Source organism: Prunus mume, linkage group LG8 (assembly GCF_029339155.1).
Source record: "Prunus mume cultivar Tortuosa linkage group LG8, ASM2933915v1, whole genome shotgun sequence".
In the NCBI taxonomy this organism is placed as follows: domain Eukaryota; kingdom Viridiplantae; phylum Streptophyta; class Magnoliopsida; order Rosales; family Rosaceae; genus Prunus; species Prunus mume.
This window is the reverse complement of record NC_142705.1, coordinates 13863083-14151440: the sequence shown is the minus strand read 5'-3', so window position 1 is coordinate 14151440 and position 288358 is coordinate 13863083. Positions and strand designations below refer to the sequence as shown.

The window sequence follows — 288358 nt, the reverse complement described above, 5'->3', positions numbered from 1 at the left end:
TTGGCTACATAAAAGAAAAAGAAAATTTCATAAATAACTACTATAATAGTGAGTTGAAAAGCTATATAAAAAAAAGTAATAATTGTTGCTTACAAGTAATTCTAGTTGCTCGCTAGGTACGTTAGAAACATTGCTAACTCCACAGGCACTTGGAAAGCAGGGAAAAGGAGTTGATCGTTTGGATAAACTGAGTAACATCATCTCTATTACTTAAACAATTCCAAAAAAGTTGCACGGTTGTTTACAATATATATATATATATATATATATTTAATATAATAGTTATTTAAATATTTAAGTATGACATCGCTAAGTTTGTACCGGAGAAACAATCCAACCGGGGAATTGTTTGACTAGTCCGCATGAAAGAATCCTCAATTGACCATGTGGCTAAGGAACGAGCCGTCCAACTAGGACTAAGCTCACCAACACGTACAACAGAAACCTTAATACTCGTACGTTTGTGACAAGTCCTGCGTGCGCAGACTACCCTACTAAGGGTCTACAAAACACCCCATCAATGTGCCAGTTCCAACATAACCAAGTATCTCAAATTCCAAAGATCCGGGGAGGTACATATGATAGTGCGCATAGCACTTTAAACGAACATATTACAATCTCATTTCTTTCCAAAATCTCACATCAACACCCCACGTACCCTACACATACCCAAACATAGATAGCAATTCTCGAAAATATTATATATCAACTCAAGATACTTGCAATATGCCGAAACCCAAATACATTTAAAAAATATATAGAAATATCAAGTCCAACGATTAATAAAATAATAAACTCATTAAATCATCATGCATAGTCTTCCATCATAAAATCAATGCTTATTATTTGAAAACAACATCAACTCACAAGTAGTTTCACGCTGCTTGACCTTGATAGTGTCCCGCCTGCTGCGTCACGAGTGATCAGAGTACCTATTTCAAAATTCGAGTACGAGATCAATACAAAACGCTTCGAACGGAAACTTTAAACTAAAATCCTAGTTTCCTGGGTTTCAAGTAAGTGCATGAGGAACGAGACATTCCTAAAGTCCAACTACGTGTTTCGGATGATGGGATAGCCTCGGAAGACACTCGGTCAACCGAGGGTCAAATTTTCCAAATTGGATCGACTGGGCCCACGACCTCCAATTTCCAATCTAGAAGTTCTTAAGGGTTCCACAAGGTTTAGAATACACATCCTGAAAGTTTGGTCTGGATTGAACGGTCGGATTGCTCGTGATCGTACGATCGGATGGTTATCATTTAACGCAAACTTTAAGCTATTGAATCGGCACATCCAGGGCTCCAATTCACGATCCGCAAAATCCTACACGATCCTAGGGATGCCTAGATCAATATATATTAAATTGGAGTTGATCCAACAGTCCGAACATGTAGAACCCGGATAACGCCTAATATGCTATATCTGATCGACGGTCAAACGATAATCAAATTCAAATATGAGCATATTGTCGTCCTCGAGACGACATGAGGGTTATTTTAGGACCAAGAAGGACATTAAAACAACGCCCATGTGCAGTGATGGATCCAGGAATTTTTCAGGGGAGGTGCAAGATTTAAAAGACTAAAAATCGCAAAGGACTCGAGCAAGGTCCAAGGTTCAAGTCTAATATCCATGTAGTGTGTTAAAAAAAAAAAGGCTAAAAATTCAAAAATTAATTTAGACAACCAAATGCCCTTAAAATTTTAACAATACTAATGTTATTCGTAATTAAAACAAATAAGAATTTTACGTGTATTACTAATTGATTACAGTCTGTATGGAATATCAATTAATATGAACAAAATTCATGTCAGTGACACAATTAGTTTACCAAAATTCATATCAAATATGAACAAAATCCATGTCAATTACTTAATTAATCTAACAAAAGTCAATACCAATTAATCTAACCAAAAGCACATGTGATTTGGAGGTCAGAGATAAAAGTACACGTGATTAAAAGTTTTGGGTAATTTTTTGTGAATTTTTTGGCACACATATGAGTTTTTAATGAATTTTTTAAGTTAAGCCAATTAGAAATGGACATGTGTCAGCTTGCTATTGGACCATTTAAAAAAAAAATCAAAAGTGAGAAGCAGAGTCTTTCTTCTTCCTCGAAGCGCCTCTGCAACTCTAACTTTAATTCTAGAAAACTTCGAAAATTCATAACTTTGGTTGTGGAGCTCCGATTGATGAACCGTTTTCTCCTACATGCTCGTGAGATCGAGCCCAACAATCTAAGGTAAATATTTAGAGTCTCACACAGCAGCAAACAAAACAACGTCTTTGAGGCATTTAGTCGAACAATTGGTGGGCAATAGCGAAGGGGCAAATTCGACATCCCCAGGAAGTTTCCGGCGAGGAGAGGTGCAGCTGCACCTCTTTGCTCCTCTATGGATCCGCCAGTGCCCATGTGTCGCTACACACGACATCAACGTGTGGGTGTCCAAAGCAATTCAGGCGATCGGAAAATCTCCAAACCGCCATTGAAGACCTATACCTATATGATCTCGACGTTGAGTGGAGCAAATTTTGTTCTTGGACCAACCCCAAAAGTGATCGGAAGTGGCCAAAATCTAGGGCCAAAATCGACCAAAACTTTAATCACTTAAATCCATTTCAAAACGCAGAAATTAATCCTAAAAAACACAATTGGTAGCTAAAACACATCGAGAGGATGAGAAAACATACCAAGTTCAATGAATTTGGATGCTGGAAACGTCCGAATGAACTCTGTGAAGTTTTAAGTAAAAACGGTTGGTTTTTCGCTTTTTCCTGTGACCATAGGCAGCGGTTTCAGCGGTTAAGGGGTGAGGTAGGAAGAGGAAAGTGAGCTTGACGTTTTGGTATCAATCCCGCCAAAAATGGCGGCCGGATGTGGTGGTAGTGGGATGAAACCGATGGTGGCTGTTTGGGGGGAAAGAGAGGGGATGTTTCGCACAATAGGGAGGGAGAGAGAGAGATCGTGAGGGTGAGAGAGAAATGAGAGAAAAAAAGATCTGATTTTTAATAAACCCAACTTTAAAATATTTACCGTTATGCCACTAGGCTTCTGTAGCTCGTAACTTCTTCATTACAAATCCGATTTGAGCACACTACATGTCTACGTCGCAGTACCATTCATTTCCCCAAAATCCTTCCGAGTAAAAAGTGACAAAATTACCCCTACCCCTGAGAGCAAAATTGAAATATCATAATTAATTAAATTAATTAATTTAAATGGATAATTAAATTAAGGTCGGGGTGTTACAACCTTCCCCTTTATAAAAATTTCATCCTCGAAATTTACGTACCTGTTAATGGAAGAGATAAGGGTACTTGGCCCGCATCTGTGCCTCGGGCTCCCAAGTAGCTTCTTCAACAGTTTGACTCCTCCATAACAACTTCACTACTAGGATGGATCTAGAGCACAACACTTGTTCCTTCCTATCCAGAATTTTCACTGGTTGCTTCTCATATGACAAATCTTCTCTCAACTCCACGGGTTGATATTCCAGGATATGAGAAGGATCAAGCATGTACTTCCGTAACATGGGCATATGAAACACATCAACGAGTCCAATGCATTATATGATCTCATAAGGTCTGATATAACGAGGGCTTAACTTTCCACAATTCCCGAATCTCATCACACATTTCCAAGGAGATAGCTTTAAGAACACCCAATCCCCAACTGCAAACTCGAGATCTTTGGACTTGTTGTTTACATAACTTTTCTATCGGTCTTGAGCGGTTTTTAGCTTCTCTCGAATCATCTTTAATTTCTTGGTTGTTGCTTAGATACATTTTACATTTTCTACGTTCCTGTCACTCACCTCATTCCAACAAATAGGAGTTCTACACTGCCTTCCATACAAAACATCATACAGAGCCATCTTAATGTTCGAATGATAACTGTTGTTATACGCAAACTCCACCAAGGCAAGATGAATATCCCAACCATCCTTAAGCTGCAACACATAAGATCTCAACATATCTTCCAAGGTCTAAATCGTCCTTTATGACTGTCCATCAGTTTTTGGATCAAAAGCCGTACTAAACCGTAACCTAGTACCCATAGCCTCATGTAAACACTTCCAAAAGCGAAATGTAAATCTAGCATCCCTATTCGACACAATGGACACAGACGCTCCATGCAATCTCACTATCTCATCCACAAAGAGCTTAGCCAGTTTCATCAAGGAATAGGTTTCTTTAATAGGTAGGAAGTAGGCAGAATTGGTGAGTTAGTCAACTATCACCCAAATTCCGTCATGGCTTCTTGAACCTTTTGAAGTACGTGGAAGTTTGAAAACGAAGTTCTTCTTGATGTGTTCCCACTTCCATTCAGGAATCGGAAGTGGTTGCATAAGTCAAGATGGTTTCTGTCACTCTACTTTCACTTGTTGACAAATCAAATATTTGCTCACATACCTAGCAATATCACCATTCATATGCGGCCACGAGTAGTACTCACGTAGAGTCCGATACATCTTAGTACTACCCGAGTGCATAGAATAAGATGAACAGTGAGCTTCTTCCTTGATCTCTCTCTTCAAGTCGCCGTTCTTAGGTACACAGTGGTGAGTTCCTGTCACCAAGGCTCCATCCTCTCTTATTGCATAATCCATCAGTGTACCATTCTCTACTTCCAATCTTATCATATAAAGAGTAGGATCCTCCAATTGGGCTGCAATCACCCGTCTCAACCAGAATAGGCCTCACATTTAAATTGGTGAGTATTCCACCCTATTGACTCATTCTCAATTCTACACCATCCTTCGGCAGTTCCACCAATAACAACGGAAGATAGGCCATTCTGAGATGAGCTAAGCTTCCACTAGTCTTCTCTTCCTACTCAAAGCATTTGCTACCACATTAGCTCGGTCGGGATGATACTCAATAGTGTAATCATAGTCTTTAATCAATTCCAGTGATCGCCTTTGTCTCATATTCAACTTCTTATGAGTGAAAAAGTACTTAAGGCTCTTGTGATCAATGAAGATCTGACACGTCTCACCGTACAAGTAGTGTCGCCAAATTTTGAGAACAAACACAATTGCAGCAAGTTCTAAGTCATGGGTAGGATAATTATGCTTGTGCTTCTTGAGTTGCCTCGAGGCATAAGCAATCACTCGATCATGTTGCATCAAAACACATCCCAAACCTTGTAATGATGCATCACTGTAGATCACAAAACATCATTAAGACGGATTGCACTAGCATGGTAGTAGACGAGGCACAAACCTAGATGACCCCAATATGGGCGTTCCTCACCAATGGTGCACTCCCCCAAGACAAGATCCAAGCTCGACAAATCCAGGCAAAGGCCACACGTTACACTATTATAGGCCAAACATTGTACATGCGAGGCCACTCCTTGCCCCTATTGTTGTGTGATACCGCAGAGAAAGGATTGGAGGCCATACAGGAAATCCATGAAGGAATATATGGTTATCATGTCGCGGCCTAGTCAATGGCGAACAAGGTAGTGCGACGAGGATACTTTCGGCCAACCATGAATACCGATGCCAAGCGCCTAGCCACGTCTTGCTGCCCTTGCCAGCTCTTTGTGAACATACCCTACCAGCCACCCGAGCAGCTCACCAACAAGACCAACCCTTGGCTATTCGCATAGTAGGGGTTGGATTTGATTGGGCTTATATCCAAAGGAAAAAAAAAGACCAATTATGAGGTCATCGTCGTGGACTATTTCACCAAATGGGCAAAAACATAACCTCTATCAACCATCACAACAGCAAAGGTACAGAATTTCGTTTGGAAAAATGTTGTTTGTCGATTCAGCATCCCACACATCATCATCATAGACAATGGAAAGCAGTTTAACTGCAAAAAATTTCGAGTCTTATGTTCTAACCTGCAAATCAACCTCCAATTTTCTTCCCTAACCCACCCACAAGCAAATGGCCAAGTAGAGGCCGTTAACAAACTCCTAAGAAAAAGTTGAGAGCCAAGAAAGGGGCCTGGTCGGAACTTCTACCAAAGTCTTATGGGCCTACCGCCGCATCGAGTGCAATTCAACTAGAGAAACCTCATATTCGCTTGCATTCAGAGCCAAAGCGGTCATTCTTGTTGAGGTCGGCATCCCCACACAGAGAGTCGACCACTACACATCTGAGCAGATTCTGAGCAACTCACTCTCGGCATGGATTTGTTGGAGGAGAACCGACTCCGCTATGCCCTTCATCTCGCCACATATCAACAGCGAGCTCGATACTCGACCATCATGTTTGTGGCGTAACTTCCGACCCGGCGACTTGGTCCTACGAAAAATACTACTTGGAACCGAGGGACAAGGACGGCTAGTATCCTAGGGGCTAACTGGGAGGGACCCTACCAAGTCTTTAAGATTGCCTGATCAGGAACGTATCAGCTCACCCAAATTAATGGCTAGATATTGCCACATTCATGGACTGCCAAGCACCTAAGGAAATACTATCCTCAGGTAGTAGGATGTGACCTCACATAGGCACATCACTAGTTTTGTCTTTTGCTTATCGCCTACTATGTTTTCCCTCTAAGCACGCACACACAACATCGAACTACCCGACCCAGTGCTGTGCTCGGCATGAAATCATTGTACTCTACTTTTGTACTTAATGAAATTACGGGTTACTTTTTTCTTTTATTTCAGCTTGGGTGATCTTGTCTAAGTTATTTTTAGTTTTAAAGCCTCTGGCCGGCTCTGCTTACACAAAAACGCACATGCATGTATTCCAAAAGTAACTTAAAACAATATAGTTAACGAAATCTCTAAAAACAAAGTGCCTAATAAAATATTTAAAAATTTAAACCAATGTAGCGAGCACGTTTACACAAACTACACCGAGCCAACTAAAGGCCAGCACATTGTTCAAAAATATTTTTTTTACAGGAGCTACACAGTTAAAGTGTAAATTCAAACATCTTGGTCGTCGAGGATGGTAACCACTACTTCACCACTCAGATCTCCACCAGCTGTCGGGCCTTCAATGTGCAGGGTCAGGTCTCCACCTTGAGTCATGGGATCGCCACCTTAACCACCGGCTCAAAGTCTTGAGCAACTGGTTTGGTACTATGGGCAACTGAGTCCCCCTCAGTGCCTCCTCCCCCATTCTACTCTGCTGGGATCTCCTTGGCTTCATCGTCCAGAAAACTCCAATCCAAAGAGGGATACTTCTCTCATACCTTTTCAATTAGGTCAAAGTATTCCTCGACCCTCTGAGCAGCGAGCCTCTCCTAGTACTCAGCTGACTTGATGAAGTCCTTGCGACATCATCATAGCACGCGCAGCTCGGAAGAAAAGCGTCAATCTTCGCATCGCCCCATCTAACTCCTTTTGCCACTTCAACAAATTTACGCTTAAGCCGTGCTTCTCCTCAGTCAGCTTGTTCATCGACGACAACAGCTCGACATTCTTCTTCATCTCTGCCTCCAGTCGTCCTAGCACGAGATCTAGCTCTTCCTCAACCTTCGCCTTCTCGCCGATGGTCCTGCTCAGCTAGGCAACGGTCATTGCCTGCTCATCCCTCTTGCCTCGATCAAACTCACGATGAGTAGCCACGTTCTGAGTTGCAATAAACAGCTTCAAAGTGGCTTGCATTGAAAAACCAATGAGGAGCAAACATAACAAAATTGAAAGGATGAAAGACAGAGAGGGGGGGGTCAGGATACAATACTTTCATTTGGTCCTCCAAAGCAGATAGGGCCATGCCACTATACCCCATCTCCTCGGTGAACATCCCCTCAATGACCTCCACCTTCGGACTCCGCTTAATTGCCTCATGGTACGAGCTGAGCACTAATTCCTCATCTACCCATGGCTCTGGTGGACCACTAACATGGTCCACACTTGTCCTTTTAACCCTCTCTAGAGCGGAAGAGCCTACCTGCCTCTTCCTGCTATCCCTCATCAGCTATTCTTCAACTCTCCTCTTCCCGGTATCTCATGGTAACTACTCGTCATTTCGGCTCTTGAGCCCCTAAGCGAGTTGCAGCCACGTTAATCGCTGGTGCGAGCCATCGACATGTGCAGAGAGACCCCCACCCAAGCTGGTTGTAAGCCCCCAGTCGATCCACCAAACTAGCTATTCTTAGTCATCTTCACTAGTCGAGCTTGCATATTGGGATCATTTTTACTCGACCTCATCGCTTTGCAAACATGAAACAGTTATAAACATTAAGTTGCTCATGCTCATGTTGATCACATTCATTACAAAAATGTGATAGCTTGCCTGCTGAGCTAATTACACCTTTGCTCGCAAGAAGTATATCTGCAGCTCTTTCGGTACTAAGCAAGGCAAGCACTTGGTCAACCTGCTTCTGCTAGACTACGAACAGATCGACTAGCTCCAATTCAACTACAATGGTCATCAAATGTGTCAAGATTATCTCCCAATATGTCAACAAGACACCACATTACTCTATGCAAAAAAAAAAAAAATAATACCAAACAAACAAATTTAAAAAAAGGAAAAAAAGGGAGAAAAGCTTAAGGAATCGTGCACGTCAACCCGACCTAGCATTCTAAATCGCCTCTGTATTCGAGGTAGCCTCGGCTCCGCCCCTTCAGGAAATTCCCACTCACCCAACGCACTCTAAAGGTAGCGAAGCCGACCTGTACAGAATCTTCTTCAACGGGAAATAGTGCAACATTTGGTTTATGGTCGGCTCTGCATTGTGCACCTGCCGCTATAATGCCTGGACACTTACCATGGTCCTGTACACGTTTGGGTTCATTTGATGTGAGGCTACATTGAGCCGACTCATCCATTCCAGGAGAAAGGGAGATAGCGTCAATCGAACCTCTTGCTTAAGCATATCTGCACACAAGGTCACCCACCCTAGAAGGGGCATGCTCAGCTTCTCGTCCCTGATAAGCCTTCTAAGCCTCATGCTGCTCGGTATAACATACTCTTCCCTTAACTGATCCAGTTTCTGCTGTGTCATCGTGCTCGGATGCTCATCAATCGACCACCCTACCCATGCCAGCTAAGGCCACTATGACTACTTCCCTATCTTCAGCCCCACCACTTCCTTCACCCGGGTTGACACCCCCCACTTCCTGATCTCCTACCCCACCTCCAACCTCTTGGTACTCAAAGTTCCCACCGAGACCAATGCATCATACATTTGGTCCACTACATCCACATCATCCTTATCATCCCTAAAGGTCGACCCGCTACTCGTCGTATCTTGCGAATCAGACATATCTGATCAGCTCGACATATTTTTCACTACTCACAATACTTCAAACACAACCAAAGGGGAATGGGACGGAGTCTAAGGATCAAAACATACCAAAACAAGAAAAACAACGAACAACACATGCCAAACCAGAAAATGCGAGGTAATTAAAAAAAACCTAGAGTTATGATTATGGGAAAACAGAAGGAAATGAAAGAAAAGAACTTACCCGAAACAAACTCGGAACTGGACTAGGGCCGCTTGCTCCACTCTACAACAGTGGCACATCGAGAGAAATGCTCGGAAATCTGCTCAAAATTTCTCAAACAGGATTAATGGAGAAAATTTTAACTGCAGGCTGCTCCAAGCTTTTTATACAACGGCGACCATGAAATCTTCACCGTTCGGCGTCTGCTAGACTTGCTAAGATAGCTACACGTGGCTGCACCCGACGACCATCGGATGAAAACAGCGAGCACGCATCGATCGACACTCGAAAGGTCCGATGTTATAAGCCATATAATGCATCCTGCGCAGCCAATCAACCACGGCCACGTCACCCCTACTAGAGTACCCTAAATTCAAAACCTCGGGTGTCGATAATATGCCTCCCAAGGGAAACCAAACAAGACAAAATGTGAAACAGTGCTCGGGCATTCAAACATCGACCTGACCACTGTGGTGTTGTGTATGACCAGAGGCGCATTGATGATATACAAGCATGATTAGACCCCTGTCAAGTCAGTCACTCCATTCGTCTGATCGACAAGCTGGTGATGGAAAAAGATCAGTTAATGTACTTCCCATCTAAAGATAGGTGTTGCATCACCCTTAGATCCCCAAATAGCACCCTAGTGATGGAGATGGATCATTTAATGTGCCTCTCATCCAAAGCCACGTGTCACTTTGCCGTATGATCCCCTGTCAGATAGCATAGTGATCAGAACAGGTCAATTAATGTAATCCAGTCCCACCATGGAGAATGGAGAGAAATATCTTCTCCTTAAATCTCTCCCTCTCCCCCTTATAAATACCTGTCACCTACATCATGACAGAGTTAATACATATTTGGGTAAACTACCGAAATGCTCCCTAAACTTGTACTCAATTATCAATTTACCCCCTGACCTTTTTTTTAGCGAATTAAAGATTTGAATTAAATTTTATTGCCAATTCTCCCCCTACTGTCTAAATCAACATGTCATCCAATAATTCGTCAAATCATTAAAAAAAATGAAAAAATTAAAGGAAAAAATAAAAATGAAAAAAATAAATCCTATGGACTCCACCCCGTCCCCCCAATTAACTAAGGTGAATTATTTCTGGAGAAATACCTAGAAATTGAACTAGAATGAATAGTTTGTTGGGAAGAAGCGTAAAATATAGCTCCAAATGTATTTGCAACTTTCCACACACAAACAAGTTAGCCACATAGCATACATAATAAAACAAAATTTGCAATTTACAAGCCCACCAACACAATCAAACACTCACTCTTTCTCGCGGTCTTCTTCTCCACCCCATTCCCCCATGACCACAAACTCTTCACTCTAGACCAATCACCCCACCCTTACTTCAGTTTTTTTTACCCCCGGACCATTCATCCCTTCTCATCCTAATCCAATTTTATGACTACCACCCCTCAACAAACCTAGAAACCCACCCCCCCATGAACCCATAAGCCCCGCAACCACCCGTTTTCTTCTCCCTCATTCCCCCATGACCACCACCTCAAGCCACCCTTTCTTGCATCCCTAGTCTCTATAGAAATCAATATCCTCCCTTTTCTCCATCTCTTCCTCTCTCTCCCTTTCTCATTCGAGCTCTTTTCTTTCCCTTTGTAATCGATACCTTTAATTACAACAAAAAGGAAAAAGATGAAGTGGGTGGGCCCCTCTATTTATTAAAATTATTATATATATATATTATTTCAACATTTAAAATGACCAATTTTCCCTCATATTTAACGGCAAATTGGAGGAAATGTTGAGATTTAGACAGTAGGGGGAATTGATAATAAAATTTAATGCGAGCCTTTAATTCGCTAAAAAAAAAGGTCAGAGGGTAAATTGATAATTAGGTACAAGTTCAGGAGGCATTTCAGCAGTTTCCCTAAATATTCTTACCTTGCAAACCTTACATTCATGTTTCTCCACTTATTGACCGCTTCTGACTTAACTATCGGAGGGAGTTCAACTGGGACAAACTCCAGTTTACTCTTATTCTGACAGCTGTTTGAACTGTGAAGATCTCCTCCATGAAGCATATCAACCTGGAGATCAAGCATATAGGCCCCAACCTTAATCCAAATTTAGGCTATACATTATACAAGAAGAATACACGGTTTACACAAGAAGTGAGAGAGAATGAGCAATAATAAATAAAGAATTCAACACTAATTTTATATTGAACCTGTAGGGGCCTTTTTCTTCTGGCCTACAAATGGGTTGGGCTGCCGTAAAGAGCAAACTGAAGAAATTGTCCCCCTATGTCTGAGTTCAAAGATCAGACCCTAAAATGTTTCGACAAGATAGTAAAGCCTTAGCAAACACCTTGGTTACCTTCACTAACAAAAATAATGGCTGCTTACAGATAGGTTCTTAGTGCTTACAGATGAATTCTTAGCTTAGCATGAGGAGATCGTGGCATGGAAGCAAAATTGACATGAGTTTAGCATTGAAGGGAAAATTAGGTGTTCTTGGAAGGAAGGAAGGGTATCAAGGTAAGAAAGGAAAGGTTTGCAAGAAGATTTGGCTGAGAAAAGAGGGAGAGAAAGGGATGGGTGGCTTAAGCGTTTCTTCAGGTAGCTTGACAAAAACTCTGTCAAGTGTTAGAACAATCTACCATAAGAGGGAAAATGGGGAAGAATGGTGAATAGTGCACAAAATTGCTGGGTTTTGCAGGTAAGAGAAAAAGCTTACCCTCTGGATGTGGTTGATTTTTGTTGGGTAGAAGAGACTCTATTTATAGCCGCTGGAAGCCATCTTTTTCCAAGAAACCCTAATGGCTTCTATCCCATTTTGCCAAGTCTTTCCCTTCCTTTCTCCCCTCATCCCTTCAATCATCCTATTTTGGTGAAATCTACTCTGCTTTTTTGCACAAAATCAGGGATTTTGGGAGCTCAAGGTCCCTTTCCCGCAGTTGCCCTAGTGATGAATTCCTATTTTCAGATATCTCCTTCTCTCCCTTTCTTTTCCTCCTTCATGGTCAGATCTGATGAAGGAAAGAAATTGGTATACATGCTAGTTCGAAGGGTGGCTCCTTGCGCTCCAATATCTTTTGGTTCCTTTGATGTTTTGCTTGAAAACTTGTTTCTTCCCTCCCAGCAACCCACGTGGTCTTCCAAGCTCCTCCCGTGGCTTTGTCTTTTAGCCAAAAGATGGAGCCTTTGCTGCTTCTTACTTCTAATTGTATGGGTCTCCTAAGATAGTAAGTCAACCTACCAAACAAGTGGGCTAATCTTATCAAGTATTTGGGTTGATTTTAGTGGACCATTTTGATTGGGCTTTTTGGTTGGGATATTTTGGTTGGGTTATTTTGGTTGAGATATTTTCCCTTTTGTGCTCACCCATATGTTTGGGCCTAAGAAATGGGCTTGGGTTCCGAGGCTCCCAAGTAACCCAGAACCTCCATTTCTAGGCCCATCAATAGGCCTCATGACAACTTATTACCATCCGTGCCACAACCCACTCAAGCAAGCTCCATGCATTCGAGTGGCTTGGACCCACTTAGGCTTGTAGCGTGGTTGGGTGTGTAATAATGATTTCCTGCTTGGCATGACATGTCGCTTGGCATGGCATATCGCTTGGCATGCTTTTAATTATTATGCTTGATGGGATAATTAGCATGAATTTGCAGAGCTAATGCATTTTATAATCTTAATCTTGATTCCTAGAATGACGGATTATTTATTTGGCATGGCACGTGGAGTGTGACTTGTGTATGGCGGACTTTTGTGTGCTCCAAGTCAGGTTTTTTCTCAATAAGGTATTGCTCTGGGTTGAAAATTCATTTGGGCCAAGCCGTGGATTTTTTGGGCCTCAACAAAACCTATGAATCTTGGACAATGACTTTGGTGTCTATAAATGAATGAACCTTGATACAATCTGTAAAAAAATAAATAAATAAATAAAAGATTCTTTTTGAGCTATAAGTTTACTATCTAGGTGCCATAGTTGTGCTAACTTCAGCTTGTATTGACACTATAAAACATTTTCAGAATATGAAAATTTGTCAGAAACAATTGTAATTTGTAATATTGTTTTTTTCATAAATTATAAATGATAAAAAAAAAAAAAATAAGAGTCAACATCAGGAAGGAAAATTCATGGATCTGCCTAACACTTTTTGTAACAACCCGGTCCTTAATTAATATTTAATTATTAATTTATTCCAATAAAAGACCACTATACCTTTAGAATATTTTATTAGTTTAAAAGTTGACTTTTTGACCGGGAAGGAATTTTGGGATTTCAGTTACACCGTTGCTTAGAGCGCGCACGGAGATGAGTCCGTAGACACGTAGTGGACTCAAATCAGAGTTGTAACGAAGGAGTTACGATTAAAAGAAGTTCAGTGGTATAACCGTAAATATTTCAAACTTCAATTTTTAAAATCCAGAAAAACCCAGATTTTTCCTCTCTCTGGATTTCAAGCAGCCGACTTTAGGAGAGGATTTCTCTCAGCTCCGACCACCAAATTGAGGAATACCAGTGCCAAACGAACCACCTCACTCCTCTCTTTCAGTCTCAACTCATCCCGGTAGCCGTGATCCGCCGATGTGGTCGTTGGAATCACCACGAAAGCAGCGGTGGTGATTTTTAGTAAACTTTGGGAGCTCGTTTGGAAGCCTCCGGCCACCAAATCGAAAGAGGGAGGTATGATTTTCTAGCTATTTTTCATACTCTAGCTGCTGGTTAGGTAGGATTTCAGAGATTTCAAGTGTAGATCATTCAATTGTTTAAGTTAGGTTTCAGCAGATTTTTGGGTCACTGTTTGGCCACTTAGGCCAGTTTTTGGGGTATGTCCAAAAACAAAACTTATTCCAAATGGGGTATTTTACCTAAGTTCGGAGTTTGGGCCAGTGGTTTGGAGTTTTTCAGACCGCCAAGAATTGATCAAGCCACCCACGCCTGCTGGCGCTTGTGGCGGCGTGTAAGCGATTGGTAGAGACCACTTTCGCTTTAGAATGATCCTTGGGTTCGTCACGAGCGCGTAGGAATTCGCTGATCTCGATTTGGTTAACATTTGAATCCCAAACGGATCTCTCATATTGTGTGATTTTCGGGTTCAATAGTTCGAATCGTTGGATTGTAACCATTTTCGGATATGTTGACCTAGGTAATTTCATGATCGTATAGCATTTGACGGATCATAAAACGGAGTCTCGGATACTCCAGAAATGTCAGCCTTAGAGTGAGGTTTACTGAGTAAAACAAACTAGTTATAAGTCGGAGCAGAGGAAAGAACTACGTGTGGCTTGATCCTCGAAAGGGTACGAGGTAGCCTCTGATTATCAGTGCAGCCACGAGTTAGGGGCTTAGGGTTTATATTCTTGTTTTGGGCATTTTGGTCATTTACGACCCACGGTTACAGTGTCGCTTTAAAGTTTCGACCCGGATTCCAAAGTAGAAATTGGGTCAGGTCGTTTCACTTTTGGCATTCATTACTTGTGAGTGAAACTTTTGGCATTGATGGGGAAAAAGAAAGCAAGGTTTTGGAAATTACACTAATAAGCTCATTGTTTTTTAAGAAAATATAATAAGCTCATTAACATCACTTTTGTACTACTTACCTTCCAGTTACATTTACTATTTTCTATTTTCTACATTGCTACCTATGTGGCCAAAGCCGACGTTCAAATGGCATAGATGTAGCCAAAGGCAAAACTTTGTTAAAAAAAATTATTAGGTTTCCTACGATTTTTTTTCCAATTATCCAAACTATCTATTTTTTTAAGTCTGGATTCATAGATCATCCTTGCAAAAAATTAGACAAATAAAAAATCGTTTAAACATCCAATTGTGTCATACAAAATCAATGAATACAGTGTTTTAAGAAAGTACTAAAATTTCAATAATTCAATTGAGTGGTCAAATGATATTGGATTCAAGGGATTTTTTTTGTAGAGATGATATTTGATTGAATACACACACACACACACACACAAAGACGGTTTGAATTAGTATAATACAATACGATACGATCTAGTACATAAATAGGTTTATTTTAGGGGTTCTTAGATATATGTCCATTTTCATTAAGATACAATATATGGACATCAATTTTAGCTCCTCAATAGCAGTCCACCTAACAATCCAATGGACACGTAAGCAATGCCTTTTGTCCATTCTTTTTAAGATATTTACTTCTAGTGCCATTAAATAGAAAAGGCAAATAAAACCGACCCCTCCCAAAGATTTGCTTGTCTCTTATAATCATGGTCATTCCATCCCAATCTCTACTGATTTATTACTTCCTTAATGAAGATTTTTACAATTTCCAAATCAGGATTGAATTACTTGTATTACATTTTTTTTTTCTTGTTAGGTTTGCTACGAAGTATTCAACTTATCTATTTTTTTTTTTTTTTTGTTAGGTTCATGCGTCTATAGACTATAATGGAGGTAGTTTAAGTGTTGAATCTAGGGTGGAAAATGGTTGACTTGGCACATACCTACAGTGAAGGTTTGTACGGAAAAGTTTATTTTTCATGTTTGTTGTTTGTAGGTAAAATTTGATTGTGTTTTTTTCTTCCCGTTTATTAGTATTGGTTGTGTTTTTTTTCAAGATTACTTGCTGTTGTAGTGAAAAAGATTCTGAACCAAACTAAGTCTATAGGACAGGTAGAATATCCAACAATACCTATACAACAGGTTTGTATCACAAACATTACATGTAGAACAAGTATACATGCCAGACGTTTATGTGTTTGTAGTAAATTTATTTGTCCAGTAATGGTTTATGTAATATATTTGTTAGCAATTACATTTGCATTTAAATTTGACAGGTTCTTTTCCACTTGCTTTTGGCATCCTTGATTCTGAAAATGGAGCTAATTAGACATGGTTTCTGCAAACTCTTTCCCGGCCATGAAGATCCTTCAAACAACATAGTTTCACAGAAACATTGCTCGTAGAAGTAAAATGGCGACTACCTTCACCACATGTATCCTTCCCCCACACCTTACCTATATATCAGGTATACATCGCACCTTGTACAATAACAGAAACCAATAGACAATAACAACCGTAAATCCAAACAATAAAAATATCTGGAAGACAGGTTTTGCAACTGGTGTTAAATTGTGAAATTCTTCCGCAAGATTTAGGACTTATGACCATCGAACTATCATAATATCTGTAATATTTAACTCTAATACAATTCTGCATTGAAGAAGTAAATAATCTACAGAGAATGGGTTCAAGGAAGAATGACTGTTTGTAACAACGTGATTTTTGGGATATGTTTGCGATATTTTCCTTTTCTATTCATTGACAACCGTGTTAAATGGCTTTAGATTATCACGTAAATTATGATTACCCAAGACAAGGCATAAGGGGTAACATTGGAACAAAAAATGATTTTTTTTTTTTTAAGATTACATCAGAAAATATTTAAAAATGAATGTAATCCTATGTGGCACAAAAGTCAAAGGACTTGTATCAAAGTCACCAAATCCGAGGATTAAACCCAACTTCTCAATGAAAATTTGGATCTATATCAACTTTTCTATTTATTTTAACAAATGATTATTGAGATTCACGAAATTATCACATTTGATTCTTTATATATTTTTTGTGAGATAGTGGGTTCTTAAGATTTCTCTCGATTCATTAAATTAGTTCTTAATATAAAATTCTGATACTAATTATGTTAAATTGTTGACATGGCACGTCACGTAATATATATATATATATATATAAATGTTTTAGAGTTTCAAAATTATTAAAAACTGAAAAATCATTAGAAAACAAAAAATAAAAATAAAAAAAAACAAATCTGATAATGCAAAGCACATGGCAGAGTAAGATGCTCTAATATTTTTTATATATTCAATTTATGATCACTTTGTAATAATGAGGATAGAGAAGTACAAGTACACCTTTTGACCCCAGAGTAAAGTGAAGTGGCAACTTTTGACCCTAGGACAAAAGGAAAATGCGTGCATGCTTTATTGTCATTTTAATTATTTTTAAAAAAATTTTGTATCATTGTTGCTCACAAACTCACAAGGCAAGGCAATAGGAAAAGAAGATGAACAAAAAGAATACTTTGGGTTCAAATCCTAGCGCTCGCAAACGCTCTTATCTCATTTTCTTAAGACTCATATTCCGATGGAAAAAAAGAAAGGTGTATAAGACTCGCACAATCTATCTTAAAGAAAGTTTAAGACCGCCTGTGACTCAAAACATACTGAAAAAAGAAAAGAAAAAGAGCTTTTAATCAATGACTAGAGACTGGAAGAACGATGACATTATCCAAGACTGGTCCACACATATGACCAAAGTCATGAAGCTTTGTATGATAGTAGGCACTGTAAAATGTTATTCTTGTTCTTGGTGAAGTTGCTTGGAACTTGAAGCTTGCAGTTTTGAACCCACCTTTGCCTTGAGACGTATAAGGAACTTTTAGGGTTTCCTTACCGGCAAAGGCTTCCACCATCATCGATCCGTGGCAAGCGTTCTTGGCGTCTCCGATGGTGAAGGTAAGGTTGTAGAATTTGTTTGGAATGGTTCTAATAATTTGGGCAATTGCGCTTTCTCTCCCTGCAACCAGTTCAATTGCTGCAAGTCCCCCAGGAACTGAGAAGTGCTTCTTGTCAATGTATTTCACAGGCTTCAGGGATTCAATGATCCATCCAGGCAATGGTGAGATTTGGTCCTTTGCCTTGGGAGGGAGGAGGATTCCAGTTGAGAAGTTTTTGAACACATGAGGACCACTTTCAAACCCACCATTTTTCACTAGAGTGCCTGCATATTAGAGAGATTGATAGCATTAGAGGAACGATATTTTTTGATCAAGTACTGCTACATGTACTAAAATATGTTGGAATCCCACATCGGTGGAGTGAAAGAAAACAAATGGGTTTAAATAGAATTACCACACTCTAACTAATACCAAGGTCTTTTGTGATAAAAACCTCACACCTGACGGATTGGCCGGGTGGTAAAGTGAGAACAATATCGGTGTTGTTAGAATGGGACCCAACGGGCAGATCCAAATTTTCAACAAAATAGATCTCCAACTCATGTGAGTTCTTAGTAACTAGTGATAAACTATTATGTCACATGCCAATTTGGGTGCTGGCTTAAATTTGAGAACCCCTTTTAATTTCTTAACTGGATTGAAAATGTGGGGTATCTTTAATAGTTTTCTTTTGAGTTTTTTTTATTCCCAACACAACTGTTCATCATATTTATACCCATTGAAATGCAGACTAACAAGAGAAAAAAAAAATCACAAACCACCCAAATTAAGCAACATAAACTAAGAGCACCAGAGGTCATCATAAAGAAAAAAATCATACCTCTTATGTACTTGAGAGGAAATATCTCCTTGATTGCAATAGCATCCAATAGGGGCCCACAGGTGGGGTCCTCCTGAACCCCTAGGTTGTGGAATGTCACCTTAACAACCTTGGAAGTAGCCCTAAAAGCCCAAGCATAAGTATCTCCCCCATCACTGCTATACAGGGTTTGAAGGGAGAGGTCAGCAGACTGGCCGGGTATTGAAATCCTAAGCACCTCATCTTGGGAACAAGTCCTTGTAGCACCAAAGGTTAGTGAGTAGACTGAACCTTGGGTAACAGCCACATCCTGAGAAATGGAGGCCTCATTGCCAAGCCTCACTGCATGGACCCCACGTGGCACAGGGAAGAAGAAGCCACCTGGCTGGGGCCCACCTTTGATGTACTCCACCAAGCCGCTGATCTCCCATTTTGGGAGTGAGTACTTCCCAATGATCACTGTTTTCTTCAAGTTTGAAGGCTTGGGTGCTTCTTCAAAGTGCCCATTTGGGAGTTCCCCTGAAAACAGAGATGAAATTTATGAGATTTGAACGCACGACCTCCTCCAATAAAACGGAGACCGAAAACCATTAGACCAAGGACTAGTTGGTAAACAGAAATCAGTTTAGAATCTGAAAACATTTTGCCAAGGCAACATTTTGCTTAGCATTGGAAATTTGAAACCCACAAAATGTTAAATGGTAAGAACGCTTCCTATATTTAAAGACTGTAAAATAAAAAGACATAGGAAATGTGTACTAAAATAAGCAAAAAGAAACAAATGTTTACCATCAAGAGGTGCAGCAGCAGCCGCGGCAGCAGAAGCATAACCAGCGCAGAGGGAGAAAAAGGTGAGGAAGCAAAGCAAGAGAGAAAAAGGCGCCATATTGTTTTGCATTGGAAGGAGGACCTAGAAAGACCCTTATATATAAGAACAAAGTGAACAGCCCCAAGTGGGAAATTAAAAATGCAAGTCCCTGTGTAACTACACATATTATTTAATTTCGAGCCTTATTTAATTATGATTTAATTTAAAGTTGGAAAACATATAGAAAATAAGATAAGCAAACAGCCTATCCCATGTTAACATGGGCACCAAATTAGCCGCGAGATGCGTCTTTTTGTCTGTGCTTTTTTCAGTCTTACTTTGACACATCTAATTAGTCTTTTGGTATTTGTTTTTATTCGATTGAAAAAGTTCGACTCACATGAATTACGAAGTCGATATATATTTGTAACGAGTTTGATACTTAATTAGTTGTAATAATCGGTATAAGTGTGTATTAGTTGGTTCTAGAAAGTCCTGTAAAAAAATCTTATTTTTCCACAGGGTTCTTAATGTGCATAGGTCTTTCTCTTTCCCTATTGGAGGAGCCCACATGATATTTTATTGGTTGCCGTGATTTGCTCCTTTTGGAAAATGGAAAAATGAGTCAATTGGACCGTTTGGCAATTCCAAGATATTATTGTTTATGCAAAGAGCCGGATGATATGCCACATGTTGCTGTGACTGAAAAGGAAGTATTGCTTTAGATTTGCATTTAGATTTGATGAAGTTTAAGTCTTGTGCACGGAAGATGTACATGTTTTGTACTGAATTTGACTTTGATCTCAAGGCCATGTGCTAAGTTTTGCTGTCCCCCTTAAACTTGAAGAAATTGGGATCGGATCAAATTGAAAGAGTAAAAGGCAAAGGATAAAAATAAAGTGGGGACTGAAGATCCATATTTTTCATCAAAGTAAAGTTAAAAAGGAATTGTCTTGTTACTTCTCACTTCCTTTTGGTTGGAATCAAGATTATTCCTTTTGGACCAATTTGTGGACTACTCAGTACACCCTAATCGTGGTTGTTGAGTTTTTAGATGAAATAGGGCATGTTTGTTTACCAAGGGGGAGTAGTCATGAATTGGGGCTATCCAGGAAAAGCTGTGAAAATTTTGCCTCTTGTGATTGACGGTGGATCCCTCGCCAGGCCAATGGGGCTGTTGGCGCCATTGCGGCTATTGCTAGAAGTGTGACAAGGTCTGGCTTAACAGACCCCCTTCTTCCCTCGTGTTTGTTCTACAATATGATGGTCTACCTTGCGCTCCATGCTAGTTGCTCTTTATGGTTGGAGGCAAACATGTAAAGCATAGATATGTTTTGACTCATTAAGTGTGGTCTTATGATCTTACTAAGGTTCTAGAGTTTGACATTGATCAAGAGTTTATAATCAATCTAATATGCTACTCTGATGAAGATAAGTGTTTTAAAGTAAATCACTAGAGTTAAAAGATACATAAATGGCCAACTTTTGTCCCTTATTGCATAGCTCTTGGTATATGCTAGTAAAGGAATGCATGCTTGAACAATTGAGTGGAAACATACATCGTCTATACCACACTTGAAATGGATTGGTGACATTACAATGTTCGAAATCTTCCTTGCTAACTTTAGCCAAGTTAGTTATTCCTTCTTTATTGTGGAAATCTACAGAGAAAACAATCATCATAAAGATGAATTAATTACTAAAACCTAAGTGGGATTTTGAATGGTACAAACTGTGAATATGTAAAATACGCTTCAAATGGTGGTGGTGGGGTTCATCAATTTCAGGGTTCATGTTATGTTGGGTTTGTGGTATCTGTTCTAGACTTAGGGCTCGTTTGGGAGTGCTTCTGAAATAGTTAAAAGCGCTTCCTGACAATCAATGACAACCACTATTCATATGAGATATAAGGAAAGGAATTTGTATAGAGTTTTGATGTAGGAAGTAAAGAATATGACTAAGTATTTATTAAAAAAAATTATAAAAAAATTAGTGTTTTTTTTAGTTTTTATTCATTGTTGACGTCATTGTTGATGTCAGCAAACCCATGCAACAACCTAGGCTATTCTTGCATTTGGACTAGCCCGGTTTGTTGGGACCCATGCGCTGCCCAGACTGTAGAAGCCCGCTGGAACATCAAATTGAGGCTTGAACCCCCTATCACCCGGGCTGGGGGCACCGCTTGAAGTGCTCTTAGAGCTAGAGAAGTTCACCTAGAATATCCGAAACAAAAAATGTATGTTGTGAAGCCCAACGAGAACAAATATCCCAAGAAAAGAAAGTGTCTGGAGGTACATTCCAATCGAACTCACCTCCTTCTGCATGTACCGTAGCTTCTAGTATAGGCAACAACATTACCACTAGTATAACAAGTATCGCCACTTTCCATTGTTTTTAGCTATTTTCTGCTGAAAATTTTGGTTTTTTTTAAATTTTTTGGGCCAATAGTTAGGGGAGGGGAGGGGCTGGGCTGCAAACTCACACACACTTTACAATGTCAGCCCTCAAACTTAGGACCAGCTGGATGGAGACAAAACTCCTTACTACTACACTAAAATTCTGGTAATTAGGTGAGGTTTCCTGACGTGCTTGTAGAATACCACTTCAACAATTTAGTGGATGCATGCACTTCCATTTCACTTAGATTAGTATATACTGTATATTTCATGCAATTTTGGCTTTTAGGATGATTCAAGATAATATTACTTTTGTTGTCCCTCGCCCCACCGAAAAGGATTCAATTTTACTTCATGGAAATTGTAAATGGCATAGGGTTTTATAATAGTTTACTGGTCAATAGCCCAAGTTGCAATGTAATGTTTAGAAAAGCCCAACATTCAAGAGTGATCAAGCCCATGTTTGGAACGGCCCAATAACCAATAACTTTTGTCTTTAAAATTGTTTTTAATATAACTACCATTGAGGGAGAAGGGAATCAAAACTAAGATCCGAAATATAGGGGTAAATGCTTTTTTTTTTTTAGGACCTTTTTTTATTGAGAGGGATGATAATATACTCAACTCAAGCATACTACACGGATGTTAGGACTCGAAACCAGGACCTTACATAGGGGAGCAAGCAAATTCCATCCATAAAGACCTCAATGTCAGGTAATAAACGAGGCAACTGCGTGTATCGCTCCATTTACATGATCCTAGAGGCTAGAGTCTAGACATACAGTTAAAATATCTATAATTTTACATAGGAGGCATCAATGATATATAACAAATTTAAGCCCGGCGAAGAATTAGATTTTTTTTTTCTTTCTTTCTTTTACTAATCCAAGTTGTCACAGTCAAACTTATCCAGTTACTATCAGCATGCATGCCTAGCTGTATATGGTCTTGTATATCAAATAATTTGTTATTTTTTTCTTTCAATAAAACAATAATTTCTGCACATCATGCAAAAACCCGCAAATCCTGGGGTTTTTTTATCTTCAAATTTATCTATGTCCCAAAAAAAAAAAAATTATGAAATCCAAATCCTTGTCCAAAAGGAGATGCTAGCTAGTATGGGTTAGGGTTTCCAAGAAACTCTCGCTTGATCAAAAGGAGATTATGAAGTAGCTAGCTGTCATATATATCCGATAGACATTACAAAGTTAAACACATGCAAACTTAAATTAATTTCACAAATTAAACAGTGTTCAACAAGAAGAAGGACTATGAAATCAGATTTTAATTACACAAATAATTTCCTAGACCGGAGGAGATTAGGAGTTGTCTCTTCTCCAATAGTACTATATATGTAGAGAGGAATCATAAGCAACAAACTTGAAAGCGACTTTATATGAGCCTGAGATATGGCTAGTACTAGCGACCCTGCTGCTAACAAGGGCAAGGCTCCAGCCTTGTATGGTGATGATGATGATGATCGTCATCGTGATATGGTGACGAAGATGATGATGATGAGGGAAGAGCGTGTTTCCATGGGGATTCCACCGGGGTGGAGGTTTTGTCCTACTGATGAAGAGTTGATTGTGTTTTACTTGAGAAACAGAACCTGGAATAACGGTAGAATCATTCATCTTGATATCTATGACTTCACGCCAATGCAGCTTGCAGGTTTATTTCTCTCTCCCTCTCTCTCACTCATCATTTTCTTTAATTAGTTGTTAATTTTTCCACAATTTTTTTTTTTAGTAGTGTCGAAACTCCGAAAAGTATTTAACGTATTTCCAATTTTTCATAATCTTATTTTTATAGTATATAGCTGTACTGATTTACGCATGCACTTGTTTTTTTGTTGTTGACATGCAGAATATTTTGAAATACCAGAAGACCCTGTGATGTTCTTCTACACCACAAGGAAACGGAAGTACAAAAATGGCAAACGTCCAAGCCGTACAGCTAATATTGGATATTGGAAAGCAACTGGTAAGGATACACGGATCACTGAAATTGATGGCTCAGTTGGGGTTAAGAAATCATTGGTCTTTTATCTAGGACAACAAAAAGAAGGAAAAAAGACCGATTGGATTATGCACGAATACACACTTCAAAAGGAAGAGGTATGTACAATAATTTATTTTCTTCTTATATATTCCTTTAATTATGTTCGTCAACTAGGTCTTCTTTACACTTATGCGTGTGAGATTAACAAGGAATTTTGCCCTTTTCCTTTGTGCAGTTTGAGGCTTGCGTTCTATGCAAGGTATATGAAACCTCGAGGGGCAGGAACAGCAGGCAAAATACAAGAAATGAAGCGAACACAGTTTCTAATAATGATGATGGAGAACAGGGGACAAATCCATCAACCACGAGATCACAAGCTGAAGAAGATCAAGCCCTCCGATTTCTTCCTCTACCGCCGCCACCTCGGAATATTTACTGTGGCAGCTCTTCTTCTTCTTCTTCTTCCAACCTTGCTGGACAATACGACGTTCACATGACTAATCACAGTGATCAAGCATTAAACAATGTATCGTTCCCACAATGTACTTGGGCTAGCAATGGTTTGGGAGCTCATCCAGAGGTGACAACCCTAGCTCCAATGGCGCATGCACAACTAGAAAATTCAATTCCATTGCTTCACAGCATGAATATTTATGATCAAGATGGTTATCTACTCAATGAAAATATAGAATATTATCAGTCCACTGCTCCATATGGTTTTGGAGCTCAATCTCTTCCAATCTACAACAATGTGTCACAACCTAACAGCAGTGGCTATGGCATGGCTCCAACGGACACAACGGAGGAGGAAGAGGAACTGTACTTGCTTCACGAGTCTCTACCAGACTTCAGTTTCCAGATCGATGACAATGCTGAATGTGTTCCTTTCGGCATGCCAGTTGAATCTGCAAAGCCACTCAACTCTGTGACTCCCACTGACCCCGTAACGCAGAGCACAAACCCTGGCGGGAATAGTACCACTACTCCAATGGATGGTCATTAGATTGCTTAACATTTATTTTTTCTTCTCTAATTAGTTTTTGTTGGTTTTGGAGACATCCTTTTCAATTTGCGTCAAATATCTGATACGCTAAGCTGTATATCTGAATTCACATTCCAATACGCTACATAGTCAACAATTTTCTACAATTAATATGCTCATTCGGTCACGCCAATTGACGTTTAACAATCAGAGACTACCAACCACATCGATCAAAGCGTGCTTATAATATTTTAGAGACGGTATGGATAAAATAATTTAGAGAAAGAAAAAAAAAGTTTATTCATTCCCATTGTGCACATAGCTTTGATTTTACCATCTTTTTTAATTTTTTTGACAAAGCGAGTATCTAATGTATCGGAGGAGATCGAACTCGAGCGAAAGGGGCACACAATGTCTTGGCCAGTTAGTCTACAGTATCCGGTTTTACCTTTTAATTATACGTATGAAATGGGTGTTTGTTTCGTTTTTTTTAATCAATGTGTTTTCGGTGCAATGTGGCTTGTGATTGATATATTAATTCATCCTTTAATCCACCTCTAATTGATTTTGATCACAAAGTAATAAATAAATTAATTAAGGGGACCGTTGTTACTTTTGGTGTTGTTGTTGATAGGCTTGATTGAATGGTGGTCAAATTTATGGAGAGCTAGTGCTGCAGCGTTATGTAAGCCCCTCCTTGAAAACTTAAATCCCTCCTTATTCTACGGAGGCCTCGCTCGCTCCCTCGCTCTCTTCGCCTTCCCACGCAAACCAACCAACCAACCAACCAACCAACCAACGTGCTCTCCTCTCTCGGATCCCCTTTGCAGTTTAGACTCTTTCTCTTCTCTCTCTGGTCCCTCCTCTCTCTCTCTCTCTCTCTCTCTCAACTCTATGATCTAATGAGTTTCCTACGTTTTTCATGGTGATATACTAAATATTGTTGTTCTGTCTGGCGTTGGTTTTGATCTACGCTGCTTCGATTCTGATTGATTAAGTATGGACGAGAGAACCGAAGACGATGACCGGGACGCATTGGCAGGGCTAAGCTCTGCCCCTCCGCCCCGAAAATCCCACTCATTGAGCCAGCAGCTGCGTGCATCCTCCGCGCAAAAGCGCCACCACCAAATGCGCAAGCACAGCCTCGACGACGTCCACGTTGTCCCCAAGAACATCCATAACAACAATGCAGACTACTACGACTCTTCCGACGACGATTTCTTCCCCTACTCGACCTCCTCCACTAATACCACCACGAGTATGAACATGAACGTTGGTGTTGGCCCTGATCAAGAGTTGTACGCCGGGGGCTCTCACTCGCAGAGACTTGACCAAAGCCTCTGCATGGAGGGTGAGGGTGGCCATGGTGATTTAGATCATCATGACGGCAGCAGGGAAAGCCAGCCGCTGCCAGAATTCATCGGCAGTGGAGGCGGCGCTGGAATCTTCAAGGTTCCAACGCGCGCCTCAGTGCATCCTGGCCGTCCGCCCTGCTTGGAGCTGAGACCGCACCCTTTGAGGGAGACTCAGGTGGGGAGGTTCCTCAGGACCATTGCCTGCACGGACACCCAGCTGTGGGCCGGGCAGGAGGGTGGGGTGAGGGTGTGGAATTTGAAGGACGTGTTTGAACCGGGGTGCGGCCTTGGCGGCAGAGTGTTGAGGGGTGATGAGGACGCAGCCCCTTACTATGAATCGACCAACTCCTCTCCTACCTTCTGCCTCATGGTTGATTCCGGGACTCGGTTGATTTGGACTGGCCATAAGGATGGCAAGATCAGGTCATGGAAGATGGATCAGCCTTTGGATTCTTCTACTCCTTTTAAGGAAGGTCTTTCATGGCAGGCCCACCGCGCTCCGGTTCTTGCCATGGTTTTCACTTCTTACGGTCAGTCAGCCACTCATTGCTTACTCACTCTAGTACTGGTACTGTGCTTGTATGTTGTTTGGTGTCTTACTTTTTAATTAATAGGTTAAATATGAAAATTACTAATAGGGATTTTATCACAAAACGTTCCTGAGTTTAACGAACTAGTTTCTTCAAGATAGAGAAGAATTCTTTCTTTGTGTAATAATACTACTTCTCACTCTTTCCAATGTGATAGTTAATTAACCTCTGACATCATGTATGTTTCTTTGATGCAGGTGATATGTGGTCAGGTTCTGAGGGTGGTGTTATTAAGATCTGGCCATGGGAATCCATTGAAAAATCTCTCTCTCTTAAACCTGAGGAAAGACATATGGCAGCTTTACTGGTGGAGAGGTCATGCATTGACCTCAGGAGCCAAGTTACTGTCAATGGTGTTTGTAGTATATCTTCTCAAGATGTTAAGTGTTTGGTATCGGATAATTTTAGAGCTAAAGTTTGGTGTGCTGGATCTATGTCCTTCTCTTTGTGGTTAGTTTTCAATTCAAGACCTTGTCTTGGTAAAATATTTCTCTAAGTATAATTTGCATTTGAATTTTATTCTAAACGATGTTTGATTTGTCAGGGATGCTCGTACAAGAGAGCTTGTGAAAGTCTTTAATATAGATGGTCAGACTGAGAATCGAGTTGATATGTCATCAGTGCAGCAAGATCAAGCAGTAGAAGATGAGATGAAGGTAAAATTTGTTTCCACATCAAAAAAGGAGAAATCCGGGGGCTTTTTGCAACGGTCGCGTAATGCTATAATGGGAGCTGCAGATGCTGTTCGTCGAGTTGCAACCAGAGGGGCAGGGGCATTTGTAGAAGATACCAAGAAGACAGAGGCACTCGTGCTAACTGCCGATGGCATGATATGGAGTGGATGCACAAATGGTTTACTGGTGCAGTGGGATGGAAATGGAAACCGTGTGCAAGATTTTAATCACCATCCTTGTAGTGTCCAATGCTTTTGCACTTTGGGGACACGAATATATGTAGGCTATGTGAGTGGCATGATGCAGGTATTGGATCTTGAGGGAAGTCTAATTGCAGGATGGATTGCACACAGCAGCCCTGTGATCAAATTAGCAGCTGGAACTGGTTCTGTTTTTAGCTTGGCCACTCATGGTGGCATACGTGGATGGAACATCAAATCTCCAGGACCTGCGGACAACTTGGTACGTTCAGAATTAGCTGCGAAAGAACATGTATATACCAGAACAGACAATGTTAGAATTTTAATGGGCACATGGAATGTTGGTCAAGGAAGAGCATCTCAAGATTCTTTAAAGTCATGGTTGGGTTCTGTTGTGCCAGATGTTGGCATTGTAGTTGTTGGGCTGCAAGAAGTAGAAATGGGTGCAGGCTTTCTTGCAATGTCTGCAGCAAAAGAAACTGTAAGATCATATGACTTCCTTTATTGATGATGCTGTGTACTGCTTGATTATGGGAGCTCTGTTGATGGTGTGGATTTATTTATTTATTGATCACTTTTTTTCCCTTTGTAGGTAGGGCTTGAAGGGAGCTCTGTTGGGCACTGGTGGCTTGATAATATAGGAAAGGCCTTAGAAGAAGGAAGAACTTTTGAACGTATGGGTTCTAGGCAGTTGGCAGGCTTGCTCATATCTCTTTGGTAAGCGGTTATGATCAAAATACATTTTAGGAACAAGCCCGCAATTCATATTTCTTTCCCTTTATCAGTGAGACATCTTAATTCTTTTTATTTTTGGCCTTATGAGCTGAGCTGATAATTCCGATTTAGGGTAAGAAAGAATCTCAGAACACATGTTGGAGATATTGATGCTGGAGCAGTTCCATGCGGCTTTGGTCGTGCGATTGGGAATAAGGTTTGTATTTCTCCATTCAAAGTTTTATGTTACAGAATAGAATGAAAATGCAGTCAGTTTGATGATTGTCTCTGCTCAATTTCTTAGTAGTACGGCAGGCTTCTTATTCTTTTAAAAAATGGTTCTGGTGTCTTATGCAGGGAGGTGTTGGTTTGAGAATCAGAGTGTATGATCGTATAATGTGCTTTGTGAACTGTCACTTGGCTGCACATTTAGAAGCTGTGAATCGCCGTAATGCTGATTTCGATCACATTTATCGAAATATGGTCTTCAACCGGTCATCTTTAATTAACAATGCAGCTGGTATGCTACCATACCTGTTTTTGTCTTGCTCTCTTGCCTTGTCTACCTATTTATTTTGGCTGCTTTATTCTTCTGGCTTGCCATGGGTCCTCTCTCTTGCAGCTGGTGTCGCAACTTCTGTTAACATGACTCGGCCAACAAATGTATGTACTACTTGTTCTATTTCGACCCTTTACATAACATTAATTTAATTTCATCTTTGTTAGCTGAGACTAAGAGCTAAAACAAAACGTTGGTGATTTATTTAGGCTTCAGGCAGCAGCGGCGGCGGCGGCAGCAGCAGCAGCAGCAGCTCTGAGGAAGCAGCAAGGCCTGAATTAGCTGAAGCAGATATGGTTGTTTTTCTGGGTGATTTCAACTATCGACTTTTTGGTATCTCTTATGATGAAGCAAGGGACTTTGTTTCGCAAAGATGCTTTGATTGGCTCAGAGAAAAAGATCAGCTTAGAGCAGAGATGAAAGCTGGGAAAGTTTTCCAAGGGATGCGTGAGGCACTCATTCGATTCCCACCAACATACAAGTTTGAAAGGCACCAAGCAGGTTTAGCAGGTATTTATTTCATAAAACACACTTAATTTCTGCATTAACATATCAGTTCTTGGCTTCTCTTATCTTACACGAGTAAATAAATAAATATATCCTTGTCCCCAGGATATGATTCTGGTGAGAAGAAACGAATTCCTGCCTGGTGTGATCGAATAATATACCGCGACAATCGATCATCTCCAGTTTCAGATTGTGGTTTAGAGTGCCCTATAGTCTCATCAATTTTACAGTATGTCTTCGTCTTCTCCAGGGATTGTATTTGTATTTTCTTTGTTTCAATTGTACTTAAGTTTGGTCCAAATCTTAAATAGGTATGATGCATGCATGGATGTGACTGACAGTGATCACAAACCTGTCCGGTGTAAATTGTCTTTACAAATTGCCCATGTTGATAGATCAGTAAGGAGAAAAGAGTTTGGGGAAGTCATAAAATCCAATGAGAAAATCAGGTCTATGCTTGGAGAATTAAACTATGTTCCAGAAACTACTGTCAACACCAACACCATAATTCTTCAAAATCAGGACACGTCCATTTTGCGTATCACCAATAAATGTGTGAACGACATGGCCGTGTTTAGAATAATTTGTGAAGGGCAGTCCACCGTGAAGGAGGACGGCGATGAGCCTGACTATCGCGCAAGAGGAGCCAACGGGCTTCCCCGATGGCTTGAGGTAGGTATCAAACAATTTCTGCCTAATTATTTGATTTTTTTTTTTTTCCTTCTTATTGCTTCTTGTTGTTGATGTTGTTTTGAAAACATAAAAACAAAAAATAGGTGACACCAGCAGCTGGGATGATAAAACCTGAACAGAGTGTGGAGGTGTCAGTTCATCACGAAGAGTTTCATACCTTAGAAGAATTCGTTGATGGCATCCCTCAAAACTGGTGGTGTGAAGACACCCGAGACAAGGAAGTGATTTTAATAGTGAATGTGACTGGGAGTTGCTCAGCCCAAACATTTAGTCATCGAGTCAGAGTGAGGCATTGCTTCTCCTCGGCCAAGACAATCCGCATTGTCTCAAAGTCCAACAGCTCAAGAAAAGGGCAAGCAAGTCCAGTTCACAGGCAATCTAACAATTCGAGCAGCGAAGCGAAACAAACTTGAAAAATCCTTGAAACGAACTAGTATCAGTTACTGATAGTAAGTATGAGGCAGGCAGTTATAGCCGCGTGATCGGCTGGTAGAAGGAGTGCAGAGGGATTTAGGAACAGGTTTTATATATTAAGCATCAGAAGCAGCAGCATCATGTTCATGTCCTCTCTCTCTTATAAGGTTAAGTTTTACATCAAAGCTTGCTTTCTAGTCAAACAAGTAGTTTCTGGGTGGGTAAAGGTAAGCTATGCTTGTTTGTTGGAGGTGACAGAGAATCTCTCGTGTTGTCTCTTTTTATTTCTGATTAGCAGGTCATAAACTAGTAATGACTGAGTATATTGTATTAGATTAATCAGTACCCTATCCTCACTGTATAGAAAATAAGTCTAAATGTCTCTCTCTCTCTCTCTCTCTCTCTCTCTCTCTCTCTCTCTCTGAACTACGTTCCAACCTCAAATCCAACAAAATGTCATGCAAGCAGAACAAAAGAGAGGAACAAAACCATGTGAAAAAGAGCAGTAGATTTCATTCGTTAATACTTGTACATAAACACATTAAACATCATCTATATCGTAATCAAATACTTGAATAATAACTATTCAAAATGCAGAATTGCTAGAATTATGTCAACACTCGCAAACAACTAGTCAAAATGTCCATTTTACTGAGTTTAAGATTTTAAAAAAGGGTCAGTCTTATGAACTTTGAAGCATTCACTTTCTTGAATTGAGTCCTGAAACTTAATAATAGGTTTCAAAGTTGAATACTGAAAAATCAATCTGAAAATACCCAATGAATTTTAGTAATGAAGTATACTTTGTTAAGCAATAGATACTAGAGCAGGTAATCCTCGAGAGCCGCAGAGGGGAAAACCTGGTGTGCACACCAGGTGCTCGACAGAATGCCCTAACCAATCTGCAACCTTTTAAAAAAAAAAAAAAAAAAACTTTTCTTCAGCCTTTTTTCCCAAGCCCAGCCCGACTTCCCTTCCCTCTAAAAAAACCCCAAAATTTCTAATTCTCACCCCGAATTCCTCCTTAAACCCTAATCGCAACCACCACCTGCTGCTGCGTGATCTGTCCAACGAATTGCTCTCAGCCTCGCTAGACTCACACAACGTCGACTGCTGGCTGCCAGTGACGATGTACTAGTCTTTTTTATCTCTCAAATTCTTTCTGTAAATTATAGTTATTTGAATCTGGGTAGTAAGCTAGAGGCCTCCTGCTAATTAAAACACCAAAACGCAAAGAAAACCAAGAAAAAAGAATCACGAAGTCATACACAAAATCATGAAACCATTGATTACGGAACCAACTAAGGCATACAAAATATACCGAGTTTTTGTACTGTGTTGAACAACCATAGAACACCACAGGAAAAAAAACCAAAAACCAAAAACCAAAAACAATAAAAGAAGAGAGCAAAGTGGTAGTGTGATGAACTCTGTTGCACCGATACGCCATAATTTTGGAGTATGCACGTATCCGATACGGCCCCAATACGATACGGAATCAATACGTATCCGATATGCCACATAACGTATCGTAGACTTTTTTGGCATGTTTACTTTATGATACGACTTTGACACTCCATCGATACGGTCCCTATACGTCAAGGGGTAATTTGGGGGTGATTTTGAAAGTTATTGAATATTTGGGGTTAAATGTAAACTTAAAACTTAGAATTTTAAAGAGAGGCTAGGTCTTGATGGACAATCTTGTAGGGCCCATTTCACAATATATTTTACTAATCCAAACCATATATTTTGTAGATATTCATTCAAAGATCATCTCTACAAAAAATAACTTGAATCCGATATCATTTAACTACTCAATTAAATTATTGAAAATTTAGTACTTTCTTGCAGCACCATATTCATTGATTTTGTATGACACAATTAGATGTCTAAACAGTTTTCGATTTGTCTAATTTTTTGCAATGAAGACCTAAAAATTAGCTGGTTTGGATCGTTGAAAGAAAATTCATAGAATACCTTAAATGGCGTCCCTCAATTAAAATTATTTAAAGAATCCTTCAATAGAATGAGACTAATAAAATATATATGAACTATATGCATTACTCGTTATCTTTCAACATGATAATGAAACAAGTCATGTAATATATATATATATATATGTATTTAAATTTAGATACATACTTGAATTTGAATTGAGATTTCAATTTAAATATTTGATTTTGAGTGGCCTTTATCAATTTATGAATTAGGGTTTTTGATTTTTGGTTTTGAGATCTTTGAAATTGAAAAAAAAAAGTCAATTGTTTGATGCATAAGACATAAAAGTGTGTAACATATAGCTTTACCATGCTTTACCTTAGGATTTTTGGTTTTTGGTTTTGAGATCTTTGAAATTGGAAAAAAAAAAAAAAAAGTCAATTGGACACAAAGTGTGTAACATGAGTAATGCTATTTAGACACATAAAATTGATCACATTAGCTAGTCATCTTATGTGGCAGTTGATGTGGTCATGGCATGTCAATTAATGAATATTGCCATGTGGATTCTACTTTTATTTTCTTGTTTTTTTAATAATCCTTAAAAACAACAAAATTAAATTAATTATAATTAACCCTAGAATCTGTACATTGTAGCATGATGCACATTCGTTCCCTACCCAACACTCCCTTCCTCCATAAAATCCAGCAACACTGGCACACTGCTTGCCGCATCTCCAAGCACCACCAAGCCGCACGAGAAATCTGACAAATCACATCAATCCAACTTGGAAGAACATTCATTTTTAAAATAAAAATAGTTCATATTTTGGGAATTGTTCGGCTTCGATCCTTCACCAGACTGCCCATTTGATTGAAAAGCTAATACAACATATCTTTTGGAACCTACATGCAATTACCCATAATAATGCATAACTTTTGCAATTTGCAAATATTGATTCACGAAGTCACTTCAACAAAACAAGTTTAATGAAAACATCATACTTATATTGCAAAATTTTAAAATAATAGTTGTACCAACAATAATATTATTAGCTTAAAGTTATATATATATATATATATATATATGTTGACGTGTCTTTGGGCCACAAGTTGAAATAATTAAGAAAAATGTATGGAGAATGAGAGACTTTGCGTGCATGGTGTGTAGGTGGGTGAAATGATATTTTTTTGGTCATTAGTTAGGAAGAGGATGGGGGAGTAATATATTGTATTGCTTCAAAATTGCCTCCTACGATACGTGAATCGAACTCGGTGCCCTTGGGAAGTGAAAGGATTTTCACCTTATTGTTAGATGCAGAACACTTAAATGGGTGCAACAATGTTGCAAATACACTTCAAAGAAAAGTAAAGCATTTAAATAATAAATAGAAAATAGGAAGAGTCAAAGAGAGAAATTAGTAGGAATTCATTGAATGATAGAAAATCATAAGAGCAAATATTGTCAATTGTAGTTTCACAAAGTAAAAACTTTTCCACTCTTATATTATGGGGTTTTTTCTTATTTAGTCGAAATTTTTTATGATAAATTGTTGAGGCATTTTTGAGGACAAATGAGTCATTTCCTATCAAATTATTTAAAACTAATAATTTTTTAAAAAAAATATAGGCAAAACACGCACACTAATACTCTACCATCAACCCCAACCTACCCCAGAAGAAAGGGATATATTAAAATTTGTTGAGGCTTCAAGAATCAAAGGGAACTCCATTTTTGATTGATTTCTGCTTATGTTCTCTCTAGTTTGCTTTTGCTTTCATATTGAAGGACGTCCTGATTTAAATAGTAAGGAAAGTATTAGACAACGTAAGCATGTTGGGATCTCATCCTTTATTCCCAAAACCATGTTTTCTGGCTTTCACCTCAAGCTACACACCTATGTTTTAGGGCTTTTCACATCGACTCACTTAATTATAAAAAAGAAAGAAAAAAAAAGAAAAAAAAAAAGAAAGAAAAAAGAAAAGAAAATAACAATATCAATTAAAAAAAAAGGGAATAATTAAGGGTTTTGGATGGGGTTTGTCTGCTAAGTCGGGTAGAAGAAGGGGAGAAGGGAATTGGGTTTAATTTTTTGTAAATCAAATATGGACAAAATCCATGTCAATTACACAATTAATCTAACCAAAAATACATGTGATTTGAAGGTCTTGAGATAAAAGTATATGTGATTATAAGTTTGGGGTAATTTTCGTTGAATTTTTCAAAGCACATATGACTTTTTAATGAACTTATGAAATTAGTCCAATTTAAAAACATGTGGCGCCGTGTTAATGGATCATTTCAAAAAGGCATAAAAATGAGAAGCGCTGGATTACAACCCCAAACACGCTGAGTCTTTCTTCTTTGTCGAAGCTCTGCAACTTCAATTCTAATAGTTCTTAAAAACTTCTAAAATTCATAACTTTGGTTGTGAGGCTTTGATTGACGAACCGTTTTCTCCTACATGATCTTGAGATCGAGCCCAACAATCTAAGGTAATATTCAGGTCTCACACAGCAGAAAAAAAAAACAACCTCTGTGGCCTTTCGTCGAGCACGTTGCGTGCATCTCTTGGGGTCGTCGTTCTGCTCGCCATGGTGTATGCTCAGACTTCAACAGGCTGTCCATAGCCTTTTTTCCGTCCAGTTCGTGGGGTCAAGCGACCCTTCTTGTCCCTTAATCCGTCCGCCCCTGTTCCTAAGGAAGAGAAGCCATGGTTTTTGGTGTGGGTTTTTGGGACTGAGCTTGCAATATCCCACATTCATCTTTTCCCATCTCTGTAGATTTGCCATCTCCAGGTTGAAGAGGAAAGCTCATCTCTGTACGCAAGCTTTGACGCGTGGGAGGCAAAGAAACCCACTACAGCAGGTTATCCAGTTTTTTTAGGTGATTTTAGTGATTTTTCTTCAGAAATTATTTTGAGCCATTACATCAAGACTTTTAAATCCAAAGGTTGAAAGCTTTGACGTATTGATACTCTAGAGCATATCAGAATTTTCGTTGTTTCCATTGTATGTTATTTCAGCGAGTTAAACTCTACTACATTGGCTTGGTTTTCAACTACAATAGCAATACTATCATTTGCAATGGGAGTCGTAAAAGATGGCAGCACCACCACCGGGTTTCTCCCTAGCAGTGAAGTTTTTGCCATCCACTATCCTGGTTATCCTTCATCCATGTCCCGTGCCATTGAGACACTTGGTGGGACCCAAGGAATTCATAAGGTGTGTCAAGTTGCTATCTTATAAATATCAATTGTGTCTAGTTTCTCAATGTTGAATTGAATTAATGATATTGTAGCATTAATGGATTTTTCACTTTAAATAATATTACAATGGAATTTCAAGGAACCTCACAAGCCTGATTAAGATAAGCCTGATTTAGATTGACTCTTATATGTTTAATCAAATCTCATTCTCACCATATTGAAGAGAGACGTTCAATCAATGTTTTGCTCAGTCGTGGCTTGGTACTATCATTTGCAGGCACATAAGTCACAGTCAAACAGGCTGGAGCTTCATTTCCGGCACCAAGAACCATATTCACATCCTGCCTTTGGAGACCTTCGTCCTTGCAACAACTTGTTGCTTAAAATATCCAAAACCAAGTCTAATGCTGGACAAACTCAACCCCAAAGTGAATTACTTGCCAGCAAACAAGATGAAGTGCAGATACTTAAAAATGATCAAGTACATTTTGATATTGTTGCTCGTGTCCCAGAGGCTTATCACTTTGATGGTTAGAGTGGCCCTGCTTGCACTGACACCTGTTTCTTCTCATGAATTTTCCTTACAATTTCAAAACTGATCTTCACCTGGTTTTTCTGTTCCTCTTTTGACATTTTAAAGGAATGGTTGACTACCAGCATGTTGTTCCTGTTCATGCTGATGTTGCACGGAATAAAAAGAGAAATTGGATCGAAATTAAGGATCCACACTCTGGTAAAGTAACTATGTTTCACTGTCTGTGTTTTTATAGCTTCGATATATTCATAACTTTTTTTTTTCTTTACTTTACCAAATTAGATGATTTATTTTATATTATTTATCTATCTATTTGTAGATAAGGGTGGTCTTATGGATATTGATCAGGAGGATGCGATGATTCTGCTACCCCAACTCTTTGCACCTAAGGATGTGCCCGATAATTTAGTGTAAGACACTCTAGCGGCTTTTATATTGTTATACTGGATCTAATTACTTTCCTGTTACTGGATCTGAGGATGTGCCTGATAATTTATGTAAGGTGCTCTAGCGGCTTTCATTACTACTCGAAGTTATATATATTTGGGCATATTTGTCTAAACATATCTGGTAATATTCCCTTTAGTGGATTTCATCTTGATTGGATGGGAGCTATGTGTTGATTGTGTGTTGTTAAGCCTTGTAGGCCTTGATTAGAAGGGGTTCAGCCCATCTTCTTTGTATTCCACTTCCTTGTATAAAAAAAAAAACCTTTGTTTTCTATTAAAAGAGTTATTGGATGGTTTCAGGTGAATTATCCATTTTTTGTTTCTTGTGCTAATATTAATCAGTATTATAATCTGTTAGGTTGAAACCATCAGTGACATTCAGTGCAAAAAAGAATCAAGAAGAACCTGTGCAACACCAATGGGAGGTGAATCTTATTATTGATTAAATTACGTTGTAATTTTTCTGACGCAAGTAACTATATGTTGTTTTTAAATATGCATGCTAAAGCTATGATATTTGTACTTATCTGGCTTTTATTGATAGAAGATGTGTATTACAAAGTTGTAGAACCAATGGAAGCTGAAGGTCATGAAAACAACCACATTGATATGTTAGCCTCAAAAGTTTGATAGGGAGATAGGTGTTATAGATATTTTATTTTTGAGATGTCATTTTTGACTTTAGGGTTTTAACTATGGCATCAAAAGTGAAAGGTTCCCCTTATACTTATTGATTTTCATTTTTTGTGTCTTAGTTTTCAGTGTTACTTTTATCAGTTCCTTCATTTTGATGATCGTTTCTTATTTGTGAAATGTATATCAATGCTTCAATAGATTTAAATTTGAATTGAGAACTTAGTGTTCTCTTGGATAAGTACCTTTTATCATGTTTCAATTTATTCTTTGAGATGTTAACTAGGTGCATGGTGTTCAAACTGACATTTGATATTTTTATTTGTCTAGATGGATATGGAGCCAGTTCTTGCAATTGACTTTGGAATCAGTGATATCCTTTGTTTATTTTAGTAATCTAGTTCTTACCCATTGCTGAGGGTTTTTCTAAGTTTTCCATGTTATCTTTTCTTCATATTTATTTCATTTAAAAATTGTGGGGGGTGGTTTTTTTGCTTTTTGGGGGTGTGTGTGTGTGTTTGAAATCTAGGGAGAATAAAGATTCAGTGCAGCTCCATTGTGATTATTCTAGCACTAATCTAGCATAGCATAAAAATAAGTATGTACATTAATTGAGTCTTTGGAACTCACTGCCTCGTGTTAGCTTTGTCATATTCTTTTTAGACCTAATTATGGTTTAATTTAAGATTTGATTGTTTTACTTATGATAGGAAATAAGTGGGAATGAGACTAAATAAGGTCCCTAAAGTGAGTACTTAGATCAGAATCCAACAATCAAATTAATGAATATTATAAAGACTCGAATCTTAACAAAGTTTTTGCTAAGTTTTGTATCTGTAGTTCTTAACATTCTTACAGATTCCTAAGAGAACGAATTGGGAGGAATATATACCCCAAGGCTCAGATCAGTGGGAGTCACAGATGGCTGTATCTCAGCTGTTTGATGAGCGGCCTGTATGGCCAAAGGATTCGCTAACTGAACGCTTGGTTGATAAGGGCTTCAACTTTTCAGATCATCTACTCAGAAGGTTGTCTCCTTATAAGCCTTTACATTCTATTCTCAGTCTTTGTTCTGTTGGTTGAAGTCAATCTGTTCTTGCAGGCTTCTTTCTAGAGTCGCATACTACTTTTCACGTGGACCATTTCTCAGGTTCTGGATAAAAAAAGGATATGATCCTCGCAAGGATCCTGATTCTCGAATGTGAGTATTTTAGAACAAGGTCTTGCACATATATGGTATTTAGTATCTGTCCATTTTTGTTTCTCTTTTGCATATAATTTTCTGTTTTCTGTGTGCATAAAACTATTCTAAAAATTTCCATTTTGTCACGGGAAATAATTTCTTGCCTTTCATTTCATGTCTTTTAACGACGATGTGTTAGTTTATATGTGCAAGCTCACACACTCACTATCAAGTGCACATTTTAAACTAACTATGTTTATGGATGTTATATCTTCATTTTGGCTTACATTAATGTCTGCATTAGCAGATTTCAGAAAATTGATTTTCGAGTCAGACCACCACTACAGAGTTACTGTGATGCTAATTCAGCCAATCAGTAAGTTTCTCTTCAAAGTCTTCCTTTTGGTTTTTTTTTAATTTTTGCTTCAGATTTGCAATCTACTGTAACAATTAATAGAAAGAGAGAATAATCAACATACTGACACCCTGCAGGATGTAGTCAAATTTATTGGCCTTTTTCTTGCTCTTTTAGTTCATTAAGGACCTTCAATACTTTCCATTGAATTCAGCTCATTAAGAAAGCAATGCCTAGTTCTGACAGAGTTGTCCAGAAACTGGTTGTTGGGAAAAATCAATCATCTTAGCTCTGTACCGTTCATAGTTTTTAGTTGGGAATAAAATTTTGGAAATGTCACCTGACTTATACACAATTTTCAATTGGTCACTAAATAAGATTTCAGAAAAAAAGCAAAAAAAGAAAAAAAAAGAAGAGAGCCGACCACCAATCCACCCCCACGATGAGATTTTTTTGCTGGAGTTAACGTCAGGTAACAGATTAAGGATTTTGGAAGATTAGGATGACATCTTCCGTAAAAAATTTCCAAGATTTGACATCTGGTGTTTAAGTTCATGTCACACTTCTAAAATTTTCCTTTTTTAGTTTTGGGTATATATATTCAAACTTATGTATTTGATTTTCAAGCATTATTTGGAGGATACTTATCATGGACTGTGCAATTGGATTTTATTTTTCCTTTAATTATCGATCCTTATTCTAGCTTTGACCATCAAAACTTCCTAATTTCCAATTGTCAATGCAAATAATATTTTTTTTCTGTAGAAATAATTGGTTTTTGTCCGTTTTCTTTTGGGGTGTCTTGCAGACTAAAGCATAGGTGGGAGGATATTTGTGCATTTCGAGTGTTTCCTTACAAGTGCCATACAACATTGCAACTATTTGAACTCGGTGATGATTACATTCAAGAACAGATAAGAAAACCTCCAGCCCAGACAACTTGCTCTGTGAGTTTCTTGAAATAAGCGGTGTTTACAATCTGTTTGCGTATTCCATTACATCTACTGGAAGCTAAAAACAAAGATCTGTATGATAACTTAGCGTTCCTTTTTTTTTTTTTTTTTTCCTTTTGGCATCAAATTCCATATTTCAAAGATGGCATGTATGAATTTCTTATTACTGAATTGAGGAAGTTGAGTAAGAACAGTTGGATAGAAGAGTTAAGTATGTACTACATGCTTGAGTGTCTTAAATAGTGAAATGAGGATGTAGAGAATGATAGCTTGCAAGAGTACAATTTAATAGGAATATGTATGTTAATGAAGTTAGTAGTAGACTGTACTTTTAGCGGTACTAATCTTTGACAATTTCTATTTGTTTCAGTTTTTGCTAGCGTTGGTTTTGGTTGGTGACATTTAGCTTATATGTTTGCAGTCTGAGACAGGATGGTTTTCATATAACATGCTTGAAAACTTGAAAGATTGTGTTAAAGTGAGGTTCCTATCTGTATTCCCAGAACCTGGTGCAGAGCCCTTGCTAAAAGCTGCTACTGAAAGCTTCAAAAAATCCAAGAAGATGAGTAGTAATGACAAACTAATGCGTGATGAAGTGGTACACCCACAGGCCAAAGCAGGTATAAAAATAAAACCACATTTGTCGACTCTCCAGTTCTTTTAATAGTTTTTTTTCTCTTAATATATAATTAAAAGTGTGTTTTTTAGCTTTGTTTTCTAGTTTTGTTTCACATCATTCGACTCTAAGGAGTCTGATTTTTTCTGTCTGTATTTCGTAAGGAGGATTGCTTATCCTTCTTTTTATCAATACAATGTTTCTAATTAAAAAAAAAGAAAAAGTGTTTCTTATGAACTTTCAAAGCACTTATCCACTGCAAATAAGACACTTATAGGGTGTTTCTTTTCTAGCGAGGTTGAGCTACAATGACTTCTCCTAAAATACCCCTAAATGCATGGTATTGTACTTAACAGAAAGCCACCCTCAAATCTGTTCATCCATGCTTCTTTTCTAGCATCTTGCTTGTTCAAAAGACTTGTTCTCTGATCTGTTTTTTGATTTTTCGTGGTATGTTCCAAAAATGATTTTAATGGTCTGAAGTAGGATTTGATTACTTATTTGTGTACTCAAATTTCATTGCTTTGATTGGCATGGCTATTTGCAACACTTATTTATTTATTTTTTCACTGGAAACACTTAACATCTTTTTGCGATAATACAAACAGGACTTGCTTTTTTTTTTCCTGATTATTGGAAACGAACTTGGAGGTATTTATTAACTACGTTTATCTACAACTTATAGGATATGAAGATGTTGAGGAACCCAACAATGTTGAGGAAGAGGAGAAAGATGAAATTGGGGTTAATAATGGTGAAGAGGCATTAGATACAGATGATGGACTTGATGTGGTACTTAATTAATTTCTCTTCAACCGGTTATCTATTGGATCACTGTTTTTCTCTATTTTTGGTTTCATGACATCTACTTTTACAGTAAATTATGAGGCCTGCCAACTTTTGTTGACTTATATCATGTTTACTTGTTCGTAGGCTGAGGATGGTGAAATTTCTCTGCAGTCACATTCATGTATCCTTATACCATAACAATCCAGTGTATATTTTTTCTTTGTGCCTGATTTGAATCAAAAAGTGAATTTTTTTTGCGACTTCTTTACCCATCCTTTGCTGCAATGCATTGAATCAGCAATGGCTGTTAGTTGATTGTAGAATAATTAAGCAATCATGTGATTTTCTGTTTTTGTTTTTGGCAACGGTATTCCCTTATTTTACTAAAAGTAAAGCAAAATAAACTTAGTCTTGTGAAGAGAGAATTTTGTGACCATTTAATGCTTTCAATTGACGGATTGTTCTAAGCTCTGCAAATTCTTGTAAATTTCCTATATGTTTCTTAGATCTTAACATGGAGAATATCTCAAGAACCCATTTACAGGAGCTTTTTGGTAGTTTTCCATCTCCTGAAGCAGGGGGTGATAGAATACAAGCTGCATATACGAGTGATGAAGAATACCAAATTTATGAGCAAGATAGTGATGACAACTTCTCTGATGAAAATGATTGCTAACATGACATTGACATCTCTAAGGTTCGTTCTCTCCTTTTCTCGTTATGAGTTTTCACGCATTCTATAATTTTTTGGTTAATAAATCCAGAATTTGAAATCTAATTCAAACCGAACGGATTTTACGTCTTCCATCTTGAAACTGCTGGTTGTGCAATAAGAATATCATTTCACATGTACAACAAGTTTTATGCTTTGCGTTTCATGACAGTAAGTTGCTCATGCAAACTTGTCAAGAGGCCTTGCCTGCTATAACATGAAAGCTACACGAACTACCAATTATTGCTGTTTGACCATCAATATAAAGCACAGCTTCAGATTCATTTTCTAGCCTGGACAAGATGATAAGTCGAACTGATTCGTGCATCTTCAAATGTGGTCCTCGACTCAATATGGTTTTGGATCTCAATATCTGCCAATGTACAACAATGATAATGGAGAATCTGTACTTGCTTGATGAGCTTCTGCCCGTCTTCGATTTCTTGTTCGATGATATCGGTGAAGGTGTTTCTTTTGGCATGGCAGTTGGATATGCAAAACCACTCAACTCTGTGCCTCCCATTGACCATTTAACGCAGAGCTGAAACCCTGGCGGGAAAAGCACTACTACTGCAACTGTTGGTCATTAGGTTGTTTAAGATTTTCTTTTTATACGCTTAAGATCATGTGGTAATAATCGCTTATGCTTAGATTTGCTGGGACAAATTTATCTGCAATACTGTTTTTCTGGTAAGTTAATTGTGTTTATTCTCGTTTTATACTTTGAAGTTTCTTTAACATTTCCACTATTTCTCGAGTACGGAAAGTAAATTAGATGCCAATGGGTTCCCACCAGAGTGGTGGTGGATTCCCCCTTCCCCCTATGGCACCCAGGTTCGAAATGGTTTCTTTCCTCTAATGTAACCAAAAAAAGAAAAGAAAAATAAAAAGGTAAATTTAGAAAACTGTTTCTCATTCTTTTAAAACAGAAAACATGTTTGGTAACAAATTTTATTTTTTTAAAAAAATTTGGAAATGTTTTCAATTTTCGTTTTCATATTTTTTTCCCTTCTTTATCATTCACCAATTTACATCACACACTTCAGGTATCAAAACTCGATATTTGGGACTCTGGACTTAAATTCTACTCGACTTGGACCCACACATTTGTACATGACAAATTTTTTTTAGAAGGAAGAAAGATAACGTGGAAACAAGAGAAACTGAATGGGTACCAAACAACGCCTACAGTACACGAAAAATAAAAACAGACAAACCAAGTCGTCTTCATCGTTCAACTTTGATGAATGAGGCTGTGTATGAAGTTACTCCTCAGCTTGTCTTTTATAATAATTGGGATAATTGTACCCACCACTCTCAGCTTGTCTTTTATAATAATTGTACCAGTATCGACCCAATTATTATAAAAGCACCAGTCATTGAAAAGCTCTTGTATCTCTTCTCCACAAAAGAAAATGTCACAAGAAGAAAGATTTTCCCAGAGAAGGGTGTGTGACTTTTCTGGCCTTTCCATGTACGCTTTAGCCTTTGCATCATATCACATGTTTTTTTATAAGATCATACAATATGTTAGTTCAGCCTAGTCCTATACAGACATGATATGTCCCTTCTTGTCTGTCTTGGAGAGATGCCACGCCCTTGACCCGTTCTTGTCTATTCATGTTGGCCCCTCCTTTGTTTTTGTTCATGGAGGAGGTTTGAATTTGGACAGGAGGAGGTTTGAATTTGATGGCCAGGAGGCTGAAAAAGTTTACAAATTCAATAATTTGCAGTGTTTCAAATTCCAGAGCTGCAAAAAGTGACGCTACAGATATATTATTAGGTTTGCTAATTTTGAAAGCATTCTTAATCATTTAACCTACAAACTTCTTGCATAATTATTACGCGTTAGTACACGATTGAGAGCATTAGAACCCTTACGAGAGGGAGGAAAATATGTATTAGGCGGGAGATTACCATATTTAGTTAGAAAGTGTGTGTAAGATTTAGAGCACCAACTGCAGCAAGCTGCAAGACCTAGGAGAATCTGCCACTGTGCCACTTTGTTTGTAGCCCTTACATGTACACGTTGTCTCATCTTCTTTTGGACAGCTTTGTCACATTCCCATAAATAAAAAACCATCTGATTTCCCTCCCACTCCTCTCTCCCAACAAGTGCTTATTGCCTAGTTCCATATGGTAAGGGTATTCTAATTACTTAGATATATTGGATATGTATACAAAAATCCAAAGTTGTTGAGAATGAAACAAGTTTAAGATACAATTATGTTATCAGATTCTCAATTTGATATATTTATTAAATTATGTAAGAATGTATCAAGAGATGTTATCCACGTTTTAAGCAAAATGATCACCACACGTGCTCCTACGTTATCGAAGTAATATTTGGTATAGGTGTTTCACTTGGTGACGCTACACATGAGAGGACATATCAAGAATATCCAAAAATGAAAGTCTTGCATTATTAATTTTTACTCATTATCAACTGGCTTTGAATTGAATGCTGACATATATACTATAATCCTCCTATTATGTCCATTAGGACCATTTTATCAGTGTAGCGTCCCCTTGAATATCCCATGATTTCTGCTTGTTTAGATAATCTTGCAGGTTTCTAGAGACAACTAAACTACATGAAAAAATTGAGTACTGACTACTGGTACTGTCAAAAATTCCCATAACACTGAAAATGTCCATGTTAGGCTGTGCGCACATCATGTGAAATATGCATAACCCACATAGAAGGAATCCTTGTGGCTTATGCTTGCACCTATTTTTATCTTCAAATCAATAAGATATTTGGAGTGGTTGGTTGCTGTCTGCTCTTAGTTTCTATTTTATTTTCACGTTTTTTATAAAAAAATAGTTTATGTTTTTCTATAAAATAAAATAAACTTCATTTTCCATATGCTTTTCAAATGATAGAAACAATACATAAATGAACATATGAAATATAAATAAAAATATGAAAAAACTAAAAATATAAAAATATTGTTCTCAATATAAAAGTATAAAATATGAACTACAAAATAAGCTCAAAAAATTATTTGAAAGACATCTCTCACTTTTGTACTTTCGGTCTTCAACTCTCATATGAATATTGCTTTTCTTTCTCTTCCTTTCACATTGCTTTTCGTACTGTATCAAGAAAATAATGAAGGTGCTTGGAAGCTGTAGGATTTCATATGAAGACATATTTTTGTTTTAGTTCATTCAAATTCATGTTGGAAGTTTGAATTAAATTCAAGAACCTTTGTCCCACATTGATAGAAAGTAGAAAGAGTGAGGTCCTTATAAGTGTGGAAGTGCCACACTTAGTAAATGGAAGTAAGTGGAAGCAATTTGGGCTTAAAATCGATTTGGGCTTTGAATATTATATAAAAATATATAATATTTAATAGTAAAAAAGATGGGCCTTGGGCCTTGGGGTACTTTCAGATTTAAAATTATTTTTTGGTTTCGAATTAATAATTTTTTATTAATTCGGATTAGTTTTATTAACTGTTTTCTAACAGTTGTGACTCTTCTGATAAGGTTTCAGAAGTTTATTTAAATCAAATAAGGCCTCATACGTTCAAATACAGAAAAAGCATTCTACAAGCATTTCATATTGTCTGAGAGGAAAACAAACAACGTTCGCCAGATTCTAAGTCCGAGTGCTAGGGCTTAGAATACAGATAGTTGAATCCTGGGAGGCAGTCACCTGTAGAACTTCAAGCACCGAGAAGGGGTGAAATTACTGTCTTTAGGACATTGCATCAAATCTGCAAGCCTCTATCTCAAATTCAAGTCAGTTTTATTTATTGTTCATATACTGTATTATATGTTACAGATTGTTATAAATTATGTTTATATAATTGTTTTATTCAGTCATTGATAATTGTTTTTTCTAACAATCTAAAGACAGTAAGATGAATTCACAATCATCAGTGACTGTGAACGGGGTGACTAAGAATCCTCATGACGAGAAGCCTGAGAAGTTCAAGGGAATTGACTTCAAGAGATGGCAACAGAAGATGCTGTTTTATCTCACAACCATGAATCTGGCACATGTTGTCAGAGAGGAGGCTCCCAAATCAGGAGAAAATCCAATGTCTAAGGAAACAATGATGACCATTGAGGCTTGGAAACAATCTGATTTCCTGTGCAGAAACTACATCCTTAACAGGCTTGATGATACTCTGTATGACATTTATTCGTCATACAATTCTGCAAAGGAAGTTTGGGAATTACTTGAGAAAAAATACAAAACAGAAGATGCTGGTGCCAAAAAGTTCGTGATTGGCAAATTTCTCAAGTATGTCATGGTTGATTCGAAGACTGTTATTAAACAGGTTGAAGAACTTCAAATTCTGATCCATGATTTGCTTGCAGAGGGGTGCTCTATTAATGAACACTTCCAGGTTGGAGCAATCATAGAGAAACTGCCTCCATCATGGAAAGACTTCAAAATTTATTTGAAGCACAAGCGCAGAGAGATGTCTATAGAGGATCTGATTTTGAGGCTTCGAGTTGAGGAGGATCACAGGAAAGGTGACAAGGGTGAAGTGCCTGTCATGGAAGCCAAAGCCAATGTCGTTGAGACATCAAAGCCAAAATTCCAGAATAACAAGGGCAAGAAAGTTGCAAAGAACTATGGCAAAACTCATGCACCAAAAGGCAAGGATTTCAAGAAAATCAAAGGTGCTTGCTGGGTATGTGGAAAACCAGGGCATAAAGCACAAGATTGCCGCCACCGAAGAGACCAAAATCCAACCAATCCTTAAGCCAATGTGACTGAAGTCAATGAACATTTTGTGGTGTAGTGTCGAAACCAATCTGGTTTCGACACTAAGGACTGTGGGTTGATACTGAGTGCTACTAGGCACATTTGTGGTGACAGAAATCTGTTCACTAATTACGAACAGAATTCAGTGGTGAGAAATGACATGGGAAATGCCTCTGCATCTGCGATTGAAGGCAAAGCGGTGTCTTCTGAAGTTCACTACAGGAAGGTTTTAACCCTTTTGGATGTGCTGCATGTTCCTGAAATTAGGAAGAACTTAGTGTCTGGGCCTATTCTTAGTAAGAAGGGTTTCAAACTTGTATTTGAATCTGACAAGTTCATCCTAACCAAAGGAGGGCTGTTTGTAGGAAAGGGTTACCTTGCTGATGGTTTGTTCAAACTCAATGTAACTGGCAATGATGCTTTTAATAATAATATAAATAAGGTTTCCGTTTACTTTGCTGAGTCTTCTAATATTTGGCATGCTAGATTAGGTCATGTAAATTATCGATCTATGCATAGAATGATGCATCTAGGTTTATTGCCTAAAATTGATATTGACTTTGATAATAAGTGTGAAACTTGTACAGAATCCAAGTTTTCTAGGCAAATCTTTAAATCTGTTCAAGGAAGATCAAATGAATTACTTGGATTAATTCATAGTGACCTTTGTGACTTTAAATCTACACCAACTCGTGGTGGGAAAAATTATTATATAACATTTATAGATGATTGCAGTAAGTATTGTTATGTATACTTAATACATAGCAAGGATGAAGCCTTACAGATGTTTAAGACATACAAGGCAGAAGTTGAGAATCAACTTGATAGGAAAGTGAAAGTACTTAGATCAGATAGAGGTGGAGAATATGAGTCCACTGCATTTTCTGATTTTTGTGCAACTCATGGAATTATACATCAAACCACTGCACCATATACACCGCAACAAAACGGTGTAGCAGAAAGGAAAAATAGAACTTTCAAGGATATGATAAATTCCATGTTGAATAGTTCTGGGCTTCCACACAATCTGTGGGGTGAAGCCTTACTTACTGCAAATCACATCTTGAACAGAATTCCACATAAGAAGAGTAAACAATCTCCTTATGAAATGTGGAAAGAACGGATTCCTACATACAAGACACTGAAAGTGTGGGGTTGCCTAGCTAAAGTACAAGTACCCTTACCAAAAAGGGTAAAACTTGGACCTAAAACTATTGATTGTGTTTTCATAGGTTTTGCTAACACAAGTGCTGCATATAGATTTTTAGTTATTAAATCTGATATTTCTGATATACATGTTAACACAATTATAGAATCTGTTGATGCTGATTTCTTTGAGGAAATTTTTCCTTACAAAGAAAAGAGGTCCGGTTCAAACAAAAGGAAAGTACATGATGGAAATCCTGATGAACCATCCTCTTCAGGTGTCCAAGAAAAGGAAGTGGAACCTAGAAGAGGAAAGAGGACTAAAACACCAAAAAGTTTTGGACCAGATTTTGTAAGTTTCCTGATTGAAGAAGAACCACAAACTTATAAGGAAGCTATGGCTTCACCTGAGGCTCCTCTATGGAAGGAAGCTGTTAATAGCGAAGTAGAATCCATTATGCAGAACCATACGTGGGAATTGGTTGATTTGCCACCTGGTAACAAACCAATTGGATATAAATGGATTTTTAAAAGAAAACTAAAAGCCGATGGTACTATTGATAAATACAAGGCACGTTTAGTTGCTAAAGGGTATCGGCAAAAGGAAGGGTTGGATTATTTCGACACTTATTCTCCAGTATCAAGAATTACATCTATAAGGATGTTAATTGCTATAGCTGCAATACACAATATGGACATACATCAAATGGATGTAAAAACAGCTTTCTTGAATGAGGAATTAAATGAAGAAATATACATGGAACAACCAGAAGGTTTTGTGGTAAAAGGTCAAGAAACTAAAGTCTGTAAACTTGTTAAGTCTTTATATGGACTTAAACAAGCACCAAAACAATGGCATCAAAAGTTTGATCATACAATGATGTCACACAGATTTAAGATCAATGAATGTGACAAGTGTGATTACATAAAAAACAATAAGAATTCTTGTGTTCTTGTATGTTTATATGTTGATGACATGCTCATAATGGGAACAAGTAAGGATGCGATAAATTCTACAAAGAAGATGTTGAATTCAAGTTTTGACATGAAAGACTTAGGTCAAGCTGATGTCATATTGGGAATTCAAATCAAAAGAAATAATGATGGGTATATTCTTACTCAATCCCATTATGCAGAAATTTTTTTAAGAAAGTTTGGTCAATTTGACTGCAAACCTGCTGTGACTCCTTTTGATGTAAACTGCAAGTTAAAAAAGAATAGTGGAGATGCAATTTCCCAATTGGAGTATTCCCAAGTAATTGGGAGCCTAATGTATTTAATGAATTCTACTAGGCCAGACTTAGCTTATTCAGTAAGCAGGCTTAGTAGATACACAAGCAATCCTGGACATGATCATTGGGAGGCACTAATCAAGGTGCTAAGATATTTGAAATACACCCAAGACTATGGATTGCACTACACTAGATATCCACCAGTTCTAGAAGGCTATAGTGATGCAAATTGGATTTCTGACAGTACAGAAACCAAATCAACTAGTGGATATGTATTTACATTAGGTGGAGCTGCAGTATCTTGGAAATCCTCTAAACAGACGTGTATAGCACGCTCTACAATGGAATCAGAGTTTGTAGCCTTAGATAAAGCTGCTGAAGAAGCAGAATGGCTGAGAAACTTCCTAGAGGACATTCCAATGTGGCCTAAGCCTGTGACAACGATTTGTATACATTGTGATAGTATGGCAGCACAAGCAAGAGCCAAGAGTGGTGTATACAATGGAAAGTCAAGACATATCAGGCGTAGGCATAATACAATTAGACAATTGCTCTCAAATGGAATTATATCCATTGACTATGTGAAGTCAAAGGAAAATATTGCAGATCCTTTGACAAAAGGCCTACCAAGAGAGCAAATCAAATTTACATCGAGGGGAATGGGATTGAAGCCAATCCAATGAATCAAACCTGACGGAAACCTAACATAGTTGATTGGAGATCCCATGGTCTAGGTTCAATAGGCAAACTGGTTGGGTAAGATTCAAAAGTTGAACACACAATTTAACTCATTCCTATGATGATTAGTGTGTTGTCTGTTGATGTGAAGGTTATGCTTTGCATTTAATGACACTAATATCTTATTAAGAGGAGTTTAGGCAGAAAACTCTTAATTGGTGTCACCTATATGGGAGTAAATGTGGGGTCGCATTTATGAGAACGGAAAATTAAAAGGCTAAGTTCTCTAAAGCTCTCATGAAACCTGGGATATGTTCAGGACCAAAATGAACAAAAACGTATGAACTAACGTTTGTTAAGATGTTATATGTGTGAGACATATTGTCTAGGATTACTATAACGGTGAACAGTTCAAGATCAACTATATCCACTGCGTCATCAAGTAAATCCGATATGTTTTCACTAGGGTAAGTTCAAGTCCAAAAGACACTTTTCCTGATGTATATAACATCTGTTTCCTCTCAAATGCATTACATACATTTAGCAGTAAAAGTATCACATTTCAAATGTGGGGTCTAGAATTTCGATTCAAATGTGGGGTATTGTTGGAAGTTTGAATTAAATTCAAGAACCTTTGTCCCACATTGATAGAAAGTAGAAAGAGTGAGGTCCTTATAAGTGTGGAAGTGCCACACTTAGTAAATGGAAGTAGGCCAAGTGGAAGCAATTTGGGCTTCAAAATCGATTTGGGCTTTGAATATTATATAAAAATATATAATATTTAATAGTAAAAAGATGGGCCTTGGGCCTTGGGGCACTTTCAGATTTAAAATTATTTTTTGGTTTCGAATTAATAATTTTTTATTAATTCGGATTAGTTTTATTAACTGTTTTCTAACAGTTGTGACTCTTCTGATAAGGTTTCAGAAGTTTATTTAAATCAAATAAGGCCTCATACGTTCAAATACAGAAAAAGCATTCTACAAGCATTTCATATTGTCTGAGAGGAAAACAAACAACGTTCGCCAGATTCTAAGTCCGAGTGCTAGGGCTTAGAATACAGATAGTTGAATCCTGGGAGGCAGTCACCTGTAGAACTTCAAGCACCGAGAAGGGGTGAAATTACTGTCTTTAGGACATTGCATCAAATCTGCAAGCCTCTATCTCAAATTCAAGTCAGTTTTATTTATTGTTCATATACTGTATTATATGTTACAGATTGTTATAAATTCTGTTTATATAATTGTTTTATTCAGTCATTGATAATTGTTTTTTCTAACAATTCATAGCTTCGGAGATCAGCAGAATCAACATCTATTCTCGTATTTCACTTGTACTGTATACACCCTCTCAACAGAACTATGGCTGATCTTGCCTTTCCTTTGGCAACCAAACTCATTGAAAAGCTCGGGTCCATTGCTTCTGAGTAGATCTGCTTGGCATGGGGCGTTAAAGTCGATCTGAAAAAGCTCCAGCGCACGATGTCCATCATCAAAGATGTTCTCTTGGATGCCGAACAAAAGCAAGAACATAACCAGCAGATACGCAGTTGGGTAAGACAGCTTAAAGATGTATTTCTCGATGCTGAGGACTTGTTGGATAAGTTTGAGTGTGAAGCTTTGCGGAGGGAAGTGGTGGAAACATTTCATGGCACAACTGGAAAGGTACGCCGTTTCTTCTCTCGTTCTAATCCAATCGCATTCCATTTCAGAGTAGGCAATGAAATCAAGGAGATTAGAGAGAGATTAGATGAGCTCAAGTCCAATAAGGCTATATTTGATTCTCTCACCAGTATTGATCATCATGGAGATGGAGGTGATCATCATGAAAGACCCTTCGTTCCAGCTTCAAAGGTTATTGGTAGAGAGTCTGAGAAGGAAGAAATTGTAAATCTGTTGATGCAACAAGGTGATGATGATCAAAGTGGGAATTCTAATAATAAAGTCTCTGTCATTCCGATAGTGGGGATTGGAGGTTTAGGGAAGACCACACTTGCCAAGTGGGTGTACGATGATAAAAGGGTCGTTGGGCATTTCGAATTGAGGATGTGGGCATCTGTTCCGGTGGACTTTGAACTTACTAGATGCACAAGACTGATTCTTGGTTCTGCATTAGATACAGCGATGAGCTATAAGTTGACTCTGGATCAGTTGTAAGAAAGGCTACGTGAAGCTTTAAAGGATAAGAAATTTTTGCTTGTCTTGGATGATGTTTGGAAAGATGATGCTTTGAAGTGGAGTCAGTTGAGAGATCTCGTGATAGAGGGAGCCAAGTCAGGAAGTAAGATTTTAGTGACGACAAGAAATACTGCAGTTGCTTCAATCATGGGTACCATTCCAACAAACATAAATTTAGAATTTCTTTCTTTTGAGGAGTGCTTGTCGTTGTTTGTAAAATGTGCTTTTAAAGAGGGACATGATAAACAATATCCAAACCTCTTTGAAATGGGAAAAGATATTGTCAGAAAGTGCGGAGGGGTTCCATTGGCAGTGAAAACTTTAGGGAGTCAACTATACTCAAAGACTGATGAACGGGACTGGAAATTGGTGAGAGATTCCGAGATATGGGAATTGAAACAAGAAGATAATAGTCACATTTTACCTGCTTTGAGATTGAGTTATACCAGATTGCCTCCTCATTTGAGACAATGTCTTGCTTACTGTTGCCATCTTCGAAAGGATATGATTAAATTTAGTAGTTTAAATTTGATCAAACATTGGATGGCACATGGAATCCTTGATCAGTCTCGTGTTCATGGGAATATGGAGTTGGAAGACATCGGAGAGCTGTATTTTAAAGATTTATGGGCGAGATCCTTTTTTCAAAACGTTATTGATTATGGTACGCACTACGTATTTGATATGCATGATCTTATCCATGATCTTGTACAATCAGTTGCACAAGGTGAGTGTTTTACAGTGAAGTATAGAAACACCAAAGACATATCTGAAAATGTTAGACATTTGGCATTTTTGGAAGCGGGCCAAAATGTTTCAACAACCTTGCAAAAGTTGAACAAAGTGCGGACTGTAGCAGCAAACAAAATAGACATTGATGAATCCTTCCTTCACACTAGCTTTTCAAGATTCAAGTATTTGCGAGTGGTTGAGTTACGTAGATGTTCATTACAAGTATTGCCAATTTCCTTTGGTTCTCTGAAACATTTGAGATTACTGGACTTGAGTTATAATAAAGCAATAACGAAAATCCCCATTGTAATTTGCAGATTGCAGAGCTTGCAAACTCTCAATTTTTTTGGATGTGAGAATCTTGAAGAGTTACCGAGCGATATAAGCAAATTGTTCAGCCTCACATCACTTTTTTTAACAGCACAAACAAGTTTTACAGAGAATGGGGTGGGATGCTTAAAATCACTTCGACTTCTTGGTATTTCCATATGTAGTAATTTAACCTCTTTGCCGCGTGAAACGGGGTATCTTGCTACATTACGAACTCTGTTCATAGGAGGTTGCAAACAACTGGATTTGGGGAACGTAAACTATCATGGAACTCCACTAAGGCTCCAAAAATTGCATATTAAAGATTTACCATGGATGGTGGCATTGCCTGAATGGTTTCAAGGGGCAGCTAACACCCTTCAAATCCTGATTATTGAGAGCTGTGAGAATTTGGAGGCATTACCTGGGTGGTTGGCAAGTTTCACATCACTCACAAAATTGTTTCTTTATTCATGTTCGAGATTGTCGTCTTTGCCAGAGGGGATGCGTTCTCTTACCTCCTTAAGAGAACTTAGGATTATAAATTGTCCTAAATTGGAGAGAAGATGCCAGCGCAACATCGGAGAAGATTGGCCCGAGATTTCTCATGTGCCACATGTTTTCTTTCACTTTGTCAATTGATTTCTCCATATATAATAGATGCGAACAAGATGGGTCCTGATCTCGTATGTTTGTTCTATACTAATATAATTCCAGATAGTATTTCTTTCTTTCCTATTGTTTGTTTGTTTTCAAGTGTTTGGGTTGTGTTTTATTTAGGTTGGATTGTGTCATGCTTGATCAATTTGATTTTATTTAAGTTGAGGATTGTATATAATAGTCGTTCACATGAGGGGTGTGGTTTGCACAACGACTTTGTTTACTTCCTAAACCCTAAACCCTAAATTCATTTTTTCTTTTTTCTTTTTTCTTTTTTCTTTTGATGAATTGAATCCATTTTTTCATTATAACCAAGTTCTCGGTTAAATTTTACTCTCATCGTTAATTTAAGGAAAACTTATTTCAATGAATTCTTAAAAATAAAAAATAAAAACTTGTTAATTTCAAATAACAAAGTCTGCAAACTTCTTAGTTCCTTACAACCAGCACCTACTAGCATAACTTCAATCCATGGATTGTGGAAGGCAACATGTCAAGATGTAAGAATCTTGAAATCACTTTATATCTTGTTTGGAGATCTTACCTCTTTGCTGCGTGATGTGAAATGAGTTATAAAAGGCCATTCTCCTTTTTGGTTGGAGAGTTGCCATTAAACTCACCCCCCCCAAAAAAAAAAACAATGCAAGAAAAAAGTACATCTATCCTCACTCATCATTGATAAGTAATATGTGTGTCCTGTTTCTCAACATAATTACGGGATTACTTGTTAGAGGGCGCAAAAAACCTTTCCTCCAACCATCTTTCAACTATAATTTTTTTAAATTTTTTTATCCAACATCAGACATATCTATTGGGGATTGAAGTTAGGTTGTTTTACTCATGTGACGGGCTAGTTGATCACTTCAATTGAAGAAAGTCCGTCGCCTGCCGACCCGATAAGGCAGTCTATGTAAGTTCAATGATCTTATCGTCCATACAATATGCCAAATAGGGGTGAGTACGATTCGGTTTGGACCGGTTTTTGTATCAAATTAGAATCGATCTTGTACTATTCATCCGGTTTGATTCGGTTTGGTTTTAATTTAAAAAAATTCAAAGACTTCCTGGTTCGAGGTTGAACCGATTTTGGTCTGGTTCGGTTTTGAACCAGATTATTAAAATTATTATTATTTAATTTTTTTTAAAACTGAATTTATTTTTTTTGACATGAAAATTAATAAATTATTCAATTTCACATAAAAATAAATATTAAAGCTAGAAGAGAGAAATGTTTTGAAATTGAACTTGAATAAATATTAGTTATGAGATTAAAAATATAGCATTAAATATAAATAAATATTGAAATTATATATATTTTAATTTGACAGGTTTGGTTCGGCCTGGTCCGATTTCTGAAGACAGAGGAACCAAAATCGGTCCAAACAGTCCGGTTCAATTTTTGACAGGTTGTTGACTTTTTGGTCAACTCGATTTTTTTCAATGTGGTTTGGCTCGGCTTTCCGATTTGCCGGTTTGAATGCCCACCCCTAATGCCAAAGCCCCCTCCCTACCGTGGTTTTACCCGAGAAAAATGCATTGATGATTCAACCACAAAGAAGAGAGGACGATAAATTATAAATAAAAATAAAAATAGACAAAACAATTCATCTTCTGACAGGACCCGAACCAAATTCTACTTTGGAATCTGAGTCGAACCCTATGCATGTCCAACACCTGCCTAATGCTGGGCACAAAAGACTAAATTGCCCTTTTAACCGAAATCAAAAGAAATTTAAGTGTGACTTCTACCAAAAATTCGACAAAATCTCTCATGTAAACTGAACATTTCCCAAAATTTCCACCTGTCATCAAACATTTATATAACTCAATCGTTCAGCATGCATTCAATAAATCAAATAAATCAATATGCAAATAAAATTCATCTCAACTTTCAGAACAACAATAATGCATTGGTAATCTCAAACATTCTAACTCGTAGCTGCACCTTGTAACTATAGGCTGCCTACGTACCCTTACTGAGGGATCAAGCCACACATAGTTCTTTCTTTGCAAAACCACCTTAGTTCTCATTTTCTGTTCCAAGCTTTTTGGCATTACTCACATGGCAATGTATAATTAACTGAATAAATAAAAACATTTATATCAGGTAATCATGCTTGGAAAGTCATAACCATTAATTCCTCGCGACACCAATGGTGACACGTCCTGATCTGCAATCTTGGCTAGACTCAGGAGATATCTGATCAACCTGGTCCGCAATCCTCACTCCCACAGTCCGGATATCTCTAAGACTCGTGGGGCAAAATATGCTAGAAAACTTAAGCTATTTAGTACTGTATAAAATAATGCAAAATAAAGATAAATAAACATAATAAAATAAAATAAGTTAAAGATTTATAAGCTTTGAACACCCTAGTATCAAACTCAGGTAAAGTTCATAAATAAATAACTATATTTATATATATATATAAATAACTTGATTAGAATCTATATGTATTTCCATCTATCGCTTGTAAAACAATTGTGACACTTAAGAAAATAATGGCAACTGTATAGAATCCTCAGTGTAATTTAAAAGCATTTTATAACTTAAATTCTCTCCACCTAGGAGTACCCCCATTTTGATCCGTCAATTCCTTTAATACAGTCAATTCCATATATCCGTCAATTCCTGATATTCGTCAATTCCCCTGGCATGTCTCGGTGACACAAGGTCAATCCGAGCCGCAAACTGGCAGGATTCAGGGGATCGTAGTCAACTTGATCCGCAATCCTGGCAGGTCTCGGAGACACCAAGTCCATTCGAGCCGCAATCCTGGCAAGTCTCGGAGACACCAAGTCCATCCAAGCCGCAATCTTGGCACCACACAGTTCAGACGTCCCTGAAACTCGTGGAGCAATATCATAAAAAAATAACATTAGATACATATGATGGGCTTGATGTGGTACTTCATTAATTTCTTTCCAACCGGTTATCTATTGGATCACTTTTTTTCTCTATTTTTGGTTTCATGACATTTACTTTTTACAGTAAATTATGAGGCCTGCCTCCTTTTGTTGACTTATATCATGTTTACTTATTCGTAGGCTGAGGATGGTGAAATTTCTCTGCAGTCACATTCGTGTATCCTCATTGTAGAAACTGATTTTCCCTTATTCATTCATATGATCATTATACAATATATATATATATATATTATATATAACAATATACAGTTACAACAAGCCATTATTATAAATATAAATATGTAGTTATGGCCTAATAATAATGTAACTGACAACTAACCATTTCCTATCATTAGTAGGATAAACTATTGTAATTGAAATACTATTGTAACTCCCTAATACTCCCCCGCAAATCAAGCGCGCACAGCATAGCAAGATTTGAAATGAAGAAACCACATGGTTATGGAGATGGCAGTAGCAATGGTCTGTAGTAGTCTAGTAAGGGCAACAAAAAAGAAAAACTCCATAGGTGCAACAACGGCTTGAGAGAAACGAAGTAACATAAAAATAAAAATAACACCTATTGAAAGGCAGCAAGTGAAGCAGCGCATGGGCTCATGGAAGGAAGGGATAAAATGGCAGGCTGACATACAAGTCAAATGTACCTAGGAAACAACTCTAGGCACCTGAAAACATACCTCTACCAAGGAATCACCTCTAGGTAGGATAAAGAGCATGCGATAAGTGGGAAAATAAAGGGATGGGGAAGTGAAACTCATCATCAAGTGGGAAAGGCCAGAAAGTCGTGCACAAAGAGAGAGAAACACAATTTTAAAAGTAAAGGGATGGGGAAGGAAAAAAAAAAATTGAAGAAGAAACACTTGGCATTGGACATAGATAAAAAGGAGGGGGAAAAACCATGTGAGAGTCTTACGGTGAGATTGAAAAATTAAAAGTAGCATGAGAAAGACAGGCTCTTGAGACAAGTACATAAATAAATTACGTTTTTTAAAATAAAATAAATATAAGAAAAGGAGAGAAAAACCCAGCACGTGGAAAGCATAGAAATATAGAGCTTAAGAGAGAGAGCTAAGCACAGGGATATCGGTTGTGTGCAGAGAAGATTACAAAGATAAAAGTGAAAAAGGTTGAAGAGGGAAGAGAGAGAGAGAAAAGAGAACTCCTTGACAGGGAGGGAAAGAGTCTCTTAGATAAACATAGGAAGATGGCTCAAAACAAAGAAAGTGGACAAAGATTTCAAGAGAAAGAGAGAAACCAACAATAGGGAGGTGTGGTCTCCGAGGGAAAACAGAGATATGGCCATCATGCTAAGAGACGGACATGGATAAGGAGTGGGAGTAGGTATCTAAGGAGTGGAAGAGGCACTAGGCTGTGGAGGAGACGGGAAAAAAACATATTCATCTTTGAGAAGAGGAGAGGAAGTTATACAGAAACAAGTGCCAACTAGAATCGCATTGTTGGCAGTTGGAGAATCGCTAATAAACCAATTGGCAATGAGGGTAGTAGCCCAACTCCTTATAAACCTAGGCTTGGTCCCTTAACTTTTCAATGTGGGACAAACACGCTCAACACGCCCCTGCATGTGTGACGAACTTTTAAGCCTAACATGTGGACAACACATATTGGGTGACGTGAGAGCACGTGTGGCCGTTGAGCCCAACACGTGAAGCCTTGCTCTGATACCATGAAGGAAGTTGAGGTTCCACCTCAAAACCAATTGGCAATGGGTGGAGTAGCCCAACTCCTTATAAACCTAGACTTGGTCCCTTAACTTTTCAATGTGAGACAAACACTCTCAATAGAATACTTATACCATAACAATCCAGTATATATTTTTTCTTTGTGCGTGATTTGAATCAAAAAGTGAATTTTTTTGGGGACTTCTTTACCCATCCTTTGCGGCAATGCAGTGAATCAGCAATGGCTGTTAGTTGAATGTAGAATAATTAAGCATTCATGTGATTTTTTGGTTTTTGTTTTTAGCAATGATATTCCCTTATTTCACTAAAAGTAAAGCAAAATAAACTTAGTCTTGTGAAGAGAGAATTTTGTGACCAATTAATGCTTTCTATTGAAGAATTGTTCTAAGCTCTACGAATTCTTGTGGATTTCCTATATGTTTCTTAGTTCTTAACATGGAGAATATCTCAAGAACCCATTTACAGGAGCTTTTTGGCAGTTTTCCATCTCCTGAAGCAGGGGGTGATAGAATACAAGATGCAGATACGAGTGATGAAAGAATATATACCAGATTTATGAGCAAGATAGTGATGAAAAATTCTCTGGTGAAAATGATTGCTAACATCTCTATGGTTCGTTCTAACTTCTGTCTCTCTCTCTCTCTCTCTCTCTCTCTCTTCCATGTTGAAACTGCAGGTTGTGCAATATGGACATCATTTCACATGTACAAACAAGTTTTATGCTTTACTTTTCATGGCAGTAAAGTGCTCATGGAAACTTGTCAAGAGGCCTTGCCTGCTATAACATGAAAGCTACACTAATTACATAATGGGAGTTTGACCATCAATATAGGCCACAGCTTTAGGAGGTTCATCTTCTAGCCGGGACATTGTACACCAATGAGTTACAACTTGACAACAATGACTATGGCATGGTTCCAATAGATACAACGAAAGGTGAATATGTACTTGCTTGATGAGCCTACGCCAGACTTCAGTTTCTTGTTCGACGATATCGGCGAAGGTGTTCCTTTTGAATATGCAAAACCACTCAACTCTGTGCCTCCCGTTGAACCTGTAACTCAGAGCACAAAAACAGGGGGGAAAAGCACTACTACTCCAACTGGTTATCATTAGATTTGTGTTCTTAAGATAATGATTGCTTTTTGCTTAGATTTGCTGGGACAAATTTTTCTCTGATACTTTTTTTCCGGCATGTTAATTATTATTATTTTATTTTTGATACTTTCAAGTTTCTTTAAAATTTGTCTTTTAATTTTCTTTATGGGCGGAGAGTACTGTACAAAAATATAGAAGTTATATGTTAGCCAATTTCACTATTTTGGAATAAAAGTTTTGTAAAGTGGGTATATGTTATTATGGGTTTTTTCTTCAGTACATAATTCATTCTACTGAAGTTTAGACGAATATCACCTGAACTAATAGGATTGTTTGCATTTCTCACTAAAAAAGAAAATGACATTATCACTCATATACTTCATTTTTCCTGCTAATCTACCATCTTCATCCAGCCCCATCCCAATTTCTATTAACTAAAGACACCCAAAAAGAAACTTCCCTTTGTACTTTTTTTTTTAATGAAATGTACAAAGATGAAAAATGTTGAGGATGTTGAGGAAGATGAGAAAGATGAAATTGGGGTTGATAAAAACGGTAGTAAAGCCTTTAAATCCTAAAATATAGTGAAACGACAAAAATTAAGGGTGATGATTTTCCCACTTTACTTTTAACAAGAGTAAGCGGTCAAAATCAGAGTCAAAACAAAAACCTCAAAGCCAATTATTTAATTTTAAACTCCACACAGCCTGTCTTGTTTGATGGATTTTTCCACTTGCGTTAAAGTTGGCTTTGTCTAAGCATGGAAAGGAGGAACACGTGCTTACCCCATTACCCAAGGGATTAAAATAATTTCATGGACAAAAATAATGTCGAAATCTGTGTTTGCTTTTTCTTTTTAAATACAAAGTAAAATATAAAAAAGCTCATTTAGTTGAATTTTCAATATAAATTGGTAAAGCCAATGTGACTCGTGAGGCAGGAGTCATGTGACTCATGTGACTCATGTGAGGCTAACGGATAACACTGGCAAAAACCTAGGATACTGCTGCCTTTCTTTGAGCGAAAATTCTGATATACGGCAAGTATCGATACATCAACTTGTCTTTATGTTGTCTCTGCGAGCTGTCTTTATAATATTCGTACCTACTGAACGTGGGACAGTGCATTCTTAAAAAGACAAAATATCGGAGACTCAAACTTGGGACAGTGCATTCATCTTCATCCTCCGAATTCTCTTGTATTGTAATTTGTATACACCCTCTCAACAAAACCATGGCTGAAGTTGCATTTCCTTTGGCAACCAAACTCATTGAAAAGCTCGGGTCCATTGCTTCTGAGCAGATCTCCTTGGCATGGGGCGTTAAAGCTGATCTGAAAAAGCTTCAGCGCACAATGTCCACCATCAAAAATGTCCTCTTGGATGCCGAACAGAAGCAAGCTCATAACCAGCAGATCCGCGGTTGGCTACGACAGCTTAAAGATGTATTTCTTGATGCCGAGGACTTTTTGGATGAGTTCGAGTGCGAAGCTTTGCGGAGGGAAGTGGTGGAAACATTTCATGGCACAATTGGAAAGGTACGCCGTTTCTTCTCTCGTTCTAATCCAATCGCATTCCGTTTCAGAGTAGGCAATGAAATCAAGGAGATTAGAGAAAGATTAGATGAGCTCAAGTCCAATAAGGCTATATTTGATTCTCTCACCATTCTTCCTCATGGAGATGGAGGTGATCATCATGAAAGACCCTTCGTTCCTGCTTCAAAGGTTATTGGTAGAGAGTCTGAGAAGGAAGAAATTGTAAATCTGTTGATGCAACAAGGTGATGATGATCAAAGTGTGAATTCTAATAATAAAGTCTCTGTCATTCCGATAGTGGGGATTGGAGGTTTAGGGAAGACCACACTTGCCAAGTGGGTGTACGACGATAAAAGGGTCGTTGGGCATTTCGAATTGAGGATGTGGGCATCTGTTCCGGTGGACTTTGAACTTACTAGATTGACAAGACTGATTCTTGCCTCTGCATTAGATACAGAGATCAGTGATAAATTGACTCTGGATCAGTTGCAAGGAAGGCTATGTGAAGCTTTGAAGGATAAGAAATTTCTGCTTGTCTTGGATGATGTTTGGAAAGATGATGCTTTGAAGTGGAGTCAGTTGAGAGATCTATTGACAGAGGGAGCCAAGTCAGGAAGTCAGATTTTAGTGACGACAAGAAGTACCGCAGTTGCTGAGATCATGGGTACCATTCCAGCAAACATTAATTTAGAATTTCTTTCTTTCAAGGATTGTTTGTCTTTGTTTGTAGAATGTGCTTTTAAAGAGGGATGTGATAAAGACTATCCTAAGCTCTTTGAAATGGGAAAGGATATTGTCAGAAAGTGCAGAGGGGTTCCACTGGCAGTGAAAACTTTAGGGAGTCAACTATACGCAAAAACTGATGAGCGCGAATGGAAATTAGTGAGTGATTCTGAGATATGGGAATTAGAACAAGAAGATGCTGGTCACATTTTACCTGCTTTGAGATTGAGTTATACCCGATTGCCTCCTCATTTGCAACAATGTCTTGCTTACTGTTCCCATCTTCAAAAGGATAGGATTGAATGTAGTAGTTATGCATTGATCAGATATTGGATGGCACATGGAATCCTTGATCAGTCCCGTGTTCATGGGAATATGGAGTTGGAAGACATCGGAGAGCTGTATTTTAAAGATTTATCGGCGAGATCCTTCTTTCAAAACGTTACTGATCATGGAATGTACTACGAGATATGCATGATCTTATCCATGATCTTTTACAATCAGTTGTACAAGGTGAGTGTTTTATAGTGAAGTCTGCAAACACCAAAGACATATCTGAAAATGTTAGACATTTGACATTTTTGGAAGCTGGCCAAAATGTTTCAACAACTTTGCAAAAGTTGAACAAAGTGCGGACTGTAGTAGCAGAGGAAATAGAGATTGATGAATCCTTCATGTGCACTTGCTTTTCAAGATTCAAGTATTTGCGAGTGCTTCAGTTACCTACACGTTCATTACAAGTGTTGCCAAAATCCATTGGTTCCTTGAAACATTTGAGATTTCTGAACTTAAATTTTAATGAAGCAATAACGAAACTCCCCAATGCAATTTGCAGACTGCAGAGCTTGCAAACTCTATATTTTGGTGGGTGTGAGAATCTTGAAGAGTTGCCCAAAGATATAAGCAAATTGATCAGCCTCACATCACTTGGTTTTACGACGAAACAAACAAGTTTTACAGAGAATGGGGTGGGATGCTTGAAATCACTTCAATTTCTTACTATTATCAAGTGTAGTAATTTAACCTCTTTGCCACGTGAAACGAGCTATCTTGCTTCCTTACGAACTCTAGTGCTAGGTGAATGTGAACAACTGGATTTGGGGAACGTAAACTATCAAGGAACTCCACTGAGGCTTCAAAAATTGTGGATTACACAAGTACCACGGATGGTGGCATTGCCTGAATGGTTTCAAGGAGCTGCTAACACCCTTCAATTCTTGCTTATTGGCATGTGTGAGAATTTGGAGGCATTACCTGAGTGGTTGGCAAGTTTCACATCACTCACAAAGTTGATCATTCGTAAATGTCCGAAATTGTCATCTCTACCAGAGGGGATGCGTTCTCTTACCTCCTTAAGAGAACTTGTGATTGATGATTGTCCTGAATTAGAGAGGAGATGTCAGCGCAACATTGGAGAAGATTGGCCCAAGATTTCTCATGTGCCACATGTTTCCTTTCACGTCCTCAATTGATTTCTCCATATATAATAGATGCGAACAAGGTGGGTCTTCTCGTGTGTTTGTTCTATACTAATATTGTTCCTAGTTTCTTCAGCTGTCTCAGTATTTCTTTCTTTCCCTTTGTTTGTTTGTTTTCTTGTGTCTAGGTACTTACTGGATTGTATTTTATTTAGTTTGGATTGTTTCTTGCTTAGATCAATTTGATTTTATTTTATTCAAGTTCTGGAGTGGACGACCAAAAATAAAAGAATCGTCTTTGTAAATAATAGTTGTGGACATGCGTGGTGTGGTGTGCACAAGGACTTTGTTTACTTTCTTTGTATCGCTTGCTAATTCCAGTATTGTATATATGCAATGTGATGATTTCATTCATCCATAACATCTTAATATTATGATAATCTTTATTTATTTATTTATTTATTATTATGATGTGTCTCCTCAGCTACATCAAAAGTTTTGGTGGCATTATGGCTTTACATGCGAAAACAGGAATACAATCAGTGGCACTAAATCCATTTCTTCTTAATAACCAACTTCTCCTTTAAATTTTACACTTTTGTTTGGTTTGGATTGTATCATTGGTGATCAATTTGTTCTTATTTAACCTTTAGACCACCAAAATTAAAACAATCTTCTTTTTTTTTTTCTTTTTTTTTTTAAAAGGGGGGCTGATGGCAAGCCACGGCCATCCACCCATTCCGGGACCCGGAAAAGCTATAGGGAATTTCACCCCGTCCCCTAATCTTCTTTGATAGTATTTCGTTGTGCCTCCCATTCACCCTGTAACGCAGACCACACCAACTTAATAGTATTCCTGAAAAAAAAAAAAAAAAAACCTTTAAATTTAATTTAAAAAGTGTTGGCTTAATTATGTTTCCGCTGGCACAACAATTTTTGTGATTCTACACTGTAAAGCAATATAAACTGCGTCACAGCCAAAATGAAATATAAGGGTCACTTATCAGGAATTAATTCAGAGCATGTGTTCACTTATCATAAATGAGTATTGAAATAATCACAGTTCTTATAAATTATCAAGATAAAGGATATGCTTCACCATGGTTTTCTTAGGTCATCCCTAATGGTTGGGGCTCTAAAAAGAGTTTATAGAGCCCCATTTAGAGCTCCGATGGAATCTTTGGGGCTCTAAAGGAATCTCTCCCACAATGGGAGGCTTTATATTCATGGCGGGCTCTATATTTTTTTATGATGTAATTTGATTTACGCGGTTTTTTTTTTTTAGTTAACTATTTTACTTTAATGTTTGTTCATGTTATGTTAGTTTTTTTTTTTTTTTGCTGAACATTTCAACAACAAAAAAATCAAAATTTGGACAAGATTTGGAAATTAACATTTTATTTCATAGTTAAGGCAGGTGAACAACCAAATCTGACAGATGTGGGCCAACATGCAAACATGCAAATGAAACAAGGGAAATAAGCTGGTGTAATCACAATTCAGAAATAGTGTGCTGAAATAATCAGGCTACAAATTGTATTCTAATATAATCACTTGGAGACGTGAAATGACCAAAGTGCCCTCCATATAAAAACATATCTATTGGGGAGTTATTGGCCATGGATTGGCGACCTAACACTTGTGGCTTCTCTGTCTTTCTCAGCTCTCTGTGACGGTCGTCTCTTCCTCTGTCGGCGCTTTCTCTCTCCAGCGGCCACCACCACTCTATGTCTCCCTCTGTCCCCAAAACCTAAGCAACACTCTCTCATTCTCTCTTTGCAGTCAATGTTAGGGTTTGGTGAGGCGGTTCTTGACGGTGAAAGAGAGGGTTTCTTCGTTAAATGTTCTCTCCCTTAAACGATTTCTTAGTTCCCTCTCTTTTCATGTCTTGAATCAACGTCTTTCTCTTCTCCTCTGCTCCTTCAGAGCCTCAAAAAACCCTAAATCTTGGTTTCGATTCAGACTTTGTTCACATACTTCCTCCTCCTGCTTAATCCTGTCAGAGACAAAAATCGCGATTTTCTGTAGGTGTTGCTGGGATTTCCAATTCGGTTCTGTGCACAAAACAAGTGATTCTAAGGTTGGTTTTGTATTTGTTATTGACTAGTTTGTGCATTTGTATGGTTTTCATTTGAGAAGGATAATTTCAGTAACCTGTGACTGATGTTGTGAAGTTTAGTAATTACAGAGATTGCAATAATAATGTATTTTAACTGTGAATTATTTCATGCTTGGATGAAACTTGTATTGGTGTATTGATTTTGCTCTGTGGACGATGAAGTGCCTCAAGTTGGTATTTGTCATCTGGGATTGGTTCGTTTGTGATGCGTGTTTTCAGTTCCATTTGATGATGCATATTTAGTGTGGGAATTTATTCTGGTTGGCAATGGCTATTCCATTATAACACAGGTTTACCTCACTAGGCCCTAAATTAGCTGTTGAGTAATAATGCATAAGTAAATTTGTTGGTATCATTGCTGTTTCAGCACCTAGTAGCATAGTTTGCACCCTTCCAGTCTTAATGGTTAATTATGTGAATTTGAAATACTAATGTAAGTTGGCGTGGGATGTTTCTTTTCCCTGTGCTATAAAACCTACTAAATTTTGTTGTTATTCCTTGCTTGCAGCTTTTCATATATGTCTGAAAATGATATTTTCTTGGGCTTTAGTATTTGTTTAGAAATTTCATGTTCATTCAGCTAGGTTTAGCAGTTGCAGTGGCAGTAACATTTTGACGTGTCTAGTTTGTACACAGAGTCCATAACTGTCAATACTGATGTTCCATGTGTGCTACTATATTGCATATGAGTAGACATGTATATGACTATGGTAATGAGTAGATTTTAGTACGCATTGATGCATTTGGAGTAATTGTTGTAGCCATTTCGCCAAAACCCTGTATAAAGTGGATCCGTGGTTCATGAAATTGTTTTCACACTTGGGTGGTATTTGGTTTTTGGATGGAATCGAATATAGATTTTGTAGAAGGGAATGTAGATAATAGCAGAGTGTGGAGAGTGTTGGAGAGTAGAAAAGAGGCTTAAAAACATTTCTGGTTTTGTCATACGTATATACATATATTAAATGGCTTGAAAGTATTAGTTTGAGTAATGTACGTATGAAAAATGGGTAACCAATGATCCATATGTATGATGTTGTTGTGCAAGGAACTCTAGAATGCCTTGTAAAGCAAGCTTATGATTCCTGAGGATGAGAAGTACGAAGGAAAGCCATTTGCCCTTTCACACGCAAGGACCGCCATTACAACAATAAAGGCGAAGTTCAATACGTAGCAGTTACAGAGGTTCGAGGGGAGTTGTTTTGGTCATTTATTACTGATAGAGGACCTGAAGTGGAATTCACAAGTTGTCCACGGGCTGTTGATGAGGAAGGCTGATCCTAAGACAGTTACACAGGTGAACGGGATAAAATTCATTGTGGGTAACAAGTTGATACAATTCACAGCCCAACACTTTTGCCTCATCACGGGCCTAAGGTTCGGAAAGCTCCCTTTCATTTCAAGGCGACAAGTGAAAACTGCTCCTTGAAGCGAAAATACTTCAGTAGCAATAAACCTCCCACCCTTTTGGACCTACACACTGCCTTCATCGAGTGCACAGATGATGACGATGCGTTAAAGCTTGGAATGGTTTATTTTGCCATTTTTGTGCCATTGGGTACTGAAAAGCATGTGCTCATTGACATGCGCTATTTGAAGTTGGCCGAAGACTTAGAAGAGTTTGACAAGTATCCATGAGGTGCCGTGTCATATGCGATGACAAATGCTTCACTTTTGAGGGCAGTTTCTCCTGATTACCAACGAGTAAAGGTGCCCCAAAATAAAAAAAAAAGCCCAACAAATGTGGGAAGAAGAGAGCGCAGACAAGAATGGAATGCAGTAGAGCTAGAGAGTACATCATAAGGGGGTTTGGCTTCGCTCTTCAGGTGAACACATATCCAACAATGTTTTAGTTCATTTAAATACATGTACAGATTTTGATGTTTGATTGTTGTCAACATATTTGGGCTTTTAAAGTCTTCCCAGCATTGGAAGCATTGCATTTCATGGTCCATGAAGATAATAGGCACATCCCTCGAATATTACATTGGAGGAGCAACACGGTGGCCCGTTTTCATGAGGTTATGAGTCAGGTTTATGAAAACTTTGAGGTTAGTTCAGTTTGTATTACTCATGTTATGATTGGGAACAAGTAAAAAGTTCACTGATTTATTAGATGTGTTTCAAATGGAGGTTGATGTGCAACTTCTCCGGCCGACTGATATTGAGAAGCAACAACCTTACTGGAGTTGGGGTGATGATGAGAACAATGAAGAAATTGTTCAATTGTTTGGGGATGAGGGCGAAGACAAAACCAGCACTTCTAGTGAAGAAAAAGAGGCGGATATTGAGGAAACGACTACCCTTCCCTCATCTTCTAAGGTGAACATGACCTTTTTCCAATGTTGTGAAAATGTAGACAATACGATACGAAAGAAGTGGAAATAGTTTTCTTATTTTTTGTAAGCTTTCTAACTGTTGCATTATAACTTTATGCAGGGCAAAGGGTCTTTTAATGACTTTGGCAGGTTGAAGCATCAATTAGAAAGCACTAAGGATGAGTTGGCAAAGCTACGTAGTTCAAATCGGGGCCTTAGGGACAGAGTTCGTGACTTGGAAGCTATTGTAGACAAGAACTGTTTGAAGCATGAGAAGGAGTGTGACAGAAATAAAAAGGCTATTCGGGATTTGACCCTAACAATTGCTTCAGTGGAACATTATTTTAAATTGGAGATGGAAGAGTTAAAAAAATTATATGGTGGAGAAGGGCATGAGGAAGTGTGTACTGCTCAGATGAATGAAGGATGGCAGAATGAAATGTCACCCTTGAATGAACTTACTACTCCGACTTCAACAGGGCCTAAAATGGATGCACAAGTTGCAGGTGATGGAGTGGAAGCCTTCCCAGGCATGCATACAGAACGGGCTGAAATGGAAGCAACAGTCTATGGTGGAGTGGAAGGGGCTGAAAGGGAAGAGGAAGTCCCTACTGTTGGAGTGGAAGCTTTTCCACCATGCATATACAAGGGGTGAAAGGGAAGCGGAAGTCCTGCTGATATTGTGGAAGGCTTCCCACCATGGAAGTCGGCTGCTGAAATTGACACTTCAGTTGGTGACAAACAAGTGCACCAACAACCTCACAAGGTTCCTACTTCTGAAGATGTGAATGTTCCTAGTCTTGAAGATCCCCTCCATCCTAGTCCTGAAGATAGGGAAAGGTACAGAGTTATTTGTAAAACAATGTTAAATTTGTTAGAGGATTGGAATAAGAAAGAAATTCAGGGGGTGGGAGGCAAGGTGAGGCCTCCCATGGAAACTAGTATAAATTTGGTTGGTGATGAAGGGGACAAGGAGGCTAATGCCACGGTTCAGCAACCAGATGCGGAAGGCAAAGGATGCAGACTGAAGCGGCCCGCGAAAACATTGTTGAGTCCATTCACTGATCCCTCCAGGAAAAAGAGGCCGACTACTGGTTTTCATGCACAGACACCTGAGGCCCGTTTTGATCCAACACAACCCTTGGCCATGGACGATGTGAAGGCTATGATACAAGTTTGCAAGGCTTGGAAAAGTGACATCAGGTTCGGATTTGTAACTTAGCACAACCAATATACATGTTTTTTGATGTATGCAGTCATGTACAATAACAATATCTACGTAGCTAATTGTTCGTGTGTGTGTCATTGTCATATTATGCAAGGTGTCCATTAGTTTTTTTGGTTGAATTTACCTTTGCAAGTTTATTTTTTTGTAGTGCGGAGCTGGAGCTCAAACCATTTGTAGTTGGGGCAGATTTTTTTTACAAACTTGTAGATGAAACTGCATGGATGAGCTCGAGGGTAATAATTTTGAACTGTGCTTTATTTCGATAAATTTCTTAATTGATCACTTTGAGTATGTGTCCATTTTTTTAATATTGAGGTCGTTGTTGTGTTGTGAAATGTCAGCACCTTGACATGACCATGTTTCTAATACGCAAAAGACAACTCTCTCATCCTCAAGTATTTGGAACGGAGTGGACAACTGCCGAGTTTTGTCTGCAGGTATTATTGTATTCATATTATGTGTCATTGAATTTGTTGCATTGGTAAGAGTAATGTTGTTGGCTGTGTTTGGTGCATTGGATCCTGTTCATGTAACGTGTCTTTCACAATTGTTTGCAGCAATTTTTACAGCCATTTACACTTCCAATTGCGAAACGAGTTACGAGGAAACAACTTGCTTCAACGATTGTTGACCTTCCCCCTAACTACCTCAGAAATATACACCACTTTGTCTACGGTTCATGGCAACATGGTTATGCGCAAGCATGGACGAAAGTGCGCAAGGTCTATCTCCCGTATAATGTTCGACAGTCCCATTAGGTAGCTGTAGAAATTGACTTTGTCAGACATACTGCCACTGTCTATGACTCGTATACTGTTTTTACCTCCAACACAATGCTTGTCCGACATATGGAGCCTATTACTCAGATGCTTGCAAAGGTGTTGTATGACATGAGGTTTTATGAGAAATCGGAGGTTGAAGCGGTGAAGAGAAAGGGGATTGACATGTCAATGTTTAACCCATTCACACTTTGCAGAATTTCCGATGTTCCTCAGCAAAGTGATGGGTAAGCTGTGTTCATTTAAAGCACTTTGTGCATGTTGTCAGTATGTGCACTTCTAACTTCTGTACTTCTCGGTTGGACAGTACCTCATGTGGCATTATAACCGTCAAATTTATTGAGTATCTCAGTGCTGGCATTCCTTTTAATACCATTGACCCAGCCAAGTTTGGCTACTACCGATTGAAGCTTGCAATCGAGGCTCTCAGGGGAGAGGCCTATGTATAAGGTAAGAGGTAATATCAATTCACTGTTAAGGACTGCCTTCAGAATTGCCTAGTTCTTTACCTACTTTGAATTATGTCGTACGTACAGAGTTGTGCTTTCAGTCTTCATTTCAGACAACTTACAGTATGTTGGCAACTTTTCCAAGTTTTATGAATACGAATGCCTACTGTTGTTAATCAAAGTTTAGGGTATTGGGGATTTCAACACCGTAGATGGTAATGTACATGTTTTGCAACTGGCATCTGATTTAAGTATGGCATATGTTCTGAACTCCGACTGTGTATCATCCAAAACTTGTATCATGTTGTTTATGAAAGGTTAAAAGAATTACTTATTAAAATTGCTCCAATTATTAAGACATTCAAGTTTCCCTTTCTATGAATGCTAACTCTCGGCACATTTGGCCTTCTTATGCAGGTGGTCCTTCCAGGTTCATACCCATATTGACATCACAGATTCTGTACATGTATGTCACAGAAGTTGCAGGCTGTTTGGTCGTTTTGTCAATCCTGAAAATGAATGTGATGTTTTGCCTTACATGACACCATTTTTGACTTTGTGTATAGATGGCGATAAAGGGTGGTGATTTTGTAGTATGTTGCAGGGTGTTCATTTCTGTAACGTAATTTGCCAGTACTTGTATTCCATAATAGAAGGGCTGTACTCACGTTTCCTTTCTGACAATGCGGTTATTGACCTTCTGTACTTGACATGTTTTGTACATGCATATAACAAAATATCCTTCATTTGGCCAAAGTTGCAGCCATATCAATTTTTTGTGGGGCACCTACATTGTAGCCGTTTTGTTTTGTGTGGTTCAGTGTAATACTTACTTTCGTATATTAATTATTTTCATCCGATCTGGACGGAAATGTTTGGGTTCGTTAGCCGAAACAATATCCCTAACCCTCGGCTGGGGCAATTACAAAGTATTATAAGATTTGATCAAGACATTTGATCAATGATTTGATCAGGGAATTTGTCAGCAAATTGGATGACTCTGTCAATTTGATGAATTTGGGAGTGGCTTATGTTAAAACCAAGAAATCTAACATTGGTTTCAAACAACTTCATTTTCTTAGCAGAGACAACTACACCATTTTGGCTAACTATCTGAAGCAACTTATGCAAATGTTTCCAGTGATGTTCTATGGACTCAGAGAAGATAACAACAGCATCAATGTAGACTATAGAGAAATGACTATGCCAAAAAGCATTAGGAAGATCACAACAAATATCAGACTTCATTTGTTCTTCAAATGTTCGAATGTATATTATTTTAAACTTAACTTCTTCTTGAAGAGATTTCAACTATCGATCTTTGTTTTGAATTATACTAACTGTTTTTGCAACTATATTTTTTCCAAGGATTCTGAAGTTAGGTAACTCAAGCTTAGTTCAAAAAATCAAATTTGAGTCTTTCTCCTACATAAATAGAACTAACACCATCATGTTCAACCTAGAGCGGATATACTAAACCTATAAAGGGTAATCATAATATTACTTCATCGGTGATGTTTTTTACTAAAACAAAGGCAGTTTTAAAACAGATGTATTTCCCATTTTATTTTAAATTTTAGCTTTTGGAATCTCATAATTCAACTATAAGGCTTTTCCCAACGCAGTACTTAAAGACTCTGTGGATTTCTTATAATACTTTGTCGGGAAAAGGCCTTCTTCAATACATATAAGGTCGGCTCCTGAATCACAAAGTGCGACTGTGTGAAACTTATAAATTTTGACAACTATCTTCACTGTAGAATACCACTTTCTAAAATTCACTTGTTTTACTAATTTGAAGGGCTTGATCTTTATTAGATGGCTCATCTTCAAAATTGGTTGGATTTTCAGACTGACTATTAGACGCAGAATCATCCTTTTCTAGACGAGTAATTAAATTCTGTTTGATTTCATATTTCTCAGTTTCAACTTTATGACTCATTTTCTTTAACTCAATGATTTCCTTGTTGACTAATTTTATCTCAGATTGTAGGTGTTGAAGGGTGACTTCTTTTCTCTTGCTAAACTTTTCTACTGTTGTATTTAGACTTGTTTAATTATGGATAGTTGACGGACTAGGACTTTCTTGGCTAATAAGTTTTCTTGGTTTCTTGAGGTACTCCGATTTGAGCTTAGGATTTGATACTTTACTTATTAATTCTATGAATAACTCTTCTTGCTCTTCTTGCTTAGTAAGGACTCTAAGTGATTTTGAATTACAACAGTTATCTTGGCAACAAAATTGGACTCCAGCTGAACTAGACTGGGAATCAGAGGATTGGTAGGGTTCTGACTTAGAATTGTTGACTAGTGTTTCTATCTCACTTGTTTCAGAGTCTCACATCTCTAAACATATAATTAAATTGTCTTTTTCCTCATCCGTGATTTTCAACTGTTTCATGGTATCTTTGGCTTATGCACTCAGAGCCATAATGTCCGAACTTTTGACATTTTTAACATTTAACTTTGCTATTGTCTTCACTTGTCATAAAGCGACTATGTTTCGGTGCTTTGGACCTATTTTTCTTAGGGTCAACTTTCTTTTTCCTATAGAACTCATGATTATCTTTATTCCGTTCAAAGGCTTGTTTTCTTCGTGAGTAATGACGACTTTTCCTAATGTGATTCGGGTAAGTGGACTTATTTTTCCTAGACGGAGGTACTCACGTAAGACCATATTGTTGACAGAAGTTTCCTAACTCATATTTAGCAGATTTGTGCTCAGATTGTATTTGTCGACCAATTTTCATAGGTACCCACATTTTCATACCAACTTGGTTAATTGTACTAATTATATTTCCATAGGTTAAATTATTCCAATCAATTTCACCTTGCTCATTGCTGAACTCAGTTATTCTTTTATGGCCGAATAAGTTTGGAAGCGCGGTAATGAATTTTTGTTTCCAAAACGGTTGATTACTATCTTCACGAATCATGACTCTACAAATTAAAATATCTGTATACCATCTAAAATCAGACAGCTTAGAACATCTCAGATTACTCAGTTGATCATGTATTCTAGCATTAGTATGAGTATGGGTTCCAATAAAATGCTGAATTATAGTATAGAACAAATTATTAACACCATATTCATCAAACCTCTTCCATTACATCCATAACCTAACCAGCTTTAACCTGCCAACTGTAGATGAACAAACCTCCTATTACATTTGGAACACAACAAATAAATGATCATTCCAAACATGAAAACAGAGACCCAAAACCATGGGTTTTTCGCGTTTCTTTCTTCTTCCAAGCGGTTTATTTTCCTAGGCAAGCCTGGAATTATGTGCTTCGATCTGTCACACATCTCTGGGTCAGCCCATTCCCAAAATGTACATCCATTCCTCTGCATAAATGGAAACAATATTTCCATTACAAAGAGGCGCATCATCACAATTGGAATCCAGGAAAATGCCAAATTTTAGGTCAAACTTACAGAGAAATAAACTTACCCTTGCACATACTTGAAACCTCCTTCCAGGATGAGAAACCGTCCAGGATGTATGCGTTTTGACAACGTTCCCACAGTAGCACAGCCGTGAACATATCTGAACTCGCGTCTTCCATTTCCCACCGAGACCTTGAAGGCGACTGTTGAGAGTGGCATGGAGACCTCACTGACTCAGCCGCACCGCTACGGAGGCTCCTTTTACTCATCTCCTTGTTTTCTCTGTATGAATTTTTGTTCAACTTGTGCGCTATTTGGAGAGGTCAAGAGGCTCATCTTGTAGTCAATGGGTTTCACTTGCATGTGCGAAATTTGGATAATAAAACCGTGTGAGCGCACCAACATGAAACTTGGAGTTTATGGGGTGGTTTTTATACAACATATCAAACTTTACCATAGGCAACACTGAGGGCCTAATCCAATTGGAATGTTATTCGTACCCTTATTTTGGAATCCACATACGGCATAGTATACACTTGGAAATACAGTACATGTTAATTCTTCGTTGCGTGTATATTGGTTTATTACTGACGTATTGGTGTTATAGTGCAACTATATTGGTTTGCTATTGCCTCTCTATTGGGTTTGTAATGCTCTTTATTGGTTTTCTGATGCATGATATTGCACGTATATTGGCATTGCAATGTAACCTGTGCATTATTTTCGGTTGGTACTGCTATTCTAAATTGTTTGTTTTATACTGTCTTCCGTATTGGTTTTGCAATGTCATTTGACAAGTGTACAAAGTTGAACTATGTGGAAGGTAATTATGTTATAATTCGGATATGAAATGAATGCATCCAAATTACATCAACTGCTGTTTTAAAACTTCCAGCATACTTGATACAAAGAAGGCAACAGGAATAATCAGAATACAAAGGCCTCCTCAAACAGGCAGAATACAAAATAAAATAACATCCCAGCGTGAACTTACATAAAACAAAATATTAGAAAAACAAAACAACACAAAAGGTGACCACAAACTTACTTAATACAATGTTAACAAAGATGGCACCTGAAGATTACATTATACATATCAAAACAAGAGGCCCCCTCAAACTTACCTAATACAAAATAAATACATAAACATGATTTTCATCCGCACATAATACAAAAAGAGGCCAAGTCATACTTCCATTCCACTGTACAAAGTTTGTCCTAAACCGTTGACATGGTCATATTACAAGTCATGCATTCTGTCTGTGGACACATTTCGAGTTGCATACCCTTCAAATGCGGCGACCGCGACCCATTAAATTCATGACCCCTCCCACAATGATGTCCCACTTTCCTTCTGCATCCACAATTTTTGCAAACTTCCTAAATAGTTCGAAACCAGTTGCAGTTGTTTTTGCTTCAGTGAGCCATTTCATCGATTCCTTGAATACAAGAACTGTAGTGGCGGGGTATTTTCAATTTTAGCTCTGACAGCCTTTATATGTAGGAGATGCATCCGGGCTTCATAACGTGCCCGAATTGTGCGGTTTTTTATGATAACCCACCTAACTTGGCCCTCTTTAATTTTTAACACTATGTTTGCATAGAGATTTTTCCAGAACATGGTATTGGCTCGACATTGCTGCAGTCTATGGACCCAGTCTTCTGTCTTCTGTTGCTGATTTGGCAGGTGTGTCATTGTCCCCTCCTTCAGTAATGGCAAGGGTTGGGTTTGGTGTGGGGTTTCGGTCCATGGGTGTTGGGTATTTACTGCGGGTTGGTGTGGGCATTAGCTTGCCCAAACTGGAAGTAATTGTGATGTGGGTGAAATTGTTGCGCTAGCAGGGGGTTTGACAGAGTAAATGTGATGGAAATGTTGGGTGGATGCAGCTGGGTTACAATTAAATGGTGGGAGGTAATAATGAGTAGGAGTAAATAACAGTCAGCAACTAGCGGGAGTTATTGGCGGGAGTTGTTGGCTCCAATTTTTGGCGGAATGGTTGGCTCCAATTGTTGGCCAACACGTTACACTTGGGGTTTGTGTAATTAGGTTATTGGTTGGTGTTTGTTGTATGGGACCTTTGTTGTATTTGCAAATTATTCCTTTTGTCCTCTTTGACCAATTGCCCTCGTGTACCAAAAGTACAAATGTCCCAAAAGTACAAAATGTCCCAAATTTATGAGTACGGTCATTTGACAAAGTACAAATGCAGAGGTTTACAAAAAAGGACCATGAAAGTATATGTGTTTCAAATTTCTTTGTTGCTGTCTTCCAAATAACTGATGCAGATGAGTTCCATTTTTTAATATATCGGTAAAATCCGAATTGTGAATTTTGATATTTGCAAATAAGTTCATGTGTATTCCGCCCACTTGACGTTAACTTCCCCTTGAAATGTGGGTCGGGACTGTATATGACTGTTTTCGTGTAATTTAATTTTCTCATATAGACAAAATATAGTCTCGTCATTTGTAGGGAATACTGAATAATTTATAAACATTTGTGTATATTTCGTAAATTGATAATTAGGGAACTTGGTCGTCATTTGTAGTATTACTACGTCAGGACCTTGAATAGTAAGATAGTATACAGTTTTTTAGTAAGGTTGTGTTTATTGTGTATTCACAGTTGTTTAGGTGTGTATATTTGTACGGCCAATTATTCCACCGTTGACATACCTTTATTCGTATTTGGTAAGGCTGTAATGGGCATCTTACAATGCTCTCATTAATTACAAAGAGGACAGGGTGCAGACTGACCCGTAATGACCAATTTGAAATAAATATAAAACGCACAACTTCCTCTATATAAGAGGGTTTAACGTACTCATTGAATTCCATATCAAACATAGTTCTCCATATATAGCAGAGAGCAAAGCTATACTAAAGCTCACCCTATTGTTGGTTATGAAGAAAAAAAACTGTAGACTGAACCTAATGTTAAGTGTTTTGCACGGTGCATGTGTGCAATTTCGCCATCCATAGTTGAAGATGTCAGACGTAATCCCTCCAAACGACCATGGCAGTTACCCGGGAGACCAGCCATGGCATGTCCCTTTCCCATCTCCACCTGGGACTCCAAATAACGATCCCACGTCATCTGGAAGTGAGGCTGACAACAATGATCCACTAGACAAAATTGCTGAAGTGAAGCAGGACCTCCAATATTTGTGTGCGGCTACGGATTGGTGGGAAACGAAATGTGATATTCATGGCCAGGTGATGGGAAACTTGACGAACAAGCTGAACAAAGCATATGCTAGAGAAGTGAAGCAAACAATGAAAGCCAAAAGTCGGAGGGCAAAGTTAGAGTGGTTGAAGGTCAAATTGGAAGAAACAAAGAAAGATGCTGTGCAAAAATTCACTGAATCTGAAGAATTTAACCATGAAATGGTTGAATCTTTTAACAATGGGTTCGAGATGTTCCGAGATGATGCTTCCGTCATCTCACCAGACTATAATTGGAGCCAAATAGATGTTGCTGGTGTCTGGCAGGTGCTGAATAGTTGTGGCCAAGGAATGGCTGATCATAGCCTTGTGCATGCAACGAGGAAGAAGAACAAGGACATGGATCCAATGATGGACCTGTAACCACTTGGATTTTGGTAGGGTCTGTGTAGCTGGGTCAGGGTAAGTACGGGTTCAAAGCATTTTGTGGACACGAAATGAATTTTGTATGAATGTGGTGCCTTGTTTTCGCCGTCCTCTTATTCTCACGGTTGAGTGGCAAATTACTAAGTTTGTATAACTGTAAAGTGTTGTGTACTGTATGTGTGCTTATTGTATGTTTATTGCCCTCATATTGGAAGCATAAAGTACTTATATTGTTCGTGTATTGGTATATTATCGTCTCATATTGGAATCGTAGAGTACTTATATTGTTGTTTTATTGCTTTTATATTGCTATTGTATTGTCTGATATTGTGATCGTAGGGTAGGTATATTGTGCTTTTATTGATGCTTTATTGATTGGCACCATAAAATATAGCTTCTCTATTTGAGTAATGGTAAAGAGGTACTGTAGCAAAGGTCGTAACGATGGCGGGTTTAGGAAAGTTTGGTGGTTCTGAAGCACGGAAATATCCATGGAAAGATCGGAAAGATATCGATGCCATACAAACCACGGACAGTATACATACATGCAAATTTTTACGTGGAACAAAAATACAGTTATGAAAGGAAGAATTAAATACGAAATAAAAAAAAGGAGGGTGTTCATTTAAGTAAACAAGCAACAATTTGAAGGGATAGTAATTTCAGTACTTATAATGAACCTTCGAATTAAAGATGCAATAACATGAAATGGATTAAGTAGGACAGAAATGAATGACATCAAGTAATGAAATATTTGAGCAACAATATAGAACACTAAGTAAATAATTCTATTTTGCAAAACAGGTTCGAACACTTATAAATACCAGAGTCCATAGTCAGTAATCAAAAAGCGATGACTGCCGTTGTGGTTAAGTAGCTCAGAACCTAGAAGGGGGGAAGGGTTTCATCCTCTGTGTGTGTGACTTCAAGTTAATAATGCTTTTTATTTAAAGTTCACATCAGAATAGATCGCGATATTATAAATAATATCGCGATCTGTTGACCATGTGTAGCTGCATGTATACTTTCCCAAAAATTCTCTATATATTTTGTTCTATGGCGATGAGAACAATGAGCAATCATGAAGTACTACCAGTATCACAGTAATTGCGCAAGCTTTGCATTTGAAGGAGTTTTATGTACGAGATGCAATTGTAGTTAGCCTTCTAGGCCATTTCATTTTGGACGCAACAAAAGGACAGCAGCATGACGCTCGTGTGAATATACAGACAGGAATACATGACGTTGTCTAGGAAAGGAAAGCAATTTATGCGAATTTGACTACGATCACAATAGAGAACACCAAATCAAATTCAATTCAATTTTCAAATCAAAGGTACATAACAAACGAACATAAATGCTAATTTGAAACACACATTGGCCAGTGGAACATTGTTAATTTACAGCTGGTTTCATTGTGGTGATGGCACTGTATGTTCACCAATTTCTACTAATAATAGGCTCTCATTGCAAAGGACTTGTTACCTTGTTCCATATGCTTCACATGACCGTTGAGTGGACCGACTTCCATCCCTACAGCATCACCGAAGCTATTCATCAACTTCGCAGTTGACCAAAACATAGGTAGAAACTAAACAAGTGTAACATCTACGCAACGTGCTGCTTGTTGGTGAGAGGGACAGATTGTTTGCATGTACTTCGGTAGTGGCCCTTCACACCACACCTTGAGCATTTTTTTTGACGGGACTCCTCTCCTTTAGAAGCTATTCTTTGTGTTTTGCGACGGCTAGGCATAACCTTACAAAGAGGAGGAAGGATTTTGACCTTCTTCAAATTTTCGGGAATAACCCATGTGCCTTCAGGTGGTACATGATAAATAGATTCAGCATACGCAACTTCCCATGTAGCACGTGTATAATAAGAAGAGGCAAAGGAGTAGGGGTTCAATTTCAAGTGCCGACATACAGCAATAGCGTGCTTGCACGGGAGTTGCTCCAAGTCAAACTTCCTGCATGTACAACTACGGTTTTGCAAGTGCACCAGACCGTTCAAATCACCATCCAGAACATTAAACTCGACATCATTGATTTTGACCACATTCATCCTTGACGCAGCGTCTAACCTCTTCCTTAACTTTTTTTCCCCTAAATCAGGGCACAACGTAGAATGAGATTTCATTGCTAACTCTCGACGTTGCCTAAACCAACAGAGAAGTAGATTTGTAATTTCGTCAATCAAGTGTAGCACCGGAAGCATCCTTGCAAACCGAAGAACTGAATTAATGGACTCCACAATATTCGTTGTCATCACATTATATCGTCGTCCATCACAATGGGCCCGAGACCACTTCTGGACGCCTGCACGTAGTAAATAAGTTCGCACTCGGTCATTGTTTATCCTGGAAAAGTGACGATTGAACTCCGCTAGACGATAAGACTTAGCTGCCCTTACAAAATACCCCAATATCGGATCCCACTGCTTCAACTTAAATGAGGCTTTGATATTGCCTTTCAAGTGATAAAAGCAAATACCATGGCTCGCCCCAGGAAAAACTCTACGCAACCCATTTTGTATGCTAACCTTGCAATCTGATATGACAACGAGATTCGAGCAATCACCAATTGCACAATGTAGTTTTCTCAAAAACCACTCCCAAGCTGCATCCGTCTCCAAATCTCCAATCCCAAATGCAACAGGATATATGTTCCGATTTCCATCAAATGCGGTCGCAACAAACAAAACACTTTTATACTTGCACTTCAAATGGGTAGCATCAACAGCAATCACGGGCCGCATTGACGACTTAAATCCTCGTATGCATGCACCAATTGCCATAAAAAAGTATAAGAAGTGATCAGCTGCATCAGTCTCAATGTATGTCAAAGTTCCGGATTTGACGCTCCAATTCATAACAATAGGAAGGGAGAAGGGAATACGACTCTTCTGCAGACCCTCTAATTCTTTTGAAAGCTAACTCTCGGCTTCTCCACGCTGTAGAGTAACTTATGCTCACACCGAAATTTTGTTTCACATCTTTCTTGATATCACTGTATAAATGCTGCGCGAATCCTGAAATCTCCACTTAACACAGTCAGACAGCAATTCAGTCGTAGCTTGAGGATGATGACCACTGACATACCTTAGATCACATTCATGAAGTGGATCGTATTTAACAACCTTAAACTCATGTAATCCAACTTTATATGCCCGAACTTTCCAAGGGCAAGGAAGTTGCCAACAGCGAACACACAACCGATGCTTCCCAGATTGGACAGTTCTCAATCGAAAGTGGCCTATAATTGCTGCTAAACTGATGATTTTTAAAAGGGCAATCTTATTTGGATAAACTCGGCCAACCTTCAAATTTGCTTCCCAATTTATGCACGAAACGCCTCCACCATACTGAATATATTCCAAACTCTGACCATGCTTCAAATCAGCCCGACTTGTATGCATTTCAGTCGAACTTGATTGTCGGGAAGGTTCGGATTGCACCTGTCTACACTGCACAGTGGACGGTTCGACATTGTTGTCCTCATGAGGATGCAGAATCGGAGCAGATTGCGGTTCCTCTTCGTTGCTAGGTTCATTGAAATCAGCAACTATGTTTTCACCACTTTCAAAATTCACTTCTTCAACCCAATCACTCCAATTAAAATCATTCCCACCATTTTCAGTTTCATTGTCCCGAATTACCACATTTCTTTGTTCCACAACAAAGTCAGCAGGAGCATTGCTACTCTCAACGCTTACAATGCCATTGCACCCTTCAATACCATGACCTTCAATATTTTTCAAGCTTGCTACTAAAGGGGTTACTTTAGAGGCCATAACATCTGTGTTGTACTTTACAAAATATTTAACATCATCATTGTCTTCAACCCTTATGTGCTTATAGACAGATGAGGATACAGGAACTGAATACTTCAGTGTGACAATATATTTTGTGGGATCTGCATCCATGATCTTATAAATGCGCTGAACAAGGTCGGAAAACGTTACGTTCCGTGACACTATTATGCCTTTAGCCTCCCCACCTTCGTAACTCTCAATGTTATCCTTCTTAACCCAACTTCCATTGTAGCATACCAATATTCCAACAGTATCCATTTCTGCAAATAACATAGATAATTACTACATCAATGAATAAAACTAAAAAAGATACATTCAAACAAATAAAAACATACACAACAATAATTCCACTACACGTATCATTTTATAAATCCTCAAATCTTCAAAACTCAAATTGTAGCTGCTTCAACAAGGAACTTTTATTCATTTCTGTCTTTTCTCTGATTTTGTACATAGCTGTGGGTTCCAAGTTATTAACAAACTCACATAAACATACCATGGCAGCAATATGAACCCTCTAACCTCTAACAAATGTAAACAACTTCAACAAAAGGCTCAGGTTGTGATACAAAACATATTATGTGGTATAAGCTCAATTACCAAATTGGAAACCAAAACACACAAACTTTACTTCTTACCAAAACAAACCCAGAATGCCAATAAATTCCCCACATTAGCATCTATATTCAGCCTAAAACTACCCTAACAAACCTACTTTTAGGCCAGACACAGTTAACATATGATTTTTCTGTGTGCTGTTATTTTGCCCATTATCAAACACATTGCACTACATTATACAAGCATTCGGTCAATTTTAACCAAAATTCAAGTTTACCACATACATCCCACTGCAGATAACAACACAAACTATGAATTTCAACATATCATAACGCCTTCAAACTGAAAATTGAAGCTTTTCTGCCCTTCTGTGGTGAAAAGGGGTTGCCCGATTTTATAATACACATACACTTCCAAACCAATATATGAACTCACCTCCGTTCACGACGACGCCGGAAGGCGCCACTTTCGCTTCTCGTGGAGTCGCAATCACTTCGATCTGGAGGTCAACAATGGAGGCGGTGCGTTCCGCCGGCTCCGCTACGGTCAAACTAGGGTTTGAAAGTTTAGGACATATGGGTTGTGACTATGGATGGCTTGCGAACTGGATTGCTTAGTGCCAAAATGTCTCGCAACCTAGAGTTCCCCATTTTTGGCAAACTGCGAAAACAGAGAAGAAAGAGGCGCTAAAGGGTTGATACATCTGCTTTTATATGGAGGGCACTTTGGTCATTTCACGTCTTCAAGTGATTATATTAGAATACAATTTGTAGCCTGATTATTTCAGCACACTATTTCTGAATTGTGATTACACCAGCTTATTTCCCATGAAACAACCAAATCTGACGGATGTGGGCCAACATGCAAATGAACAACCAAAGTTAAGGCAAGTATGCCTTGTATAGTCAATAGCACAAAAGTGGGCTGCAGCTTTTTCAATTGGTGGGTCCCACTCGGTTTCAAGGGCTTCAACCAAGCTCATACATTTAGCTACTACTCCGGTTGGGCTTTAAGTTTTAGAGCCCCAAATTTGCACATTTAGAGATGCCTTTTTAAAGAGAGTTTGTATATATTGGAGCCTTGTGGTCGTTGAGCCCCAAATAGAGTCCTCATTGAGGATGGCCTTAGAAACCGATATATATGCCTCAAAGAAAGGCATTGCTTAATGTTTTTTTTTTTTTTTGGGGAAAGAACAAAGAAGGGCATTGCTTAGGTTACACTTTGACAAATAGATGCTGCATGCGTCGTTTTTCTTTCCCTATTTTTTCTTTAGAGATCATTGATCAAGCAAAGAACAAGAATATTTACTTGAATTCACCAATACTTTACACTAGAAAAGACCCAAGAAAAAAAACAAACATTTTTATTCTCTTAATGTAATTGCCCCAACAATCAGTTAAGTAGTGTCGGGAGTATTCGCAATTTGATTTTTTTTTTTTTGGTTGATTTTTCTTACGTTAGTTAATCATTCTGATTGTAATTTTACTATATTTTGAGATGATGAGAAAAAGTAGTTTTCTAGCTCTTTTGCATGCACGTCCGTTAATAATAGTCGTCCTCCACAGCACATTACACATGTGTGGTGATGGTGTGGTGTGATCTTCTGTTGAACAGGCAACAAAGACGGGGCCCAAAAGTTTTGGGGGCACAAAAAAAATTATAATCCTCCATATATATATATATATATATGTATTGTATATGCCAAAACGATATATATATATATAAAGTAAAAGGTAGAGAATGGTGAAACATTCAAAATATCATAAAATACTATTGGTTAATGCAATACATTAAGAATTGAAATTATTAATTAAATGAGGATAATATGATAAATTCACATTTTTTCATATTAACAAAAAATCAAATAATGGATTCTATTTTTATGAAACACAATTACTCATCATTTTTTTAATTCTAAAATAATTTTTTTTATTTTTTATTTTAAAAGCCTCTCGCAAGCGTGTGCGGAGAGGCTAGTATATATTATGTATTTTAAAGCCTATATATAGGGGGCGGATTTGTGGTACTATATTTTTGACACAAATTTTCAACCATTAGATTAGAATGGATTGAATGGCTGAGATTATGTTTCATTAATTACTTAAATTAAATTAAATCTCTAATGCCAAGTAAATTTCATTTTTATTTATTAATTATGATAATCCCGAAAATCACTCAATTATCTTTCCTCCTTTTGTTTTCTTATCATGATCTTCTCAATTAATAACCTGTGAAACCTCACCATTACCTTCCCCTTTCCATTATCATCTACACCAACCGAGCATTCTTCCACGACGTAGAAAATCTGTCTCAAGCTACCAATATTGAAGAGAAAATAAGATATTAGTATTTAACCAAAAAAGAAAAAGCCCAGATTTGTTGCAATATTTCTTCTCTACTGTTTGGTTGATCTAACTCTCTCTCTCTCTCTCTCTCTCTCTCTTCTAACATCTTAATGGCTTACAAACTTTTATTTATTATGATTAATAATAACATTAAAAAATATATGGCAAAAGACAGTTTGATGTGCAGTTCATTGTGTGTGTGTGGATGGGGTGTTATCCCCAAGCCTTTACTTCGAGAATCATAATCTATGTATAACTTTAACAACCCAAAAACTAAGCAGTAAAAAAAAGCAAAAAACAAAGTTAGGGATAGAGAAGAAAAAGAATCAGAAACCTGTAAAGCTTTTAGAAGAAAGAGGAGGAGGATGGGAAAGTCATTAACTGAAGAATTCTAGAGGATACGAAATAGGAAGATTTTATAAAACATTGATTGAAAATAGAAAAATAAGAAAGAGAAAAGTCAATTAATAATTATTTTTAATATATATTTTTCTTAAAAATATATAATTAGTTTAGTTAATCTTAGCCATTCAATCCATTTCAATCTAATGGTTGAAAACTTGTGTCAAAACTTGTGTCAAAAATATAGTGCCATGGATCCACTCCCATATATATATATATATACAGGGAGCTTCCATTGAGGGATCCCTCAAATAAGCTTATTTGAGGGACACTCCTTGTAGGCCCCACTCCGGATTGTATTTCACTAATCCAAACCGTCTATTTTGTAGATACTCATTCAAAGATCATCTCTACAAAAAATCACTTGAATCCGATATCATTTGACCACTAAATTGAGTTATTGAAATTTTAGTACTTTATTGAAGCACCATGTTCATTGATTTTGTAAAACACAATTGGATGTCGAAACGGTTTCAGATTTGTCTAATTTTTTGTAAGAATGATCTATGAATGAAGACCTAAAAAATAGATGGTTTGGATCATTGAGAAAAAAATTGTAGGGTACCCTAAAGGGCGTCCCTCAAATAAAATTATTTGAGGATCCTCAATAGAAGGGGACTGTATATATATATATATATATTACATCCGATCTCCGTTTGATGTAAATTCAACGGTTCACTCACTCTTGCATTCCTTTTAAAAACTTTTTTGAACCATTGGATTAATATCCAACGGTTACAATCTCTTGGACTCCGTGGTCCAAGAGATCGGGACTAATATATATTATATTATAAAAGGAAAAGCATGCGCATCCGATTTTGTCTTTTAAATTTTTTTTTCTTCTTGTCTGCTAGTCCAACCAAAAGCTTTGCTTCTTTTTTATTCCTTTAGCTAAAAAAGGGCTTCAAGTTGAAGAAAAAATGCTCAAAATTCAGGTTTTATTGTTCTTTGTTTTTTCTTAAATTATTAATTTTATATGTAGTTGCATTATTGTTATTGTTTTGGTCTTAGGTGTTGATTGTTGAGATTTTTTTTTGAAGAACAAATTGCTGAAAATCTAAGAGGATTTTTGCATAAATATATATATATATTTAAAGTGTTTCATTGGAAAATGTAGTTGAAGATTTACCAAATAAATATGAACAAAGAATTCATTTTGAACAAAATGAAAATGACAAAAGTGTACATGAATGAAAACGAAAATAAAAGTGACCAAAGTGCAGGACATGATATTGAATTGAAGATACAGTTAATGAAATTGAATGTTCAATTTCGCGGAAGAAATGAAGGAGAAAATAAGGAAAACTGAACTTGTACCTAGGCAGTGAACATTATCAAAAATATTATAATTTATAATATTTGTATCCACACATGCCATCCTCAACTTGTCTTTATAATATTTGTACTCACCCACCCTCAATTATCCGTAGGAGATGTCTTTATAAAAGATACCTGTAACCTTCAATAGTCTTTCTAATACCCTTGAGTAGTTTTCCCCAAGTTGTCCTTAATTATAATATTTATACTCAACCACCCACCCTCGAGTTGTCTTTAGGAGCTGTCTTTGTCTTTAGGAGCTGTCTTTAGGAGCTGTCTTCAGTCGTCTTTCTAAATACTCATCCTTGAGTAGTTTTCCTCAAGTTATCTTTATAAATTAGGAGATTCATTATTATACTCAATATCAGAGTCCAAATTATATATAAAAAAAGCATATATGAAATGGACTTTAGAAACACACCCAAAGCCCATTTACATAACAAAAAGACTTTTAACTTCTTTTAAATTACAAAACTGCCATTGATTTCTTAAAACAAACTCAACCCCAAAAACCTCATAAAAAACCCCAAAACACTCAACAAGGTATCAAAGTAATTTAATAAACAAAATTAAATTCAATATGGCCAGCTTTTATTTTTTGTTTTTTTTATAGAAATTAACTGGTGTAGAGTTTATTTATAGTTTTAATGCTAAGAATTGGTATATGACTAAATATCTCTTATAAAATTTGTATCAACCAGTGCGCGACAAGAGAGTGCCACTACTAACAACATAAAACCGTAACTCGAAGAAAGAGAACACCCAACTTTAGATGATGAGGTTCTATCTCTTAATATTTGAATCAAATTAATCAATTTGTTTCTACGGTTAATTAATTTGATCAAACCATTAAGAAATAGACCCTCATTTAAGAGCCTTAGATATAAGACCTTCATTATAGAATTCTTGTGCAAAGATGGTGGGAGGCAGCAAAATTCTATAGTAAGGGTGCCATATATGCACTCATGTGAACCTTAATATTAGTCACATGATTATTTCATTAAACTTAAGTGAAGTTACTATTCAAATGATATCATCACTATAAAACGACCCGTGAGAGGCAATAAGTAAGGAGAATTTTACATCTACAACTAGCATTAATGAAATTTTTTAAAACAAAAAAAAAATTAAAGAATAAACGGATTGTAGAGACACAGACCTTGGAATTCCCATTACATTGACCTTAATTTATTACCAAAACCAATTGAGAAAGAAAAAGAAAATATCAAACCGACATAATTTTCCATTAGATTGATCCTTACCATTCACTAATATGTCACTTAACACATCTCTTTATCCTGTAGTACAATTTGTTTAAGTTGTGGTTGCAATCCCACATCGACTGCGAATAGAAATCTCAACTGCTTTCTCCCTTATAGAACTGTTTATCTGAATAGAAAAAATTATTAAAAATGCATCGATAATTAGCCGCAAAAGGACAATGAAGAAGAGATGTTGTAATAAGAATAGAGAAATCATTGCGCCCTTACGTGGAATGCTTTGTCTTTGGCGCACCCACCCACAACTTGTCTTTATGATATTTGTGTTCACCCACTACCCTCAGGTTGTCTTTACGAGCCGTCTTTATAATATTCATACCTACTGAACGTGGGACAGTGCATTCATAAAAAGACAAAATATCGGAGACACAAACTTGGGACAGTGCATTCATACCTTGGGAAACCACAACAGTCATCTTCATCCTCCGAATTCTCTTGTATTGTTATTTGTATGAACCCTGTCACCAAAACCATGACTGAAGTTGCATTTCCTTTGGCAACCAAACTCATTGAAAAGCTCGGGTCCATTGCTTCTGAGCAGATCTGCTTGGCATGGGGCGTTAAAGCTGATCTGAAAAAGCTTCAGCGCACAATGTCCACCATCAAAGATGTTCTCTTGGATGCCGAACAGAAGCAAGCTCATAACCAGCAGATACGCAGTTGGCTAAGACAGCTTAAAGATGTATTTCTTGATGCTGAGGACTTGTTGGATGAGTTTGAGTGCGACACTTTGCGGAGGGAAGTGGTGGAAACATTTCATGGCACAACAGGAAAGGTACGCCGTTTCTTCTCTCATTCTAATCCAATCGCATTCCGTTTCAGAGTAGGCAATGAAATCAAGGGGATTAGAGAGAGGTTAGATGGACTCAAGTCCGATAAGGCTATATTTGATTCTCTCACTAGTATTGATCATCATGGAGGTGGTGGTGATCATCATGAAAGACCCTTCGTTCCTGCTTCAAAGGTTATTGGTAGAGAGTCTGAGAAGGAAGAAACTATAAATCTGTTGATGCAACGAGGTGATGATGATCAAAGTGGGAATTCTAATAACAAAGTCTGTGTCATTCCAATAGTGGGGATTGGAGGTTTAGGGAAGACCACACATGCCAAGTGGGTGTACGATGATAAAAGGGTCGTTGGGCATTTCGAATTGAGGATGTGGGCATCTGTTCCGGTGGACTTTGAACTTACTAGATTGACAAGACTGATTCTTGGTTCTGCATTAGATACAGAGATTAGTGATAAATTGACTCCTGGATCAGTTGCAAGGAAGGCTACGTGAAGCTTTAAAGGATAAGAAATTTCTGCTTGTCTTGGATGATGTTTGGAATGATGATGCTTTGATGTGGAGTCAGTTGAGAGATCTAGTGACAGAGGGAGCCAAGTCAGGAAGTAAGATTTTAGTGACCACAAGAAATGCCGCAGTTGCTTCGATCATGGGTACCATTCCAACAAACATTAATTTAGAATTTCTTTCTTTCGAGGATTCCTTGTCATTATTTGTTGAATGTGCTTTTAAAGAGGGACATGATAAACAATATCCAAACCTCTTTGAAATGGGAAAAGATATTGTAAGAAAGTGCGGAGGGGTTCCATTGGCAGTGAAAACTTTAGGGAGTCAACTATACTCAAAGACGGATGAACGAGAGTGGAAATTGGTGAGAGATTCTGAGATATGGAAATTAGAACGGGATGGTGGTGGTCACATTTTACCTGCTTTGAAATTGAGTTATACCCGATTGCCTCCTCATTTGAGACAATGTCTTGCTTATTGTTCCCATCTAGGAAAGGATAGCAAAGAATTTAATAGTTTTAAATTGATCAGATATTGGATGGCACATGGAATCCTTGATCAATCTCGTGATCATGTGAATATGGAGTTGGAAGACATCGGAGAGCTATATTTTAAGGATTTATGTGCAAGATCCTTTTTTCAAAACGTTATTGATTATCATGTGTCGTACAAATTTGATATGCATGATCTTATCCATGATCTTGTACAATCAGTTGCACAAGGTGAGTGTTTTACAGTGGAGTCTGTAAACACCAAAGACATATCTGAAAATGTTAGACATTTGACATTTTTGGAAGCTGGCCAAAATATTTCAACAACCTTGCAAAAGTTGAACAAAGTGCGGACTGTAGCAGTACAGGAAACAGAGATTGATGAATCCTTCCTATGCACTTGCCTTTCAAGATTCAAATATTTGCGAGTGCTTGTGGTACCTAAAGTATCACTAAAAGTGTTGCCAAGTTCCATTGGTGCCCTAAAACATTTGAGATATCTGGACTTGAGTTGTAATGAAGTAATAACGAAACTCCCCAATGTAATTTGCAGACTGCAGAGCTTGCAAACTCTATTTCTTTGTGAATGTGAGAATCTTGAAGAGTTGCCCAGAGATATTAGCAAATTGATCAGCCTCACATCACTTTTCTTAACGACAAAGCAAACAAGTTTTACAGAGAATGGGGTGGGATGCTTGAAATCACTTCGATTTCTTGTTATTTTCATGTGTAGTAATTTGACCTCTTTGCCGTGTGAAACGAACTATCTTGCTTCCTTAAGGACTCTAGTGCTAAACAATTGTGAACAACTGGATTTGGGGAATGTAAACTACCAAGGAACTCCACTGAGGCTCCAAATCTTGCATATTATATATTTACCACGGATGGTGGCATTGCCTGATTGGTTTCAAGGAGCGGCTAAAACCCTTCAACACTTACTTATTCGCGGCTGTGAGAATTTGGAGGCATTACCTGAATGGTTGGCAAATTTCACAACACTCAGAAAGTTGATCCTTTCTTCATGTCCGAAATTGTCATCTCTGCCAGAAGGGATGCGTTCTCTTACCTCCTTAAGAGAACTTGTGATTGATGATTGTCCTGAATTGGCGAGGAGATGCCAGCGCGACATTGGAGAAGATTGGCCCAAGATTTCTCATGTGCCACATGTTTCCTTTGACTTGTTCGATTCATTTCTCAATATGTAATATATGCGAACAAGGTGGGTCCTCTCGTGTGTTTATTCTATACTAATTCCTAGTTTCTTTCTTCAACTGTCTCAGTATTTTTTTTTTTCCCATTGTTTCTTTGTTTTCTTGTGTCTAGTACCGGGTTGTGTATTATTTAGTTTGGATTGTGTCATGCTTGATCAATTTGATTTTATTTAAGTCAAGGATTGTAAATATCATTATGGTGTGCACAACGACTTTGTTTACTTCGTTTGTATCTCTTGCTAATTTCACTATTAATTGTATATGCAATTAATGTGATGATTTCATCCGTAATATAATCTCAGACTACCTTATGATAATAGTATTTTTTTATATATTTTTTATTTTAGTATCAGGTGGCATTATTATGGCTTTATATTCGCACATATAACTCTTGTCATCAAGCTGCGAAAGCGGAAATTAATTAAATTACAAATTATAATCAGGTTGGAACTCATTATTAAATCCTTTTTTTTTTCTCATCATTAAGGAATCCTTATTTCACTGAATTCTTTATTAAAAAAAACTTGTTAATTTTAAATAACAAAGTCTGCAAACTTCTTACTTTCTTACAACCAGCACCTACGTACTAGCATAACTTCAAGCCATGGATATTGGAAGGCAACATGTCAAGATGTAAGAATCTTTAAATCACTTTATATCTTCTTGTGGAGATCTTAGCTCTTTGCTGCGTGATGTGAAAAAGGCCATTCTCTTTTTTGGTTGGAGAGTTGCCATTAAACTCACACAAAAAATGCAAGAAAAAAGTACCTGTCCTCACTCATCATTCACAAGTAATATGTATGTCCTGTTTCTCAACATAATTACGGGATTACTTGTTAGAGGGCGCAAAAAAACCTTCCCTCCAACCATCGTTAAATTATATATATATATATATATATATATATATTAAATTTTATCAAACATCATATTGTGGTTAGGTTGTTTTACTCATGTGACGAGTTAGTTGATCACTTCAATTCAATAGAGTCCCTTGCCTGCCGATCCGATAAGGCGGTCTATCGTGGCGGAGGTAGAGTCAGTGGCGAAGCCAGAATTTTATGTGTATGGGGGCCTCTTACAAATTATAAAGAATAAAAAAATTGAACTCACAATACATACAAAAAAATAGTGTATATATATATATATATCACATATGTCAAGAATTATATTGCTTATTGGTTGCAATCACAATTGTTCTCGACAAAGGGATAGACAAATACATTCTAAGCAAGAAAAATTGCAGGAGATAGACGAAGAGTAGCGATTTAGCAAATATCTTTAAAGCTTTTTCCCCCATTAAACCCAATAGAAAAAAGAAAAAAATTTCAAAATTTCCCAAATTAAAAACAACCTTAGGCCCCTTCATGCATTCATATCATACATGAAAAAATATTGACTAAGTATGAAAAATGGTTTTTCAGAATAATCATTTTCTCAAGATAATTTTTGGCAGCTTTTATTCCTTACACATCAAATAAGAAAACTTAATTTTATGGGATTTTAATATGAAGTATATATTGACTTAATGAGCCATCATTTTTAGCCTAAATCGTATTTTACACTAAAACCGATTTTTCATATTTTGATTTGGTGGGAATTTGATTTTCTAGTATTTTTATTTGAATCCAAATGGGGGGTACTTCCTTATTTACATTGTAAACTTAAGTAAATGGAGTAATATAAGAATAAATTAAAGTCAAAGGATAAAGACATTTACTTAAATGTTGAAAATGAAAATAAGGTAATCTTTTCACCTGTAGTGCACCACCACCAGCTGAGCAAGAGCGCAATTTAAACTACCTCCTTGTGCCTTAATAAGTCTGCCATAACACATGTGGGTACATATCAAAACGTAAAGTATTTGAAATAATATACATATACAAATACATAACAGTATATTATTTAAAAATATTAAAAAACTTGAGTGGGGCCGGGACCACACTGGTCCCATGGCTCCAGGTAGAGTTTCATATTTGGAGGGGCCACAAGCTTAAAACTATGAGATTTTTTTGTGCAATCTATACTACACTCTTTATACAGTCAAAAAGGTGAGAAGATGTTGGGGGGGCCCAGGCCATCTCAGGCCTATGAATAGCTCCGCCCCTGCGGTCTATGTAAGTTCAATGATCTTATCATGCATACACTATGCCAAAGCCCCCTCCCTACAGTGTTATTACTCAAGAGAAAAATGCATTGATGATTCAGCCACAAAGTACAGGGAACAAGAGAAATTATAAAGAAAAATAAAAATAGACAAAACAGTTCGTCTTCACCGTTGAACTTTGGGGATAAGTTATAATATTTGTACTCACGCACGCCATCCTCAAGTTGTTTTATAATATTTGTACTCAACCACCCTCAGGCCATCTCCAGTTATAGGGCTAAATGTAGTCCATGGCTAAAAATTTAGTCCCCCAAAATATTAATTTTTTAAAGAATAGTGTATAGCTAAATATTTCAATCTCCAGCCATGCAAGGCTATATTTTAGGGTCCTTCATATTTTATTATTTTGAGAATGCTTTAAATAAGGCAAGTGGGGGAGTGCTTTAATATTTGGTGATTAAAAAGCACATGGTGAGGTCCACTATGAATTTGACCTAGGCCAAAGCTACATTTGGAGTTGGAGGCTAAAGGCCAAATGTGGCCTCCAAATTGGCTAAAATTTTATTTAGCCCATGGCTGGAGATGGGTTTTGCATTAATTTAGGGCTATATTTGGGATATAGCCCATGACTGGAGATGGCCTCAATTATCTGTAGGAGATGTCTTTATAACAATACCTATAATCTTCAATAGTCTTTCTAGTACCCTTCAGTCGCTTTCCCCAAGTTGTCTTTAATTATAATATTTGTACTCAACCAACCACCCTCGAGTTGTCTTTTAGGAGCTGTCTTTGTAATATTTGTAGACTGCACCCTTCAGTCGTCTTTCTAAATACCCATCCTTGAGTAGTTTTCCTCAGGTTATCTTTATAAAATTTGTATCAATCAATAAGCAACAAGAGTGTGTCAGTGTTGACAATGTAAGATTGTGACTCAAAGAAAGGGCACACCCAACTTTAATTGTCAAATTCGAACCAACCCCTGGATGCCGAAGGCGTCCTTGGAGTGATCTCGCAATTTCTACTATAGGCGCTTCCCTCTAGGCAACATGCTCCCTTACCGATGCATTTTTACATCCCACAGCTTCAGCATATTGCTTGTTACAGATGTGTGGTGTCAAGTAATTTCTTGGTCCTCAATCGGGGCTTGTGGATTTAAGGGTATAACTAACCAAGCAATTGTGCATTAAATGAAAAACTGGTTCAATATGAGTTCTTTTCTATGTGCCAAGACAAATGAGGACTTTATTATTTCTCTAATACAAGGCTAAGGAAATAAATGGACATAAAGAAACCAAACTGTTTGGGCCTAAATTCTGCATGCCCAGCCCAACACTATTGACCCACAATAACAGAGCAATCTCGGTTTCTAAACAGTTTGGGCTTGTTGTTTGATCAAAATTGAAGAGCAGCCCAAACTCGAGAAAGCCCAATTTCTTAAAATTCTGCGAGCCCAGCCCAGAATATGTCTGCCCGTGAGAATGAACACTTTCAGGTTTTTGAAATTAAAGAAAGGAATCAGCCCAAAACAGGAGCCCAAGTCAAAAGGACTGCCAGGCAAGCCCGTGAGTTGAAGAAGTCAAGAATTCAAGCCCAAGGCTGCCAAGGAAAACCCAGGCCATGTACTTTGTTAATTGGAGAAGCTCGGGTCAATTTTGGCAATCACATGGAAAAATTTTAATTACTATTTCTAGTAATTGAAATTAGACAGATACCCAGCCTCCAATTCGATCAGCACCGTTGGATTCTTGACCAGCAGACAGAGAATCCCACTACCTCCAAAACCCACGTGAAGAAAGCTGAAAAGAGGAGAGAGTCCAGGAAACCAGCAAAGATGGGCAGAAAGCAGAGACGAAAAGAATTGTAATCACGGCAATTCAAATTGACAAGCAGCGATACCACGACTCCCACAAGAACGAATGGGATTGCAATAGTTAAAGAACAGCTCCTCAATGAACGGTTCACGGGAATCAAGGGCAGCACTCTGAATTTTGCCTATAAATATTGAGAGAGACGACATTTAGAGCACTTTTACTCACAAGCTAAGTTTCAAAGAATTAAGTAAACGCCACTATTCACGTAAATAGTGTCAGTCTTTGCTGTGGTTCCACTAATGAGGGCAAAGTCTAGGGCAATTACTATTCATTGTACTTTATTTTCTATTTTTTTTTTTTTACTTTAAACCATTAATTTTGATAATCTTTTGTAATTAAATTTTCAGATAAACAATATTGGATGTAAAAGAATTGTATGAAGATTTGGTGTAGAAAGTGAATAATGTAAGTGGAGAGTAAAAAATATTGGATGGAGAAGAGTTGTATGAAGATTTGGTGTGGAAAGTAAATAAAATGGTTAGGTATTTTATAGGGAAAAAATACAGAATTTTTTGGTATTTAAAAAAAAAATTCAGAATTTTTTCAAATTTTTTGCAATTTTAAGCCAAAAACGAGAACCGCTTGATTTGGAAAAAGATCGGAGTGTCCCTATCGTGACACGTGGCACAACAAAAAATAATTGAATTTCCGTATACGACGCGATGACATCGCGATGACGTCACAAAACTCGGTGAAGCCCAGTGAACTTGCCCTTGGGCTGCCCGGCTAGTGGGACCCAGCGATTGCCCAGATTGGATGTCTCGCTACCTGGAGGTGGTTTGGGCCAAGTCAAGGGCCTTTTGCCCGGTTCTTTGGCTGCGGTGGAGTTGCTCTTACAAGGACACACAACTCAACATATCAATCAAACAACCAAGCAACAACAACTCAATCTCTCTCAGTTGAAACTGACAGAACCAAAGATCATTCGATCTCTCCAATTTCAGCGAAACCAAGCTATTTAGCTTGTAAAATCATTCACTCACAGCAAAGCAGGTGAAACCCAGTGTTTCAAACTTTCACAGGAAAATAGCTCGTTAGCTAAAGAAAAGACCACTCTTGTTGCAAGTCCGGTTCAATTCGGAAATCAAGCATAATTCACTTTCGTTACAGATTCGGTTTAGCTCGAGTTGATCCAAGCGGCGATTAGGTTTTTCTCAACAAATTTCGAGGACATTCCAGCGCCATAATCACAAAATAGCTTATCATTTTGACTCACAATCAAACAAAACAGTTCCCTCGCGGCCAGAACAGATTGAAGCTTTGCCAATTTCTACATTGGCATCGATTTCTAGATGATCCAAAATAGTTTTAGATACTGACGTGCAATTCCAGTATATGTCTTTTCAATCTAGTCCAACCTTTTCCGCAGAATAGGCAGAAGTAAAAGTTAATGTCCTGTCTCTTTAGACTTGGCATCTTTTATTTCTTTTCAAATGTCTAGTCAACTTGTACTTCTAAACACTTTCAATGCATTTCTAATTCTCTTTTGGGGAATGCTAGCAACCTTCTCTCTAATCTTCTCCTTTGGACCTTCTCCTTTCTTTGCTTAACATGTGTCATTCTCCTTACACTTAAAACAATGTCATTAATATATTATTCAAGTTAACTTTTGTGTTCCAAGTTTACCCTTATTAAATGTATTCAATTTATCCAAAAACATTTCACAACTTTCTTACCATCTTATTATTTATTTTTTAAAGAACATATTTGTTTTTAAGAGGAAATGTCCTTTTTTAAAAAATAAATTTAAAAAAAACAAAGGGTTTAGATAGAAAAAAAAAAAAAGTCCTTTGTGTTTTAAAAAAAACGGACATTTCCTCTTTTTTGAAAAAAAAAGCATATATGTTCTTTAAAAAAAATAATTGATGTTAGAAAAAAATTAATAAGATGGTAAGAAAGTTGTGAAATGTTTTTGGATAAATTGAATACATTTAATAAGGGTAAACTTGGAAAGCAAAAGTTAGCTTGAATAATATATTAATGACATTGTTTTAAGTGTAAGGAGAATGACACATGTCAAGCAAAGAAAGGAGAAGGTCCAAAAGAGAAGGTTAGAGAGAAGGTTGCTAGCATTTCTCTTCTCTTTTTGGTTAAAATCAATTGTTTACTGAGATAAATTGTGAAGTCCTTACCAGTCTGAGGCAACAAAAGAACTTATCTTGGAAAGACATTTCTCACCCAACTATACAATCATTTGATTAAAGTCAGTAACTTGGGGCGCAAGTTATCTACATTTTTACAAGTCTTTTAGAGTCTTAATTGCTAACAACGCTCGCGCAAAAGAAAGTTTACCTGTTGACTACAAATAGTTTTCAGGGCCAATGGGGATTTTTACCTATCCATCACAAGAACCAAAAATAAACAGGTGAAACACAGACAATGCGTCAGATATGAGGTCTAGTTAGAACTAAGACTACTACCACCTTCAGTTGCTTTTGAACATTGAAATAGCCTTTTGGGGTCTACGAGATCTGGTAGCAGTTAAATAGAGGATCAAAACCTTTACTATAGACATGAACAACACCATTGAGATGTTTCAATCAAACCTCATTTGTGTATGAGAAACCTCATTCCCTTGTATTTAAAAAAAACAAAAAATAAAACAAAACAAAACATTTCCTACAAATGGAAGCTAACATCCCCTTCTTCTTTCCCCATAAAATTTAAACATAAACTTCGAAACTCAAAAATCCATTTTATTGTCTCGTTTCATGCCATACTGAATTTGAATCCCTTTTCTTTTAAATTCCCTCCCGAATAGAATTTATCATCTTTAGGGTTTTTTTTCTCCTAGGCTTTAATTGTTTTTAGATCAGGTCAAATATCTAGATGAACGCTTAAATTTTGGGACTCTAAATAGAACCATTCATCTATACAAAAAGGTTAAACATTTTTTTTAACCCTGCAATCTTAGAATTTGTTTCTTGGGACCCTAAATAGAACAGTTTTTTCCTTAACTCTACAATCTTATAAACAGCTTTATTAATTGTTTAAATTTTTTTGAACTTTAATTTTTAAATTTAATTTTTTAAATAGACACGATGGTTAAACTTACAGGTAGTGAGATTTGAAATTGAGAGTGCAAAGAGTGTTAGCTCACTGTTTTTGTCAACTAGCCTAATTCACACCTCCAATAATATTAATTTTAATAAAAGTATACTCATTTTACTTTGAATCAAGAGATTTTATGGTTTTTTAGAACTACACAAATTTCATTGCGCATTATGAATAGACCAAAACTAAATAACAAATCACATAGGGTTTAGGAATAAATGGATCGTAGAGACACAGACATCCGTTGGAATTGAAGTACCAAAACCAATTGAGACACAGACATTCCTTAGAAAGAAAAAGAAAATATCAAACCGATTACTTAATTTTCCTTACCATTCACTAATATGTCACTCATTAACACATCTCTTTGTCAGTGGCGGAGGCACTTGGGGACCAGTGCAGTCACTGGCCCCACTGAAATTTTATTGGAAAAAAGAAAAAGTAGTAGTATTAGAAGTCTGAAGCCATATGGACATGGGCCAAAGAAGATTTCAGCCAAATAAGTTGTCATAGTGGCGTTTAAGTCAGTGGCGTGGTCTAGTAGATTTCAACGTGGGCCAACTAAATATCCTAAAATTATACACTACTCATTTCTAAAAAGATTAGAATTATTATTATTATTATATATTGTCTTCTAGTATAAATCAATAAACTTAAGCCTTTTTCTCTTTTCTTATGTCAGAAAAATGATGAGACCAGCCAGTTGCTTGTGAGTTTTTTTTTTCTTCTCAAATTTTAATATATTATCAAGTTTTTTTTTATTTTTATTTCTATTGATTTTAATGGGTCTTTCAATTTATGTGTAGATTACCAAAGAGAAAAGGCTTTGGAGATATTTAGTAAATTGCTATTCAACTCCAAGTATGTATTTGTCTATCCCTTGTAATTTTTCTTGCATTGTATGTAATTGTTTATCTCTTTAATGTAATTGTGAACTTGTGTTGGTGAAATTTTAATTTTAATTTTATAAATTTCTATATATATATATGATTCTCTATTGGTTTGATTAATGATTGCTTGGTTGCATATATTGAGAAAGACATTTTTAAAAGTATAGATGATGAGGTTGTTATGCAACGATTTCAAAATATAAAAGCTCATCAATGACAATTATGATTGTAATGAATGGACAATAGACAATATGATTTTTGATGTTTTGATGTCTTATAGGCCCCCAGACATATGAAATCTTGGCTTCGCCACTGCTCTTTGTCCTGTAGTACAATTTGTTTAAGTTGTGGTTGCAATCCCACATCGACTGCGAATAGGAACCTCAACTGCTTTTTCCTTTATAAAATTGTTTATCTCAATAGAAAAAAATTTATTGCAGACTTAAAGAACGTGAAAATAAGTTTTTTCTTTTATTTTCTTTTAAAATTGTTAAAAATGCATTGATAAATAGCCGCAAAAGGACAATGAAGAAGAGAATTGTAATAAGAATAGAGAAATCATTGTGCCCTTACGTGGAATAATTTGTCTTTGGCGCACCCGCCCTCAAGTTGTCTTTATGATATTTGTGTTCGCCCACTACCCAGGTTGTCTTTACAAGGTCTCTTTATAATATTCGTACCTACTGAACGGGGGACAGTGCATTCAAAAAAGATGTCGGAGGTCTTTAAAGCATTTTCAAGGGAGATGTCAAATACCAAATATTAAATTTAAATTTGATGGCTGATGTGGCAATTTGACATTTACACAGTTTTTTACTCCACCTGATATATCAAATAAATAATTATTGTAACAGTCTAATCATTTAAGATAAAGAAGAAAATAAAAAAATAATAATAAATGAAAGTTACAACCAGTTGTCTTAAAAAATAATAAAATATTCATTTGACATCTTGCTCTTGGGATGCCAAAAATAACAGCTGAACCTCTAGCCTTCATTCCACATCAGCTTTGACAATTCGGTTGGAGTGATGTGAGATGTTATTTCTAACCGTTAAATATCAATATAGCACTTTTGACATATCAGTTGGAGATGCTCTTACGTAGTCTCTTTATAATTTTCGTACCTACTGTCTTGTTTTTCTAAAGACAATTAAACTACATAGAAGAAAATAAAACAAAATTTGACGAAAGGAATAATGATACAACACGACGCCTAATTGGATGACTTTTGTAACAATTTTTGGAGTTGAGTGACCAAAATACAACTCCGAGTATAATTAAGGGATCATTGCTACAATTAAGCCTAAATTAAAATATGAAAACACAGACAAATTGCTCAACCACACAATGACATGTGACTCTTTCTTTGTAACAAAAACCAAAAAGCAAAAGGTCATTGGAAATTTTTACTTAGGAAGGAAATTATTTGAAAAAAAAACGATTGAGAAAAACACATGTCACTCATAGTTGAGCCACAATAAAAGAGAAGAAAGAGTTCCTTCTTATTGGTAAGGAAGGAAGCAGTGTCCATATACTGTTCTCAATACTTGGCAAAGTTTGTGAAGTACAAAATAAGCTCAAAAAATTATTTGAAAGACAACTGTAAACAAAAAGGGCACTATTGTCAATAAACTGCAACCAAATGCTAAACAGACAAGAAGAAAGAGGATATGTGGAAAGGAGTTTGGGCAAAATGAATGGGTAAGAAATTTTTTTACATTGGGTCATTATTATGCTTAGTTTTTTTTTTTTTTTTTTTTTTGGTGAAACTGTAATAGTTCATTTGATAAAACAAGGCACAAACTCATAATACAACAAGAAGAACACAGCCCTGGAAGGAGGTTCTTGTAATACAGATTGTAACAACAACAACTAAACTCAAGTATTACAAGATAGTTAGAGAACAAAAATACAACTTGAAAGCCATCTAACAAGGAGTTACTGATGATGAGGATCCTGGTCCTGTAGCAGCCAGTGCTTGACAGAGATCAAGACAGAGTGCAAACTCTCGATCTTCATAGGACTGGAAACACCCCAAGAGTGAAGGGCATTACCGCTCAACTTCCACTAGGATATTCCAAAGAATATCACAGCATCTCCAAATCCCTCTTGATCCCCAAGCACAAGAGAAGGAGATCCACCAAATCAGCAGCCCCACCTCCAAATCAGAAAGATCTACAAAGATCTGCCACACAAATAACTGATCCAACAAGATCAGCAAGAAAAACCAGCCAGAAAGACGGGAAACAACCCTCAAGCAAAGAGGGAAGAAACCAAAACCTTGCAACAACAAGGAGCAAAAAACAAAACCCAACAAAAGTTGGGAGGAAAAGCTCCACAACATCACTGGGTGGGAGGGGAGAGAGGCCCGGTTTATTTACAAAATGGGTGGTTCCAGGGGAAGGCCCCTGGAACCAACGAGAGATTCCGATCTGTGGTGGTTTTGGGTTGAGAGGAGAAGAAAAGTCGAGGCTCTGGTTTTTCGAGAGAGTTATTATTATGCTTAGTTTATGAGTGACATGTCGTACTTTTATTAAAAGCTTTGGCATATCTCACGTTTGTACTTTCGGTCTTCCACTCTCATATGAATATTGCTTTTCTTTCTCTTCCTTATATTTTTGTTTTAGTTCATTCAAATTCATAGCTTCGGAGATCAGCAGAATCAACATCTATTCTCGTATTTCACTTGTACTGTATACACCCTCTCAACAGAACCATGGCTGATCTTGCCTTTCCTTTGGCAACCAAACTCATTGAAAAGCTCGGCTCCATTACTTCTGAGCAGATCCGCTTGGCATGGGGCGTTAAAGCTGATCCAAAAGCTTCAAGACGATGTCCATCATCAAAGATGTTCTCTTGGATGCCGAACAAAAGCAAGAACATAACCAGTAGATACGCAGTTGGCTAAGACAGCGTAAGGTTGTATTCCTCGATGCCGAGGACTTGGTGGACGAGTTTGAGTACGAAGCTTTGCGGAGGGAAGTGGTGGAAACATTTCATGGCACAACTGGAAAGGTATGCCGTTTCTTCTCTCGTTCTAATCCAATTGCATTCCGTTTGAGAGTAGGTCATAAAATCAAGGAGATTAGAGAGAGGTCAGATGTGCTCAACTCTAACAGGGCCATAATTCATTCTTTCACAATTGTTCGTCATGGAGATGGAGGTGATCATCATGATAGGCCCTTCGTTCCTGATTTAAAGGTTATTGGTAGAGAGTCTGAGAAGGGAGAAATTGTAAATCTGTTGATGCAACAAGATGATGATGATCAAAGTGAGAATTCCAATAATAAAGTCTCTGTCATTCCGATAGTGGGGATTGGAGGTTTAGGGAAGTCCACACTTGCCAAATGGGTGTACGATGATAAAAAGGTCGTTGAGCAGTTCAAATTGAGGATATGGGCATCTGTTCCGGTGGACTTTGAACTTACTAGATTGACAAGACTGATTCTTGGTTCTGCATTAGATACAGAGATCAGTGATAAATTGACTCTGGATCAGTTGCAAGGAAGGCTACGTGAAGCTTTAAAGGATAAGAAATTTCTGCTTGTCTTGGATGATGTTTGGAATGATGATGCTTTGAAGTGGAGTCAGTTGAGAGATCTATTGACAGAGGGAGCCAAGTCATGAAGTAAGATTTTAGTGACCACAAGAAGTACCGCAGTTGCTGAGATCATGGGTACCATTCCAGCAAATATTAACTTAGAATTTCTTTCTTTCGAGGATTGTTTGTCTTTATTTGTAGAATGTGCTTTTAAAGAGGGAAGTGATAAAGACTATCTTAACCTCTTTGAAATGGGAGAAGATATTGTCAAAAAGTGTGGAGGGGTTTGGCAGTGAAAACTTTAGGAAGTCAACTATACTCAAAGACTGATGAACGGGAGTGGAAATTAGTGAGAGATTCTGAGATATGGGAATTGAAACAAGAAGATGCTAGTCACATTTTACCTGCTTTGAGATTGAGTTATACCCGATTGCCTCCTCATTTGAGACAATGTCTTGCTTACTATTCCCATCTTCAAAAGGATATGATTAGATTTAGTAGTATAAATTTGATCAGATATTGGATTGCACATGGAATCCTTGATCAGCATCGTGTTCATGGGAATATGGAGTTGGAAGACATCAGGGAGCTATATTTTAAAGATTTATGGGCGAGATCCTTCTTTCAAAACGTTATTGATTATCATATGTACTACAAAAAGGGGAGGAATAATTCCCTTCCATCTACGAAATTATTCCTCTGAAACCCTAGCCTCCGAGACTATTATAAAAGCATAGCCACACAGAAGGGTTGAGGTACGTCTGAAATCTCTACTAAAACTATGCAGAAAATTCCTCTCAAACCTTAGCCACCTCCTATCTCTCTCTCTTTTACATAAGACTCCGGCCGCCTGATTTACACCCTAAACACATCTCCGTACCCTAGTTAGCTATTGTTGTCTATACGATTCAATTGAACTAATTTAGGTATCGAAGGGCCTTTGGCCAACACCCCTTGGGTGTGGCCCTATCATTTGTTCCATTTTGCGGGGAGAAAGACGAGGCGGAGAAGGAAGAGTAATCTTTGCAACAGAATATTCTCGTGAGGAAATTTGCTCACACAGTGATGATGATCAAAGTGGGAATTCTTATAATAAAGTCTCTGTCATTCTGATAGTGGGGATTGGAGGTTTAGGGAAGACCACAATTGCCAAGTGGGTGTACGATGATAAAAGGGTCGTTGGGCATTTCGAATTGAAGATGTGGGCATCTGTTCCGGTGGACTTTGAACTTACTATATACACAAGACTGATTCTTGGTTCTGCATTAGATACAGAGATCAGTGATAAATTGACTCTGTATCAGTTGCAAGGAAGGCTACGTGAAGCTTTGAAGGATAAGACATTTCTGCTTGTCTTGGATGATGTTTGGAAAGATGATGCTTTGAAGTAGAGTCAGTTGAGAGATCTATTGACAGAGGGAGCCAAGTCAGGAAGTAAGATTTTAGTGACGACAAGAAGTACCGCAGTTGCTGAGATTATGGGTACCATTCTAGCAAACGTTAATTTAGAATTTCTTTCTTTTAAGGAGTGCTTTTCATTGTTTGTAGAATGTGCTTTTAAAGAGGGACATGAGAAAGAATATCCTAACCTCTTTAAAATGGGAGAAGCTATTGTCAGAAAGTGCGGAGGGGTTCCGTTGGCAGTGAAAACTTTAGGGAGTCAACTATACTCAAAGACTGATGAACGAGAATGGAAATTGGTGAGAGATTCTGAGATATGGGAATTGAAACAAGAAGATGATGGTCACATTTTACCTGCTTTGAGATTGAGTTATACCCGATTGCCTCCTCATTTGAGACAATTTCTTACTTACTGTTCTCATCTTCGAAAGGATATGATTCATTTTAGTAGTTTGGAATTGATTAAATATTGGATGGCACATGCACATGGAATCCTTGATCAATCTCGTGTTCATGGGAATATGGAGTTGGAAGATATCGGAGAGCTATATTTTAAAGATTTATGGGCTAGATCCTTCTTTCAAAACGTTATGGATTTTCATATTTCGTACAAATTTGAAATGCATGATCTTATCCATGATCTTGTACAATCAGTTGCACAAGGTCAGTGTTTTATAGTGAAGTCTGCAAACACCAAAGACATATTTGGAAATGTTAGACATCTGACATTTTTGGAAGCTAGCCAAAATGTTTCAACAACCTTGCAAAAGTTGAACAAAGTGCGAGCTGTAGCAACATACAAAATAGACATTGATGAATCCTTCCTGTGCACTTGCCTTTCAAGATTCAAATATTTGTGACTGCTTGAGGTACATGAAGTATCTCTAAAAGTGTTGCCAAGTTCCATTGGTTCCCTGAAACATTTGAGATGTCTGGGCTTTAGTTTTAATAAAGCAATAACGAAACTCCCCAATGCAATTTGCAGGTTGCAGAGCTTGCAAACTCTACGAGTTTTGGGATGTGAGAATCTTGAAGAGTTACCCAAAGATATAAGAAAATTAATTAGCCTCACATCACTTAAATTAACCACAAAACAAACAAGTTTTCCAAAGAATGGGGTGGGATGCTTGAAATCACTTCGATTTCTTGGTATTGTCAAGTGCAGTTATTTAACCTCTTTGCCATGTGAAACGAGCTATCTTGCTTCCTTACAGACTCTGTGGCTAGTAGAATGCAAACAACTAGATTTGGGGAACGTAAATTACCAAGGAACTCCAATGAGGCTCCAAAAATTATTTATTCACGATGTACCGCGGATGGTGGCATTGCCTGAATGGTTTCAAGAAGCGGCTAACACCCTTCAAGTCCTGGTTATTAGCATGTGTAAGAATTTGGAGGCATTACCTGAGTGGTTGGCAAGTTTCACATCACTCACAAAGTTGGTCATTAGTTCATGTTAGAAAGTGTCGTCTCTGGCAGAGGGGATGCGTTCTCTTACCTCTTTAAGAGAACTTGTGATTAATAATTGTCCTGAATTGGAGAAGAGATGCCAGTGCGACATTGGAGAAGATTGGCCCAAGATTTCTCATGTGCCACATGTTTCCTTTCACATCCTTTATTGATTTCTCGATATATAATATATGCGAACAAGGTGAATCCTCTCGTTTGTTTGTTCTGTACTAATTTCTAGTTGCTTGCTTCAGTTGTCTCAGTATTTCTTTCTTTCTCCTTGTTCGTTTGTTGTGTTGTGTTTTATTGAGTTTGGATTGTGTCATGCTTAGATCAATTTGATTTGATTTTATTCAAGTTGTGGGGTGGACAACCAAAAATAAAAGTTGTGGACATGTGTGGTGTGTTGTCTTGTGGCGCATGTTAATTCCAGTATTGTATATATGCAATGTGAGGAATGATTTCATCCATAACATCTTCTCAAACTACCTTAATATTATGATAATCTTCATTTATTTATTTATTTATTATTATGAGGTGTCTCCTCAGCTACATCAAAAGTTTTGGTGGCTTTACATTCGAATATATAACTCTTATCATCAGGCTGCAAAAACAGGAATACAATCAGGTTGGCACTGATTATTAAATCCTATTAGGGAGTTACAATAGTATTTCGGTTACAATAGTTAATCCTACTAATGATAGGAAATGGTCAGTTGTCAGTTACGTTGTTATTAGGTCATAACTCCATATTTATGTTTATGATAATGGTTTATTGTAACTGTAGATTATTCTCTACAGCCTTTATATATATATTGTATAATGATCATAAGAATAATATAAGGGAAAATAAGTTTCTACATGGTATCAAAGCTAATGGCTAACGCCGATTAGCGATCCTCCAATTGCCAACATTGAGAGTCGTTGGCGCTCCTCATTCCTCACCCTTAAGGGTGTTTGTTTATGTATAGTGCTTTTTCATCTCCTCTTCTCAAAGATGAATATGTTTTTCCTTTCCACCTTAGTTGTAGTCGCACCTTTCTTTTACCACTGCAACCTTTTCTTTTGTTAGCCCATTATTTTTTGTGTCTCCATCGCACCGTCTTCATTGCGGATTGTCTTCTCACTAGCCTTTATCTCTCTCATGTTGTGCTATCCTGCCATTGTTGTTCTCTTGCACAGCCGCTGCCTATCCTTCTTGAGCTTTTTGTTCTCATAAGCTCCCTTTTTTGTCCACTTCTTTGTCTCCCTCGTGCCGTCTCTCTCGCCGAGCTGTCTCTCTTCCCTCTGCAAGCCTTGTCAATGATCGCCGAGCCTTATCCTAGTATGCAATCGTGGTTTCTCTCTCTCTCTCTCTCTCTCTCTCTCTCTCTCTCTCTCTCATGTATTTCTGATGGTTTCCATATTTTCCCCTTGTTTGTTGATGCTGCCTGTCATCGCTCACCGAGCCGCCTCTCTTTCCTCCGTGAGCCTCGCCAACGCCACTGAGCCTTCTATCGTGCTACCCCGCCAGTGTTCCTTTGCACAGCCCCTGTTTCTTCCTCTGTGTTGCCGACTTGGTATCGGCCACTCAAGCCCTATCATTATGTTGCTGCCTTGGCATCGGCCTCTCACGCTCTATCTATGGTCAACCTGTGTTCTCCTCCCCTCTTAAGCCCAATCTCTTTCTTTGATTTTACTGTTAGTCTCTGTCTTCTTCAATGCTCTCTTGCGCTACATTTCTTCTTCTCTGTTACTCGGGTATTGTCTTCTTTTCTTTATAATTATTTTATGTTACTGGGGTATTCTCTTCTCTTCTTTTCAATTGTGTTTTCTCTCTCCCTGTCATGGGTTGTCTCTGGAATCTTGAGTTTCCTTTCCTTTTCATGGATTGTCTCTTGCATCTTGTTCTCTCTCCCTCTCTTGACTACTTTCTCTGTCTCACTTGGTTTCCTCCTTTATTTCTTATCATTGTTTTTTGGGTCAATCATCCCTCTATATTTTAATCTATATGGGCCTCTATCCTCTTGTGATAATATTTTCTATATTACTTCTATGTTCCCCCGTGGTTTTCTTCCCCATACCTTCTTGTTTCTATGGTGCTTTGAAATTCAAACTTGCCCATGCTCTCGTTTTCTTTTCTCTGTGTCCCAAGTTGGTTTCACCTCTTATCCTCTACTGTTGTGCTGCATCCTCTACTGTGTTGCTCACCATATGATACATTTTCTTTTCTTTCCACTTCCTCTCTTCCTATGGGTGTAACTTTTAAATTTTACGCAAGCCACGGACGTTGAGAGCCAGATCCTCATACTAAAATTTTCATTTTTCATTTTTTCTTACCATTCTTTCTCATTCAGTTATAACGCTTACTTTACTTCTTCGCTGACTACTTCTTTGTTGGGATGTGCCAGGAAAGATTCGCCACACACTTTTTTTTTCTGATGAGAACACAAGCAGTTGTTGTATCCAGTAATCTTGGGGTGCCTATTAATTCCTGCAAGTGACGGATGATCGTCAGTGCTATGCAACTGCTATTCTACATCATCCGTCTGCAAGTTTCTTCTACAATCATAGTATTTATTTCCTTGTATTGCTTCCTGTTTTCTTTCTTGTTTCTGGGTTGTGTTTTGTTTGGTTTGGATTGTATCATTGGTGATCAATTTGTTCGTATTTAAAACAATCTTCTTCTTTGATAATATCTGTGCGCCTCCCATTCACCCTATAACGCAGAGCACAACAACTTAATGGTATTCCTGTATTTAAAAGTAAAATAAATCTTATCAAAAGATTTCATTGCTGCAGCCCTACAATCAACATTTCAAAATTTGGCATACTTGATGAGAAGGCCCTGACTTGGAATTGATTGAAGGTAGATAAATAATAACTTTGTATAAAATTATAATGTTATTTATTCTCCCATTTCTCCAAGAACATAATATAATTATTTTTTTTGCATTATCTTAGATCTTGGCCATGTCGACTCTACATCTTAAACTAGTATAAACTCTCTCTTTCTCAAGAAAGTAATATAAAATTTTGTAATGGCCAAACTTAAAAAAAGAAAAAAAATTAATTAATGAACCTTTTTTTTTTTTTGGGTCCTGTGCCTGTGCTGAACAAAATTGAAGTGAAATGTATATGTTCCTCACACCAACATTGTGTTTATAGCATTTATATGTTCCAAGTTAGTAAACATGCGCCTAAACAGTGAAACAATTGAAATTAATTCATAGCATATGCGTTCACTTATCAGGAATGAGTATTGAAATAATTTCAGTTTTTAGAAATTATCGAGATAAGGGACATGTTTCACCATGGTTTTCTTAGAAACCGATGTATATGCCTCAAACAATTGAAATTTTTATCTCATGTTTGTTTTCACTTGGTTCTAGTTTTAAGTGGGACTCTTAATACTGGCCCCAACAAAAACACCTCCTTAGGTGTTCTTAGTGAAACCCCCTTGGAAAGGGAGGACTAAACAGTCCCGACCCAAGCGCTAGCCAACCAAGCGCCATCCACAACCACTGATCACCCAAGCACCTGCAACGGATCCAAAACCCCCATCGTCACAACAATACGCAGCAGCCCCAATCCACCATCGCAGCCACACGGTTCTAGTCAGTTGTTGGGTTTATTTTTACACATGATTGATCATGTCATTCACCTAATATTTTGAGTTAGTTCTTGACATTTTATAACATTTTACTTCATTTTTGTGTTTTTATAGATTTTACTTGGGTTAGAATGAAATTGAGCTAAAAATGCTATATTGGATATAAATTTTATTTTTGCTCATTTTCGTAGGTTAACTTCCTGGCTGTGGATCACCATACTCTGTTGTCCGGGTGCGGCGAAGTTCTTCACGAAACTTGTTTCAACGGGTGTCGACTGCAACATATCCGAAATTGAGCTCGATTGAACAAGTATACCCTATCCAACCGATCCAGCATTGATCCTAACTCTGGAATTGTGGTTTGGACCACATTTACCTCAATTGGATGTCACCCTCCATTTTCTACTTGTTACCCATCACTTGGTAACAATGTTTCGCTTAGATGAAGCTGGAATCTCTCGCAATATATTGAAATTCAAAGAAATGATGAAAGTGAAGACAAGTGGAGAGAAGAGACAAAGAAATTTGGGTGAAAGATGAAGCATCCTATAAAGTATTGAGTAGGAAGAGGTATCTAAGGGGCAGCAGCCAAGGAAGCTGGGTGACTTTCTCTGCACTTTGCAGTTTCAGATTTTTAGAGAAGGAGGAGAGCAAGGAGCGACCAAAGAGAGGGGAGAATGGCATAACAATTGGAGAGAACCTTGGGGAGCCTTGAGGCAAGGATCCAAGAGGTTGAAGATGCAATTCTCTTTCTCATCCTTGTTCTTAGTTTCTTTCATTTTATTTCCTTCTTGTATTTTCTTAGTTTCAATGTAACTTCGTATTTTTCTAGGGCTTTGGTTGAAGCCCTAAACATGATTACACTTTTGTTTTGATGCTTTGAGTTTATGGATTTTTAGATGTTGTTGATGAATTCCTTTTCACTAATTGAATCATATGCTATGTGTTTGCTTCCTTTGATTGATGACCTTAGGTTGTATGCATCTAACTAAAGTTGAGAAGTTGTGTAAGATACCCAAGAAATAATTTCTAATTAGCAACAAATTATTGAATCCTTTCTAAGAGTGAGCATCATGTGAATTGGTTTCTTGACAACAATTGATGAATTCCTCTTCACTAAAATAATTTATCCTTTATGTATGTTTTTCTTTGATTGATCACCTTTGAAAGCATGCTTCTTGAGGTTGTTGGGTTTATATGTACCCCCATGTTTTCCTAAGCAACAAATGGATGAAGTAAGAATCATTCATGTGAATTGGTTTCTTGAATGCCTAATGTAGACACCATGCTATTAAGGTTCTTGTGATGTTCATATTCTCTTCAAACTTAATGAGTTTTTCATATGATTAAATCGAAATACTAAGCTCATCTAGATTGATTTTATGGGAAGCACGAGAATTGTAGCACTAGACCCGCACTTTACTTATACTAGAGAGAGTCATGCATCTTGAGCCACTAGCCCCAGTCTTGATTGCGAACATCTTCATCAATGTGTCTAGAGTTTATTTTCTTTGAGTATTCAATAACATGAGTAAAAGTGTAGGGATGACTTCCAAGTGTTCTAGTTTTAGGGGGGTGTATTCAATTAAGATTTTAAAAGAGTTAACTGGAGTTATAAAGTTTGTAGAGTTCAAAATGTTTCAATTGATTTCTATAAACTTCACAAGAGTTTGATTGAATTCCTAGATTGATTTTAATGGTGTTTGTTAGAGTTTTATCATAGGTTTTAAAAAAGTTGATTACAGTTCTAATTAGTTCATAAGAGAATATATATATATATATATATGAAGATAATTTTTTCCTTTTTGTTTTGGCATGGACTAGATATATATAGATATTGTACATTGATAAAGAAGGAAATCTCATTTTAAAAAAATAAAAAATAAAAACAAAAAAAAAAAGGATGACTATAGATCGATGAAGAAGGCTATCATATATATGATATGATATATAGAAACCAAAAAAATTAACAGCAACTAAAATAAAATAAAATAATAATAATAACAGCAACCAAAAAACAAAACAAAAAAAGGAAGGCGTAGAAAATTAAACAACACCACCTTTGATGTACAGCAACAAATATGTTGATGTTCATCTATATATGATGACGGCAACAACAAGTATTCAAGCAGCAACTATTCATATTATAATGTACATCGATATATGTGCTGCTGTTCATCAATATATGGTGATATACAACAACAACAACCATTCAAACACACGATGAAAGATCATACATATATGAAAACGTAGAAAAGAGAAGAGATTTTTTACCTCCACTTGACAAGCACACACATTCAAGGACTGGAAAGCGTAGAGCACGTTCAAAGTTTCTAGGGTTGACATAAGATTTGTCAGTGCCTTTTGTATTTATACTTATCACTTTAATTTCTAACGAAATCGGGCAACTTATTAATTCCTTCAAAATAAATTACTTTTTGAATACACCTAAATTTTGTTTGACTTTTAAAAAGTCATAATTGAATACACCTAGATTTCGATGTGTTTTTTTAATGTCAATTGAAATCTGAATTGAATACACCCAAACTTTTACAAACTCTTTTAAAATTTGAATTGAATACACCCAAACTTTTAAACTCTTTTAAACTCTTTTAAAACTTTTAGTTGTCCTAGATTACATTGGTCACTTTTATTTGTTAATCTTCTTATTTAGCACTTCTTTTCATAGGTGTTTCTAGAATTAGTTTCTCATTGCAAACACCACCACCACCACACCCCCCCCCCCTCCCAAAAAATGTGGTGTGTGTTTAAAGTGTGATTTTAGCCTTTGAGTTGTGTGACATTGTAATTTTGTTTTTCTTTCTTTTTCTTTTCTTATTTTCACTAGGAAATCAAATGGAATTAGGCAATCCAATCCCTGCGGGATCGACCTCGCACTTATATAAGCTTTATTGCCAACGGTTCGTGTACTTGCGAGTATTACGTGTGTTTGAAATCATCTTTGTTTTGCATTTTTTTAAAACATCACAACATCAGTTTCAACGAGCACCATAAGATTTGACTTCCATTCAAAACTCATATAGTAAGAAAATCTACAATTGTAGCCATATGATTTCGCTACGCACTAATGGCAGAGGACGAGGACTTCATAGCTTGGACTTAGGGCTGTAGGAGACGATGACGGCTTCGTGAGCAGAGGGAGAAAAGGAGAAGAAGAGAAGACAATAAAAGAGTAAAAGGGGAGAATTTTCAAGCATAAAAAAAAAAAGCACAGATAAAAAAGGACTAAGAACAAGAGGAAAAGGAGACGACGACCCCCACTATGCTAGGAAGGAAGAGCCCATAGTAGCAGTGCTGTTCGCAGGAGGAAGAAGAAGAAAGAGATACAGAAAGAAGAAAAGTTTTATAAGAAAATATTAAAAAATCCACATTCCCCAAAAAAAAATTATATATATATAAACTTACTTTAAAAAAAAAAAAAAAAAAATTTAATCATAGTCCAATCATACACCAAACGCAATGTTATCCAACTTAGGTCAAACCAAGTCAATCAAAGACAATCCTAGGATTTAGTCTAGTCCATATCAGTTTGTTACCAAACGACCCCAAAAGAAATATTTTCTTCTTAATTTTTCTTTGGTTTTTCCTTGTTCGTTATCATATAAGAAATCCCACTTGTAATTTAGATTATCGCTTTCATTAAATATATTTATATATATAAGAGATATTTGTAGTAATGTCACTTGAACTTATACCTCAGTTTCAATCTACCACCTTTGTTTCCCTCTTTTCGGCCGAGGTGGCTGACAAAAGGAACTTTTGGTCCTTCTTCTCTTGAGTTGCGTAGACATGCCACCACCAAGCCACCGAATGGCTTGGATGGAAAATGTTGGATGGATATGTTGCACTTATGACTTCTGATCAAGTGATTGATCGGCCAAGTAAGGAACTTCATCTTGGTCTCATACCACCGAGCCATTTTTTATTAACATAATGACACCGAGCCTTTATTGCAGCCCATGATACTGAATCAGCTGCTTTATTTTTGGTACCAACAATTAAGAATTGTTTTCCCTTACTTGCTGCATCAAAAACTAGGTTCTTTCACTTCCTCGGGCTTGAGGATGGTTAAGCTTCGTATGGATTTTTTGTGATTCTTATGGGTTTTAAGTGAAAATGATGCAATTAAATTAAAGATGTGATTAAACTAAAAGATGAGAATTAAAATGCGATAAAATTGATCAAAGCCATAAATGAACGTAAATTAAACGAAGAACGATAAGAACGATAAACTAAATTAAACTTAATAAAATTTCGATAATAATGAAAAGTAAAGCAATGAGAATAAACTTGAATTTAAAAGTAAGATAATATAAATTTCAAGAAAGTAAACTTACACTAAAAAAAGATAGGAAGAACTTGCTACACTAAGTGCTTGAAAAATAAAATCCTATGTCTAGGAAAAGAAAAGTGCGAGACAAAAAATATGTTTGTGTCTGATGATATTGTTCACCCATTTTGTGTTTGTTCCTGTGATGGTAGGGTAAAGTTCTCCATTGCCTTGGAAACCGTTGGCTGGTCAACAAGCCAACTTTCTTTAGTGTGCGGGCGTGCCACTACTAGCAATAACAATTCTAACAGACTTTCTTAAAAATAGATAATTTGTGCCCCAAGTTACTGATTTTTAAACAAGCGATTATGAATTTGGGTGAGGAATATCTCCCAAGTAAGTTCTTTTCTTGCCTCAGACTGGTGAGGACTTCATAATTTATCTCAGTACAAAATTGGTAGTTCTGGCCAGAATAAATGATAATAAAGTGGATTGTTTTTAGACAAAACTACCTTTTACAAGACTTAGAAGGGAAAAATCAACTCCATAAAGACAAAAAGAAGGCAGGAATTCCATTTCTGCCTAGATAGAAGCTTCGATTCGAGTGGACTGAGTATGTCGTGTTAGACTGAACTGTCAACAACTTCAACTACTGAGTTTCAGCTGTAAATCAATACCAAAGTTTTGGCAAAGCTTTAATCTATTTCAAGCCCTGAAAGGCTTTTTGAACGGGCCGAACTACGACTTCTTTAATATGAAAGGGGCGAAGTGGCTGGACTTGAAGATTATCGAGACGGAACTGCACTATGGTACATGTTCTGCTTGGTCAGGGCTCTCCATAAATTTGTTGAGATTTTCATATTTGTAAAAATCCAAACTCTGCTTGTTTTGGCTTTTGCTGAATCAAACTTATAACGAGGGGAATCTCGTTCTGAATGATTTATTTCTCTAAGTCTAAACTTGGAAGCTCTAATTTATAGCTGGCTTCTTATGTAGCTTGAATGAGCTTTTTGGTTGCTTCGATTTGTTTGAAGGTTCTCAGAGATCAAGTGATCATTTTGAGTTTTTATCTTGGATTGATTTTTTTGGTTTGTTTTTTCGATTGTTGAGTGTGTCCTTTGCTTTGTTCACCCTCTCCTATATTTATACGAAATGCTGGAGTATGATTTCTGATTTAAAAATGGGCGGCAGATTTTTCTAAAAAAAAAAAAGATCTTTCATTTTTAAATGCAAAGAAAGAATGGGGTTCTATCAATTCTGGCAGATAGGCTCTCAATAGTCAGTTCTTTAGATCACTTCCTTGTTTTTTCTGAAAGAGAACCTAACCCCTCTTTAATTCCAACTGCCCATGTAAGAGTTCAATCTGTGATGGTTAGTTTTGATTTTCCAGTTTTGAACAACTCGATGTTTCCTGTTTATATTTTTTAGAAAAGAAAAACATGCGTATCTCTTGAACATATGGTGCCTTCTTTGGAGTAGAAACAATTTTTCTGAATATATAAAAGGATTTTGATCTTCTGGTGGCAGAGATTCACAGATGTCTCTTCCTAGTTGCCTACTTTTGTTAACCCTTCATCAACCCAGTTGAAAATATTGACTTTTCAAAGTTTATTTCAGACAGTCACGTGGGTCTGCCTCTGATTTTTGGGTTTCTCTTCTTTTTAATCATACCGGGCCTTGAATTTTCCGGGGGTTATGGGCTGATTTCTCCATTTCTCTGTTTTTCCGAGGCCCAAGTTTTATTGTTATGTTTTGATAGATCATGGGCTGGGGCCTTTAATGTTGGGCTGAATGTGTATTCTTTGCCCAATTTCGAAGGAATGCTGGTGGTTGCCCTTGTGATTTTGGGCTGAGTGTGCCAAATTAAGGCCAAACAGATATGTGATTTTGGGCTAAGTGTGCCAAATTAAGGCCAAACAGATATGTGTCTTCTCCCTTCATCAGATGAGGTTTATATAGGGGCATCCGTCAGCTCATGGGCTCCAAAGGTCAACTTTGTTCAAAATATTTCCTTGTAAAACCTCCAAATCTGTGAGATCAAATTGATGAACACCTTATGATTGCTTGTTTCTCTCTTCTTTTGGAATACTCTAGATTGTCGTAAATCTCCTTGATTTCCTTCCTTATGAAGCCTCCGTCATGTGCATGTGATCCTCCAGAAATCTTGGGTTCAAATATGTGACTTGGTCATGGACCTCGGAGACTTTAGCTTGACATCTGGTGAGACATCGTAACTTTTGGAGTTCTGATCTTGGTTGAAACACCCACTGATGTTGCTTTCTTGGAATTGCTCGACCAGACTTAGAGTTAGGTTCCCACCTCAACTTGAAGTTAGGTTCCACCCTAACTTGGGGTTGGCTTGGAGTTGTGTTCCACCTAGACTTGAAATTAGTTTGAAGTTGGATTCCACCCAAACTTGAAATTGGTTTGGAGTTGGCATCCACCCAGACTTGAAGTTGGGTTCTACCTCAACTTGGAGTTGGGTTTGATCCCGGCTGATTAGAAGACTCGATCTTGGCTGATTGAAAGGCTTGATATTGGCTGATCAGAGGACTTGACCTTGGCTAATCAAAGGACTTGATCTTGTCTGATCAGAGGACTTTATCTTGGCTTATTTGAGGACTTGATCTTGGTTGATCAGAGAACTTGACCTTGGCTAATTGAAAGCCTTGATCTTGGCTGTTCGAAAGACTCAATCTTGGCTGATCGGATGACTCGATCTTCGTTGATTGAAGACCTTAATCTTGGGTGATCATAGGACTTGACCTTGGCTTATCACTTAACCTAGGCTGACTGAAGGACTTGACTTTAGTTGAATTTTAGACCACAACTAAACACCCACTTCAGAGGTTCCAGATGTTCCCACTTCAGTAGTAAGATGTTTTCAACCCGTTGCTGGAAGTTAGGTTTGGACTTCTAAGTTCTTGGTCTAAATTATGGTGGAACATCGTACATCTAAAGCTATAGACTTTATTAAAGATTAAACGACGTGGGGTGCATGATGACCCATAAGTCCGGTCTTCTTGTTTCGATTTAGTTGTTAGGCTCCTTAAGCCGCCAATTTGCATTTTGGCCTATTGGTTTTCCAAGACGCGTGGTCGGATTTCTACCAGGCTCAAATGACCTTAAAGAACATTTTAAATGTCACTTTAATTTTTCAAAATCCATGATTTGTCATCTGACTTTAACACCATTCAATTTTCCATCCATTTTAAGGTACTTTAGTCTTTCCATTTTCAAGGGTATTTTAAAAATGGAAAAATCATTATATGAAAAATTGTATATCTTTTAAACAATTAAAATTGAAAAAAAAAATTTCTCACCTTCCCCCATCCCATGTGCGCCACCAAGGCTCCAACCAACCTCGCCTACTTTGAAATCTATTCACCCTTCCCTCTTCCCCTTCCTACTTCTCTCTCTACCATGGAAGACCTAGCCTCCACACACAAATTCCCTCAGCATACCCAAACTGAGTCCACCTTCTTCTTTTTCTTTTTCTTCTTTTTTTTTCTTTTTGAAAATTTTAGATATGCGCACCATAAAAATTTTAGACATTCTCTCTCTACCAATGAACACCATAAAAAAATTTATACATGCTTAGAGACAGAGAGAGAAGAGGGAAGGGGGTCATGTGCGATGTGTTTTAGAGGTGGGTGGGGTTAGGGTGGTGGAGAAAGACAAAGATAGGTATCTATTTTTTTTGGAAAAATAGAAAGACTAAAATACCCTTAAAAATGGATGGAAAATTCTATGGTGTTAAAGTCAGATGAAAAATCATGGATTTTGAAAAATTAAGATGTCATTTCTCTTAAATTTTTCTTTAAGGTGACAAATAGAAATTGAGGTATAAGTTCAAGTGACATTTCTACAACAATTCATATATATAATGTAAATTTGGAAGCAATAAAGGGGAATAAAAGTAATTAAAATAAATTAAAATACCAAAACCAAACCTAAAGAACAAACAAAGAATAATACTTGAATTTCGGCATGACTTGTACTTTACTAGAGGGAACTTTCGTTCTTTTATAGGAATGGAAATGGAACTTGATGGATTGAGACTATTCCTGAAAAAGATTGTGACGGTTCAAATAAAGGGGTATCTTTCATAAATAGAGAGTATGCCAATTGCTTCATCAGCTTGGCTTTTAAAGCGGCAATTTTTAATCCATCGGCTTTTATATTTTTATTTATTTATTTATTTACACAATGATATGTTAAACTACTCTAATGTATGAGGGGATCGAACTCTGGAGTAAAGAGGCAGGTAGACTGCACTGGTCAACTAACCTAACTCACGCATGCTAATTCATCTAGTTTTGTGATTGCAAAGTAGGCTTCTATCTAATTTTGAGTGTATTAGGGTCTATACAAGTAAGTGTTTATAAAGATTGACATTTGTCAAATTATCGAGATAAGGCCATGTGTTTCACCAAGGTTCTCTTAGAAACCGATATTATATGCCTCGAATGGTAAACAAAGAAAGGCATTGCTTAAGTTAGACATCAAAGAATAAATGTTGAGTGCCCCGCTTTACTCTCTCTGTTTTTGGGTTCTTTATGGCTTGGAACTTAGCTAGTGTGATCAACTGCATGAAGGACTTGGTTATAAGTGTTGAGCAAGCAAAGAAAAAGAATATATACTTGAATTGGCCATGACTACTTGTACTTCATTAGTCGCTCCTCTCTCTCCCTCACCTCTCTCCGTCGGTTGGATTTTACAAAATTGATGATTAGTGGGGACTCTTCTTTGCATTCTAACCTAACCTAGCAAAAAAGGATTTCAACCGAAAAAAAAAAACGAAGAAACAAAGGAATGCATTGCTTAGGTTGGACTTTGACGAATAGATGCTGCATGCGTCACTTTTCTTTCCCAATATTTTCTTTAATGATCAAGCAAATTAAATAGTCTCAGAAGTATTCACAATGATTTTGAAAATTTTGGATGATGAAAAAAATATTTATAGCTCTTCTTTTTGCATGCATGTCCCTCAATGATTTTGGAAATTTTGGATGAATTTGTTAATTCTGAATAAAATTTTGGAAATTTTGGATTCATTTCACTAGCAAGTTTGAGACTTCCACAGTGAACTAAAAGACTTGCCCTCCTACTTCTTTACGCTTCATAGAATCTGGACTGCAACGTCTTTGGGTGACTTGTTGTCCTGTAATTGAGGCTTTGGTATCGTATTCTTTTATTTTATCTTCCCCTCATGTTGCCTTTCTATATGAAGAGATATTTTTGTTTTAGTTAATTGAAATTCATATACTCCGTCTATAAACAATATATCCCAATTCCCTTGTATTCACCTCCTCAACAGAACCATGGCTGATCTTGCCTTTCCTTTGGCAACCAAACTCATTGAAAAGCTCGGGTCTATTGCTTCTGAGCAGATCTGCTTGGCATGGGGCGTTAAAGCTGATCTGAACAAGATTCAGCGCACAATGTCCACCATAAAAGATGTCCTCTTGGATGCCGAACAGAAGCAAGCTCATAACCAGCAGATACGCAGTTGGCTACGACAGCTTAAAGACGTATTTCTTGATGCTGAGGACTTGTTGGATGAGTTTGAGTGCGAAGCTTTGCGGAGGGAAGTGGTGGAAACATTTCATGGCACAATTGGAAAGGTACGCCGTTTCTTCTCTCGTTCTAATCCAATCGCATTCCGTTTCAGATTAGGCAATGAAATCAAGGAGATTAGAGAGAGATTAGATGAGCTCAAGTCCAATAAGGCTATATTTGATTCTCTCACCATTCTTCCTCATGGATATGGAGGTGATAATCATGAAAGGCCCTTCGTTCCTGCTTCAAAGGTTATTGGTAGAGAGTCTGAGAAGGAAGAAATTGTAAATCTGTTGATGCAACAAGGTGATGATGATCAAAGTGGGAATTCTAATAATAAAGTCTCTGTCATTCCGATAGTGGGGATTGGAGGTTTAGGGAAGACCACACTTGCCAAGTGGGTGTACGATGATAAAAGGGTCGTTGGGCATTTCGAATTGAGGATGTGGGCATCAGTTCCGGTGGACTTTGAACTTACTAGATGCACAAGACTGATTCTTGGTTCTGCATTAGATACAGAGATCAGTGATAAATTGACTCTGGATCAGTTGCAAGGCAGGCTACGTGAAGCTTTGAAGGATAAGAAATTTCTGCTTGTCTTGGATGATGTTTGGAAAGATGATGCTTTGAAGTGGAGTCAGTTGAGAGATCTATTGACAAAGGGAGCCAAGTCAGGGAGTAAGATTTTAGTGACGACAAGAAGTACCGCAGTTGCTAAGATCATGGGTACGATTCCAGCAAACATTAATTTAGAATTTCTTTCTTTTGAGGAGTGCTTGTCATTGTTTGTAGAATGTGCTTTTAAAGATGGACATGAGAAAGAATATCCTAACCTCTTTAAAATGGGAAAAGATATTGTCGGAAAGTGCGGAGGGGTTCCATTGGCAGTGAAAACTTTAGGGAGTCAACTATACTCAAAGACTGATGAACGGGAATGGAAATTGGTGAGAGATTCTGAGATATGGGAATTGAAACAAGAAGATGATGGTCAAATTTTACCTGCTTTGAGATTGAGTTATACCCGATTGCCTCCTCATTTGAGACAATGTCTTGCTTACTGTTCCCATCTCCAAAAGGATATGATTGAATTTAATAGTTTTCAATTGATCAGATATTGGATGGCACATGGAATCCTTGATCAGTCTCATGTTCATGGGAATATGGAGTTGGAAGACATCGGAGAGCTATATTTTAAAGATTTATGGGCGAGATCCTTCTTTCAAAACATTGTTGATGGTGGCATTAACTATAAATTTGATATGCATGATCTTATCCATGATCTTGTACAATCAGTTGCACAAGGTGAGTGTTTTACAGTGAAGTCTGCAAACACCAAGGGCATATCTGAAAATGTTAGACATTTGACAGTTCTGGAAGCTGGCCAAAATGTTTCAACAACCTTGCAAAAGTTGAACAAAGTGCGGACTGTAGCAGCAGACATAATAGACATTGATGAATCCTTCCTTCACACTTGCTTTTCAAGATTCAAGTATCTTCGAGTGGTTGAGTTGCCTAGATGTTCATTACAAGTGTTGCCAAGTTCCATCGGTTCCCTGAAACATTTGAGATATCTGAACTTGGGTTATAATGAAGCAATAACGAAACTCCCCAATGCAATTTGCAGACTGCAGAGCTTGCAAACTCTAAATCTTGATGAATGTGAGAATCTTGATGAGTTGCCCAGAGATATAAGCAAATTGATCAGGCTCACATCACTTTGCTTAACGACAAAACAAACAAGTTTTACAGAGAATGGGGTGGGATGCTTAAAATTACTTCGATATCTTAGTATTGTCAATAGTAATTTAACCTCTTTGCCGCGTGAAACGAGCTATCTTGCTTCCTTACGGACTCTGATACTACACAACTGTGAACAATTGGATTTGGGGAACGTAAACTATCAAGGAACTCCACTGAGGCTTCAAAAATTGTGGATTGTACAACTACCAAGGATGGTGGCATTGCCTGAATGGTTTCAAGGAGCGGCTAACACCCTTCAATTCTTGGCTATTTACGAGTGTGAGAATTTGGAGGCATTACCTGAGTGGTTGGCAAGTTTCACATCACTCAAAAAGTTGGTCCTTGATTCATGTTCGGAATTGTCATCCCTGCCAGAGGGAATGCGTTCTCTTACCTCCTTAAGAGAACTTGTGATTGATAATTGTCCTGAATTGGAGAGGAGATGCCAACGTGACATTGGAGAAGATTGGCCCAAGATTTCTCATGTGCCACATGTTTTCTTTTCCCTCGTTTGATTTCTTGATATATAATATATGCAAACTAGGTGGCTGCCCTCGTATGTTTGTTCTATACTAATATTATTCCTAGTTTCTTTCTTCAGCTGTCCCAGTATTTCTTTCTTTCCCTTTGTTTGTTTTCTTGTGTCTAGGTACTTACTGGATTGTATTTTATTTAGTTTGGATTGTTTCCTGCTTAGATCAATTTGATTTTATTTTATTCAAGTTGTGGAGTGGAGGACTAAAAATAAAATAATCATCTTTGTAAATAATAGTTGTGTACATGCGTGGTATGGTGTGCACAACGACTTTGTTTACTTTCTTTGTACCGTTTGCTAATTCCAGTATTGTATATATGCAGTGTGATGATTTCATTCATCCATAACATCTTAATATTATGATAATCTTTATTTGTTTATTTATTTATTATTATGATGTGTCTCCTCAGCTACATCAAAAGTTTTGGTGGCATTATGGCTTTACATGCGAAAACAGGAATACACTCAGTTTTGGTGGCATTAAATCCATTTCTTCTTAATAACCAACTTCTCCGTTAAATTTTTCTCTTTTGTTTGGTTTGGATTGTAACATGAATTGTTCTTTTTCATCCGTCCAATGCCTGGACATATGCATGACATAACTACCTCTATGATTTTCCTTTGGAGCATTTTATTTTAAGAAAACCTTTCGGATTTATATAAAATTATCATAATTTGCCATTGAAACTATGTTTTATGGTGTTATTCAAATTTGTTATGGCCAAATTATAATATTGTACTAAATAATGTAGAGCAATCGCCAAAATATAAAAAATAATCAAGCAATACAGAGTACCAAATGTAACAGCCTCAGCTTCCAATATAAGCCACACAGCCCAACCTCACATACGAGGGATTAAAGGAATGCATAAAGCCGCCAAAGGTTTTTCACAACATGAATGATACATAGTTGCTATGGAGAGCTTCCATGACTCCTAGGATTCCTGACTATCCATTCCATCGAGTTCCCAAGGTTGCTTTCATGTTCATGACAAGGGGACCTGTGAATTGATATTCATATTAAAGCACGCCAATTGCCAATTATTTATTTGGGTAGTTGTTAATTAATTTAGAAAAGTGGAAAGTTTGCTAGGTTAATAAGAGTAAATCAGGAAAAATTTTATTGAAGTATTGTTTCTCTCTCATAACAATGTTATCAAATAAATAAAAATTAAAAAATTAACCATAGTTAAACCCATGGACATGTGTCAACTTTTAGGAGGGATGGTGAGGATCCACCTAGAGTTAAGGTGGTGAGCAAAAATGCACCCTTATATCATATAATATGTTTTTTTTTATAAGATCATAGAATATGTTAGCTCAGCCTAGTCCTATACAGACATGATATGTCCCTTCTTGTCTTGAAGAGACGCCACACTCTTGACCCATTACTGTGGGGGTCCCATACACCACATCAAATTATTCATGTTGCCCCTCCTTTGTTTTTATTGTTTATGGAGGAGGTTTGAATTTGGACAGGAGGAGGTTTGAATTTGATGGCCAGGAGGCTGAAAAAGTTTACAAATTCAATAATTTGCATTGTTTCAAATTCCAGAGCTGCAAAAAGTGACGCTACAGATATATTAATCATTTAAGCTACAAACTTCTTGTATAATTATTAGGCTAAATTATTGAAATGCCCCCTGTAACTCAATTTCAGTCTCAGCCCCCTTCAAACTCTAAGTGTCTCACTTTCCCCCCTGAAACTCCATATATTGTCTCACTTTGCCTAGATTCCATCTAGCCCTAACAGAAGTTGCCCATGTGCAGTTTTTCTGGGTTTTTTTGTCCCTGGCAAAACGGAGCCACAATCGCTCTGTTCTATGTGGCACCTCAAGAACCGCACGATTCCGTTAATCGAAAACCAGCCATTGTGATACACTTCTGGAAAAATGACTGACACACCATTTGGTACTCTGTATTGCTTGATTATTTTTTATATTTTGGTGATTGCTCTACACTGGATGGCACATGGAAAAGGATATGATTAAATTTAGTAGTTTAAATTTGATCAGACATTGGATGGCACATGGAATCCTTGATCAGTCTCGTGTTCATGGGAATATGGAGTTGGAAGACATCGGAGAGTTGTATTTTAAAGATTTATGGGCGAGATCCTTTTTTCAAAACGTTATTGATTATGGTACGTACTACGTATTTGATATGCATGATCTTATCCATGATCTTGTACAATCAGTTGCACAAGGTGAGTGTTTTACAGTGAAGTATACGAACACCAAAGACATATCTGAAAATGTTAGACATTTGGCATTTTTGGAAGCTGGCCAAAATGTTTCAACAACCTTGCAAAAGTTGAACAAAGTGCGGACTGTAGCAGCAAACAAAATAGACATTGATGAATCCTTCCTTCACACTAGCTTTTCAAGATTCAAGTATTTGCGAGTGGTTGAGTTACCTAGATGTTCATTACAAGTATTGCCAATTTCCTTTGGTTCTCTGAAACATTTGAGATTACTGGACTTGAGTTATAATAAAGCAATAACGAAACTCCACACTGTAATTTGCAGATTGCAGAGCTTGCAAACTCTCAATTTTTCTAGATGTGAGAATCTTGAAGAGTTACCGAGCGATATAAGCAAATTGTTGAGCCTCACATCACTTTGGTTAACAGCAAAACAAACAAGTTTTACAAAGAATGGGGTGGGATGCTTAAAATCACTTCGACTTCTTGGTATTTCCATATGTAGTAATTTAACCTCTTTGCCGCGTGAAACGGGCTATCTTGCTACATTACGAACTCTTTTCATAGGAGGTTGCAAACAACTGGATTTGGGGAACGTAAACTATCATGGAACTCCACTAAGGCTCCAAAAATTGTATATTAAAGATTTACCATGGATGGTGGCATTGCCTGAATGGTTTCAAGGGGCAGCTAACACCCTTCAAATCCTGATTATTGAGAGCTGTGAGAATTTGGAGGCATTACCTGGGTGGTTGGCAAGTTTCACATCACTCACAAAATTGTTTCTTTATTCATGTTCGAAATTGTCGTCTCTGCCAAAGGGGATGCGTTCTCTTACCTCCTTAAGAGAACTTAGGATTATAAATTGTCCTAAATTGGAGAGAAGATGCCAGCGCAACATCGGAGAAGATTGGCCCGAGATTTCTCATGTGCCACACGTTTTCTTTCACTTTGTCAATTGATTTCTCAATATATAATAGATGCGAACAAGATGGGTCCTGATCTCGTATGTTTGTTCTATACTAATATAATTCCAGATAGTATTTCTTTCTTTCCTATTGTTTGTTTGTTTTCTTGTGTGTGGGTTGTGTTTTATTTAGTTTGGATTGTGTCATGCTTGATCAATTTGATTTTATTTAAGTTGAAGATTGTATATAATAGTCGTTCACATGAGGGGTGTGGTTTGCACAACGACTTTGTTTACTTCCTAAACCCTAAACCCTAAACCCTAAATTCATTTTTTCTTTTGATGAATTGAATCCATTTTTTCATTATAACCAAGTTCTCAGTTAAATTTTACTCTCATCGTTAATTTAAGGAAAACTTATTTCAATGAATTCTTAAAAATAAAAAATAAAAAATAAAAACTTGCTAATTTCAAATAACGAAGTCTGCAAACTTCTTAGTTTCTTACAACCAGCACCTACTAGCATAACTTCAAGCCATGGATTATGGAAGGCAACATGTCAAGATGTAAGAATCTTGAAATCACTTTATATCTTGTTTGAAGATCTTACCTCTTTGCTGCGTGATGTGAAATGAGTTATAAAAGGCCATTCTCCTTTTTGGTTGGAGAGTTGCCATTAAACTCACCCCAAAAAAAGAAAATGCAAGAAAAAAGTACATCTATCCTCACTTATCATTGATAAGTAATATGTGTGTCCTGTTTCTCAACATAATTACAGGATTACTTGTTAGAGGGCGCAAAAAACCTTTCCTCCAACCATCTTTCAATTATAATTTTTTTAAAATTTTTTATCCAACATCAGACATATCTATTGGGGATTGAAGTTAGGTAGTTTTACTCATGTGACGAGTTAGTTGATCACTTCAATTCAAGAAAGTCCGTTGCCTGCCGACCCGATAAGGCAGTCTATGTAAGTTCAATGATCTTATCGTGCATACAATATGCCAAATAGGGGTGAGTACGGTTCGATTTGGAACGGTTTTTGTATCAAATTAGAATCGATCTTGTACTATTCATCCGGTTTGATTCAGTTTGATTTTAATTTAAAAAAATTCAAAAACTTATGGTTGAACCGATTTCGGTCTGGTTCAGTTTTGAACCGAATTATTAAAATTAAAATCATTTAATTATTTTTTCAACTGAAATTTTATTTTTTTGACATGAAAATTAATAAATTATTCAATTTCACATAAAAATAAATATTAAAGCTAGAAGAGAGAGATGTTTTGAAATTGAACATGAATAAATATTAGTTATGAGATTAAAAATATAGCATTAAATATAAATAAATATTGAAATAATATATATTTTAATTCGACAGGTTCGATTCGGCCCGGTCCAATTTCTGAAGACAGGACGATAAATTATAAAGAAAAATAAAAATAGACAAAACAATTGTCTTCGACAGACCCGACCCAAATTCTACTTTGAATCTGAGTCAAACCTCGTATGTGTCCGACACTGCTAATCTTTGGGCACAAAAACTAAATTGCCATTTTAACTGAAATCAAAAGAAATTTAAGTGTGACTTCTACCAGAAATTCGGCAGAATCTCCCCTATAAATTGAACCTTTCCCAAAATTTCCACCTGTCATCAAACATTTATATAACTCAATCATTCAGCATGCATTCAATTATATCCAACCAAATTGAGCATCATAACATTCTGGTATCAGGTCGCAATAAATCAAATAAATCAATCTGCAAATAAAATTCATCTCAACTTTCAGAACAACAATAATGCATTGGTAATCTCAAACATTCTAACTCGTGGCTGCACCTTGTAACTATAGGCTGCCTACGTACCCTTACTGAGGGATCAAGCCACACGTAGTTCTTTCTTTGCAAAACCACCTTAGTTCTCATTTCCTGTTCCAAGCTTTCTGGCATTACTCACATGGCAATGTATAATCAACTGAATAAATAAAAGCATTTATATCAGGTAATCATGCTTGGAAAGTCATAATCATTAATTCCTCGTGACACCAATGGTGACAAGTCCTGATTTGTAATCCTGGCTGAACTCAGGAGATATATGATCAACCTGGTCCGCAATCCTCACCCACACAGTTCGGATATCTCTAAGACTCATGGGGCAAAATATACTAGAAAACTTAAGCTATTTAGTACTGTATAAAATAATGCAAAATAAAGATAAATAAACATAATAAAATAAAATAAGTTAAAGATTTATAAGCTTCGAACACCCTAGTATCAAACTCAGGTAAAGTTCATAAATAAATAACTGTATTTATATATATAAATAACTTGATTAGAATCTATATGTATTTCCATCTATCACCTGTAAAACAATTGTCACTTAATAAAATAATGGCAACTATATAGAATCCTCAATGTAATTTAAAAGCATTTATAACTCAAATTCAATCCACCTAGGCGTACCCCCATTTCTGATCCGTCAATTCCATATATGCCGTCAATTTCATATATCCGTCAATTCCGATATTCGTCAATTCCCCTGGCAGGTCTCGGCGACACAAGGTCAATTCGAGCCGCAAATCGGCAGGATTCGTGGATGTAGTCAACCTTATCCGCAATCCTGGCAGATCTCGGAGACACCAAGTCCATCCAAGCCGCAATCCTGGCATGTCTCGGAGACACCAAGTCCATCCGAGCTGCAATCCTGGCACCACACGGTTCAGACGTCCCCAAAACTCGTGGAGCAATATCATAAATAACAAACTGTCTCAAGGCAACTGGGGGGTACCCTCGAGGTGGGTTTGAAAAACATAACCCGTCATTTATATAAACTTTCAATAAATTGGTTCTCAACTAAACTTAAAATAGATATACCAAAATCTGATGAAAACCAAAAGCGATAATTCTTTCTTTTCAATCACTGAATATATACGCAGGTGATGAATAAACAAATAATTAAATACTCATACTCTTCACATCTGAACATAATAATATCCTTAACAAGTAATTTCGATTACATAGCAACTCAAGAACATTAAATCATCCAATAATACTTAGCCAGATATAATGATATTAATCAATACAATAAATAATTTTCACATCACTCACAAAGTTGATCATTGTTTCATGTCAAAAATTGTCGTCTCTGCTAGAGGGGATGCATTCTCTTACCTCCTTAAGAGAACTTGTGATTGATGATTGTCCTGAATTGGAGAGGAGATGCCAGCGCAACATTGGAGAAGATTGGCCCAAGATTTCTCATGTGCCACATGTTTACTTTTCCTACCATTGATTTCTCGATATATAATATATGCGAACAAGGTGGATCCTCTCGTGTGTTTGTTCTATACAAATTCCTAGTTTCTTTGTTCAGCTGTCTCAGTATTTTTCTCTTTCCCTTTGTTTGTTTTCTTGTATCTGGTACTGAGTTGTGTTTTATTTAGTTTGGATTGTGTCATGCTTGATCTATTTTATTTTATTTTATTCAAGTTGTGGAGTGGACAACCAAAAATAAAACAATTGTCTTTGTAAATATTAATAATAGTCGTCCTCCACAACACATTACACATGCGTGGTGATGGTGTGGTGTTGTGCTCTTGCTAATTCCAGTATTGTATTGTGATATTTCATCCATAACATAACATCATCTCCAACTATTACAACATGATGATAATCTTTATTTATTTATTTATTATTGTGAGGTGTATGCTCAGCTGCATCAAAAGTTTTGGTGGCATTATTATGGCTTTACATTCGAATATATAACTCAACATCACGAAAGTAGGAATTAATTAAAGGTAAATTACAATCAGCTTGCCACTGATTATTAGATCCATTTTTTTTCTCTGAATTCATTAAATAAAAAATAAAAAATCTTAGTTTCAAATAAGAAAATCTGCAAACTTCTTACTTTCTTACAACCAGCACTACGGTAGAGGAATGATGCAAGCCAAATCCTCATAGTAAAATTTTCATTTTTCATTTTTTTTTTCACCATTCTTTCTCAGAATTGTTCAAGCCCTATGTTTTGGGCCACAATAAAGCGTACTAGACTGTTTGGGTTGCCCAAAAGCTAGGATGTGTACAAACGCCATGTTAATTGTTGTTAACTTTGAGTAGGAGCAGACGTTGTCTTAATTACTGAAATGAACATGAAGAGAATGATAGTTTGCAAGAGTAGAGTTTAATAGGAATATGTACGTTAATGAAGTTAGTAGTAGACTGTACTATTACAGGTACTAATCGTTGACAATTTCTATTTGTTTCAGTATTTGCCAGCGTTGGTTTTGGTTGGTGACATTTAGCTCATATATTTGCAGTCTGAGACAAGATGGTTTTAATATAACATGCTTGAAAACTTGAAAGATTGTGTTAAAGTGAGGTTCATATCTGTATTCCCAGAACCTGGTAAGGAGCCCTTGCTAAAAGCTGCCACTGAAAGCTTCAAAAAGTCCGAAAAGATGTGTAGTAATGACAAATTAATGCGTGATGAAGTGGTACACCCACAGGCCAAAGCAGGTGCAAAAATAAAACCACATTTGTCGACTCTCCAGTTCTTGTAATAGTTTTTTTTTTTCTCTTAATATATAACTTAAAGTGTGTTTTTTAGCTTTGTTTAACAATGTTGAGGAAGAGGAGAAAGATGAAATTGGGGTTAATAATGGTGAAGAGGCATTAGATACAGATGATGGACTTGATGTGGTACTTAATTAATTTCTCTTCAACCGGTTATCTATTGGATCACTGTTTTTCTCTATTTTGAGGTGGGACTTGATGCGGCAATGCAGTGAATCAGCAATGGCTGTTAGTTGAATGTAGAATAATTAAGCATTCATGTGATTTTTTGTTTTTGTTTTTAGCAATGATATTCCCTTATTTCACTAAAAGTAAAGCAAAATAAACTTAGTCTTGTGAAGAGAGAATTTTGTGACCAATTAATGCTTTCTATTGAAGAATTGTTCTAAGCTCTACGAATTCTTGTGGATTTCCTATATGTTTCTTAGTTCTTAACATGGAGAATATCTCAAGAACCCATTTACAGGAGCTTTTTGGCAGTTTTCCATCTCCTGAAGCAGGGGGTGATAGAATACAAGATGCAGATACGAGTGATGAAAGAATATATACCAGATTTATGAGCAAGATAGTGACGAAAAATTCTCTGGTGAAAATGATTGCTAACATCTCTATGGTTCGTTCTAACTTCTGTCCCTCTCTCTCTCTCTCTCTCTCTTCCATGTTGAAACTGCAGGTTGTGCAATATGGACATCATTTCACATGTACAAACAAGTTTTATGCTTTACTTTTCATGGCAGTAAAGTGCTCATGGAAACTTGTCAAGAGGCCTTGCCTGCTATAACATGAAAGCTACACTAATTACATAATGGGAGTTTGACCATCAATATAGGCCACAGCTTTAGGAGGTTCATCTTCTAGCCGGGACAATTGTACACCAATGAGTTACAACTTGACAACAATGACTATGGCATGGTTCCAATAGATACAACGAAAGGTGAATATGTACTTGCTTGATGAGCCTACGCCAGACTTCAGTTTCTTGTTCGACGATATCGGCGAAGGTGTTCCTTTTGAATATGCAAAACCACTCAACTCTGTGCCTCCCGTTGAACCTGTAACTCAGAGCACAAAAACAGGGGGGAAAAGCACTACTACTCCAACTGGTTATCATTAGATTTGTGTTCTTAAGATAATGATTGCTTTTTGCTTAGATTTGCTGGGACAAATTTTTCTCTGATACTTTTTTTCCGGCATGTTAATTATTATTATTTTATTTTTGATACTTTCAAGTTTCTTTAAAATTTGTCTTTTAATTTTCTTTATGGGCGGAGAGTACTGTACAAAAATATAGAAGTCATTTCGCTATTTCGGAATAAAAGTTTTGTAAAGTGGGTATATGTTATTATGGGTTTTTTCTTCAGTACATTGTCTTAAACCGAACATCATCATGTTGACATGTGAAAGTAAATTTAGAATGAGTTTGATCATATATAATTCATTCTACTGAAGTTTAGACGAATATCACCTGAACTAATAGGATTGTTTACATTTCTCACTAAAAAAGAAAATGACATTATCACTCATATACTTCATTTTTCCTGCTAATCTACCATCTTCATCCAGCCCCATCCGAATTTCTATTAACTAAAGACACCCAAAAAGAAACTTCCCTTTGTACTTTTTTTTTTAATGAAATGTACAAAGATGAAAAATGTTGAGGATGTTGAGGAAGATGAGAAAGATGAAATTGGGGTTGATAAAAACGGTAGTAAAGCCTTTAAATCCTAAAATATAGTGAAACGACAAAAATTAAGGGTGATGATTTTCCCACTTTACTTTTAACAAGAGTAAGCGGTCAAAATCAGAGTCAAAACAAAAACCTCGAAGCCAATTATTTAATTTTAAACTCCACACAGCCTGTCTTGTTTGATGGATTTTTCCACTTGCGTTAAAGTTGGCTTTGTCTAAGCATGGGAAGGAGGAACACGTGCTAATGTCGAAATCTGTGTTTGCTTTTTTTTTTTTTTTTTCTTTTGAAAAGGGGGACAATCGGTGGCAAGCCACGCCATCCACCCTTCCGGGACCCGGAGAGGCTATAGGGAATTTCACCCCGTCCCTCGCCCTCATCGCTTGATTCACCAACGGCAGGAATCGAACCCAGGATCTCCCGTTTACAAAGTAAAATATAAAAAAGCTCATTTAGTTGAATTTTCAATATAAATTGGTAAAGCCAATGTGACTCGTGAGGCAGGAGTCATGTGACTCATGTGAGGCTAACGGATAACACTGGCAAAAACCTAGGATACTGCTGCCTTTCTTTGAGCGAAAATTCTGATATACGGCAAGTATCGATACATCAACTTGTCTTTATGTTGTCTCTGCGAGCTGTCTTTATAATATTCGTACCTACTGAACGTGGGACAGTGCATTCTTAAAAAGACAAAATATCGGAGACTCAAACTTGGGACAGTGCATTCATCTTCATCCTCCGAATTCTCTTGTATTGTAATTTGTATACACCCTCTCAACAAAACCATGGCTGAAGTTGCATTTCCTTTGGCAACCAAACTCATTGAAAAGCTCGGGTCCATTGCTTCTGAGCAGATCTCCTTGGCATGGGGCGTTAAAGCTGATCTGAAAAAGCTTCAGCGCACAATGTCCACCATCAAAGATGTCCTCTTGGATGCCGAACAGAAGCAAGCTCATAACCAACAGATCCGCAGTTGGCTACGACAGCTTAAAGATGTATTTCTTGATGCCGAGGACTTGTTGGATGAGTTCGAGTGCGAAGCTTTGCGGAGGGAAGTGGTGGAAACATTTCATGGCACAATTGGAAAGGTACGCCGTTTCTTCTCTCGTTCTAATCCAATCGCATTCCGTTTCAGAGTAGGCAATGAAATCAAGGAGATTAGAGAAAGATTAGATGAGCTCAAGTCCAATAAGGCTATATTTGATTCTCTCACCATTCTTCCTCATGGAGATGGAGGTGATCATCATGAAAGACCCTTCGTTCCTGCTTCAAAGGTTATTGGTAGAGAGTCTGAGAAGGAAGAAATTGTAAATCTGTTGATGCAACAAGGTGATGATGATCAAAGTAGGAATTCTGATAATAAAGTCTCTGTCATTCCGATAGTGGGGATTGGAGGTTTAGGGAAGACCACACTTGCCAAGTGGGTGTACGACAATAAAAGGGTCGTTGGGCATTTCGAATTGAGGATGTGGGCATCTGTTCCGGTGGACTTTGAACTTACTAGATTGACAAGACTGATTCTTGCCTCTGCATTAGATACAGAGATCAGTGATAAATTGACTCTGGATCAGTTGCAAGGAAGGCTATGTGAAGCTTTGAAGGATAAGAAATTTCTGCTTGTCTTGGATGATGTTTGGAAAGATGATGCTTTGAAGTGGAGTCAGTTGAGAGATCTATTGACAGAGGGAGCCAAGTCAGGAAGTAAGATTTTAGTGACCACAAGAAGTACCGCAGTTGCTGATATCATGGGTACCATTCCAGCAAACATTAATTTAGAATTTCTTTCTTTCAAGGATTGTTTGTCTTTGTTTGTAGAATGTGCTTTTAAAGAGGGATGTGATAAAGACTATCCTAAGCTCTTTGAAATGGGAAAGGATATTGTCAGAAAGTGTGGAGGGGTTCCACTGGCAGTGAAAACTTTAGGGAGTCAACTATACTCAAAAACTGATGAGCGCGAATGGAAATTGGTGAGCGATTCTGAGATATGGGAATTAGAACAAGAAGATGCTGGGCACATTTTACCTGCTTTGAGATTGAGTTATACCCGATTGCCTCCTCATTTGCAACAATGTCTTGCTTACTGTTCCCATCTTCAAAAGGATAGGATTGAATGTAGTAGTTATGCATTGATCAGATATTGGATGGCACATGGAATCCTTGATCAGTCCCGTGTTCATGGGAATATGGAGTTGGAAGACATCGGAGAGCTGTATTTTAAAGATTTATCGGCGAGATCCTTCTTTCAAAACGTTACTGATCATGGAATGTACTACGAATTTGATATGCATGATCTTATCCATGATCTTTTACAATCAGTTGTACAAGGTGAGTGTTTTATAGTGAAGTCTGCAAACACCAAAGACATATCTGAAAATGTTAGACATTTGACATTTTTGGAAGCTGGCCAAAATGTTTCAACAACTTTGCAAAAGTTGAACAAAGTGCGGACTGTAGTAGCAGAGGAAATAGAGATTGATGAATCCTTCATGTGCACTTGCTTTTCAAGATTCAAGTATTTGCGAGTGCTTCAGTTACCTACATGTTCATTACAAGTGTTGCCAAAATCCATTGGTTCCTTGAAACATTTGAGATTTCTAAACTTGAATTTTAATGAAGCAATAACGAAACTCCCCAATGCAATTTGCAGACTGCAAAGCTTGCAAACTCTATATTTTGGTGGGTGTGAGAATCTTGAAGAGTTGCCCAAAGATATAAGCAAATTGATCAGCCTCACATCACTTGGTTTTACGACGAAACAAACAAGTTTTACAGAGAATGGGGTGGGATGCTTGAAATCACTTCAATTTCTTACTATTGTCAAGTGTAGTAATTTAACCTCTTTGCCATGTGAAACGAGTTATCTTACTTCCTTACGGACTCTAGCGCTAGAGGAATGTGAACAACTGGATTTGGGGAACATAAATTATCAAGGAACTCCACTGAGGCTTCAAAACTTGTGGATTATGAATTTACCACGGATGGTTACATTGCCTGAATGGTTTCAAGGAGCGGCTAACACCCTTCAATTCTTGGTTATTAAAGAGTGTGAGAATTTGGAGGCATTACCTGAGTGGTTGGCAAGTTTCACATCACTCACAAAGTTGATCGTTGGTAAATGTCAGAAATTGTCGTCTCTGCCAGAGGGGATGCGTTCTCTTACATCCTTAAGAGAACTTGTGATTGGTGATTGTCCTGAATTAGAGAGGAGATGTCAGCGCAACATTGGAGAAGATTGGCCCAAGATTTCTCATGTGCCACATGTCTCCTTTCACGTCCTCGATTGATTTCTCCATATATAATAGATGCGAACAAGGTGGGTCTTCTCGTGTGTTTGTTCTATACTAATATTATTCCTAGTTTCTTCAGCTGTCTCAGTATTTCTTTCTTTCCCTTTGTTTGTTTGTTTTCTTGTGTCTAGGTACTTACTGGATTGTATTTTATTTAGTTTGGATTGTTTCCTGCTTAGATCAATTTGATTTTATTTTATTCAAGTTGTGGAGTGGACGATTAAAAATAAAAGATTCATCTTTGTAAATAATAGTTGTGTACATGCCTGGGGTGATGTGCACAACGACTTTGTTTTCATTCATCCAGTATTGTATATATGCAATGTGATGATTTCATTCATCCATAACATCTTAATATTATGATAATCTTTATTTGTTTATTTATTTATTATCATGATGTGTCTCCTCAGCTACATCAAAAGTTTTGGTGGCATTATGGCTTTACCTGCTGCGAAAACAGGAATACACTCAGTTTTGGTGGCATTAAATCCATTTCTTCTTAATAACCAACTTCTCCGTTAAATTTTACTCTTTTGTTTGGTTTGGATTGTATCATTGGTGATCAATTTGTTCTTATTCAGCTTTTAGACCACCAAAATGAAAACAATCTTCTTTGATAGTATTTCTTTGGGCCTCCCATTCACCCTGTAAGAGCATTGGCAGCAAAAGGCCCAAGGGAGGGTTTGGGGGCAAACCAAAACTGGTTTCCAGCAACAATAAGCTGCCGGGCAACAGTGGGGCCTACAAACCTGGGCAAGCGGAGGTGGCTCGAGCTCTAGCCCGCGGTGTGATGACATCGGGCTGTTTAAATTTTTAAAGTGGCGCGTGCAATACACGCGCCGTTTAAAAAAATTGACGCGCTACAAGAGTCGACCAACGGCATGATTCCACGTGTCGCATCTTTGGGCCATCCGACCGCTTTTAAACTTATCCAACGGCAGCCATTTTTTCGCGAATAAAAAAATCAAAAAAGTAACCCCCAACGGCTCTATGCCACATGGAAGCTCTTGGGCTCTCCGATTAGTTATTTCCAGCAATCCAATGGCAGACAATTTTTTGCCCCAAAAAAAATAGAAAAAAAATCGGAAAAAATTTAAAAAAATACTGAATTTTTTTTCTATAAATACCAACCAATACTCTTCACTTTTAACACCAACTCTTCATACATTTTCTTTTCATTCTACTATTTTTCACTTTCTAGTCAAATTTTTTTCACTTTCAAGTTGTTTTTTTCTCTCTTTCAAGTTGTTTTTTTCTCTATCATATTATGGGTTCTTCTAGTGAAACCGGAGGAGGAGCATGGAGCATGACGGAAGATATTAGCTTGTGTGAGGTTTGGCTCCAAGTTAGTCATTGTCCCGTAACGGGCAATGAGATCAAATTCTGTCATATGTGGAAAAAAATTCATCAAGAATTTTGTGAAAGGGTAATTGGTTCGACCCGTACGGATCAAGCATTATCTAGTACGTGGAAAATTCTTAATAAAGAGTTGGGAAAGTGGAGAGATGTCTTGACAAAAGCGATGAACAACCATAGAAGCGGGCAAAACCTTAGCAGTGAGGTAAATTATTTGTAATTTTTTATTTATTAATTTCTATGTCATATTAAATTTTATTTAAATGTTTCTTGCAATTTATATATTATGTTAATATTTCTTGTATTTCCAATATTAATATGAATGTTTCTTGCAATATTTATATTTTGTTTTGCATTTCTAATAAATGGTTAAAGTTTCTTGCGTTTCCATTAATTTTTTTAATACTTGTTGCATTGCTAATATTTTTTTTAGTTTCTTGTATTTCCTTTTTTTTAATACTTGTTGCATTGCCAATATTTTTTAAAGTTTCTTGTGTTTCCATTATTTTTTTGTTATACTTGTTGCATTGCCAATATTTTTTAAAGTTTCTTGCCTTACTTTTTTTTTTTTTGTATAGATTATGCAAGCACAAATGTTTTTTGGTGCTACTGGGCAAGGGAAAAGAAGTTTCAACCATACCCTATGTTGGGAGGTGGTGAAGAATTGTAAGAGATTCCAAATTATTCTAACGGGTCCAACGATAGTGTTGAACGAGATGTAGAGAAGATATGGTGTGGGAGGTATGAGCTGAGCCTCTGCATTTATAGAAAAATTTAGGCAGATAGAGATGACACATGGCGCAATTTTAGAGGGTGAAAATCTTATCTGAAATTTGACATTTTGAATTTATCTGAAATTTGAATTTTGAAATGTATCTGAAATTTGAAATTTATCTGAAATTTATCTGAAATTTGAAACCGAAAATCTGATCCGATATGAATAGTATTGACACATAGGAACCCAAAAATCTTATCCGAAAATATTATCCAAATTAATTGTTTAAGTAAACAAAATTGTGAAAAAAACAAAAAAATGAATAGTATTTGCCATGGCAAGCCTTGCATTGCTGGAAACACAATTTTATTTTTGCCCTAGGGCAGGCACTATTCATGTGAATAGTACCCGCCCTAGGGCTCCCCTTGCCATGGCAAGGGACTAACTGGTGGAAGTGCTCTAACGCAGAGAACAACAACATATTTCCGCTGGCACAACAATTTTTGTGATTCTACACTGTAAAGCAATATAAAAATAAGGGTCAATTTTACTGGTTTAAAAGCAAAATAAATCAAAACATTTCAAATTTTGGCATACTTGATGAGAAGGCCAAGAACATAAATGATAACTTTGTATAACATTATAATGTTATTTATGCTCCCATTTCTCCAAGAACATGATATAATTATTATTTTTTTGCATTGTCTTAGATCTTGGGAATGTCGATTCTACATCTTAAACTAGTATAAACTCTCTCTTTCTCAAGAAAGTAATATAAAATTTTGTAATGGCCAAACTTTAAAAAGAAGAAAAAAAAAAGTAATTAATGAACCTTTTTTTTTCGGTCCTATGTTCCCCACACCACATGGTGTTTATAGCATTTATATGTTCCAAGTTAGTAAACACGCGCCTAAACCACACTGAAACAATTGAAATTAAGTCATACTATAGTGAAATTAATTCATAGTATATGTGTTCACTTATTAGGAATGAGTATTGAAATAATTCCAGTTTTTAGAAATTATCGAGATAAGGGACAAGAGTAACAATGAGTCAAGGCAACCGACATGTTTTATGTACTAAAATAACCATTTAAAATTCACATGGTACTTGCTTCCTAAAATTAAAAATTACAGGTCAATGGGAATTTTGACTGAGAAGGAAATTATTGTAGCTCAACCACACAATGACATGTGTCTCTCTTTTACCGAACACATTTCTTTTTACCAAAAACCCAAAAGCACAAGGTCAGTGGAAATTTTTACTGAGGAAGGAAATTATTTGAAAAAAACGATTGAGAAAAATCAAAGTGAAAGAAAGGGACTTTTTTTTTCGGTTTTGGTAAAAAAGAATGGATTCAGTAAAAGTTAAAAAAAAAAAAAAAACAACTTTTGACAATTAAAAAGGAGAAAATACATGCCACTTAGAGCAACTCCACCCATATTGCCCTTAGCCATGGCAAGGGGGGAGCTAGGCAGCCACTATTCACGTGAATAAAAGAGAAGAAAGAGTTCCTTCTTGTTGCCAAAGTTTGTGAACTACAAAATAAGCTCAAAAAATTATTTGAAAGACAGCTGTAAACAAAAAAGGGCACTATTGTCAATAAACTGCAACCAAATGCTAAACAGACAGGAAGAAAGAGGATATGTGGAAAGGAGTTTGGGCAAAATGAATGGGTAAGAAATTTATTTACATTATTATGCTTAGTTCTTGAGTGACATGTCGTATTTATTGAAAGCTTTGGCATCTCTCACTTTCGTATTTTCGGTCTTCCACTCTCATATGAATATTGCTTTTCTTTCTCTTCCTCTCACATTGCTTTTCGTACTGTATCAAGAAAAGAATGAAGGTGCTTGGAAGCTGTAGGATTTCATATGAAGACATATTTTTGTTTTAGTTCATTCAAATTCATAGCTTCGGAGATCAGCAGAATCAACATCTATTCTCGTATTTCACTTGTACTGTATACGCCTTCTCAACAGAACCATGGCTGATCTTGCCTTTCCTTTGGCAACCAAACTCATTGAAAAGCTCGGTTCCATTACTTCTGAGCACATCTGCTTGGCATGGGGCGTTAAAGCTGATCTGAAAAAGCTTCAGCGCACGATGTCCATCATCAAAGATGTTCTCTTGGATGCCGAACAAAAGCAAGAACATAACCAGCAGATACGCCGTTTCTTCTCTCGTTCTAATCCAATTGCATTCCGTTTCAGAGTAGGCAATGAAATCAAGGAGATTAGAGAGAGGTTAGATGAGCTCAAGTCCAACAAGGCTATATTTGATTCTCTCACTAGTATTGATCATCACGGAGGTGGTGGTGATCATCATGAAAGAGTGAATGTGACCCACTCCTTCGTTCGTGCTTCAAAGGTTATTGGTAGAGAGTCTGAGAAGAAACAAATTGTAAATCTCTGATGGAACAAGGTGATGATGATCAAAGTGGGAATGGGAATGTCTCTGTTATTCCTATAGTGGGGATTGGAGGTTTAGGGAAGACCACGCTTGCCAAGTTGGTGTACGATGATGAAAGGGTCGTTGGGCATTTCGAAAAGAGGATGTGGGTGTCTGTTTCAGTGGACTTTGAAATTACTAGATTGATAAAGATGATTCTTAGTTCTGCATCAGATACAGAGATGAGTGATAAATTGACTCTGGATCAGTTGCAAGGAAGGCTACGTCATGCTTTAAAGGATAATAAATTTTTGCTTGTTTTGGATGATGTTTGGAATGAGGATCCTATTAAATGGAGTGAGTTAAGAGATTTATTGATAGAGGGAGCCAAGTCAGGAAGTAAGATTTTAGTGACGACAAGAAATACCTCGGTTGCTGAGATGATGGGTACCATTCCAACAAACATTAATTTACAATTTCTTTCTTTCGAGGATTGTTTGTCTTTGTTTGTAGAATGTGCTTTTAAAGAGGGACGTGATAAAAACCATCCTAACCTCTTTGAAATGGGAAAGGATATTGTCAGAAAGTGTGGAGGGGTTCCATTGGCAATGAAAACTTTAGGGAGTCAACTATACTCCAAAACCGATGAGCGCGAATGGAAATTGGTGAGAGATTCTGAGATATGGGAATTGAAACAAGAAGATGCTGATCACATTTTGCCTGCTTTGAGATTGAGTTATACCCGATTGCCTCCTCATTTGAGACAATGTCTTGCATACTGTTTCCATCTCCAAAAGGATTTGACTGAATTTAGTAGTTTTCAATTGATCAGACATTGGATGGCACATGGAATCCTTGATCAGTCTCATGTTCATGGGAATATGGAGTTGGAAGACATCGGAGAGCTATATTTTAAAGATTTATGGGCGAGATCCTTCTTTCAAAACGTTGTTGATCATGACATTATCTACAAATTTGATATGCATGATCTTATCCATGATCTTGTACAATCAATTGCACATGGTGAGTGTTTTACAGTGAAGTCTGCAAACACCAAAGACATATTGGAAAATGTTAGACATTTGACAATTTTGGAAGCTGGCCAAAATGTTTCAACAGCCTTGCAAAAGTTGAACAAAGTGCGGACTTTAGAAGCATACGAAATAGAGATTGATGAATCCTTCATGTGCACTTGCTTCTTAAGATTCAAGTATTTGTGAATGGTTGAGTTACCTGTATGTTCATTACAAGTGTTGCCAAGTTCCATTGGTTCCCTGAAACATTTGAGATATCTGAACTTGGGTTATAATGGAGCAATAACGAAACTCCCTAATGCAATTTGCAGACTGCAGAGCTTGCAAACTCTATGTCTTGAGGGATGTGAGAATCTTGAAAAGTTGCCCAGAGATATAAGCAAATTGATCAGCCTCACATCACTTTGGTTAACCACAAAACAAACAAGTTTTGCTGAGAATGGGTTGGGAGGCTTGAAATCACTTCGATTTCTTGGTATTATCATGTGTAGTAATTTAACCTCTTTACCGTGTGAAACGAGCTATCTTGCTGCATTACGAATTATGTTGATAGACAAATGCGAACAACTAGATTTGGGGAACGTAAACTATCAAGGTACTCCACTGAGGCTCCAAAAATTGTTTATTAGACAACTACCACGAATGGTGGCATTGCCTAAATGGTTTCAAGGAGCAGCTAACATCCTTCAACTCTTGATTATTAAGAGCTGTGAGAATATGGAGGCATTACCTTGGTGGTTGGCAAGTTTCACATCACTCAAAAAATTAATTATTTATTCATGTCTGAAATTGTCGTCTCTGCCAGAGGGGATGCGTTCTCTTACCTCCTTAAGAGAACTTGGGATTGTAAATTATCCTGAATTGGAGAGAAAATACCAGTGCAACATTGGAAAAGATTGGCCCAAGATTTCTCATGTGCCACATGTTTTCTTTCACTTCGTCGATTGATTTCTCCGTATATAATAGATGCAAACAAGATGAGTCCTAATCTCGTATGTTTGTTCTATTCTAATATAATTCCAGATAGTATTCCCTTCTTTCCTATTGTTTATTTGTTTTCTTGAGGGTGGGTGGGCCAAAGACAAATTATTCGTCAGGGCACAATTATTTGTCTCTTTTTTTTTTTTTTTTTTCTTTTTTTTTTTACAATTTCTCTTGTTCATTGTCCTTTTGTGGCTAATTATCAATGCCTTTTTAACAATTTTAAAAGAAAAGAAAAAAAGAAAAGAAAAGAAAAAACTTATTTTTCACGTTCTTTAAGTCTGCAATAATTTATTTTATTGAGATAAACAATTTTATAAAGGAGAAAGCAGTTGAGGTTTCTATTCGCAGTTGATGTGGGATTGCAACCACAACCCAAGGGTCAAGGTCATTCTTTATCAGCAAAGAAACGTGCCAATTTTTCTAAGAATAAAAAAATACAATTTAAACAAATTGTACTACAGCACAAAGAGATGTGTTAATGGGTAACATATTAGTGAATGGTAAGGATCAATCTAATGGAAAATAAAGTAGGAGATTTACTATAATACCCAATATATGAGCTTAAATTATATATATAAAAAATTTATCTGAAATAGACTTTAAAAATACACCCAAAACTCATTAACAACATAACAAAAAGGTTTATAACTTCTTTTAAATTGCAAAATTGCCATTGATTTCTTAAAACAAACCCAACCCTACAAATCTCATAAAAAACCCAAAACACTCTATGGGGCATCAAAGTAATTTAATAATTAAAATTAAATTCAATAGGGCCAGCTGTCGTTTTTTTGAGTTTTTTGAGTTTGTTTATAGAAATTCAATGGTGTATCGTTTATTTATAGTTTTAGTCCTAAGAATGGGTACCTACCGAGCATGGTTGACTAACTCAATGTGAATGCAAGTAAGTATAGGTTTCTATTTGAAGCCAAATTCAAAGTCAGTTCATTTCATTCATACCTTGGGAAAATAAGAGCCAAATATATATCTCCCAATTCCCTTGTATTCACCTCATCAAGAACAACATGACTGAAATTGCCTTTCCTTTGGCAACCAGACTCATTGAAAAGCTCGGGTCCATTGTTTCTGAAGAGATTTCCTTGGCATGGGGCGTTCAAGCTGATCTGCAAAATCTTGGGCACACAATGTCCATCATCAAAGACGTTCTCTTGGATGCCGAACATAAGCAAGCTCATAACTAGCAGCTACGCAGTTGGCTATGACAGCTTAAACATGTGTTTCTTGATGCCGAGGATTTGTTGGATGCATTCGAGTGTGAAACTTGGCGAAGGGAAGTGGTGGAAAAATTTCATCCCACAACCGAAAGGTACGCCGTTTCTTCTCTTGTTCTAATCCAATCACATTCTGTTCGAGAGTAGCTCATCAAATCAAGGAGATCGAGAAGAGGTTAGATGAGCTCAAGTTCGACAAGGCTATATTTGATTGTCTCACAATTGACTCAAAATAATTAGAGCTTAAACTGATATGTTTATTCTTCTCTCAAGGAGGAATATATATACTACATACGGAGTGGTTACAAATAGGAAATATGTACAAAATCTCCTAATTCTACTCAAATTAGATAATTACAATAAAATATAAATTCTATTCCTAATATGAACAAATTCTATTCCTAATAGGAACGTTGACTCACACCAACATTCCCCCTCAAGTTGGTGCATAGATATTGGTAATGCCCAACTTGTCAAGTAAGTCTTCAAATCGGCGCTTTGATACGGCATGGGTCAACATATCTACAAGTTGCTCTGAAGAAGGCACAAAAGGTATAGAAATTAACTTATGCTCTTATGCTCCAGCTTCTCCTTAATGAAATGCTGATCAACTTTTACATGCTTAGTTCAATCATGTTACACTGGATTGTTAGCAATTTCAAATGCAGATTGATTATTACAGTAGAGCTTTGTAGCAGCATTCGGTCTAAACCCAATTTCAGCAAGTAACCACCTCAACCACAGTATTTCACAAACCCCTTGGGCAATCCCTCTATACTCAGACTCTGCAGAGGATCGAGACACAACGTTTTGCTTCTTGCTGCGCCACGTAACTAGGTTACCATCAACAAAGGTGAAATAACCTTATGCATAACGTCTATATGTAATATTCCCTGCATATCTGCGTCAATGTAACCTTCTAGATCCAAGTGACCATTTTTCTTAAATAATAAACCTCTCCCAGGAGCAGACTTTAAGTAACTCAGAATACGCATCACAGCAGCCATATGATCCTCACTAGGTGAATGCATAAATTGGCTAGTAACGCTTACAGCATAGGCAATATCAGGGCGTGTCAGTGATAAATAAATCAATCTCCCAACCAACCTTTGGTATCTTTCTTTGTTAGTTGGGACCTGATCCACATAAACACCAAGTTTATGATTCTCAATAATAGGTGTATCAACTGGTTTACAGTGAAGCATTCCAGTATCTGCTAGCAGGTCCATGACATACTTCCGTTGTGAAAGAAATAAGCCATGTTTAGATCGAGTGACTTCTACTCCTAGAAAATATTTCAGACTGCCCAAATCTTTCATCTCAAATTCATATGCTAAACACTTATGCAATTTCTCGATTTCTATAGTATCATCACCAGTCACAATCATATCATCAACATAAATAATCAACAAAGTCACCTTACCAGCCCTATGTTTAATGAATAGAGTATGATCAGTATTGGCCTGTTGGTAACCAAACTTCTTCATAGCTGTAGTAAATATGCCAAACCATGCTCGAGAAACTGCTTTAACCCGTACAACGCCTTTTTTAATTTGCACACGTTCTCCATTTCACCGATAACCTTATACACTGGTGGAAGACTCATGTACACTTCTTCTTCTAGTTCACCATATAAGAATGCATTTTTTACATCAAATTGCCTCAGGGTCCAATCCAAGTTTACTGCTAAGGACAACAAAACTCTGACAGTATTCATCTTAGCCACAAGTGCAAAAGTATCATGATAATCAACTCCATATGATTGAGTGAACCCTTTAGCTACTAATCTTGCCTTGTACCTCTCTACAGTACCATCTGCATTATATTTAACTATAAACACTCATCTGCAGCCTACAAGCTTCGTTCCCTTTGGTAGATCAACAATGTCCTATGTATTATTTTTCTACAACGCCTCCATTTCAATATTCATGGCTTCAGCCCACTTTGGATCATTAAATGCCTCCTCAAAACGGGTTGGAATTTTAATACTATCCATTCTGGTCACAAACGCTTTGCACTCAGGAGATAACCTGTGATCAGACACATAATGGACAATAGGATATCTCGCTTTGCCTTCTGGTGAGTAACGATCAGGTGGAACCCCATGATTCCGTCTAGGCGGTAAAACATAAGAATTATCAGAAGTATGAATAGAAGCACTTACCTCAGGAATATCCAAGGAGCTTGATCGGGTACTATTAGAGAAGCTTCATGGGGGCAATTGGTTTAGTGACAGTAGTGACATTGTTGGTGTGAGTCAACGTTCCTATTAGGAATAGAATTTGTTCCTATTAGGAATAGAATTTATATTTTATTGTAATTATCTAATTTGAGTATAATTAGGAGATCTTGTACATATTTCCTATTTGTAACTACTCTGTATGTAGTATATATATTCCTCCTTGAGAGAAGAATAAACATATCAGTTTAAACCCTAATTATTTTGAGTTGGTATCAGAGCGGGTTCCGATCTGTCTCTACAACATCAAAACCCTAATCTTAAAAATACTTATTTTCGCTACACCTAGCCTATACATCTAAGCCTGTGCCGTCTTATATCTCTTACTATCATCATCGTCACCTAATCTTTTGCTGCTACCGCCATCTATCATCATGTCAGATGTCATTGAATATTCTTCTTCTACTCATATTGTGACGGTTCATACCAAATCGTCCACCAACCTACCTATGAGATTCAAATTGAATGGATCTAACTATGAGATATGGGCTTCGATGATCAAACTCCATGCTACTACACAAGGAAAATTGGGTTACCTGACTGGCGACACGATGCTCCGATTCCAAAGACCCGAAATTTGGGAAGTGGAAAATTGCTGATGCTGTTGTGAAAAGTTGGATGCTACGAACTATCGAACCCAGTTTGTTGAATATGTTTCATACTCTACCTATTGCTAAGGAAATTTGGGATACTGTTAATCATATGTTTTATGATGGCTCTGACATATCCCAGCTCTATGAACTACGGTGCCGGGCTACCCGTCTCAAGCAAGAAGGTCGTCCTGTCTCTACCTATTTTTCCGAACTTAAGGAAATCTGGCTTGAATTGGACAAGAGACGTCATTTTTAGATGAAGTGTGCTAATGATATGAAGACTTTTCAGGCTGCTGTTATGGCAAATCGTGTGTATGATGTTTTGGCTGGCCTTGATGATACTTATGACAAGGTTCGTAGTGATATTCTACGCAGTGATAAAGTTCCAAGTATCAAAAATGTATTTTTTATGGTTCGTCGAGAGGCTCAACGCCAGATTACTATGCTTGGATCGACACCAAGATTGGGGAACCTGCTATTGTGTTTGCTTCCAAAAACACTGCTTTGGTTTCTCGGCCTCCAGTGGTCTAGGTCTTCTCTGTTCCGCCTCATCGCCTAACTTCTACAGAAAAAGACAAATTGAAGTGTGATCACTGTGGTGAAAAGAGACATACTATCGACACCTGCTGGGCATTACATGGGGTACCAGATTGGGAGAAGGAGTGGAGGCGTTTAAAAAAGGCACAACTGGACAGCAAAGCTCATGTGGATGTTGCCCCCACTTCTGTGGTGACATCACCACTGGGCATGACCACTTTACTGCTACTCCTCCTCCGACTTTGACCGCCGTCTCAAGCACTCCAACACCTCCGCCTCCAGGTAACTTTGGCAAGGCTTTCCATGCCCATGATACCCGCGATACAAGTTGGATTATTGATTCAAGAGCTACTAACCATATGACGTATAATTCTACTTTATTCTCTACTACTCTTCCGCCTTATCGTGATCATGTTCTGACTTCTAATAACGTTGCTGCTCCTATCACAGGGGCTGGTTCTATACTCTTGACACATGTTTTACCATTAGACAAAGTGTTACTAGTTCCATCTTTGTCTAGTAATTTATTATTTGTACCGCAAGTTCTGTGCACTTAAACTGCGTTGTACTAATGTATCCATCTTTTGTCTTACTACAGGATATTCAAACTCGGGAGATCTTTGGTCGTGGTACTAAAAAGGGGGCTTTATTATGTGGATGATGTGGCAACTAGTAGGGTTCTTCGGGCTGGTAGCGCCGAAACTTCTCAGCATCACGAGATTTGGTTGCTCCATTGCCAATTCGGTCATGCCTCCTTTGGATATTTACGGCATTTTTTTCCTGCATTATTTAGTGGTGTCAATGAGTCTGCTTTCCAATGTCAGACTTGTATTTTAGCTAAGAGTCATCGGGTATCCTACCCTCCAAGTTATAATAAACGGCTTATGCTATTTGATTTAGTTCATTCTGATGTTTGGGGACCTTCCCTTGTTTCTACAGCCTTGGGAGTTCGTTGGTTTGTGTTATTTGTGGATAATTGGACTCATATGATGTGGTTATATGGGATGAAAAATAAAAGTGATGTGGTCGAAATTTTTCAGCGTTTTTATCAGATGATTCAGACTCAATTTATGCTCCATATCAAGGTTTTTCGATCTGATAATGGTGGGGAATTTGTTAATTCGGCGTTATCCCATTTTTTTCACACTAAGGGTGTACTACATGAGACTACTTGCCCTCAAACACCACAACAAAATGGGGTTGCTGAACGTAAAAATGGGCAGATTCTTGGTGCTGCCCGTGCTCTACTGCTTGGTGCGTCAATTCCAAAGCGGTTCTGGATGGATGTTGTTACCTATGCAGTCTATCTCTTGAATCGTTTACCTTCACAAGTTTTGGATTTCCAAACTCCTATGCAAGTACTGACCCATCATATCTCTGCCTCTTTTATGCCGACTCTGTCTCCAAGGGTGTTTGGTTGTGCCGTCTATGTTCACCTCCATCAGAATCAGAGGAGTAAGTGGACCCATGTGCTCTCTGCTGTGTCTTTCTTGGTTTCTCTCCTCATCAGAAAGGCTACTGATGCTATCATCCTGCAACCCACCGATGTCTATATGTCTCTATGAATGTTACCTTTATTGAGGATGAAATGTTCTTCTCTGATACACCCGAGCATGTCCTTCAGGGGGAGACTAATAGTGAAGGACATAACTGGCTAGATTTACAAGGAGGAGTAATATTAGATAGTTTGATATAAAGGGAAGCATCGACCGAACCTATTAAATCTGCTACACCGGCTGAATCTACTACACTAGTTGAACCTGCTATTTTAACTGATGTCACTACTGTCATTGAATCGATTGCCCCCAATGAAGCTTCTCTAATAGTACTCGATCAAGCTCCCCTGGATATTTCTGAGGTAAGTGCTTCTATTCATACTTCTGATAATTTTTATGTTTTATCGCCTAAACAGAACCGTGGGGTTCCACCTAATTGTTACTCATGGAGGTGGTGATCATCACGACAGACCCTTCGTTCCTGCATCAAAGGTTATTGGTAGAGAGTCTGAGGAGGAAGAAATTCTAAATCTGTTCATGCAACAAGGTGATGGTGATCAAAGTGGGAATTCTAATAATAAAGTCTCTGTCATTCCGTTAGTGGGGATTGGAGGTTTAGGGAAGACCACACTTGCCAAGTGGGTGTACGATGATAAAAGGGTCGTTAGGCATTTCGAATTGAGGATGTGGGCATCTGTCCGGTGGACTTTGAACTTCCTAGATTGACGAGACTGAATCTTGATTATGTATCAAATACAGAGATTAGTGATAAATTGACTCCGGATCACTTGCAAGGAAGGCTACGTGAAGCTTTAAAGGATAAGAAATTTATGCTTGTCTTGGATAATGTTTGGAAAGATGATTCTTTGAAGTGGAGTCAGTTGAGAGATCTATTGACAGAGGGAGCCAGGTCAGGAAGTTAGATTTTAGTGACGACAATAAGTACCGCGGTTGCTGAGATCATGGGTACCATTCGAGCAAACATTAATTTAGAATTTCTTTCTGATAAGGATTCCGTGTCATTGTTTGTAGAATGTGCTTTTAAAGAGGAAGAATATCTTAACCTCTTTGAAATGGGAAAAGATATCGTCAGAAAGTGCGGAGGGGTTCCATTGGCAGTGAAAACTTTAGGGAGTCAACTATACTCAAAGACTAATGAATGAAAGTGGAAAATGACAAAGGATTCTGAGATATGGGAAATGAAACAAGAAGATGCTAGTCACATTTTACCTACTTTGAGATTGAGTTATACCCGATTGCCTCCTTATTTGAGACAATGTCCTCCTTACTGTTCCCATCTTCTAAGGGATGGGACTAGATATACTAGTTATGCATTGATAAGATATTTGATGGCACACATAATTCTTGATCAGTCTTGTGTTCTTGGGAATATGGAGTTGGAAGACATCGGAGAGCTATATTTCAAAGATTTGTGGGCGAGATCTTTCTTTCAAAACGTTACTGATTATGGAATGTGCTACGACTTTGATATGCATGATCTTGTACAATTAGTTGCACAAGGTGAGTGTTTTATAATGAAGTCTGCAAACACCAAAGACATATCTGAAAATGTTAGACATTTGACATTTTTGGAAGTTGGCCAAAATGTTTCAACAACCTTGCAAAAGTTGGACAAAGTGCGGACTATAACAACAGACATAATAGACATTGATGAATCCTTCATGTGCACTTGCTTTTCAAGATTCAAGTATTTGCGAGTGCCTCAGTCACCTACATGTTCAAATTCAAGTATTTGCAAGTGTTGCCAAGTTCCATTGGTTCCTGAAACATTTGAGATATTTGGACTTGAGTTGTAATAAAACAATAACGAAACTCCCCATTGTAATTTGTAGATTGCAGAGCTTGCAAACCCATTATTTTGTTGGATGTGAGAATCTTGAAGAGTTACCGAGAGATATAAGCAAATTGTTCAGCCTCACATCACTTTAGTTAACGACAAAACAAACAAGTTTTACAGATAATGGGGTGGGATGCTTAAAATCACTTCGACTTTTAGTATTGCCATGTGTAGTAATTTAACCTCTTTGCCGCATGAAACGATTTATCTTGCTTCCTTACAGACTCTGTGGATAGCAAAATGCAAACAACTAGGTTTGGGGAATGTAAATTATCAAGGAACTCCACTGAGGCTCCAAAAATTGTGTATTATAAATTTATCACGGATGGTGGCATTGCCTGAATGGTTTTGAGGAGCAACTAACACCCTTCAACTCTTGATTATTGAGAGCTGTGAGAATTTGGAGGCATTACCTGGGTGGTTGGCAAGTTTAACATTACTCACAAAATTGTTTCTTTATTCATGTTTGAAATTGTCGTCTTTGCTAGAGGGGATGCGTTCTCTTACCTCCTTAAGAGAACTTGGGATTGTAAATTGTCCTGAATTGGGGAGAAGATACCAGCGCAACATTGGAGAAGATTGGCCCAAGATTTCTCATGTGCCACATGTTTTCTTTCACTTCGTCGATTGATTTCTCCATATATAATAGATACGAACAAAATCGGTCATGATCTCGTATGTTTGTTCTATACTAATATAATTCCATATAGTATTTCTTTATTTCCTATTGTTTGTTTGTTTTCTTGTGTCTAGGTTGTGTTTTATTTAGTTTGGATTGTGTCATGCTTGATCAATTTGATTTTATTTAAGTTGAGGATTGTAGATAATAGTCGTCCACATGAGGGGTGTGGTGTGCACAACGACTTTGTTCACTTCCTAAACCCTAAACCCTAAATTCATTTTTTCTTTTTCTTTTGATGAATTGAATCCATTTTTTCATTATAACCAAGTTCTCGGTTAAATTTTACTCTCATCGTTAATTTAAGGAATCCTTATTTCAATTAATTCTTATAAAATAAAAGTTTCAAAAAAAAAAAAAAAAACCTTGTTAATTTCAAATAACGAAGTCTGCAAACTTCTTAGTTTCTTACAACCAGCACCTACTAGCATAACTTCAAGCCATGGATTATGGAAGGCAACATGTCAAGATGTAAGAATATTGAAATCACTTTATATCTTGTTTGGAGATCTTACCTCTTTGCTGCGTGATGTGAAATGAGTTATAAAAGGTCATTCTCTCTTTTGGTTGGAGAGTTGCCATTAAACTCACCGAAAAAAAACATTGCAAGAAAAAAGTACATCTATCCTCACACGAGAGGATATGTGTCCTGTTTCTCAACATAATTAAGGGATTACTTGTTAGAGGGCACAAAAAACCTTTCTCCAACCATCTTTCAATTATAATTTTTTTTTTATTTAAAAAATTCTTTCAATTACTTGTTTCTTGATGCCGAGGATTTGTTGGATGAGTTCGAGTGCGCAGCTTTGCAGAGGGAAGTGGTGGAAACATTTCATCCCACAACTGGAAAGGTACGCCGTTTCTTCTCTTGTTCTAATCCAATAGCATTATGTTCGAAAGTTGCTCATCAAATCAAGGAGATTCAGGCGAGGTTAGATGAGCTCAAGTCCAACAAGGCTATATTTGATTCTCTCACAATTGGTCATCATGGAGATGGAGGTGATCATCATGACAGACCCTTCCTTCCTGCTTTAAAGGTTATTGGTAGAGAGTCTGAGAAGGAAGAAACTATAAATCTGTTGATGCAACAAGGTGATGATGATCAAAGTGGGAATTCTAATAACAAAGTCTCTGCCATTCCGATAGTGGGGATCGGAGGTTTAGGGAAGACCACACATGCCAAGTGGGTGTACGATGATAAAAGGGTCGTTGGGCATTTCGAATTGAGGATATAGGCATCTGTATCGGTGTACTTTGAACTTACTAGATTGACAAGACTAATTCTTGGTTCTGCATTAGATACAGAGATCAGTTGCAAGGAAGGCTACGTGAAGCTTTAAAGGATAAGAAATTTCCGCTTGTCTTGGATGATGTTTGGAATGATGATACTTTGAAGTGGAGTTAGTTGAGATATCTAGTGATAGAGGGAGCCATGTCAAGAAATAAGATTTTAGTGACAACAAGAAGTACCGCTATTGCTGAGATCATGGGTACCATTCGAGCAAACATTACTTTAGAATTTCTTTCTGACAAGGATTCCGTGTCATTGTTTGTAGAATGTGCTTTTAAAGTGGGACATGAGAAAGAATATCCTAACCTCTTTGAAATGGGAAAAGATATTGTTAGAAAGTGCAGAGGGGTTCCATTGGCAGTGAAAACTTTAGGGAGTCAACTATACTCAAAGACTGATGAACGGGAATGGAAATTGGTGAGAGATTCTAAGATATGGAAATTAGAACGGGAAGGTAGTGGTCACATTTTACCTGCTTTGAAATTGAGTTATACTCGATTGCCTCCTCATTTGAGACAATGTCTTGCTTATTGTTCCCATCTACGAAAGGATATGATGGGATTTAATAGTTGACAATTGATCAGATATTGGATGGCACATGGAATCCTTGATCAGTCTCATGTTCATTGGAATATGGAGTTGGAAGATATCGGAGAGCTATATTTTAAGGATTTATGGGCGAGATCCTTCTTTCAAAACATTATTGATTGTCATATGTTGTACAAATTTGATATGCATGATCTTATCCATGATCTTGTACAATCAGTTGCACAAGGTGAGTGTTTTACAGTGAAGTCTGCAAACAACGAAGACATATCTGAAAATGTTAGGCATTTGACATTTTTGGAAGCTGGCCAAAATGTTTCAACAACCTTGCAAAAGTTGAACAAAGTGCGGACTGTAGCAGCAAACATAATAGACATTGATGAATCCTTCCTTAACACTTGCTTTTCAAGATTCAAGTATTTGCGAGTGGTTGAGTTACCTAGATGTTCATTACAAGTGTTGCCAAGTTCCATCGGTTCCCTAAAACATTTGAGATATCTGGACTTGAGTTATAATGAAGCAATAACGAAACCCCCTAATGCAATTTGCAGACTACAGAGCTTGCAAACTCTAAATCTTCACTTCGATTTCTTTATATTTCCAAGTGTAGTAATTTAACCTCTTTGCCGCGTGAAACGAGCTATCTCGCTTCCTTAAGGACTCTGTGGATAGAAAAATGCGAACAACTGGATTTGGGGGACGTAAACTATCAAGAAACTCCACTGAGGCTCTAAAAATTGTTTATTTTCGATGTACCACGGATGGTGGCATTGCCTGAATGGTTTCATGGAGCGGCTAACACCCTTCAATTCTTGCTTATTGGCATGTGTGAGAATTTGGAGGCATTACCTGAGTGGTTTGCAATTTTCACATCACTCACAAAGTTGATCATTGTTTCATGTCAGAAATTTTCGTCTCTGCCAGAGGGGATGCGTTCCCTTAGCTCCTTAAGAGAACTTGTGATTGATGATTGTCCTGAATTGGAGAGGAGATGCCAGCACAACATTGGAGAAGATTGGCCCAAGATTTCTCATGTGCCACATGTTTTCTTTTCCTACCATTGATTTCTTGATATATAATATATGCGAACAAGGTGGATCCTCTCGTGTGTTTGTTCTATACAAATTCCTAGTTTCTTTCTTCAGCTGTCTCAGTATTTTTCTCTTTCCCATTGTTTGTTTTCTTGTATCTGGTACTGAGTTGTGTTTTATTTAGTTTGGATTGTGTCATGCTTGATCTATTTTATTTTATTTTATTCAAATTGTGGAGTGGACAACCAAAAATAAAACAATCGTCTTTGTAAATATTAATAATAGTCGTCCTCCACAACACATTACACATGCGTGGTGATGGTGTGGTGTTGTGCTCTTTCTAATTCCAGATTTGCTGGGACAAACTGTTTTCTCGGCAAGTTAATTATTATTTTTTCTTTTTGATACTTTACACGTATCATTCTCTCTTTCTATAGAGGATAGATAAAGAAAAGGAAAACATATATTGATCATACCGTAAGACCCTGTTTAAGTTTCTTTAAACTTTGTCTTTTAATTTTCTTTATGGGCAGATAGTACTGTGTATATATATATATATATAATTCATTCTACTAAAGTTTACACGAATATCACATGAACTAATAGGATTGTTTACATTTCTCACTAAAAAAGAAAATGACATTATCACTCGTATACTTCATTTTTCCTGCTAATCTACCATCTTCATCCAACCCCATCCGAATTTCTATTAACTAAAGACACCCAAAAAGTAATATATTGTTAAATATACGTATAAAGAAACTTCCCTTCGTACTTTTTATTTTAATGTAATGTAAAAAGATGAAAAATGTTGAGGATGTTGAGGAAGATGAGAAAGATGAAATTGGGGTTGATAAAAAGGATAAAGCCTTTAAATCTTAAAGTATAGTGAAACGACAAAAATTAAGGGTGATGATTTTCCCACTTCACTTTTGACAAGAGTAAAATACATTTTTGGAAGCTGGCCAAAATGTTTCAACAAGCTTGCAAAAGTTGAACAAAGTGCGGACTATAACAGCAGAGGAAACAAAGATTGATGAATCCTTCATGTGCACTTGCTTTTCAAGATTCAAGTATTTGCGAGTGGTTGAGTTACCTACATGTTCATTACAAGTGTTGCCAAGTTTCATTGGTTCCCTGAAACATTTGAGATGTCTGGACTTGGGTTATAATGAAGCAATAACGAAACTCCCTAATGCAATTTGCGAACTACAGAGCTTGCAAACTCTAATTCTTGAAGAATGTGTGAATCTTGAAGAGTTGCCTAGAGATATAAGCAAAGTGATCAGCCTCACATCACTGTCGTTAACCACAAAACAAACAAGTTTTACAAAGAATGGGGTGGAAGGCTTGAAATCACTTCGATTTTTTTATATTACCAAGTGTAGTTATTTAACCTCTTTGCCATGTGAAACGAGCTATCTTGCTTGCTAACGGACTCTGTTTATATCAGAATGCAAACAACTGGATTTGGGGAACGTAAACTATCAAGGAACTCCACTGAGGCTCCAAAAATTGTGTATTGTAAATTTACCACGGATGGTGGCATTGCCTGAATGGTTTCAAGGAGCGGCTAACACCCTTCAAATCTTGCATATTAGCATGTGTGAGAATTTGGAGTGGTTGGCAAGTTTCACATCACTCACAAAGTTGGTTCTATATTCATGTCAGAAATTGTCGTCTCTACCAGAGGGGATGCGTTCTCTTACTTCCTTAAGAGAACTTGTGATTTCTGATTGTCCTGAATTGGAGAGAAGATGCCAACGCGACATTGGAGAAGATTGGCCCAAGATTTTTCATGTGCCACATGTTTCCTTTTCCTTCTTCGATTATTCCTAATAATATTTCTTTCTTTCCTATTGTTTGTTTGTTTTCTTGTGTCTGGGTTGTGTTTTATTTAGTTTGGATTGTGTCATGCTTGATCAATTTGATTTTATTTAAGTTGAGGATTGTAGATAATAGTCATCCACATGCGTGGTGTGCTGTACACAACGACTTTGTTTACTTCCTAAACCCTAAATCCTAAATTCATTTTTTTCTTTTTTTCTCTTTTGATGAATTGAATCCATTTTTTCTTAATAACCAAGTTCTCGGTTAAATTTTACTCTCATGACTGAATTCTTTTTTTAAAAAAACTTGTTAATTTCAAATAACAAAGTCTACAAACTTCTTACTTTCTTACAACCAGCACCTACTAGCATAACTTCAAGCCATGATATTGGAAGGCGACATGTCAAGATGTAAGAATCAAACAGGGGGTTCATTTAATTATCAGACCAGCCCAAGACGAGGCCAAGTTTTAGAAACAAAAACAGAAAACTAAAGTCTTCCTAATTACTGATAAGTTAGTAGTATCCAAAAACAACTTAAAATACCTTGTACATAAGAATAAGCAACATTATTACTTTGCGAGGCTAGAAATTTGATGTTACCCTAAACATAATTACAAAACAATCGGATTGGATCAGTCTCATCAGCTTCAGATCACTTTCAATAAATACCACAAAACAAACAAGTTTTACAGAAAATGAAGTGAAAATCTTGAAATCACTTTATATCCTGTTGTTGGAGATCTTACCTCTTTGCTGCGTGATGTGAAATGAGTAATAAAAGGCCATTCTCTTTTTTGGTTGGAGAGTTGCCATTAAACTCACACACAAAAATGCAAGAAAAAAGTACCTCTGTCCTCACTCATCATTGTCAAGTAATATGTATGTCCTGTTTCTCAACATAATTACGGGATTATTTGTTAGAGGGCGCGAAAAAACCTTTCCTCCAACCATCTTTCAATTATAATTTTTTTCTTTTTAAATTTTATCAAACATCAAATATATCTAATGGGGATTGAGGTTAGGTTGTTTTACTCACGTGACGAGTTAGTTGATCACTTCAATTCAATAGAGTCCCTTGCCTGCCGATCCGATAAGGCGGTCTATGTAAGTTCAATGATCTTATCGTGCATACACAATGCCAAAGCCCCCTCCCCACCGTGGTATTACTCAAGAGAAAAATGCATTGATGATTCAGCCACAAAACAGAGAGAACAAGAGAAATTATAAAGAAAAATAAAAATAGACAAAACAGTTTTTCTTCACCGTTGAACTTTGGTGGGGATAAATTATAATATTTGTACCCACGCACGCCATCCTCAAGTTGTCTTTATAATATTTGTACTCACCCACCCTCAATTATCTGTAGGAGATGTCTTCATAAAAATACCTGTGTAGTTTTCCGCAAGTTGTTTTTAATTATAATATTTGTACTCAACCAACCACCCTCGAGTTGTCTTTAGTCGTTGTAATATATGTAGACTGTACCCTTCAATAGTCTTTCTAAATAACCATCCTTGCGTAGTTTTCTTTATAATATATGTAGATTGTACCCTTCAAGTTATCTTTATAAAATTTGAACTCCAAGAAAGGACACACTCAACTTTAATTGTCAAATTCGAACCAACCCCTGGATGCCGAAGGCATCCTTGGGTGATCTCGCAATTCCTACGATAGGTGCTTCCTTCTAGGCGGCATGCTCCCTTACCGATGCATTTTTACATCCCACAGCTTTAACATATTGCTTGTTACAAATGTGTGGTGTCAAGTAATTTCTTGGTCCTCAACCGGAGCTTGTGGATTTAAGGGTATAAATAACCAAGCAATTGTGCATTGAATGAAAAACTGGTTCAATATGAGTTCTTTTCTACGTCTCAAGACAAATGAAGACTTTATGATTTTCTCTAATACAAGACTAAGGAAAATAAATGGACATAAAGAAAACGAACAGTGCGTCAGATATGAGGACCTAGTTAGAACTAAGACTACTACAACCTTCAGTTGCTTTTGAACACTGAAATAGCCTTTCGGGGGTCTATGAGATTTAGTAGCAGTTAAATGGAGGATTAGAACCTTTAGTATAGATATGAACAACACCATTGAGATGTTTCAATCAAACCCCATGTGTGTATGAGAAACCTCATTCCCTTGTATTTAAAACAAAAACAAAAAACAAAAAACAAAAAACAAAACAAAACAAAGAATCTGGAGAAAATTGAAGTGTTAGTGTAAAGCCGCAAAGAATCTGGAGAGCAATGTCACATGGTCCTCATTATTATGCTTAGTTTTTGAGTGACATGTCATCCTTTTATTGAAAGCTTTGGCATCTCTCACTTTTGTATTCTCGGTCTTCCACTCTCATATGAATATTGCTTTTCTTTCTCTTCCTCACACATTGCTTTTCGTACTGTATACACCCTCTCAACAAAACCATGGCTGATCTTGCCTTTCCTTTGGCAACCAAACTCATTGAAAAGCTCGGGTCCATTACTTCTGAGCAGATCTTCTTGGCATGGGGCGTTGAAGCTGATCTGAAAAAGCTTCAGCGCACGATGTCCATCATCAAAGATGTTCTCTTGGATGCCGAACAAAAGCAAGAACATAACCAGCAGATACGCAGTTGGCTAAGACAGCTTAAAGATGCATTTCTCGATGCCGAGGACTTGTTGGATGAGTTTGAGTGCGAAGCTTTGCGGAGGGAAGTGGTGGAAACATTTCATGGCACAACTGGAAAGGTACGCCGTTTCTTCTCTCGTTCTAATCCAATCGCATTCCGTTTCAGAGTAGGCAATGAAATCAAGGAGATTAGAGAGAGGTTAGATGGACTCAAGTCCGATAAGGCTATATTTGATTCTCTCACTAGTATTGATCATCATGGAGGTGGTGGTGATCATCATGAAAGAGTGAATGTGACCCACTCCTTCGTTCGTGCTTCAAAGGTTATTGGTAGAGAGTCTGAGAAGAAACAAATTGTAAATCTCTTGATGGAACAAGGTGATGATGATCAAAGTGGGAATGGGAATGTCTCTGTTATTCCTATAGTGGGGATTGGAGGTTTAGGGAAGACCACACTTGCCAAGTTGGTGTACGATGATGAAAGGGTCGTTGGGCATTTCCAAAAGAGGATGTGGGTGTCTGTTTCAGTGGACTTTGAAATTACTAGATTGATAAAGATGATTCTTAGTTCTGCATTAGATACAGAGATGGGTGATAAATTGAGTCTGGATCAATTGCAAGGAAGGCTACGTCATGCTTTAAAGGATAATAAATTTTTGCTTGTTTTGGATGATGTTTGGAATGAGGATCCTATTAAATGGAGTGAGTTAAGAGATTTATTGATAGAGGGAGCCAAGTCAGGAAGTAAGATTTTAGTGACGACAAGAAATACCTCGGTTGCTGAGATGATGGGTACCATTCCAACAAGCATTAATTTAGAATTTCTTTCTTTCAAGGATTGTTTGTCTTTGTTTGTAGAATGTGCTTTTAAAGAGGGACGTGATAAAGGCTATCCTAACCTCTTTGAAATGGGAAAGGATATTGTCAGAAAGTGCGGAGGGGTTCCACTGGCAGTGAAAACTTTAGGGAGTCAACTATACTCAAAGACCGATGAACGAGAATGGAAATTGGTGAGAGATTCTGAGATATGGAAATTAGAAGGGGAAGGTGCTGGTCACATCTTACCTGCTCTGAAATTGAGTTATACCCAATTGCCTCCTCATTTGAGACAATGTCTTGCTTACTGTTCCCATCTTCAGAAGGATTGGATTAAATATAGTAGTTATGAATTGATCAGATATTGGATAGCACATGGAATCCTTGATCAGTATCATGTTCATGGGAATATGGAGTTGGAAGACATTGGGGAGCTGTATTTTAAGGATTTATGGGCGAGATCCTTCTTTCAAAACGTTATTGATAATCATATTTTCTTCAAATTTGATATGCATGATCTTATCCATGATCTTGTACAATCAATTGCACAAGGTGAGTGTTTTACAGTGAAGTCTGCAAACACCAAAGACATATCTAAAAATGTTAGACATTTGACAGTTTTGGAAGCTGACCAAAATGTTTTAACAACCTTGCAAAAGTTGAACAAAGTGCGGACTATAACAGCAGAGGAAACAAAGATTGATGAATCCTTCATGTGCACTTGCTTTTCAAGACTCAAGTATTTGCGAGTGGTTGTGTTACCTAGATGTTCATTACAAGTGTTGCCAAGTTCCATTGGTTCCTTGAAACATTTGAGAAATCTGAACTTGAGTTATAATGAAGCAATAACGAAACTCCCCAATACAATTTGCAAACTGCAGAGCTTGCAAAGTCTCGATCTTGATGGATGTGGAAATCTTGAAGAGTTGCCCAGAGATGTAAGCAAATTGATCAGCCTCACATCACTTTGGTTAACGACGAAACAAACAAGTTTGACAGAGAATGGAGTGGGATGCTTGAAATCACTTCAATTTCTTGGTATTGTCAAGTGTAGTAATTTAACCTCTTTGCCATGTGAAACGAGCTATCTTGCTTCCTTACGGACTCTAGTGCTAGACAAATGTGAACAACTGGATTTGGGGAAAGTAAATTATCAAGGAACTCCACTGAGGCTTCAAAAATTGTGGATTATAAATTTACCACGGATGGTGGCATTGCCTGAATGGCTTCAAGGAGTGGCTAACACCCTTCAATTCTTGGCTATTGACGTGTGTGAGAATTTGGAGGCATTACCCGAGTGGTTGGCAAGTTTCACATCACTCAAAAAGTTGGTCATTGGTTCATGTCAAAAATTGTTTTCTCTGCCAGAGGGGATGCGTTCTCTTACCTCCTTAAGAGATCTTGTGATTGTTGATTGTCCTGAATTGGAGAGGAGATGCCAGCGTGACATTGGAGAAGATTGGCCCAAGATTTCTCATGTGCCATATGTTTCCTTTCACTGGTTGGATTGATTTCTCGATATATAATAGATGCAAACAAGGTGGATCCCTCTCGTGTGTTTGTTCTGTACTAATTTCTAGTTTCTTTCTTCAGCTATCTCAGTATTTCTTTCTTTCCCCTTGTTTGTTTGTTGTGTTGTGTTCGTGTTGTGTTTTATTTAATTTGGATTGTTTCCTGCTTATATCTATTTTATTTTATTTTATTCAAGTTGTGGAGTGGACGACCAAAAATAAAAGAATCGTCTTTGTAAATAATAGTTGTGGACATGCGTGGTGTGGTGTGCACAACGACTTTGTTTACTTTCTTTGTATCGCTTGCTAATTCCAGTATTGTATATATGCAATGATGATTCATCCATAACATCTTCTCAAACTACCTTAATATTATGATAATCTTTATTTATTTGTTTATTTATTTATTATTATGAGGTGTCTCCTCAGCTACATCAAAAGTTTTGGTGGCTTTACATTCGTATATATAACTCTTGTCATCAGGCTGCAAAAACAGGAATACAATCAGATTGGCACTGATAATTGTTCTCCGTTAAATTTTACTCTCATCATTAAGGAATTCTTAAGAAAGGGCCCTGCATCTATTGTGGAGGAATGATGCAAGATCCTCGTACTAAATTTTTCATTTTTCATTTTTTTTTTTACCATTCTTTCTCATTCACCAATTACATCACCCAACATACATTGCACTTCAATCCTAAAATTTGCATCTTGGACCTCTTGACTTGGAATTGGCTGGTCGAATCTTGCATTCCCCCAGTTGACCTAGTCCGAGCCTCGGTACATCCAACCAGTGGTGGATTAAGGAATTTTTCGTGTTAGGGGCGAAATGTGAAAGCGCAAAGCATTTAGTTTTAAGAGAAAAATAATAAATTTCTAGAACCCACGCCAAAATATTTGTGCCCAATATAGACATATGAAATGAAACTAACTTCAAACACTTTGTCCCTTTTAGATCTGTCACTTATTTTTGTCAACAGATTGCCCCCTTCCTATTTTCTCTCAAGACTTTTCTCAAAGACTTTGCCCCCTTCAAGCAGAACTTCAAAGAACATTATGGGAGACTTCAAGGGTAGCAATAAGGGTGAGTGGGGGGTATAGCCTTCACTCGTCCCTTGTTAGATCCACCACTGCATCCAGTTCACCAAAAATTAATCCTAATTTCGAAAAACTCACCGAAAATTTCTACAAGTTCTTTGTAACATGCATGTTCATTTTTATGACCTCAAATCTATAATTTCGCCCCAAGAATAAATTCATTTCCACGTTCCATATAAAACTAAAAAAAACTGTTACTAAACAAGTTTTAAACAATTTTCAGTTTTTCTTTTATTTTAAACAGAAAATAGTTATTATGTTTCCAGTAAAAGAAAACTAAACTGGTTATCAAAGGCGACTTTCATTAATTGGGTATTTACTTTACCTATCATATTTTTCCTCAAGAACTTAGTTTGAGAATAGTAGCCCAATAAAATGACAGATTAAATATAACAAATAATCCAAAAGAGGACCAGTTGACCCATAGCCCAAAACCTTTATAACCAAATTCCACGTCGCCCTATCCTCAGAATTGTTCAAGCCCTATGTTTTGGGTCATACTAATAGACGGTATGGGCTGTCCAAAAGTCAGGATGTGTACAAATGTCTTTGTTAACTGTTTTTAAATTTGAGTAGGAGAAGCAGACCTCGATTAAGCTAATTGGCTATATCAATGAGCTCCTCTTTGCGCTCAAATTTGAATCTCCATTCTCATAGAGTGTGTGTATATATTTAATATAAGTGATAATTTAAACTACAAGGGAAGAGGAGTTTCACACACACATACGCTCTGTTAAGGCATCATGGGGATCAAAATTGAAACCACTAATCTACAAGTTAAGACTATTTTCTACCTAGACAGACCTGTTGGGGTGTGGATTAATTTTTTAAACTATCGCTTGTATTATAAAAAATAAAATAAAAGAGATTTCTGGATGGGAATTAGGCTTTATGAATATGAGTGACGGAGTAGGACTGGAAAATACATATGTGTGAGAGAGAGAGAGAGAGAGAGAGAGGACATTTGTGCCCGAAAGAGGTGAGAGAGGTGAGACAACCATGTTACAAGGGTCATGATGCATGTCCAGTAAAGGGAGAGCCCAATCTCAATCAATAGAGATTGCACAGAGAAATACCATTTGCTTTTACAGTCCTTTTTTATTTCCTTTCTTTGTGGTCATACTCATATGGATGACAATCCCCTAAAGTGGTTTCCCCACACCATCACTCATGCACATGCCATTGGTAGAGTAGAAGGTGGGTGGGTGGAGTCATGTCCTTCGAAAGTGAAAAAAGGGTGATTCATTAGGGGGGAAGGGAAGGTGGCGATGGGATGGCCTCTATTCAATATCCATAGTACAACAAACAGGATTTTGTTGATGCAATGCAACCACAAATTTCCTTTTGACTGTTCTCTCTCTCTCTCACACAGAGAGGACCCATTCAAATCAAAGAAATTATGATAAATATTAATACAGGAAAGGCCCATTTTCCCCCTATAATGAAATGGCGCATAAACAAATGATGAGCACTATGAACTCACATAAACAATTTCTAAAATCCATTAAAGAGGTTTATAGTTTTGTTCACTAGTTTTAGAATTGCAAACTAGGTATAGTTTGGACATCATCCTTTTTTGTAATGGAATCTTTCTACACCATCTTTTACATGCTTGTTGATCAGTCATAAACTTAGAAATATTTATGTGAATCAATTAACTCTTGATTGAGTGGTATTTCACGTCCTGATGTTAAAAACAATGATAATAAATGGCACCCAAACAAAGTATGTTTACGTGCCCAAAAAAAATTGTTAACATGACCATTGTTAATAGAATGCAATTTGGCAGGTAATCCAAGCTTCATGCTTATAAAATTATTGCCAATAGGAGTAATAAGGCATTTCCATGACCATATAGGTGCCATCTTAGCCTAATGCACGTTTTTATTTTATTTTGTACTTCACACCCTAAAATCAACCACGCCATGGAATCCCATAATTTAAAAAACGTCACATTCTAATCAACCCCACCACTATAGTATACTCTAAGGGATGCCAAAACCAGAGTATGCCTGTATTCTAAATCTTCGTATGTAATCCTTCATCCCTGCAGAATTCCCGGCTTGATTTAGGTTTGTTGTTGTTTTCTTCTTTATTTGCTAATCGAGTGGTTTGTTATTGTTTATGCATATAAATAACAACTCATTATGGTTCTATAATGACTAATATGAATGAAATAATAATTATCAATAATAACATATAATTGCTTTCATTTTACTTTAGACTTTTTCGGTCTTGTTGTTTTGATCTTTATTTAAAAAATTGTATTTTTTTTATCTCTTGATAGATAGATACAAAAATGCTTCTAAATTGTAATAAAATTATTATTGACCCGTATAACCTGATGATAAATTCTTTGAAAAAACGAAAAGAAAGTTGTGATTTTGATTCTAAACTCCATAATCATGTACCAACCAGTTTTTATAGTTTAATGGTATTTCTCTTCTCAATATTATCAGATGTCTCAAACGCAATTTTTCTCTCCCGTTAATTAAAAAAAACAATTCACCTCATGACAACATATTTTTATGCACAATATATTTAATCTTGTCCACAAAAGAAAATGTTACAAGAAGAAAGATTTTCCTAGAGCAGGGTATGTGACTTTTCTGGCTTTTCCATGTATGCGTTAGCCTTTATATCATATAATATGTTTTTTTTATATAAGATCATACAATATGTTTAGTTCAGCCTAGTCCTATACAGACATGATATGTCCCTTCTTGTCTTGGAGAGAGGCCATACCCTTGACCCATTACTGGGGGGTCCCATACACCACATCAAATTATTCATGTTGGCCCCTCCTTTGTTTTTGTTTATAGAGGAGGTTTGAATTTGTACAAGAGGAGGATGGAATTTGATGGCCAGGAGGCTGAAAAGTTTACAAATTCAATAATTTGCAGTGTTTCAAATTCCAGAGCTACATATATATTAGGTTTGCTAATTTTGAAAGCATTCTAACAAGATACATGTAAGCCCTTATAACTATCAATATTTTTTTCTTTTATACAACAAATATTGAGGGGTGAAGATTCGAACATATGACCTCAGGTACATGGATAATTACTCTTAATCACTTGAGCTACAAGCTCCTTACATAACTATGAAGCGTTAGTATACAATCAAGAGCATCAGAACCTTTGCCTGAGGGAGGGAAATATGTATTTAGACAGGTGATTACGATATTAGTTAGAAAGTGTTTAACATTTGGTTTACATGAGGCTTTTATATTTGGACATTAAAAATCTGCTATTCAACCATCTATGAGGGTTTTCTTCCAAATTAAATTAATAAAATATGAGAGATGTTATCTGACACATAAAAAAATCATCATGCATGTTTTTTTTTAATTTATCTCTAATGTTTTCATGAGAATCAATGCATGATAATTTTGTTAGTGTCTCAATAACATAATCCTAAAATTTCAAAAATTTCAAGTAACAATATATATATTATTTGCACTCATTTGGTCATGTATCACAAACCACCTGTCGTTGATTAGATTCTGTGAGAGAGGAATGATAACACTAACACAGAAGCAAAGGAACAATTAAAAGACAAAGTGGGCTTTCCAAAGTGGGGTTTGAAAATTATGACAAATTAAGACATAAAATAATGGAGCACTTCTAGGTTAATTAACAACACTTTTGTGTGTGTAAGATTTAGAGCACCAACTGCAGCAAGCTGCAAGACCTAGGAGAATCTGCCACTGTGCCACTTTTGTGTTGTAGCCCTTACATGTACATGTTGTCCCGTCTTCTTTTCGACAGCTTTGTCACATTGACACGTTACTTAATTTATCATCCTCTATATGAAAAACCATCTGATTTTCCCACTCTCTCCCTTCAGGAGATTGTCTTTCCCAACAAATGCTCATTGCCCCAGTACCATGTGGTAAGGGTACTCTAAGCACTTAGATGTATTGGATATGTATACAAAAATCCAAAGTTATTGAGAATGAAACAAGTTTAAAATACAATTATGTTATCAGATTCTCAATTTGATATATTTATTCAATTACATAAGAAGGTATCAAGGGATGTTATCCACGTTTTAAGCAAAATGATCACCACACGTGCTCTTACGTTGTTGAAGTAATATTTGTTGTATAGGTGTTTCACTTGGTGACGCTACACATGAGAGGGCATATCAAGAGTATCCGGAAATGAAAGTCTTGCATTATTAATTTTGACTCATTATCAACTGGCTTTGAATTGAATGCTAACATTTATACTATAATCCTCCTATTATGTCCATTAGGACCATTTTATTAGTGTAGCGTCCCCTTGAATATCGCATGATTTCTGCTTGTTTAGATAATCTTGCAGGTTTCTATAGACAAACTAAACTACATGAAAAAATTGAGTACTGACTACTGGTACTGTCAAAAATTTCCATAACACTGAAAATGTCCATGTTAGGCTGACATCATGTGAAACATATATAACCCACATGGAAGGAATCCTAGGTTTACTTGTGGCTTATGCTTGCACGTATTTGTTTCCTTAAAATCGAAAAGATATTTGGAGTGGTTGGTTGCTTTGATTTTGAATAGTTGTTGGCTCTTAGTTTCTATTTTATTTTCACGTTTAGCTAGTTCAGGTCACTGAGGAAATTTTATTCATGTCTTTTTTTCTTTTATATAGTTATATTTTCAGATATATATAACTATAGATGTTATTATTGTCTTTCTCTTTTCCACAATTGAAAGCCGCTTTAAGCTGCAACCACTTGAAATATATAGCCAAAAGGGAAGTGCGCAGGAGTAACAAGAGTCAAGGCAATGAGTGATGCCAAGTAACTAAGTTCAAAAGTTTAATGGGCTCTTAAAAGCACAAGTGCCAAGCCAACCCCCAATTATGCATTGGTTAACAAAGAATATGCTCGGCGGACCTACATGTTTTATGTACTAAAATAACCATTTAAAATTCACAAGGTACTTGCTTCCTAAAATTAAAAATGATATAGCACAATAAGTCTTACAAAACAAAATGATTCATCTTTTCTTTTTCCCTTTCTCTATTGTTGTAAAATTTGCCAACATGACTACTATTTATTCATAATTTTTTGCACCTTAAATTAATAATGGCAGCTATACATAGGGATTATGCAAAATATTTAGGGTTGTACAGGATCCAAACTAATTCGTCAAAACTGATCAATCCAATTCAATATAATGTAATTTTATTAGTTTCGATAATATCAGCGGATTGGTTCCAATCCAAAAAATGAAAAATCGATTGGATCGATTTGATTAGCAGATCCAGAGTTTGAAATCCAATTCTGATATAACCTTTTTAAAAAAAAAAGCAAATATTTACCTTTCCTAATTTTTGAAACTAAACCACCTTTCACATTTTACATATACTAATGCACCAACACAACGTTGTTGATATTTTTTCTCAAAACAATATATTAATATAGCATAAAAATTTTAGATTTCTAACTTTTTGTGTTGACTAAAGCGTTTCTTTTTTTAAAGGAATTGATGCAACTTCAACTCTAAAATTTATTTGTGTCTATAGCATGGTATTATCTAAAACTTATTTATGTCTAGTTTTCTACCTTTTGTGTCGAACTTCTGTAATGTTGTTTTCTAAAATTTATTTATGTCTATTTATTACATACTTCATGATATTTTCTATCGGATTGAATTCTATACAATTATCTTTGTGATTATCATATTTTCATACAAACCGATCATCCAATCCAATTCAATTTACATTGGATTGGATTGGTTAAATTCTGACATCCGAACACATTGGATTGGATTGTAAAATCTCAAATTCAATAAAATATTGGATTGAATTGGATTGATAAAAATTCATTGGTTTCGAACCAATGTACACCCTTAAAAATTTTGATTATGGAATTTCTTTTGGTTTTTTTATATATAATGAATTTGAATTAAAATTATTAATTAAATGAGGATAATATGGTAAATTCACACTTTTTCATATTTAAAAAAATTAAAATTAAAAGAAAAATCAGATAATGAATTCTATTTTTATGGAACACACCTATCCATTATCTTTTTTAATTCTAAAATAAAATTTTTTTAAAAAAAGCCCAAATGAGAGGCTAGTATTATATGAAAAGGAAAAGCATGCGCATCCGATTTTTTTAAAACTTTGCTTCTTTTTTATTCCAATAGCTGAAGACGCGCATGTATGATGTCTCCCACTTTTTTATTTATTTATTCTTTATGCCCTATTTTTTTTGGAAGAATTCTTTATGCCCTTTTTTCCCTTCGTTTTGCTGCTGCTTCTTGTCCACTTTTGCTTATGTATTTTTTTTCATCTCAAATTCCATTTGGTCTGCGTTTCATTTCCTCCTCCTTGTTGTAGTTTCCTGTCGTTTGTGGTGGCAAGGGGCAGAAAATCAATTGGAGTTGGAGTTCTTGTTCTTTGCTTCAAGTTGAAGAAAAAATACTCAAAATTCAGGTTTTATTGTTCTTTGTTCTTTGTTAAATTATTAATTTTTATATGTAGTTGCAATATTGTTATTGTTTTGGTCTTAGGTGTTGATTGTTGAGATTTTTATTTTGAAGAACAAATTGCTGAAAGTCTAAGAGGATTTTTGCATAATAATTTTTTTTAAAGTGTTTCATTGGAATTAACACATCTCTTTGTCCCGTAGTGCAATTTGTTAAAATTGTTTTTTTTTTCCTTAAAAAAATTGACACGTTTCTTTAATGATAAAGAATGATATTTGCGTTCACCCACCAACCTCAAGTTGTCAATGTGAATGCAAGTATAGGTTTCTATTTGAAGCCAAATTCAAAGTCAGTTTATTTCATTCATACATTGGGAAACTAAGAGCCAAATATATATCTCCCAATTCCCCTTGTATTCGCCTCATCAAGAACAACATGACTGAACTCGCCTTTCCTTTGGCAACCAAACTCATTGAAAAGCTCGGGTCCATTACTTCTGAGCAGATCTGTTTGGCATGGGGCGTTAAAGCTGATCTGAAAAAGCTTCAGCGCACGATGTCCATCATCAAAGATGTTCTGTTGGATGCCGAACAAAAGCAAGAACATAACCAGCAGATACGCAGTTGGCTAAGACAGCTTAAAGATGTATTTCTCGATGCTGAGGACTTGTTCGATGAGTTTGAGTGCGAAGCTTTGCAGAGGCAAGTGGTAGAAACAGTTCATGACACAACCAGAAAGGTACGCCGTTTCTTCTCTCGTTCTAATCCAATTGCATTCCGTTTGAGAGTAGGCAATGAAATCAAGGAGATTAGAGAGAGGTTAGATGAGCTCAAGTCCAATAAGGCTATATTTGGTTCTCTCACCGTTCTTCCTCATGGAGATGAAGGTGATCATCATGAAAGACCCTTCGTTCCTGCTTCAAAGGTTATTGGTAGAGAGTCTGAGAAGGAAGAAATTGTAAATCTGTTGATGCAACAAGGTGATGATGATCAAAGTGGGAATTCTAATAATAAAGTCTCTGTCATTCCGATAGTGGGGATTGGAGGTTTAGGGAAGACCACACTTGCCAAGTGGGTGTACGATGATAAAAGGGTCGTTCGACATTTCGAATTGAGGATGTGGGCATCTGTTCCGGTGGACTTTGAACTTACTAGATTGATGAGAATGATTCTTGGTTCTGCATCAAATACAGAGATCAGTGATAAATTGACTCCGAATCACTTGCAAGGAAGGCTACGTGAAGCCTTAAAGGATAAGAAATTTCTGCTTGTCTTGGATGATGTTTGGAATGATGATGCTTTGAAGTGGATTCAGTTGAGAGATCTAGTGATAGAGGGAGCCAAGTCTGGAAGTAAGATTTTAGTGACGACAAGAAATATCTCAGTTGCTTCGATCATGGGTACCATTCCAACAAACATTAATTTAGAATTTCTTTCTTTTGAGGAGTGCTTGTCATTGTTTGTAGAATGTGCTTTTAAAGAGGGACGTGATAAACAATTTCCAAACCTCTTTGAAATGGGAAAAGATATTGTCAGAAAGTGCAGAGGGGTTCCATTGGCAGTGAAAACTTTAGGGAGTCAACTATACTCAAAGACTGATGAACGACAATGGAAATTGGTGAGAGATTCTGAGATATGGAAATTAGAACGGGAAGGTAGTGGTCACATTTTACCTGCTTTGAAATTGAGCTATACCCGATTGCCTCCTCATTTGAGACAATGTCTTGCTTATTGTTCCCATCTACGAAAGGATATGATTGGATTTAATAGTTGTCAATTGATCAGATATTGGATGGCACATGGAATCCTTGATCAGTCTGGTGTTCATGGGAATATGGAGTTGGAAGACATCGGAGAGCTATATTTTAAGGATTTATGGGCGAGATCCTTCTTTCAAAACGTTATTGATTATCATGTGTTATACGAATTTGATATGCATGATCTTATCCATGATCTTGTACAATCAGTTGCACAAGGTGAGTATTTTACAGTGAAGTCTGCAAACACCAAAGACATATCTGAAAATGTTAGACATCTGACATTTTTGGAAGCTGACCCAAATGTTTCAACAACCTTGCAAAAGTTGAACAAAGTGCGGACTGTAGCAGCAAACATAATAGACATTGATGAATCGTTCCTTCACACTTGCTTTTCAAGATTCAAGTATTTGCGAGCAGTTGAGTTACCTAGATGTTCATTACAAGTGTTGCCAAGTTCCATTTGTTCCCTGAAACATTTGAGATATCTGGACTTGAGTTATAATGAAGCAATAACGAAACTCCCTAATGCAATTTGCAGACTGCAAAGCTTGCAAACTCTAAATCTTATTGGATGTGTGAATCTTGAAGAGTTGCCCATAAATATAAGCAAATTAATCAGCCTCACATCACTTTGGTTAATGACAAAACAAACAAGTTTTACAGAGAATGGGGCAGGATGCTTGAAATCACTTCGATTTCTTTATATTACCAAGTGTAGTAATTTAACCTCTTTGCCGTGTGAAACAAGTTATCTCGCTTCCTTACAGACTCTATGGATAGAAAAATGCAAACAATTGGATTTGGGGAACGTAAACTATCAAGGAACTCCATTGAGGCTCCAAAAATTGTTTATTTTTTATGTACCACGGATGGTGGCATTGCCTGAATGGTTTCAAGGAGCGGCTAACACCCTTCAAGTCTTGATTATTGGCTCGTGTGAGAATTTGGAGGCATTACCTAACTGGTTGACAAGTTTCACATCACTCAGAAAGTTGATCCTTTCTTCATGTCCGCAATTGTCGTCTATGCCAGATGGAATGTGTTCTCTTACCTCCTTAAGAACACTTATGATTGATGATTGTCCTGAATTGGAGAGGAGATGCCAGCGCGACATTGGAGAAGATTGGCATAAGATTTCTCATGTGCCACATGTTTTCTTTCACTTGATCGATTGATTTCTCGATATATAATATATTCGAACAAGGTGGGTCATCTCGTGTGTTTATTCTATATTAATTCCTAGTTTCTTTCTTCAGCTGCCTCAGTTTTTTTTTTTTCCCTTCGTTTGTTTGTTTTCTTGTGTCTTGTACTGGGTTGTGTTTTATTTAGTTTGGATTGTGTCATGCTTGATCAATTTGATTTTATTTAAGTCAAGGATTGTAAATATCATTATGGTGTGCACAACGACTTTGTTTACTTCCTTTGTATCTCTTGCTAATTTCAGTATTGATTGTATATATATGCAATTAATGTGATGATTTCATCCGTAATATAATCACAAACTACCTTATGATAATACTTTTTTTTTATTTTTTTTATTTTTAGTATGAGGTGGCATTATTATGGCTTTATATTCGCATATATATAACTCTTGTCACCAAGCTGCGAAAGCAGAAATTAATTAAATTACAAATTACACTCAGGTTGGCACTCATTATTAAATCCATTTTTTTTTCTTAATAACCAAGTTCTCGGTTAAAATTTATAGTTTTTTAGTTAAATACCCAATTCTCCACCTAGTCCTATTGCAAAACCCTATATCATTTAATCTTTATAAACATACTCAAAATAAACCCAAAAATCAACAATTGTATATTTTTTAAATTTAATTAATAAGATGAAATACCTTTACTACCAGGGGCAGAGGTAGAATTGTAAGGTTGGGGGGCCGAAATAGAAAATATAAGTATATAGAACACCTAAATATTCAATATTTACATGTTTAGAGCTAAATATTTCTAATTAAGTCATATCTAATTTGTTTTAGAGGACATTTTAACTCAAATTCTATATATTATATATAATATAATAGAGGAGTGATAAAAATATGGGGGGCCAGGTCCACTCCAGGTCTAGGAGTGGCTCCGCCACTGTTTACTACCCTTTTTAGCATTAAATTAGTTTTGGATCTCGTTTAAATTAGAATGCAGAGAACATAAAAATTCCCTCTCCTCCTTCAAACCCTCATCTCTCCTATGTTCTCTCCCTTCTTCCCTCTCTCTCCCTTCAAAGTAAACCAAACAATCTCAGAGCCATGGACCAACTCAAGACTAGGGGTGGGCACTCAAACCGGCAAACCGGAAATCGGAGCCGAACCGCACCAAACCAAACTCAAAAAACCGAGTTGACCAAAAAGTGAATAACTGGTCAAAAATTGAACCGAACCGGTTTTGACCAATTTTGATCCGGTTCAATGTCTTCAAAAATCGGACCGGGCCAAACCGAACTGGTCAAATTAAAAAATATATATTTTCAATATATATTTATATTTAATGCTATATTTTTAATCTCACAAAAAAAGAACTAATATTTATCCAAGTTCAATTTCAAAATATCTCTATTTTCTAACTTGAATTATCCAATTTCAAGTAAAAATAATAATATTTCAGTTGAGAATTATATTAAAAAATAATTTTTATAATCCGGTTCAAAACCAAACCGAACCGGAATCGGTTCAACCCGAACTGGACAGTTTTTGAATTTTTTTATTAAAATCGAACCGAACCAAAATGGATGAATAGTATCAGATCGGTTCTAATTTGAAGCAAAAACCAATCCAACCTGAATCATGCCCACCCCTACTCAAGACCAACGAAACGTTAACCCTATTCTATAGCCATGGTAGAAAAATCCTCCCTTGTCACACCGACGACAATCCCCGTTGCTGGAAGTTAGGTTTGGACTTCTAAGTTCTTGGTCTAAATTATGGTGGAACATCGTACATCTAAAGCTATAGACTTTATTGAAGATTAAACGACGTGGGGTGCAAGATGACCCATAAGTCCGGTCTTCTTGTTTCGATTTAGTTGTTAGGCTCCTTAAGCCGCCAATTTGCATTTTGGCCTATTGGTTTTCCAAGACGGGTGGTCGGATTTCTACCAGGCTCAAATGACCTTAAAGAACATTTTAAATGTCACTTTAATTTTTCAAAATCTATGATTTTTCATCTGACTTTAACACCATTCAATTTTCCATCCATTTTAAGGGTACTTTAGTCTTTCCATTTTCAAGGGTATTTTAAAAATGGAAAAATCATTATATAAAAAATTGTATATCTTTTAAACAATTAAAATTGAAAAAAAAAATTTCTCACCTTCCCCCATCCCATGTGCGCCACCAAGGCTCCAACCAACCTCGCCTACTTTGAAATCTATTCACCCTTCCCTCTTCCCCTTCCTACTTCTCTCTCTACCATGGAAGACCTAGCCTCCACACACAAATTCCCTCAGCACACCCAAACTGAGTCCACCTTCTTCTTCTTCTTTTTCTTCTTTTTTTTTCTTTTTGAAAATTTTAGATATGCGCACCATAAAAATTTTAGACACTCTCTCTACCAATGAACACCATAAAAAAATTTATACATGCTCAGAGACAGAGAGAGAATAGGGAAGGGGGTCATGTGCGATGTGTTTTAGAGGTGGGTGGGGTTAGGGTGGTGGAGAAAGACAGAGATAGGTATCTATTTTTTTTGGAAAAATGGAAAGACTAAAATACCCTTAAAATGGATGGAAAATTCTATGGTGTTAAAGTCAAATGAAAAATCATGGATTTTGAAAAATTAAGATGTCATTTCTCTTAAATTTTTCTTTAAGGTGACAAATAGAAATTGAGGTATAAGTTCAAGTGACATTTCTACAACAATCCATATATATAATGTAAATTTGGAAGCAATAAAGGGGAATAAAAGTGATTAAAATAAATTAAAATACCAAAACCAAACCTAAAGAACAAACAAAGAATAATACTTGAATTTCGGCATGACTTGTACTTTACTAGAGGGAACTTTCGTTCTTTTATAGGAATGGAAATGGAACTTGATGGATTGAGACTATTCCTGAAAAAGATTGTGACGGTTCAAATAAAGGGGTATCTTTCATAAATAGAGAGTATGCCAATTGCTTCATCAGCTTGGCTTTTAAAGCGGCAATTTTTAATCCATCGGCTTTTATATTTTTATTTATTTATTTATTTACACAATGATATGTTAGACTACTCTAATGTATGAGGGGATCGAACTCTGGTGTAAAGAGGCAGGTAGACTGCACTGGTCAACTAACCTAACTCACGCATGCTAATTCATCTAGTTTTGTGATTGCAAAGTAGGCTTCTATCTAATTTTGAGTGTATTAGGGTCTATACAAGTAAGTGTTTATAAAGATTGACATTTGTCAAATTATCGAGATAAGGCCATGTGTTTCACCAAGGTTCTCTTAGAAACCGATATTATATGCCTCTAATGGTAAACAAAGAAAGGCATTGCTTAAGTTAGACATCAAAGAATAAATGTTGAGTGCCCCGCTTTACTCTCTCTGTTTTTGGGTTCTTTATGGCTTGGAACTTAGCTAGTGTGATCAACTGCATGAAGGACTTGGTTATAAGTGTTGAGCAAGCAAAGAAAAAGAATATATACTTGAATTGGCCATGACTACTTGTACTTCATTAGTCGCTCCTCTCTCTCCCTCACCTCTCTCCGTCGGTTGGATTTTACAAAATTGATGATTAGTGGGGACTCTTCTTTGCATTCTAACCTAACCTAACAAAAAAGGATTTCAACCGAAAAAAAAAAACGAAGAAACAAAGGAATGCATTGCTTAGGTTGGACTTTGACTAATAGATGCTGCATGCGTCACTTTTCTTTCCCTATATTTTCTTTAATGATCAAGCAAATTAAATAGTCTCAGAAGTATTCACAATGATTTTGAAAATTTTGGATGATGAAAAAAATATTTATAGCTCTTCTTTTTGCATGCATGTCCCTCAATGATTTTGGAAATTTTGGATGAATTTGTTAATTCTGAATAAAATTTTGGAAATTTTGGATTCATTTCACTAGCAAGTTTGAGACTTCCACAGTGAACTAAAAGACTTGCCCTCCTACTTCTTTACGCTTCATAGAATCTGGACTGCAACGTCTTTGGGTGACTTGTTGTCCTGTAATTGAGGCTTTGGTATCTTATTCTTTTATTTTATCTTCCCCTCATGTTGCCTTTCTATATGAAGAGATATTTTTGTTTTAGTTAATTGAAATTCATATACTCCGTCTGTAAACAATATATCCCAATTCCCTTGTATTCACCTCCTCAACAGAACCATGGCTGATCTTGCCTTTCCTTTGGCAACCAAACTCATTGAAAAGCTCGGGTCTATTGCTTCTGAGCAGATCTGCTTGGCATGGGGCGTTAAAGCTGATCTGAAAAAGATTCAGCGCACAATGTCCACCATAAAAGATGTCCTCTTGGATGCCGAACAGAAGCAAGCTCATAACCAGCAGATACGCAGTTGGCTACGACAGCTTAAAGACGTATTTCTTGATGCTGAGGACTTGTTGGATGAGTTTGAGTGCGAAGCTTTGCGGAGGGAAGTGGTGGAAACATTTCATGGCACAATTGGAAAGGTACGCCGTTTCTTCTCTTGTTCTAATCCAATCGCATTCCGTTTCAGATTAGGCAATGAAATCAAGGAGATTAGAGAGAGATTAGATGAGCTCAAGTCCAATAAGGCTATATTTGATTCTCTCACCATTCTTCCTCATGGATATGGAGGTGATAATCATGAAAGGCCCTTCGTTCCTGCTTCAAAGGTTATTGGTAGAGAGTCTGAGAAGGAAGAAATTGTAAATCTGTTGATGCAACAAGGTGATGATGATCAAAGTGGGAATTCTAATAATAAAGTCTCTGTCATTCCGATAGTGGGGATTGGAGGTTTAGGGAAGACCACACTTGCCAAGTGGGTATACGATGATAAAAGGGTCGTTGGGCATTTCGAATTGAGGATGTGGGCATCTGTTCCGGTGGACTTTGAACTTACTAGATTGACAAGACTGATTCTTGGCTCTGCATTAGATACAGAGATCAGTGATAAATTGACTCTGGATCAGTTACAAGGAAGGCTATGTGAAGCTTTGAAGGATAAGAAATTTCTGCTTGTCTTGGATGATGTTTGGAAAGATGATGCTTTAAAGTGGAGTCAGTTGAGAGATCTATTGACAGAGGGAGCCAAGTCAGGAAGTAAGATTTTAGTGACCACAAGAAGTACCGCAGTTGCTGAGATCATGGGTACCATTCCAACAAACATTAATTTAGAATTTCTTTCTTTCAAGGATTGTTTGTCTTTGTTTGTAGAATGTGCTTTTAAAGAGGGATGTGATAAAGACTATCCTAAGCTCTTTGAAATGGGAGAAGCTATTGTCAGAAAGTGCGGAGGGGTTCCATTGGCGGTGAAAACTTTAGGGAGTCAACTATACTCAAAGACTGATGAACGGGAATGAAAATTGGTGAGAGATTCTGAGATATGGGAATTGAAACAAGAAGATGGTGGTCACATTTTACCTGCTTTGAGATTGAGTTATACCAGATTGCCTCCTCATTTGAGACAATGTCTTGCTTACTGTTCCCATCTCCAAAAGGAAAGGATTGAATATGGTAGTAATGCATTGATCCAATATTGGATAGCACATGGAATCCTTCATCAGTATCGTGTTCATGGGAATATGGAGTTGGAAGATATCGGAGAGCTATATTTTAAGGAATTATGGGCGAGATCCTTCTTCCAAAACGTTATTAATTGGACTATGTTCTACAAGTTTGATATGCATGATCTTATCCACGATCTTGTACAATCAGTTGCACAAGGTGAGTGTTTCACAGTGAAGTCTGCAAACACCAAAGACATATCTGAAAATGTTAGACATTTGACAGTTTTGGAAGCAGGCCAAAATGTTTCAACAACCTTGCAAAAGTTGAACAAAGTGCGGACTATAACAGCAGAGGAAACAAAGATTGATGAATCCTTCATGTGCACTTGCTTTTCAAGATTGAAGTATTTGCGAGTGGTTGGGTTACCTGCATGTTCATTACAAGTGTTGCCAAGTTCCATTGGTTCCCTGAAACATTTGAGATATCTAGACTTGACTAGTAATAAAGCAATAACGAAACTCCCTAATGCAATTTACAGACTGCAGAGCTTGCAAACTCTATATCTTGCTGATTGTGAGAATCTTGAAGAGTTGCCCAGAGATATAAGCAAATTGATCAGCCTCATAACACTTGAATTAACCACAAAACAAACAAGTTTTCCAAAGAATGGGGTGGGATGCTTGAAATCACTTCGATGTCTTGCTATTTCTAGGTGTAGTAATTTAACCTCTTTGCCGCATGAAACGAGCTATCTTGCTTGCTTACAGACTCTAACGCTATACAAATGTGAACAACTGGATTTGTGGAACGTAAATTATCAAGGAACTCCACTGAGGCTTCAAAAATTGTGTATTGTAATTTTACCGCGGATGGTGGCATTGCCTGAATGGTTTCAAGGAGCGGCTAACACCCTTCAATTCTTGGCTATTTACGGGTGTGAGAATTTGGAGGCATTACCTGAGTGGTTGGCAAGTTTCACATCACTCACAAAGTTGGTCATTGATTCATGTTATAAATTGGCGTCTCTGCCAGAAGGGATGCGTTCTCTTACCTCCTTAAGAGAACTTGTGATTGAAGATTGTCCTGAATTGGAGTTGAGATGCCAGCGCAACATCGGAGAAGATTGGCCCAAGATTTCTCATGTGCCACATGTTTCCTTTCACTTGTTCGATTGATTTCTCCATATAAAATATATGGAAACTAGATTCCTTTCATGTGTTTGTTCTATACTAATTCCTAGTTTCTTTCTTCAGTTGTCTCAGTATTTCTTTCTTTCCCTTTGTTTATTTGTTTCCTTGTGTCTGGGTACTTACTAGATTGTGTTTTATTTAGTTTGGATTGTTTCATGCTTAGATCAATTTGATTTGATTTTATTCAAGTTGTGGAGTGGACGACCAAAAATAAAAGAATCATCTTTGTAAATAATAGTTGTGGACATGCGTGGTGTGGTGTGCACATACTTTGTTTACTTTCTTTGTATCGCTTGGTAATTCCAGTATTGTATATATGCAATGTGATAATTTCATTCATCCATAACATCTTAATATTATGATAATCTTTATTTGTTTATTTATTTATTATTATGATGTGTCTCCTCAGCTAGATCAAAAGTTTTGGTGGCATTATGGCTTTACATCGGTTGTCACTGGTTTTGGTGGCATATGGGACCTCTTGACTTGGAACTAGCTGTTCGAGTCTTATATTCCCCCCTGACCTAGTCCGAGCCTCTGTACATCTAACTAGTGGTGTATCCATGAATTTTTGTGTTGGTGGCAAAAAGTGGAAGTACAAAGCATTTAGTTTGAAGAGAAAGATAATAAATTTCTAGAACCCAACGCCCAAAGAATTATATAGACATATGAAATGAAACTAAATTTATATAATTACAGATATCTGCCAATAGCTTCGTTCCTTTTAGATCCGTCACTTATTTTTGTCAACTGATTGCCCTTTTCCTATTGACCCATAGCCCAAAACCTTTATAACAAAATTCCAAGTAGCCCTATCCTCAGAATTGTTCAAGCCCTATGTTTTGGGTCATACTAAAGCGTACCAGACGGTTGGGCTGTCCAAATATGTATAAATGTTGTTAACTGTTCTTTTTTTTTTTTTGGTTGTTGAGAGAATCATGTTAAACTGTTTTTAAATTTGACTAGGAGAAGTAGACCTCGATTAAGCTAGTTCGCTATTGCAATGAACTCGTTTCTTTGTGCTCAAATTTGAATCTCTCTTCTCATAGAGTAAATTAATACATACACATATATATATATATATATTAATATAAGCGATCATCTAAATAACAAGAGAAGAGGAATTTCACACATACATATTGTCAAGGCATCATGGAGATCAAACCTGAGACCACTGGTCTACAAGTTAAGGTTATTTTCTACCTGACCGGACCTGTTGGTGAGTAGATTAACTTTTGAAACTATCGTTTGTATTATAAAAAATAAAATAAAAGAGATTTCTGGATGGGAATTAGGCTTTATGAATATGAGTGACAAAGTAGGACTGGAAAATACATATGAGAGAGAGAGAGATACTCATCACTTTTGTCGTGTAGCATAAGGTTAAAGCCTGACTTTTTCGACCTTGGGCCTAGTTATTTATTTTTTCAAATAGGCCCAGACTTGAGAGGGATGGCTTCGTTGGGGATGGATGAGTGTGAATGGGCCTGGCCCTATCCTCCAAATAGTACGACTACCTTTGGTCCATTTACCAAAATTGGGTACAAACATTGGCCCCTAGTTTTGATGGGCTTGGGTCAAGTCTATCAAAATTAGACCCTTTAGCTTCTTGGCTATGTCTTATCATGACGGTACGAATTTTTTGAAAAGTACACGCCATCATAGCGGTGGCAATACATCAACTGTCTCCACTTTTCACGTCTGGCAATTAATTCGGCCTGCCAAAAGATAACTTCCCTATTTCTGGTTCTTTGAACTTCGTCTCTGAACACACCCCCTTGCTTATTTCCTCTTCTTCCTATTCCACAATCGCATACTTCTTCTTTCTTGAGAAAATTGCCATGGTTCTAATACGCTCAAGGGTCCCAAGGTCTCTACCGCCAATCCTCGTTGGATGTCCGTGAAGAAGCCGCAAGCACGCCAGCGATTTTCAGCTGCTCTTGTGCAAAAGCCGCTAGTTCGGCGGCTATATTCCCTTTCCCGCTGACCTTGAGAGGTCCCTACAAGAGTCCGTTCCTGGGCCCGCATTATTACAAGGCCAAGCCTGAAAAGTTGTTGTCTTTGAACGCTTGCTTAGTCAGAGCGCCTTTCGCTTATGGTTTAGAAAACATCAACTGGGGGTCATGGGATACGCATTTGGAACGGCTAGGCTCGGATCCCTCCATTCCTCTTCCGGAGGATTTTCTTTCTTGGGCCGATTGGGTGGATGCGATGCTGCCCTTATTTAAGGAGAAATGGATGTTGAATGGCATTTACCAGGCCATCATGTTGTCGAAACATCAGATTACTCTGAACCATTCACTGATAGGCGCCGCTTTGTGCTTTTGGGATAGCACCTCAAACTCGTTTGCCTTTGGCCCTGGGCCCATGACTCCACTATTCTGGACATGGCGGCCCTGTTCGGCTTTAGACCCCACGGGCTTAGTATTGATGCTTTAGCCGATTTTGAAATGAAGAATCAGAAAGTCAGGGTACCAATGAGGGCTAGTGCGTCCGAAATAATGCGTCTGAAGATGTATTCGGGCTTCGTTATGACCTATCAAGGTATGGATGATCCAGATCAGGAGCACATGATGTTTCTGCTCTTTTGAACAAATTCATTTTTCCTTATGCTGGTGAAGGCGTGAGAACGAGTTTATGCATTTGGCCGAGGCTCTTCATAATGAATCGGACTTGGCGACCGGGCCTTTTATGTTGGCGTTGCTATACCATTGTCTTCATTGGATTACGTTGATCCGCTCAACTAGAATGTATGCGGCCCTATCTGGATGCTTCGATATGGTCGAGTGGTACTTTCCGCCGGGAGTGCAGGCTCGGAATCTTTGGAAGATGACGTTCAAGAAGGTGACGCTCTTGCCATTGTACTGGCTACTAGGCCGAGATGGTTTATCAGGAAGAGTGTTTTATTTTCTTCAGAGAATGTAGGCAGCGTCCTAAGGCAATCCGCTTCGTTCCCTGTTGGGTTCCATGTTTTGGTTTGCAGAGAGAGGTCTCCATGAAGCTCCTCAGCATTGGAGACATCTTCTCGATTTTAGCTGCATGCTGACATGAGCGTTTCTTGCTTGGCCAGCAGAGATATTTTCTTTGGAGGGGCTTGTTCTGATAGAACCTACACTTATGGGGCGGAAGCTTACAACCCTCAATATGTGAGTCGTCAGTTTGGGCTTGTTCAGGCCATTCTTGAATTACTGTATAGCCTCTTAATAGAGGGAACTCATGGTGGAACTTGTCGATGACTCCTCAATAAATTTTGTCATTGAGGTCTTCGGGGTGGAGCCGAGGTGAGAAAATGAGAGTACCTCCTTACGATCCTTCCCCACTTTGCACCTCTGCATTCCACGAGTTCTGGCATGATAGACTATCTTCCTGGCTACCTGAATCTGCGAAACTTTTCTATGCCTCAACGCTCCAGACTGCCCTTTTGCCAGATTGATGATGAACAAGAGGAATACCATATGCGGCACAACCTGGTGCGCTACCAAGGCGAAGCCATAATAGGTAAAAATGTACTTTCTTTAATGCTTGTTTTTCATCCTAGTTTAGTTACACCATTTTCTAACAATCTGGATTGTTTTTGGTATTCTGACAGAAACCATTACTGATGATCCATGTGGCCCTGATTTGAATGGTAAGTTCTTGTTGATTTTGATTTCCTTTCCGGTTTTGAGTGGAACTAATTGTATCAACGCCTCTTTTGTAGTTCGAGATGTTGTTCCCGGTGATGCTGATAACTCAATGTTGCCCCCTAGCTCTCTCGGTCCTCCTTCTGTCCTTGGCTCGAGATCGCTAGGCAAAGGAAAGGCTCCCTTGGAGGATCCTAGTGAAGATGATGAAGATAATGATGATGGGGAAGAGGAGATACCGCTTGAAAGGAAATGCAGAGCCCTGAATTGTGATTCAATCCCTGTAGATGGTATGTTTTCTTTTCTGGCCCTTAGTATTTTCTGGTTGAATTTTTCCCTTGCCCTTTTTAAAGGTCATTTGCATTTCTCTTTTTAAAGTTGAAAGTAAGAGGGCGAGGGTAGAATCATCTGCTGATCGATGAAGTGCTTCGTGGGCCCAGAAGAAGTGCATCAGGTTTGACCTAATTCCAAATCCTTGTCTTTTAAGCACGGTTTTTGTCCTTCCTAACTTTCATAACTTTCATTCTGGTGGGCCCAGAAGAAGTGCCTTGGGTAAGGAAAAAGTCTTTGGTCCTTTTATTTCCGGTATACCCAAAATGGTGACATTGAAAGTGAGGACCATCAAACTTGAGGACGGAGTCGACCTCCCTCCTTATGAACCGCATTCTGGACCATGTTGTCCAGATTCTACTCTTCTGCGAAGGCACTTTCGAGGTTGGATCCTCTTTTTCGAGACTTCGGCATGCCACGGTCTCACGGGTTTAGGTCCAAACCTCCTTTTCCGAGACCTCATAGGCCTAGATCCGAACGTTCATCCAATCTTACTAGCGCTGTGGGCAAACGCGTTATCATGGAGCTGAATCAGCCTGACGTGGTACTTGTTACTGCGGTGGATGCTCTTAGGTTTCTCTAGAATGTAATTCGAGCTCCTGAGTTTGATCCCGTGACAGACCTTAACACCCTATCCGGGATGATGCCTCAGATCCATCAAATTGCTATGGTAAAGCCTCATCTTGCTCCTGCATGCAAGCATATGGAGCAGTGGTTGAACAGGACTCTGAAGCATATTTGCATTATCAAAGAAATTCTTCCCGCTGCCAGGGACCCAGATGAGATTTTGGAAGACCACTAGGATCGCAAGGAAGGGTTCATGGATTTGGCTGAAGCTACTGAGAAGGTCTTAGAACAGCTTGATGTTCGGAGAAAGAGGAAGAAGGATTAAGGGCTGATATCTCATGATCTTCGGTTGAAGGCAGAGATAGAAGCTAAGGTGAAGGACATTCGGGCCCAGATCACTGCTAGTGGTTCTGCTGCTCAAGAGATAACTTCTCGGGCCTTTCGGGCTCGGCTGGCTCTAAAAAAGATGGTTTTTGCCTGACGTGCCCTAGATATTGATATGGAGGAGCTGGCAGATTTGATTACCACTATTTTAGAATTTCTTGGTTGAATTTGTTGTTGTGTGTTTTATTCTCCTCGGGCCTGGATTTATCTTTTGTAAAACTATCCAACTTTCTTCTTTTGTAGAACAGTGCCTTTGCAGGTTGTAATTAATTAGCCTTTTTCAATTTATCTTTAATTAACAGTGGCTATTTATTCCTAATGAGTAGAAATAAATATACCAATAACCGTTAATCAATTAGTTTTAAGGAATAAAGGCATAAATGCCTTAATACCCTTAAAATTTTGGGACTCGAGCTAGTCCTGACCAAGGGTCTTTTCACGCCGTATGGTACATACTCGAGTGAAATTTTGTGGGGCGTCGTGCCCTTCCTGGCTCATTTCCAATTTTGGCAATGTGGCAGAACCAGGTGGCGTGCCGTCTGATGGGGGTTGTGAAGGGTCACGTTGGGCTTTAAATATGTGATTTGACTTCTCCCTTTCTCTTCCATACTTCCTTCCCTTGATAGTGTCAAACCCTATACTTTCAAGCGGGAGAACTTTTCCGAACCCTAAACCTCAACCCTCCTCTTCCATTTCTCTAGATATGGTGCCAAAAAAGGTTCCGGCTACCATTCTTGACTCTTCTTCTTCTTAGGAAACTGCTACCCTCCCGATTTTCTTTCGCGCAGCGTAATGTCTTTGCCGCTGTTTTTCGACAAGGGTCTATAGGTTCGCTGCTGGCCGAGTGGACTTCCTTCTTTGCAAGGATCTTCTCAGCTTTGTGAACGATTACTGTGTGTTGGGTCCTAGGTATGTGGACCAAAAATCTGACCAACTTTGGAATTATGAAACTCATCCCATTCGGGCTCCTATTCCCGTTTGCCATGTTGAAGGTATCGACTGGTCGAACTAGAATAAGATGCTTCCTAGTTTTTTTTCGAAAATCGACGTGTTTAGTATCGACCTTCGCTGGGCTGATTGGGTGGCGAAAATGGAGCCGCTTTATAAAGATTGCTGGTATGATAATGGCATCTACCATGCCATAACGTGCTATACTCTTCAACTTCAGGCTGATTCGCATCTTCTGGGCTCTTCTTTGGCTTTTTGGAACAGTGCTTCCAGCACTTTTGATTTCGGAGTTGGTCCCATGTCGATTTCTATTGTTGACCTTGCAGTGATTTTTGGATTTCGTCTTTCGGGCCTGATTGGTTCTACCCGGGCCTTTGGTGCTTTTATGGGTGCATTCATGAATCGATCGATGGATTACCCTCATGGCGAACACATAATGTTCCTGATGTACTGGCTGAATCGATTCATCTTTCTTAGCGCTTCCAATTGCATTACAATGGAATGGCTTCATCTGGCCGAGAGCTTGGTGTCTTATCGGGATATTGCTACTGGTCCCTTGATTTTGGGTTCCATTTATAGTGCTTTGAGAGAAGCAACCATTGCTCCCATCAACCTCAATGTGAAGGGACCCTTGTGGAGGGTGCAAATTTGGTTGTAGTGGACTTTCCCGGAATTAAGAGGTCGAGACCTGCGTACCACCTCCACCGGTCCCTTGGGAGATCTAATTGAGCCTGTCCGTAAAACGATTGAGGAATGTTTTACTTTCTTCATGGGCCAAAGAGCGAAGTGTGACTCGGTGGATGATGAACTCGCGAAGCCGCTCTGGTTCAGTGGATAGGCTCATTTATCAAGGTCCCTGGATGCAAATGCCCCTTACTTATGAGAATATGGACATTTTTTCGTGCTTGCAATCCTGGGACTTGCCTTGTAGTGGCAGGATGGATTCCAGAAATTACCAATATGGTGTGGAGGCCTATAACCCTCAGTTTTTTAGTAGACACTTGGGTGCCCCCAAGTTATTCCTGAGCTGAACTATTCTTTGATCAACAAGGGTTCGTCCTATCGTTTTCCAAAACTGAGTTGAGAAGATCTTCTAAAGGTTCGAGCCAAGTATGAAGAATCTGCCATGGTGTTGGAGTTGAAGCCCTACCAGCCCGTTTGCTGTGGTACTCTGCCCTTCCAGGCTTGGTAGGATAATTATCTTGGTAGATTTAGGACCATAGGTGCCGCATACAAGAGATCTTTCAAAAGCTGCCCTTTTCGCCAAAATCTTAGCGAAGACGGAAGGCATGCTCTGTGAACAGATCGCAACTGACAACAAACTTCCTTTAACCAGTAAGGATAAAGAACTTTGTCAATTTTAAAGCGTTTCTTTCCTTCTCTAAACATTCGAGTTTTTATGCAGCTTTTGCCAATTACCAAACACTTTGCTCTTACGCCCAATTGATGCCTTTGCTAAAGAAATACCCGAAGTTTATCTATTCGGGTTCCCATCTTAGCTCGGAAGCGGAGCTTAGGGAGGGTAAGAGTTCCTCTCGGTCCTACGCCCAAGATCGCTAACCTTTCCGTAACGCGCGAGTCTTGGACCTGCTTTGTTCGCTTTTTCCTATTCAGGTAATTAGAGTGTTAGAATGAAGTGGTTAACCGACACCGTTCGCTCGCTAATCGACCTTTTCAATCTAGTGTAAGCACAAAGAGGTCGCTGTCGGAGGAGACTGATCAAGTCGGCGATACTCTGCTCACCCCGGCCGCCTAAACTTAACGGGCCAGATTCTCAACACGAGGCTCCTGAATTGGCTTCAACGCCCCTAGTAATTATCGAGCTCTTCATTTCCTTGCATGTTCTCAGTTTTGCCTTTCTCACGTTTGGTTATTTTTACAGATTCTGACCTTCCTGGTCCGAGCCCTACTCCAATTCCTGTTGTGGGAGTCCATGATGCAGAAATTGTTGTCGTAGATGAGATGGATCCTCTACCCGCTTCACCTTTGAGGGAAGAACGTCCTTTTGAGGTAAAAAACTTTTTTTATTTTTTTTATTTTTAAAAACAACAGAAAATTCATTTCTTTCCCTGTATGTAAGTCGGATGCCAGGGGAATTCTATCCGAGACAGTTGTGCCGGCAGAGACCAATGCCTCGGGTATTGGGGAGGGAGGTTCGAGGAGACAACCTGTGAGGAGGGCCTTCTCGAAGAGGTTATGATCGAAGATCCTGCCAAGTGGTTATCGAGGTCGCCCCATCAGAGTCAATGGATTTAAAGGGAATCGTCAGTTCTTCATCCAAGGTAAATTTCCTATAATTCTACCTGGTCCTCGAGGAAAGAAATTACATAAACTAATTGGCGTATTGTGGCGAGGAGACCGAGATGCCAAATCGAAGTATGACGCTGAGCCGACGGTGGATCCGTGGATCGTCGCTAGTCAGATTTAGGTTCTTCACGTGCTGAAAAGTCTGAGTTGCCAACTATGTCCAAGGAGAGGGCGAAATTGATCTTGGCAAAATGGGTGACTCTTTCAACGGATGAGAGGGTGGGATGCCCTAGATGTTCTTAGCCCTTCCTACCCAGATTTCGCATCCTCTTTCAAGATTGCCAAGCTGGACCTGTTGGCTTTGGCTAACAAATTCCAGCACAGTGGTGCTACTCAATTTCCCGATGACGACGCGCAATTGGAGGCAGAATTGGCCCGATCCAGAGAAGAAACGAAAGCACAACATGAAGAATTGGAGCAATGCAAGCTATTGTGAAACAGTAAATTGAGACGAGGACCTCGAAGCTTGCTTGCAGCAGTGTTGTTGCAGAAAGAGGAACTCCAGGATGAGGCTGATCAAATGCTAACGGCCCTGACTACGGCTAAAGAGGACATTGATAAGGCCGATATGGATGTCGGACTGGAGATATGGCAGGAAAAGCCGAGGATGATCCGTCTTGATAAGATTCGTGTGGACACACGACATTTTGCTGAAAAGATCAAGACCTTGTTGGATCTGCTCGTGTAGTTGCCGAAATACTTTGACCCATATTATTTATTTTTGATGTAAGAACCTTGTGTAATGGTTCTATCAAATTGCTACTATTTTACTGACTCTGGTATTAGGCATTTTGATACAAAACTTCTTTCGGAATTGTATATCTTATTCGAAACGTGCATGCTATGGGTTACTTAGGTCTAGACCTATCAATTCCCATAAGGATGGTATGAACGTTTTTAGTCATTGACCATTTATTGGATGTTGATGTACCGTTCCATCTCTATCACAAAGCAAATATGCTCCATTTTCCCAAAATTTTGCTGACTGTGAAAATACCTTCCCAAATCGGGCTCTATTTTCCGAATTCTGGCACGTGGTAGGACCGCTCGCCAAACTAATTCTCCTTCTTCAAAAGTTTTTCCTCGGACTTTTCTATTATAGGCACGTGCCACTGCTTGTTTACCAACCATCAGATGGTTTAGAGCTTTAGCCCGAATTGGACCGAGTTGCTCTAATTCCTTCATCATAGCCTTAGCATATTCTTCTTCGCTTAATTCAGACTGTCTCTCGATTCAAAGTGATTGCACGTTGATCTCTACTGGTAAGACGGCGTCATGCCCATAAGTGAGAGCATACGGGGTAGTGCCTATAGCATTCTTTTTAGACGTCCGATCTGCCCATAGCGCATTGGATAACCTTTCGTGCCAATCCTTTGGGTTGTTATCCGCCATTTTCTTGATAATATTGATCAAGACTTTGTTGGTAGATTCTGCTTGACCATTGGCGCGTGGAAAGTAAGGGCTAGATTGCACGAATCTGATATTGTATTCTTCAGCGAATGCTTGGATTTCCCTTGAGATGAAGGAAGTGCCTCTATCCGTAGTGATGCTTTCTAGAATTCCAAACCGATGAATGATTTTCTGCTTGATAAAAGTAATCACTGCGGCTGAAGTGATAGATTTCAAAGCCTTAGCTTCCACACACTTTGTGAAATAATCTGCGGCCACAATGATGAACGTATGCTCGTTGCTGGAGTTTGGCACAATTTTTCACATGAAGTCCATGGCCCAGCCTTTGAAAGGTCGAGGCTTTATGATTGGATTCAAAAAGGTTGCCAGAGCATGCTGAATCGGGCCATTCCGTTGGCAATCTTCGCATCCTTTAGCATAACTAAAGCAATCTTTCTCCATCGTTGGCCAGGAGTAGCCATATCTTTTGATGAGCCAACACATCTTTTTTCCGGATTGATGCGCCCCGCAAGTGCCTTCATGAATGTCGCCCATAACGCGCATTGATTCTTGAAGTCCCAAGCACCGTAAAAGAACTTCTTCCTCGGATTGTCGAACAGTTCGTTTTTTATCACTACAAACTTTGTAGCCCGATATTTCAATTTTCTGTTTGCTCTGGGAGTTGGATTAGTCAAGTAATCGAGCAGTGGTTTTCTCCAGTCTCAGTTTGTACATCATGGGCAATTATTTCAAGATCCAATCCTCTACTGAGGATTGAAGGAAAAGCCCTTTTTTGGACTGTGATGGTTCGTTCGGGCTGATTTTCTTGAATCTGAATGCCGATGCTATCTGTGCCATTTCTTTGGCGGCCAGATTCTTATCCCTTGGGACGTATTTGATTGATATTGTTTTAAACGCAAACCCTAAATTACGAGCTGCCACATAATAGGCTGCCATACTCGGGTCCTTGCATTTGTACTCGTTGGTCAGCTGCCTAATTACTAATTGAGAGTCTCCGAACACCTCTAAATGCTTTACCCCCAGTTCTAATGCCATTTCTAGGCCGACTCAGCCTTATAGTTAGTACTGTCAAAATCAAGCTGGAAAGAATAGGCGTATTTGGCTCCAAATGGTTCTTCCAAGACAATGCCTGCTCCGACGGCTAAATCTGTCTTGGATCCATCAAAGTACAGCTTCCATGGTTTGATTTGTACTGTTTTGACTGAAATTTAGACCTGGCCATGTTTGTTTGGTAAATTACCGAGTAATCTCTTGAATTCGAACTTTGGCGCTCTTTGCTCTGGCGAAAAACCTATGTTGGCAATTTCCAGTGTGCTTAAATCTTCGATTTCCACACAAGGGTGGGCGGCTAGAAAGTCTGCAATAGCTTGCCCTTTAACGCTTTTTGAGGACATACCTAAACTGAATTCGGACAAAGCCAAGATCCATTTTCCTAATCGCCCCCTAAGCACGGGCTGGTTAAGCATATATTTAATGAGATCTGTCTTTGCTATGATATGAACAATAAAAGGGAGCATGTAATGACGAAGTTTTACTACTGTGAAATAAAGAGCAAGGCAAAGTTTTTCAATAGCTGAATAGCGAGTTTCCACGTATTGCAAAATTCGACTTAAATAAAATACAGCTTGCTCCTTGCCCTCCTCATTGTCCTGGGCCATTAAACTACCGATTGAATTTTCTGAAGCAGAAATATACTATTTTAGTGGTATACCTTTTTTTGGAGGCATCAAAACTGGAGGTTTGGTCAAATGCTTCTTGTTGAACAAGACCCCATGTGAATGGCTCTCCCTCCTTTATCTTCAATAATGGAGAAAATGGTTGTACTTTTCCTGCTGAATTGGCTATGAATCTTCTTAGGAAATTGATTTTCCCGAGAAGACTATGTAGCTCCTTCTTGTTGTATAGCTGCCTTGCCTTGTTTTTGTCGACTTCAATGCCTCTTTGATGTACTAGAAATCCCAAAAAATTCTCTGCTTGGACACCGAATGCACATTTCTTTGGATTCATCTTCAACTGATTTTGCCGCATTCTGATGAATGCCTATGTGCTTCTTGTTCCTAAGATTTGATGACCACATCATCGATATATACCTCTAGAGTGTGTCCGATCATGTCATGAAAGATAGCGTTCATCGCCCTTTGGTAGGTAGCCCATGCATTCTTTAGTCCGAAAGGCATGACGACGTACTCGTAGGCTCATACGCCCCCGAGCATCCGAATGCGATTTTATGAACATCGCTTCAGCGACCATGATCTGATTGTATCCTGCGTTCTCATCCATGAAAGACAAGATTCTGTTATGTGCTGCACCGTCAATAAGCATATCTGCCATTGGCATTGGTTATTCATCTTTTGGGGTAGCTTTATTGAGGTTTCTGTAGTCTACACAAACCCCTACTGCTTTAGTGACTTTCTTCAAAACGGGGACTATATTAAATAGCCATTCGACGTATCGGGCTGGCCTGATGAATCCCGCCAAAGAATCGCTCAATCTCTTCTTTCACTTTGAGTTATGTCTCAATAGACATCCTCCGCTTCAGCTGTTTAACTGGTTTGTAGCCCTCTTTTATGGGCAATCTATGCTCTACCAGACTTCTATCGAGTCCTGGCATATCATGGTAGTGCATGCAAAGCAATCCTTGTATTCTTTGAGAAGGGCGATCAACTCCGTTCGTACAGACTGATTCGAGAAAGCCACTGATGAATGTAGGCCGGTCTTCTTCGGTTCCTAAATTGACTTCCTTGAGAGGGTCTTGGACTTCTGGAGGAGTCTGACTCAACTTAGTAGGTGCAAGTTGGATTTCTTCTTCCATTCCGATGGTTTCGGTCCTAGCTTCCTCTGAGACGAATTCTGCCATGTAATTGGCGGAAATCTCCGTCTAAAGATTGTTCTTCTCTCTCTTCTCCTCTTACTCTTTCTGCTAGGGTGTTGATTAGCAGAAATGCCCCATCTTCCTGTGGGCTTTCTTTAACCATGACACTGGGTAAAAGAGATTTGGGTCCTTTCCCATTCTTCTGAGGAAAACGTCAGGCCCTGCTGAGAAACTTCTGGGCCATCACTACGAGAGAGTGGTCGTTCTTGATGAGTTCAGGTACAGTGAGAGGAGCAATATCCTCATTGTAGAATCTTGCATCAACATTGTTGGCTAAAGGCAGGAAAGGCTTAGAATCTGCCTTGACCATTTCGTAATCTTTTATCTCCTCATCCCACATTAACAACTCATGTTGAAGGGAGGAAGGTATGGACATGCTCTGATGTATCCAATCTCTACCCATTAATGCATGATTAAGAAAATGTACTGTCAACTACTAAATATGACACCAGTAAATTTTTCAAACCGACTTCGAATTCGGCAATCAAAATCCCATGTGTTGCAGTGATAGTTCCTGCAAAATTAGAAACAGCTTAACTCAAGTGGGTATTAGATCGATTTACTTTTTCTCAATTTTTCCAGTCTTTTGAAAGGGAGAATGTTGACGGCCGCCTCCGTCAATCAAGACTTTTGAAAGGGACACCATTAACTCGCGAAAATGAACAAGGGTCTCAGGTGCCGTGTCATCGACCTGGCAGGTCTAGTGAAGAACACTCGAGGGGTCTCCTTCTTTGGGGAGTCTAGGCCTTTGTACTCTAGGCCCGAATCAGTGGTTTGCGGAGCGCTTGGTTTGTCATCATAATCATCATGCATTCCAATCAGAGCATCGACGTGTTCTTCGATCAGGATATCACCTTCCATGCTGCATGGTTGTCCTTCTTTTGACCTATAAAAGGTGGGGAGGACATACACCATATTTACTGGCATAGTACCTTGTGCTGTGGTCTTTTCTCTACACTTGATGGCCTGATTCATTGAGGGTTCAGCCTCAACCTCTGTCTTCATGGGCTTCTGTAGAGTTTCTGATTTCTCAATTGCCAAGATTGGTTTTCCAACTGTCGATTCTCCAACTTCTTCTATCGTTCGAACATTATGGCTGGCATGTGATCAGGCTGGCTTTCCACAAGCGCTTGGCTATCTTCGTCTTTGGCTCGTAGTCCTAAGGCTGATTTGAATTCTTCATGATTGAGCTCATAGTCCAACCAATCTTCATTGTCATCTTCGAACATGTTATCCGCCTCCTCTTCTTCTATGGTCGAGCTGGCTCGCTGCACCTTTTGGGATTGTGATCTGTATAATCGGTCTGTCTGATCCTTCTCCGGATTCTGGGTTGGTGCTTTTGTTAAATTTTTTGGTGGAGTCGCCTAGTCGATTGCACATCGGTCGCCTTAGAATGTTTTTGCTCGCTCCCGCCTTGGCATTTTCACACAGTGATGGTCGTGATTCATGACTCGCTTGAGGAACAAGTCGGGCTTCGACCCTTCTATTGCTTTTTATTTCCTGTATGGTCTTGATTCGGTTTGCTCTGCAGTGGATTCGAGTGCGCTTTGAGTCCGAGCATACCTACAGCTGACCTTCCTTCGCGTTGAAACTCGCTCTGGTGGCTTGATGGGCCCTTGGTGGGCTTGATTGCATTTATTGATGTTCCATTTCCCTCATGGCCTTGCCGTATTGTCTTTTGATCCGTCTGGCCTGGGTATTGGTTGCTTCCTTCCCTGGTTTGCCGCCCTTCCCTACTACATACCATCTTTCATTCTGTACCATAGCTGGTTTAGCTGGCCGGGTGGCCTGACATTAGTCGAATTGGAAGTAGTATAGGGTCTACTATAGCCAGCCTCTTCATGGGGATGTAATGGAAAAGCCCTGGGTTTGGCCTGTTTCAATCTTGTCCTCCATTTATCTATTTCTTCTAATTTTGTTGATTCAGATTCTTGCCGTATGGGGGTTTCATCCATAGCTTTCTTGTCTATCCGTCGGAATGCTTGGTATGGCTTGTTCGGGCCCTTTCTTGGGCTGAAAGGTCCATATGACTGACTGGATATTCTGCTAGGACGTTTGTCGGTTTCCCCTCTCGTATGGATTAATTGTTCGTCAATCTTTGATCATGTGGCTGGTATCTCTAGTTCACATTCGCATTTGGATCTGCTAGATAATACGATCCCAGCTGTGATGGTGGCTTTCAACTTTTCTAGCGCGGCTATAGTAATTTTTCGATAGCCTTCTTCGCCTACATCCACCACGATTTTCCTTTTATTACCTATGTCGGGCCAGTTGACGCCGATCATGTGTGCTGGGAAAGGCTCCTTGTCTACCTTCATAGTAGTCGGCTTGTCCATAAGGATCTTGCCCTCGACGATGAGTTCTTGTATGACATCCTTGAACTGAACACAGTTGTTAAAAGCATGCGGGAAAGAATTATGCCACTTACAGAACATTTTGTTCTTCAGCTCTTCCGGCTTAGGAAACACGTGCTTCTCGTCGAGTTTGATTGCCTTTCCTTGTAGCAATTCGTCAAAGATGTTTTCAGCTTTTGACAAATCGAAAGAGTACGATTTATGCTTCTGTTTGTATAGAATGAATCCTCCAGCAGCAATGCTTCGCTGCTCCTTTCGGCTTTACTATTGCTTTGCGGTGATTGAAGTTTTCATCCGAACGATCTCACCAATGCCACTCGGGACCAGCCTCTTCTTCGATTTCTTCATCCAATGCACTCATTACTTCCAGCTTATGGATTGGATTCTTGTAGTATGCAGGCTTGGAGTTGTTCTTCCTTTGGATTTCTTCCTTGAGTAGCAATTCATACTTGCCACTGGGCCACATCCTGCAAATCCATGAATTCAATGTCATCAAACTTCTTCCGAAGGGATAGTCTGAGTGCATTCTGTGCCATTTTTATAAAATGTTTTTCATCCATAGGAATTTTTCATTTCATTTTGATCTTTTTAAATCGGGCGATGAAATCTGGCACTGTTTTGTGATCCCCTTGCTTCATATCGTGAGGTTATTGATGGTAATCTCCGGTTCAGGCCTATAATATTGCTCCATGAAAGCTCCTTCCATCTCTGCCCATCCGAGGATGGAATTCGGGCTGAGATTGGAATACCAAGTGAAAGCCTGACCTGATAAAGAGCTACCAAATAACCTCAACTTCAAAAGCAGTTGGGTTTCTATGGACACGCACTGGGCTGAGAACCGCCCTATATGCTCTAATGTCGATGCATATAAGTCTTCCCCATTGAACAGGCTAAAATTTGGAACTTTGAAGCCTCTTGGGAAAGGTAAATCGTCAATGTAAGCAGGGTAAGGCTTTTGATAGGTAGGTCAGGTTGGTCTCCGAATACCGGCCGGACCATTATAGACGAGCTGCCTTAGTGCTTCCATTTCATTACGAATGTCCATGTCTAGAAGATTTCAGGTGCAGGCTCAAGACCGGCTGGAGGAGCCTGCCTGCATCTTCTTCGCCATCGGATTCTGGAATTTGCTCGGGCATCCGTACATTGTTTTGTCTTCCCTGTCCGTTGCCTCCGTTATTACCATTGTTGTTGGCGATAGATACGTTCAACCCTGTTGGTTCTCGCCATCTATCAGCATGCATATTCCTTCGGACTGGCTCTGGTGGTAGAGCTGGTTCGCCAATTTTTGGGGCTTGGTATTTGGATGGTGTTCCAAACAGAGCGAAATGTTGACTAGCAACGTCTTTGGGGGGTGAAATCACCTTTGGCACATGCGGTGCCATTGTAGTGATATTAGACCCTGTGGGTTGGTCTATCTGGTAAGATGACTTAAGAGAATCTTTTGTCACCATTTCTGAAGGCAACGTCTGGGCATGTCCACTTGTCTGCCCTGAAGAGTATCCTTGTATTAACAAGGGTGTCTGGATATTTGATAGTCTCCCGTCTTCCTTTTGGGCCACTTTATTGTTTTGTTCCGCCTGCATGACCAGTTCGAAGAGGTGACCTAGATATGCCCTTGTCTCATTCCTTTGTAGGGTTGTGTTCAAATGACCTCTCTCAACGGTCTGAACGACGCTTTGAGATAAGAGATCCATGGAATTGGTCATTGCCTGGAAACCTTCTCTCATGAATTTTTCTAGTCTTTCGAAAGGTACTTCTGTTGATGATTCCATTGACTCGGACTCTGCTATTTCTTTGTTCTTCTCGTAACTGGCTTGAGTCAAATCAACCATGTATACTTTCTTTCTGGTCTTTCTCACCATGCACAGAGAGAAGTCCCATTGGGTGTGCCAAAATTATGTTGGTCCTTCTTTCCTCTCCTCATCCTTTTACCGTCCGCAGGGCCGGTTCAGCTCTGAGGGATGAGGGCAAAGTTTTAATGGATCAACACCAGTGCCCCGTTCGGATGGTGTCTCTTGGCTTATGAGTGTGATCTTTTCAATTTCTGAACAAAATTGAAAGTTGAATCAATTATCAGAGCCTGAGGTCTTGTCGAATGCAGCTCCTTAGGCTACTGATTCTTGTTGTAGCGCAGGCGTGCCACTATTGGGTAGACAACCAGCCCAATAGATCTGGTATGGTATGTGTGATTGATGTTTATGAAGTTTGCGCCTTCTCTCTGAACTTCTTATCAGGCCATTGTGCTCCTGGGGTACCGCCTAGATGGGTTCTTTTCTCTGCCTCGGTTAGGAGGACTTCAATATTCTTCTCTCCATGATTATCACCCTAGTAGGTGCGAGCAACACCTGAGCAAGTAATAGAGGAAGACCGAGTTTATGATCAGTAAAGACCCTGCCTGGGCTTTATTAACCTGTTTCAATATTTCTCCCATTTTCGGACTTGATTGGTGGTTATTCGGGCTTACGAATAGTAATCGGGCCCAACTAGACTTCCTATCCCTTCTTTTATTGTACCATTCAAGCCCCTGTTCTTTTCGGGCCCGAATATCAATATTCCTAGCTTTTCAAAGTTCAGGGAGGCAGGGATCCAATTTTAGACGTTTAAAATGGCTTGAAGCCCGTTTTATCAGATTATCAGATAATTAATTACCGAGTTTCAGCAATTTATAAGTTATTTGCAACCTCAAATTAAACAACAGAAAATTCATCGGTTAATCCATTAATTTATCCTTAAATGCGAACAACCAAATAACAAAACAAGAAAAGCTGGAGATTTCTCAATCCAGTCCTGAAATTACATGAATTGAAACAATTTACATTTTAAAAGAAAATCATACCATGGTGATGGCAGAGCTACGAGATAATCACAAAGTTTGTGGACTGGATATCTTACGAACAAAGTAGTCAGGTTGCGATTTTGAGAGAGTTTTTTTTTGAAGACTTTTTGTCTGGTTTTGGAGAGAGAGTCCCCTTTTCTTGAAGTAGACCTTCGTTATTTATAGGGGAGCATGAACTTGTAATGACAGCAACTTTGACAGGACCTCTAGCTTGTAACTCGGGATCAGCCTCTAGTTTGTTGTTCTAAACCAGTTTATAGAAGGAATGATGGAGGGTCCTTGGCAAGGACCGTTAGTTCTCTTCGTGGGGTTCTCTTGATTTGACTTTCTCGAACTTGAAAACCTGGCTGGCGATTTCGATCTTCTGGTTTTGGGGGCTTAAGTACATCGTGCTTTCTTGCTGGGTGAACAAAAAGTCAGTTCGCCATTTAATGCGATAATCCCCTTCGGCCTCCCACGTGGGTTTAGGAGTCATACTCATCACTTTTGTCGTGTAGCATAAGGTTAAAGCCTGACTTTTCTGACCTTGGGCCTATTTATTTATTTTTTTCAAATAGGCCCAGACTTGAGAGGGGTGGCTTCGTTGGGGATGGATTAGTGCGAATGGGCCTGGCCCTATCCTCCAAATAGTACGACTACCTTTGGTCCATTTACCAAAATTGGGTACAAACATTGCCCCCTAGTTTTGATGGGCTTAGGTCAAGTCTATCAAAATTAGACCCTTTAGCTTCTTGGCTATGTCTTATCATGACGGTACGAATTTTTTGAAAAGTACGCGCCATCATAGCGGTGGCAATACATCAACTGTCTCCACTTTTCACATCTGGCAATTAATTCGGCCTGCCGAAAAGATAACTTCCATATATCTGGTTCTTTGAACTTCGTCTCTGAACATACCCCCTTGCTTCTTTCGTCTTCTTCCTATTCCACAATCGTTACTTCTTCTTTCTTGAGAAAATTGCCATGGTTCCAAGACGTTCGAAGGGTTCCAAGGTCTCTACTGCCAATCCTTGTTGGATGTCCGGTGAAGAAGCCGCAAGCACGCCAGTGATTTTCAGGCTGCTCTTGTGCAGTGATCAGTTAGTTCGTGGCTATATTCCCCTTTCCCGCTGACCTTGAGAGGTCCCTACAAGAGTCCTGGGCCCTATCCTCCAAATGGTACGACTACCTTTGGTCCATTTACCAAAATTGGGTACAAACACTTTCTTTGTTGTCATACTCTTATGGATGACAATCCCAAAAGTGGTTTCCCCACACCATCACTCATGCACATGCCATTGGTAGAGTAGAAGGATGGGTGGGTGGAGTCATATCGAAAGTGAAAAAAGGGTGATTCATTAGAGCCATTACAATGAGGAGCCCAAGCCTCTGTCTTTGGGAATGCAAATCTAGTTCCAGGAGCCCAAGCTCGGGCCGGGAGTGGGACCCACAAAGACGGGTTGGCCCGAAGGCCGATTCGCCACTGAGCTCAAGCCCAGGGCTGATGACATCAGCGACGTCATCGAGCGGTAAAAAATTTAAACATGTGCGCTGATGTCACCTATGCAAGCTCCAACGGGTAGAAGACAGGTGTCCAGGCCTAGGCACTCCGATCTGCTTCTCCTCCTCCAATCTAATGGCTGGCATTTTTTTGGCAATAAAATTATGAAAAAAAATCGATTTTAAAAAAAAATATATACAAAAAAATTCTGAATTTTTTTTTCTATAAATACCTATCAATACCCTTCACTTTCAACACCAATCCTCATACATTTTCTTCTACTTCCACTATTATTCACTCTTTACTCAACATTTTCCTCTCTTACAAAACAAAATGATTCATCTTTTCTTTTTCCCTTTCTCTATTGTTGTAAAATTTGCCAACATGACTATTATTTATTCATAATTTTTTGCACCTTAAATTAATAATGGACAGCTATACATAGGGATTATGCAAAATATTTAGGGTTGTACAAGATCCAAACTAATTCATCAAAACTAATCAATCCAATTCAATCTAATTTTATTTTATTAGTTTCGATGATATTGGCGGATTGGATTGAATCCAAGAAATGAAAAATCGATTAGATCGATTTGGTTAGCATATCTAGAGTTTGAAATACAATTCAAATGAACTAATCTAACCTTAAAAAAAAAATATTAAAAATAAAAAATAAAAGAAGAAGAAGAAGAAGCAAATATTTACCTTTCCTAGTGTTTGAAACTAAACCACCTTTCACGTTTCACTTACACCAATGCACCAACACAATGTTGTTGATATTTTTTCCAATAAAATATATTAATATAGCATAAAAATTCTAGATTTCTAACTTTTTGTGTTGACTAAAACATTTTTATTTATTTATAAAGGAATTGATGTAACTTCAACTCTAAAATTTATTTGTGTCTATAACATGGTATTATCTCAAATTTATTTATGTCTATTTAGTACATACTTAATGATATTTTCTATTGGATTGAATTCTATAAGATTATCTTTGTGATTATCATATTTTCATACAAACCGATCATCCAATCCAATCCAATTCAATGTACATTGGATTGAATTGGATCATGATCTGAACACATTGGATTGTATTGTAAAATCTCAAATTCAATAAAATATTGGATTGAATAGAATTGATAAGAATTCATTAGTTTCGAACCAATGTACACCCCTAAAAATTTTGACTATGGAATTTCCTTTGGTTTTTTATATATAATGAATTTGAAGGCAAGAGTCGAATTCTGATCAAATAGTCATCTTCAACTTCATCAGCCTTTTTTTTTTTTTTTAATGTTTTCATACAATAAATATTGGAAGAGCGGATTCGAATACAAAACATTAAGTGACATGGCTACTCTTAATTACTTAGAGCTGCAAGCCCTTTTTATCTCGTTAATACTTTATACAGGTAGATGTATTAATATGGTAAAAATAGTACGGCTCAATGGGAATTTTGACTGAGAAAGGAAATTATTGTGGCTCAACCACACAATGACGTGTGTCTCTCTTTTACTGGACACATTTCTTTTTACCAAAAACAAAAAAACAATTGGTCAATGGAAATTTTGATTGAGGAAGAAAATTATTTAAAAAAACAATTGAGAAAAATCAAAGTGAAAAGAAGGAACTTTTTTTCGATTTGGTAAAAAAGAAGGGGTTTAGTAAAAGTGAAAAAAAAAACTTTTGACAATTAAAAAAGAGAAAACACATGTCACTTTATGATTGAGCCATAATAAAAGGGAAGAGAGAGTTTCTCTTTATTAGTAAGAAGAGAAGCATTGTCCACATATTGTTCTCAATACTTGGCAAAATTTGTGAACTACAAAATTAGCTCATAAAATTATTTGAAAGACAACTGTAAACAAAAAGGGCATTATTGTCAATAAATTGCAACCAAATGCTGAACAGACAGGAAGAAAGAGGATATTTGGAACAGCAGCCAATCGGCGCTGCCCCAGCTGAAATAAAAAACAATGGAAAAAGAGAAGGAAGAAACCGATACCTTCTCTCTTCCTCGGCCTTTCTCCTAAACAATCAATCTCCAAGCTTCTCTCTCCCATGCAGGCACGGATCTACATAGCGGGCTGTTTAGGCTAGAGCCCATATTAATATTTTTTTATTATTATTTGTAATGCTATGTAGTATAGAGGAAAAATAAATAAATGGAGATAGCCCATCCCAAAGTTGAAAGCAAAGCCCACGCATCAAGCTTTAGTCAAACTTTGTGACTGAGAGAAACAGACAGACAGAGCAAAGCTTCCTTCCTCGAGAGAAGCAAATTGACGGGTGCAACTATGCGAGTGAGTTGCAGCAAGAGAGTGCATCACAGATTCACAGCAAGTTATGAAGCCAAAACCTTCTCTCTTTTGTTTGTTGAGGTAATTTTCTTAATCCATAACTAAAGATTTTGTTAAATCGGTTGAGAGTTACAGGCACCTTCTATAGTGCACCAGGTGCACCCATGCACCATTTGTCCTGTATGATGCTCCCATATTTTTTTAAAAATTGGTTACCGGTTATACAAGTTATCAAGTTTCCACTTTTTGAAAATGCAATTGCATAAGGTCATGCAATTATGTCCTTTCTGTTTGGCAATTGGCATATGATTGAATAGTGATTTACAATAGTTTGGACGTGAGAGTACCATAACATTGTAAGAGGATCCTAAAACATATAAGTTACAAGATTTGGGTAGCGATTTACAAGTTTTTGAACCAAGATTACAACATTAGGGTTCCTAATCCATAATGTTGTAAATACTCATTTACAAGGATATGGATCCACATTGCAAGAAATTGGTAACTCTTGACCATGAGGATGTAAATTGGGTCATTGTTCTAGTAAAATGAGGGTTTACAAGACTAATGACCGATTTTACAATTTTGGGATACGAGGGTACCATAACCTTGTAAGGAGGATCTAAAAACATGTAAGTTACACGATTTGGGTAGTGATTTACAAGTTTTTGTACCACGATTATAACGTTAGGGTTCTCATAATCCTTAATGTTGTAAATCCTTATTTTACAAAGATATGGATCCACATTACAAGAAATTGGTAAGTGTGGACCATGATGATGTAAATTAGGTTCATATTCTAGAAAAATGAGGGTTTACAAGATTAAGGGCCGATTTTACAATTTTGGGATACAAAGGTACCATAACGTTGTAAAGAGGATCCATAAACATGTAGGTTACACAATTTGGGTAGTGATTTACAAGTTTTTGCACCATGATTACAACATTAGGGTTCTCATAATCCTTAATGTTGTAAATCCTTATTTTACAAGGATATGGATCCAAATTATAAAGAATAGGTAAGTTTGGACCATGAGGATGTAAATTGGTCCTTATTCTAGTAAAATAAGAGTTTACAAGATTAAGGGCCGATCTTACAATTTTGGGATACGAGGGTACCAAAACATTGTAAAATGGATCCATAAACATGTAAGTTACATGATTTAAAGAGTGATTTACATGTTTTTGTACCACGATTACAACGTTAGGGTTCTCATCATCCTTAACATTGTAAATCCTTATTTTACAAGGATATAGATCCAAATTACAAAGAATAGGTAAGTCCGGACCATGAGGATGTAGATTGGGGTCCTTATTCTAGTAAAATGAGGGTTTACAAGATTAAGGGCTGATTTTACAATTTTGGGATACGAGGGTATCAAAACATTGTAAAAAGAATCCCTAAACTCATAACTTACAAGTTTTTGGTAACAATTTACAAGGTTTTGCTCCTGGATAACAACGTTAGGGTTCACCAAATCCATAATGTTGTAAATCATATATTTACAAGAATATGGATCCATATTACAAAGGATTGGTAATAGTGGACATTAGGGATGTAAATTGGGTCCTTATTCTAGTAAACAATGGTTAAGGATGGATTTTACAATCTTATGGAACATAAATGTCCAAAATAGAGTAATACGAGACCTTATATTGTAAATATTTGTGTTTACAAGTATAAGGGCCTAATTTACTTTAATAATGTCCCTAGTTACCTTAATATTGTACTAGATGTCTTTATCCTTGTAAATTACAATATTACAATATTAAGGATGGGTTTTACAATTGTATGGAACACATCTGTCCAATATAGAGTAATATGAGACCTTAATATTGTAAACATTTGTATTTACAAGTATAAGGACCCAATTTACTTTCCTAATGTCCCAAGTTACCTTAATATTGTACTAGATGTCTTTATCTTTGTAAATTACGATATTACAAGATTAAGGATGGATTTTATAATCTTATGGAACACAGCTGTTCAACATAGAGTAATACGAGACCTTAATATTGTAAACATCCGTGTTTACAAGTATAAGGACCCAATTTACTTTCCTAATGTCCTAAGTTACCTTAATATTGTACTACATGTCTTTATCTTTGTAAATTATGATATTACAAGATTAATGATGTGTTTTTCAATCTTATGGATTATAACTGTCCAATATAGAGTAATATGAGACCTTAATATTGTAAACATCCGTGTTTACAAGTATAAGGACCCAATTTACCTTCCGAATGTTCCACTTTACCTTTATATTGTTCTAAATGTCCTTATGTTTGTAAATTACGATATTACACGAATAAGGATTGATTTTACAATATAATGGAACACAAATGTCCAACAGAGTAATACGAGTCCTTACTTTTGTAAACCCTTTTGTTTACAATGTAAGGACCTAATTTACTTCTTTAATGTCCCTCCTTAACTTGATAAATTTTTTTAAATACAAGTTTACAACATATTTACACAGGACAAAAATCGCATTTACAACATACAATATTGAGTTTTTTGGCCCCAAAAAAAAATTTCACTTTCGGGTTACAAAACTATTTGGAATGGGAAGTGAAACCATGTGGAAAACCAAGCCAAAAGTGAAGAACATAGACACACTTGATAACTGCACGTTTACAATTTACAACGAATTGTTTGTCAATTGCATTATTTGTTTGCAATTTCCAACAAACTGTTTGTCAATTGCATTATTCGTTTGCAATTTCCGACTAACTATTTGTCAATTACATTGTTTTTGTCAATTACATTATTACCTTTTCATCTTAGGTGAGCCAATCTATCAGTGCCTTTTCCATCTTATAGTCACTTCCTTTGGAATTAACTCATTGAACCCATTGAGATAGAACAATACATGATCATATTTGACATCATTATATAATAAGTCTGTAGCATCAAACAAATTACATAAGCTAACACTTAACATCTACCACAAAGAAAGACAACAATAGAACCAAGAAGCTCTGTGCTATCATGTGAAGTGGTTAGAATTTCAGAAAAGCTAGTCAACAATAGTGTTTAATCAGTAAGCAAAAGCTATGAATATATAAGCTTACAATTGTAGTACTCAGATGATTGAGAAATATACAGAAGCTTTGATTTCTTTCTTCTATTGCTCTCTCTGTTCTCTCTCTCTCTCTCTCTCCCCTTCCTTTCTTCTATTCTTGAATAATCAAACCTTCATTTTAACAAGCCCAACTAAAGAAGAGAGAGCAACCATGGAAAAAAGACAGATCACATCAAGAAGAAGAGACACGAGTCGTGCGAAGCAAAAGAGACAGAAGTGCCAAGAAGAGGAAGAGATAGAAGTCGCAGGAAAGCCTTCTTTCTTTTCAAATTTCTCTTTTCTTTTTTTCTTTTTTTAATTTGGAGCAACCCATTTAACTGGTCACTCACTATTAAGTAATGTTTTTATGCATTCTACTAAGTTTTTTTGCACATGGATTACAACCTTTTGAACATACAATTAATTATGAAGGATTTATCATTAGTGAGAGATTCTATGTTTCATAATTGTGCAAAGACAATGATTATTGCAAGATTGAAATGCAAATAGGACTACTTTGATTGTCAATTGCACTACTAGAATGCAAATTACACTACCTGTTTGTCAATTACATTGACAAATCACATATTATATTTACATTTTCAATTAATTGCGCATAGATAATGACAATTGCTCGACTTGAATGCGAATAGTACTACTTTGTTTGTCAATTGCACGATTGGAATGCAAATGGCACTACCTGTTTGTCAATTGCATTGACAAATCACATATTGTATATATTTTCTCAAAATTGAAAAGACTGTCAATAATATGGCAATATTCATACACTAATCTGTAAATACAACTTTATGGTACAATGCCCATTCACAATGCTAATGGGATGATTCTTTCAATTGGCACATAAACTATGATATAACAATCAAATTTATTTTAAAAGCTTATTCTCAATGGTACTACTACATCAAAGCTAACATAAACTTCATTCATGTAATCGAAAGTATTGTTCAATACATTCACTTTACAAAACCAATAATTATAACTCTAAAATCTCAAGTCATTATGTATTAAAAAATAATAATAATAATAATAATTTAAAACAAAGAATCTCCAGATGCAATGAAAATATTACAAATTCAAGTAGCCAAATAAATAGACTCCAAAATAGTATATTAGTCTTGTACTTGGCCTAATTTTTTACCCCAACCTGAAAAACAATTCACCAAAATGAATATATATATATATATATATATTCCTCATGCATCACTAAAATAAATAAATAAAATCTCCAACCATTCACCAAAATGAAAGACTAAGACAGAGAGATAAATCTGAAGAAAAAACAAAATTTTACCCATATCAGATGCTGGGAAAGTTGGATGGGCTGCTAGTTGGAATACCTGCAAATCCAAAATCAAAATCAAAACAATACCTAACTGGAAAACATAATCAAAACCAATTTCAAATTAAGAAGCCCAAGAAGAAGAGCGAGTCCCTTTCCCATGAAGAAGATTTAGAAGTCGTGTAAATTAGGACTCTTCATATGCATGGTACCATTGATTGCAGTGAAGTTTCATGTTCAGTTGGTTGGGAAGTCCTGTAAATAGGAAAACATACAAGCCAAATAAAACAAGAGTTATAGATAACTACTCACATGTCAATTATTGGGTGTTGTCTAAAGTCAAATGTCGCATATTGCAAAGACAAGGCGTTAAGAAAATCATTCATAAAAAGGCAAGAAACTACCTACTAAAACTTTGAAAGTAAGAGGAAGAAAATAACCAGAAGGCACGTGCCCCTTTTCTGCCCGTTCCTTCTCTGCACATCTCTTTTCCATATCAACCCTACACAAGCAACAAGAAGCAGCTACATTGTGATAAATCAACCCTACACAAGCAACAAGAAGCAGCTACATTATGAAAACTATCACAGAGACCACATCAATAGAATAGAAGTTAGAACTACCTTCGTAAAGGCCTACAACTATCTTAGAGACCACAGCAACCTCCACTATATTTTTTCTACTATGACCATGATTAAAAGTTTATATTAGTTGTTGAGCTTTCACTTACATAAACAAAATTAAATGCAACAGAACAACACTTCATGCAAGAATATTTACCTAAGAATAGAAATCAAAGTACACACATTTCAAATCCAAATTACCTAGTCTTTGCTTTGAGGCCATAGGAAACAAAATTCCCTACAATATAGGGGAAAGATTAATGATATTTCAGTGGAAAGAATTTAGGAATCAAAATTCCCTGCAATACAAAAGCAAATATGATAAAATAGCACTGCAATCATTGTCGAACTTTCAATTTAGCAAATACTAGTTTAGATCATAACTCCATGGCCTGATGCAGCTTAGAAGCATTTTCAATCATAACCATAATTAAAGTTTTTTGAAATTTAGTAACATGCCAACTAAAAGCATAAAAATGAAATATATAAATAAAAAAACCAAGAACTAGCAGCAGTTATAAATCTGGAGGGATGTACGATGAAGATTACCCAGGAAGAAGCAGCTGCTGTAAATCTACACATCAACTAATGGCTAGCAGAAAAAACATAAATTTGAAAAAAAAAATCAACCCAAAGCAGAATCATAATGCCACCCACCAACAAAGTAAACCAGAAACTAAAAAACAAAACACACTAAGGAATTGAACCCAATTTCCTTTTGTTTTTTCAAACACAACCAATATAGAGAAAAAGTAGTCTTACCTGCACGAGACAAAACAATATGGGATGCTTGACCTGACTGTCATCCCAATATGCATTAATTGACTCTGAAGATAATCGGTTGAATAGTAGACATCTCTTTACTTTTTAGCTATCCTGATTCCTGATTGATGTTCCGTCATAAGAAGTCATCATCTCTCTCCCTTCAATTCCTGCTTTTTCATATTTATATGCTTGGATTGAATATCTATCACTAGCCAACAATAGTTCTTCTTCTTATATGTGTCTTAAGTTAGCTGAGCATTCACTGATTTCATGTAATGCAGATATAGCCTTAAAGTTGAATGTGGAGCATTATCTAATCGCAGCAAATCCGGGACTCCAGATGCCTGCTTTTTCTTTGCTGATAATCTTGTAGTTATTGATCACTGCTCCAACAATGTTTAAGTACTGTTTATAAACGAAGGATGCACAAGTAAGACACCATGGTTGGATGATACAGAACAAAAGCTTCTCAGCTTAAAAACTTCTGCTACTACGGAGGGAGAGGAGCCAAACACACTAAGGAACTGAACCCAATATATATATATATATATATATATATATATATATAAGAAAAATAAGAGCAATACATTCCAATAAATGAGGAAAGACCAATACACTGTAATTAACTTGTCAGGGTAGTTAAAGCACGAGCAAAAAAAAAAGCTTTGAAGACCAATACATTCCAATAAATGAGCTCCAAACTTATCAATATTTAAAGATTAACAAATCAAATAAATTAGACCAAATATCCAGAAAATCAAAATCTATCAATCCATCAGGGTCTGAACCACCTTGACAACCTTAATTTAATAGAAAAATAATCTACCTCAACCCCCCATTCAATTTAGAATCCCTAACTCAACAAGCCTAATTTAACAGAAAAAAACCCTAAATTCGAAGGAAGAGGATGCTTACCTTAAACTGATATGAGAGAGGAATTAAGGAAAGAATATGACGCCGCCGACCCTATCTCATCTACGTCGTCACAGAAGGAGGAGAGCCTATGGAAGGAATCAAAATCAGACAGAGACTGAGAAAAGAGGAGGCAGTGCGGCTCTGTTCACAGAGAGATGTAAGGAGATAGAAGAATGAGAATAGGGGCACTAACTTACCTGAGAGGAGAGGAGATGTGGTTGTTGGTGTTGTGTCGTTGTCACAGAAGGAGGAAAGGAGCAGCTGTAGAAATAATCGAACTCAGAGGGAAAGAAAAATGAGAGGAGCAGCTCTGAAATGTCTTTGACTGAAGGAGAGAGCAATTGTTTTTGTTTTATTTATTTTACCTTGGCAACAAGTTAACCGGTAACCAACAAGCAACGTTTTGGATTACTTCACATGCCCAAACTACTCATCCAACGATCATAAGAAGTGGTGCATCCATGCGCCAAGTGCACCGTAGAATTTTCCGAGACTTACAACCACAATAGAGGTTATTAGATATCTAGCAAATCAAGGGATGACTTTTAGAGGTAATGATGAATCTTATGACTTGTCAAATCGTGCTAATTTCATTGAGTTGATAAAAGCTTTTTCAAGAATGAATGTAGATGTTGAAAAAGGTCATCTTAGAGAATGCTCCTAGAAATGCTAAGTATTGCACCAATGATAGAAAAGGAGATCCTAAGTATGTTTGCTAACAAAGTGAGGAAGAAGATTCGTGAAGAAGTTGGGGATGGAAAATTTGTATTCTCATTGGTGAAGCACTTGATGAATCTAAAAAGGAACAAATTCCCATTATTCTAAGATTTGTTGGTCATAATGGATTTATTCGAGAATGGTTTTTTGATATTGTAAGTGTTCATGACACTAATTCATCAACTCTTAAAACCGAGATTTGTAAAGTGTTTGATGAACACACTCTTTTAGTTAAAAATATGCGATTTAACATTGATGATATATGCAATCTTGCTGAGAAATTTTATCTTGAAGATTTTACGTTTAATTCTGAAGATTTTACTACAACTGAGTTGCAGGCTTAAAATCAACAATTTGGATTTTATAAGATTGATATAAACTGTCTTCTAGCCTTCAAGAATCTTGATTCCATTTTTGAATTGTTGAAGTGTTTACTTGACACAGGGTTAGCACACACCTACCATTTGGTTGATAGATTGATTTGTTTGGTGTTAACTCTTCCTATTTCTATAGCAATAACAAAACGTGCATTTTCATCTATGAGACTTATCAAAAATCGACTTTGGAACAAGATCGAGGATGAGTTTCTTGTTGATTGTATGATATTCACATTGAAAAAGAATTTGTTGATAGTATTGATAATGAATCACTAATTAGTTGATTTTAACTCTTTAAAGTCTCGAAGGGTGTAACTTAAATAGTTTTATTTTGTATTTGCATTGCATATTTATTTATTGTTGCCTTTGTTTACTAGTTTCTATGTCACAATTTGGAGGCATTACCTGGGTGGTTGACAAGTTTCACTGTTAGGAACCTTTATCATTGCTGAGCTGGATTAGTGATGAGCTAGCATAGTTAGTCTGTTATTGTTTAGTTAAGAAGTTAGTTCTAACCGAATTGGTTAATGAGGGTTTTACAGCTATAGTAGGCCATTACTGTAGCGAGAATGTTATGCTGAGAATATTGTACTGTTTCTAATAATTCAATAAAGAAATACTTGTTACTCTGTGTAATCCAAGGGTCGAGGTTGAAGGGGTTTAACATTCACATCACTGGGAAAGACGGTCCTTGATTCATGTAAGAAATCGTTGTCTCTGCCAGAGGGGATACATTCTCTTACTACCTTAAGAGAACTTAAGATCATAAATTGTCTGGAATCAGAGAGGATATGTGAGTGCGACATTGGAGAAGATTTGCCTTAGATTTTTGTTAAGAGCGACATTGAAGAAGATTTGTGTAAGATTTTTGGTGCGCCATATGTTCCTCCTCCTTCCCTTGGTTTAATCGACGACTTTAAGGAGATGAGTCATGTTCCTCCTCCTCCTCCTCTCCTCTACTCTAAGGAGGAGATGAGTCATCTATATGCTTGTCCTCCTCCTGCCTTCAGTTATAATGCTTACTTTAATGAAAAGGATTATCATCAATTTTTTGCATCAATTTGTTGGGATGTGCCAGGAAAGATTTGCACAAGAGCCAAGCTCTTGACGTATCCAGTAATCTTGGCGTGCCTTGTCTTTTGTTGGTGCCTATTAGTTCCTGCAAGTGACAGATGATCGTCAGTGCTCTGCAACTGCTATTCTACATCATCCATCCATCTGCAAGTTTCTTTTATGATTCTAGTATTACTTTCCTTTTGCTTGTTTTTGTTCTTATTTTGAGTTGTGTTTTGTTTGGTTTGGATTGTATCATTCGTGATCAGTTTGTTCTTATATATTTACCTTTCAGACCACCAAAATTAAAACAATCTTCTTATTTAAGCCCTTATCTTTGCAAATAATAGTACTACACAATGGATCAATCACACAATGTTTTGGGAGCTGCTCATCCAGAGATGACAAATTTAGCTCCAATGTCATATGCACAACAATGTACCACAGCTTGACAACAATGGCTATGGCCTGGTTCCAGTCGATGCAAAATAAATCTTATTAAAGATAAAGAATAAATAAAGCAAAGTGCTGTAATTTTCGTAGGATTTGGTGGTGGTGATAAGAGGATAGCTAGAGTTTTTGTAATCTTATGTTATATGTGGTCAAGTGGGTGTATCAGAAGAACAGAACATGATAATTAAGCAAGAGAATTTCATTGCTGCAGCTATACATGCAAGCAAGTTGATGAGAAGGCCTGGCTTGGAGTTGATTGAAGGATGATAAATAATAACCTTGTGTAACATTATAATGTGAATAATATTCTGAATAGAAAGAGAAATTTGGCATTTTTGTTCTTGATTTAGCACTAATCCGGCTGAGAAAAGTTTACTACTATACAGTTCATTATTTTGAATTGGTTCTTATAAGAAAATACATACCAAGGGGAGTCTCACTTAGCCAGTGAAAGATAACATGGTAGTTGAAATTGGTAATGGTTGATTTGTTCTGTATGGTACTCCAAGAAAACATGGTACTTGATTGAAATTATAAAAATTACTGGGAAATTTGTACAATACTACTTGCATTAGTAGGGATGCATGCCCTTATCTCACAATGAAAACAAATAATTTGCCACCCAAACTTCATATTAGTGTTACTGTACCACCTCCATTAGCTTCCGTTTGAAAAACACCACAAAATTTTGTCAAGCCACCCATTTTCCCCAAGAACAAAATATAATTTCTTTTGCGTTGTCTTAGATTTTGAACATGTCGATTCCACATCTTAAAGTAGTATAAACTCTCTCTTTTTCAAGAAAGCAATATAAAAATTTTAACGGCCAAACTAAAAGAATTAAAAAAAATTATAATTAATGGATGGTCAATTTCACTTTTTCTTCTTTTTCAAAATACGGGCAATAGTCTAAACTACAAGAGGCGAGAGGTTTCTTGCACAAACTATTAAGATGTCATGGGGGTTTGAACCCTTTTTCACTAAACTATACTTGTTGCTGTCAAATTCAATTTTTGCATCTTCAGGCATAGATCGTTCTTCACATTAATTGCAACAAGACTTCAAAATTATACAACGTACACCCTAATGCTATATGTTTGTCTTTAAATTATACCGTCCATTAGTTTTATCGTGTATTAACTATCAATTGAGCCATTTTTGCTTAATCGGTTCAAAGGAGACCCACACATTTTGTACATGACAAATTATAGGCACCCAGTCTGGCTTTTTATAATTATCCAATGGGTGCTCTGCATCACAAGAACTCGGATTGGGCATTATTTTATTTTTTTTTATAAATTCTAGGATTGCATTCATAATTCAGCCAAAAAAGTCATTAGCCACAAGGAGCCAAAACAAACTAACCATAAAGGGTGATTACAATAACGGAGCGGTCGAACAACAAAATTAGGACAATCTAGTGCGCCTCCACTAACGATCACGCAGGATCGAATAAACTCTAGCATAGGCATCCCAACTAAGATTGCAAACTCAGAATAATCAAAAATAGACAAAGCTTGAAAAAACCAAGCCATAACAATACAAATAAAACTCTCACAAAGGAAAAAGCTCTCACAAAGGAGAGGTGAAAAGCTCTCACAAAAGAGAGGTGAAAAGCTCTCACAAAAGAGAGATGAAAACTCACAGAGAACCTACAGAGTCTCTGTGACTTATTCCGAACATAAAGAAACCGCAAAAAAGATGGTGGTAGAGATCCGACGTCAAAACGCAGGTAGAGATCCAACGCTGAGACGCAATCGCCTATGATGGTTGGAGGAAAATCAGAACAAATCACAATCGCCTATGAGAGAAAACCATTTGTCTCTGGAGAAGAGAGGGAGGAAGAGAAAGAGGGGAGAGGAGAGGAAGAACAAAGGCCTCCTCCCCCCTCAAAGTGAAAACGGCTCTAGGAGGGTTTTTTGGGAGAGATGGTTTTTTTCTCTGCTAGGGTTTGGATTGGGCATTATTTAAACATAAAAAATTATGATAATATGCAAAGCAGCATAATATTTTTTTTAATAGAAATTTAGTTATATACCCAATCTTATATATAGTTTTATAAAGAAACCCTACACCATTTAAAAACTATAAACACACCCAAAAAAAACTCAAAAATTGACAGCTGTCAATTTTTTTAATTTAATAGTTGTTTTTTAGTTTATTTTGTGTGTTAAATACCTATATTGTCCTTGTACTATGGATTTAAGATAGGAAAACCAGATCTGCCCAGATCTGCCAAAAAACCAGATCTGCTATAAAACCAAATATTTCCATATCTGCCAAAAAAATCAAATCTGCCAAAAAACCAAATCAGATTTATTTTCTCCTTTCTCGCTGGTGTTTTCTCTGGTGTTAGAGCAAGAGGAACTTCCATTGAAGCTCAATCTTAGGTCCAACTATATTCTTCATCTTTAATCTACATTTTTCAATATTTCACCTTCGATTTCTTGTTCTAAAATCGTGTTTCTATTGATTTTTTCTTTTTTCGGATTGTTCAAGACCTCGAACAAACCTCGATCAAATGCTCTTAGCTCTACTCCTCATCTTCAAGCTCTACTCCTCTTTCACCACATCGTCGTTGTTGTTATCGTCGTCGTCGTTTAGTTTGGACTTGACATTTTTTATCTTTTGCTTCAATTATGTGTTTCTCTTCAGATTTTAGTTTATTTTCGAAATGTATTTTAAGCTTTGATGATTGATTCAACTTTTGTTACTATTTCAATTATGAATCTAATTTTTGTTTAACAATGTACTTCTGTGACAAAGTATTAACAATGTACTTCTATGACAGAGTATTAACAATATACTTCTATGACATAATAGTATTAACTATCTGGGCTCAGCTTGTTTTGAGTTGGTCTAGTTTGTTCTTTCTTCATCTTTTCTTTGGTTGACATGTATTAGAAATAGAAACATGACAAACATTAATCAACATAACAGTAAACTAGCAGTGTTATTACCCTAGACTAGAATATTACAGGGGTAAACATGCATTAGAAATAGGATGTCATAAGGAAATAACAGTGTTATTACCCTATACTAGAACATTACAGGGGTAGATATGCATTAGAAATAGAATATCATAGGAAACTAGCAGTGTTATTGCCCTAGATTGGAACATTATATGGGTAGACATGCATCAAAAATAGGATATCATAGGAAACTAGCAGTGTTATTACCCTACACTGGAACATTACATGGGTAGACATGCATTAGAAATAGAATATCATAGAAAACTAGTAGTGTTATTACCCTACACTGAAACATTATAACCATTAATTAACATGACAATAAACTAGCAGTGTTATTACCCTAAATTGGTATATTACAACCATTAATCAACATGACAGTAAACTAGCAATATTATTACCCTATATTGAAACATTACATGGGTAGACATGCATTAAAAATAGGATATCATAGGAAACTCGCAGTGTTATTACCCTACACTTGAACATTACAGGGATAAATATGCATTAGAAATAGGATGTTATAGGAAACTAGTAGTTTTATTACCCTACACTGGAACATTACAGCCATTAATCAACATGACAGAGCAGTGTTATTACTCTAAACTAGAATATTACAATAATTAATCAACATGACAATAAAAGTGTAGAACATTACAATCATTAATTAACATGACACGTTAATGAAACTACAGTTTTCAAGACCTTTTGTTTGTAATGAATTGTTTGAGTTTTTTTATAAAATTGGGCTGGGCTTATTTTGGGTGCTATTTAAGTTTTTTTTTGTTGGGCTTCTTTTAAATTGATCAATGGCAGTCATGTAATTTATAAGAACTTAAACACTAATTTCTTATGTAGTAAATGAGTTTTGAGTGTGTTTCTAAAGTGCATTCCATGTGGGGTTTTTTATATAATTTCAGCCCCTATTTTGGGTATATTAGTGAAGCTCCCTATTTTTAATATTGAGGAGGGGCCCGGGACCACCTTGGTCCTATATTGTCTCCATCCTTGTTTATTAATACACGAGTATTGGAATGATTTCATTCGTGTGGTATTAATTGCTTCTCACTTTTTTTTGCGACCTATTGCTTTTGATACATTCGTGAACAATGTTAATTAGGAGTTATGTTAAGTAGCTTAAGCAAGACTTAAGAGCATCTCTAACTGATGTGTTTAAATTGCCACATAAGCATCTAACCATAAGAAATAGCTCCTCCTATTACTCCAACCAAAATACCAAAACTAACGTCGAATGAAGGCTGGAACTTTGGACGTCAAAAGTGACACTAAAAAAAGCATGCATCCAATCAGTTTTATTATTATTTTAAGAGTCCTGCTATTTCCACCCTTATGTCCTATTTCCTCACCCACTTTATCTTTTCACTCATCATATAAATTTAAAAAAATACAATTCTATCTTTCCACCTACCATAATTCCTAAAATACCCATTCATGATTAATTCAAGCAAAACCTATAATATCAAAATATACATATATATTATCGAGATAAGGCCATGTTTCACCAAGGTTCTCTTAGAAACCGATATTATATGCCTCTAATGGTAAACAAAGAAAGGCATTACTTAAGTTAGACATCAAAGATTAGATGCCGAGTGCCCCGCTTTACTCTCTCTGTTTTTGGGTTTTTATGGTTTGGAACTTAGCTAGTGTGATCAACTGAATGAAGGACTTGGTTATAAGTGTTGAGCAAGCAAAGAACAAGAATATATACTTGAATTGGGCATACTACTTGTACTTCATTAGTCGCCCCTCTCTCTCCCTCACCTCTCTCCGTCGGTTGGATTTCACAAAATTGATGATAAGTGGGGACTCTTGTTTGCATTCTAACCTAACCTAACAACAAAGAATTTCGACCAAAAAAAAACTAAGCAACAAAGGAAGGCATTGCTTAGGTTAGACTTTGACGAATAGATGCTGCATTTCCCTATTTTTTTTCTTTAAAGATCAAGCAAAGAACAAGAATATGCACTTGAATTCGCCAGTAAAGACAGAAGGAAAAAAAAAAACTTTCTAAATGTAATTGCCCCAACAATAAATTAAATCTTACGTTAATACTTGTGTCAGTAGTATTCGCAATTTTGGAAATTTTGGATGGATTTGTTATTTCTAAATAAAATTTTGGAAATTTCTAGCTTGCAAGTTTGAGACTTCCACATTGAACTAAAAGACTTGCCCTCCTAATTCTTTATGCTTCATAGAATCTGCACTGCAACGTCTTTGGGTGACTTGTTGTCCAGTAATTGAGGCTTAGGTATCTTATACTTTTGTTTTGTCTTCCCCTCATCTTGCCTTTCTATATGAAGACATATTTTTATTTCAGTTAATTGAAATTCATATACTCCGTTTAAAAACAATATATCCCAATTCCCTTGTATTCACCTCCTCAACAGAACCATGGCTGATCTTGCCTTTCCTTTGGCAACCAAACTCATTGAAAAGCTCGGGTCCTTTGCTTCTGAGCAGATCTGCTTGGCATGGGGCGTTAAAGCTGATCTGAAAAAGCTTCAGCGCACAATGTCCACCATCAAAGATGTTCATCTTGGATGCCGAACAGAAGCAAGCTCATAACCAGCAGATACGCAGTTGGCTAAGACAGCTTAAAGATGTATTTCTTGATGCCGAGGATTTGTTGGATGAGTTTGAGTGCGAAGCTTTGCGGAGGGAAGTGGTGGAAACATTTCATGGCACAACTGGAAAGGTACGCCGTTTCTTCTCTCGTTCTAATCCAATTGCATTCCGTTTGAGAGTAGGTCAAGAAATCAAGGAGATTAGAGAGAGGTTAGATGAGCTCAAGTCCAATAAGGCTATATTTGATTCTCTCACTAGTATTGATCATCATGGAGGTGGTGGTGATCATCATGAAAGAGTGAATGTGACCCACTCCTTCGTTCGTGCTTCAAAGGTTATTGGTAGAGAGTCTGAGAAGAAACAAATTGTAAATCTCTTGATGGAACAAGGTGATGATGATCAAAGTGGGAATGGGAATGTCTCTGTTATTCCTATAGTGGGGATTGGAGGTTTAGGGAAGACCACGCTTGCCAAGTTGGTGTACGATGATGAAAGGGTGTTGGGCATTTCCAAAAGAGGATGTGGGTGTCTGTTTCAGTGGACTTTGAAATTACTAGATTGATAAAGATGATTCTTAGTTCTGCATTAGATACAGAGATGGGTGATAAATTGAGTCTGGATCAGTTGCAAGGAAGGCTACGTCGTGCTTTAAAGGATAATAAATTTTTGCTTGTTTTGGATGATGTTTGGAATGAGGATCCTATTAAATGGAGTGAGTTAAGAGATTTATTGATAGAAGGGAGCCAAGTCAGGAAGTAAGATTTTAGTGACAACAAGAAATACCTCGGTTGCTGAGATGATGGGTACCATTCCAACAAGCATTAATTTAGAATTTCTTTCTTTCAAGGATTGTTTGTCTTTGTTTGTAGAATGTGCTTTTAAAGAGGGACGTGATAAAGGCTATCCTAACCTCTTTGAAATGGGAAAGGATATTGTCAGAAAGTGCGGAGGGGTTCCACTGGCAGTGAAAACTTTAGGGAGTCAACTATACTCAAAGACCGATGAACGAGAATGGAAATTGGTGAGAGATTCTGAGATATGGAAATTAGAAGGGGAAGGTGCTGGTCACATCTTACCTGCTCTGAAATTGAGTTATACCCAATTGCCTCCTCATTTGAGACAATGTCTTGCTTACTGTTCCCATCTTCAGAAGGATTGGATTAAATATAGTAGTTATGAATTGATCAGATATTGGATAGCACATGGAATCCTTGATCAGTATCATGTTCATGGGAATATGGAGTTGGAAGACATTGGGGAGCTGTATTTTAAGGATTTATGGGCGAGATCCTTCTTTCAAAACGTTATTGATAATCATATTTTCTTCAAATTTGATATGCATGATCTTGTACAATCAATTGCACAAGGTGAGTGTTTTACAGTGAAGTCTGCAAACACCAAAGACATATCTAAAAATGTTAGACATTTGACAGTTTTGGAAGCTGACCAAAATGTTTTAACAACCTTGCAAAAGTTGAACAAAGTGCGGACTATAACAGCAGAGGAAACAAAGATTGATGAATCCTTCATGTACACTTGCTTTTCAAGACTCAAGTATTTGCGAGTGGTTGTGTTACCTAGATGTTCATTACAAGTGTTGCCAAGTTCCATTGGTTCCTTGAAACATTTGAGAAATCTAAACTTGAGTTATAATGAAGCAATAACGAAACTCCCCAATACAATTTGCAAACTGCAGAGCTTGCAAAGTCTCGATCTTGATGGATGTGGAAATCTTGAAGAGTTGCCCAGAGATGTAAGCAAATTGATCAGCCTCACATCACTTTGGTTAACGACGAAACAAACAAGTTTGACAGAGAATGGAGTGGGATGCTTGAAATCACTTCAATTTCTTGGTATTGTCAAGTGTAGTAATTTAACCTCTTTGCCATGTGAAACGAGCTATCTTGCTTCCTTACGGACTCTAGTGCTAGACAAATGTGAACAACTGGATTTGGGGAAAGTAAATTATCAAGGAACTCCACTGAGGCTTCAAAAATTGTGGATTATAAATTTACCACGGATGGTGGCATTGCCTGAATGGCTTCAAGGAGTGGCTAACACCCTTCAATTCTTGGCTATTGACGTGTGTGAGAATTTGGAGGCATTACCCGAGTGGTTGGCAAGTTTCACATCACTCAAAAAGTTGGTCATTGGTTCATGTCAAAAATTGTCGTCTCTGCCAGAGGAGGATGCGTTCTCTTACCTCCTTAAGAGATCTTGTGATTGTTGATTGTCCTGAATTGGAGAGGAGATGCCAGCGTGACATTGGAGAAGATTGGCCCAAGATTTCTCATGTGCCATATGTTTCCTTTCACTGGTTGGATTGATTTCTCGATATATAATAGATGCAAACAAGGTGGATCCCTCTCGTGTGTTTGTTCTGTACTAATTTCTAGTTTCTTTCTTCAGCTATCTTAGTATTTCTTTCTTTCCCCTTGTTTGTTTGTTGTGTTGTGTTCGGGTTTTGTTTTATTTAGTTTGGATTGTTTCCTGCTTATATCTATTTTATTTTATTTTATTCAAGTTGTGGAGTGGACGACCAAAAATAAAAGAATCGTCTTTGTAAATAATAGTTGTGGACATGTGTGGTGTGGTGTGCACAACGACTTTGTTTACTTTCTTTGTATCGCTTGCTAATTCCAGTATTGTATATATGCAATGTGATGAATTATTTCATCCATAACATCTTCTCAAACTACCTTAATATTATGATAATCTTTATTTATTTGTTTATTTATTTATTATTATGAGGTGTCTCCTCAGCTACATCAAAAGTTTTGGTGGCTTTACATTCGAATATATAACTCTTGTCATCAGGCTGCAAAAACAGGAATACAATCAGATTGGCACTGATAATTGTTCTCCGTTAAATTTTACTCTCATCATTAAGGAATTCTTAAAGAAAGGGCCCTGCACCTACCTATTGTGGAGGAATGATGCAAGATCCTCGTACTAAATTTTTCATTTTTCATTTTTTTTTTTACCATTCTTTCTCATTCACCAATTACATCACCCAACATACATTGCACTTCAATCCTAAAATTTGCATCTGGGACCTCTTGACTTGGAATTGGCTGGTCGAATCTTGCATTCCCCCGTTGACCTAGTCCGAGCCTCGGTACATCCAACCAGTGGTGGATTAAGGAATTTTTCGTGTTGGGGGCGAAATGTGAAAGCGCAAAGCATTTAGTTTTAAGAGAAAAATAATAAATTTCTAGAACCCACGCCAAAATATTTGTGCCCAATATTGACATATGAAATGAAACTAACTTCAAACACTTTGTCCCTTTTAGATCTGTCACTTATTTTTGTCAACAGATTGCCCCCTTCCTATTTTCTCTCAAGACTTTTCTCAAAGACTTTGCCCCCTTCAAGCAGAACTTCAAAGAACATTATGGGAGACTTCAAGGGTAGCAATAAGGGTGAGTGGGGGGTATAGCCTTCACTCGTCCCTTGTTAGATCCACCACTGCATCCAGTTCACCAAAAATTAATCTTAATTTCGAAAAACTCACCGAAAATTTCTACAAGTTCTTTGTAACATGCATGTTCATTTTTATGACCTCAAATCTATAATTTCGCCCCAAAAATAAATTCATTTCCACGTTCCATATAAAACTAAAAAAAACTGTTACTAAACAAGTTTTAAACAATTTTCAGTTTTTCTTTTATTTTAAACAGAAAATAGTTATTATGTTTCCAGTAAAAGAAAACTAAACTGGTTATCAAAGGCGACTTTCATTAATTGGGTATTTACTTTACCTATCATATTTTTCCTCAAGAACTTAGTTTGAGAATAGTAGCCCAATAAAATGACAGATTAAATATAACAAATAATCCAAAAGAGGACCAGTTGACCCATAGCCCAAAACCTTTATAACCAAATTCCACGTCGCCCTATCCTCAGAATTGTTCAAGCCCTATGTTTTGGGTCATACTAATAGACGGTATGGGCTGTCCAAAAGTCAGGATGTGTACAAATGTCTTTGTTAACTGTTTTTAAATTTGAGTAGGAGAAGCAGACCTCGATTAAGCTAGTTGGCTATATCAATGAGCTCCTCTTTGCGCTCAAATTTGAATCTCCATTCTCATAGAGTGTGTGTATATATTTAATACAAGTGATAATTTAAACTACAAGGGAAGAGGAGTTTCACACACACATACGCTCTGTTAAGGCATCATGGGGATCAAAATTGAAACCACTAATCTACAAGTTAAGACTATTTTCTACCTAGACAGACCTGTTGGGGTGTGGATTAATTTTTTAAACTATCACTTGTATTATAAAAAATAAAATAAAAGAGATTTCTGGATGGGAATTAGGCTTTATGAATATGAGTGACGGAGTAGGACTGGAAAATACATATGAGAGAGAGAGAGAGAGAGAGAGAGAGGACATTTGTGCCCGAAAGAGGTGAGAGAGGTGAGACAACCATGTTACAAGGGTCATGATGCATGTCTAGTAAAGGGGGAGCCCAATCTCAATCAATAGAGATTGCACAGAGAAATACCATTTGCTTTTACAGTCCTTTTTTATTTCCTTTCTTTGTGGTCATACTCATATGGATGACAATCCCCTAAAGTGGTTTCCCCACACCATCACTCATGCACATGCCATTGGTAGAGTAGAAGGTGGGTGGGTGGAGTCATGTCCTTCGAAAGTGAAAAAAGGGTGATTCATTAGGGGGGAAGGGAAGGTGGCGATGGGATGGCCTCTATTCAATATCCATAGTACAACAAACAGGATTTTGTTGATGCAATGCAACCACAAATTTCCTTTTGACTGTTGTCTCTCTCTCTCTCTCACACAGAGAGGACCCATTCAAATCAAAGAAATTATGATAAATATTAATACAGGAAAGGCCCATTTTCCCCCTATAATGAAATGGCGCATAAACAAATGATGAGCACTATGAACTCACATAAACAATTTCTAAAATCCATTAAAGAGGTTTATAGTTTTGTTCACTAGTTTTAGAATTGCAAACTAGGTATAGTTTGGACATCATCCTTTTTTGTAATGGAATCTTTCTACACCATCTTTTACATGCTTGTTGATCAGTCATAAACTTAGAAATATTTATGTGAATCAATTAACTCTTGATTGAGTGGTATTTCACGTCCTGATGTTAAAAACAATGATAATAAATGGCACCCAAACAAAGTATGTTTACGTGCCCAAAAAAAATTGTTAACGTGACCATTGTTAATATAATGCAATTTGGCAGGTAATCCAAGCTTCATGCTTATAAAATTATTGCCAATAGGAGTAATAAGGCATTTCCATGACCATATAGGTGCCATCTTAGCCTAATGCACGTTTTTATTTTATTTTGTACTTCACACCCTAAAATCAACCACGCCATGGAATCCCATAATTTAAAAAACGTCACATTCTAATCAACCCCACAACTATAGTATTCTCTAAGGGATGCCAAAACCAGAGTATGCCTGTATTCTAAATCTTCGTATGTAATCCTTCATCCCTGCAGAATTCCCGGCTTGATTTAGGTTTGTTGTTGTTTTCTTCTTTATTTGCTAATCGAGTGGTTTGTTATTGTTTATGCATATAAATAACAACTCATTATGGTTCTATAATGACTAATATGAATGAAATAATAATTATCAATAATAACATATAATTGCTTTCATTTTACTTTAGACTTTTTCGGTCTTGTTGTTTTGATCTTTATTTAAAAAATTGTATTTTTTTTATCTCTTGATAGATAGATACAAAAATGCTTCTAAATTGTAATAAAATTATTATTGACCCGTATAACCTGATGATAAATTCTTTGAAAAAACCAAAAAGAAAGTTGTGATTTTGATTCTAAACTCCATAATCATGTACCAACCAGTTTTTATAGTTTAATGGTATTTCTCTTCTCAATATTATCAGATGTCTCAAACGCAATTTTTCTCTCCCGTTAATTAAAAAAAACAATTCACCTCATGACAACATATTTTTATGCACAATATATTTAATCTTGTCCACAAAAGAAAATGTTACAAGAAGAAAGATTTTCCTAGAGCAGGGTATGTGACTTTTCTGGCTTTTCCATGTATGCGTTAGCCTTTATATCATATAATATGTTTTTTTTATATAAGATCATACAATATGTTTAGTTCAGCCTAGTCCTATACAGACATGATATGTCCCTTCTTGTCTTGGAGAGAGGCCACACCCTTGACCCATTACTGGGGGGTCCCATACACCACATCAAATTATTCATGTTGGCCCCTCCTTTGTTTTTGTTTATAGAGGAGGTTTGAATTTGTACAAGAGGAGGATGGAATTTGATGGCCAGGAGGCTGAAAAGTTTACAAATTCAATAATTTGCAGTGTTTCAAATTCCAGAGCGACATATATATTAGGTTTGCTAATTTTGAAAGCATTCTAACAAGATACATGTAAGCCCTTATAACTATCAATATTTTTTTCTTTTATACAACAAATATTGAGGGGTGAAGATTCGAACATATGACCTCAGGTACATGGATAATTACTCTTAATCACTTGAGCTACAAGCTCCTTACATAACTATGAAGCGTTAGTATACAATCAAGAGCATCAGAACCTTTGCCTGAGGGAGGGAAATATGTATTTAGACAGGTGATTACGATATTAGTTAGAAAGTGTTTAACATTTGGTTTACATGAGGCTTTTATATTTGGACATTAAAAATCTGCTATTCAACCATCTATGAGGGTTTTCTTCCAAATTAAATTAATAAAATATGAGAGATGTTATCTGACACATAAAAAAATCATCATGCATGTTTTTTTTTAATTTATCTCTAATGTTTTCATGAGAATCAATGCATGATAATTTTGTTAGTGTCTCAATAACATAATCCTAAAATTTCAAAAATTTCAAGTAACAATATATATATTATTTGCACTCATTTGGTCATGTATCACAAACCACCTGTCGTTGATTAGATTCTGTGAGAGAGGAATGATAACACTAACACAGAAGCAAAGGAACAATTAAAAGACAAAGTGGGCTTTCCAAAGTGGGGTTTGAAAATTATGACAAATTAAGACATAAAATAATGGAGCACTTCTAGGTTAATTAACAACACTTTTGTGTGTGTAAGATTTAGAGCACCAACTGCAGCAAGCTGCAAGACCTAGGAGAATCTGCCACTGTGCCACTTTTGTGTTGTAGCCCTTACATGTACATGTTGTCCCGTCTTCTTTTCGACAGCTTTGTCACATTGACACGTTACTTAATTTATCATCCTCTATATGAAAAACCATCTGATTTTCCCACTCTCTCCCTTCAGGAGATTGTCTTTCCCAACAAATGCTCATTGCCCCAGTACCATGTCGTAAGGGTACTCTAAGCACTTAGATGTATTGGATATGTATACAAAAATCCAAAGTTATTGAGAATGAAACAAGTTTAAAATACAATTATGTTATCAGATTCTCAATTTGATATATTTATTCAATTACATAAGAAGGTATATGTTATATACAAAATGATCACCACACGTGCTCTTATGTTAAAGTAATATTGAGAATGAATAGGTGTTTCACTTAGTGAGCTACACATGAGAGGGCATATTATAAAATGAAAGTCTTGCATTATTAATTTTGACTCATTATGTTATCAGATTCTCAATTTGATATATTTATTCAATTACATAATTGAAATACATAAGGTATCATAGATGTTATGTACATTATCAATGAATGTATTGAATAAATAAAACTCAAAATTTACTAATAATTATACCACGAATAAATAAACTATGCATAAATCCATAGTTTGTTTAAACATTGTATTACAATTTAGATAAATGATGAAGAGCTTCAATGAGGTTCAAACAATGAGGAACAACCATCGTAGCTCTGTACGTTGAACATTGAGGTCTCTCTTGAGCTCCCTAATATTTAGTTGATTAACCAACTAGTAGGTGAGTAGTTCCACTATAATTAGACATGACATAGACATAGACATCATAAGATTCATTTGAGTTAGAGGTCTAGTTCCTATGCTCATAGATTCATATCAAGTGAGCATAGATTCTTCATATTAATAAATTATAGGGTTTTGAGGAATTAGCTATTTTTGGGTTTCAATTTGCTTTAATTGTCTTGGGTATCATATATATCGGCAAAATATCGAATATGACTCATTATCAACTGGCTTTGAATTGAATGCTAACATTTCAATGACTATAATCCTCCTATTATGTCCATTAGGACCATTTTATTAGTGTAGCGTCCCCTTGAATATCCCATGATTTCTGCTTGTTTATATAATCTTGCAGGTTTCTAGAGACAAACTAAACTACATGAAAAAGTTGAGTACTGACTACTGGTACTGTCAAAAATTCCCATAACACTGAAAATGTCCATGTTAGGCTGTGCGCACATCATGTGAAACATACATAACCCACATGGAAGGAATCCTAGGTTTACTTGTGGCTTATGCTTGCACGTATTTGTTTCCTTAAAATCAATAAGATATTTGGAGTGGTTGGTTGCTTTGATTTTGAATAGTTGTTGGCTCTTAGTTTCTATTTTATTTTCACGTTTTTGTTTTCATCTTTCAGCTAGTTCAGGTCACTGAGGAAATTTTATTCATGTATTTTTTTCTTTTATATAGTTATATTTTCAGATATATATAACTATAGATGTTATTATTGTCTTTCTCTTTTCCACAATTGAAAGCCGCTTTAAGCTGCAACCACTTGAAATATATAGCCAAAAGGGAAGTGCGCAAGAGTAACAAGAGTCAAGGCAATGAGTGATGCCAAGTAACTAAGTTCAAAAGTTTAATGGGCTCTTAAAAGCACAAGTGCCAAGCCAACCCCCAATTATGCATTGGTTAACAAAGAATATGCTCGGCGGACCTACATGTTTTATGTACTAAAATAACCATTTAAAATTCACAAGGTACTTGCTTCCTAAAATTAAAAATGATATAGCACAATAAGTCTTACAAAACAAAATGATTCATCTTTTCTTTTTCCCTTTCTCTATTGTTGTAAAATTTGCCAACATGACTACTATTTATTCATAATTTTTTGCACCTTAAATTAATAATGGCAGCTATACATAGGGATTATGCAAAATATTTAGGGTTGTACAGGATCCAAACTAATTCGTCAAAACTTATCAATCCAATTCAATATAATGTAATTTTATTAGTTTCGATAATATCAGCGGATTGGTTCCAATCCAAAAAATGAAAAATCGATTGGATCGATTTGATTAGCAGATCCAGAGTTTGAAATCCAATTCTGATCTAACCTTTTTGAAAAAAAAAAAAAAAAAGCAAATATTTTACCTTTCCTAATTTTTGAAACTAAACCACCTTTCACATTTTACTTATACTAATGCACCAACACAACGTTGTTGATATTTTTTCTCAAAACAATATATTAATATAGCATAAAAATTTTAGATTTCTAACTTTTTGTGTTGACTAAAGCGTTTCTTTTTTTAAAGGAATTGATGCAACTTCAACTCTAAAATTTATTTGTGTCTATAGCATGGTATTATCTAAAACTTATTTATGTCTAGTTTTCTACCTTTTGTGTCGAACTTCTGTAATGTTGTTTTCTAAAATTTATTTATGTCTATTTATTACATACTTAATGATATTTTCTATCGGATTGAATTCTATACAATTATCTTTGTGATTATAATATTTTCATACAAACCGATCATCCAATCCAATTCAATGTACATTGGATTGGATTGGATTAAATCCTGACATCCGAACACATTGGATTGGATTGTAAAATCTCAAATTCAATAAAATATTGGATTGAATTGGATTGATAAAAATTCATTGGTTTCGAACCAATGTACACCCTTAAAAATTTTGATTATGGAATTTCTTTTGGTTTCTTTTGGAGGGAAATTATAAAAAAACTCAACACCCAAAACACTTTATAAACACACCCAAAACTTTTACACACACTCAAAATATATAAGTTGAATTTGGGAGTTGAATTCTATGACCAATAGTGCTTGGATCTTCAACATATATAGGATTGGGTTTCATTTATAAATTTGTATTCTTTTATTGTCTTTGTACAAGAAATATTAGAAAAGTGGATTCGAATACAAAACATGACGTAGCTACTCTTAATTATTAGAGCTACAAGTACTTTTTATCTCGTTAATACTTTATATAGGTAGACGTATTAATATGGTAAAGGCAGTACGGGTTAGGTGGGCCCTATGCAGCAGCAGCCTTGATAGTTCATTCACTCATCACTGCCCATTCCTCGTGAAAGCCTACGTGACAAACAATTTCATCTCACTTCCCTACTCCACTACTGCTCAAATCTCTCTCTCCTCTCTCTCTCTCTCTCTCTCTCTCAGAGACAAAGAGAAACACCTGGTCCGTGAAACCCTGTACCAAAACATTGTACTCTGTACTCTTTGCTCATCACTTACTCTTCTTCCTTTCATTTCACAAAACCCTTGCCTCTGGAGTCATTTTCTTGTTTGGCCTTGCAATCATGGCTGTTTTATAACTAAGGGCATGGGCATTTTCCATGTATAATTACAACCCATGTTCCATAATGCAATCATGTTTGTAGCTCTTTTGTTTGCTTCCTCTTGTTTCGGTCTGTAGCTCTTCCTTTCATTTGGGTCTTGAGTTCCAATCCTGAAAAGAAAAGCCTTTGATTGGTGTGCTTTGTTTTCTCTTGTTCCCCTCAAGATTAAGGGATTGGTTTGCTCTGTATGCAGCGCCAATGCCTTTCTTTGAAGGAATCTGAAATGGGTATTTTTGGAAAAGGTGACGACTGATTTTGGGTCATGGGTTTTCATGGCATTTTCATGGTGAATTCCTTGAATGGTTTTTTGGGTTTGATTCTCTGATCAAGAAAAAGAAAACTGATCTTTGGTTCCAAGTTCAGAAGCCAAAAAGGAAATCATTGAAGAAAGTAAAGGCGGGTTTTGGAAGGTGAAGGGGTTTTATGCCTTGTCACTGTTTGGGAGTTTGGAGAAGAAAGTTGAGTTCTTTTCCACAGAGGAAGTGTTCCAACTTTAAAAGAAGACAACCCAACAATGGCAGTTTTGTGCTTGTTATGTCTTCTTCTAGTTGGGTGCTTGTCTGAGCCTCAGCTTGTGGGTGCTCAGCTTCATGATTTAACTGCATTGTCAGCCATTAACGAAGAACTTGGAGTACCCGGTTGGGGTGCCAACTTCTCAGATTATTGTTCTTGGCCTGGCATTAGCTGCGGTTTGAACCGTTCTATGGTGGAAAAGCTTGATCTTTCTCGTCATAACCTCCGAGGTAATGTGACTCTTATTTCTGAGCTTAGAGCTTTGAAGAGGCTTGACCTCTCTTATAATGATTTCCAAGGATCAATTCCTTCAGCTTTTGGAAACTTATCTCAGCTTGAATTTCTTGATTTGTCTTTGAATAAGTTTGGAGGTTCACTTCCACCAGAGCTGGGTAATCTCAGAAACCTTAGATCATTGAACCTGTCCAATAACTTGCTTGTGGGAGAAATACCAGATGAAATTCAGGCCCTAGAGAAGTTACAGGATTTTCAAATTTCTAGTAATAGGTTGAATGGCACTATCCCAAAGTGGGTGGGCAATTTGACCAATTTGAGGGTTTTTACTGCCTATGAGAATAAATTGGAGGGTGAAATTCCAGATAATCTAGGCTCAATTTCTGAGCTTGAATCGTTGAATCTGCATTCTAACCAGCTAGAAGGTCCAATTCCCAAAAGTATTTTTGCTTCTGGGAAGCTGGAGTTTTTGGTTCTGACCCAGAACAGACTAAGTGGAGACATTCCTGAAGAAATGGGAAACTGCAGTAGCTTATCTAGTATCCGAATCGGGAACAATGATCTTATAGGTAGCATTCCTCATTCAATTGGGAATATTAGTGGCCTCACCTACTTTGAAGCGGACAACAACAATCTTTCTGGTGAGATTGTTCCAGAATTCTCCAAGTGCTCTAATCTCACCCTCCTAAATTTAGCCTCAAATGGATTTACTGGGAAGATTCCTCCTGAGCTTGGGCAGCTTATGAATCTGCAGGAGTTAATTCTCTCTGGTAACAGTCTGTTTGGAGAGATTCCCAAATCAATTCTTGGGTGCAAGAATCTTAATAAGCTGGACCTAAGCAATAACAGAATCAATGGTAGCATACCAAATGATATCTGCAACATGTCGAGATTGCAGTACTTGCAGTTGGGTCAGAATTCCATAAGGGGAGAGATACCTCATGAGATTGGAAACTGTGTTAAACTGCTTGAGTTGCAAATGGGAAGAAACTATTTGACTGGCAGTATCCCTCCTGAAATTGGTCGAATAAAGAACTTACAGATAGCCTTAAATTTAAGCTTCAATCATCTCAGGGGACCTCTTCCCCCTGATTTAGGTAAACTTGACAAGCTGGTTTCTCTTGATGTCTCCAATAATCAGCTCTCTGATATCATTCCAACTGCATTTAAGGGGATGTTAAGCTTGATAGAGGTCAATTTCTCCAACAATCTGTTCACTGGCCCAGTACCCACATTTGTACCATTTCAGAAGAGTCCAAATTCCAGTTTTCTTGGAAATAAAGGGCTTTGTGGAGAGCCACTGAGCTCCTCATGTGGAAATTCTAACAGTGGTGGCCATGCAAATGACCATCACAGGGTTTCTTACAGGATCGTACTGGCCGTTATTGGTTCTGGTTTGGCAGTTTTTGTATCTGTAACCGTAGTGGTTCTGCTGTTTATGATCAGAGAGAGACAGGAGAAGGCAGAAAAATCTGCAGGGACTGAAGATGAGGAAGCCAATAATGTACCGGCAATAGTGGCAGGGAATGTCTTTGTTGAGAATCTCAAACAAGCAATAGATCTTGATTATGCTGTTAAAGCAACTCTGAAGGATTCAAACAAGCTCAGTACTGGGACTTTTAGCACAGTTTACAAGGCTGTTATGCCATCTGGGCTGATTCTATCAGTGAAGAGACTGAAATCCATGGACAGGACAATCATTCATCACCAGAACAAGATGATTAGAGAGCTTGAAAGGCTGAGCAAACTCTATCATGATAACCTAGTGCGTCCTATCGGATTTGTTATTTATGAAGATGTTGCTCTTTTGCTGCATCATTACTTGCCCTATGGGACATTGTGTCAGCTTCTTCATGAATCTACCAAGCTACCTGAATATGAACCCGACTGGCCAACAAGACTTTCTATTGCCATCGGAGTTGCAGAAGGATTGGCCTTTCTTCATCACGTGGCAATTATCCACCTTGATATTTCTTCTGGTAATGTTCTTCTGGATGCTAACTTCAAGCCATTGGTCGGAGAGATTGAGATATCAAAGCTCTTGGATCCATCCAGGGGCACAGCCAGTATAAGTGCAGTTGCAGGCTCCTTTGGATACATTCCTCCAGGTATATTAATAGTTTGATACAGTTCAATTTTCAATCCTTTCATTTGGCAGCTTTGTTAGTGTTCTATCTTATATGCAGCCATGAATTTTCAATTCCAACTTTCCCCTTCTTTCTTTCTCTCGCCCTTATTACTAATCATGTTTTCTGTTTTCTCTCTCTTCTATCATCAGAATATGCATATACAATGCAAGTTACAGCACCGGGAATGTCTACAGCTATGGTGTTGTTTTGCTTGAGATCCTTACAACCAAATTACCAGTAGATGAGGCCTTTGACGAGGGGGTGGATTTGGTGAAGTGGGTGCATAATGCTCCATCAAGAGGTGAAACCCCTGAGCAGATTCTCGATGCAAGGCTTAGCACAGTTTCCTTTGGTTGGCGGAAAGAAATGCTCGCAGCACTGAAGATTGCACTACTCTGCACTGACAGCATACCGGCCAAACGACCCAAAATGAAGAAGGTTGTGGAAATGCTTCAAGAAATAAAACAGAACTGATGGATACTCGGCCATTTGATCTTCTATGTCATGAACCCATCAGATCAAGGCTCTTTTGTTGATGTGAAGTTGAAACCCCAGGGGAAGTGGTCATGTTTAAATTTTACTCAGGCTGGGTTGGTTTCAGATCATCCATCTCCTTGCTATGTGTTCAAGTGAAATGGCGCTTGTGATTTGAGTTGATGCAGGAATTGGTGGTGGATGAATATGCAAGGAGAGTCCTCCCATAGCAAAGGATTATTCTTGAGTTTCTTTACATATTAGGTCCCAATTATAATGTTGTAGTTCCTGGTTTTGAAATTTTTTATGTGAAGGTGCATATCAACAATCATTTACAGTTTCTCTTTAATCCAGTTCAATCCTTAAATACCTTAATTATGCAAAGAAAAATTTGTCAAGATCTGAGTTCAAATCACTCGGATCATCATTTGAGTTGTGGTTGGTGGGAAATCTTCATCCACATGGGAATTGTTTTTCCACATAATTTGTTGAGGCCATTCAGTCTATGTTCTCAGGTATTTCATCTGTTTATTGTGAAGGGGATTAAGTGAAATGGCTGATTGTATTATATTTACTCATGAGTTGTTACTTAGTTATTTTATTTATTTATTTATTTTAAAAGAGTTTTTGTTACTTGTTTCGCCCTGCGATTACAATACCGAATTTTCTGGTCTTCAAATTTTGTGGAATCTAAAAATCTGTAAACACTTCAACCTCACTCATTTCTATCCACTGAAATATTCCATATCAACTAGGGACTAAAATCTAGGAGAGCTTGTGGTGACTTTAATATTATTGGTGAAACAAATGAGAAGATAAATAAATGGTAATTCAAAAATGGGTTTTTGGACCTGAGATTTAAGATGGTTCACTGAAATTTATTCATATCGCAGAAAGGTTGACAACGCTATCCAAACAACCCAATACCAAAGAACAAAGGAGGAAAGTATATCAAAGCCATTATGTTATGAAATGATGGCTAACCCTTTAGGAATCAAGTCCAGCCTAACATTGTTTGGAACTGGTTACATAAACAGAGTGATGATCATGAAAATCTTCAATCAACACGAGACTTGACAATGAAATTCTGACGACTGATGGGGTTCATGACCACTGGTGGACCGGCAGTACGAGGCCATGCCTGGAACTTCTTGTCAGTTTCTTCCCACCATTCTTTGCTTGCAACAGTTGTTGGAGTAGTTCCTAAGTTAATAAAAATTCACAATAACATCAGACTATTGCACCAAGTATTATGCAACAAGCTTCAAAAAACAGAAACACCAACTTGCCTCCAAATATTTTCTTGTCAGCCATAAGATAGTCGCATGTCCATGCCACAGCAAATGATCCGAATACAGCAGGAACGATGTATTTTGCAGACATTTTCAAACTGCCACTCAGAAACACAACAGAGTTGCATCAGGGAAAAAAGCAATGACAATAAAAAAAGGAAGGCATTCAAACAAACTAAAACCCTATCGACTACTTTAAAATAGACTAATTAGTTCCCTAGGTAAATGAGAAACATAACCCAGTTCACTATTTGGTGCTGGGACTAGACAGGGCAAGACCAATTTAAATGGACTAAATGTTCTGTCTTATGTTTGATAAACTTAACAATGGTCGGATTAGACTCGTTAAATTGGACAACTCTTCCACAAATTAGTGACAAAAGTCCCCTTCAGCAAGGAAAAATGCTTCCCTCACCCGGTTTCACTATTTCCCTCTTCCTATCTCTCTCCTCATGTCACCTATAGAGAGACGGGAATAGGGGATGGTGAAACCGGGGCATGGAAGTTTCTCTCCTCAGCAAGGGTTTGACTCTAATGATGAACTTAACAATGGTGGGATTGGACTCATTAAATTGGACAACTGTTCCATATATCAGAGAATTGCGAGGAAAAATACTTCCCTACCTTAGTTTCACTATCCCCTCTTCCTATCTCTGCCCTCAGGTGGCATGAGTAGAGAGACAGGAAGAAGACGATAGTGAAACCGAGGCAGGGATGTTCCTCCCCTTCGCAAGGGTAGGAGACTCTATGGGATATGACTGGACACAATCCCGATCCTGTCCAGTCTCAGCCACCAAACAAATGTCCCAAATTAAGGCTCCAATTCAGGTCCACAAAACAAAAGCAAACAATTAGCAATGGGTTTGCCGGTTCCTCAGTTAAGAACTGCTTCCATGGAAGAACAACGCACAGAACCTAACACATCCAATAAAACCATTCATTTCCCAAGTGATTCACGAAGATCTGCTCCCCAATATCATTTTCATATAAAAGAATTCATTTTTATAACAAAAAATTAACTAATCAAAATAATCCGAACAGGATTTGGATTTGGTTATAACGAATGAACTAATACATCAACGAACGAAGTGAAGATTTATAAAAATAAACAAATAAAATTAAAATAAACCTGGTGGTGTAGCAGATGGAGCAGCAAAAATTTCAGTGCGGACGAAGAGGTGCCTTAGAAATTTCTTTCTTCTTCCTTCGTCTTCCTTCTGGATCTGGTTCCTTGAGTTTGCTGGTGCAGCCGTTTCTTTTCAAATAGAAAAACCTAGATTTCCTTTCTGTCCGGAAGAAGAAACGCTCAGGTGTGATGTGGCCAATTTTTAAAAACTACATTTTGACCCCATATTCGTTATAATCTTCTAAACGACTACATAATTTTCTAAAAATTACACAATAACCAGGTTATTTTCTTTTTCTTTTTTGGGTTTGAAATCTGCTGTGACTGAATCACTCACAATTTTGCACATAACCAGGTTATTTTCTTAATTTAATAGTTCTCATAATGTTCACAGCATAAACCACCCTTATTATTGAATTACAATTCTGAATTCTCTAATGTTGTAATTGACTTATATATTATTTGATTTATATATAATAAGTTTGAGTATGTATTACTGGTTGAGGGTGGAAGTTGGATTGGAAATTCCGTTTTTGGCCGATTCTGATTCGAAAAATTCTAATTTTGACAAGTTCAAATCAATTTTGACATCCAAAGTTCCAAAGTCCGAAAAAAAAAATCTGGAAAAAATTGAAATGGAATTAGAATGTATCTCAAGATTCTAAAAATTCCGGAATATTTTGCGGTTTCAAATTAGACTACACACAATGATTTATTTCATGTTGAACTAAATATGAGTTAATAACCAAATAAACATAGATGTGTTATTCCATAAAAGATAACAATATCTAAATACTACTATATAATAGTTTTTCTAGCTTTTTCGGTTGTTGGACATGTTTAAAATTTTGAACTACTTTATGAAATTTTCTTTAAAAAATTCCAAAATGTATAAGTTTCGAAATTTTCCAAAAATTCAAAAAATTCCGAGTTTCTAGCTTGCTCATGTAGTTTTTTGGTTTTTTGTTTTGGAGAGAAGCTTACTCATGTAGTTTTTGTTTAGGTAACAATCAATATAGACAAATCGATACTATTTTGCGTCGAATATAATAATCCCATGCGGTAATTATATGGCCACATTGAATTTCATTTGCTAATTTGATAGAGTATATGATTTGGACTTTGTTTTTTGTTAAGATAAGTTTCATTAAAAAGGAACTGATCATTACAAACAGGCCAATACATAACAGCTCAAGTCCAATTTATTACCACCATAGTTCTTCCATTCACATTGAAACCCCCCCTACAGATGCGTTATGTGGCATCCTTGTTCTTTCTTTTTCATTTTTCATTTAATTACTAGCATTTCATTGAAGCCCAGAAAAAGAATGGAGGCCGGAGCATTTCATTCAACCAGAAACAACGAAGAAAAGATTTTATCTGAGGCAGGAGCAGAATGCACAAGCAAGTGCAGTAGAGTGGTATTGAGTAAAACCTTGTTTGAGAATACAACCTAGAAATTAAAGAGAAGGAGAAGAGTGAAAAAGATGAGAAAGAAAATCTTAGATCTAGGTGGAAGCCCCAAACCACTGAACTTTTTCAGTTTTGTGCAAGCCCCACATGGACCAAAATGTTCTACAATTAACCACCCAAACTTCATGTTATGTTTCAATTTTGTGTCAAAGTTCACTTTCATCAAACTTTCCGTCAAATAATTGCAAGTGAGAAATAGCACTTGTATATATTGCAAGTAAAGATATGGCAAGAAATATAGCTCCATGTACATAGTGAGCTATAGAAGAAACCCAAGTGAGAACTATAGACATGTCTTGTGTCTGGGTAGCAGTGAAGTTTGCAAATCGCATACAGCTCCATAGTGACAATTGAAAGTAACAAATAAATGAAATTTTTTATTTAAAATCCGATCAAATCAGTAACGAGAAAGTCTACAAGGCTACGAGGACTTCACAAGACCAATTGTACAGTCAACTACTAAATGTTGGGAAAATGAAAAGAATGAAAGAATTGGAAACGAAAAGGGTTAAAAACTTGGTGGATGTTTGGTGACAACAATCTCTTCCTTAAGTAACAAAGCCTAAAAGAAGAAGGAAAAGCTATAAAAACAAAAAATTACCTAAAGCCGGTAACCCTTGAGCATTTTAAATTCACTGGATTACCAAAAATTTCCTTTCATCAGCAGCCTGCAGCTTTTAGGAAGTTATCATATGGACTTGAGGCCGGTAGTCTGAAGGAGTGGGGATGTTGCTGGTACTCAGTTGCACACATCATTGGGACACAGCCTGGGGTTTGAGGTGGTATGTATGAAGTGGCAGTCTGATTAGCAAAAGGATTACCGCTCTGCATTTCATTCAAGTTCACGATATTAGATTTTCACAGAGAGAGAAACGGTGAGAATTAGTTTGCATGCAGATCAAAATTCTGGAGAGTATGTATCTTTACAACTCAACTACATCAAAATTCCAGCCAGAGCACGTGCATGGTATGCGTAGATATATACATTGATATAGCACAAGTATCCATGGTTTAAGTTAAATCCAGGAAGTACCTTATGGGAACCGGCATCAGCTTGGAAATCGGACGTCATCCATTTCACATCATCGTTACGATTTTGTAAAGATAGGTTCATCAAATATTCCTGGTTCTGTTGGAAATTCATCAAACTGGACATCTTCTGCTGCTTTCCTATCAGGAGTGCCTCACAGTGGCCGGCCATTTCCTTGTAAGGCATATCAGGTGCATTTGAGATTGACAACCTTCCAACTTGATGTGCTGTCTCCAGGACCTGAGTGCATAAAGCATGCTTTCAAAATATTGTCATGATGTACCTTCCTCTCTCTGAATTTTGCTTGATTAACAAACCAACAAAAGGCTACATTTCTTTTAAATCAATAAAAGCTATAAATAAATAAAAACATGTAGTGGCTAACATACTGATTCCATAAGTTGATTGACACTCAAAAGATCAGGAAGATTAGCAGAGTTGTTCTTTTGCCTATCAAATGAACCTGGAAAAGAATCATCATCCAAAGAAAATATTGGAGCATCCTGCATAACAAGAATAAAATTATGAGTCCCAAGCATTAAGAAAACTTTTTAGATAAATAAGTTGATTGATTCCCATCTTTCTTGCTCAACGCTTATGTAATAGTTGCCACCCTGACACACAAGACATGGGATCTTCCCTACCAACAAAGAAAAGAGGGAAAAAAAAAAGAAGAGAATTGAAAGCTATGCAGGGAAATTACCTCCTTAATAGCTTCACTATTGCTCAAATCAACCTGATATAACTTTTGCGGAGCATCCATGAACAACTGGGCTCCCAGTGGACACACGTCATCAGGTAAGAATTCACTGACCAGCTGCTCCCTTATAGTAGACAGTTCAGACTGCATAACAGCTCCTTATTCATTATTGATATTATAGTACAAATGACTCTTGTTTTCTTTTATTATCAAAAGGCAGTCGAAGTCGCTTAAATCAATTGGTATAAAAGCTTACATCTGACAATTTGTCCAAGCTCTTCACAATTTGAGAAGCAAAGAATTCCCTTGTTTGCTCTTCAGTGATCGCTATTTCTGATAGAGATTTTAAGGCCAAAATATCGTCTTCTTTAGATCCATAAGCAATTGTGGGATGGTCAGATCCAGTCTTAACAGCCTGCAACTTGCGATCTTCAACCAAATGTAGGAACGGATCAACCTGAATAAGAATATAATGGTTTCAAATCTATTTCCTGAGCTAAAAAGATGTTTAATTACGGAAATCTCACATAAAAGAAACCATAAGTACTGGCTTACTTTCTTTGTGTCTTCCAAGTGCTTGGAATCGATTAATTTAAGCAATAAATCACAAGCATATGCAAGAAAATGGTTCTTAAAGAGAATTTAGATCTTATGGGACCTCAGAAAATCACATACAAGACAATCTATGTGAATAAAATATAAGCTTTATTTACAATATACCACATACCGTTTTATCCATAAGCGATGCCTTGGCTCTATGAACAAGAGAAAGAATATTGTATGCTTTTGATAGAAAGAGAATCATTGATGTTGCCAGGGTAAAGAGGGACCTGCGACGCGATGGTGGCAATGGCCCTGAAATGAAAGAGGGAAAGTTGCTATCTGACATCCCAATCATGCAAAGTCAAGCTTGTTCAAAATTTCTTGAATTCAATATGGCAATGGGCGCAAGAAGAAATATTAATTATTTTGCACATAGGTGGAAGAGTAGAAATTAAATATATATTTTTATTCCTAGAATTGGAGTCTCGGCTATATGTATAATACTTTGGCTATTAATAATAGTAATTATTATGATTACAACCTAATAATATTACCAAAAATTATTGTTATTATTGTTTTGTTGTTAGTTATGTTAATAGAGGCCTTCTTAAAGGTTAGGGAGAGTTTGGCATATCGATACAAGAAATACTGTGAGCATGCTTAACCTCAATTTCTATGCTACATCAATTTGGTATAACAGCAGTCACTGCCCTACAGCTGTTCAGTATCAGAGCAATCATTGTCCTCCATTATAAAGTATAGATTAGGGAAAGGGGTCAGCCTAAATATATCCTAAACCGATTGATATACAACTAGAAAAAGAATCAGCAGAATTTGTTCAAATGCTAATACTGAGTTCAAAGTTGTCAGAACTCAATTATGAAATTTTTTAGAAACAAAAGTTCGCTGGTACAACCATGTCATCCAGCCTATAACTAATGTTTTACTTACTTTTATATACATCTATCTTTAGTTCGAAGGTTTCTCATGTTTTCTTCTCTTGCTAATATTAGTAAATGGAAACAATAAATAACGGTATATTGTCATTAATTGAAACACATGCATAGAAAGTATGAATTTAGTTTGGGCAGACTGTGGGGCTCACCTTCTTCAGTAAGAGAGATGTCCCGCAAGGAAAATGCTAACTGGAAACTTTGAACAAGAACCTCGACACTGGAATGCTGCAAAAAACGATGAACAATAAGATGAACGAAAATAGGGAAAACAAGGCAATAGATACGAAGGGAAAAAAAAAAAAAGTCCCAGCATCTCTTTATAGAATTGGCAAAAGTTCTACAGTCATCCATGAATTCATAATAGCAGTTAAACTCTGAAAAATGAAATTATAGTCACATGGTTCTATTTCTACCATATACTCTCAGAGTTTTCCCCTGATGACAATACCCTCTTAACTACATAGCACAATGACCTATGAGGTGGTAGGTGAGCTGTGAAGCTTATAAAGCATTTAGAAGCAGTTCTGGAAAGAAAAAAGTTTTCATGAGCTTCAAACTAGCAAGGAACTAAGACGGGTTTTGTCGTAATCAAAGAAGTTATGTTATCATTTTCCATCTATATCATATCAAAAGGCATTAACTCATCAGAATGTTTTTGAATATTCAAACAAAATGACAAGGTTTTCTTTTCTTCTTTTACTTTCCCCTTTTAATCTATGAAAATAGAATGTCATCTCTCATTCTATTGCAATTGCATGATAACCAAAGCTACCCCAACTGTTGCAAGGTGCCGTGGTATATGACTGGAAGTCTACGGAAGAATCCCTTTCTAGTCCCTAAGTCCAAAAAAATGTGACTAAGACAAGACGATACAGAATAAATTAAAGACATTCTGAAGAAAAAGAACAAAAAACAAAAGTAGGCGCTTAATATTTCAGAAAGACTGAAATGAACAAAATGCCTGTAACATTTTAATGCAGTTCCAGTTAAAAAGAGGCTTCAGAAAAAAGAAAAAGGGATGATTAGCCGTCCTCATGCTCCCTGCTTGAAAGAAATTAATTTTCTAGATGTATTAAGCAGTAACAAGACATAATGCAAACATGCAAAATATAAGGAGTTCCAACTAAGTGAAAGCATCATAAAAAGAAAAGAACATAGAAAAGGCATCGCCAAAATATATAATAGAAAAGACTAATCAAGTAACATTGTTCTAGAAATTACCTTGGCCCGAGAGAAAAGTGATACGAGGCTATGCGTATGAGCAATTGCTTCATAGTTTTCGGGCATGTTCCCAGGAGAGAGGGATTGTGCCCAAATTGATAAAAGCAAGAGAGTTATCTGGTGGCTGCTCAACCTGAGGGAATTGGCTTCCTGAGGTTTAACAAATGCAAAGACACAAAATCATTAGGAAATGCCAACAATGTATATCAAGCTAGCATCCTTTCCCTCATGTGCAGCCCCATTCAGCACGTGGAGAGACAGAGATTGGAGGTTTCAATATAATTCTGATTTTAATTAAAATTACCCAACCCTCTTCAATAAACTAAGTAATTTCACTGTAAGCCCCTTGCCAACTAGATAAGTACATTGAAGATGGTTAAGAATTTCATAAGTTTTAAGGAAAAGCTAAAGTAAAGAAACTAAAATTGTTAAAACTCACATGTTCCTTGGTCGAATTGCTCATAGAAATTTCATTTGGTGTTGAAGGTGCAGGCGAAATTTTCAAGCTATATGTCCGACTATAAGATGATTTCAATCTGCTCAGAATCCCATTATTGGTGTCTCTTTGTTCCCTTTCATTAACAACATTTTCATCATTGTCTTCACAAATACTTTCCCGCGAAGAAATTTTTTCTCTTCTTAGCTTCTCAAAAAGGGCTGCTGAAGAAGAAAATACAGATACAGTTCTTGAGAGTGTCCTCGGAAAATCCAAGGCCTTTTTTGATTCAGTATTGGATGAGGATAGACCAGGGCAAACTGAAGATGGCACAAGAACAACAGAGAAGACACGATGAGCTCCAACACGTGTTTCATGGTCTGGATGGACCATAGCTGGGAGTAATTGATGAAACAGTGCCTCAGGAAAAGCCTAAAGAAAGATTATAAATAAATAAATTATAAATTATTTATAAGACTGAAAGTATCTCAGAAAGACAATTAAGTAAAAGACCATACATTATACTACTTGCCTTGTTTTGATAGGACAAGTTGGGTAAGGAAGCTACAATTTGAGCAGTACGATAAACAGCAGAAATTGTAGTCCTGGCTATAACTGTAATAGTTGAGATATTTTCCAACATAACAGCCATAGCATCAAGAATTGGCCCTGGTTCGCCAACCTGTTCGACAATGACAGCGTGGTTATTGTACAGTTGATAAATTCAGTAACAATCTCAGTGAAATTTGAGCATATGGAAACTTATAAGGACTATTAAACTATTTGAAATGATAAGACCACTAACAATGCAAGCAATTCTAAATCAAAACTAACATGATGACGGATTTGTGGGTACGAGATTAATTCAGTAACTGTAGCAGATTAGTATTACCTTATATGATAACTGTACAAGGCACTTATCCACCTCTTCTCTAAAGCTTCTGTTCCATTTTATTACATCTGTTCCCAGATTATCATCATCAAGCGAGCAGTGTATGCTCTTCCTCAAATGCCTCATGACATCACTTACTGCACCAATTATTGCCACAGAGGGCTCAATTTTGGCAAGTTGAGAAAGGGAGGTGGTAACCTCCACTATGTCGAGCTGCATGTTGGGTTGTTTAAGGACATTTTTGTGATCGAGATGCTTGATTAAAATGGAGAGCAAAACATGAGTATTTTGCCCTGCAACAACCAAAGATTAAAAAGGCTGAATAAGTTATCAATGGAAGACTAGAGGAACAGAATTTATGGTTGAAAGAGCTCATAGGACCTCAAAATAATGCATAAAAAATTAAAATTAAATACCAGAAGTATCCATCAAAAGTTGTATATCCTTTAGCACTGGAAAGGCAAGACCACGTTCAGGAGACCATAAATTTCCATTATCGAAGTAACGGAACACAGATTCCAGGACACGCCTTATTGTTGTAGCCTCCTTGGCCAGCTTTGCCATGTTGTGCAGACAAACCCTTGACCAAAAGCAGGGGTTCTTGGCATCTTCCCTATAGGATAAGAAAAGAAATAAATAACCGATATGCATATTGAAAAAACAATGAAAAGGTATCGGAAAAAATCTTGTGCCAATAGAGATATACACTTTCACATTTAGTTCGCCTTTTTCATCAACAATGGAGCTCCAAGAAGGAACATTGATTTTGACATCTGGTGAAGGAGAAACATGACCCTCATTTTTTCGCACCTCCTGCACCCACCGGCTCTTGGAACTTTCAAGGTTCTCTGAAGGATATTTATGACCTCCATAATTTTCCAAGACTACTGCGACAATCTGATTTAACATAAGGGAAAAAAACAATGTCAAGAGGACTATACCAAGATTACTTGCAAGTTGAAACAAGATTTAAGAAACTTCCAATGCACTTACATTATCGAACTCGACTGATATATGGGAGTGCTCACCCATAAACCAAACCTACAAAGAAAAGGTAGACAATTCAATTTCACATTCGATATATAGGTTCCATCGTTGGGAAAAATGTTGCGGAAGGCATAAATTGCCAACAGAGTATCATTATATTATTTTACTTTTAACAGCTTGAACAGGTAAATAATATACAGGAATTCATTGTTCATGGTTAAGGGGATAAAATTGCTAAATATAAGGAATACTGATAGCATTTTGCATTCTGAACCACACATGCATTCAACGTGTCATAAACTTATTGCTAAGGTATAATGGTAAGCTTACAACAAACGTAATATTAAGGAAATACCATTGAAGAAAGGGCTTGCAGCGCAGCCGAACATAGATTGTTTGCTCTTTCATCTTCCCCTGGCTCTTGAGCTATCTGACAGAGTTTTGGAATAAAGCCTTCTAAGTTAAACATGTAAGTTCCATCCTTCTGCAAAATTCAGTGAGACAAATTGAGTTTGGAATTTTATGTAGGCAACATGGTAATAAATTACATGTGAAGCTTAGTATCCGATGATTTATGACTAAATATAAAAGTACATTTACAAACCCACAAACCTGATTATTTACAAAGTTAAAAAGGGTCTGACATCCTATAATTTGCATTTCATCTTGTCGTGTTTGATCCAGCAGAGTATGCATAATGCTGAGTAAGCTACTCGCAAAGAGACGCCTATGAAAAGTCATTGAATAAAAATCAATACACAAAAATATAAGCACATATATACATATGTATAGAGAGAGAGAGAGAGAGAGAGAGAGAGAGAGAGAGAATGAGTGATATCTTTCCAGATAATTGGCATTTTATCCTGCTAGAATGTGGATTAGAACTGCACATTCAGACATATGATTCCTCCTCAATGGTCCAGATTCACACAAAAAACTTTACGTGGGGATCCTGCATTCAAACAGTTCTATAGGTCGTTCACACAGCCCTTAACTTTTTAGTTTCTGTTTCCCAGTTAGAATAAGGTTGATTCCTTCATGGTGTACCATAGGGTTTAGGGTTTAGCTCTAGGGTTTATGTGTTGGCCATATGTTTAAACCTTAAACCCTCAAAGGGACCACTTTAAAAGAATATTTTGGCGCTTCATTCGAACAGCGCGGGATCTCGTTTAAGAAGCAGACAGTATGTGTGTGTGTGTGTGTGTAAAACCATTATAATATAATTAAGAATGAGAGAAATAACTCACATTTGCTCCTTACAAGAAATCAGCAATTTATTGTAGATGCACATGACAATTTTTGTGGAGCGAAAATTCTCATTCCGCAATTCTTTGTAACACCTTTGCTCAAGAAAATTTGTGATCTGCTCACACAATTTACAACTTTAGTCAAAAGAGAAAGAATGCTTGAAGTATTTATCAGCAGACGGGGCTTAATCATAAAGTGATCTTAAGAAAATTTGTAAGAAGTTGCTCCTGGGAAATACTATAATTACAAAAGATATTTCACTCTATGCAGAAAGCAAGGCTACATTCTTATTCAAAATTTATCGCAAGGTGATATATATCACGTATTTGGTGCAAGAAAAAGCTTTGAATCCATAGGCAACACCAGAGAGAGAAAAAAAAAGAAAAAGAAGAGAAGGTAAAATAATATAGAAAGGTTTAACCCTCGCTTTCTAGCAGTAACTGATCTGAAATCCACATCTTTGTTGTATGACAGCTTTTATCTTTGCAATTCCTAAGTGTTCGTTTTCGCAATGGATAAGTCTTCCGTTAACAAATACATTTCAGACTTGTTGCCATAGCCCTCAGGAAACACACACACACACACAGAGTATATACACTTATGAAGAGAGGTTGAGAGAGAGAGAGAGAGAGAGAGAATATATTGTGAGTTCATAGTAACTACATGCATATACGCCATGCGTTCAATGCGTACACCATATGTTTCCTCACACACAGTGTTTTTTGACTTACTAATAACTACATGCATACATGCCATGTTGCAAAACATACACCTTAGTTTCTCTTTTCTCTCAACTCTTTTGGTTAATTTATTTCCTGATGTTTTCTCCGTCTCTCTGTTTCTGTCTATGTCTTCTTTTGACACTTATTATCAATTAAATTACTACAGTAATCATTTTGTAGAGTTATGATGAGTTAACTAAGTTATATGCTAAGAGCACTCAAAGTAATATATATATTTTAGTGAAGCATTTGATTGAGAAAAGAGGCCTAGCTTAAGACATATTAGAGTAACGATTTACATGATATCATTTATACCTTCGGAATTCGCAAAGGATTTTTGGCAGCATATTCACACAATTTTCCAATCTTCCGATCATTTGGTCCTTCTTCCTGTCAAGTGTATAGAACAAGTCCTGAATCTTGATATAAATATAAATTTTTTGGGGCAGAATAATAAACGGAGAAGGGACATGGATCACTAGGATAGTGAAAAAACATCGATGTCAAAAATGCATAATCAAACAAAATGAATCATACTTGTAAAACATATGTCATGAAGAATTTAGATGCATCATGCTCAATGAAACAACATTTTTTAAGAAAAGCCAGAAGACCAGGATGCACAATCACTAAATTCAGTGCAATGGCACAAAACCTGGAAGACAATCTCGGAATATTCATATTTGTAAAGGATCCAAAGAAATAAAGTTGATGGCTTCTAACCATAGTGTGAAAGGCACTGTCACGCGGTATACAAAAAGGTGAAAGTCATAATCAGTTTCAGCATTTATTTAGATCACTATCATCTGAAGTTATGCAATACGAGTCTTTACTAGACAATGATGCATGCTGCATAAATTCTCAATTCAGCTGCACATGGCACACAACACTAGCTGATACACTGTTTTCAATCAGTTATCAGATATCTGTCTACATGATTGTGTTCTGAAGTTGCACAATATGCATTTTACTCAAAATGAGGTTCTTGCTCATCAATTAATTCAGGAATTGAGATGACTAGACCCTGTTTCCAACATGGTATTAAATAGATATACAGGTTAACACATACAAAATGAATGGGCAGATAATCAGTCAGTTAACTCAAGTACCACTTACAGGTTACGATGTTATAATTTTAGTTTAAATTATGTAAAGGTTGGAAGCAAGTTATAAAGAACCTTCCTCTCAGTTTCAGTTCACTGAGGGAAAAACATTACTTGGATTTTAATGTCAAATGGTTGCATTTGCACAGCATAAGTCCAACATCTATCAAAGGACTAAATATGTACAACATCAACACTTCTCCAAACCCACAAAAATGCACACAGGCATGACATACATTATCATCTGGAAGAGTCTCTCTTCACAAAAAGTAGGCAACAATAACAAGAACCAACTTAGAAACAAGTAGCAATGACACTTTTAAGATAGAATGCAACAGCAACCAATTATGATAAAAAAAACATGAAAAACGAACCTGGTTACGAGGGAAAATGTCAGCTATGAGCTTCTTGTACCTCTTGACGGGCTGTCTAGACCTGGCCCGCAATGCCGGGCAGAAGAAACAAAGGCCACCACAAGCAGGCAAAACTTGGCGCGAAAGTACCCCCGAAACGGCACTCATTTTTGAATTCAAGATACATACAATTCACTTCACACAGATATGAAAATGGGCACCCCAGAAATTGGCCTTTCTTTCCCTTCCAAATCTATGAGGAAAGCTCTAGGTGCAGAGAAGGGAAAGAAAGGCTCAAAAACTGAGATGGGTATCTCTCAAATTGTACAAAAACCAGCCTGAGATTAACAAAATCCCCAAGTCACAAACCTCAAAAACCAATCAAAACCTCAAGAACAATGCAATGCCAAAGTGGGTGACCAAAAGGGTCCAAGAGAAAACCCAAAAGTCATCACAAACTTGATCAATTTGTACAGAATTTAACTGTTGAGAAAAATACCTCGTTTGAATGCCTGCAAGAGCAGACCTGAGGCTGGAAAAATCCACCTTATGCCATGCAGAAAATCCACCGGAATTCCAGCATATTCCACCGCGATTTCTTTTGTGTCTTCCCTTTTTTGTTTTAAATTTGAATTTATACTCAAAATAATATCCGTCCAGCCTTCCAATAATGATACAGAAAAAAAAACGTATACACGTTTTAACGGTTGAACTTGTGGGCCCCAGGGGTTGGTAGCTAGATTACTAGGACTGTTTGATTTGTGGGGCCCATGCCGACGTGGGTGCATAATATATTAACGTTTTTCTGGTGACAGACGTGCAATGCATTGCTTGCTCTCTTTCGACAATTAATTTATTTCTTTGTTTTTTTTCCAACGACTTTTGACAGTTAATTTACCTGCATGGGAAAAATGAGAAGAAAAAAAAAGACTGGGACTATATTTTTTCGTGTTGGCAATATTTATATATTTCTAAAATCTCTACATTGAAATTGATTTCTGTATCAATTTATTAATTTTACTAATCTACCTTTATCGTATTAGATTTTTTTCTACAGTGGTTAGGTTTCAAAAATAAATTTCTTAAACGATGTCAATTTGATTTCTTTACAAATTTAACCATAAGAACCTCTTTGCATCCAATTGTGTTCAAATCCTCGCTCTATTAAAGTTCTAGAATTCTTAAGCTTTACAAAGGAACCCGAATCAAACCTAAATCGAATCCAATTTGACTGAGAATCAAGCCCCCTTTTCCCACTTAGTAAAAACCCTAAATTCCTTTTTTTAATCCTCTAAGTTAATCGAGCTTTTACATGTTCTGATAGCTAGATTGAGGTGAAGTAAGATGGTGAAATTGAGAAAAATAAGATGATGAAATTGGGAAAAATGAAATCACGGTGACCAAATTTGTTTTCGAGCCAAACCTAAGTGACGAAAAATGATTTTTGCTCTTCTTTTTTTGTTTGGACAATGAATGTATACTTGGAAGTTAAATATAATAATAGTTGAAAAATGAAAGAAATATAGATCATTGGCATTTTTCACAATTGATTTGGTGATTTGACAAACAGAAATACAAAAGGAAAATAGAAATAGAAATGACAACAACAAAGATGACAAATAGATGAGGTTGAAATAAGATTAAGGAAAATTATTAGGTTGATAATTGTTTTCTATTCCTTAAAGCAAGGTAGAGGTGTAATAATTCAAATTGAGATTTGAAGCATAATTCAAAATGAAGTGGTAGACAAATGGACGCACTCAAGAGTCTCCTGTCACATAATTAAACCGCCCGGCACGATTATGACACGCACTAAACACTAATTAATCAGGGTCATGCTGGATTTGATTTGATTTTTTATTTTTTATAATTGTACTTCATACAAATTTTTTAATTAAGATGAAATAATTTAAAATAAAAATATTGAAGAAAATTAACTTCATTAACCATGGTGGCGCAATACCTAGCCAGTAGAGAAAAATATGAAAAGATTTATGAGGATGGTCCAGATCTCATTTGGCTTTCAACAAGTGATGTTAAAGGATTCACAAAAGAATAACTTTGTATTTAATTTTACAGCTAAAACACAAATAATTTGACTGAATGCTCAAAAGATACGTGCATTGTCAGTGTGATAATGAATTTATACCCAATAGGTAATACATACACTTTCTCCAAAAATGATACCTATGCTCTTGATGTACCACCATGATCTCTCTCAACGTGCTCTACGAGCGCTACTGGATCACGAAACCCTTTACTACATTTAGGGCAGGCATCGATTGTCATCTTCTTCACCCCAGCTCTGTTGCCACCCTTCTCATGGACTTTTTCTACGTGGTCTACAAGAGTGGTGACTGAGGAAAACTTAGCACCACACTGCGGACACTCTTCCAGTTGCCCGTTTCTACTCCCACTGCTGCTGCTCTGCCCCACTCCATCCTTTGCTATCTGCCACTTCTGGCTAAGTTCGCTACTCAATTTTGCTACACTCGCTTCAGCTGAGGCTCGAAAAGATGAAGCTGCAGTAAGAAAGCTATTACTCCATTTAGAGGAAGACGCAGCAGGAGCATGGTTGGGCTTTGACACTTCTTTCCTACTCCTACTTAAAAGGCCTGAAAAAGGAAAGCCTGCTGTCGGTTTCTTGGGTCCCGGACACTTGTGATCAGGTCCAAATCGATGCTTCAAACAGTGGTCGACCGTGCAGTCCCTGCACTTGATTGTGTTGGAGAATGTTAAGAGCTCCTTGCAGCCAGGGACAGGACACTTTTTCTTCTTTGTGGCTTTCTCATAATTAGAAGGGTCGCATTCAGCGTTAACATGTCTCTCCCAAGTAATGTTTGCATCTTCATCTGGAATTAGATGAACTCCTTTGGCGCAGAGGGGACAGATGACAACAGTGACATTTTGTCTGTCAGCCTTTGGACAATTATGCTTAATATAGCTTCGATGCTCCAAACAAAATACCTGCAAAATGTTAGGCTTATGTCAATATAAGAAAATAAAAAAGAAAAAAGAAAAAAAGAATGATCCCAATAAGCAGAAACAATGTAAGAGAATAAAATCTACAATTTAGGAAAATGGATGATCGCAGAAAGATTGAAGACAACACCATTGTATTAACCTACATAAATAAGAACTACAGAATCAAATGGAATGATGCATCCCAACCCCCAACTCTGTTTGGTTAGCATACATTTAGGGCATATAAAAATTTGGTGAAATTCACAAGATATACGTGGGGGCATACACTACTTTATAGAAAAGTAATTAAGAAGAAAAACTAATGATCTAAAAGGTTGTGAGAACATTCCACAACTAGGCAACACAATTCACTTCCCTTTTGAAAGAGGAGCATTTTTGCTCACCACTTTGGAAGGGGTTCCTTTTGTACTAAACTGAGTTTTGGTTTAGTTTTTCACTCCTCCCTTATTTTGTTTGTTTCTCTTGTAAGCATTGCTTTCTCTTTTTTCAAGTTGAATGAAATTAGAGTTCTTTGACCCAACAAAAAAAAACCATAGTTCCATAAATGCAAAGCAAAGAGTTAACTATGGTTATGTCGATGAACACGTGTCAAGTGATGAGAAAGGTGGTGAGGGTACACCTTGGGTTAAAGTAGTGAGCAAAAATATTTCTAGGTTGATAATGTTTCCCCATTTATTTTCCTACTAGTAAACAGTCAAATAATATAAAAACTCTGAGCATACACGGCAATGCAACATGATGTACCATTATTTAAAACAGTTCAGAAATGCAATATCACCCGATAAAGTCAATAATAGTTACTCGAGCACAACCCAAGACCAGAAATTTCCTGGAAACTTCTTGTAAATTCCCAGAGAATGTTGTTATGCATAGTTCCAAATGGACAAAATTTCGAATTTTGATCAGATAAATTTATTTCGGGATCTTCCTCTGTTTCTTTTTTCAAGAAATAATAATTCTTACCCCAATCCAATGCAAATTCTCCAAGCAAACCAACATAACATAATCTCAATCCCAATAACCAAAATAAAAATTTCAAAACACACATATTTCTTAACATTTGATGTTCACATAAGCATGGAGGTATATAATTCACAGAGAGAGAAAGAGAGAGGACCTGATGGCAGCTATCGCAGGTGAAGGGCAAGAAATCGATCTGCTGGCAATCGGCGACGTAGCAATGCCGACCCAGATCTGGAAACTCCGGAGTTCCCATTAAAATTCGTATACAGAAGCTCCTCGCCAATCAACGAACCAAGAAATTAACACACAGCATGCAGCAACAGGACGAACAAGATGGGATTCTATTCGCAACCAAACAATCCAGTATAAGATTCGACGAGATTTTGTAGTCCCGAGATTTGTTCCGGGATTGGATTGTCCGAAGCTTTTTCGATCTTGCCTTCCGCGGATACAGAAGGACACCAAATCCGCGGAATCCCAAGTCTACGCCAAAGTTTTCTCCACAAGAGACAGGGTCGTTTGAAGTCGCCCCCGAGTTTTGTTTAGAAACAAAAACAAAAAAGAAAAGAAAAAGGAAACTTTGAGGAGTGAGCCTGAGATATTGGAGCCCATGGGCTTGCTAAAACTAGGATTTGTATTTACCTGGGCTGATATGTGGACTGGAGTATTTGTCGAGGTGAAAATCTATTTTTACATTAATATTTATCAAAAAGTATATAACCGGATAAGAAAATCGTAGCTCAAGTAATTAAGATTGGTGCACAGATTATCTTATTTCCATTTTCAACATTTAAGTAAATGTCGAAGTAAATGTTGAAGACTGGTGCACAGATTACCTTATGTCGAAGTAAATGTCTTTGTTCTTTTACTTTCATTTATTTTTATATTACTTCATTTACTTAAGTTACGTGCTAATGGAGAACAACTAATCAACACAAGACCGTCAGCAAGCATGTGCAAGAAGAAGATCTAACATATGCTTAGTGTAGAAGATGTCAGCAACAACAAGGATAGCACTCCTTACATATCTAACAAAACAAGCATTATATGCTTGGATCCATGCCATCACAATTTTAAACTTTTACAATCAAATACTTGATGATATACTGATATGCCATCTTGCCTTTCTCGCAAATAATTGTCAATTTGTAACAGAGATATCATTACATAAAAGCATTCCATGTATAGTTCCAAAAATTGTAGCATGTTTAATCTGTATCCCTTATGAATTTAAGAACATCAGAAACAGAACTTACAGTAGGGAAGCTCCTTGACTAATATTCCTTCATCTCTGTTGTCCTCTGCATCCAAGCCAAGTGATAAAGTTTCATATCCATATGAGATGAAGTTTAGGAATCCTACACGCTGCAAATCTTGAAGGAAGAAGATGGATGCTGTGCTTGTAGACTTATATCAGATCCCAAATCAGATGGAGGTACTTCTTTCCTTGCAAGTTTGATGTATTTCAACCTTTAATGGATTTAATTTTGCATAAATTTCAGCACTATTTGGATGGCCCATATCACTTGCGACAAAATAATGAAACTTATTATCAACTTCGATCCAGCTGCAACCTGCTTTTTTGTTTACTTTCAAGTCATTCATAACAGTTCTAACCTTAGCAGCATCATCAAACATTCCTCCCCTAGCGTGCATATTTGAAACAAGTATATAAGACCCGGCCTCTCTAGGTTCCAATTCAAGCAAACATTTCGCAGCTAACTTGCCAAATGTCAAATTCCCAAATAACATGCACACATTGACTGAAGTTCTCCAAAGCATAGGTGAGTCTGGAAATGGACTTCTGTTGATGAAATCGATGGGTTCTGAAAAATTCTCAGATTGACCCAAAAGATCAACCATGCATGCAAAGTGCTCAATTCCTTACTTAGCCCCATATTTTGACTCCATTTCATTGAATAAGCGCAACCCAGTTTCCCAAAATCCAGTGTAGCTGCAGGCTTGAAGAATGGCCAATAACGTTGTCTCATCAGGGGCAAATCCTTCTTCTTTCATATCTTCAAAAAGAGAAAGTGCTATGTTGCCTTCTCCATGGAGGGCATATGCAGATATTATGGCATTCCAGGATACACAATCACGAGTGTTCATACTGTTTACACCATAATCAACCGAGCATATCCGGCATCAAAGCATCAACACCGTGACATGTGTCACCACCACAGTGACTTGCAAGAGTCCCACATCGAAATTCTATGCAAACCTCCCACTTTCACCTCCCTATAAATAGGGAGTAGTATCATGTGAAAAGGGGACTTCTTCTCTCCACTTGGAAGAGGATCCGGGTCTCAGAGCTAGACCCTAGGGCTGGGGACTCTCTCCTAGATCCCTAGCCTGGGCATCTCACTTGTCATCTTTATATTCGGGTCCAACCTCATGTATAAATGTAATCATATACTATTATAATGAGAACATACTTCTCCGTGGACGTAGCCCATTCATTAAGGGTGAACCACGTATATCTTGTCTTCTTTACATTTATCGCTTGCCCAAGTCTTTACATACATGCTTAAGGTTTTCACCTTCATCCCCCATCCATCATACCTCATCACTAAGTTGGGCTCAATCTTGGCTTGACCATTTTGAGCATCAACAGTTTGGCGCCGTCTGTGGGAATCGATACAAAAGGCTTATGACGTTCTCCCCTTCCTCAGTGCCCTTCGGCACCCATACAATCTTCATCATATAGCTTGAGTGATGCCTTCGGCACCCAACCATCATTTGGCATGAGCTATGCCTTCGGCACCTATCCATTAATCGGCGCAAGCGATGCCTTCAGCACCCCGCCATTATTCGGCACCCACCATCAACCGGCGTGAAACATGCCTTCGGCACCCCTGTGCCTAGCCACAATGCCTTGCAACATGCGAGCTTTGTGTTGCCTTCGGCACTCCGTGCCTGGCCACATTTTGTGTCGCCTTCGGCACCATCGTGCCTAGCCACATTGCCTTGTGACACGCAAGCTTTGTGTCGCCTCCTGCACCATCGTGCCTAGCCATATTGTCTTGCGACACGCAAGCTTTGTGTCGCCTTCTGCACCATGGTGCCTAGCCACATCGCTCTGCGATACGCAAGCTTTGTGTTGCCTTCTGCACCCCCGTGCCTAGCCACATCTTATGTCGCCTTCGGCACCATCGTGCCTGGCCACATTGCTTTGCGACACGCAAGCTTTGTGTCGCCTCCTGCACCATCGTGCCTAGCCACATCGCTCTGCGATACGCAGGCTTTGTGTTGCCTTCAGACCCCCGTGCCTAGCCACATCTTGTGTCACCTTCGGCACCATCGTGCCTAACCACATTGCCTTGCGACACGCAAGCTTTGTGTCGCCTCTGGGACCATCGTGCCTAGCCACATCTTGTGTTGCCTTCGGCACCATCGTGCCTAGTCACATTGCCTTGCGACACGCAAGTTTTGTATCGCCTTCGGCACCATCGTGCCTAGCCACATCGCTCTGCGACACGCAAGCTTTGTGTAGCCTTCGGCACTATTGTGCCTAGCTACATCGCTCGGTGACACGCAAGTTTTGTGTTGCCTTCAGAGCCCCCGTGCCTAGCCACATCGTGTGTCACCTTCGGCACCCTCGTGCCTAGACCCATCGCCTTGCAGCATGCAATTCTTATGCCTTCGACACCTGGCCTTGCATGGCTTGCATGGCCAAGCCACCATTTCAACCCAAGGAACCACCTTCCGGTCACGTTGAAAAAGTCTCAACTTATGGGTGGCCAAATATCCCAAATGCATCAAGGATATCACCATGCATGGCTTGCGCATGGCCAAGAAAAAATTACTCCAGATAAGATTTCTCTTCTTACATATAAATATCGCATATGAGCATGTGATATTTAAATAATTCATTGCACAATCCTATTCAACAATATGGTTCATGAATATTGCATATCAGTAAAGGCTGTCCGGGCCACTTTGAAGATGCTCCAATTTGGCAAGTGCCAAATATTCCAAGTCACCGACAACATCACTTTGCAGGGCTAAGGAGGCCAACCACAATTTCAATCCAATGAGAAGCCCACATGACAACTAGCTGAAAGTCGAAGCAATTTAGATGGCGAGCCATACGGCACCCAGACCACTAAACTTATCAAAACACCTAATGGGAAGCGACTTCAAATTCAACGACATTCAAGGGCGCACCCAAGGACACTTGGAAAATTTCTCAGGGCACCCAAGGACACCGAATGGCAACCACGCCCCACCTTCTCCGGAAAATTTTCACCAAGTTTCAAATGGCCCAGCTCCAATTTCAAGTGATCAAGTATTTCGCACCAGTGCACAGGCCCACAAAAGTGATCCCCAAACTTATCGCACCGAAGGCCCAGCAGCTCCCCTTTGAGATGTGGCCTAGGCCTCTTCCAAAACAGCCCACACCGAAGGACTACCAACAAACAAAGATCATCAAAACGAATCCTAGGCCACTTGCCGAACGGCAAGCATGGTGCAGAAGGCAGAAGGAGGCTCACGAAAAATCTCCTTAGGTCCGGCTCGCCCAGCTCCAAGGCAAATCCAGCTCCAAATCCCAGCTGTTGTTGCAGCCTTCTCCTTTCTCTAAACACTAACTAAGGGCCCAAGATCACCTTCCAAAGGCCTAGCTCCACTCGACAAACTATTCAGCAAGGTCCGAACACCTGCCGAAGGTTCAGAGCACAACAGAAAATCAGATATCAACGCTCCAAATCAGCTTGCCAAAGACCCCAACACTTTCATGAGGTCTTAAAATTTCTCAAGCCACCCTTGCCGAACGGCAGGGGTTGAGCTTTGGATAGAAACAACTCCTCCCTGCCGAAACAAAAGGCCCAGCCACGCTTTAAAAGGAAGGGCCCGGCTCGTGTAGCTTAGCCAACTTTACCAAGCCCGGCTACATTGACCCCAAGCTTGCAACCAACCCAGCTCAAGTGATCCGGACCTAGCTCCGGACTTGCCAAGAAGAACCCGTCAGAACAAAAATGAGCACAACATATATATAGTTTCTCAACCCACCCTTGCGAACGGCAAGGGTGAGCAAACACAAACTGGCTTCACAAGATACAAGAGGCCAAGCTCTTTTTACTCACCAAGCTCGGCCCACTTCACCAAAAGCTTAGCTCCAGACGACCTAGCCCCTCATCCAAGGCACAACCCCGAGCTGACCTGCCGAAGGTTCAAACAAAATGCAGATAAAATTAGCTCAAACTTCCAACGAGCTCAAAACAGAGGAGTCACTAATTGCTCTAGACACCCATAACGGCAAAGTTCAGTGAATCAAGCTCTCAAGGGCGGACCCAAGTAGGGCGAAACTAGCACCCTTGCCGGTTGGAACCAGCCCAGCTCAATTGCCGAACGGCAACCTCCGTGGAAGAACTTTGGGAGAAGCCTCAATCACTAGTGGTGCCAGGACCACAACAGCCCTTCTCACTTCAACCCCTTGCCGCAAAACTGCCGAAGACCGAGACTCGAAGAGATCCCTCGTGTAGCCTAAACTTGCCAAAGGTCCAGCTCCGATCTCTTCCTTCCAAGAATCAACTCCGAACCCAGCTCCACTCTTGCTGAAGCACGGGTACACGAAAATACAATACACCGGTGGCTCACCTTGCCGGCCGTGACCAAGCACTTTCGGATTCCTACAATGACCTCACGAAATGGCTTTCCATCGGCCTGCCGTTCGGCAAGGTTCGATCCAAAGTCTAAAGCCGGCCCGACTCCACGGCTTGACAAAAACCCGTGCACTTCCAAAACTCCAATGGTCCGGCTCCAAGAAAATTATCAATATCCCACCTCACCAATCTGCCGAAGGAACAAAGGAACACCGCAGGCCTCCAAAAATCTCAAACAAAAACCTAGCTGCCCTTGTCGAACGACAAGGGCTATCGGAAATTAGAGCAACCCCAACGAACAAATGTTGAACTACAAACCTCGACTCGAGCCAAGGTAGCCGAGTCGGCTCTATTCACGTTGACTCTGTTCTCACCGAACCCAGCTCCATGGATTCACAAGGGACCCAGCTCCATGGATTGATAGGGGACCCACACAAGACCCAGCTCATGCCAAGGTACCTAGCCCCTTTTGATTTTACCTTGCCGAACGGCAGGTTTTGATTAAAAGGAGATGCGCACATCCCCCTCCAACCCCAGGGCCTAGCCTTGGTGCCAACATTTCAAGGGCCAACCTTGGCCAACCAAAAGCCCAGCTTCTTGTCTAAAAATTCCGAAGCCCAGCTCCAAGCCAAGAAGGCCTCTCACGTTGGTCCAAAAACAAGGTCCTGTGGGTGGGTCACTCCACAAAGCGAGCTTGGAGGCTCGGATTGGCGCCATGCCAAAGGGCAGGGCTTAACCCCATTGAAGTAAATGGAGGCCTCAAGTTGCTACCAAGAAAAAAATAATAAAAAATAAAAAAATAAAAAATTTGCTATTATTATTATTATTTCTTCAAATAATAATAAAAAATGCACACTTGCATTTTTCCCTTCAGCACCCTTGTCATCACGTTCCTACTTTCTAAAGCCATCACTTGGTTACCAAGGATGCATGAGCCAAGGCCATAACTCAGCCTCCCTGTTGAATGGCAGGACCCGGGTCGTAAAGAACTAAGGGCCCACAAACCTCCTTGCCGAAGCTGGAAAGGCCCAAGCCTACTTTTCTCTCATAAAGTAGCCATCTTTGCTGAACACCAAGTGTGCACTTGGCACAATTCCAAGACCAAACTCTTGTCGAAGCTTCAAGGCCCCAACCTCTACCGAAGCTCAGCTCCATAAAGCCCAATCTCGGCATCCTTGCTAAAAAACCCAAGTACCCAGCTACCTACGGTTCTAAAGGCTCACACAGCTCGTACCATACCTTCCAAGTGTTGACGCAACTTCTAGCTTGCCAACTTGGGGGACTAGGGAACGTCCTACGGCTCCCACTGAACCTTGAATGCTCGGTCATGATTACACAAAATCTAACAAGTTCCCAACCCAGAAGTTACTTCTTGACCGCGAACTTGGGGGACTACTGTTTACACCATAATCAACCGAGCATATCCGGCATCAAAGCATCAACACCGTGACATGTGTCACCACCACAGTGACTTGCAAGAGTCCCACATCGAAATTCTATGCAAACCTCCCACTTTCACCTCCCTATAAATAGGGAGTAGTATTATGTGAAAAGGGGACTTCTTCTCTCCACTTGGAAGAGGATCCGGGTCTCAGAGCTAGACCCTAGGGCTGGGGACTCTCTCCTAGATCCCTAGCCTGGGCATCTCACTTGTCATCTTTATATTCGGGTCCAACCTCATGTATAAATGTAATCATATACTATTATAATGAGAACATACTTCTCCGTGGACGTAGCCCATTCATTAAGGGTGAACCACGTATATCTTGTCTTCTTTACATTTATCGCTTGCCCAAGTCTTTACATACATGCTTAAGGTTTTCACCTTCATCCCCCATCCATCATACCTCATCACTAAGTTGGGCTCAATCTTGGCTTGACCATTTTGAGCATCAACACATACCATTGAACATTTGATTAGCATCTTCAATGCTACCACATTGGGCATACATTGTAATTACAGCATTACCTACAGTGGAATCGGCTTCAAATCCGGCTTTAATATTGTAAGCATGCATACTTTTCCCCCCTATATAAGCAAGCTTCATCAGCAGCTAACTAAGGAGTCGTGAATAAGTTATGAAATCTGGATTTATGCCAGCCAATCTCAGTTGACTAAATAGAATCATGGGATCAGCTTCAAGATCTCTTTGTGATCTCTTTTTTTATTTATTATTTCATAAAATAATATTTTATTACTTTTGTAAAAACTGGAGAATAGCTATTCAATTAACTATAGAATGGCAGAATTGTTAGCAGGGATATATATTTTTTGAGATCAATACGACGCAAAGATGTTGTTGTTAGCAGGGATATATAATATTTTAAAGATATTGTTGTTGAAAAACGTTTCGTTAGTAGAAGTCACTGGGTGCACAGATGCTTATCATCGTTGAGACTTTCTTGTTTTATTTTGATCTAAAACTAGTCTTTCTTATCTTTCTTTTTATATAATACTAATAAATAGTGGACGGTGGAATGACTAGAAGAAGTCCATCGGTAGGAAATTTCCTTGCGTTAGGATGCTTTACTCTTGGTTTGAATGCGTAGTGTTTGGGTCTTCTAGTCCCACTTGAGAGGAAAGGACAACTGTGCTACGATTTTTTTATTTTTTATTTTTTTTATTTTGGTCATTTTCTCCCAATTGGGACTAGAAGACCCAAATACTACGCATTGTTTTTCAACAACAATATCTTTAAAATATTATATATCTCTGCTAACAACAATATATTTAAGACTTGCATCGTATTGATCTCAAAAAATATATATCCCTGCTAACAATTCTGCCATTCTATAGTTAATTGAATAGCTATTCTCCAGTTTTTACAAAAGTAATAAAATATTATTTTATGAAATAATAAATAAAAAAATGATTCCTAAAGAATAGGCGGTGCGCAACAAACCAATCAATCTTTATAGATTGGTTTCTTTGTCTGTTCCGCAGCAAAGGATGTATGTAGGCTTGTGCCCACAGCCAAGCAACACAGATAATGCAAATAAAGACAAAAAAAATAGTAACAAGCATGTGAAGAGAAAAGATGAGAATCTTGTTCACTTCTCACGTATGTTCATCTTCTCCCAAAACAAACCAACGTGAGAATCAGATGTAATAGGGTGTGATTTTTTATGGGGTTTGGTATTTATATCACTCACTGAAAAGTCTCACAAAATACATCATTTAATGAAATACCTCAAAATCAATAAGTTTTTGAATACCACCGTACTTTTCTAATCTTTTGAAAGTCACAATCAATACCACCAGACTTGCAGATTGATAATTTTAAAATCCTAATTGAATACCATCAGATTTTTATTGATTACTTATAAATCATAATTGAATACCACTAGACTTTTAAGCGTAAAAAAATACAAATTTATAAATAAACCCAGACATGTATTTATAAAAAAAACCCTAACACTATTTAAACATAGAAACACACCCAAAATCAACCCCAAAATCAACAATTGTATATTTTTTGGATGCGTTTATAAATGAGTTTTGAATGTGTGTAATGATGGGTTTTGGGTGTGTTTATAAAGTGTTTTGGGTGTTGGATTTTTTATAATTTCAAATTTCCATTTTGGGTGTTTTAGTGAAACCCCCTAAAAAATCTATTAAAATCCTAATTCAATACACCCCCTTAAAGTCAATTTTCTCAACTGGAGTAGAGGGGTTGTTGTGGATCAATGCAGACGGAATCAGATCAAAGTGTGATAGTCGATACACCCCCTTAAAGTCAATTTTCTCAAGTGGAATAGAGGGGTTGTTGTGGATCAATGCAGACGGAATCAGATCAAAGTGTGATAGCGAAGGACAAGTGCAGTATCAGTGAGGAAGCGGATTCTTGATGAGAGAGATACAATACAAGCCCTCCGACGATTTCAAGTGCCTCCAGCTCCCGTGGAACCCAAATGAATGGCAGTTTGGAATCAGAGGCGCTAGGGGAACTGAATTCGAGGGTGGGATTTATCATGGGCGGCTCCTGTTTCCGGAGGAATACCCATGGAAGGCTCCTTCATTCATGTTTTTGACTGAAAATGGTCGCTTCAAAACTCAAACCAAGATCAGATTGAACTGGCAGTTATCATGGAGGGTGCGAGATGCTTTACTTGCACTTGTTGATGAAATGGACACCTACCCAGATGGTGAATTGGGTTCTATAAATTACAGTAAGGGAAAAAGGCGTGCCCTGGCCATGAAATCTCGTGAAGCAGCCCCAAAATATGGCACTTCTGAACGTCAGAAGCTAATTGATGAGATTCATCAAAATTTGCTAAGGGAGGCACCCGTTCCTGTTCCTCAACTCCAACAGACGTCCCTGGCACGGAGATGTCAGGTCAGCAATCCACCTGTGGATTATTTTAACTTCTCTTTCGTTCTCTCTTGCTGCAACTCTCTTCGTTTATTTTTATTTATTTGTCCTCCCTCTTTAATCTTTCTTTAGTCTATCTTCCAAACAGAGCTGAGAAAGTGTTTTTCCAATTTCAATGGTTAGTGAATTATCTAGATAAATGAGCGAGAGAGCCACGAAAACAAAACCAAGCCGAACAGTGGATTAATACCCATAAAAAATGGACAAAACAGAAAAAAAAAGTTTGAAAATCTGAGGAGGAAGGATAAGTTTGACATAGAAGATATATATGGATATATATTTATGTATTTATTTTTAAAGCTTAGGGTGCTTTTTAGGGGTGAAAAAAAGCTTGGACTTTTACCATCCAAGTTTGTCTTCGATAACAATTTGTAAGATTTCTGAGAGAATAGTTGGAGGAGGGTGGAGTCTGGCTGCAGAGAACAGAAGAGAAGATGTAACGACAAGTTAAAATAATTGACGAATGGCAAAAGTGTATTAGATTAGGATAATGAGTTGGATTGCTGACTGAACCTCCACTTTCATGCAATGGAATAGCAGTTTTTACTATGAGTGTTGTTAAACGAATCTTAAAATTAACTTTGTTATACCTTATGATCTAAGTGCACCTTAATATTTAAATTAAAATGTAAAATTAACTAAGTACACCACATTTAACTATCAAAAATATCCCTAGTACACCCTAATACATTCTATAACATAACTCAACCATTCTCCCTCTCTCTATGACACAGCCCAACTTCACCCTTCCCCTGCTTATTGCTAGCCAACCCAGACCCAACGAACATAAGGTTCTAATAAGCTTGGAATATCGTGTTGGAACCCATCTCCCTTCAACTAGTGGAAGAAGGAAAATGCCAAATTGGGTTCGTTTCTTAGACCGTTAAGGTTGCTATCAACCCCCAAGGTATCTAATTCAAAGAAGAAATAGGTAGGAGTTGTTGGAAGCTGGTGTTTGTGTTGCAAATAGTAACATAATTTGTCATCTGATTCATTAGAGGGTGAGGAGTTGGAGTTCAAATGGGCAAGTGTAAGAACCGTTTGGGAAGATGCCCACTTGAAACCACCAACACCGTTGATGAACATAAAATGATTATTGTTTTGGGTGGGTTGAATGCGTTTTCTGAGAAAACCAACTCTAATGGACGAAATCAACACATAAAGAGAATTTGGATGAGAGAGAGAGAGAGGTGGAGGGCGGTAGCGGTGGGGTTGGGTTGAATTAAAATTATATTTATTGCACAATTCAATATATTCTTTTTTGTCATTTTATATTGTTGCGTGATTCAGCTGCATAAAAATGGATTCAGTTGCTTCCTCAACTTGTGATACTCTTAAGTGCACAAGCCGTTCGGTAGTATAGTATATATAAATGCAACGTCGATTCCACAAGAATTGGTGATTGAATGATCCAATTCAGTTTCCCTACACAAGAACATGAAAGAAGGAAGAAAGAAACAGCAATAGAAACAAAAGAACATGAAAGAAGGAAGAGAGAAAATAAGAAAATAACTCAAGCAAATAAGTTCTCAAGTTCAATTTAGATTAACGGATTGATTCTAGCCAAAGTATGATTAAGCCATGGTGTTTGGTCCTAACTTTGTATTCCTAATTTGATTTATTTGTTGTCTAACCTAAGCATCAGGAATCCATTAAGCATAGAAGAATGTTTTAAACAACCAAACATGCATCTAATCCTTGTTATTGAATTTTCATACATACTCTTTCTATTCATAGTTTAATTTGAATTAAAGCATGGTGTCTACTCTTAATTCAAATCAAGATAACTAACATGCAAGCCTTAATGGTGATCAATCATTCAAACTAGCATATTAACTTATAAGCATAATGAATAAGAACAAGAACCATAATTGAAATTTGGAAACTAATCAAACTTAAATACTTAAGAAAAGAATTTACATTACAATGAAAAATAAATTACAACTACGAAGTAAAAGAGTTTTGTACAACAATTTAAAGAAAAACTTAGAGAATTTAGAAAAGAAATAGGTGTTTGAGAACTTGGAGGAGAAAGAAGAAAGTGTTTGACAACTTGGAGGAGGGAGAAGAAAGTGTTTGACAACTTGGAGAATTGTGGAAACGAAGGGAAAGATGTTTGAGAACATGGAGACTTTTGGAAGAGAAGAGAAGGTGTTTGAAGAATTTAGAAGAAGATAAAGGGGAAGTGTTTGAGAACTTAAGAGAATTTGATGAAGGAAAATTTAGTAAAAGGATTTTGTTACAATATTTGAGAACTAGAAAGGGAAACTAAGAGAATTTGAGGGAGATAAGGGAGAGGAGTTCTAGAGAATTGTTTGACCCCTTGGGGTGTGTTTACAAGTTTGGAGAACCTCACTATTTATAGGCCTAGGAGAAGTAAAAATCTAATTATACAATTGAGAGCACTAATCACACTCACTTCTCCTAACACACAATTGCATTTGAAAACAATTTCTCTTGTCTTTAGGCTTAGTGTTGCAGCTCACACTTCTCTTGTCTTTTGTACTCCTTCACCTTCTGAGGACATTCATACTGAAAATGTCCAAGTTCATGACAGTGGTAGCACTCCACAATTGATTTGTCAAATGAACCTTGGTGGCCTCTCCCTCTTCCACGACCTCTGAAACTGCCTCGACCTCTTCCTCTTCCTGGTGAATAAGTCTCTTGACTAACCTTTAGAGCTTGCTCTTCCATTTCATGACAGGTCATCTTTTCTACATGTACCAGCATACTACTTTGCAGTTCATCAATTGAAAGGGCATTAATATCCTTTGACTCTTCAATTGAACATACAACATAGTTGTACTTAGGTGTCATAGACCTAGTCAATGTTCGAGCAAAATAGTGAGTGACTGTATCTCCATTCTTCATTTGCAACATCTCGAACTCTTTGCGAAGAGCTTGCAGTTGTGCACGTTTGACTCTATCCGTGCCCTGATACTTTTTCTTCAAGGAATCCCAGATATCCTTTGCCGTATCCTTCTTCAAAATTGTCTCCAAAATAGCTTGATCAATGGCTTGAAACAAGTAATTCTTGGCCTTCAAGTCTTTTAGCTTCTGATCCTCTAAGGTTTTGAGTTGAGCTTCTGTCAACACTGTTCCTTCTGCATATGTTGTGATTCCATTCTCCACGAGACTCCAGTATTCTTTAGATCTCAAAAAATTCTCCATTAACATGCTCCAATGATTGTAGTGACCATCGAAGCGTGAGATTGATGGTTAAACAAAGCTGCTTCCTTCAGTCGACATTGATACTTGCTATGATAAGAGTTGCTGCTTTTCCTTGCTCTTCAGGCCCCAATTTGGAGCTCTAATACCAATTGTCAATATCTAGCTTTTAATTGAGAGAATGCAATACTTTATTAAATGGAAAGTGACTTTGAAATAGCCTATACAAAACAGAAAGTAGAAGACCACGACCCCATGACTAATCCCATGACTAACAGACACGACCCCATGACTAATCTCATGACTACAATCCCTAAAGTCAAGGGATCCTCCTAAAGAAAAGTTCCAACCTTATCTACTTCCTTATAACATGGTTTATTTCAACTAAAACTAAACAACTTTAACAAAATAGTAAATAACAACTTTTCACGTAAGGGCATTTTTGTCAAACTAGAAATTAAACACACTTAATCCAATATTCTCAATCCAAAATTACTTCATAAAATTTTCATAATCATTCTTCACCATAATATTATTTTTCATTGAAATATGAAAATCTACATTAAATTTTTTGGAGTATTACATTTTCCTCATCTCTTCGCTTTGTATTTTGAGAATAATTGCACTTTTTAAAGTTTTGTTAACAGGAAGAGGTGGTTGTGGATCGAGTCGGATCAACGCAGACGGAATTGGATCGAAGTGTGATAGCTGAGGAAAAGTGCAACATGGAGAATTCAGGGGAGAAGCGAGTTATAGAGGAGTATAATGAGATTGAATCCAATCCCTCCTACGATTTCGAGTGCCGCATACTCAATTGGAACTTATATGAATGGCAATTTGCTATCAAAGGGCCTAGAGGAACTGAATTCGAGGGTGGAATTTATCATGGGATGATCCAGTTTCCGGAGGGACACCCATCGAAGCCTCCTTCATTCATGTTTTTGACGGAAAATGGTCACTTCAAAACCCGAACCAACCTCAGCTTAAGGCTATTATCAAACTGGCAGTCATCATGGAGCGTGCAAAATGCTTTACTTGCACTTATTGAGGAAATGCCCACCTACCCAGATGGTGAATTGTGTTCAGTAAAATACAGTACGGAAGAAAGGCGTGATCTGGCCATCAAATCTCGTGAAGCATCCCCAAAATATGGCACTTCTAAACGTCAGAAGATAATTGATGAGATTCATGAAGATTTGCTAAGCAAGGCACCACCTGTACATGTTCCTGCTCCTCAACTGAGTCGTGTGCCCTCACAGGCCTCCAACGGCACAGGCGGCGGCTCTGTTGTTGGGAATATATTTTATGTTATCAATTCCAACCGGGTAGGAGTTGCTATGAATGATGCCCCCAACCCCATGATAACAAAACTTTTTTGGGGTTTCGTGTTTCTGGTCAATGCTTTTGGTTTTGTTATGTTTTTCGTCAATACTTTTTGTCGTTGGTCATACCAGGAGGTTACCAAGTCTGTACCGTTAGAGTAGGCCTTTTTTTTTTTTTGGGTAGCTTCTCCTGATTTAGGAAACTAATTGAAAACGAGCATTCTAATTTTCCACCGTGATTTCATAAAACCTTGTGGCCATAAGATGAGAGCAATTAATGAATCATTCAATTCTTGACTTTTCTTGCCTACATTACCAGTAGAGTTACTAGTCGTTAGCATCTTTGGCTTCTTTGTGCTTGCTATATTTTTGTTGTTGAATGTGAAAGAGGGGACAACAGCCAGAAGTTTGTATGCATATGTTTTTATGAAATTCTTGTCATGTGGGATGAAGTTAATGCCCTACAAGTATAGGAATTTAGGACAATATCTTCTGTTTAAAACTTTGTTGTCATAAGCTGAGACTGAGAGTAATGAATAATTCAACTCTGGGCTCTTTCGTATAAGTTAAAACCTCTCTCTCTGCTTCTACTTCTTGAGGCAATTGCGCTCTTTAAAAGAAAAGAAACATAGAAAGGGAAAATAGCAGTTTTAATTTAATCGTATTCACAATGCTTGATCTAATTTTTTTTGTTTGTTGTTGTTTCCCAGCAAGGGAAAATAGCATTTTTAATTTAATAGTTTCCCAGGAAAAGCAAAACACAGAGATCGACCTTCCTTCTTATGTCAATCTTCCTTTTTGTGTATTTGATTTTGCCATATGGGCTGGCTGGGTTGGTTGTTTTTGGAGGAAAATGGTGTGTGGATTTTGGTGCTATTTCAAAGGCAGAAAGAAGAATTGGAATAAGGAAAAAAAACAAGTGAAGGCATGAAGAAGAAGATGACGTGAGAGAAAAATGTTAATGCTCTTAGGAAATTGGGAAAACATAATGAAGAGAGAGAAAATATAATAGCAAGTTAATTAAAGTTAATTTTCATAAATAATTATTTAAAGAAAAAAAAATTGGTTTGTTTAATTTTAACCATTCATTGTAGTCTAATTAAATTACAATATAATTATTCGGATTATATTGAAGCCTGGTATACTATCTTCCTTCATCAATCTGAGGATTTTAGCCATTCCTTGTTCATTAATTTTGACAATAAGTTTAAAAGTCCTTTTCCCTATTGGTTCCTCCATTGGTGGGAAAAGCACGGTCCAGTTGATGAAATATTACAGCAGCTTCTTGATTGATCCACCATTTCACCAGAAAAGCCAAGTTCACCAGAGTTGATTTATTTATATACTCACAAAGGGTTTTCACAACAGCAACTAAGCAACTCTCGAATACAACTCTCAATGTTTACAAAGATGATTTCTCTTAATTTTTTCAAATAATCAGATTTTAACTCGGGGTTCTCTACTCGGCTTATTAAGTCGATTAACAATTCTTCCTGTTCTTCTGTTTAGTCGAGCAGAAATGGACTTCAACTGTTACAACACTTATCATGCAACCAATTTGAGCGTGGGTGAACTCAAGCTGTGAATCGAAAACCGATCGATTCGGACTCGGAATCGCGACTAAGGATTGATGCGGCTTGATTGAGTCTCGCAACTCCAAAACTTTTATCGACTTTTCTTTATCTTCATCAGTAATTTTCAATGCTTAATAGTGTATTTGACTTTGCACTCAGACGCATAATGACCGAATTTTTGACATTTGAAACATTTAACTTTACTCTTATCTTTACTTTTACTAGAGCGACTATTCTTTTGACTTTTCGGCTTTTTCGACCAACTTTTCTTAGGGGCAAACTTCTTTCGTTTGTAAAAATCACGAGAATCATCATTATGTCGAGAAAACTGTTTTCTACGAGAATAATGGCGATTCTTACGGAGATGACTAGGCTTATTCTTTCTAGACGGGGGAAGACTGGTAAGACCGTCATTCACGTAAATTTCCTAACTCATACTTAGCGGATTTTCTGTCGGACTGTATCTGTTTACCAATTTTGAAATCTATACACATTTTCATACCAACTTGATTAATTGTGCTTATAATATTACCATACGTTAAGCTATCCCAATCTATATGACCATGTTCATTACTGAGGGTGGTTCGGATCTTATGGGCGAATAAGTTTGGGAGTCCGTTAAAGAATTTTTCTTTCCAGAATGGCTGATTACTATCATCCCTAAGCATGACTCTAGAAATGAAGACATCTTTATACCATCTGAAATCAGACAACTTGGGGCATCTAAGATTACTCAACTGATCATGGATTCTAGCAGTGGTGTTGCTAGGGGTTCCAATGAAGTGCTCAATTATCGTGTAAAACAAAGTGTTGACTCCATCTTCTATACCTTGACCTATTTGCTCGTCAAAGATAGGGAGACCGTCTTTATTAAGTTTTACGGCGTGTATGATCAAATTTTTAGACTCAGGGGTAAGGTGCTTATCCCACCAATACCGAGTACCAGTAAATCCGGTGACTAAGGTACAATTTCGTATGCTGAAAGCGTGATTGGTGATGTAACTATTGGCGACCATGGACATGTGCTGCAACTTATTAAAAATTTCTTGTTCAGACAGACCATTTATGTTCCATTCATATAATTTGTTGGAAGAAACTGAAAACTGGGTTTGAAAGTTTCTTTCTTCAAATTGAATGTCTGAAGGAGTTGGTCTGGGGTACCAATTCTTAGTTAAACTGGTAGGACTTATATGTCGTTCTACTTTCTTAATTCTAGGTTCAACTTGGACTTCTAGGTTTCTAAAGGCTTGCTCTATTTTGGAAATGTTACTAGTTTCAGAATCTGTTGACATAGGCTCAGACTCAGAGGGGTTGACAAAAGAATCTAGTGTTTTAAGACCAGATTTTTCAGCTTTTGGGGTCAACTGTTCTAACATTTCTTCTATTTTCTTCATCGTGGGTTTGATCTTAAGAGTGGGACTCGACTTAAGATCTTGGAACTGAACTATCATTTTTTCAACTTTTAGCTTAGACTTGACTTCTGGAGAACTGACAAATCTATCAATTTTTGTTTCAATTGTGTCCAATTGTTTCCCTATGACAACTAGACTCTGGTTGGTGTAATTATTTTGTTCAATTAACCTTCTACTTTCATCGTTGCTTTCAACGGCTTTAAAAGGACTGGCAGGCATGAGGCTATTCCTATGACTAATTACTATGGCATCGACTGGTGGATGGCTAGACTCAACTACCGTTCTGTCTAATAATTTCCACTTTTCTTTTGTTAAAGTTTTTAACTCATTAGATATATATCGGCTTTCAACAAAATCAAGGTAGAAAATTTCAACTTTGGCTGACCGCATGTAATCTTTCCATTCACTAAAGATTTTATCGCGGGCATCTCTATCAGGGTAAGCTTGGTGGTAACTATCTCTTCTATGCTGATTATCTGGGGACTTAAGGTGCTGATTAAGGCGTTTCCAATCAATTACGAATTTTCTATTGAGAGTTCTTAATTGATTATCGACTATGAAATCGGACTGTGTGGGTGATTTGGGTGAGTCAGACTTATCATCTTGGTCAATTGGTACCTTGCCGTAACAAGGTTGATTTACCTGAGAGGATTTTCTCAGGGACTCAAGCTTGAAATCGATCATGGCCTTTTCTAACTCTAGGTCTCGTTCTAGAGTGGAAGACGAGGCAGTAAAGGAATGCCGAGCTGGGCATGCCTTTGCGACACAGGGTTGGCAATTGCAATTGGACATTAGACTTTCTTAAAGGCTGATTTTCAAATTTAATTTTAACTGTGCCGTCTAGGTATTGTTGGATATAGTCTAAATTGCTTAGACTACGTTGGATGGGAGTTGGTTGGCTCTCGGTGACTAGGGTCCAATCTTTTGGAAGGGCAACCCCTGACCATTTGATGGTCTGAGGGACTTGGATATGGGCATCTGCAGTATGACTCTGGATTAAAACGGTTTGGTCTTTTGGGCTTTTATTTAGGGCTTGAAAATTTATATTAGTGTCTGTAACCTTATAGTAGATTCTGTATACTAAGGCTAAAGGTTGAGTGCCGGGGAGGACATCATAACCTTCGGTCTTAATATTCAGAGTAAGGGCTTTTAAGATGTGGGGATCACTAAGACTTACAGTGAAATATGGGTAACAATCGAAGTGGATCGGACCATTACACAGACTAGACTCAATGACTCCTAAAGTACTATCACTGAACTGAGTAAATCTGGCATCACGCAAACAGAGAAGGATAGAGGCTTGTAATCCTAATCTAGTTAGCGGTTTGACAGCTACTTGAACTAATCCTATATGCAAGAAGTTATTACCATTAGACTTATGTTTTCTTACAGACTCAAGATTAAGCAAGCTGAGGTTTCGTGTTCTTTACTTAAGGCGTATACTTGTTCAACTGTTTTGACGTGTGTGGTACTATTAAAACTGGAAGGCAACCAATGTTTCTTATAAATTTTTTGACTCGGGACTTTAGGGATATTCCAATCTCTAAAATCTAACTGTTCTTTGCTATTAGACTCAAATTCAAATTGTTCTTCATTTACTATCTCAGGAAGACGACTTATATTGGTTTTAGAACTGCTTGAACTACAGGAATTTGTTCTAAATAGACGACTCATGAATATATATATATATATATATACAGTCCCCTTCAGTTGAGGAATCCATCAAATAGTGTTATTTGAGGGATGAGGCGCTCAACCGTTGGATCTGTTTTAATGATCTTGTGTGGCTGAGATTGTTTTACATTTTTTTAACCCGTTTTCTACCAAATAACCCGACACATCTAATGCTGGAGAAGACCAAGGCGCGCAAGCTCTCAGATGGGAAACAAGGAAGAGGAAGAGCCCCTTGCAAGCCTAAGAGAAGACCCACTCTCTCAAGATGAAGAGATGACCCACCATTTCCATCGAGAGCCTGCGCGCCTTGGTCTTCTCAGCACCTGGATGTGTCGGGTTATTTGGTAGAAAACGGGTTAAAAGATGTAAAACAATCTCAGCCACACAAGATCATTAAAACATATCCAACGGTTGAGCGCCCCATCCTCAAATAACACTATTTGAGGATCCCTCAACTGAAGATATATATATATATATATATATATGTATATGTATATAGTCCCCTTGAGGGGTCCCTCAAATAAATATTTGATTTTTTTTTTAAACAATTCAAAACCATCTATTTTCAAGTCTTCATTAATAAATCATCCTTGCAAAAAATTAAAAAAAATTTGAAAATCATTAAAGCATCCAATTGCTAGCAACAAAATAGATGAACACAATGCTTTTAGAAAATACGAAATAACAATAATCTAATTACGTGGTCAAAGAATGAACAAACATGCTGAAGAAGAAAGGGAAGGGGAAGAAGATGATAATCAAGTTGTCATGGCAGTGGGTATGCTCCATTAATCAAGCCAAGCCTATTGTGGTTCACAAGTATACCATGGCTCGAACGTGGACATACGTAGGCATTCTCGGGGTAAGAATCTCTTGGAAGATTACTTTATCCCAAAATCGTTGTACTAAAGTTTTGATTTTCAAGGCCAATATCGAATGCAGCCCCATGTGTTCAATAAAATCATGCATGATGTTTGCAATTACGATGCATACTTTGTTCAAAAGTATGATGCTATTAGGGTTTTAAGGCTTCTTTCGGAGCAAAAACTTACAGCATCTCTACGGATGCTAGCGTTTGGTGCATCTGCAGACTAGATGGATGAGATTTCTAGGATCAGGAAATCCACTATCCTAGAAAGCTTGGTCAAATTCTGTGATGCAATTAAAACTCTCTACATGAGGAATTACCTCGGCAAACCTACGCCTAAGGACCTGCAAAAAGATGAAGCTCAAGGTTTCCTAGGCATAATTGGAAGCATCGACTGCATGAACTAGCAATGGAAGAATTGACCAATTGCCTAGCAAAAAGATTATGGGAATAGGAAGGGCCAAAAAAGTATCATTTTGGAATCCATTGTATCATTTGATACCTGGGTTTGGCATACTTTTTTCAGAGTTGCAGGATCTCAAAAAGACCTCAACGTGCTCGATCAATCCTGTTCAACGATGTGTTGAGAGCTCAAGCCCTTCAAATCACGTATGAAATCAACAATATCATCTACGAGGGTGGGTACTACCTAGGAGACGGAATTTACCCGAAGTGGATGACATTCGTTAAAACAATTCCCCATCTCCAGTCAAAGAAGGAAAAATCTTTTGTTGCCTATTAAATGTGGAAATGTGGAAATGTGTTTTGATATCCTCCAAGCTCGGTGGGCAATAATTAGGGGGGCTGCTCGTATGTTTGATGAAGAGGTGCTCTGGAGAATTATGATGGCATGCATCATCCTCCATAACATGATTATGGGGGATGAGTATGACTATGATGAACCAGAGGTGTTTGAAACTGATCCCATGAACACAACATTAACAAAAATTTATGAATGGCCCGTGGGAGCAAATGGACAACCACTATAACATGAACCGTTAATTAGGGACAGTCGTTACAACAACCGTGTGATTGACCATTATACGAAAAATGCAATTTTCTTATGTTCACAAATGACATCAAGTTGACTTGATTGAGCACTTATGGGCGCTAAGAGATAATCACAGGTAATGAAGTCAAGTTTAATGCTTAGTTTTGAATTATGCTTTATTTTGAATTATACTTTGTTTGTGTTTTGTTTTGAATTATGCTTTAGTTGTGTTGTGTAATGAATTATGATTTCTTTGTGTTTTGTAATGAATTATGTTTTGTTTTGATGTATACGGTGTTTTTAATAAGTAGCTATATTATTGAATGCTTTCTTTATTCAATAAAAGAAAAGCAATACAACTAATTAAGAATTACAACTAATCAAATAAAAGACAAGCAATACAACAAATTAAATAAAATTCAAGAAATACAACTAATTAAATAAAAGACAACCAATACAACCTAATGACTTTCATCATTTAACCAATCCGTGTTGCTAGGTCCATCATCATTGAAAAGCCTTATTCTTATAACATCCATTTGTTCTATCTTCCAAAATGCTTTTGTTTCAGGGGACATATGGCTCGTATCCATGGTCATAGTTTCCTGATCTTTCTTGTCCATGTCTTGTTTGTGTGCATACTTCCTTTCTCTTGCAAATACTTCATCTCTTGCAAATACACGTAGTATGAAAGAACTATGTGTGACTTGATCCCTCGGTAAGGATACGTAGGCAACCTAGGTGTAGCCGCAAAATAAACTGTTGAATTGTGCTTCGAATTGGTTTAGTTGAAATCCGTTGTAATTGGGTAATTTTTGGATTACCGTTATTTTTCGTTTATAATAAGGTGAATGTCAGTGTTTTGATTGTGTGGTACGGGCCTGAGTTCCATTGGAATCACTGTTGAATTGAGTATGGATGGAATTCTTGTTTGCTGAATGATTGTGGACATGAGTTGCATTTTATACAGGTGAAAATTTTGGGAAGCAAGCGAATTACAAGGGGGACTGCTGAATTTTCGACAGAAATCAAACCCTAAAAGAATTTTGAGTCTTAATTAAAAGGGCAATTCGGTCAAGTGTGCTCGGCACCCGCCAAGTGTTGGACATGCACAGGGTTCGGCTCAGACTCCAAAGTAGAATTTGAGTTGGGTTCTGTCAGGAGTGGCCTTTTATAGGCATGTGTCCAAGACCTTATAACCTCCCTACACAAGTAAATTTGTCTCTATAGTCCTTTTCTAGGACAATCCATCCATGTGTTTCATAACCTTTTCTGTTCTAGAGTTCCATGTAATGAGCTGCGATTCCTCAATGTAGATTACCATCAGAATATTGAAGAGAAGTTTTCGACACAACCTCTCTCCCATTTCCATCACTTTGTTTGGCACACATGTTTTTTAGTTGCTATTATTTTCGCATACTTGTAGAGGAAAATCAAAATTTTGATAAATAATTAAAGAATTTCTTTTCCTTGACTAATTTATGCATAGCCACACACATCACTATAAACAATCAAGGGTAGTGCTTATTGAATCAAACAGACTGGGGGGTTTACGAAAGCAAGAATCCACAGATGGTGATCTGTCAGATGAGGACTTTTCTAAATTTGTTTCAAATAAAACAGATCTTTTTTTTTGGGGGGACTTTGAGTAGCATTGGCCTATTTTGGTCAGCCTTTGAAAGACGAGTGAGAGAATGCAGCAAAAGCATGATGAAGATCAGCTTTTGAAAAGCAACGGTCAGATAGTGTGAAATTATAATCATACACTACATACCTTTTGCTTGTGTAAAATATTTGAAGAGTTCTTTATGTTTCGACCGTTTTAATTCCGTTCTGCAGCATTTTGTTACTGTAAAAGGTGGTAAAAAGATCCATGCCTACGACTAAGTCACCCAACATGATATCAAGTATAGTGCTGAAAGCAATGATGATCTTAGTAAGTAGGCCTATTGGGGAAAAAGAAGCTCAATTGCAATTAGACCATAAATTAATCAAAATTAACAATGAAGCCAGCAGGTCTAGCCCAGTGGAAACGACCTTGACTTGCAAACTAGTGGTCTCATATGTTCGAACCTCCATGACACTTTGAAAGTGTGTGTGTGAGAAAACCCCCCTCCTCTATCGCTTGTATAAAAGAAAAAACAACGAAAGACACAACTGAAACAATGGTGTGGAACTAGAAATTTACAGGCCATAACACAGTAATAATTAATAATAATCCAACAATTTCTTACACTAGTAAAATTATGTCATCCTCCCCGTAAGCACATGTGGAAATTAATGGTAATAAGCCCACCTATGTTCTATGATTAACAACTAATTATAAATCAGATAGGACAATTAATACCTCAAATGCTGGCTCATATAATTACATATATAATTTATGATGTCCATTTTTCACTTCTTTGCTTCTTCTGTTGCTGCAGGCTTGGCTTGTTGTGGAGGGGAAGGGTTCTGGTGGAACTCCACCATCAATGCAACTCCTACACTTGCTCTCAACCCATCCTTCTATGTCATGCTCACCACTGCCACCAAGATGCCTTCCACCACATAGCCGAGCTACAATCCCTGCAATGACACCTACTAGTGTGATCACTGCCAAAACCACCACCAGTGTCTCAATGGATCGATGCGTGTACCGTGAACTAGTCTTTGAGTCCACCACTACCACCGGCGGCGCCCCAACTTGTGACTGTGGAAGAGTCCCCATGAACATATATATGTGCTACCTGGTGAAGATATATGGTCTCTCTTCTAACTTGGTCCTTTGGGATGTTATATGTAGAATAAAGATTCAATGAAAACTATGAGGAGGATGAAATTACTTGAGAAAGAAAAAGGGCCGGATTGTAGTTTATTTTCAAGCAAAAAATACCACGAAAGAGGTGATAAAAGCTAGACTGAGAAAATGATAGTAATACAAAAGAAGGAATGATATGGTAAAGAGACCAAGATGAGAATGAAAAAACCAAGTGATGCTAAGGAGTAAAAATAATGGGAGAGAGAGAGAGAGAGAGAGAACTTAATTAATGGGTTTCTGAAATTGAATTGTTGTGTCACTCTTACTTTTGGTACTTTGGATCTTCTTTCTGTGATTATTTCACTTCTCTATCTTTGGTATACTTTTTTGCTTTTGATAACTTTTCTGGTTGGTGTAATTTTGAGCTGCAGAACATGGATGAGGACCAAACGGTCTTGAAGTTTGAAACATAATTATTTTATATAAACATTTGAGGATATTTACAACATGTCAGTGGTGTCTTGATTTTCTCTGTGACCTCCTCAAGTGGAGATAACTTTGATTTCTCTTCCCAATTTGTCCTTAGTGGTATCACATGTTAATGTCCCATATGTGACCCCCAACCACCAAGAATAATTGCTGTAATTTTTTTTCCCTTTCCTTCTGCCAAAGCATATTTCTCCTCTTAAATATGCATAGCATTCTCTCTCCAACAACATAGAAATAGAATGACTAGTTGGCTTCAAATGTGTCAGCATCTTATAAAAGTTGATAAGCATATATACAATGAATCACATGGTGAGTCTAGAGAGTAAACTTTTATTTCTCTATATTTCTCTCGTCACGTGAGGATGCATATTTCCTCCATGTTCCTTAAACCGTGAATGAGAGTAACCGTTACAAGAAGACATGATATATCTGGTGACACAAGCCACTGACATCTTGCCTTGTGTCAATTTGCCAGCATGAAATCCATTTCGTTCAAAATCTGGGAACTTCTTGTTCCCAGCGTTTCATAAAGTCAGTCTTGCTAGTGCCCTAACATGCCATGCTGTTTGCAAAACACTCAAGCAAACAGCCAGCTTATACGGTGAATGAGTACTACAAACTGCCATGCCATCATATTGATTCTTTTGCAGAAGATAGTATATTCTGGAAAGAAGGTTAAACAGTGGCTGTACTGTACTTGGCACCATATGCTGTCACACACATCACTAGAAGCACTCATCTCTTTTTTCTCATATGCATATTTATATATATATATATATATATATATATATATTTCCACTCTCGATTTTCTGGTTGCCTTTTTTTTTCTTTTTTTGTAGTTTTGAAATTTTGATCAAGTGTTCAACCGAAAAACAATTGAGATTGAAGCATGCCTCAGTTTTAACTTAATAAACTGCTATTCATTAGTTCGTCGTCCTATAATATTTTACAGGTTTTTTTTTAATCACGAATAGTCCATATATTATGTCAACCCGAATAGTTAATACATTGTTCAAATTCGATCAATGTCGTCCCACTACTCTAACTAACTGGATTAATTCACATATGCTATGTAGCCCTTCTTAATTAAGAAGAATTGAACCATGATATAATCAATCACTGAGTCAAGGAAAGAAACAAATAAAAGATTATTCCACAATGGAAAGGAAAACATCTGCAAGTTATTTTTCCCTTCAATGTAAGAGAAATGGAAAATATTGCCAAGAACACATACAAGATTTCTACAAATAGAATTCTTCGGTGGATCTTCCCCAATGGTACGTTAGCATCTCCTCTCCAATTTAGGACAATTTTCAATTGTAAGTTCTAGAGGATGCACCTTCTCTGGCAAATACAACAATTTCCGGCACGATTCAAGGACCAGCTTTCTAAGCGACGTGAAATTTGTCAACCACCCGGGTAATGCCTCCAAATTGTCACAGTGTATAATATAGCAGTCTTGTAGGGTTTCAGCAGCTCCTTGCAACCATTCGGGCAATGCCAACATCTTTGGTACACCATCTATAACCAATTTTTGGAGCCTCAGTGCAATTACTTGATAGTTTCCATTCACCAATTCAAGCCTTTTACATTTATATATTACAAGGGTACGCAATGCAGCAAGGTAACTCATATCACTTGGCAAAGACGTTAGATTTCCACAATTCCAAATACAAAGAAACCGAAGTGATTTCAAGCATCCGACTCCGTTCTCCGAAAAACTTGTTTGCTTTGTGGTTAAGAAAAGGAGTCTGAGGCAAGTCAAGTTGCTTGTATCTCTAGGCAAGTTTTCAAGATTCTCACATCCAAGAAGGCCTAGGCTTTGCAGGCTCTGTAACTTGCAAATTGTGTTGGGGAGTTTCTTGATTTCATCATTACCAGCTAAGTCCAGATATCTCAAATGCTTTAGGGTACCAATGGAACTTGGCAACCCTTTTAATGATAAATCAAACAAGCCAAGCATACGCAGATATTTGAATCTTGAAAGGCATGTGTGAAGGAAGGATTCATCAATAATTATACCCCGCGCCGTTATGGTTCGCACTTTGTTCAGCTTTCGCAGCATTGTTGAACCATTTTGGCCAAGTTCCAGAATTGGCAAATGTCTAACATTTTCAGAGATGTTTTTGGTGCTAGAGTTTACTATAGAGAACTCACTTTCTGCAAGTGATTGTACAAGGTCGTGGATAAGATCATGCATGGAAAATCTATAGCTGAGATTATAGTGATAGTCCACAAGTTCAACATGCTCAAAGAAAGATCTCGCCCATAACTCTTTGAAATATAGCTCGCCAACATCTTCTAGCTCTGGATTTTCATGCTCCCTTGGTTGAAGGATACCATGTGCCATCCAACAATAGATCAAGTCCAAGCTATAATATCCAAACATACCCTTTGGAAGAAGTAAACAGTAAGCAAGACAATTTTTCAAATGAGAAGGCAGTTGAGTATAACTCAATCTTAAAGCAGGTAAAATGTGACCAGCACCTTCTCGTTCTAATTCCCATATCTCAGAATCTCTTATCAATTTCCATTTGCGTTCATCAGTCTCCAAGTACAATTGACTCCCTAAGGTTCTCACCGCCAACGGAACCCCTCCACACTTTCTCACAATATCTTTTCCTATTTCAAAGAGGTTTGGATGTTTCTTCTCATCTTCTTCTACAAATGCACATTTTACAAATAAAGACAAGCAATCCTCATTAGAGAGGCCTTTTAAATTAACGTATGTTCGAACTGTGCTCGTGACTGAAGCAACTGATATATTACGCGTCGTCACTAAAATTTTACTTCCTAATTTGGCTCCATCTATCAATACATCTCTGAACTCACTCCATTTTATACAATCATCAATCCACACATCATCCAAGACAAGCAAAAATTTCTTATCCTTCAAAGCGTCGCGTAGCTTTCCTTGCAATTGATCTATAGACAACTTATCACTGATCTCTGTATCTAATGCAGAACTAAGAATCTCTTTTGTTAGTCTAATAAGATCAAAGTCTACTGAAACATACACCCACATCCTCAATTCAAAATTCCTAACAACCCTTTCATCATTGTACAGCAATTTGGCTAGTGTGGTCTTCCCCAAACCTCCAATTCCCACTATTGGAATGACAGAAACATTCTTATTGTTGCCACTTTGGTTATCACCTTGTTGCAGCAGAAGATCAACAATTTCTTTTTTCTCAGAGTCTCTACCAATAACCTCCGAAGGACGAACAAAGGAGTGGGTCATGTTCTCTCTCATCATCATGTTCTTTACACTACTATGATGATCATCATGATTTCTTCCATGATGGTCAATAGAGAGAAGATCAAATATAGCCTTATTAGCTTTAAGCTCATCTAACCTCTCCCTAATCCCCTTGATCTCATGACCTGCTTTCAAACGGAAAGCGATTGGATTAGAAGGAGAAAAGAAATGGCGTACCTTTCTAGTGGTGCCATGATATGTTTGCTTTCGCAGAGCTTGGCACTCAAACTCATCCAACAAATCCTCGGCATCAAGAAACACATCTTTAAGTTGTTGTAGCCAACTGCGTAGCTCCTTGTTATGTGCTTGCTTCTCTTCAGCGTCCAAGAGGACAGCTTTGATGGCTGACATGGTGCGCCCCAGCTTCTGCAGGTCTGCTTTGACGCCCCATACCAAGCAAATCTCATCGTAGGCAATGGAGCTTAGCTTTTCAATGAGTTTGCTTGCCAACTCAAAGGCAACATCAGCCATGGTTTTTTCCATGAGGTGAATACAGAGGGTATGAATCAATTGACTGCAAATGTGCCTTCAAATACAAACCATACTTTTGCTTGCCGATCACATACAGTAGTCAACGGTGGGAACAATTTTGTACACAGCTGATATTTCATTCAGTATTTTATTTATTATTTTTAAAGCTTAAATTGTTCTTTTAAGTAATTTCATAAGAGATAAATGTGCAATTAAGATTAATTATAAGCGTTGAATGGGGAAATAATGAGGGGAGTGAAATTGGCAACACTCATTTTGTGTTTTCATCAATAAAGAAAAACTATTTAACAGTGGATGTGTACAATAATTATGCCTACTTTTTTTCTTTTTTTTTGGGTAATAAATACTACTCGACAACGAGGTCTAACCGAGTGGAAAAAGATCTTGACTTGCAGACCAATAATCTCATATTTGAATTCTTCATGGTACCTTGATAGTATGTGTGAGAAAATCATCCTCCCCTTATAGTTTAGACTATTATTTGTATTATATAAATATTAAAAAAATGAAATAGACTATGTAAGTGTGGGTGGTTAAATAATTAGGAATGACTTTTTCTTTTGCATGACAATAAATAAATACGACCATATATTAAGGGTAGGCGCGGGCACAACAATTTTGAATTGAAGATGTCATATCATATGACTCACTTTAATAAACAATTAGGAAGAGTTTTGGTATTTAGGCTTTTATAGGCTTCCACAGTTGCTCAAAAGAGAGCTGATGACTGTGGGCATAGTCGATAATGCAGGACAAGATATGAGTCATCCTATACAATTAAAAAAATAATGAAGAAAGATGTTCATATATATTGGCAAGTCTTGTATATATTGCCCTTGTTCTAACTATAATGACAAAGTGGAGACACATCTCCTATGCTATTCACATTGACATGGTTGCATGATGCTTTAGCTGCTTTCCCTCCTTCGCGCTGGAGATTAATACCTTGCAACACAATCCCCTTACAAGGGAAGCTCTTGCTGCAATCGAATTTTATCGCAACATCCGAAGCACTTGTTCCGCTAATGTTCTTGTACACCACATTTTCCACTTGAACTGCTGATCTCTGTGATCATTGAATCAATAGATAATTATAAATCAAGAGCCTAATCAAGTGATGAAGTTGGTGTAATTAATCTTCTGGTAGTTTGATTAATTACCTGTTCTTTGCAAGGTTTTCTGTCGCAGTAGTTTTGGTCGATAATTATCGGGTTGGAAACATTGTGCATTTCAATGTTCTCAAATGTGATGTTGCTTGCACTTCCGGATCCTCCCTGAATATAACATTGTTGGTTGTTCCATGTTTTTTTGTACTCAAAACTCATTCTGTACTTCTACTTAAGTAAATTTGAAACTCTATATACCTGCCATGTCTTAATCCTAACCCCATTTGTGGTTCCAGAAAATACAGCTCCATTCACTGTAATTTCTGAAACATAAGCTTTTGAATTTCGAGATCCCAAGCTTCCAATACTGAGGTCACCATGAAAAATTTGGACAAGCATTACTATTCAATACATAGATAACATCACGAAAATATTCTCTTGCCAGTCAGGCTGTCATATGTACTACGTTTCTAGACTGTCGATCTGAATTCAACCCGAAAATTTACTCGGAAAGTAGGGGTTCAAAATTATACCTGATTCCATGACCTGGTCCACAGGTAATGTTCTTGGCTTGCACCTTTTCGCATCCATTTACAATTGAAAGACAATCATCACCTTAGTTAACAATATGGTATATATATATGTTAGGATGATTGAAGGGTGCATTAATTAGAAAATTTTATTTTTGTTTGGTAATGTGAAGTGCACCTGTGGCTATGACAGAGTTCGTGATGAGTATGTTTTGCGTATCTGTGACATGAATTCCATCAGTATTGGGGCTTTTCTCTGGTGCAATTATTGAGAGATTGGAAGCTTGAACGTTCATGCACTTCTGGAAAGACACATGAATTTGTTGCGCATCTTGTACGTTCAGGTTATTCACCCTCAAATTCTTGCACTTCTGAAAGATGAGAGCCTGCAGCCAAAATATATATGATGAGTCACAGTAACCCATAAAAATATTTAGGACCTTGTTATCCTATAATCTCAATAATTTCTTTAAAATAATTTCCTGAAAATTTTAAATTTTTTTTTTTGTACAAGTGATAGTCTAAACTAGAGGGGAGGGAGATTTCACACACACACACAATTATGATGTCATGGGGATTCGAACATGAGACTTTTGACATTCGAACATGAGACTTTTAGTCCACAAGTCAAGGTCATTTTCCACTGGATTAGACTCCGTTGACTCAATAATTTCTTTAAAATAACAGTTTGTATGTAAATATATGCGTGGGGCTAGGAAATGAACATACATACCGTTGGTGCGTCCTTGCAGGGCTGCAAATCAATATTGGATTGGAACACATTAAGTCAGCATATATTTTATTAAACCAAGTATATATGAAAACGGCATTTAAATTATACTAATATACCTTAGATTTATTGATTTTGCATGAGTTTTGCCACCATTGTTCCCCATTGCCATTGATGACTCCACCACCTTCAACCAATAAATTTCGGACGGTATCAAAGACAAGCCAGTGTCTACCATCTTGGCCGAAGTCAGGTCGGTTATCAGAAGCCTTTAAGGTTCCAAGAATCTGAAAATTTTCCCATAATCTTTATTTTTGTTCACACAAGAATAGTTTAGAGTATATTAATTCAAGCATAGTTAGCTAGCTATAGCCTTCCTTTCCATAGCTCACCTGAACCGTAACTTCAGATTTGCAAGGGCCTGAAAATCGAATTGGTTTAAGGTGATAGATCTTCTCAGGCACCACCAGAACAGCTTCATCATTAGATGAACAAGCGACCTTCCAAGCCTTCTCAAACGCCTGAAAGAACTATATAATTAAGCATACAACACCAATATATATAAAAGAAATAAAGTGTAAAGTACAAGTTGTCACTACAATAGTGCAAAGATTTCAAAGGGACAGACTAGCGGCCCACTATTATCAAACTATTGATAACTGAATCACATGTACAATCCGGCATGTGTGGGGTTTTATACGGAAGGCATTGATGTAGTGGAACCACTTATTATATGTTGTATTTATTTTGCCAACTTTTACATCTGAAACTTGACATTCTTGAACAAATAATATTACTAATATCAGAAAGCAAAATACAAGATATAGTACCCTCGTGGAAGCCACAAATTAACCACCATTTAGGTTTAAGAAGAATATCACCTCTGTGTCATCAGTTTCTCCATCACCCTCAGCTCCAAAATCATTGACATTTACCGAAGCTGAATTGCCATCCACTTTATCGAAGCTCTTCAAACTTAGGACGTCTGAACTTTGCTTGATCAAGTCTTTGGAGAAGTTACCGCCATCATCGATCATGTCGAAGTATGAAGGATAAGCTTGGGAACCGAATTGAGATGCTTCCTCAACATACTTGTTGAGTGGGATGTCTTGTAAACTGCAGGAAACAAAAGAGAGGATGATGAAAAAGAATGGGATTAAATCAATTTCTTGAGGAGCCATCGTTTTCTTCTATTATATAAGAAGCATGCAAAATGGATGTTCATGGGATATTTGAGCTCAAATTTATGGATTGGTGAGAAGAATGGGATGGTGAGATTCGATATTTATAGAGACAGACTGAGAAGCCCTCATTACTTGTTGGTGCCCCGTCAACTTCTTGATGCATCACATGAAAATGTGATTTCATCACTTGGTCATTACATGTCATTATTTTCTATATATATCCACGCAATTAGTATTATCATTTAAAAAGACTGTATGTATAGACAATGTATATGGTTATGTTATGTTCTTTTCCCGATTGTCTCGCATAGCGCGTTGTTGGATTGTCAATCTGAGTACACATTTCAACAAGAATTCACCTACTCAATGATCCGAATAGTTCGGCAACAAACTTAGTAACACTAGAGGAAGAACAAGTTGTTCTAATAATAATTTTTTTTTTTTATGCATACACAAAGTACGTACCGTTCTCTAACCTCCTGTTTTATCGTTTGATTCTATATAGCTACCATTATTGATAAGATTATATCACTTGAGTGGTAATCGGAAAGCACACTATCTTTGTCTGTTTATGGCCCCCACAAATAAGTCGCTAACTGGTTTCCTACTTTGCTAATGTTTTGCAGTGAAAATCCTTCAATATAGTGAGATTATATACTCCAATGAGGACTTAAAGTTATGTCTCTTAGTTCGAGGCTACATATAGAAATGTTCTTTTCACATACAATCTAACATATTATATTATCAAATTGTTAATCTAACATATTATATTATCAAATTGTTAATAGGAGAAATTCAGTGTGACCTAAGTTGGCAAAAATTAAACAATAGATGGAGAGAAATTCATAGTATTGGAGAAAAAGGGTGGAGACAATGGGTTGTGTCACCATTTTCATTTTTAGGATTGAAGGATGCAACACAGTAACAAATGGAAGCGCTTTGATTCAGTTCAGAAGTGCTTCTAGGTCATGAAAGCGCTTTGTGAAAAAGCACGTGCTATGTGTTTATTCAGGAAGTACTCACAAGTGCATTTCCAAGAAGCACTTAGATTTATTATGAAAATTCAACCTATTTATAATAAAAGTGCTTTTATGAGAAGTGCTTATAATCAGAAGTGCTAACTAAAAATGCAATCTCAAAAGAGCCCTTATATTGTTTGGAATATCACAACAGTGTCATGATTTTTATTTTTTATTTAGTGAGAAATTAGGAGGAAACTCCATGATGCAATGCGAAGAATTTCGTAGCGTGCAAACATCTCTCTCTAGTTGTTTATAATGATTAATAATTTGACTAGCATATATAATAAATGGCGTGTTCCAATCATACTAAAACATCGGAAGTATTCATCCATATCATGTGTGGACTATGCCGTATAGTTTTTTTTTTTTTCTCTTCTAATAACTCTTAAGCAACATGAGTAACTCTCTTTAGATTTCTAATAGATGTGTTATATTTGAAATCAAAGATTGCCAAGAGATAAATAATTTCGATAATCTAACATAGTAGCTGATTTTCTGGCAAAGTAGGGGCATCTTTCTTCGACTACTTGTATTTGGTTTAGTAATTTTTCCTTTGAATTTTACATAAAATTAATTTTAATATGTATGGTTTAACGATTCGTCGCCGATATTATTTCTAATCTTTTTATCTTTTCTTTATCTTTTTCTTTTTTAAAAAATTCCTACAGACTACACGTTCTTATGTATCATTTAAGTCTCGTGACGTAATATCAGAATGTAAAATTTGAAGGAAACTATGCATCAGAACGAAAACATTGAAAGCAAAGTGGTGTTAGAGAGTCGTACACATTAGCTGGTTGTCATATTATTAAATTTATTTCTTAGTTAGTCATGATGGAGTGGAACAAAAGATCTTCTAAACCCGCATCATGTTGGCGACTTAAATAAGGTAATTAAGCTAAGTATAAGATGACAATGATTAATTGAGGTAATGATTACGTGGTTGCATATGGTATGATATTATTTATCGTCTACATTTCTTTGTAGGGTTCTCATGTGATGTGAGAGACAAGAAAATCTTTAGTGAGACTGTTCCTCTCATGTGGTTGTGTCTTGATAGCAGTTTTTATTTCATAAAAACACATATCAACTTTTAACGGGACTGTACTCCCTTATGAAGTGACATAAATAAGCCCTACTGAAATTTTCTCAAGAAGTAGACTCATGGTTGTATGGAACTTATTAGAACTAAGAATCTTTCCTAGGGTTGAGTTTATTTAGGGTTTTCTTTTCCTGCTTGCGCATTTGCACGGGACATTAAAAAATGGAAGAGGATGAAGCTGAGTAACAAAGATAGATACTTTTATTGCAGAGAAACCAGAACACTACAACATTGGTTAACTCTAGTTCTTAGCAACATCACTAAAGGAACAGGATGCTGAGTAGAACTTTTATTACAGAGAAAACCAGAACACTACAACATTAGCTCTCTACTACTTATTTCCCAAGTTGGGCCTCTCCCTCCAGCTTGCAAAACTGCCACATCATGTCTTCAAATGCATGAATTCCAAAACCCCCAACCAGAGTGACAATGTTAACTAAATTCTTAGTATTGGACTACTTAAACTTGGATCTCTACTGACCATCTGTACATCTCTTCGTCTGGAACTGGGATGGTAATGGTCATTAATCCAGTTGCAGAGTCATATTCGAACTCAGTCTCAGCATTGTCGACAGTGCACTTCAGTGGACGCTGGGAAAGGTACGCTCCAAATCTTCCACATCCTCTGGTTTTGAGACCAATTGTCGCAGTTGGAGATCCATTCTCGCAGAGAGAAATGGTATCTTCCCCATTGGAAAGCTCTGGTTTCTTGTCAGAAGCCAAATGGATTTCAACCTGCTCCAAAGCAGCACTGACATTGAACATGTCAAGTAGGCCTATTGGCGCAAATGAGATGTTGGATGTGATCTCCTGCAACAGACAAAACCATATCATTTAGTAAACCCTTAGCAACAATCGGAATCTCAGCATCTAATAAACAATAGCGACCTTAGATGACCAACCTTGAGAGGACAGAAATGGAAAAGCTCGTACTCCAGAACATTAAGACTCACAGGGACCGAACCACCTTTTGGCAACCGAATTACCTCACCTGACAGTCAATAATGGTTCATAATGTTAGAAAGCTGAAGACCAGGAAGTAGTGGTAATAATGTTACAATTTATAATAAAGGTAGGTAGATTTGTTCTTTTGAGTTTTGCAATTATATCATTTTGTTCCTATTGACAGTCAATAACGGTTCATAATGATAGAAAGCTGAAGACCAGGAAGTAGTGGAGAAAATGTTACAAATTATAGGAAAGGTAGGCAGATTTGTTCCCATGAGTTTTGCTATTATATCATATTGACAAGCTACTAGAGAATTGCTTCCTGACTGTTGGTACCTGACTTATAAGCATAAACTACTGTTTCTCCATTCCAATCAGCACCAGCAACTTGAGCAATGACATCAACATCGGTGGCACGGACAGAAGCAGTGAGGGTACTAGGAGACTCATCATGAATGCGAGTCTTCTTTATAATCTTACACCAACCTGCACCTTGACAGTTAAACACACCAACCACACCAGAGCATTTGTTGACATTCCAAATTTTGAGCAAGCTGCAAAGAATTATTTACATAAGCTTTACTGATACAGATATAAATTTCAAAAACCATATAACTTGGAAAGCATAGAGAGGAAACAGAACAAACCTGGTCCCATCTCTTGCTGGATCAGCAAAGAGACAATCACGGGTCGGCCTGCCAGGTAATTGGGCACGGAGGACAGATCCATCAGGGAGGACAAGCTTCCTCAAAAGATCAAAGTTGTGGTTGCCTGGCTTATCACTGTTAAGAGAAATACCCAAAATTATGCATTAGAACTCATACTTCCACAAAGTGCCTATAGAATAAGTTTGTTTGGTGCATAGCATTACCTGACATAGATTGCACATCCACCAACAGCACGAGCTGCACCATGATACTCTGCAGCCGAATGTAAACTCTGCAAAAGAAAAGATTCTTTCATCAATAAAACATGTTATGCCAAATGATAATAGCAACAAGTTTATCTGCCTTTCTTCCAAATAAATGACATTGAGTCTCAACATCACAGAACATTGCAAATAACCAAATAAATTGCAATTGTAAATCTTTAACAAACATGAATATTGATGTTTCAAGCCTCCACCAACTAACGTAGACTAGTATGCAATAGTAAACTACTTTTTACAATTACAACATGAATGGAAATTTAATAAGCATGTACTTCAAGGAAATGCCAAAGCATATTGAGATAAGAAAATGAGACATAAAATACCTCATTATTTACTTACATGAAACATATCCCAATCAGGTTGCATGAATTCTCCAAGGAAAAGGGTGTTATAAGCAACAGAAGATATATGAATTGTGTGAGAAGCAGGATCCCGGGGGTAGAAGTCATCAGAAGCTCTCACCACAGCAGTCTGCTTGGAACTGTAGAGCCCATCAGTGTTATGACACATGCAAGAGATACATCCATTGTCAGGAAAGTTTCGAGCAACTGAAGCCTCAAGTGCCTGGTGGTAGCTGCGGGTCAACGAAACTCTACCACCATGACCAGACCCAAGAGTCTCAATAATGTTTTGAACATCAACCTTAACTCCATCCACACCACAAGAAGCCAAGTAGGCATGAAGCTCATTGTAGAAATTGAAAACTTTCTTTGGATGTACCAGACCAAGGCCGTGAACAGATAAGCTGTCCATAACTATGTCTGGTTGGTTTCCCGTTACACCAGGGGACGACACTGGGTATGCCAAAGCAGTGTCATAGTGTTCCATGCCAGTAGCAGCTGGTTTCACTCCACCCCAGTAACCAGCTAGAGCATGCCATACATACACAAATCTGAGCAGCAAGTCACAAATTCAGCTAATGAGTAACAATACTTCCTACATAAATCTTTTTTTTTTCCAATAAATAAATAAAATCTTACAATGGATGAACATCAGCAAATGTCAAGCAGAATACAAATCTAGCATCCCACAATATTCAATTTTTTTCCTTGTTTGCTACTGATAGTGAGATTTTATTCAAACTAAAGCCATCAATTTATTAACTAGAAGAAAAAGCCCTTTGTCCCCATTCAACATTTATTCTGATCATAAACTCTTCGAGATCACACATATCTGTAATTAATTTCCCAATAAGTACCCATTTTCATGTTATAATTCTGAATATCGTAATAAATATTTCTCCAGGGGATCTCTACTCTGACCTACCATTTTTAAGGATACGAAATCATGGATTTTTAAACCCCAGCAATATCTTGCTATGTGTCTGAAGTAGATAAACAAATTCTATGTAAAACCATTATAAAAGAACAGCAGGGAGTTCTGTGCAACTTACTTGACATTTTGATGTTGCTTGGCTTCATCCACAACGTGTTTCAGACCGGAGACTTGCTCACTGTTGTGGCCATTCTTTTGGAATTTTTCATTCTCTTTTATTCCAGTCAGCCTACTTGCAAACCTGCAATTAGCGTACTAGCATTAACTAACCAACTACTTTAAGTCGATAGACCCAACAGCAATGTCCAGAGAAAAAATGCATGATTGCGTGTAAGAAGACGACAAAAGAAGATCCTTCTAACTTATGCTATTCCAATCATGCACATGGAAAGAGAGCATTATCAAAACTGATAAAAGAGTAATCATTTAAAATTGAGAAAGAAGACAGAAGCATTACTGTGCTCCTTCTTGTACAACAGCATCAGTATCCTTGTCTTTATTTTCAATCTGTTGCCAGCCATCATCAACAATAAGGAATCGCGGAGGCGTCCCACCCTTGGATAAGCTGCAATGATTCAACAACACAACACCGTAATTAAAAAAGCTGCTTACAAATTCAAGTTAGAGTAAATAGCAAGTTAAATATGATATCGTTTCTTATTACCTTTTAAGGCCTTGCTCCACACCCTCGGCTGTGACATCAGTGTAAAAGGCATCCCATGTACACCAGCCAAACCAGTCAAGAAAAGAAGGCAACTGCAAGCAACCAAGAGAACAGATATTAGATTCATTCAAGAAACGGTTGTGATGCGCCATTCAAATTGTAGAACACCAATTACAGAAGAAGACAAAGTGTTGTGGTCTTACCTTTTTCTTCTCACGGTGAACAAAAGTTTTCATGTGTTTTTCCACAGCCCTGTTTAATGAAATTGAAAACAGAGAGTCATTTACCAAAATAAATGCAAAGACATCATCCTAATCAAAACCAAACTATTTACCTTTTCTAGCAATAACATAATCATATTAGCAAAACAAAATTACAGATTTAATTGCAGATCTACAATGAGGACGACAAATTATTAGAATGAAAATTCAGGACTTACTTTACAGCCTGTGTGATAACCTCAAATGGATTGGTTCCAGCATGGATGTAAACAAGGCACTGGCCCTGATTGGTCTGAACAGCAGAATCTCCTGCAAAACCAATCACACACCACAAGAAACACGTTGTTTTCGGTTCCTTCGAACTCGAATGTTGTATTTTTTTTCTTTTCCCAAATCCTTTAAACTCCAATTATTTGATTCATTTGAATGATATTCATTGTGGGTGGTTTCTCCAGCCCGACTGTGTTCGCATTAATGACAGCTCCACCCCACATTTTCAGATTGTTCATCTCCTTCATTATTGGCCGGCGGGATGGGACTGATTAAAGGGAAGACATGGCCTTATATAATGGAATGACAGGCAGGGAAGGTGTAAATAGCCTACACCAGATACTTGTTTTATTGTCATAACCTACTCACCACTCTCGAGGCAAATCTCGACTTCATTCCTCTCGTTGCCTTGCAGAACAGAACGGAAGAGGCCCTCAAGCAGAGGCAGGAAGACGGTGTAGATGGTAGGGGAAGAAGAATCATCTTCATCACCTCCTTCGCCATCACCTTTGCTTTCAACAAGCATGAATTGGGTCTCCAATGGAACATCTTTCCCACATGTCCCCATCCTCTGAGTCATCCACCATAACTTGAACCGGAAGCAGCACATGAAACGGACACCCCTATGCATCATAATAACGACAGTAATTACTACCATATTTGAAAATTTGAAATTCAAAGCATAGCAATCATTGCACCATTACTCAATCACCATCTACGGCTAAAGCTAAAAGATTTAAACTTTGACATATTGATTTTGACAACCAAAAACACAAGAGATACTGAAACTGCTTACTCTAAAACACCAATGGGGAAGATGTGAAGGCTTTTGCTTTGAGCGGCAGTGGCACCAATGAAAGCACCAGCAACGAGCCCAACACCAGTCCCTGGTGTAAGCACGATGTTGTCTGGAACTCCAGTCAAAATGGTCTTTCCCTGAACCACCAAGTTCCCATCGTTGATTGAAATCTGTGGGATGACCGTCATGGTTGATGACTGCGAAACTACTGTCTCACAATATAAAACACAAATTCATCAAAATTCACCTTGGATCAGATAGAGAATTCTGGAGCATGTTTACAATTATCAACTACATCAATTTCATATTTATCCATGGGTTTTATAATAAATAAATAAAAAGCCATAATTTTTTGCAGCAAAAATATACCATCAACGGAAAAATTTAAGAACCCAGGTGATATGCATGTTGGCGCACAGGGTTTATTTGGTAATTTCGAAAAATTGAGGCTGCTTGAGGAAAACTGCTACAGAAAGAAAACAAAAACCCAAAAGGCAAAAACGGAAATAACTTGAGGGATTTGAATCACCATCAAGTTTGGTCCACAGGATGTGGGCCTTGCCCTTTCCCAGCCTTTAACTTTTGCTGAAAGCTTGAAACTTTTTGGTCTGAAAAACCCCAAAAATTCAGAACAATCATATGAAACTGACTAACAGAATAAAACAGGAGCTTCAGGATTTTAATCAAAGTTCAAGTATGAAATTCACTGAGCCTAAGCTCAATTCACGGCTAATTTATCATTAGAAGCCATTGAAGGCAGCTGGAGCTTCATGAAGAAGTAAACAAAGAGCTAAAAAACAGCTCACACCACCGACTTCACAATCAAAGCTCATACAATTCCAGAAAACCCCAAGCACTCACCAGAAAAGGTAAAAAAGTCTCTGGCTGCCCAAGGAATTCAAGCACAGAGCTTTGTTAAGCCTCTAGAAATGGACAGAGAGATGAAAAGAAAGTGAGGGTTTGGAAAACCAAAACCCAGAGAGAAGAACAAGTGCACCCAGCAGAGGAATGCGCTTGAATGCAATGCCCTCAGTGATGGTTTGTGTTTGCTGCTTTTACACACAGAACGTGAGTTTCCAAAGAAGAGGTTGGTGGGTTTATATACGACTTGGGCTGTGTTAAACTTCGAGCAGGTTCTTTCCTCGATGCTTCCGTATGCTGCCACGTTGGATACCATCATTGGATTTTTTTGTGTGCACTAGTTATGTTTTTGGTCAATCACTAGTTACGTTCTCATCTTATGAATTTGGATTGTGATTTCCAATAGTTTATTTGAAGAAAGACGTCATCTCTATAAATGTGTACCACAAATTCAGGTTTTGGACAACAAAAAATTGTTATATTGCTAGACAGTTTGCTAAGAAACATTTCTTTATATTTGTTTTTTCAAACGAGGGATGAGTGACTCAAACTTTGTATATTAAAAACTATGTTTTAATTGTCAAGAATTGATAATTTGGTATTCTAAAATGATACAAAATGCAGAGCAAATTGCAAGTTCGATTGTATTAGATTTAGTTTAAAATATTTAACCTTTTTTGTTTATACGTGATTATACATTTGAGCAACTGATTAATCCACAACGCAACAACATAATATATATCGATGAGGTTATTTTTTAGAACAGTATAGATATTTTTGTGTTATGGGAAAGTCCTAGTTGAGAAAAAGTAATTTAATATCATCCTTTCTTTAACAAAGCCAAATATGGCTCCTGACTCGCTCATTGCCCGGCCATAGTGCATCTTTTATCTGCACCAGATGTTACAAAATGGAGAAATACTAACGTGAAATGGAATAGTAATATTTTGCTATATTCGGTTAATCATGACATGTTACGTGTAATAATTTTTTCACATGATAATCCGTAATTGATTAAGGATAATAAAACATTACTATCATCATTTCATACAAGTTTTTATGTACAAAATGGTTTGTGATTTTTGTTTTTATGTTCTGTAATCTGAATGATTTGATGCCATTTATAATGGTGCCAACTTTTTGGCCATCATGATTTAGCAAAAGTTAGGGCAAGGCCACCTCATGTTCTAGATATAATATGGAGATAAACCAATACTTTTGGAACAAGAAACACATAATACAATATGGTGTTTCTTTCAATCAACTTCATTATTGGACTAATTTGAAAGTTATTACCAACTTAATTACCGGCTTTAGAATATGTGGTCACATTTGTCTTTCTTTTTTCACCACCCGACCGCAACCGCAAGCGTACAAAAATTTACGTTGTCAAATTTTTGTCTGAAAATATCAAAGACTGCTTTTGGCGTAACTGTTGGCATTTTGAGAAGGCAAAAGTCACGAGACAAAATTAATGTCATATGATATGTTTCATGAGTCATCACCCACCTCTGTCCAGCCTTTTCGATTGGACCCAAAAAATTATGCATAAACTTTTCTCCTAACACGTGAAGTATAATTTATTTTTAGATTTCTATTATACTCATCAAAATTTTGTAGACAATTGTGTTACGATTTTATCCTGAAAGCAAAATCACTTTCCTAAAAAGCAAACAGCGCTAGAACTAGCTTTCGTTTCTTATGGGGACAATAATATAGATTTCCCTAGATTAGCGGTTTCAAATTTAAACCCGAATAACATCTCTTGTTCCCCTTTTTAAACTTTGACTATAAAAAAATTACGAAAATCTAATACAGCCACTTCATGCTAGGTTGAAGTGTGGCTCCGCCCGTGTCATCAGATTACTAATCTATAGCTACCATTTAGGTAATTTTATTTTCACCCTTTTACGCTAGACCCTAAAAAGATTCTTTGTACATGTTCTCATTATATAACCTCACATGTTAGGAGGGGAAAAGGAGATATGCAATGTAATAACCTCACATGATAGAATATTTTATGCATCCCTTAAAAAGAAAACAAAGAAATTCTTTTTTAATCAGAACCAGCCATTTGGCTCATTGGTTCTCATCTAATATGCTCCTTTATCCAAAATTTTGTTAGTCAATCCATTGTGTTTCTGTGTGTGTATATATATTTAAGTAATGAATAAGGAAGTCACTATTATCTTCAAACGACGGACTACACATATGATAAGATTCTCATTATTAATACAAAAGAATATGTGCTTGCTTATTGTGCTGCTTTGATTCCCAATCCACTTACAAATCTGGCATGAATTAATAAAAAGCCAATTCAAAATTGTTGCCAAAACGACATCCACTTAATTAAGTATATTGGGAGGTAACCCTAGTCCTTTGTGTGGACGTTGAACTCAACACGTGGATCACTGATAGAACTAGCAATAAGACGACTATGGGCTCTAGCCCAGGTAGCCTTTTGATATGATTCACTCCATAAAAACTTAGTAGTCCATCCAAATGTAGCCTAGTAACCCATCATTATCCATTCAACTTTATAAGTTTATTATAACCATCTTATATTTAATTTGTTTGTTTAGTTAAGAAACATAATCTCTTAATAAACACTCATAATTTTAACTGTCTAAGTTTTACTATTTTCTCCCAATGTTTCCTCTTTTCATCAATATTCATGTTAACGGTCATCAGATCACCCTTTACAATTAATTAGTGCGATTAATATAATTTAACGTATACTTTTATTTCTAAAACACTATAGAAACTGTAAGTAAAAAAAAAAAATCATTAGATTTTGTTAACTAGGTATCCCTCACGTTGTGCTGGCAGTCTGACTCAGTCAAGGTTAGGACTTATCCCAGATCGTGTGGTTAATTGCTCTCTGGAGATGACCTGCACACTTCAAGCGATTATCAAAACAAGGGCAGACTGCAAGGATTCCAGTTAAACCCCCTTTGATGGACTAAGTTAGAAGTGGTCTTTAAAGTGGGGAGAGGGATGAAGAGTTTTTAGATGAGAATATTTATTACATTCATCCTAGTAGAGGTGAAGAGTATTTATAAGGAGAAGGAGAGACAATCTCTCCTTCAGTCTTCCTATCTTTCTCTTTTCCCAATGGCAAGACTGAAATGCATTAAATGATCCCTCTTTATCACCATGTTGGCTATCAGGGATCAAGTGGCAAGGCGACACCTGACTTTGTATGTGAAGCACATTAATTAATCTCTTCCATCACCAGGCTGTTTATCAGGGATCAAGTGGTAAGGCAACACCTGGCTTTGGATGTGAAGCACATTAGGTGCATGGAGTAACTAACTTGACAGGGGTTTGGTCGTGTCATATATCAATGCCTGTCTCTGGTCACACAGTATCTCAGTAGTTAGGTCGGTGTTCAAGTGCCCGACCACGGGTTCACAGATATCTCCCGGCGATTAGTCGGCTAGAGGCCTTTTATCAACACCCGCTCGTCAATCAGCCGGGTCGGTATGAGGACGACTTGGTCGCTTGTGGCCACATGGTGCTCTTTGATAGGCTCGGCTTATAGTGATGATATGAACCATCAACAGACTTTAAGCTAATAAATTTAGTTAGCCCATTGGTTGAAAAATTCTTAATTTCACCCATGACGTGGATAATTATGAAGTTAAAGTTTCCACCCAAAATCAATAGAACATAAGTTTTTTAAAAATTTATTAACTTTATAAAAATGGGACATTTCTTTGCGTTAAATCTAAACTCAAAATACATTCAGACAAAAAAAAAAAACTCAAAATATATTAATACAAATTATGATTTCTGCGTCAGCATCCATCCACTCGTCCACCCAACTTGCGTTGCACCAGAAGACAGTATGGCTAATAAGCCTCCACTGAGCAGCTTCGACAATAAAAGAAGCTGCCGCACTCCGCAGCAGGCAGACTGGAACCAAACCCGAATGTTTGTCCGAATCATCCATGTGTGGGGCCCAAACCACGTCGGATCTGACGGAGTATGTGATCCAGTCCACCCACCAAGATCAATGTAAAGCCGACTTCTTGTCATTTTGACATAAAATTTCTGCTTTCCACTTTACGTAGAAAAGTTGGACTAAAGAAAAAATAAAATAAAATAAGCTTAGATAGAGAAGTAGATCAAAGCTTGAATCCTAATTTGAGAGAGAAATTCTTATGTAACGCAATAATACGTATGATAAATTTTTTATATATTATTATATTATTGATTGAGGATAACAAAATACGATTATTCCCGTTACATGCAAGTTCTTCTGCTAATTACGAGAAGAATGTCAAATCTAAATGTGTTTGTCTTTACAATAATTATGCATTAAAGTTTGAACAACAATAATTTCTTATGGACATGTCACTTTGAGCGCTAATTCTGGACAAAGAAAGACGGCCGCACAGTCGGTGATTGGCGTATGATACAATGATTTGGGGGAATCTCCAATTCAATATATTTTCTGGCTCAATGACGAACGTGAATGAATCCACAAGTCACTTGCATTTAAAATTAAATTAATTTTCCTTTTTGGAAATTAGGGGTTTTTTATTAAATTATTATTGCTTTGTCTTTGTTGATGATGGTTGCTGCAAAAAAGACTGGTCCAACAGTAGGGGCTGAGTGGGCGGTTTTGGTACTGGCTAAGATAGGTTGAATGGCATTTTGGATGGTAGCTTATCTCAGCTTTGCTACTAGCTCATCTTCATTTTGACTGCTTTTACATGATGCAAACAACTTTGGATTGAGCAAACCAATAATTTGACTGTTTGTGCCTCTAGTCTAGAACATTACTTGGACTAGTTGATTGATTGTGGCTATACATCGAATCAATCATTTAACATGTTTATTTTATTTTATGTATACGTGTACGCTAACAAATTGGAATTTGGATGTGCAATCCGAAAATATTCAAGCTTATCAACTAGTTTTTAGTCTAGTATTTTGTTTTCAGTGTAAAAAGACAATATAAACGAGAATACAATAGATTAAGAATAAATTTAGTTTCTTTCTCCATGGGAAGATAGACTTCATTATTAACAAGTTACGTCTTATTATGCCAACAAAGTTTTACATAGTCTTGATTTGCAGATAAGTTTCAAGTTGGAATTCTTATGACATCTTAGTTAAAAACCCTATTTCCTAATGGCGGACCCAACAAATGGTGAAAGTGTGGGCATAAATATTATATATAATATTGTAATATTTATTTATGTAGTAATATTATATATTTATATAACTATATTATTATTTTATGAAAGATCACACAAAATACACATGGGATTTGAGATAAATTAAGTCATTTATTAACTAGCCTGATATTTTCTGCCTTGATAGTAAGCCAACTGGGAGCTATTCACGCAAAATATTGCAAAAATGTTCTATTTATTATAGCTTACAGGGTTGAAGAAAACATTTAAGTATGGGCAGTTGCCCGCATTCGTCTCTACATAAGTCCGCCATCGCTTGTACTAAAAAAAAAAGTTACATTCTATTGTAACTAATCTATTCTTTTTAGCTTCTTGGCAAAAAAAAATCCATTTCTTTTTATTAGTCATTTTTTACCCTCTTGTACTTCGAAATAAATATATTGTACAATATATTTTTATTTTCATTTTGTTAGAGAGATTTCAAGTAGAATCGATTAGGCAGTATAAAATAATTTTGAAAGAAAAACCTTGAAAACGAAAGAACTTGTACTCCGGATCGGGCTGGTTAGTCAATATCATCCTGATCGGCGTTCGACACAACGATTATATGGGATCATGACACGTGTTCTGTGTTGTTGTTGCGGTGGGCTGCGTAAGATCTTTTTCTTTTATCTTCATGTTTTTGGACCGGACACGTAGGCTGTTGTCCTCTAACACGTGGGGGGTCCATCGCATGCATGCAGGACGGTGGTTCGTTTTTTTTTTCATTATGGTCAAAGCCTTAGCCATCACTGGCTAGAACTAAAGCTCAGACAGGTTGAAATTGGAACCACAATATGAAAGTGAACTTTCATGAAAGCTCTGCCTTAAGAAAATGTGAGTGAAGACAAAAATTGAAAGTCGAAAGCGAAATGGTTATCGAACGAGCTCTTAATTTCTTCTCAAACAAAAAAATCATATACGAACTTTTTCTTTACGTCTATGGATGCTCAAGTTTGTTTCATTTATCTATTAACTATGTCTCTTTCAATTTCATGCTTCCTCTATCAGAATTTTGTGTTGTGTTGCAGATGGCACCCTTGGAATTTCCAGATGGATTGATCAGGAAGCATATGCAAGATAGGCGAACTCAATCACATATAGTCACAATCAAACCATTTATACCAACTTTTCTAGTGGGATTTTTATGAGGAGGACCAATTATACCAACTTTTCTGGTGGGATTTTTATGAGGAGGACCTCTTAACCACTTGCTTACATTGCCACAGGTGCTCTCATGAATCACACATATGTACAA

General features: G+C 37.4%; 26 protein-coding genes, 2 long non-coding RNA genes and 5 pseudogenes across 51 annotated transcripts; 22 read left to right on the top strand and 11 right to left on the bottom strand.

The window, feature by feature from the left end:
• Nucleotides 1–3299: 3299 nt before the first annotated feature.
• On the bottom strand, nucleotides 3300–4613 carry LOC148914797 (uncharacterized). Its single transcript, XM_089043304.1, has 3 exons — nucleotides 4413–4613; nucleotides 3819–3953; nucleotides 3300–3524 (listed from the first exon to the last, which is right to left on the bottom strand). Exons 1-3 carry the CDS (start codon nucleotides 4611–4613, stop codon nucleotides 3300–3302), a joined length of 561 nt encoding a protein of 186 aa, XP_088899430.1.
• Nucleotides 4614–17441: 12828 nt separating this feature from the next.
• LOC103343457 (protein TEEBE-like) lies at nucleotides 17442–19620 on the bottom strand. Its single transcript, XM_008247109.3, has 3 exons — nucleotides 19466–19620; nucleotides 18698–19195; nucleotides 17442–18140 (listed from the first exon to the last, which is right to left on the bottom strand). The coding sequence occupies exons 1-3, from the start codon at nucleotides 19572–19574 to the stop codon at nucleotides 17614–17616; spliced, it is 1134 nt and encodes a 377-aa protein (XP_008245331.2). The 5' UTR covers nucleotides 19575–19620; the 3' UTR covers nucleotides 17442–17613.
• A 3668-nt stretch (nucleotides 19621–23288) lies between these two features.
• On the top strand, nucleotides 23289–25348 carry LOC103343459 (uncharacterized). The gene is made up of 2 exons (XM_089043179.1): nucleotides 23289–23997; nucleotides 24117–25348. Exons 1-2 carry the CDS (start codon nucleotides 23776–23778, stop codon nucleotides 24882–24884), a joined length of 990 nt encoding a protein of 329 aa, XP_088899305.1. The 5' UTR covers nucleotides 23289–23775; the 3' UTR covers nucleotides 24885–25348.
• A 308-nt stretch (nucleotides 25349–25656) lies between these two features.
• On the top strand, nucleotides 25657–30725 carry LOC103343455 (type I inositol polyphosphate 5-phosphatase 13). Its single transcript, XM_089042692.1, is given in 11 exon segments — nucleotides 25657–26748; nucleotides 27006–27258; nucleotides 27353–28163; nucleotides 28275–28399; nucleotides 28529–28613; nucleotides 28754–29059; nucleotides 29165–29465; nucleotides 29568–29691; nucleotides 29774–30134; nucleotides 30239–30550; nucleotides 30553–30725. Coding segments are annotated over 11 exon segments (3591 nt in total). The 5' UTR covers nucleotides 25657–25862; the 3' UTR covers nucleotides 30580–30725.
• Nucleotides 30726–34859: 4134 nt separating this feature from the next.
• Nucleotides 34860–42663, top strand: LOC103343456 (uncharacterized). 6 transcript variants are annotated; one of them, XM_089042699.1, is made up of 16 exons: nucleotides 34860–35397; nucleotides 35537–35735; nucleotides 35997–36249; nucleotides 36360–36452; nucleotides 36574–36664; nucleotides 37062–37128; nucleotides 37667–37710; nucleotides 38194–38364; nucleotides 38439–38537; nucleotides 38827–38895; nucleotides 39683–39821; nucleotides 40249–40447; nucleotides 41129–41235; nucleotides 41377–41413; nucleotides 41739–41929; nucleotides 42117–42663. In XM_089042699.1, the coding sequence occupies exons 2-15, from the start codon at nucleotides 35598–35600 to the stop codon at nucleotides 41906–41908; spliced, it is 1677 nt and encodes a 558-aa protein (XP_088898825.1). In that variant the 5' UTR covers nucleotides 34860–35397; nucleotides 35537–35597; the 3' UTR covers nucleotides 41909–41929; nucleotides 42117–42663. The 6 variants fall into 6 exon arrangements, with proteins under 6 accessions (XP_088898825.1, XP_088898819.1, XP_088898824.1 ...); XM_089042693.1 differs by having other exon boundaries at nucleotides 38824–38895; XM_089042698.1 differs by having other exon boundaries at nucleotides 38824–38895; nucleotides 42218–42357.
• An 8412-nt stretch (nucleotides 42664–51075) lies between these two features.
• LOC103339488 (putative disease resistance protein RGA4) lies at nucleotides 51076–53683 on the top strand (annotated as a pseudogene). Its single transcript, XR_016122660.1, has one exon. The product of XR_016122660.1 is annotated as a putative disease resistance protein RGA4 (transcript).
• A 6722-nt stretch (nucleotides 53684–60405) lies between these two features.
• Nucleotides 60406–63475, top strand: LOC103339487 (putative disease resistance protein RGA1). The gene is given in 2 exon segments (XM_016796036.2): nucleotides 60406–62052; nucleotides 62055–63475. Coding segments are annotated over 2 exon segments (2493 nt in total). The 5' UTR covers nucleotides 60406–60566; the 3' UTR covers nucleotides 63062–63475.
• Nucleotides 63476–69229: 5754 nt separating this feature from the next.
• Nucleotides 69230–69900, top strand: LOC148914796 (putative ubiquitin-like-specific protease 1B). Its single transcript, XM_089043180.1, has 2 exons — nucleotides 69230–69678; nucleotides 69759–69900. The coding sequence occupies exons 1-2, from the start codon at nucleotides 69506–69508 to the stop codon at nucleotides 69898–69900; spliced, it is 315 nt and encodes a 104-aa protein (XP_088899306.1). The 5' UTR covers nucleotides 69230–69505.
• Nucleotides 69901–70315: 415 nt separating this feature from the next.
• On the top strand, nucleotides 70316–70656 carry LOC148914795 (uncharacterized). The gene is made up of 2 exons (XR_016122865.1): nucleotides 70316–70366; nucleotides 70467–70656. It is a non-coding gene; the product is annotated as an uncharacterized LOC148914795 (long non-coding RNA).
• Nucleotides 70657–78490: 7834 nt separating this feature from the next.
• On the bottom strand, nucleotides 78491–79753 carry LOC148914794 (uncharacterized). Its single transcript, XM_089043303.1, has one exon. It carries the CDS (start codon nucleotides 79751–79753, stop codon nucleotides 78491–78493), a length of 1263 nt encoding a protein of 420 aa, XP_088899429.1.
• Nucleotides 79754–86944: 7191 nt separating this feature from the next.
• LOC103339485 (putative disease resistance protein RGA4) lies at nucleotides 86945–89814 on the top strand. The gene is given in 2 exon segments (XM_089042691.1): nucleotides 86945–87849; nucleotides 87851–89814. Coding segments are annotated over 2 exon segments (2538 nt in total). The 5' UTR covers nucleotides 86945–87048; the 3' UTR covers nucleotides 89588–89814.
• Nucleotides 89815–99875: 10061 nt separating this feature from the next.
• On the top strand, nucleotides 99876–104077 carry LOC103339484 (putative disease resistance protein RGA1; annotated as a pseudogene).
• A 13005-nt stretch (nucleotides 104078–117082) lies between these two features.
• Nucleotides 117083–120013, top strand: LOC148914793 (putative disease resistance protein RGA1). Its single transcript, XM_089042184.1, has one exon. It carries the CDS (start codon nucleotides 117112–117114, stop codon nucleotides 119602–119604), a length of 2493 nt encoding a protein of 830 aa, XP_088898310.1. The 5' UTR covers nucleotides 117083–117111; the 3' UTR covers nucleotides 119605–120013.
• Nucleotides 120014–121595: 1582 nt separating this feature from the next.
• LOC103339480 (uncharacterized) lies at nucleotides 121596–122880 on the top strand. The gene has a single exon (XM_008242778.2). It carries the CDS (start codon nucleotides 121596–121598, stop codon nucleotides 122787–122789), a length of 1194 nt encoding a protein of 397 aa, XP_008241000.2. The 3' UTR covers nucleotides 122790–122880.
• A 6748-nt stretch (nucleotides 122881–129628) lies between these two features.
• Nucleotides 129629–132626, top strand: LOC103339479 (putative disease resistance protein RGA1). The gene has a single exon (XM_089042153.1). The coding sequence runs from the start codon at nucleotides 129785–129787 to the stop codon at nucleotides 132281–132283; it is 2499 nt and encodes an 832-aa protein (XP_088898279.1). The 5' UTR covers nucleotides 129629–129784; the 3' UTR covers nucleotides 132284–132626.
• Nucleotides 132627–136112: 3486 nt separating this feature from the next.
• Nucleotides 136113–138770, top strand: LOC103339478 (putative disease resistance protein RGA1; annotated as a pseudogene).
• Nucleotides 138771–146035: 7265 nt separating this feature from the next.
• Nucleotides 146036–146680, top strand: LOC148914792 (putative disease resistance protein RGA1). The gene has a single exon (XM_089043302.1). It carries the CDS (start codon nucleotides 146036–146038, stop codon nucleotides 146678–146680), a length of 645 nt encoding a protein of 214 aa, XP_088899428.1.
• A 1484-nt stretch (nucleotides 146681–148164) lies between these two features.
• LOC148914791 (putative disease resistance protein RGA1) lies at nucleotides 148165–152107 on the top strand (annotated as a pseudogene).
• A 2108-nt stretch (nucleotides 152108–154215) lies between these two features.
• On the top strand, nucleotides 154216–157328 carry LOC103339389 (putative disease resistance protein RGA3). The gene has a single exon (XM_008242673.2). The coding sequence runs from the start codon at nucleotides 154530–154532 to the stop codon at nucleotides 157038–157040; it is 2511 nt and encodes an 836-aa protein (XP_008240895.2). The 5' UTR covers nucleotides 154216–154529; the 3' UTR covers nucleotides 157041–157328.
• A 7013-nt stretch (nucleotides 157329–164341) lies between these two features.
• On the top strand, nucleotides 164342–167771 carry LOC148914790 (putative disease resistance protein RGA1). The gene has a single exon (XM_089042149.1). It carries the CDS (start codon nucleotides 164833–164835, stop codon nucleotides 167506–167508), a length of 2676 nt encoding a protein of 891 aa, XP_088898275.1. The 5' UTR covers nucleotides 164342–164832; the 3' UTR covers nucleotides 167509–167771.
• Nucleotides 167772–171615: 3844 nt separating this feature from the next.
• Nucleotides 171616–174393, top strand: LOC148914788 (putative disease resistance protein RGA4). Its single transcript, XM_089042972.1, has one exon. The coding sequence runs from the start codon at nucleotides 171645–171647 to the stop codon at nucleotides 172818–172820; it is 1176 nt and encodes a 391-aa protein (XP_088899098.1). The 5' UTR covers nucleotides 171616–171644; the 3' UTR covers nucleotides 172821–174393.
• On the top strand, nucleotides 173043–174143 carry LOC148914789 (uncharacterized). The gene has a single exon (XM_089043301.1). The coding sequence runs from the start codon at nucleotides 173043–173045 to the stop codon at nucleotides 174141–174143; it is 1101 nt and encodes a 366-aa protein (XP_088899427.1).
• Nucleotides 174394–199394: 25001 nt separating the features above from the next.
• Nucleotides 199395–202723, bottom strand: LOC148914787 (uncharacterized). 14 transcript variants are annotated; one of them, XR_016122485.1, is made up of 8 exons: nucleotides 202438–202579; nucleotides 202241–202326; nucleotides 201323–201730; nucleotides 200762–200859; nucleotides 200561–200619; nucleotides 200378–200439; nucleotides 199950–200192; nucleotides 199395–199802 (listed from the first exon to the last, which is right to left on the bottom strand). It is a non-coding gene; the product is annotated as an uncharacterized LOC148914787 (long non-coding RNA). The 14 variants fall into 14 exon arrangements; XR_016122488.1 differs by having other exon boundaries at nucleotides 200561–200616; XR_016122484.1 differs by having other exon boundaries at nucleotides 200762–200798.
• A 7187-nt stretch (nucleotides 202724–209910) lies between these two features.
• LOC148914786 (disease resistance protein RGA2-like) lies at nucleotides 209911–213131 on the top strand (annotated as a pseudogene).
• A 7527-nt stretch (nucleotides 213132–220658) lies between these two features.
• Nucleotides 220659–224645, top strand: LOC103339388 (Leucine-rich repeat protein kinase family protein). Its single transcript, XM_008242672.2, is given in 3 exon segments — nucleotides 220659–223781; nucleotides 223952–223981; nucleotides 223984–224645. Coding segments are annotated over 3 exon segments (2664 nt in total). The 5' UTR covers nucleotides 220659–221440; the 3' UTR covers nucleotides 224277–224645.
• A 488-nt stretch (nucleotides 224646–225133) lies between these two features.
• On the bottom strand, nucleotides 225134–226856 carry LOC103339387 (uncharacterized). Its single transcript, XM_008242671.3, has 3 exons — nucleotides 226698–226856; nucleotides 225566–225666; nucleotides 225134–225479 (listed from the first exon to the last, which is right to left on the bottom strand). The coding sequence occupies exons 2-3, from the start codon at nucleotides 225657–225659 to the stop codon at nucleotides 225334–225336; spliced, it is 240 nt and encodes a 79-aa protein (XP_008240893.2). The 5' UTR covers nucleotides 225660–225666; nucleotides 226698–226856; the 3' UTR covers nucleotides 225134–225333.
• Nucleotides 226857–228524: 1668 nt separating this feature from the next.
• LOC103339476 (protein SEMI-ROLLED LEAF 2) lies at nucleotides 228525–239030 on the bottom strand. The gene is made up of 20 exons (XM_089042724.1): nucleotides 238858–239030; nucleotides 238380–238696; nucleotides 237218–237292; nucleotides 236180–236295; nucleotides 235545–235659; nucleotides 235288–235416; nucleotides 234939–234986; nucleotides 234652–234842; nucleotides 234362–234558; nucleotides 233946–234238; nucleotides 233586–233735; nucleotides 233057–233485; nucleotides 232618–232767; nucleotides 231546–231621; nucleotides 230625–230752; nucleotides 230154–230354; nucleotides 229901–230041; nucleotides 229587–229700; nucleotides 229201–229437; nucleotides 228525–228992 (listed from the first exon to the last, which is right to left on the bottom strand). The coding sequence occupies exons 2-20, from the start codon at nucleotides 238524–238526 to the stop codon at nucleotides 228828–228830; spliced, it is 3102 nt and encodes a 1033-aa protein (XP_088898850.1). The 5' UTR covers nucleotides 238527–238696; nucleotides 238858–239030; the 3' UTR covers nucleotides 228525–228827.
• A 1301-nt stretch (nucleotides 239031–240331) lies between these two features.
• LOC103339386 (zinc finger (C2H2 type, AN1-like) family protein) lies at nucleotides 240332–242839 on the bottom strand. The gene is made up of 2 exons (XM_008242670.3): nucleotides 242461–242839; nucleotides 240332–241325 (listed from the first exon to the last, which is right to left on the bottom strand). The coding sequence occupies exons 1-2, from the start codon at nucleotides 242557–242559 to the stop codon at nucleotides 240546–240548; spliced, it is 879 nt and encodes a 292-aa protein (XP_008240892.2). The 5' UTR covers nucleotides 242560–242839; the 3' UTR covers nucleotides 240332–240545.
• An 8719-nt stretch (nucleotides 242840–251558) lies between these two features.
• LOC103339385 (uncharacterized) lies at nucleotides 251559–257069 on the top strand. Its single transcript, XM_008242669.3, has 2 exons — nucleotides 251559–252246; nucleotides 256098–257069. The coding sequence occupies exons 1-2, from the start codon at nucleotides 251758–251760 to the stop codon at nucleotides 256932–256934; spliced, it is 1326 nt and encodes a 441-aa protein (XP_008240891.2). The 5' UTR covers nucleotides 251559–251757; the 3' UTR covers nucleotides 256935–257069.
• Nucleotides 257070–265480: 8411 nt separating this feature from the next.
• Nucleotides 265481–266138, bottom strand: LOC103339384 (uncharacterized). Its single transcript, XM_016796035.2, is given in 2 exon segments — nucleotides 265481–265742; nucleotides 265744–266138. Coding segments are annotated over 2 exon segments (318 nt in total). The 5' UTR covers nucleotides 266008–266138; the 3' UTR covers nucleotides 265481–265688.
• A 1603-nt stretch (nucleotides 266139–267741) lies between these two features.
• On the bottom strand, nucleotides 267742–270252 carry LOC148914785 (disease resistance protein RGA2-like). The gene has a single exon (XM_089043029.1). It carries the CDS (start codon nucleotides 270248–270250, stop codon nucleotides 267803–267805), a length of 2448 nt encoding a protein of 815 aa, XP_088899155.1. The 5' UTR covers nucleotides 270251–270252; the 3' UTR covers nucleotides 267742–267802.
• A 766-nt stretch (nucleotides 270253–271018) lies between these two features.
• LOC148914784 (polygalacturonase-like) lies at nucleotides 271019–273949 on the bottom strand. 2 transcript variants are annotated; one of them, XM_089043598.1, is made up of 9 exons: nucleotides 273519–273949; nucleotides 273030–273158; nucleotides 272757–272924; nucleotides 272641–272661; nucleotides 272086–272293; nucleotides 271911–271992; nucleotides 271636–271744; nucleotides 271432–271545; nucleotides 271019–271337 (listed from the first exon to the last, which is right to left on the bottom strand). In XM_089043598.1, exons 1-9 carry the CDS (start codon nucleotides 273816–273818, stop codon nucleotides 271113–271115), a joined length of 1356 nt encoding a protein of 451 aa, XP_088899724.1. In that variant the 5' UTR covers nucleotides 273819–273949; the 3' UTR covers nucleotides 271019–271112. The 2 variants fall into 2 exon arrangements, with proteins under 2 accessions (XP_088899724.1, XP_088899725.1); XM_089043599.1 differs by lacking the exon at nucleotides 272641–272661.
• A 2175-nt stretch (nucleotides 273950–276124) lies between these two features.
• Nucleotides 276125–282146, bottom strand: LOC148914783 (putative galactinol--sucrose galactosyltransferase 2). Of its 4 annotated transcripts, none has more exons than XM_089042643.1 (14): nucleotides 281915–282146; nucleotides 281051–281261; nucleotides 280624–280877; nucleotides 280203–280293; nucleotides 279967–280015; nucleotides 279764–279855; nucleotides 279557–279664; nucleotides 279218–279340; nucleotides 278164–278716; nucleotides 277765–277832; nucleotides 277541–277675; nucleotides 277230–277447; nucleotides 276848–276936; nucleotides 276125–276755 (listed from the first exon to the last, which is right to left on the bottom strand). In XM_089042643.1, exons 2-14 carry the CDS (start codon nucleotides 281239–281241, stop codon nucleotides 276405–276407), a joined length of 2322 nt encoding a protein of 773 aa, XP_088898769.1. In that variant the 5' UTR covers nucleotides 281242–281261; nucleotides 281915–282146; the 3' UTR covers nucleotides 276125–276404. The 4 variants fall into 4 exon arrangements, with proteins under 4 accessions (XP_088898769.1, XP_088898770.1, XP_088898771.1 ...); XM_089042644.1 differs by having other exon boundaries at nucleotides 281051–281258; nucleotides 281915–282127; XM_089042645.1 differs by having other exon boundaries at nucleotides 281051–281265; nucleotides 281915–282123.
• Between the last annotated feature and the right edge of the window lie 6212 nt (nucleotides 282147–288358).

Coding starts and splice junctions, on each gene's coding strand:
- LOC103343457 (XM_008247109.3), bottom strand. CDS start 19,574: ATGCAAAACAATATGGCGCCTTTTTCTCTCTTGCTTTGCTTCCTCACC. Junction 19,196..19,465: donor TGCTGCTGCACCTCTTGATG/GTAAACATTTGT, acceptor CTCTGTTTTCAG/GGGAACTCCCAAATGGGCAC. Junction 18,141..18,697: donor TCCTCTCAAGTACATAAGAG/GTATGATTTTTT, acceptor TCTAATATGCAG/GCACTCTAGTGAAAAATGGT.
- LOC103339386 (XM_008242670.3), bottom strand. CDS start 242,559: ATGGGAACTCCGGAGTTTCCAGATCTGGGTCGGCATTGCTACGTCGCC. Junction 241,326..242,460: donor CCTGCGATAGCTGCCATCAG/GTCCTCTCTCTT, acceptor AACATTTTGCAG/GTATTTTGTTTGGAGCATCG.
- LOC148914796 (XM_089043180.1), top strand. CDS start 69,506: ATGCTTGTCCGACATATGGAGCCTATTACTCAGATGCTTGCAAAGGTG. Junction 69,679..69,758: donor GTTCCTCAGCAAAGTGATGG/GTAAGCTGTGTT, acceptor TCGGTTGGACAG/TACCTCATGTGGCATTATAA.
- LOC103339389 (XM_008242673.2), top strand. CDS start 154,530: ATGGCTGATCTTGCCTTTCCTTTGGCAACCAAACTCATTGAAAAGCTC.
- LOC148914792 (XM_089043302.1), top strand. CDS start 146,036: ATGACAAAGGATTCTGAGATATGGGAAATGAAACAAGAAGATGCTAGT.
- LOC103339385 (XM_008242669.3), top strand. CDS start 251,758: ATGAGAGAGATACAATACAAGCCCTCCGACGATTTCAAGTGCCTCCAG. Junction 252,247..256,097: donor CCCTGGCACGGAGATGTCAG/GTCAGCAATCCA, acceptor TTTTGTTAACAG/GAAGAGGTGGTTGTGGATCG.
- LOC103339476 (XM_089042724.1), bottom strand. CDS start 238,526: ATGAGTGCCGTTTCGGGGGTACTTTCGCGCCAAGTTTTGCCTGCTTGT. Junction 234,987..235,287: donor TGCAAGCCCTTTCTTCAATG/GTATTTCCTTAA, acceptor TTTTCTTTGTAG/GTTTGGTTTATGGGTGAGCA. Junction 233,736..233,945: donor TTGTACAGTTATCATATAAG/GTAATACTAATC, acceptor ATTGTCGAACAG/GTTGGCGAACCAGGGCCAAT.
- LOC103343456 (XM_089042693.1), top strand. CDS start 35,598: ATGGGAGTCGTAAAAGATGGCAGCACCACCACCGGGTTTCTCCCTAGC. Junction 38,538..38,823: donor AAGGATCCTGATTCTCGAAT/GTGAGTATTTTA, acceptor TGTCTGCATTAG/CAGATTTCAGAAAATTGATT. Junction 41,414..41,738: donor TTCTCTGCAGTCACATTCAT/GTATCCTTATAC, acceptor TATGTTTCTTAG/ATCTTAACATGGAGAATATC.
- LOC148914789 (XM_089043301.1), top strand. CDS start 173,043: ATGGAGTTGGAAGATATCGGAGAGCTATATTTTAAGGAATTATGGGCG.
- LOC148914783 (XM_089042643.1), bottom strand. CDS start 281,241: ATGACGGTCATCCCACAGATTTCAATCAACGATGGGAACTTGGTGGTT. Junction 277,833..278,163: donor CTGATTGGGATATGTTTCAT/GTAAGTAAATAA, acceptor TTTCTTTTGCAG/AGTTTACATTCGGCTGCAGA. Junction 277,676..277,764: donor GGATGTGCAATCTATGTCAG/GTAATGCTATGC, acceptor TTCTCTTAACAG/TGATAAGCCAGGCAACCACA.
- LOC103339479 (XM_089042153.1), top strand. CDS start 129,785: ATGGCTGAAGTTGCATTTCCTTTGGCAACCAAACTCATTGAAAAGCTC.
- LOC148914797 (XM_089043304.1), bottom strand. CDS start 4,613: ATGGATTATGCAATAAGAGAGGATGGAGCCTTGGTGACAGGAACTCAC. Junction 3,954..4,412: donor ATGGTGATATTGCTAGGTAT/GTGAGCAAATAT, acceptor TATGTGTTGCAG/CTTAAGGATGGTTGGGATAT. Junction 3,525..3,818: donor CTCCTATTTGTTGGAATGAG/GTGAGTGACAGG, acceptor ATGTTACGGAAG/TACATGCTTGATCCTTCTCA.
- LOC103339387 (XM_008242671.3), bottom strand. CDS start 225,659: ATGTCTGCAAAATACATCGTTCCTGCTGTATTCGGATCATTTGCTGTG. Junction 225,480..225,565: donor TGACAAGAAAATATTTGGAG/GCAAGTTGGTGT, acceptor TTATTAACTTAG/GAACTACTCCAACAACTGTT.
- LOC103339480 (XM_008242778.2), top strand. CDS start 121,596: ATGGAAAAGGATATGATTAAATTTAGTAGTTTAAATTTGATCAGACAT.
- LOC103343459 (XM_089043179.1), top strand. CDS start 23,776: ATGTTCTTCTACACCACAAGGAAACGGAAGTACAAAAATGGCAAACGT. Junction 23,998..24,116: donor ACACACTTCAAAAGGAAGAG/GTATGTACAATA, acceptor TCCTTTGTGCAG/TTTGAGGCTTGCGTTCTATG.
- LOC148914784 (XM_089043598.1), bottom strand. CDS start 273,818: ATGGCTCCTCAAGAAATTGATTTAATCCCATTCTTTTTCATCATCCTC. Junction 272,662..272,756: donor GCAAAATCAATAAATCTAAG/GTATATTAGTAT, acceptor ATTGATTTGCAG/CCCTGCAAGGACGCACCAAC. Junction 271,993..272,085: donor GAACTCTGTCATAGCCACAG/GTGCACTTCACA, acceptor TTGTTAACTAAG/GTGATGATTGTCTTTCAATT.
- LOC148914788 (XM_089042972.1), top strand. CDS start 171,645: ATGGCTGATCTTGCCTTTCCTTTGGCAACCAAACTCATTGAAAAGCTC.
- LOC148914790 (XM_089042149.1), top strand. CDS start 164,833: ATGATAAAGAATGATATTTGCGTTCACCCACCAACCTCAAGTTGTCAA.
- LOC148914794 (XM_089043303.1), bottom strand. CDS start 79,753: ATGAATTGGAGCGTCAAATCCGGAACTTTGACATACATTGAGACTGAT.
- LOC148914793 (XM_089042184.1), top strand. CDS start 117,112: ATGGCTGATCTTGCCTTTCCTTTGGCAACCAAACTCATTGAAAAGCTC.
- LOC148914785 (XM_089043029.1), bottom strand. CDS start 270,250: ATGGCTGATGTTGCCTTTGAGTTGGCAAGCAAACTCATTGAAAAGCTA.